This window comes from Macrosteles quadrilineatus, unplaced genomic scaffold (genome assembly GCF_028750875.1).
Source record: "Macrosteles quadrilineatus isolate MER2022 unplaced genomic scaffold, UCM_ALF_1.0 Scaffold_9__3_contigs__length_116548681, whole genome shotgun sequence".
NCBI classification, from domain to species: Eukaryota; Metazoa; Arthropoda; class Insecta; order Hemiptera; family Cicadellidae; genus Macrosteles; species Macrosteles quadrilineatus.
The window spans coordinates 76,471,022-76,759,379 of record NW_026542602.1 but is presented as its reverse complement, the minus strand read 5'-3'; the positions used below and the strand labels follow the sequence as shown (position 1 = coordinate 76,759,379).

General features: G+C 33.7%; 6 protein-coding genes across 6 annotated transcripts; 5 read left to right on the top strand and 1 right to left on the bottom strand.

Moving 5' to 3' along the window:
• Nucleotides 1–84,436: 84,436 nt before the first annotated feature.
• On the top strand, nt 84,437–85,384 carry LOC129003584 (uncharacterized). The gene has a single exon (XM_054431881.1). The coding sequence runs from the start codon at nt 84,437–84,439 to the stop codon at nt 85,382–85,384; it is 948 nt and encodes a 315-aa protein (XP_054287856.1).
• Nucleotides 85,385–144,597: 59,213 nt separating this feature from the next.
• On the top strand, nt 144,598–168,085 carry LOC129004003 (protein ENL-like). The gene is made up of 6 exons (XM_054432371.1): nt 144,598–145,024; nt 147,536–147,713; nt 148,624–148,844; nt 154,208–154,321; nt 163,853–163,987; nt 166,235–168,085. The coding sequence occupies exons 1-6, from the start codon at nt 145,007–145,009 to the stop codon at nt 167,621–167,623; spliced, it is 2,055 nt and encodes a 684-aa protein (XP_054288346.1). The 5' UTR covers nt 144,598–145,006; the 3' UTR covers nt 167,624–168,085.
• A 1,660-nt stretch (nt 168,086–169,745) lies between these two features.
• Nucleotides 169,746–212,339, top strand: LOC129003583 (tumor necrosis factor alpha-induced protein 8-like protein). The gene is made up of 5 exons (XM_054431880.1): nt 169,746–169,895; nt 171,319–171,388; nt 196,404–196,502; nt 207,478–207,632; nt 210,288–212,339. Exons 1-5 carry the CDS (start codon nt 169,746–169,748, stop codon nt 210,702–210,704), a joined length of 891 nt encoding a protein of 296 aa, XP_054287855.1. The 3' UTR covers nt 210,705–212,339.
• Nucleotides 212,340–218,889: 6,550 nt separating this feature from the next.
• LOC129004114 (glycosylated lysosomal membrane protein-like) lies at nt 218,890–225,976 on the top strand. Its single transcript, XM_054432542.1, has 6 exons — nt 218,890–219,105; nt 219,910–220,167; nt 220,645–220,854; nt 221,758–221,985; nt 222,285–222,565; nt 223,502–225,976. The coding sequence occupies exons 1-6, from the start codon at nt 219,043–219,045 to the stop codon at nt 223,671–223,673; spliced, it is 1,212 nt and encodes a 403-aa protein (XP_054288517.1). The 5' UTR covers nt 218,890–219,042; the 3' UTR covers nt 223,674–225,976.
• Nucleotides 225,977–229,756: 3,780 nt separating this feature from the next.
• LOC129003062 (E3 ubiquitin-protein ligase SHPRH-like) lies at nt 229,757–270,985 on the bottom strand. Its single transcript, XM_054431277.1, has 19 exons — nt 270,678–270,985; nt 265,781–265,890; nt 262,521–263,351; nt 260,978–261,100; nt 259,798–260,029; nt 259,038–259,296; nt 257,005–257,107; nt 250,364–250,496; nt 250,027–250,136; nt 248,417–248,554; nt 241,528–241,730; nt 240,784–240,963; nt 239,214–239,449; nt 233,400–233,653; nt 232,980–233,135; nt 232,140–232,658; nt 231,251–231,361; nt 230,599–230,753; nt 229,757–230,099 (listed from the first exon to the last, which is right to left on the bottom strand). Exons 1-19 carry the CDS (start codon nt 270,892–270,894, stop codon nt 229,832–229,834), a joined length of 4,338 nt encoding a protein of 1,445 aa, XP_054287252.1. The 5' UTR covers nt 270,895–270,985; the 3' UTR covers nt 229,757–229,831.
• A 5,264-nt stretch (nt 270,986–276,249) lies between these two features.
• On the top strand, nt 276,250–287,647 carry LOC129002657 (uncharacterized). Its single transcript, XM_054430629.1, has 3 exons — nt 276,250–276,477; nt 285,276–285,530; nt 286,976–287,647. The coding sequence occupies exons 1-3, from the start codon at nt 276,378–276,380 to the stop codon at nt 287,380–287,382; spliced, it is 762 nt and encodes a 253-aa protein (XP_054286604.1). The 5' UTR covers nt 276,250–276,377; the 3' UTR covers nt 287,383–287,647.
• The last annotated feature ends 711 nt before the right edge of the window (nt 287,648–288,358 follow it).

Sequence of the window (288,358 nt, the reverse complement as noted above, 5' to 3'; positions counted from 1 at the left end):
CATGTTTGATGAGTTCACGAATGATAAAAATTTTAAGAAGCATTTATTGTTCCAATTTTTTTATACTATTAGTTAATTATAATAACACATTTCAAGCAAGTGACAGTTATAGGATGTATGATAAGTAAACGCATACATAACATTAATAATAAAATTTTTAATTCACAATAAGCTCAATCTACACTAATAAACCTTATGCTTTTATGATAGTCTATAATACGAATAAAACAAATATTTAAAAGTATACTAAATAGTAAACTTTTGTAATCTTTGCTTAGAACATTTATTTTTTCGAATTCAATTTTTTTCTAGAGTCACAAGAAAATAAAAATGCTAAATAAACCAATAGTGAACCTCAGTTGTTGACAAAAGAAACAGTGACTTAATCGTCTGAATTACAAACAGCATCATTATGTTTAGTCATTTGAGCGTACAGGGCACTAAATCTCAATTTTCCTTGTTTTAAGTATTTTTTTGTGATGGTGGGTTTAAGGTGTTTTAGGGACTATTGCAAAAATTTTCCATCGCGAATGATAAAGATCAAGTTCTCTGCCGACCTTTCTTTTTCAACTCTGTTTTTCACTTATCATAATAGAAATGAGTTTTCAGCAATCACTCAAATGCTATATCAATGTTATTCCCTAAAAGAGGTAACCTAAACTTCAGACTAAAACCCAATTTTTAAGGGTTCGTTTTTATTTGTATATTCAATACAAAATACTTTCAAATCGTATTTTGATAAAATATAAAATGTATGATATAGCCAATCTGCAATCAAAAAGGAAGCGTACTATGATCATTATAATACGTAATTTAAAGACAACTTTAATATTCTTCATGAAATAAATATTTGTGGGATGGATGTAATTTTTTGTAATTTGGACTTTTTTGACTTGCAGATTCATAGTTTTATTTAGGATATACCCAAAACAAAACGTGTTTTCTATGTTTCTTTTTTTCTTATTAATAAAATTATGTTTTTGTTGTTTACGCCATACAAACGTTACCTTCATAAGACATTTTCTAAATGATTATTATCTTTTATGGTACTTAAAATATAATTTGTGGCTTTTGGGACTCATACTGCTTTATTGGTAACAAAGGGGATAACGCATAAAAAAGTATCTTAAGAAAACCGTTTATGAAGTATTTTACAAAATATCTGCTTAAAACATATAACCAAGCCAAGCTTATTTAAAATACTAATAACGGGTTTTCTCTGAGACCCTTTAAATTAAGTCAAAAATTATGAACGAGAAGCAATATTGACGCTTTCACAGGCTCAATAATGATTGAATGCACCGATTACTCTGGAGTTAAGTGCTTAACTTTTGATATTGGATCGTAAACCACGGCCAATTAATTGTCAATGCAAATGTGCTTTAATGTGTTTGAATAAAATTATTAGAGCTTACTCGAGCAAACCGTGTAATAGGTTTCACGTTTATATGTCTTTATTAATTATTAATTTGTTTATGTTATGTTACGTTATTTTTTAATACGAAAAAAATTACAATAAATTCTTAGGATTGCTCGAGTTTGAGTTGAATTTCTAAAATGATTTTTTAACTGTAGATTTTTATTAGATTTGTTTATTGGAGGCTTTTAGCTCACAATTTGTGGACCGTGGTTTTAGTAGTATCATTCCGCTTTTGTTCCGGTCCTTCTACGTCCGTACCCAAAGTATTTTCCTGAGTTTCTGCTCGTCGTAAGGTCGTTTTTCCTTTAGTTAGTTGCTCTTCCAAACTGGTTTCCCACAATTTGATCCATCACTTTGTACAATTCCTTTTACTTTATTCGTCCAAGCTAGTATGCCTCTTCGTAGTCGTCTTCTTAACCCAGTAGCAGTGTAAGTTTTACTACCAGGTATTTTCCTTTTTGAGCTGCTGATTGTCTATATAGATTGACTCTTATTTATCTTATTTAAAGTCAACCACTGATATGGTTTTCTTTGCCTAAAAAGAGCATCTTCCAAGATAAATAGCGTATTGTATGAGTACATTTATCATTATACTAGATGATTTATATGGAACTACAATGATACTGTGTTTTGTACTGTGCTTAATGCCTATAGGGCACTAAGCATCTTATCTTATCTTATCTTATCTTATCTTATCTTAAAAGAGTTTATTATTTTTCAGAACGTCACACATTTTTTGGGGTTAGTGTTACTGATTCGTGTTGCGAAAAAATATTAAATTAGTCATGAAACAATCTGGCCACAATTTAGAAGTAAATTATCCACTAACCAGTTTCAATTGAAATTATAGCATGCTTCAGTGTTTAATTCCCTGTGAACAGTTCATTTCATATCCATACCACTTATACAAACAATATTCTTCATGCAAACGTAGGATTTTTCTAAGAATACTTTAACTGTATACTGTTCTATACTTAAGATATGAAAAACATATCTCAACTTTATCATTGGGTTTATAAATTGTGACAAAAACCGTAGCTAGATTAGATGGGAATTGTAAATTATCACTTATTCATTGTTTGCCATTGCATGATTAATATTCAGACAAACATATGAAAGCGACTGTAAAATCGTCAAAGTGAACACTCAAATCTATCAAGAGCCATACTGAGTCGAACTGTTCATTAAGCAAATGGATTGAATGTTCTCTTTATGTCCATTATACGTTAATCGATTCTCCAACGTATTTAAATAAATATAACATTGTAAAGGAGATAACGTGAAGGTGGAAATATGACATTAATAATGAGTAACAAAAATGTATAATGTTTAAAACACGCCATATTTCTTCTCTGAATACCCAGCGTAATGTTGATTTGACCCCCAACATATCTCATTCAACACATAAAATTATACGAGTATTTCGCTAAACAAAATAATTATAACAAAAATCATTTTTTCCCTACAGTTACCTGACAAAGTGGGCTTCCTTGCACTGATTATAGCACGCCAAGTAGCTAATTGGTGCATTTACTTACGTTTCCAGCACAGTTTTTTCCCGACAACCAGTTTTTCAACCAAACCACACAAAACAGCGTGTTTTTATTAGGCACCTTAAGATGCTACGACTACGATCATCTTGTGCAGTGTTTCCCTTTTCGTTCAATGATTGTCTTTAACCTAATCTAAAAACGTGTTGTATAATGTTTGAAAGATTAAATATTTATATGCTTTAAAGTAACTGTAGGATTATTATAATGTGTAACGTGAGTGCAAAGTGCCTTTGCTGCACTCGAGAAACTTTCCACACTCGCCTGCGGGTCGTGCGTAAACATTTCCCTCATTTGCAGCACTGTGTCTCAAGTGGCACTTTGCACACTAGTTACACAAATAACTATTTACTGAGCACTACCGTTTCCAACATTACTCTCCTCTAAAACAATTGATTTTTATTAGTTTTAGTTTAATAACTAATACGACATCCTACCCATTGTTACTTTGCATCCTATGCGATTTGGCTTAATTGGACTACAGTGCCACACACAAAGCATCATTGAAGTTACATGTTACAATACCACTTCGGTTACATATCCGTGAATGAAACAACTCATAACGTAACATCCGTATTCTATATCACTCTCAACATTGGTTTGTGGTTCGACGTCATGGCAAATCACTCCTCACCTCTCTTGACTGTTTTTCAGTACTGTAAACTTCGACCGATTTTTCGTTTATTTACACGTGACTATTATTTGTATGTATTTAAAACATGAATACTAATGAAAAACTATTGGTAATTTATTACGTTGGACGTGTTATACAGTAGTGTTTGAGTTTTCGGTCAAATACCCCTTGTTATACAGCTACACAATATATGAATTTTCGATAATTGTAGCTGCGTTTTTCAATTAAAATACAACGAGCAGTGCAAATCCACTTCCGCTGTGACAGCTTGGTTCTCAATGAAGATGTGAATACGTCTGTGCTTCAAAAGGCGTGATCAGCGCAAGCCTAGCGGTATCACACAATAGCGTCCCATACTTTATATTTTGGACAGCCTTTACACAAGAAACATCTGTAGCCAATTTCGCTACAAAAAGTACATAGTTTTTTTAAGCAATCACAGAGCGTGCCACCGTCTAAAACTTTAGTTCTCGTATAGTTTTTAGTAACTGCGATAGTTTAAATGTGAGATAAGTGATGCTGCACCATAGTGGTTAGAAACAGTAGTCTTTGTAGTAGTGGATGAAATCTTTCATGTTGATGTTTGTACTTAAACTCACATCGCAACAACTTTACCATGAAATTTAGATTTGTATTTATATTTTTACATTTAAAGGTTTTCCTCTCATAACTAATTGTAAGAAGAATATTCTTAATGTTATACTTGTGAGATTTTGTGATATTCCCATACAATATTAGTTGGATTAGTTACATCAGTTAAATTTTCTAAATCCGTTAATGTTAATCTATGTTTCTAAAGTAGCGACAATGTGATATTTAATGAGTCATAGGAATAGAAGATAATTTTTGTAATCGCAATAATTCTGGGAAAAATGATCCATTCTTAGTTAATGCACTTTAACGCCCTCTTAACTTGGTTGGCGAGGTTTCCTTTATTCACACAAAGTTTTTTATACATGTGGGCAATCTTTGAACCACAGAAATTCTTTGCACGAATATACGATATTTTCATCAAACTCAAGCAAATGATTCAAGTTATTAATTTTATAAAGGTACTATTTTTAAGTGGCAATTTTTTCTAGATTATTTTAACATATTTATTTGACTTATAGAAACCATTTAGTTGGTAATTTTATAACGCATTTTAATTATTTTTTCTAATCAATTCCACTAGTCAACAAATAATGTTGTCTACTACATAAATAATACATGTGTTGGGACAAAAAAAGGATTTCATCATTTTTAAACATATCTTAATTTTTTGTGATTTTTTAGTTTATATATTCGTACATTGACGCTCTTGTACTAGTTTTATGTCAGGGTACTGTTCAAGGAACCACACGAAGAACCCCCAAATTGTCCACAAGTCTTGTTAAACTAATATTGTTTGGAATGGCTGATAAATGTGATAAAGGTAATATTAAGTTTTCATATCAAGCGACAACAACTTTGTTCCCTGGATACAGTTCTACAAACCCAAACTCCCTACGTGTACGTATCTCCATTCGTCCATACATCCTTATCCATGGGTTGTCCTCCCCCCTCTGCTAACATATCGGTGTCTCTTCCTACGTCCTCCACTAAATATTACAACGTGTGTACTAAATGAACTAGAAATAGGTAACTAAATGTGATTCCATCAAGTTTCTTGTCAGCAACATCCTCCTCATATATTAAGTCTGGTCATCTGAACTTCCAATGTTATCCATGGCAAGACTGGCTGGGTGACCTGTCTATACATTCTGTGTCTTTCTGTTCATTTTTGGTCTTCTCTATTTCTTCCAGTGCTAACTGGATAAAGGCCTTTATTCTCCTTTTTACTTCTATCTTTTTACTTCAGGGATCGTGTCTTCTCCACGAAGCGATCTTCTTTGGGTCTCTTCACGATGTTTTCCATCAAAATCTTCGTCTATGTCAAATGTTCTGATGGCTTGAGAGAGTAATGAGACTACAATTGATTAAACTTGAAATCCCCACGAAACGTCAATAGGCCTACTCTTTTCTCTCTGGTCCTGGGCTGTACTTTTTTTCTGCTTACATTTAGGAATCTCTTCCTGTTTATTTCTCTGCTTACATTTAGGAGTCTCTTTTTGTTTATTTCTCTGCTTACATTTAGGAGTCTCTTTTTGTTTATTTCTCTGCTTTCCTTAAGGGGTCTATCTCTGTTTATTTCTCTGCTTTCCTTAAGGGGTCTATCACTGTTTATTTCTCTGCTTTCCTTAAGGGGTCTATCTCTGTTTATTTCTCTGCTTTCCTTAAGGGGTATCTCTCTGTTTATTCCGCTAACTAACCGTCCATCAGCAACTTTATCTAGCTTCGCAATAAAAAGAATGGAGTTTAACTTGCGCTAAGCTTATAGAAAAATAAACCTATTTATTACAGTCACATATCGCAGCAATTTTAACCAAAGGGCTAATTGTGCCAAAAGGGCTATTGTATATTGTTTTTGTACGTTAGAATCCGTAAATGTTAAATATTTTAAGGTAAGTATAAAAAGTATGATTGATGTAATCATAACATAGTTACAAAATGTTACATTGTATACATTCGAAAGTTGTAAATCGTAGAACTACGACATAACTTTTAATTGACATTGTGGCATATGAAGTGATATTTCAAGCTCGGAAGTTAAGTAGCTCTGAGCTGTCAGAATCGTTTCCATTCCAAAAGGTTCGTACTATTTGCTGATGATACAAGTGTAATAGTTCAGGAAAAAAACCTGTCTGCTTTAGAAAACACTTTGAAATTAACACTGAAAGATCAGAAGAAATGGTTTGAATCAAATGGACTTTTACTAAATGAATCTAAATCTAACATCATGCAATTCCACATCAGAATTAACAATAACTACAAACTCAATGGAACGGATTTTAATATCACAGATAAATATAAATTTCTTGGAATTAATATAGATCAAAGTTTCAATTGGAAATCACACATTCAATATTTGGTTAGTAAGTTGACTTCTTTTAGGTTTGCAATTAAATGTATTCAAAATTCAGTGTCACTAGCAACATTAAAAATTATTTATTATGCTTATATACACTCTCTGCTTCGTTATGGAATTGTTCTGTGGGGAAACTCAGGGGATATTAGCAAAGTTTTTAAAGTCCAAAAAAGTATTATTAGAGTGATGATAGGGGCAGAATATGGATCAATTTGTCGTCGTTCTTTTAAGGAATTAAAAATAATGCCATTGACTTCTTTGTACATCTATGAAACAGTAAATTTTGTTCATTTAAATAATACACTTTTTGATGAATTTAGACCCCCTCATAGTTATAATACCCGAAACCCAAATCTGCTAAATTATCCAACTCATAAACACTCTCATTTTGAAAAAAACCCCATCTATATGGGGATTTGTCTATATAATAAGATCCCCTCAAAAATAAAATCCTATACACCACAAAAATTTAAAATTTGGACTAAATCATTATTGGTGGAGAAATCATATTACTTCCTGGCAGATTTCCTAAATGACCGTGACATTAATTGATCATTAGTTTATGTAAAATATGACACAGAATGTTTTTAATTGTTTTTTTCTCTGATATTGCTTCAAGATCTTTATTTAAATTTGTCTTTTTTCTGACTTGTCTGAATTGGTAACTTTCTATCAATTGTGCTGTTCTTGTTGTATTTTGTTGTAACTTATTACTTTTAGTTTTTATAACTTATTGATTGACCATGCATCTGTTCACCATTGCCTTTGTAATGAAGAATGTTTTATGCAATAAAATACTTATGACTTATGACTCATTCACAACAAAACAGGTGTTTCAGAAAATGGAGAGTAACTTATGACAAGTGTTCCCCAGGGACAAATACGTCAGGTCAACATTCTACAACAACTCTTCGCTGAATGTGATTTACAAATACACTGTGATAAAAGAAAAAAACTTTGTGAGGTCTGATACATTTTAAAGTGATTATTATCCTCTAATAATAGAATGACAAAAAAGAGAGAATTGTGGTTACAAAAAATAATGGGCATAGTGCATTGTTTTAGTGCATTAAATGAATATTGAAACAATTACCTTTTACTATCAATACAACATCACCATCCAATAGTAAATAAAAAATTAGGTACTAATCCATAGTATCTCTCAATTTCCTTAATTTTATAGAATTTTGTATTTTTAATGGTGATTTTGCCATAAACACCTATACAATAATAGAAAATTTAATTTTCTCAAAAAAGGCCTGAACTATTTTGGTAACAATTTTGAATGCTGTAGCCCTTGAAATTCTGAGGAAAATAATAGAACTCCCATTCCTGTAAAAATACGGTTCAAAAGCTGTTGAACTTATCCTACTTAAGTTATTTTCCAATTTTTAAAACCATAAAGTAAGAGAAAATTGGATTTATGGAAATAGCCGTTTTTGATTGAAATTAGTACGTGATAGTCCTTATAACCCTTAACCATATAGTGCAACTGGATTGCTGTAAATATTAAGGTTCAAAAGTTAATGCAATTTTTTTGATTTTACCTATTAAATTTCATAGTTACTTTCATCGCTTACCCATGATAAAAATTGTTGACAAGATAATGGAATGTATGTGTCAGATTGCTGATACCGTTTATTTAATAGTGGAATCAATACAGTTTATACAAGTTTAAAATCGTATACTGTACACTTAGATTTCAGCTTTAAGTGTTGCATTACATATAATTGATTTCAACAAGAACCCCGTTATTTGAGGAAAACCTGTATAAAAGATAATTTGATTATTACGGAATGAATACTTCTATTTTATAAGAACTTTGATGGAATTGAATGCAAGAACGCTGACAATGTTTACGGTAGATTCTCCTACAAATTGAAAGTCTGCCGCGGTCGAGGGAAAAGTAATGAGAACCGACCGAAATTGTTTCCTCTCAAGTCTCATATTTCGTACTTAGGGTTTGTGTTATTTTGTACAATTTCAAACGTCGCTTAATTTACTCCAACTGATTGCATTTGTGTGAGTTTAGTCAAAATAAAATTGCGTTTTTACTGTCAAGTTAAGAAACGAACAAACTTACCACTCTAATAATAAATGTGTTATTTATTTATCTTTACTGACGGTGGCACTTAGACATCATTCTATGTCCGTAAACATACTCAGTTGAAACTACCGTGTGGTTTGCTCAGGACACTGAGGTCATTGTAGAAAAGCTATCCTGTGTAAAGCCGTGTTCGCGCCAGAGTTCAAAACACCTGTTTACAACAATTCCTAACATACCGAGAAACTTTACCGTTTTAAAGAAACATTTTGATGTTCAGAAATTAGTGTTAAAACAGAAACTTTGTTTGCCATCAGAAGTTGGTAAAAATCTGAGCATGTTCCAAACACTTGTTTGGAACATATGTTTAAGTTCTTCTACGCTGTTTAAAACACTTTCCGGCTACAAGGATATCGGGAAACCCTTACACCAACTCTCTTCTGTAGTCATCTCAAGAAGGACTGACCTCGTGTCCTCGGAAACTTTGAACAAAACCATAGAAAAGTATACTATCTGTTGTACATTTTTGTTTCAAACGAATTAAAAACAAAGCAACTAAAAGTTCCTAAATTTTTGTCCCAAACTCCAGTATAAACGCGGTTTAGGAGTCCTGAAGAATTACTTTGTAACTATGGTTCTGTAAATGCCTCAGGCATCTAGCTCGCCGCATCTACCTTGTTTCGAGATATTTAATTAAATTATCTTCCAGTAAAAAATTTCATCAAGACAAAAAATGTTCCTAAAAATGTCAATGGTATTTAAAGACTTTCCTGTTATTTAAACACACAGCGTTTATTTGATTAGTTTACTTGATAAAAAATGCGTTAACTGTTTTAGCTTAGGTATTATTTTACAATAATATATTCTTAGGCTTTATTTTCACCCCCAAAAATGCTGACTAACTAATATAACTGTAGCGAAATCATTTTTATCATTATAATAATCATTCATTATAATAATATCATTAAAAGCTATCGAGGTAAAAGCATGCAAAGTTGTAAAGACAGTTTCATATACCTCAGAGACCTGCAATAAACATGATTTTAGAACAGTTTATTTTGGGGATAGTTTTATAACGGATTCCTTTTCGCCGTTTCGTTGCAATAAAACTAAAGTTATAACAGAGTTGCACTAGGAACAGAGGAAGAGCTCAGTGTTACATCAGATGCTGAAGACTCCAGGGACTAAGCGACTTTGCTCACTTCCTGGTTGTTTGGTAACTCTGATGAGTATATACTCTATAGATTAACTGCAAACATCCTTAGTGGTGATTAAAATAGTCCAAGGTTGGAATAAAAATAGTCCAATAGTCCAATAATGCGTATTGCATTATTTGCTACATTTTTTGCTTGTTTAAGGTAATATTTTACTTTTTCCAAGGCAACAAAACTAAGTACTCACCAAACCTAATTTCATAAAAAAATGGGATAAACTTGATACTTTTAGAGAAATATTTCTCCAATAATCTAACCGGGTGAATGGACAATTTTCAGATCTACAGATTCGCTGCAGCATTCTCTGAATCATTATTCAATGATGAGTTAATTTTGTCGGGTTTTAGAACAGTTTTAAATTCAAACCGTCACAAGGTACGTATAAAAGTGTGGCTACTGAATTCGCAGCAAACCAAAGCTTGCAGTTTTGATTTAAAACAAAGTTTTGCCAATAACAAACCAAAGATATTGAAAAAGTTTACTTCGCAGCGTTTTGTGGATCTTCGACTAAAACCTGCTAAAGGGAAACGCTGTCCTATATTAATTACTGTAGCGGTATACTCTTTATAGGCTAGGCCTTTTAGACTTTTACCTCGGCAAAATTAATAACAAAACAAAACCAACTGGAATGTGTTAGGGATGCTTCCCTTAACATTTTGTGAAAATTCCCAACTTTTCCCACTGTAGCAAAATCCGCCATCTTGGAAAATGGCGGACAATCTACACACAGAGCAAGGATCCACTTAAAAACCTATTGTTCCCAAACCATTCCATCTAGAAAATTCTAATTAGTCTTAGATTCTTCGCCATAATATTATCTACAAGAAAATATCATATTAAATAATAGTATTATGATTTTAAATAGTGAAAAAACAAATTAAATTTTAAAATATGTAAAAAAATAGACATGTTCTAACTTTTTTTGGGGTTTTCGCCATTATTATTGAGGAAATGCAGATTTTACCTGCAACAAACATGTAGAGCTTTAAATTCGCTTCATTTCCATATATAATATAACAATGTTTGAGCAATATTGACGTAAACGGAATACTTCAGTTCTGGCGGGGAACATGCAACTTGAGGTGGTAGCATAGTATAGAAGTCCCTGAACGTAAAACTGCCCAGATCCCAATATTTAAGGACCTCAGTCGTCCGTAATGACGTCATCAAGATGGCGGCTGTAAAAGGATGCTGGGTCGCCATGAATCGGTTATAACACCCAATTGCCTGAACCGATTTTAATGAAATTTGGCATACAAGTGCTTGAATACATTATCTCAGCCCAGGTTGTCAATGGTCGAGTTTGATTAAGTCGTTTCAAAATTGCGGCCGTTAATAATTAAAATAATACAAATGTTTCGGTTTTTTGTGTTTTCAACTCCCTCCACAGATCTGCATCAACCTATTAATTTTCCTTGCAATCACAGGTTGTGATGCCGTCTCTACTTTTCATGGAATTAGTACCCCCGTCGAAGCAAACCTGCAGACCAAGTGAGTTCCATTTGCCTATTTTCATATTCAATTAAATCTATTTCAATAACATTAGTTTTCATGAGTACCTAGGTTTGGTGCCACAGGGAGTGTTATAAAGTGAGTTTGTATTAATATAATAATAGCTTAGTTTAAAATAAATAAATTTGCCTAGTTTCATCAATATATATTTACAACCAAGCAAACTAAAACAGTTTATTTATTATCCGTAAGAATAATTTTAAATTTACAATACTTTGAATTATCTCCGTAACCACTACCCGTACAAAAATACATCAGTATACTAAATTATTTGTTTGCCTAAGCTCTTCACAATTTCTTAGAGATAAATTAGGGATTTCTATGTTTTGATGGTCAAAAATGAGAAAAACCTATTTTTACCCTATAAATCCCCCCAACCATCCCGTTCCCATGGTCCGGTCAAGCTGGTTCGTGAACTTATTCGAAGAAACGTATGTTTACACGTTTGTACAAAATTTCATTGAAATCGGATCATTTTTGTGTGATTTATTGTGCTAACGGACACACACATAAACAGGGTGTTCAAAAACACCTACATACCAATTTTAGGGAAAATAATTACCTTGGTACAATTAAAAATTTCAAAATGGCGGGCATTTTAATTTTTAAAATCAAAATTACTGAAAATGGCAGATTTTATGAAAAAGTGTCAAGAAAACTTTTGGTTAGCATTTAAATTTCCTATCAAACTACTTCCAGTTCAAAACGATCGAATAAAAATAATGTAAATATTAAGACCTGGCTAACTTAGCCGCATTCCGACTCTATTTACAACTACAAATCGTGATATATCAGTCATTTCTCTTAAGATTTTTTTGAAATTGGTATCGTTTGATAGGGAATTTTGAATGTCAAACAGAAGTGTCCTTGACACTTTTTCATAACATCTTCAATTTTCATTAATTTTGTATTTAAAATTTAAAAGAACGCCATTTAAAATTTTTGAATTGGACCAAGGTAATTTTTTTTTACCTAAAATTGGCATATTCTACCTTTACAAACATAGCACGTTTCATAAAGTTCAGTCAAAATAATCCAAAGATAAAAATTTTAATAAAAAATTACAAAACAGTGGATATCTGGACGAAACTATTTAGTAAAAAATGTTATTCTTTATGTTCTTCTTATTTTGGCACAAGGTATCAATTTGTAAATTTTGTTCCTACCCTTTTTGAACACGCTGTTTGTATGAATGTGTGTCCGTTAGGAAAAATTATCCGATTTTGATGACATTTGGTACAAACGTGTAAACATACGTTTCATCGAACAAGTTCGCGAACCAGCGTGATCGGACGATAAAGAACAGGGTTTTAGTAGGCGGGATTTAAGGGGTAAAAATTGGGGTTTCTTATGTTTTAACCTCAAAACATGACATACTCCAATTTATCTTTAAACAATTCCAAGATCTAAAAAAAAATATAATAATAATTTAGTATATTGAAGTGTATTTGTACGGTTATAGGTTACGGAGAAAATTCAATTTTTTTTATTATTCCCATGTTATTCTTACGGAGAATACATAAACTGTTGTAGTGTGCTTGTTTATGAATATATTTGATGAAACTTGGCAAATGTATTTATTTAAAACTATGCTACTATAATATAAATAAAAAACATGTTTTATTACTCTCCCTGTAGCAGCAAACCCAGGAGGTACTCATGAAGTCTAATGTTATTGAAATAGATTTAATTTAAAATCAAATCAGGCAAATAAAAACTCACTTAAGTCTTCAGGTTTGCTGTGGTGGGGGTATTTTGCCAATTCCATTAAATTTAGAGACGGCATCACAACCTGTGATTGCAAGGAAAATTAATAGGTTGATGCAGATCTCTGGAGGGAGTTGAAAACACAAAAAAAACCGAAACATTTGTATTATTTTAATTATTAACGGCCGCCATTTTGAAACGACTTAATAAAACTCGACCATTGACAACCTGGGCTGAGATAATGTATTCAAGCACTTGTATGCCAAATTTCATTACAATCGGTTCAGACAATTGGGTGTTATAGCCGATTCATGGCGACCCAGCATCCTTTTACGGCCGCCATCTTGATGACGTCATTACGGACGACCGAGGTACTTAAAAATTGGGGTCTGGGCAGTTTTACGTTCAGGGACTTCTATACTATGCTACCACCTCAAGTTGCATGTTCCCCGTTAGAACTGAAGTATTCTGCCACTTTATACAACCATACAACCACACTATATACATTTTGGTCCCACAGGTGCGTTACATGAGAGTGTACTTTGACCCTCGGCGTTTACGTCAATATTGCTCAAACATTGTTATATTATATATGGAAATGAAGCGAATTTAAAGCTCTACATGTTTGTTGCAGGTAAAATCTGCATTTCCTCAATAATAATGGCGAGAACCCCAAAAAAAGTTAGAACATGTCTATTTTTTTACATATTTTAAAATTTAATTTGGTTTTTCACTATTAAAAATCATATTACTATTATTTAATATGATATTTTCTTGTAGATAATATTATGGCGAAGAATCTAAGACTAATTAGACTTTTCTAGATGGAACGGTTTGTGAATAATAGGTTTTTAAGTGGAACCTTGCAGTGTTTATAGATTGTCCGCCATTTTCCAAGATGGCGGATTTTGCTACAGTGGGAAAAGTTGGGAATTTTCACAAAATGATAAGGGAAGCATCCCTAACACATTCCAGTTGGTTTTGCTTTGCTATTAATTTTGCCGAGGTCAGGCCTAGTTTTATGCTACTGGTCTTAGACTATTACTAATACTACTTCTATTGTATATGAACTTGTTTGCATTTGCTCATAATTCAACAAAATTATATAATAACAATATTGTACTAGTATTAATAAACATGCAATAGTTTGAGTTAGAACCCAATAAAAGGCATTTCTATACTTTTTTAGTGCAAAAATCTGGTTAAATTATGAGAATATTTTCTGTAGAATATAGAGTGAAAGTTAACACATGAACATGGAAACATCTGTACAGTTTTTACATATTCATATTTGTTACGAGGATGTACCAATTTGAAATGCAAATACAGAACAAAGGTCAAGCGTGTATAGATGTAGAATTGATTTAATTTTCAATCATAATTAGATAATCTTAGCTCATTCATTCACCGACTAATATTTACTCCTGGACGATTATGTTACTTTATTTGGCCAAATATAAAACTATTAATTTAAAGATCATGATATATAATCAATAATGTACATATGTCATTCTGTTTTGGAAACGATATGATGATTATATTACTAGAAAGCAAAAATCTCATCAGAAATCATATGGATACTCTTCAACCAGAATTTGACCGCAGGTAAAACTTATAGAAATTTATTCCTTGTAAAGTCCTCATTCACTAGGATATATATTTTAACAATCCAGGAAGTTTTAGTTTTATTATATTCAGAGTTTTTAGCTTTGAAGTGATAACTTGAAGAGGTTATTTGGTGAAAATACAATTTTCAAGGGAGGAGTTGATACAATTTTCAAATGTTTTGTAATATGCTATGTACACTGGTGTAATTATGTGCGAAAATTGTAGTCTTCAACACTAAGTTTGACCATGATACATTTAACATTAGGAAGTACATGATAGGTCTGAAAATACATTTAAACTATTCTTTACAATGTAGCTTAATAGCCTATTTTAATTCGTCAGATAAAAGTGGAAAATCAAGCTTAATCGTATACAAACATTTTGACCTGAGTCCAAATAATGAGGATAACAATATTCAATAAGCTTTGCATTAAAGTATTTGTAGATAGACTCTGTTGAAAGAATAGAAAAATAACTAAGTAGTAAACCACGTGAAAATACCAAGTTAGATCATAGTAACAAATAACAATGTTTAAAAATAATGTCAACCTGTTTGAGCTCTGTGACAGTGTGGTTTCCCATTCTTTGTTATTTATAAGTTGAGTGGTTGGTCTTTGGACAAGATAACTTCCTGAAGAGATTCTCACAATCACGGAACATCGGTCACATTGTGATTTGAAAGAGGTTCACAGTAAAAGCTCTTTGGGTCCTTTAGAGAACATTTAGGTCAATCTTATGGATTAAGATCAAATATGTAGTAACATTTTCCATAAGACCTTGAACATTTTGTGGCCTCCAAATATCTTATTACTCACTATAGTTGAACGTTTCAAGCTATACTGACATAAACTACCCATTTCAAGTAGATGATTATACATTATTACATATATATGCTTATAGTGTTGGGACAAAGTTTAAGCACTAGGCGAGGTTTTGCTGAAGTTTATATTTCGGTGTCGCAATTATCTTTCTAAATCTATGTCTATGTAACACATTTTATACAGTAACTAATACACTGCAAGAAATACTAGGTGGCGTTTGCAGAAGCATCCACAAAATTGAGCGGAGTCATCAAGGGTTCATATTATATTGTTTTTGTCATACTGCAGTAAAAATAGTCGTTTTTAATGCATGCGTTGCGGGTCTAAAGTAGCATTTTTAATATTTAGGGAGTAAAACTCGTTTTTAGCCTCTATGGAGTAAAAATCAGCTGTTGTCAACTCAGTTGTAAATTTCGATTGTAAACGATTGCATGTATCGAAAATATGTATCGATTCGTGTTTCGTAATCATTTTAACATACAGTCTACAGTCTCTTCCCGTAGCATTTTAGCATTGCAGATACATTAATCCATTCCCACACTCAACACCACTCACCTTTACTACTTGCTTCACCACCCCCTACGTCGTGGACCTGTTTCCCTCTCTTCCCATAGCATTTTAGGATTGCAGATACATTTATGTAATTGCCAAAGACAGTTCCCACACTCTGCACTGCTAGACTTACTACTTCCTTCACGATTTACTACGTCATAGACCTGTTTCCTTCCTTTCTCGTAGCATTTAAGTATTACAGATACATTTATCTAACTGCCACAGACGGTTCTCACACTATGCTCATACTTTACTACTTCCTAAGCCACTTCCTACGTCGTGGACCTGTATCATCACTTTCCATAGCATTTTAGTATTTTAGATACGTTAATCGAATTGCCACAAACATTCCCACACTCCGTACACTTAGCCTTTACTACTTCTTTCACCATTTCCTATGTCGTGGGCATGCTTCCATCCATTATCATAGCATTTCAGCATTGCAGATACATTAAACTGCTATAATACTGCTACACACGGTTTCCAGTTCCCACACTCCACACTGCTCACCTTACTACTTCTTTCACCTCTTCCTACATCGCGGATATGTTTCCCTCTCTTCTCATAGCATTTTAAGATTGTAGATACCTTAATCTAATCGTCATAAACAGTTCCCACACTCCACACAGCTCGCCTTGACTACTTCCTTAACCACTTCCTACGTCGCGGACGTGTTTTCCTCCCTTTCCATGGTATTTTAGGATTGCAGATACCTTAATCTAATCGTCATAAACAGTTTCCACACTCCAGACTGCTCACCTTTACTACTTTCTTCACCACTTCATACGTCTCGGACCTCAAGCTAGTGTCGTCATTTGATTATATTTATGATCCATACCGTTTCTGTTCTAATATCTGTGGAATAATGCTATCAGCTATTTATTTATCTACTGCATTTAAAAGTCAACAGCTGATCATATGTCTTTGTTTATGTGTCAAATACTGCTTCCATTAGGATTACATTGAAACTTTGAGACCCAGTGGGGCGGATTCCTGAGAGACTTTTTTAACGCCATATAGATGTTGGCACTCACCGATATGGTCTTTATCACCATGCAAAATTTGAAAACGATTGATTCAGCCGTCTAGGAGGAGTTTGCGTATTACGAAATGCATAAGAGTCGACGTATAAGAGCTTCGCTCGCTCCGCTCAATTATTTCGTAGAGTACCTTGTCAAAAGATTTAGCTCTCTTAAGGGGCTACAAAAGGGTGACATTGATGGAGAATGGGCTTAGTATCTATCATGCATCTGTCTTCCTGGTCCCTTTCGTACTTTTAGGGCATAAATATCGTTGATTTACAAACGTTTTTCATAAGATAATATTTGGATTTTTTTAACTAATGGTTGCAAAACCCAATTGATTGAGTAGCTTTACAGTTTTATAAATAATCATCGAAATTTCTCATTGATGAAATTTCTCAAGTAAATTCTATAACCTTTATTTTTTTAGAATTTTTTTTTACTAATGTGATTTAATAATAATATTTTTTACGTGTGAGTTTTACTCAATATTTAAAAAGAAAAACTTTATTGTAAAAAAGAATAGAAATAAAATTATGGTAAATACGGAGTTACTTACAGTTTTCTTTGACACATAAATCTAATAATACTTTTTAGAGTTACTATCAATTCTCCATTTACCTGTATTTACTTTGTTGATGTAATCTTACTAAATAATTAATTATAGTCAAACCTCAGGCTATTTCAATCACCTCTAAGGATGTTTGCAGTTAATCTGTTGAGTATATAACCATCATAGTTGATTACCAAACAACCAGGAAGTGAGCAAACTCGCTCAGTCCCTAGAGACTTCAGCATCTGATGTAACACTGAGCTCTTCCTCTCTCACTTAGCATTTTACACGTATCTATAGCATAGCATAGCTTAAATAAAGCACTATTTGCCATATCCATAATGTTCAAACTAACTATTTTATTTAAGTTTATTCTTCCCGTTTTCAAAAAGAGTAAATCATTTCTTAACTAGTCTCCAATTAGGCCTGATTATGACTAGTGTACTGGTCCAAAGAGATTTACATTGTAACATCTTTCATTTACTTACCATGCTGTACATATTTACTTACAGTTTGATTTTAAATATTTCGAATAGTGTTGGAAGACTTATTTTTTTATGATATTCCCTCAAAATGAGATCAGAATCTGATAATGAAAGAGCCACTAACAGTAGTTAATTATTATTACAAGGAAGCCAATAATATGTGTTTCGTTGTGCAAACCAATATCAGATGAAGATTGACCAACCAATGCGTGTTTTATTCGACCTAATATAGAGTCATATACTCCCTCATACATACATTTTGTATACGGTTAACTCGATTTGGATCAATTTTCTTTCAAAGTGTTAAAAATGACGATTTCTGATGGGTTAAGTGCTTGATAGGAACCACATCATCTCATCAGAAGTCATGTGGATGTAGTGTTGATTTTCAACATTCTATTTGAACATATTTTTTCCTAGGACGCAAGGCAACGAGCCCGGGATTGTTTTCACATCACTCCTGAAGTGATATTGCAATATCACTAAGATAAAATCAATTGTTGATTTGGTGGGATTCAAACCCGGGACCTAAGAAGCCAAAGGCCCGCACTCTAACCACTAGAACCGTTCGATCCCCATTTGAACATAATATGTACATTAACTTCCATTATTATGAAATACTAGAGAATACGGACAAAACGTTTAAACCATTCCCGACTCTGTAGCTACGGACTACACCTATGGTCCGATGTTGATGTAATTTGGTATTTGTCCGATGTTGATGTAATTTGGTATTTGTGTACCATGGGCTCTCTCCAGGTGATTTTTTTTTATATATATATTGAACTCCACAAAAATACTTAAAGTTTACGATTCAAAAGTTGTTGCAGCTTAAATTATTTTCCCCAAGAAATAGTTAATTGCACAGCTTGCCCATGACAACGGTTGTTGACAAGCTAATGGGGGAAATCATGTGTCATATTGCTGATAACGTTTGTTTTAGTAGTGCGTTGAACAGATTCATGTAGAACACAGGTAGAATTATTCATATATAATTACTTTATAAAGTTTCTATTATATCAAACACTCGGGTTTTAATAAAACCCTTTAATCATCACTGTTTGAAAAGTTGAGTAACAAGAGTAGGAGACTTAAAAAAAAAACAATTTCAATCGGTTTTGTTTTTATTTTTCTCTCGACCGCAGCAGACTTTCAATTTGAAGGAAAGTTTAACACAAACATTGTCAGCGTTTTTGCATCCAATCTCATATAAAACTTTATTGAATGCCCAAAAGAAATTTTAGAAGAAATGCCCAAAAGAAACTTAGTTGAGTACTAAGCGTTGCCTTAACCATTTAATCTTACTTCATTAAACATTCTTTCTGAAACCTTAATAAATCATAAAACAGTAATAGATCAGTCTCATTTAAGAAGCAAGTGACTATTATAAGTAAATAAAATTATAATTACGAGAATTTTAAGAAGGTAGCTTGAAATATACTACACACATTCATGTTTTGTCATAGTTAAAGTAATTTAAATTTCTGAATAAGTACCATTCGTTGCAATCACAAATTTCAATCGTCAAATATAAAAAATAATAACATGTCATAAATTACATATCCAATGACATACAACACATAAAGATACAATCAGTAAGATATAATTTATATTATACAATACTGTAATTCTTTTTGTAAGTAAATTTCGACAGTTTTAGACATAGGTTTAAATATTTGTACCTCACACGCCTAACAATTTACTAAATAATTTTCTTATTTTTATATCCAACAAAGTCATGTTGTTTTTAACCTATCGAATAAGATTGCTTATCACGAAAAATCAAGTAACTCAAAAATATGAACATTCAAAAATTGTCTATGAGCGAATCACAGACACAAGAAAAACTACAATACAAATCACATTTTGCCATATTTTGTCCGGAGTTTGTAGTAAATCAAATCCAGTGAAGTGTCACAGTCGAAACATCGCTGTGAACGTATTTGTCCCATGAGAACACTTGCCATAAGTTACTCTGCATTTATTGGGTCACACTTGCTTTTGTAAAAAAGTTAAACAGAAAAATAAATCAGAGCGTTTTATAAACATATCAGATAATTTTAATAGTTTGTACTTGTCTCAAAGTGACAATGTATGCCTATACGTGTTTATTGTTTTATTATTTTTATTATTATAATGTTTGTGCGTTTTTAATGTTTTTACAAATCACTCTAAATATCAAAGCTGGTCTAACATTGATACATAGCAACATTGATATCAAGCCCTAAAAACAGCAAAGAATTTTATTATTTCTTCAAGGTCAATCTAGAATGTAATAATGTCTATTTGTTGACAAAAAGTGCAATTCTGTATTTTTCGACAGCTATAAAGTATTAGTTGGGATTTATAAAACTATACTTCTTTTAATTCTAAATTATTACAAAATAATAAAATTAGATGTAGGAACAACAAGTAGTTTAAGAAGCAATTTAGTCAGTAGAAGAAAAAAATAATACTACTTACACAGTACATGGAAGGAGCTTTTCCACATCTCAAGTTAACATATATGACGAACCCTGTAATTTAAAAAGGTTGAAACTTATGATAGGTAAATAAAAACCTGTTCTACCACAACTCCAATACAAAAAATTAATTAAACCAACAAATATACAAAGTACTCGCATTTTACAAACTATTTAGAATTTAAATGAATAATATATTTAAAAATTTACAGTTATTTTCGTGCGGAGAAATAACCAAACTTAATTTTTGACCCTCCAACCCACACGACAACTGATTTAAACACGAATGTGATATAACAATTTAGAGTTGTAAAGTCAGTTTGTGGTTTACACTCAACTCTACTCTGGTGGGTTGTTACACTTTCACAACAAGTTTAACTGTTTCTGAAAGTTTCTGTGGTTAAGCAATGTCTGCATTCTCTTGGAAATACATACAAGTGATCGACCAAAGCTCAGTGGTCTCTAGGACCTTACTCAAGGCCGTATTGAGATATTCCACTGTTGCAAATAAGTAATGTTACGTTTATTGCATTTCCAAATTTAAAGAATCCCATCTACGACGGAGATTTTAAGAGAATCAATACAACAAAATAGTAATATGGGCCTGTAACAATTTAAATCTGTATCTTTCGTTGGTCCTGCTTTAAAAATACATACGGCCTATCTATGTCGGGAACAAGCTAATAGATGTTACATATCTTCCTCTGTTTGATTGTCAAACGAGTATTAATACATGCTATATTTTTTTAATCGATTATTGGACACATCTTAACCATTAAACATTGTTAATTAATTTGACTATTTTTGGTTCCTAACTCAAATACCCCCATCTTGATAATAAAGTACTGCTCTTGGTGGTGTTATCATAAATAAAAGTAGAAAAACATATAATCTTTGTGTTTTCAACAACTTTCAAATTGTCTGACAAACGATTCAATACGATTTAAGGACGAGGATAACAATCAATCGTATTCATCTTATTCATTGTAATCTTATTCATGAGCTTGTAAGGGTTGATTTTTTACACCTCACCTTTTTAGCGAATTTCCCATATAGGGAATAAGCTATTACCGTAGTACTCATGGTAAGACCTGGACGCGGGACCGATTTTTTTTTTCGTTTTGAGGTCCCTAGAGGCCAAAAACACCATCCGTTCAAATTCATATATATATATATATTTATATATTTATATATTTATATATATATATATATATGTCCGTCAGCACGATAACTCGAGCAAAAATGATCCGATTTGGATGAAATTTGGTACAAATGTGTAAACGTACGTTTATTCGAACGAGTTCGCGATCCAGCATGATCGGACCATGGGAACGGGGGTTTACGGGGGGTTTTATGGGGTAAAAATAGGTTTTTCCTATTTTTGACCCAAAAAACATAAAATTTAGCAATTTCTTTCCAAACCATTTTGTAGAGCTTAAAAAAACAAATAATTTAGTATATTGAAGCGTTATTATGTGCCTAATAGTTACGGAGAAAATTCCAAAAAATTGTAAATTTAAAATTCCCATGTTATTCTTATGGGGAATAAGTAAACTGTTGTAGTTTGCTTGTTTGTGAACATATTTTGATCAAATTTGGAAAATGTTTTTATTTCTCACTACCTATTCACATTTTACAAACAAAAAAAAGTTTTACCCTCCTTGATGCAGCAAACCTAAGTACTTGTTAAACTAATTCTATTTAAATCAAGAATAAATGTTATATTTTTAAGTAGACATTTCAGTGTAAATCCAATCAGTCAAATGGAAATTCGCTTAGTCTGCAGGTTTGCTGCGGCGGGGGTATTTTTATCATATCACGGCTGAAATCGGGAGACAAAAGGTTTTTAACTGAGGATCAGTCAGGTAGTACAAACGACCAAGGATTTTGAGGTTAAGCATGGTGAGGCGAGGCTCAAGTAGTTAGAGCGAGCACCGATGTAGCCGCCGCCGAGGCCGAGTCAGACTGCCAAAACTGGTTTCTGCGCATGACCGGCTCAGACGTGCAACAAAACCACTGGGACCGGGCGCCGCCGGACAGTCTGTGCCATTTTGTGACCCAATCAACACGTCTCTCTCTAAGGTATAGTTGATATCATTGATATCACCTACTTGGTATCATTTTATGATTCAGGGAAACTAGTAGTTTTACGTTTTGATATTCACGATCGATATTGATTAATTGATTTGCGATAATTTGTTCACGATAAACGAGGTTTTCGATTTTGATCAGTGATCAATTGGTATTTTTTGCAATTTAATTTAGATTTTAAATTGTGAAATAATTAGGTTGAAGTTAAAGAAATTTTGCCGACTAGCTATATAAAATCCAAACGAGTTAGCATACACTAGGCTATTGAGGAAAGCAAAAGTTGAGTAAGGCCAATTGAGTATTCTAAAGGATTTTTATCTACACATCTTATATTACATAACCTCTGTGTCGCCTTCCACTATCCCTCCTTTTGCTGAAGCACAAGCAGCATCCTTTGGGCGGAACACGCTACTCAATTACCTACCCTTCATGTATCGCAGTTAAGGAGTGATTTAATAGGTTAAGCCTTAGCCTAGTTGTTATTGAAGAACTATATAATTTGAGGGTGACAATAGCCTAAGCTTGTGTAATATAACGTCATATAAACTCAATGTTGCCTTCCAAACACCTCTCCTTTTGCTGAAGTATAAGCAGCATCCTTTGGGCAGTGTACGCCATTCTATAGCCTAATACCCTATCTTGTATGCTTAACGAATTTCTGGTATTTAATTCAAACGTAGAGAGAGTTACGAGACACAATTAGCTATAAGGTGTTTACGATTTAATAACGACATAACCTATTTGCCACGCACAACACAACAGTGTTTTGCTCGACGTTTTGTTATTATTTTGCGTCTGATCCGAACCATCGATCGTATTGATATCGATAGCTATCGAAGTTAACACCGAATCTACTACCGGAACAATAGTTTATAGTTAGCCGTTGGTTATAGTTGCTAGTGATTGGATCATCGACATTGACTAGCGATATAGCATTTGATTTTGCTCAGTTTTGCTTTTGTATTCACTACACATCTGAATAGCCGATAGCTACAATAGCCTAACAACTGATTGGTTAATAACATCTTTATTTCGTATAATAATAATACTTATTATAACTATCCAACTTGATTTACTTGAACGATTGCATAAATATAAAGAGCTGTTTTATAAATAGCTAAGGATAGCTGTTTTAGTGATCGCATAGCTAGCGTTAGCCTGTTGATTAATTGGGATCTTTAAAGGATAGTGGGGGGTCTTAGTTATCCAAATTAACCTACCGTAACCTATCCTAGATTGCTGAAGCATATTCAGCATCCTAGTTAGCTGTACAGGCTATCTACCCTTAACCCTTTTGGTGTTTAGAGTGCATTTGCGTGGGTTTAGGGTAGCGAACGAGGTTCATACGGGCGTTTAGGTAACGATTAACCTACCGCCACCTATCCTAGATTGCTAAAGTATATTCAGCATCCTAGTTAGCTGTACAGGCTATCTACCTTTAACCTCTTGGTTGTTTAGAGCGCATTTGCGTGGGGTTAGGGTAGCGAACGAGGTGCACACGGGCGTTTAGGTAACAATTAACCTACCGTAACCTATCCTAGATTGCTGAAGTATATTCAGCATCCTAGTTAGCTGTACATGCTATCTATCCTTAACCTCTTGGTTGTATAGAGCGCATTTGCGTGGGGTTAGGGTAACGATCGGAGCGTAGCAAGGTTTAGTTTGATCCTATAACCTTTGATACCGATCCTAGTTTGCTCGAAGAACATTCAGCATCCTCACTAGCTGTACAAGCTATCGAACCTAATTCTTGAAATAGATTCTAACGCGAAAATTGATTTAAAAGATAACACGACACATAGATTATACACGACAACGTTTTCTTCCGCGTCTGGTAGGGTAACGATGATGAGTGAATAGCGACAACTGGTTCGCACATTTCACTGAGTTACCCTATCATTTCAAAAAGGAATTTGATTGAACACAGACGATCGATACTTTAGATTATATGAAATGAAATTAATATTGAGTGGAATTTCACATCAACAATATTTTGTTGATTCACATCGACCCCTGGAAATTTGAACCCAGCACTGCTGAACTACCTTTGGCGATAAGATAACGAAATCGAAACACACACAGAAATTCCCTCACAAGCTGTGTGATGATGTGGTGTAGTATGAGTGTAAATGAAGATACCTGGGCCCTATATATCTTCCTCTAACCACTGCCAAATCACGCACATTTCCTGTCGAAACCCAACTCTATTGCAAGGAATTAATTTAACTCGTCAAAGTGCACAATATTACCTTAGCTGGTTATCACAGCCAGCTTTTATGTTCTTAATGTATCTAATTATAATATAATGAACAGAGAAATATATATATATGGACTTATTCTAATTCGTGAAAAAGGTTACTAGACTTAGCAAATGTGAATTCTAATTTTACGATATTAATTGCCAGACCACGACCCTTCGAGAACCTAATAAACTACATGATTGAATTACCTTTTGCCCCAACCTACACCCCTTCCCCAACCCCTACTTCTATTAGCTAGACATCTTAGGCTACAGTCTACTTATCCGATCAGATGTACAGCTCCAGGCGCTCGACACTACACTGTACTCGTCTCTTGGTTCGCTGCGCGTGCCTACCCGGGTCGACTGCGCGCGCATCGTGGTCACGTGACTTGCGCTATTGTAGCGGTCCGCTACATCCTCCCCCCGGTGGGGTTGTTTTTTTTTCTTTTCCTAGTTTTGGGGTGATTTTGGGGTTTGGGAAAGATGAAGGACGAAAATTTTTTTTTTTTTTTTTTTTTTTTTTTTTATTATTTTTTTTTTTTATTGTGCTCGCCGTGAGATTGTGTCGTTGTGACATCGGTGTCGGTGTGGGAATGTTCCAACAGTTTTCTGCACTCCTTTTGGTTTGACTCATTTGAGGTTATAATGTGTGTCGGTCTTGCTTATAAACTATTAACTATTTTTTTTTTTTCTAAACTAAAGGTGACTATGGTTTTGAATGAATTTCTTATAACTATGTTTGGTGGGATTGCTTAATCTAAACCTGCTCTAAAAAAATGTGGGCGGGCGTATATCAGTGATAGATTTAATTAAGTTCGGTTGAGAAAGATCTGTTGGTTGATGAAGTTGGATATATGATTGATGATGATGAATTTGGGAATGTTGTCGAAATAGTGAGGGTTGATGAAATTTGATGGTTGTATTGAATTCTGGTAATTGCTGGTAAATTTGGAAGGTTGCTGAAGTTTGATGAGTTTCTTGAAGTTGAGTATTTGGAAGAATGAAGTTGTGTAAACTGAAGAATGAAGCTGGAGTAGTGTTCTGAAGTTCTTGAAGGTATACTGTTGTGATGTGATGTGACGTAATTTCGTAATTAGCTCTTGAGCCCTTACTAAATTCGGGGCGCTAATTATATCGCTGGACGCCTCTTAATGGTGGATGAAATGCGTTGGGTTTTGAAGTTGATATGAGGTTGATGATACGCTTACTCAGATGTGAATTTGGAGATTGTTTTGATTGATGATTAATTATTTTGATGTTAGTTATCACTGATATATTCCCTAAATATTCGGTAAAAATTGATCGCGACTACTCTACTTAAGTTTACTATTGATACTTATGATCTAAATGAATTTACTAATAATAAGAAATTGTTCTACTTAATTTAAAAAAAGGAATTTAATTTACTGAGTATAAAAGGGAAAAAATCTAATGTTTATCTACTTAAATGCTATGGATTTGATTGACTGGGAGATATATTACTAAGTTTCTGTTGATTTACTAATAATAAATTAATTAACTAGTGTGACACACATTATACACTCCTTCAGTTTGGATGCTATTCATGGTTGAATGGAGTTTCGAAAATCTGTTGGTTGATGTAAGGAATGATAGTGTTATTGTAAGTGTACATTCATTCGAAGCTCCTCTAGTGCCAATTATCAAGAATTATGCACAGAGGTATTAAATAATAATTATTTATTTCACCGACGGCTTAGCACAATTTAATTTTTTAAACAAATATTGTTTTAATATTTTCCTTCAATGTGAAGGATTGATCGGTGCTTGGTTTGATTATTTATATAGGGCGGAAGTAGAGGTTTGAATGGAACAGATGTTTGTACTGATAACGACGGTGTTATCTCGTGCCTGGCGCTTGCTATTGTCTGTTTCCTACTAGTCCATTTCCTTCTCTGTCGCTCAGCAACATAAATATATTTATCTATATTTTTGTATTTTATTTTAACGCATGCAAGTGTATAACACATAATAAACATTTAAATTACCCTTTATAAATATATAATACATAAACTCTTCTGCTACGCTCAGAATACTACTTGTTATTTACAAACATATGTATTGTAATGTGCGCTGTTATCTACTTTGATAACGATTGTATTACGCCTAAATACCATATATCTTATTTTAATATACGTGGATGACTTTACTTACTTAATACTTTTTATGAAATGTTGTATTTACCTTTGCGATTAAATTGCTTATATTAATACAGAAATACTTAATTTTACTTAATTCTACTTAGTTCTACTTAGCCTAATTGCCATAGTTTAAGTCTAGCTTGGTCTGTAGTCAGTTGTCTGTATCGTTCCTGTGTTGTCATTTTTCAGTCAAGTACTGTTAGTGAGTGTTTGTTGTCATAAGTAAACTGTCGGCTGCACTATTCATATGACAGTTGCAATCTGTCATAAGAATGTGTTATGGCGAACGATTCCCGTCATAGCCAATTTGAGCAAATTAAAAATAAAAAATTACTTAAAAAAAATTAGTCGTTTGCTCAGATTGTAAGTTTTAAGGGGATTGAAAAAGTTATTGATTACTGGGGTCTGGAAATGCATATATTAAGTACAAACACTATGACGTGTTTCGCTGCCAACTTGCCACGTGTTGTCGCTTCCGGCTTTCCGGCCAAGCGGTGCGTCGAGAGGTGTAGCCGCACCCTCTGTGAAGGTACGGCTTAGACTCAACTCCCAACACCCTATCAGCCGGGGCCGGAGTTGTATTGTGTACCGTATTGTTGAGAAGTATTGTTGCGAAGTATTGTTGAAGTCAGTCACTCGAGATTTCTTGCTAGATGTTCACTTATAACTAATTAAACTAGGCTAAGGTTCTATTGTGCACTCTGACGACGTTTATTTAATAAATTGGTTGAAAAAATCGTTTCAATTGTGAAATGTGGGCTTTTGTCACAATCTTACCTGTTGAGGGGTTTACTAGCTTTACTGACACTGGTGATGAGAAACTGTCAATCACGCACGGTTTTGACCAGGCGTATTGGAGTTTATAATTGACGTTGTCTATTGCTTTGGACTGTGGGTGCATTTTATACATTACCCAATCGCCTACTTTGTAAGGATTGGGTTGACGACCGCTGTTATAATATTGTGTGCGTTTTTCTCTTGCCTTCCGTAGGTTATCAAGTGCATGTTGCCAGCGATTGTCTGTGGTTGGTTGAGGTTCTTCCCCAATTAATTTATTTAAATCCCAGGCTAATTGTAGTGGATGGTTTATTTCTCTCCCCAAAAATAAGCTTGCAGGTGTCGAACCGGTGCTTTCATGTTGAGCGGAATTGAATGCTATTTGAAACCAATGAATGTTTTGATCCCATGTTTGGTTGTCGGAATTGTGATATATTCTCATAGCAACTTTGAGATTTTTGTTGACTCTCTCTACGTTGTTTGCGCTTGGGTTGTACGGTGATGTAAATATGTGTTTGATTCCGAAGTTTAAACACATTTCCTTCATTTGTTTTGATTTGAAAGATGGTGCGTTGTCTGATACTAAGTATTGCGGGAAACCGTAGTGTGAGAATATGTGTTTTGTGAGAAGTGTAGTTGTGGTGGCAGCTGTCGCGTTTCTAGCTGGTAAAAGAATTACAAACTTTGAAAATGCGTCCACCACAGATAGTAGGTATGAGTTGCCTGACTTTGTCCTAGGAAGTTTGCCTACGTAGTCAATGTACACTTTTTGGAATGGTTTTGTTGCTAGATCGGATGATAATTCGCCTACCCTGGTGTTCGGAGCTTGTTTGGATCTTTGGCAAGAGAGACATGTTCTGACTTTGTCGGCTATTATTTTGTTTAAATTTGGTGACCAAAAAAATTGATTTATTTTATGTATAGTTTTCTTGATTCCTAGGTGTGCTGATGTAGGTGCTAAATGGTAGTATGTGAAAATCATGTCAATTAGTTTCGTGGGGAGTACTATTCGTGGTGTCTTTTGGCCGGGTGCTAAATGCATTAACACTCCGTCCTTTACTGTATATGCCTGGTTTCTATGTGGGTCCCTAATAATTTTGATCAACGTGGGGTCGTCTCTTTGATGTTCGTCGATGTTTTTGAAAGCTTCTGGAATTTTCATCAAAATGTTTACTGAATGTGTATTAGTGTCATCGTTTAGTGTTACTACTGTTGGTTGTGTGTCGGCGTCCTCGTATAACCTAGATAGACAGTCGGCGACTGGATTATCACTGCCTTTTATGTGCTCAGAATGAAATTGGAAAGAGTTAATGAATGTTATCCATCGCGCAATTTTACCTACTTGTCGTGGATGATTTAGAAGCCAAGTTAATGCTGAACAATCTGTTTGAAGTGTAAACTCCCTGTGTTCGAGGTATTGTTGGAATTTTGTCAATCCGAACACGACTGCTAGGCATTCTAATTCAACTGTGGATTTGTTTACTTCGTGTTTGCTTAGTGGTCTCGACGCGTAGGCTACTGGTAATAAACTACCTTCGTGTTCCTGTGCTAATTGCGCTCCTAGTCCTGTGCCTGAACCATCTGTTTGTAGGATGAATTTTTTATTGAAATCTGGGAGTCTTAAAACTGGTTGCGACGTTAGAGCTTTTTTAATACTTTGCAAGGCGGCTTCCTGTTCAGAGCCCCATTCAAATGGTGTATCTTTGCGTTTGAGTTTGTTTAATGGTGCCGAAATGTGTGAAAAATTCGGTATGAACCTCGCGTAATACGCTGTCATCCCGATTAGCCTAGAAATCTGTTTGACATTTTTGGGGGTTGGGAAGTTAAGAATTGGTTGAATTTTTTGTGTGTCAAATGTAACTGTGCCGTTGCGAAAAATGTGGCCTAGGAATTCGATGTGATTAGATGCTACAGTCATTTTTTCTGGGTTGATCGTAAGACCTGCGTTTTGTAATCTAGTTATTACTTCCTTTATTTGATTGAGATGGTCTGAAAATGATCCATTTGAATAAATTACCAAGTCGTCGAAAAAATTGAAAATGTATTTGTATTTTATGTCTCCAAATATTTTATCTATTAACCTTGTCAAAACCTGTGATCCTGTGGCTAATCCAAATGGTACAACGTTGAACTCAAATTCCCCAAATGGGACGACGAATGCTGTGTACTTTTTGCTTTGTTCTGTCAACGGTATTTGCATGTATGCGCTGTTCAAATCCAACAATGTATACCACTTCGCTTGACCTAGATACTGAAATGCTGATTCGACGGTTGGCATTGGCGTAGACTCTAAATTAATCAAGTCGTTGAGCTTTTTGTAATTGACTACAAATCGCGTTTTGTTTCCTTTTTTGGGGACTACAAATCCTGGACTACTGTATTCGGAGGATGATGGTCTTATCACGCCCTTTTGTAATAGGTCGTCGATTTGTTTTCGTAATGCTTCGAGCTTTGGCGGTGCGAATTGGTACGGCCTACTCCTTACAACCTGCTGAGATTTTAATTTTATGTCGTAGTGTATCAATTTTGTTTGCCCTAATCGTTTCGATACTGTGTTTGGAAATGACTGTAATAATTTGTGTATTTGTTGTATCTGGTTTGGTGTCAAATTATCGCCCAAGGTGTAAGTTTTGTCTTCCTGTAGATTACTATCGTGTTGGTCTGTGTGTAATATGGCCATGACCGGTCTTGTACCGTATGGAAATGTTACATTGTGATTCGCCACGTCGATGATTGCTTTTGTTTTTGTGAGGAAATCTAACCCTAATACAATGTTTATTGGCAGTTTAGGTGCTATTAGGAAACTGAATGTCCAAGAGAAGTGTCTAATTTTAAAGTGTAGCTTTGCCATGTGTGAGAACGTTACCTTGTCGCCTGAGGCTGAAATAGCGAATTGATTGATCGGAGTGATTGATTTTGTAATTAAGTGATTATTTTTGATTCTATCAAAAAAGGATCGTGAGCAAATTGACGTCGTAGACCCTGTATCTATGAGTGCATTTGTTTCAATGTCGCCGAAAAAAATTGGTATTGTACATGTTTTTAATTTAGGAAAGTTTGGAGCATTTTTGTTTTTATGGCTATGTGTGTGTGTGTCTAGGTTGATTGTTGTGTGTGAATAGGCGCTATGACGTGTCGGAGGTGCGAGAGCGCCAATTATCGGCCTCCTCTGGAGTTTAACTGTGTATTGTGTGTAGGTGTGTGTTGGTTCGTAGTGTCGGTGGGCGGGCGGTAGTGTGTGGGGTCATTGACCTGCCTCGGTGCGCCGTGATATGCACTGTTATGCACTGGTGTCCTATAGTATGTACTTGGCTGCATGTGTGGTCGATGTGGGAATCTTGGTTGCCCATGTGGCTGTTGCATGTATTGTGGTGTGTATTGCCTATGTTGAGGTGTGAATTGCCTATTTTGAGGTGTGAATTGTCTATTTTGAGGTGTGAATTGCCTATTTTGAGGTGTAAATTGCCTGTTTTGAGGTGTGAATTGCCTATTATTTTCTGTTCTGGTTTCCCATCGGCGTGATTGCGAGTTGTTACCCTCCTCTAACTGTCTCACAACTTCTAATTTTGGGATAAGCGCTATTAAATCATCAAGTTTGGTTGGCGGCGGGAATCCCGCAAGACGTGCCCTATTTGTCGCGTTTATACCTGTCAATATTACCTCCAGTAAGTCGTATTCTGTTGGTATTAGGATTTCTGCTGATTCTTTCACCTGGATAATGAAATCTGAAAGTGACTCGAATTGACCCTGTACCCTATAGACTGTTTGAGTCAGGAGCTGTTGTTTTGCCCTTTCTGGCAGAAAGGTACTAATTATAGTAGGAATTGTTTTACCCTTGACCTCCCAGTTCTCCTGTAATGCCATGGTCCAAATATCCCTTAATTGCCCTGCTGTTTTGTGTAACAATGCTATTGTGATTGATTTGTCGTCGGCTAACTTTAATTTCTCAATTTGAATGGCCGTTTTCAAGAAGGCTAACAATTTGCTTGTGTCAGTGCCGTCGCAGTTGGGAGCTTTCGACGCTAGATCGTCGACTAATCTCGGGTTTGTGTGGGTGTGTGTTGATTGTGTTACTGGTTTGTTTTGAGATAAAGCTTGAGCGATTGAATCGCCTATGGCTTGGGCTGTGATTCTAATCATTTCCGCCGTCTGATCCGCTAAGATGGGTGTGTTTTGTTCCGTGGGTTTTGGTGTGTCTGGTACCGTTGGCACTTGCGCTGTCACCGCGTTCTTTAAAATGACCCTATTTTCTTCCAGTGTCTTGGCTGGGGTTAAGCCCCACTTCTCGCACTGTAGAATTGCGCTTTGCGCATCAAAATCTCGTATCCATGTTACCCCTGTGGGTTTTGTTTCCCACTCGTAAATCTTGGACATCTTGCCTTGATCTACTATTATTTGAATAGTAAAAAAAATTCAATACCTAACAACTTCTTTAATATCAACTATTTTATCAAACAGGTGGGAAGAGTTTGGGCTGGGCTAATTGTAATTTAACAAGAAAAAGAGAGAAATTATTTAAAAAAAGGTGTGAATTTTGCCTAATGATTGTATTTTACTGCAATTGGTGTGTCAAATGTTTGACTAAGATCTGATTCCCTATATTGTTCAAATGTATGTCATCCCTACGATTTGAATGCCTATATGTGTGTAAATAATACTTATTTGAATTTAAAACATGTGTTAGAAAAATTGGCTGGGTATTTTGATTTGACAATGTGTGTAAAAATGTGTTGAATTGAGTAATTTTATCTATTGTGTGTGGTGTATATTCTGACCTAGGGAAATATGGTAATCCTAACAGTATCAACCTGGTGCCTAGATAACGTTTCCTGATTACCCTGAGCAATGATACATATTGCTGTGTCATCATTGTTATTGATGTATTGCTGAATATGTCATTGGTTCCTATCCATAACAATAATGGTATTTCACTGTTGAAATATGGATTTGTGATTTTGATTTGTTTCTTTAATTGTCCAATTGTTGCGCCTGAAATTCCCATACTGTATTCTAATTTTAATTTACTACCTTCTCGGTTAACAAAATATTCCAGACGTTTAGTCAGTGAATCGCCGAGTATTTGAATTTGTATCATATTACGGTATCAAGGTGGTCGAAAGAGTGTAGCAGGGTAATGGCATGTCGGTATGTCGGAATTCTTTTGTTTGGTTGTAGTGTCGGGCCTGCATGTTCAAGGTCGCTGCGAGTGAATGAAATTTTGTGAACTGTAAAATGTAAAACTGCATTGCGTTTTATGTCTGACATCTATTGCTGTACTGATTGTTGTGTTATTGTTGTACGAAATTACATGATATTTTATGTAAGATAATAATATGTTGATGTGAACAATGAATTGACCCTGTGATTTTGGCCTGATTCAGAAGGAATCAACATTGTCAATTAATGGCCTAAATTGACTGAAATGTTATGAAGTGACGATTTACTCAAGCAAATGTTGTACACAGGCTCTTGGCTTTCTTTTGATTATGTAGTACATTTTTTTTTACATTTATTATTATTATATATTTTTTTTTTACGTTTTAAATGTTTTTCTGTTTTTATATTTATTTTATATATTTATTTGTATTTTTGTTTAAGATGAGCCTGTAACAACTGTGTGTTATGTATATTTAAATCGTGTATGTTTGCTTGGAAATAACAAATCTGGCCTTAAATCGTCGCTTTATCTTTGAACTTCTGTTATCTAACATTCCAGTTCTGTTCTAAGTCTGTCTGGCCTATTAATGACATGGACTCTCAACTTTCACTAGCCCACCTCAAATATCAAAACTTTGCTGAACAACTTAAATTCTAAACACAACTTAAATTAAGGTGATGAGTTACAACTAAAATATGTCAGACTACGCTTTAAAATACTATTTTAATCATTAATTAATTCACTGCAGTACCCTTTCGGCTGTAAAAATTATGAAATAAAAATTTTTGGGGATATTTATGACTTTTTGGGGTTGGGGAGGTGACATACAAATGAATTTAAAATTCCCCCCAATTTTGAATTTTGATTTTTTTGGTCGTGGCCTGTAAACTATACTGATGTGCACTTTGACTCCTAATTTTTTGCTTTCCGTAATAAAAATATTCATCAAACACTCATTCGGCCTGTCGTCGAGGTATATTTAGTTTAATTACTGCCTTTCAGACTTGATGTCGAACTCGTGAGTGATTACATAAATGCATTTAAATATATTCATCAACTTGGTTTAGTAAAATATTAATAAAAAACACCAAAGTTCTCCTAATTCTACTTTGAAATTAAAACATCCTCATTAAAATTGATTTTTAAATTTTCCTTGGAAATAAAATAAACTGAATGATATTGATTCACATTTCATGACGTGCCTAGCTATGCATGCTCGTGCATTCCAGGTCGCCACGTGGTGCCGACCTGCAGCCTGTCGATTTCCTGTCTGAACAAAGCACTTGGCTGGTCTGAGACACGTTTTAATCTATTCTATTTCTGTTAAAATTGCATTTTTGGCCGGATCTTGACGCTCTGCTACCAATATGTGATGATGTGGTGTAGTATGAGTGTAAATGAAGATACCTGGGCCCTATATATCTTCCTCTAACCACTGCCAAATCACGCACATTTCCTGTCGAAACCCAACTCTATTGCAAGGAATTAATTTAACTCGTCAAAGTGCACAATATTACCTTAGCTGGTTATCACAGCCAGCTTTTATGTTCTTAATGTATCTAATTATAATATAATGAACAGAGAAATATATATATATGGACTTATTCTAATTCGTGAAAAAGGTTACTAGACTTAGCAAATGTGAATTCTAATTTTACGATATTAATTGCCAGACCACGACCCTTCGAGAACCTAATAAACTACATGATTGAATTACCTTTTGCCCCAACTTACACCCCTTCCCCAACCCCTACTTCTATTAGCTAGACATCTTAGGCTACAGTCTACTTATCCGATCAGATGTACAGCTCCAGGCGCTCGACACTACACTGTACTCGTCTCTTGGTTCGCTGCGCGTGCCTACCCGGGTCGACTGCGCGCGCATCGTGGTCACGTGACTTGCGCTATTGTAGCGGTCCGCTACAGCTGCTTACACTACATATCCTCTAATTATAAAAAATGTATAAACCTTAATCAGATGCAAAACAGGAAATATTAATATCATCTAAAATGTTTATATTACACGTTACAGACTAAATATCTTACACTAATTTTTAAATTTCCTACTTACTTAGCTGAGAAAGAACATTTGGGAAGGAACAAGAAAGGTAGAGAGTAACCGAGAAATACCGACTCATGGGACCAAGTTACTTTTTACTGTTGTATGTTACATTCTCCACTCACGGGTGGAAAACATCTTCCTCCTAAAAATTTTATTGACTACGTTGTTTTGGTTTATATCGGTCAGCAAACAATAATAAACTGTCATAAACGGTCATCAAAACATATAATAAATAATATACGAATGAAAATTGTTTTGATACCTTCCACTTAATACACAGTAATTTAATTCAACGTAACTGTGAGTTGAAAGTTGAAAGCACGTAAAATGTAGTTCGTATGTTGATAGACTAAAAACATAGATTAGTAAAACAATGACTGCAGCAGAACAGAATCTAGTCACAATCTCAGGATGATCATTCATAGTTGCGTGATATGTATATATCATTCATAAGCTGCTATACTCTGTAAACACCTGTAACCGAGGAATTGTTTCAATTTTTTACATTTGATTGTCTATTAACAAATATCTGAATTTTCTCGTAGGTTTGTCGAATCTTAAATTCCGAAACAATATTTATTAATGCGTCTAGTAAGAAAACTGTCCATTAGTTCACAAATTATTAATCAATATGAAGCAAATGTTTCATGAAGAATTGTCTGTAGCTTCATTTAAATGGTTTGAACTAACAGCTGTAGGAATGTTATCATTATTTATTGCCTTCTCTGCACACATATAAACAAAATAATGTTGAATATTTGTGGTTTTCAGCATTTTTCACCGAAAAAAATATTACACTTAAACATAAATATATGATTATATTTATAGTATATATAGTCTACGCTGTTACAACATGAAAATAAATATATGGAACCAAATAGAAACTCTTCTGGTTATTTTGGTGGTGGAACCACACTGATCGGTAAAAGAATCACAGATAAATTGGTGAACATAGACTACATAGAAAAAAAAACATTGCCACAGACAAATTGAGAACCTCCTCCTTTTGTTGTTAGTGGGGAAGTCGGTTAAAAAGGTAACGAACGAGATAAGCCGAGTATGTTTAGTGGTTTAAAAGCTTCACTATTCTTAAAAGTAATGAAATTTTAATTTTTTTAAACTACAGTAACGAAACGTCGAACGACCTCATTATCTCTGTTAACAGTAGTTATGAAAGGAACTAAGCCATAGACACGTAGAAAACACGTATATTTATTTTATTAAAAAGTTAGTCAAACTCCGTCTCATATGGAGGACAGAAGGATTATATATCTTTCTTAAAATGAAAAAGTTTTAATTGATAAATTATTCTGATACCAAATTAATAGGCATTTTAATAACACTTATATGCATAATAATTCTAAAACGTTTTATAGTTAAAATGCAGCTTTCTTACACAAAAAGTCCTCATAGTCATATAGGCCAGTCAAATCGTACATAAAAAGAGGCTAAAATCGCAAAGCGTGATGTATTGCTGCATTTTTAATATGTTGTTGGGACCCGTTAGGGTAACTCAAAACCAAGTTTGCAGCTTTGAGATCCCTGTGCTCCCTGCGTAATAAGTAAAATATTACAAAATTAATGTATTTTTTAAGTTTTTGGTTTATAACTTATTAACAGTTCATTTTTCTTAATACTACTCAAATGTAATAATTAAATTACATAAAATTTACAACAATTTAAGCATAGTTTCATTTTTGTGTGTCAAATGGTTTTTGACAAATGATTTTTCAAATATTACAAATTTTTTAAAGTAATTACGATAATTTAAATTTTTCCTGGGTTGGACCCACAAAAATTGTGTAATACCCATATTATGGCAGAATTCTTAAAAACTGCTTTTGTAGTAAATTTTATTAGCTTTCGTTTTATCACAAAGCTAAGTCTCTACCTCCAACACTTTTCTGAAAACTATACAAATAATAATTTATGAATATCACGATTTTTTCATTTAACAAGCTTAATAATTTTTACAACATGTGTAAGTTATTAAGAGATAAAAAATGTTACTATGTTTTAGCAATTCAAAAAAATATATAATATCAATTTGTGTAAAAACAACTTACAGTAAATATTACCACCGCAGAAAATGATCAAATATATCGGTCTCGGCACTAAGCCTTACCGTACCACCTATGGTAATAGCTACTTCCTATCAGTAAGTAAGAAATAAGAATATATGTTAAATTAGTGTTTTATTTCTATTATACTTGTTTTCTTTATGTTAAGTTTTAGATATAGTTTTTGACGCCATTCCATGTACTGATTTATGTACAATATGAAATAAAGACTATTTGATTTGATTTGAACACAATCGTTGCGTCTACTACTACGGTATATAATTTTTTGCTGTTTCAAATATGTATATGATGCATTTTAACTACAATAGTACAGGTTCTACATCAATAAGACTCATGCTGATTGCTGATGTACTTTTTCCCGCAGCATCTTTTCCGAGAGCCTGAAAGACGACCTCCTGTTGTTGTGTCAACCTTGTTCCCTGGTTAAAAGGACAAGGACGTCACTTGCAGGATTTTGTTTTAAACTAATGGAAAAAGTTAAAATGGCAAAAGATAAGCAGCTGTGTTTTGATCTGCTATTTATATCTACAGGGTGAATATTATAGAGTTTGTACTGTATTGAAATTGGTTCTGGGTCCAGGTCTTACCATGAGTACTACGGTAATAGATCACTCCCTATATAGGAAATTTGCTAAAACCTTATAATTTCGTTTATTTAGATGTCGAAAAAATATCATTATTTCTACACATCCAGGACTGATTTACTTTTTCAACTTCAAATTTCCAGAGGTCAAAAACGCCTTCCGTTCAAGTTTATATAAATGTGTGTGTATGTCCATCAGCACATGAACTAGAGTAAAACTCATCCGATTTTGATTAAATTAAAAGCAAATGTTATGAACCAGTATGATCGTACTAAAGGGTATGGGGTTTATGGGATTAAAATAGGTTTCCCCATTTTCACCCTAAAAATTCCTCCTAGGAAGCTGGAGAAAAGTGCCTAATTGCTTTGTATGGTGGCAACACATTCCACGATGAATTCGAAAACCTTCGGTTCCGCCTGTTTGTAAAGGCAGCAGCCCGCGCTGAGGTAAACTTTTCACGCTTGCCCCCCACCCAAGATGCAGCTTCCTTCCACTTATTTCGAGCATACCACCAAGTGCAAAAATGGTTAGGGATTGAAAAGGATCCCACAGAGTGGGGTTGGCCGAATAGCACAGCAGGATTGGTTCCAGTGACAACCTCATGCAGTCCAACTCCATCCAACCTTCTGAAACTAGTTTCATGTAGGTGCAAAAAGGGATACACGGGTGCTTGCACATGTTGGAAGGCCGGGATAAAGTGTTCACCATTATGTACTCCTTGCTCTGCTAAGAACTGCCAAAATGTCACATTACCATTTATTGAAGAGGACGAAAATGACCCTGACGATAATATGTCTTTTCCCGAAGATTTTGAATCAGGAAACAATTCTATTACCTTGCCTTCAGTGTCCAAAAAGCCAAAATATTAATTATAAGAATGTTTTGTAATAATTTATCATTAAATATAACTTTTAACCATAAATATGTTTTTCCTTATTTCGTTTTTATCACTTAATGGTTAGGGACATTATTTAAACTCATTAAATAAAAAAATCGTGATATTCATAAATTATTATTTGTATAGTTTTCAGACAAGTGTTGAGGGTACAGACTTGGCTTTGTGATAAAACGAAAGCCAATAACATTTACTACAAAAGCAGATTTTAAGAATTCTGCCATAATACGGGTATTACACAATTTTGTGGGTCCAACCCAGAAAAAATGTAAATTATATGGTACTTAAAAAAAATTGTAATATTTGAAAAATCATTGCTCAAAAACTATTTGACACACAAAAATGAAACTATGCTTAAATTGTTGTAAATTGTATGTACTTTAATTATTAGATTTGAGTAGTATTAAGAAAAATGCACTGTTAATAAGCTATAAACCAAAAACTTAAAAAAATACATTAATTTTGTAATATTTTACTTATTACGCAGGGAGCACAGGGATCTCGAAGCTGCAAACTTGGTTTTGAGTTACCCTAACGGGTCCCAACAACATATTAAAAATGCAGCAATACATCACGCTTTGCGATTTTACTGTCCAATTTGACTGGCCTAATAACCATCAGAGACCATCATACAACAGAGCCTTAATCGGGTTTTTTAATCCGAGTAAGACGTACTGAAATGTTTTTCGTGTATAAACTCATAGAGAGTATATCTCAATTTTCAAGCTAGAAAACAAAACAAAATGTAATAATAAGACATTGAAAGTAATGGATAAAGTTAGATTGGCTTGAATCATGCTGAGGGTTAAAACCTCTGGAGTGCGATTTGTTACAAGACTGAAATCGCAATCCTTGGCAGTGAAAATAGAGGGAAAGTATAGATTTTCTTACAGTTATGGACATTATGACCAAGGAATGTAATAATTTTGAAATATCATATCATACTGTAAATAATTTTATATTAGAAACTTATTGTGTACTTTGTTGATCGGTTTTAATCCAAAACTTAATACCGTGTCTACTTTGCTAACTTTCTAGATTTTTTGTTTTATTTTGATTTATTCCGTTTGTATTATGATATAATGAATGTTCTAATACAAAAATATATGCAAATGAAAGATTCGTTATTTATTAAAAATATTTACATAGGAGTATATTTACAAATGTAAAATATGTGTATGTATATTAAATAAAGTTTATTGAATTGTTTTGTATTGTAAATGAATCAATTATTAGTTTTTGTGTGGAAAGCTTTCAAGGAAAAATTGAAACAGTTGATAATAAAAACATTAAACATTAAAATCAAATATTTTAGTTGTGACTCATTAGCAATTTGTCTTTTATCCATTTTACCTTAAGAGGGTTCTTTAATTGTATAATAGTTGAGCTGATATAAATAGCACTGTTAAACGTCTCATCTGTTATACTATAAAGGAATCACCATATATCTCGAGACAGGATATTGAGTTGACCCTGTGACGGTAATATAACTGTTATGAGACGCCATTTAGTATATAGGTAGAATATACAATTGAATAATTGAATTATATATACAATAGAATAAAGCTGTATATATGGAGGTGACTTACAAATGATTGGTATATGGCAATTAATGTATACAGGCGTATAATATGGAGATATTGTATGATTTTTCCCATGTGTTCCTCTTATTTCTATAGGCTTAGTTCATTTTAATCATAAAATGACTGGGGTTTAACTAATCATAAATCCACAAACTAGCCTCTTTAGAGTTATCAGGTAATATTTTTCCTTATCAGGTAGATATGTCCTTTTCCGGTTCGGTCCGGACATTTCTTATCCTTTTTAAGATGTTGTGAAAATAATCGTGTAAAATGTAATTCAAAATATTTTATAGAATTCGATCAGTTAAAAATCCGGTTCACATGTTCCTAACCAACATGTTAGAATATGATTGTTAACAATTACATTTCCTGGGCTTCCGAGTGTTGATAGTCCGTTTCTTTGCCAATTTTATTCCATGTGGCATTTATTCCTTACGAAGATGCTATCTTGGATAATATGAGATTGTGTTTAATAATAACGCGGTCTATCAAATAATAATAGTAACCAACAAATGATTGACGTTCGATACTGGCAAAAGCGGCTTAGATCCATTATCTACAGAAAAAGTTAACAAGGCACTAATTTCGCAGAAATACATGCAGCTAAATATTTTTTTGTTACATTAAGAGCTTAGAAAGATCGTGTTATTTTTATTAAACATAAAACTAATTTATTCATAAAGTTCCAAATAATTTTATTTTAGACGACAAAGACTTGAAAATGAAAGTGTCAATAACAGTCGCCCGAGACCACAATAGGATAGATGATAAGCCTATGTTATATTGACAAAGCTAATAATAAAGTAGGTAAATGATAAAACAATTATCTAACCAGTGTTTGTTATCTGTGAATTAAAATTAATCAATTTGAAAAACATTCTAATACTCTCGTGTTTGAAGGGGATATTAACATTGCACTCTGTTTCTTATCTCATTTCTAAATAAATATTATGAAGATATTTTCAGAACTTTTATTTTAGTATTGAGTATTTAAATACACACTCATATTTCAGAATTCTTTGGTACCCGAGTCAACCTAAGTAAAAGGAGAGTACGCCCACAATAATCCCTTGAGAGATCTTGTGTTACATGTGCTCTCAGCTTTATCACTGGAAGCCTCAGATTTAAGAGTATAAGTGCACGGTTTGCCAATAAACTTTATTTTTTAACTATAAACAATTCTATACAATATTAAGTTAAATTAATAATAATCAAAATGTGAATCATAAAAAGCAATTAGGTTTATAGGATGATATAATATAGCCTACTCCAAAAACTGTCTTTTTTACGGTTTTTATTTAACTATTACACTAAAAATGCTAGACGAATAAGGATTAATACAACATTTCGAAATGAATAATTCGTTGAAGACCTATGTTGGCAGATTGTTTTACCTGCAAAACACTAGGGAATTAAAAAGCCACAGCTGGGAATAGAAAGCAAATCCCCCAGAATCATATTGAGTCAACCGGAACCAAACAGCAAATCTACAAGAATACCAAATCACAAACCACAATTTACAAATTCATAAAACATTATGTCACAGATTCAGTGTGTTTTCCTGGTTGAGTAAGTGTGATGTAATCCTTTTCTGTCATACAAGCGTTTATATGTTGTTTACTATGCTATAGCTCACAATTGTTTTTCACACTACTTCAGGATGGGCCTAGAGCCGTTTTCACTTACATAAAATTCATTAGTAAATTACGGGAATTTAACCCATAACCTCGGGGACGAAATCCCGTCCTCTATCACTACACTTGCTCGCTCTCATACAAACCTCTATAAAATAATTTAACAGAGATATTACAAAATATAATGTTTAGGTTTATTTACATCTAATCCGGCCACGCTATTTTGTGGATTAAGGCTTACACTAGTCACTATATTATAATCTAGGTTCATTCATTCATACCATACAAAGATATTCTCTGTGATGCTTTTAATTAAGTCAAAGGTTATAAACGGGAAGCAATATCAGAGCTTTAGCTGGCTCAATAGTGATTGGATGCGTCTATTACTTCGGTGTTAAAGGTTTAACTTTTGATATAGGATAAAATTATGGCCAATTATGTGTAATTGCAAATCCGGCTAAATTTCTTGAAATAAAATTACTGATATTATACCCAAATACTTTAATAGGTTATAGCGGGTATTTATAATTTTAACGAGTTTAAAACTAGTTCATTAGTTACAATTTTAAACTAGTTATTATTTTACCATGGAAAATTTGACTATGTTTTTCTACTGCAATTTTTAAACGGTAAGAATAGAAAGAACTTAAATACGTAATATTTTGGTTCAAAAATGACCTTTGACGATATGAAATTAGCTATACCTTGCTATTTAAAATTTTAAGTTTTCAGCTTCTTTTTATTCTTAAAATTTGTGATTTTATTAAAATTGGAAAATAACAGGGAAAATGTCCTTATTACAAGTTATCTTAAAGAGTAGCTCAACAATAAGGTTATAAAAAGATTTGGCGCTGTTCCGTTCAGTAGTTAGGGTAATACGGTGCTTCACTTCAAAGTCCTTTTTTAAAACGTTTTTACCCACCCTGTAAATACTGTTAAAGATAATTAACTGTTTTGCACCAAAATGATCGGAGTGATAAGCCCTTTAAATTGACATATCACACAACCTATTTTTACATTTTAAAATTTCTCAAAAATCACCCCTATCCCACAAGTTGCTGGGATAGGGGCCCAGTTAGGGGGCCCTTTGGGCATTTTTCAAAATTGAAAATAATTTTATTTGATTTGTCATGTCCAAATTAGGGGGAAATGAGAACGAACAAGTGTTAAAAGCCTTACCTTTGTACACAACAGATATGGAAAGTTTTCAAACTATAGGTCAGCCGCTTAGAAAGCGTCCTCCTCGTAGCATTGGTGCGAGAGAGAGATACCGAGCTGTGGGAGTGAGACAGAATATGGCTCTTCCCCCACTCCACTGCCACCCCACCACCACCCTTTATTTTATTTTACCAAATCATATGTTTTCTTATAATTTTCCAAAGACTTTTGAATGACAATCATTAGGAATCAGCATTGAATATATAACACTATTATTTAGTTTTATATATCCAAAATAGCGTTGTATTCAACACTGAATGAATATACTGTAATAGTGTTATACAATATAACACTACTATTTAACCGAAAAACAGTAAAGCAGTAAATACTTGATTGGCTGATTGGAGGAGTGGGGGATGTGCGTGCACACACCTTCTTTTATACGCCTTGCCATCCCGGGTCCAGAGGTATTACCATGAGTACTACGGTGATAGCTTATACCCTATATAGGAAATTCACTAAAAGGCCGTCACTAAGATGTGTGATCGTTACTTGCGATGGTGGCAACACCATTATAGGCTAATTGCAGTCGCGTTATTTGCGTCTTACACAATAGTGGCAACATCCGCGATAATCTCCTGCGATTATCTCAGCTTCCATGACTCTTTGTGATTGCGGCTATATCTTAATCGCGGCGAGATTCGTGATGATTGTCCGTTTATGGGCTGTTTTATGGGGTAAAAATAGGGTTTTCCCATTTTTGAACCTAAAAACGCAAAATTTCACAATTTCTTTCTAAACCATTCTGTAGAGCTTAAAAACAAATAATTTAGTATATTGAAGCGTTATTATGCGCCTAATGGTTACGAGAAAAATTTAAAAAAAGTTGTAATTTTAAAATTCACATGTTATTCTTATTGAGAATAAGTCAACTGTTGTAGTTTACTTGTTTATGTACTAATTTTGATCAAATTTGAAAAAAAACATTAATTTCTTACTAAACTACAGTACCTTTTAACATTTTACATAAAAAACACAATTTTTTACCCTTCCTTGTTTCAGCAAACCTACTCGTTAAACTAATTCTATTCAAATAGGGAATAAATGTGATATTGTTAAGGAGACATTTTAGTGTAAGTTCAATCGGGCAAATGGAAATTCGCTAAGTCTGCAGGCTTGCCGCGGCGGGGGTATTTTATTGTTAGTTCTGTACGTCCAACTGTAGAGGTTATGTTTTGTTTACATTTTGTTTCTTGTTATTTCAGTAATTTAAAACCTCATTTAACCAAATAAAACGATTTAATCATAAACAATAACTGGTATTCTAGTTATATTACCATATAGTAAAGCACAAATCATGAAAATAACCCTAAAATAATAGAAACAAAATGTTGTCTACCCCAGCGATCAGTGTGGACGTACATGAACTAGACACGAAAACAAAGCTACAATATTTACAATGGGATGAGGAGTCTACTTGTTTTGCTTAGTCTATGTTGCAACTCAGTGGCAGTTCCGTACTTTTATTTATTAATTCTGCATGGAGAGGTTCCGTCGTGATTATCTGTATGGATAAACACCATTAAACAGATAATTATTCTAACTAATCTGTAGGGATGAAAATTTACCTCAAAATTCGTGTAACTGAGCAGTAAGACATGTTCGGCAAGCCGCTTGTTTTCGGGTGGGCCTGCGAGGACTGTTTTCCACAGCAGTACGAACTCTGTCGAATGTTCGTTGTCTGGCATCCGATCTGACTTTGGTCGGCCTTTCAGCTTCCTTTTCAACGCAGAAGCCGTTGTTCTAAAGTTAGTAACCCACCGCATTATTGTTATACGCAACGGAACATCTCCATGTCGCCTTAATTGTGAAAGAATGCACGAAACTGCTTATGCTGCTGAGTTGCAATGAATGAATTCAATACTTTTTAAAAACGACTCCATAACAACCGCACGTAGCTCAGGCGACCACTGCTCTGTGACTAGAAAAAATGGCATTGTGTAGGCTTTCCAACGAGCATACTCACACCACTTTCAGACAACCTGTCGCTGAACAGTGCTCTGCAGAAAATGGTTCGGTTTTTTGCCGCACCCTGTACTGTATAACACTATGACTATATTCAATATTGAATACAACACTATATTGGATATAAAACGCTTAATAGTGTTGTATATTCAATGCTAACTCGTAATGATTGTCATTCGAAAGTCTTTGGGAAATTACAAGAAAACATATGATTTGGTGAAATAAAACACGTTCAGCTTGCACGTGACGTCACTATCCACACACCTTGTGAAAAAGGCCATTGGCGGAGAGGGGGAACGTACCCTCCCTCTCCGTTACCTCCCCTACATGCGCAAAAAATTTCGCGCAGGTCGTTTTCTAAACGGCCGACCTATAACACCCTGTATATAACAACACCCCTGTATGTAACAAGAAACAAAATGTAAACAAAACATAACCTCTACAGTTGGACGTACAGAACTAACAATAAAATACCCCCGCCGCGGCAAGCCTGCAGACTTAGCGAATTTCCATTCATCTTCATTTAAATGCATGTAAATAACAATAGTACATCTCTAATGCCCTCTAATGAACGTGAACAAGTGCTTATAATTAGAAACATTTTCTACAACTCTCATCACTATAATCACTTTAAGCTTAACGATCAAGATGTCATTAGGAAAATAATCGCGTCTACATTATAACAGTGGCATCTGATTTCAAGACCTTTAATATTTACAAAATCACTTTTAATCATTTTAAAACCTACAACTTATAATCATATTAAAATCCTGTCATTTACGTAGATATATGTAACAAAGTGTTTTGTGCTTAATGTTTTGCTGGAGGGAACAGTTCAAAGTGTGATTAATGTTGTGTTATTTACATGAATCCTAAACTGCACGCTATACATTTTTACAAGCATTGAAGAGGAGTCAAAACATGTAGAACAATATAAAATTTTTTTATATTATAAATCTATAAAGTTTTACCTACTGCCACGGATAAATTAAAAATATAAATATGTCAAATGACACTACTACAAGAAGTGTTTGACTATTAAAAAACAATATACACCATTAAATATTGAGTGACCTGACGAAATGTAATCAAAAGTATGGAAGGTAATGAAAAGGTCTTAATAATCGTAATAAGAAACTGTTTTATTTATCAATTTCACTTGAGGAGGCCATTTACAAGGATAAGGAAGATTTGGGTTCTCCAAGGTTAGGTGAGCTCAGCACTTTAGGTAAGTGACTTGATAGTCACGGCTTTGTGATAGAGTTATGTTTTACTGTGTTTTTGCAATGTCAGGCGTTTTATAAATGGGTTTTGTATATTGAATTACCATCAAGCCTTCGTCTTGTCAAGCGTGGGTAGAAATACCAGTTTTTCAAATATATCACACATTCTTGTTTGTTTGATAAAGTGTGATTTAAGTTTTGGATACAGTATTTTTGTAAATAAATGTTGTTATCTCATTATAAATATTTACATTAATAATTAAAATTCGTAACTAGCATTACTTACAAATATTTTAGTTATGTTAGCGAATTTCCCATATAGGGAATAAGCTATTACCGTAGTACTCATGGTAAGACCTGGACCCGGGACAGATTTTTTTTTCGTTTTGAGGTCCCTAGAGGCCAAAAATAGCATCCGTTCAAATTCATATATATGTATATATATATATATATATATATATTTATATATACATATATATATATCCTACTAATATTATAAATGAGAAAGTTTGGATGTATAGATGTATGGATGTATAGATGTATGGATGTATGTTTGTGACAAGTGAACGCGAAAAATACTGGTCGGATTGGGCTGAAATTTGGCATGATGATACCTCACATTTCAGATTAACATATAGGCATATTCTTATTTCAAAAATCCTTTCGGGCTCCGCCCCAGTGGCTCAGGAGTTTCCCATGTTAACCTTATGAGCCTAATGGAATTATTGAATCTAAACAGCTGTTTCAATTAAACGAGTTGGTTCTGTTCTATGATGTTCAATAGCATTAAAGTTACAAGGATTACCAACAGGGTGCAGCACTATTATTTCTTTTACATTTATGACAACAGCTAATTTGCAACCAAAAGGTGAGTGAGCGTAGCGAACGAACTTCAACCTGGAGGCGAGTTAGCGTAGCGAACTAGCTAACCTGTAGGCAAGTGAGCGCAGTGAACGAGCTCCTACCTAAAGGTGAGTGAGCGTAGCGAACAAACTTCAACCAGGACGTGATTGAGCCATGTGAACGAGATAATCTTGAAAATTAAGAAGTTAAACGGGGCAAAGCCCGCGGGTTACAGCTAGTATTTATATATATATGTGTCCGTTAGCGCGATAACTCGAGCAAAAATGATCCGATTTTGATGAAATTTGGTACAAACGTGTAAACCTACGTTTATTCGAACGAGTTCGCGAACCAGCATGATCGGACCATGGGAACAGGGGTTTATGGGGGCTTTTATGGGGTAAAAATGGGTTTTTCCCATTTTTGACCCAAAAAACTTAAATTTTTGCAATCTCTTTCCAAACTATTTTGTAGAGCTTAAAAAAACAAATAAATTAGTATATTGAAGCGTTATAATGCTCCTAATGGTTGCGGAGAAAATTCAAAAAAATTGTAAATTTAAAATTCCCATGTTATTCTTATGGAGGATAAGTAAACTGTTGTAGTTTGCTTATTTATTAACATATTTTGCCCAAATTTGGAAAATGTTTTTATTTCTTACTAACTATTAACATTTTACATAAAAAAACACTTTAACCCTCCCTGTTGCAGCAAACCTAAGTATGTGTTAAACTGATTTGATTTAAATAGTGAATAAATGTGATATTTTTAAGGAGACATTTTAGTGTAAATCCAATCAGGCAAATGGAAATTCGCTTAGTCTGCAGGTTTGCTGCGGTGGGGGTATTATAATACTGTCATCATTATCTTGTTGTAACAAATTACATCGTGCTTTTTAAGCCTTACCTCAGACAGTGTAATGCTAGTGGCCTTTCAGTATATGACGCAGCATTTAGTAAGAGTATTTATGAGGACAATGATATCAACAAATTCTTTTGTTTGATTTTTCTATTTATGTTTCGTTTTATTGTATAAGCTTATTGGATAGTTATAATAATCGTTTCTGTCAAAATAACAAACGGAATATGTATAAAACAATATAACTTAAGAGTTGTATTGTCTAGTTTCTTGCTCATCAGTAATACCATTGACTATTGGATACTGTAGTAGACGTCCCATCTATATGGACCAGCTAAGAACGTAGTTGTGTGAGCCAGTCACAGAATGCGCTAATGACTGAAACTCTATTTTCTACCTTATTTTTTGTTGCTGCCCAAGTTTATTGATCATAACAGTTGCTATATTTTCTATACATACTTTAGCAGTTGGTTCTGGTCTATTTTCGTTGTAATTATTTATTATTGTAACTTATTGAATATATAAGAAAATATTTCCGAACGTAGGTTTATTCTTACCATTATGCTACTTTATAATACATGCAATATGTTAATATATTATTTTCATAAAATAGTATAAAAATGGTTATTAAAAAAACCCTAAAAACCCCGTTAATAAAATAAAAGGGAAAAAGGTTTAAAAACTCCTCTTGAGGTTTTTTTTTACCTAACTTAGCTTATTAAGATATCGTTGTTAAATCCATAGAATATACTAAATTTGATCGAAGTTTGTGAAATTCAGCATCAACTATTTAAAATAACCACAATTTTTTAGTGGTTTAAGATTTGTTTATTCTCATAGTTTGACGCAAAGATAAAATAAAAATTCGGTCAACATATTTCATATAATTTCAACAATGTAGTTCAAACCATCAGGACTCATGAATGTTTTTGTAAAAAAACGTATACGGACAGAAAGAGGCTAAACAAAACGCATCATGACATATTTCTAAATAAACATTTTGCTTATATTCACCCAAAGCATCACTACTTTAACTATGTCCCTAACTTTTTTAAGCGCCTAGTATAATATGAAGCACTGACTTACCCTACTTTACGTATTCCAAAATTATGTAGAGGGTATACCTGACGAATGTGAAAGCCAGTGGTTTAAGCCTATGGCAAATGATGTGTTTGTAAAAAAAAAACTGTTTAGAAGCTATCAAAAAACTCCCTTAAAATCACAAAAATTTATGGATTTTTTTATTAACAAATTGATTTAGCATAGATTGTTTCCAATTTGATGAATTTCAGTCCGGCTCCATATTGATCACTGCTATTGTGACTTCTCGTTGTGGCGTGGTAGGTGGTGGGGTCATCAACAACTGGCTCGAGTATCTCGGGGGGGATGGTGCCGGTGGGTCGTCGTTCCACCTACCCCACAGCCAGATACCCACCGACACCACAGTGACAACAGCCCCCAGCCCCCCTACGGCCAACAGGGCACCATGCTCCTCCCTAAAGAAACAGACCAAATTTTCTAACACACAAACAAAGTTATCGTAACATCTTCACAAACACTATGTATTATTATAAGACAATTTGGTACACTTAAATACAAAACTCTCTCTCTCTCTTTTCTTTGTGTTCTCAAGGAGAGTAAATTTCCAAATAAAGATATCCAGCAACCGTTTTTAATGAAACAACATAATTCAAATTTACTTTATGATATTACTAAAAGCTTTACTCACCAAACAAAGTTAAAAACCATCATGAAACTCATTTAATTGATCGGATGGACAATCATACGGACATCGATATTATGTTTATACATTATAATATATAATATTATACATCGATAGGTGTGGATGCATCCACCATCATTTACTATTATTTTTCCAATCACTAATTATGAACAAAACTTACTGACACAAATCTCATTTTCAAGAGATCTTCAGAGGAGATATCATTGTAGGCTAGTAGCTTTTCAAGTAGTCTACATATTTACAAGAGTCAAAAATCTTTATTCACAGCAATCATAGCCAAGAACCACGCCTTTAATGGAAATGAGCTTCTCGAACACATTTGACTTTCATGCTTGCAAATTACACAGTATTTTAAAAGTTGCTTCCTTGATTTCGTTTCAAATTTCAAAATGTATTTCTCGGTTTGTAAAACTATTTTCTACCCAAAGTTTTTCTTAATACTAAGAATATATAAACTACAATAAGGAAAAAGCCACCTAAACTAGGATCAATATTTGAAATTGTTTATCAATTTTAATACGTAATGTTTATACAATAAACTTATTGTAAGAGGAATTTCACTTGAGATTAATTCAGTTGCTAGATTTTACATAGGTCCAATATTATTTTGTGGACGAATTAAGAGTTCCTTAAAAAAGAAACTCATTACAAACCTTGAAATATTCAAAGGGTAAGTAATAATTCATTGCAAGACTTGCATAAGATAGAAAATGTTCTATGTATTTTTCAAACCTTTCAAAGTAAAACTAATTGAAATTCTTTCGGTGTTTTTCTTTTGGAATGATTGATTAAAATATTTTTTGAGTCAAGAGTATTTTAACTCAAACAGGAGAGGTCCTCTGAGGGATCTTGAAGAAGTAAACAAACTTTAAAACTAAACTATGTTTTTAATGTTAAGAAACTATCAAACTAAACAACTAAATTATTAATACTATCACACGGTGGCTCGGTAACATACTTTTTCATCTTGCAGCGAAGTTTATTAATATGTCTTAATTGTTTTTGTTTTTTTGGTACTCATTGAACATTTTATGTATTTAAAAATATTTATAAAAGAGTCAATTTATTATATTTCAATTGTTGCGCATGATATAGATTATATTCATGATGGATGTGTGGTCTGTCCAAGTAGACTGCCATTGAGAGAGCTCTGAGTGAATTTCCTATTCCTTCTACAATCCTTCCAGAGACTTCGAATTCATCAAACCAAGGCCAATTAATTGTTTACTTTGGCACTCATAGACACTGCGCTGTTACGTGGACATTTTGTGTGTTGAGAAACCCCCACTACACTGTTAGGCTTTATTTATATTCAAAACTCTCTAAATTAGCCCCTACGCCAGTGTGCTATTGGGGTGTGTGGTGTTGTGCTGAAGATCCTGGTCCACATTTTGGTCATCTGTGATCATCGTTAATAATCTGTGAAGTGCGATTCATTGCAAGTGACGGGCTTCCGCGTTCAAGATTCCAGTTCTTCTTATCTTCTCGTCTCTTCTCCGGACTTAATCCTTTAATCATCAACAAACAAAATCTTTCTATCCTAACCACTCTTAGGTTAGGTTAGGTTACAATAATAAGGTTTGGTTGTTATGCGTGTTCCGTATAATACCAAAGTACCAAAGAAAACATGTTTGAACTATTAATTTGAACTAATTTCATCTGGTTAATAATAAACAAAACAATTGTAGTTCCTGCAATAGTTTATGTCTAAGGACGTCCACTAGAGATGGACAACTGCAATCACGAGGACATTTGCCAGCTCGGTGACTTGGAAAACAATTACTTGGTCGTCTTGCTGTGAGATAGCTCACTATGTCCTTCTTGTGTACAGAAAAGTTGTTTAGTTGTTTTAAAATACCTTGTGGGTAAAGATCTAGTAGAATAAATTAAGTTCCTTGTCAGAATAAAAATATAATGCTTTCCTATTTAAGGAAACATAGTACTTAAGAAACATACAAATTTATATTTTTAATAAAATACGTGATGTTTTATGTTTATACCTCATTTGTATTTTCAGAATTGAGTAAATGATTGAACTAGTTATTAAAAAAAAAAATCTAAAGAAAATATTAATTTACTTTAATTTGAACATGATAAGACAAAACAGGACAAAACCTGTTACGATAGATTAAGGAGCTTAGATGTTTCATCAGTTTTAGGGAAGAACAATATCTTTAAGAAGATAAACCACGAAGTGAATTAACTTTTTACCGTGAAAAGTATTTGCGTTGTTTCTCGACCTTCGCAGGTCATAACATTTCATTATTCTTAATTTCCATCAACCCCTGCTTGACTTAAGTGTTTTACTTTAATTCTTCTTACAACCAACTTTAGTTTTACTATCCCAGGTACAATGATCAAACAAGAAGTACAAAATACAAGGTCCTAAAATTTAAAATAAAATTATTCTTTCAATTTTGCACATTCACTTAACTGCATATACAACTTGATGAATGCTCCCTTACTTTCACTTGTTTGTTTATTATTTTTTATTGATTTGTTTCTTTGACATCAGAACCATTTCATACTGCTATTCAGGTAGGTTCTTCAAGCCATTCCACGTGTACTTAATCGCTTAAAATAACACGCTTGCCAGAAATGCACTTGGAAACTGTCATAGTGACGACATTGGTAATGTCCACGAATTGTTTACAAAAAAAGGAACCAGCAGTAAATATTTGACGCACTACAGATATGCCTGTAGCTTAAAAATGTTGTAACAAATCAAAATTTAGCACCCAAATACACAAGAGAAAATAATAGGGTTGTAGTAAAACGTTTCAACAGCTTAAAACTTAAACAGTTGCAGTAGTGACAGAGGAAGAGCTCAGTGTTACATCAGATGCTGAAGACTCCAAGGACTGACAGAGTTTGCTCACTTTCTGGTTGTTTGGTAATCAACTCTGATAATTATATACTTAACAGATTAACTTCAAACATCCTTAGAGGTGTTTTTAACAGCTTAAGAAGATACACAACTTGGTCAAAGGAATAATTTGTTTACAGTTTTAGGAATATTAAACCTTTTTTGGTAGACAAATGTGTTTTTAAATCTTAAGTTTTTACATTTTACATTTAAAAGGATTTTTTTAACATTCCACAACAATCTTACTAATATTATAAATGTGAAAGTTTGTGTGTTTGTTTGTTTGTTTGTTTGAAGTTCAATCACGCATAAACCACTGGACGGATTGGGCTGAAATTTGGCATGATGATAGCTCACATTCCCGATTAACATATAGGCATATTCTTATCTCAAAAATCCTTTCGGGCTCCGCCCCAGTGGCTCTGTAGTTCCCTATGTTAACCTTATGAGTAATCATATTTAAAGGGAATTAATGAATTTAGTCAGCTGTTTCAACTAAAGAAGTTGGTTCTATGATATACAAAACCATTAAAAAGTTATAAGATTTACCAACAGGGTGCAGCACTATAACGTTTTCTGCTAAACAGCAACAAAAATCTGTGATATGCAATGAGAACTGTCAATGTAGGATTGTTACAGTTATGTTTATGTTTTTAATGTCATGAATAATTTGTGATTTTTTGTGAATTCATAATAATTTATTTTTCTTTATTGTTTAGGTAAAGGGGTAGAACATTATGGCTATGTTAGATGTGTAATACCATTAATATACCGTCAATTTAAAGAAGCAAATTTTATCCAACTTTGTCCTCCACTATTGCAAACGCAAAGCTTGAGTATAACTGCAATAAGCATTTTAAACTTATATGCACACCCCGTACGAAGGACGGGTACTCTGCTAATATACCATATGTTGGGTATTTCAAGCTCCTACTTCTTAACAATATCCCTCGTAAAATCTTATATTGTAATTTCCACAGATATAATGCAAAGAGATATTTTTCGAAAGTCTTGCTATTCAATAGCTAATATCAATTTACATATTTTTTTTTAAATCCAATTTGATCAATTAGTCTTGTTTAAAAAGATTTACCGCTTGGCATTTTTCAACAAAGTTTGAGTTAAATCCTGAACTTCACGAATATAAACGTTGGGTTATTGAATATATATTGAAAGAAGATATTAAAAAAGTTTCCCCCAACAAGAAGCGAGCCTATGGCGACTGGCAATGCGGAAGTTAAACAAATATTTCTTTTGCTTAGTACACAGACTGTCTACATCATACTCCTACACAACGTTCTCTCTATGTTTAAATATATTACATTTGTATTAAAAACAATAGAGTATATTTTTTTTAGACAAGGTTCTAGAAGGACGAGTTTTGAGTTAAATAGTATGATAGCTATGATGAGGGAAAGAGGCTGACTCTTCTAAGATGTTCTGCACGTTGAACATCTCATTGTGATTTGGGAACTCTGGTTTCCTTTAAAAACGAATAATAGATAATTATTTATTGACTGTAGATAAAAAAATTTTACTTGTTTAGTGTTAAATGTATCTGGAACTATTATCAAAGAGTATTAATCTGTCATTTCAATTCCATTTTAATTGTTCCAATTATAGTGTTTTTTGTAACTACTGTGATAGTTTTAACATAAACGCTTTGGGAATTAAGAATATCTACATAATCTTAAATAAAACCTGTATTTACTCTGTATAAATGGGTTAAGAGATTAAGGAACTGTGCTTGGATTCCCCTGTAAATGAGATAGCATTCATTGATTTAGCGAGAATAAGGTAAGCGGAGAATGATTAAAAACTATGTTCAGCATACATTTAGAAATACGTAAATGTTTTTCTTTGAATTATTTTTTATAAATTTATTTTTACAACAGTTTGAAAGTGGTCATTTTGAAGTGGCTTATATATTATTGAATGCCTGAATATTTTTTCCTTTTATTTGTATAAACACTTTAGAATATTACTGAGTTATAATATTTCGGGGAGTTTCAGTATGCAAATATTAAGATACCATGTTTTATACTAAACGAGAATATATATTTTTTTATTTATGTATAACCTAAAATAGTTATTAAAAGATTGTAAAAAAAAACAATTCTCCTAAGATATGTGGTCGTTAAAAGTACCGTAGTGTTTTAGTTGTCATAAAAATATTAAGTAAACAGATTAGGTTTTAGGTTTGCAGTTCAGACGTACGTTTTTACTATGATCGTTGTCCCTTTCGGGAAGGAGTTCACCAAAAATAATTTTCCTCGCCTAAAATGCCTGTTATATCTAATTTAATTATAAATGCTAAACATTAAGGTGGGGTAACAAATATATGACACAACAAAACCCCTTTACTTAGGCCTACTGAAGATATTTGAACCTGAATCTCCAACACAAATATCCTACGCTATAGCCCCTATAAAAGTATGTAAACTGTTTGAGTCATTATTATCATATCACTTCGTATTGATTTTACCTATTTCCAATCAGGACCTAAATTTGAGTAATTAGGTTCTAAACTTCAAAATTACCAGCAAGATCTTCAACGTTCTAACTTTAAACTAGGCAACAACAAATCATGTCCCCGAGAAAACTTAATAGAAATTGAGGATGGCAAAATTATATGAATTGCGAAGGATGTGGTGAAATGTTTGTAATTTCTACAGTGGAAAGTTAATTTACTTCGTGGCTTATCTTCTAACAGATATTGTTCTTCCCTAAAACTGATGAAACGTTCCTGATGATAAAATATCCATTTGGATCTTATTGTCTAAGCTTTAAGTCATCGAATAGTACTCCGTGTTCTGTGTTTCATGTGTATGTGTAATGGTATATGGTAGAAACTGTTCTATAATTTGCGCAGTGGATTAGAAATAAAGGAAGGGTTGTGGAAAGGATAGCCAAGAAATCCCAAAGAGATGGACTTGTTTAGTACTACACTTTAACAATATCTAGTTAGTTAATTGAGAAAAAAATAATATGTGTTCAACTCGGATAGTATACGCCATGATTAAAATAACGCTGGGTAAAACATCATCAACAGTATATCATGATGTTATTCATTGTCTTTCTATCGTAATAAACTAGATTTACAAGTATGAGTAAAACATCAAAATTGCAGAATTAGCTAAAACATAATGGATATCATGATACAGTATATCATGATGTTATTTATTGTTTTTCCTTGGTAATATTACAAATACGATTTACAAGTATAACAGAGTAAAATATCAAAATTGCAGAATTTGCTAAAATATAAATCCACTTGTATTAAATGTTGTGTTGGATGTTTGTATTCATTTTACTAGTTTATATAATTCACCGAGACACACCAAGACCACTATGTCTCAGGTAAGGTAAGACGACAGTTGAGGTAGAAGACGTGAATGTCAAAGCCTTGACAATTAATTTTCGTCAGAGTATCTCTCTTGTCCATTAGTTTCACTTTCACTCAGAAAGATTTTCTTTGTTGCCCGTTGATATATTTTTTATTTGGGTTTATTTTTTTGGAAATAAGTTTTGATTAACAAATATGTCTTCTTAATACACTTAAGGTAGAAGTAAGTGTGACAAAAGCTTTTTGGTGTAAGTACAAAGTAAATTAAGAGCGATGATTCATATAAGAGGTTCCAAGTCAAAAATTATCTTCCCAAAGAAATATTTTTAATTTTTAATAATAACCATAATTTTCGTATTCTACGTTAAATTATGAATAGGAATAATAGAAAATTATGGAAGATTAATAGTAAAAACTCCATTATAAATCCAAAGATTAAAATTAAGGTCTTTCGTAAACATTTAAAAAACATTGGTCTTTTAAATCTTACTTCATATTTAATTCAAACAAACAACTTGTTGAATATTTCCAAAAATTCAGCAACCAACCTCATATCCAGCACAAAAATGCATGACGGATCTATCCTTTAACTTTATCAACCGGGAAAATACTGGTTTTAATACCTAAGTAATGAAGTAATGCAAGAAGCTAGGTGCCTGAGCAGTTATAATAGCTAAGTCACTTTTCAATACTCTAACAGAAGAAATATTTTCCATAGACTCTAAACCTAATTTTCCTTGAATGTCAGATAGCCAGTAAACTGGCACTAGTTCCACTTAAATCTTTTTACAATAGCTGTTAGCATTTGAAGCAGAAATAAACATTTTTAGAACGAATTATTAAATATGTACAAAACTTGTGGACTAAATTAACATATAATTTGTTATCTTATAAAATAAATTTTCCTTATTTTAACATACAGCGTTTAATAAACATTGCTAAAGTATAGTGCAATACAAAATTCAAAAACCGAAGCCACATAAAAAGTATGAGATTTAAGGAGAAACCATTTCAATCGGTTTTCATTATTTGTCTCTCCAACAGACTTTCAATTTAAAGGAAAGTCTACCGTAAACATTGTCAACGTTTTTCATTTAACCAAAGTTATCTTGGGTGAATATACTGTTTACGTTAGTTTTTTTATGGAAAACTAATATTTAATATGGGAAAATAAATATAGAGAAATAAATATAACGTGGTGAAATTTTATCAAAACAAAAAAGTAGTGTTTTTATTTGTTTATCTTAAACAAAGTTGTGTTTTTTATTAGAATAGAAAATGTTATAATAGTACAATCGTATCATAAAATTTATAATTATGTATATTCATATTTGTCTAAGATATAATCATGAACACAATACAAACCAAAACATGAATCACATGTTTCCATTTTTTTTTTTTTTTTTTTTTTTTGAAGTAAATCACAACGAGTAAAATGTCGCAGCTGAAACGTTTGTTTGAACTTATTTCTCCCAAGAGATCACTTGTCATTGGTTACTGTACAGTGTACATACAGTATATTGTGTCTCACTTGCTTTTGAAAAAATACATATAAGTATCACCACTGAACTCCTTACTCTGAACAATCACTTTTAGTTAGCTAAAACAGCTGTTTTAATTTTTAGTTACCCAATGATCGCAATGCATCTTAAATTAAGTTTTCTCCCTTATTTAGGAACCAATTTTCTTACATTTTGTTTATCATGTTAGAGTTGTAGGAAAAAGGTTTCAATGAAACATCGTGACAGCAGTTTAGTTTTGTTTTATTTAGATCACCTATGAAATTTTAATTTTATTTTAGTTCAAAAATATTAAATTGACAACATTTTGTAACCTAACATGATACAAATGTAATCTTTTTCTCGAAATAGGCGTTTAAGTTATTAAACTATGCATCAAGTTGCAATTCAATAAAAAGGCAGTTATTAAATTAGAAATCATTTTAGAGGATGTGTGAGTAGTTTTTCAGTTTTGTAAATTTTTACTTGATATTTAAATTTGTTTTTGGTCTAGGAATGATATTTTAAAAGGACGGTAGAGAGTTTGGAGACACGCTGAATTAGGAATTCGTAGATAACATAGTGTTGACCCTAGACTAAATATACTGGGTGTTAGTTTTATTATTATTGTTTTATCAAATAACATCAATTATGTGTGTTTTGCATAAAAAGTATTTTTGTTGCTTTTATTGTTTTGGCCGATATTTTTGCTTAGACAAAAAAGTCATCATGCTATTTGGTTATCAAATAAAGAATTCCTGAAATGTTTGTTAACCTAAAACAGTTGTTTTGTTTTTTTTCTTTCACTGTTTTAAACCCTTGGATAATAATCGTAAGGTTATGACTAATCTACAGTACTTATATTTTAGATCAGAAATGTGGGATTTAATAGTAGTTTAGGATTGGTGGCAGTGTAGGATTTTTATATATGCCACCGATGCAGTACATTAACAAAATCTAAAAAATCTAAATCCTCTTGAAAGGTGCATATTTTCATCCTACATATGCAGTAAGACTAAGCCTTATCACAACACTATCACTTATCACTTTATGATATGAAAGGATTTTTTAGGTAAGAATATGCCTATATGTTAATCGGGAATGTGAGCATTCGTCATGCCAAATTTCAGCCCAATTCGTCCAGTGGTTTATGCGTGATTGAGATTCAAACAAACACACAATTTCACATTTATAATATTAGTAAGACTACACTCATCTCAATTCACACTTGGCTTAAAATACCTACTTTGTATGGTCGCTATTTCATTAAAAAATATTTAAGTATTAAAAGTATTAAAGTATTAAAAAATTAGATAAAAAAACGAAAACCCTCTCCGGCTAAAACTAAAGTAAGATAATAGATGAAAAATGCAAAAACAAATATACAAAATACATGTATATTGGAAGCTTAAAACTTTCAATAAAAGAACTTTCAAAGCACAGCAATATTTCAATATTAAAATAACCCAACATTAGTATGAACCCTACCTAAAGCACGTATATTGGATATAAACTTGAATGTGATATAATAATTTATAGTTGTAAAGTGAGGTTGTGGTTTACACTCAACTCTACTCTGGTGGGTTGTTACACTTTCACAACAAGTTTAACTGTTTCTGAAAGTTTCTGTGGCTAAGCAATGTCTGCAATCTCCTGGAAATACATGCGGGTGATTGACCAAAGGTTAGTGGTCTTTGAATTCAAAATTTGTTTATGATTTACATATTTTTCACACAAAGAGCTTTTGGTTATAAAATGTTCAAATTAACTTGCTATAAAACGTATGTTATGAAGCAAATGAATTGAAAGTCATTAATTCGAACTAAAAGGTCATAAAAATAGCAGCTGGGCAACTTTTCTTAGTAATTCAAATAAGTTTAATTTGTTTAGTATTTATAACCATTCATTATTTTTTACTGTTTGTATGGTTTTATTGCGCATAGCATGATTAAATTAATTGTTTAAAGTATGAATATTAGTTATTTGAAAATACATTACAGATTCCTTTTTCAGATGCAAACCGAAAATAATCTTACCAATATACCAATGAACGTTTACTAGCTTATATTGTTTATAAATTAACTTGACTTCTATAAATACTTTTTAAATCACGCAAAATTTTTAAAGGGAGTGTTTACTAGTGTGGCAGAAAGAACATACGGAAACAAACAAGGTAAAATGAAACCGGTAAATACTGACTCAGGGGACCAAGTAGCTTTTTTACTGTTTATATAAAAAGGATTTCTGCAAGAAATGTTGAATTCATTGGTTTTTTTCTGTTTATAGGGTCCACATAGGTACTTTAATCAGCAAATCTCAGTTAATTCAAATAATTGTGCTTTACCAATCATATAATTTTTAATTTATTTTGATCACTGACAAAATCAATTCAGAACATTCGTATTCAACTTTTTACTTTTCACTAAAGTGATTTTAAACTGCAAACCTAATCAGTTTATTTAATATTTTGATGACAACTAAAACACTACGGTACTTTTAACTACCTATGTACTATAATCCTGTAACTATATCTTAGGAAAATAGTTTAAAAAAAAAAAAAATTATTTTAATAAATATTTTAGGTCATTTGTATATTTAAAATATATAAATACATATGTTCTCGTTTAGTATAAAACATGGGATCTTAATATTTGCATACTGAAACTACCCGAAATATTATACTCACTACTCAATACTCACTAGTATTCTAAAGTGTTTATACAAATAACTTCTTGATCAGCATTGTATGTGTTATTAAATTTACGAAAAGTAAATAAAAGAAACGTCTTATAACACTTAAAACATATATTTACGCTTATACTGTTACTCACAAGACGGTAAATATACAAAAAAGATGGTAAGTGGAGATCGATTTCGATTGGACACTCCAATCATCATCAGACCCAATAGGCGAATGAATGTAATGAATGTGTTCATTCGCCTATTGGGTCTGATGATGATTGGAGTGTCCAATCGAAATCGATCACCACTTACCATCTTTTTTGTATATTTACCGTCTTGTGAGTAACAGTATAAGCGTAAATATATGTTTTAAGTGTTATAAGACGTTTCTTTTATTTACTTTCCGTTTATACAAATCAAAGGAAAATATATTTTGTCGTGTTATGCCTAACTTGTTAATGGTTTTTAGAACCTCAATATCCATTTAAATTAACCTTTGCTGAAGGACTGGTTTTTATTTATTTCTAAAAGACTGTTTTGTCTTGGTATTTAAATTTATAGTTATATATGTTGAATCGTTTGAAATGTAAATAAAGTTTAGTTTGTTGTTTTGTTTCGCATTTGAACACAAGCTCATTTTCTCTGTTAAAATTTATCTAGCATTTTGTCATTTCTGAATTTAATTCAAAACCTAAATCGTCCATGATATCACACTATTAATCGTGAATCGCGTATCAGTGACGACAACAATTTAATCAATCAATAATATATCACTTCTCAATTATCACTGTCAAACTGTTGTAAAAATAAATTTATAAATAATTGTTCAAAGAAATACATTAACGTATATCCAAACACAGTTGCCTTAATTTCTTAAGCCCGTTTATACAGAGTAAATACAGGTTTTATTTAAGATTATGTAGATATTCATAATCCCGAAATCGTTTAAGTTAAAACTACCATACTAGTTACAAAAAATACTATAATTGGAACAAATAAAATGGAATTGAAAAAGAAAGCTTAATACTCTTTGATCGTTAGTAAATGGATCCATGTAAATTTAACGCTAAACAAGTAATATTTTGTTGTCTTCAGTTGTCAATAAATATTTATTTTATTCGTCTTTAAAGGAAACCAGAGTTCCCAATTCACAATGAGAAGTTTAACGTGCAGAACTAAGAGTCAGTCTCTTCCCTTAACATAGCTATCATACTATTTAATTCAAAACTCGACCTTCTCGATCCATATCTTTAAAATATAGACTCTATTGTTTTGTAATACAAAGTTAATATATTTAAATATAGAGATAACGTTATGTAGGAGTATAATATAGGCAGTCTATGTACTAAGCAAAAGGAATATTTGTTTAACTTCCGCATTTCCAGTCGCCATCGGCTCGCTTCTTGTTGGGGGAAACTTTTTTAATATCTTCTTTCAATATATATTCAATAACCCAACGTTTATATTCGTGAAGTTCAGGATTTACTGTAACTCAAACTTTGTTGAAAAATGCTAAACGGTAAATCTTTTTAAACAAGACTAATTGATCAAATTGGATTTTAAAAAATATGTAAATTGATATTAGCTATGTTGAATAGCAAGACCTACGTAAAATTATCTCTTTGCATTGTATCTGTGGAAATTACAATATAAGATTTTTACAAGGGATATTGTTAAAAAGTAAGAGCTTGAAATACCCAAAATTAGATTAAGGTCATATCTATTTTGAATGGTGTATTGTTGTGGAATGTTAAAAAAATCCTTTTAAATTTACAATGTAAAAATATGTAAGTTTAAAAACATATTTGTCTACCAAAAAAGGTTTAATATCCCTAAAACTGTAAACAAATTATTCCTTTGACCAAGTTGTGTACTTTTTTAAGCTGCTTAAATATACTCTAAGGATATTTGCAGTTACTCAGTTGAGTATTTAATTATCAGAGTCGATTACCAGACAACCAGGAGAAAACTCGCTCTGTCCCTTGAGACTTCAGCATCTGATGTAGCACTGAGCTCTTTATCTGTGACTACTGCATCTCTGTTATAATTTTAACTGTTGAAACGTTTAAAAACAACCTTATTATTTTCTCTGATATGTTTGTGTGAACCTTCGGGTTTGATAGCACTGTTTTGCAACGGCAGGACTTACCGTCATATCTTTAATGTGGGTTCTTTATTTTGTAAACATATTTCGTGGACAATATGGTAGTTTTTAAGTGCATTTTTGTGAGAAGAGTGTCTTTTTGAGTGGTTAAGTACACGTGGTATTACTTGAAAAAAAAGTTCAATAGCAGAATTTTATAATTTATTGTTCTTTAATAATTGCCTAATCATAACCTACACGACTTAGACATAACTAGCCGGTCTGAAACTAAAGTTAACCCGACTAACACACACTACTATGTTCAACATTCCTTGGCATAACGTAGACTGAGACCCCCTCGTCGTTCGTCTCCTCTGTGGGGTTGGATTTTGTATTACTTGTACTTTGACCATAGGTCCTATTGTATATAACTTAAACTGGCTTCTTGATAATTGTAATAATTAAACTAAAATATTTTTAACTTTATAACACAGTATGAAAAGGTTCTTTCAAAGAGCAAATCGATAAAACAAATTAATCAAGTCAAACAAAACAGTTATTAAAATAAAGGAGCACTCATTATTTTGTATATGCGATTGGATAAATATTGAAAGTTAATATATTTTGTCGCGTTATGCCTAACTGGTTATTGGTTTTAAAAACCTCAATATCTCTTTAAATTAACCTTTGCTGAAGGACTGGTTTTTAACTATTACTGAAAGACTGTTTTGTCTTATTTAAATTTATAGGCATGTGTTGAATTGTTTCAAAATGTAAATAAAGTTTAGTTTGTTGTTTGTGCTGTTTAAAAAACACAAGCTCATTTAGGTGTTGCATTAAATCTTAAATTTGGTCATTTCTGAATTTCATTTCGTCCGTGTTATCACAAGTAAGGGAATCACATACAGTGACGATGGCAAGTTATTATTTAAATTATTTAACAAAATTTGTATTTTTTTACTTTTTGATCATCGTACCTGGGATTCTAAAACTAATTGTTTGTAAGTAGAATTAAAGTCAAACACTTAAGTCAAGCAGGGGTTGATAGAAATTCAGAATAATGAAATGTTATGACCTGCGAAGGCCGAGAAAAAACGCAAATACTTTTTACGGTAAAAAGTTAATTCACTTCGTGGTTTATCTTCTAAAAGATATTGCTCTTCCCTAAAACTGATGAAATATCTAAGCTCAGTCTATCGTAACCGTTTTTGTCCTGTTTCGTCTTATCATGTTGAAATGAAACTAAATATTATTTTCTTTAGATGTTTCGTTGGAATAATTCGCTCAATCATTTACTCAGTTCTAAAAATACAAATGAGGTATAAACATAAAACATGACGTATTAAAAAAAAATGTATTTATGTTTCGTAAGTACTATGTTTCCTTAAATAGGAAAGCATTATATTTTTATTCTGACAGGGAACTTGATTTATTCCACTAGATCTTTTACCCACAAGGTATGTTAAAACAATTAAACAACTTTCCTGTACACAGGAAGGATATAGTGAGCTATCTCACAGCAAGACGACCAAGTATTTGTTTTCTAAGTCACCGAGCTGGCAAATGTCCTTGCAGTTGTCCATCTCTAGTGAACATCTTTTCACACAAACTATTGCTGGAACTACAATTGGTTTGTTAATTGTTAACTAGGTGAAATTAGTACAAATTAATAGTTAAAAATGTTTTTGCTAGATGGTTGAAAAAATTCAACTTTGAACTGTGATGGTTCAAACAAAATTATAATTGGCACAAAATAATAAATAATTTGGCGGATTTGACCCACTCGCCTAACACTACTTTCTGGCAGTTTAGTCACTGTAACTGCAGACATTTTGGACACCGTAGGCCAGAAGAGAAGTAGATGAAATGTTGATGAACGGGGGATTAAGTCCGTATAGGAGATAAGAAGATGAGAAGAACGGAAATTTTAGCAATGAATTGCACTTCACAGTTTTAACTCTATTCACAGTTTTGAGAGATGATAAGGAACCCGTAATTGGCCTTGGTTTGATTAATCCAGAGTCTCTGGAAGGATTGTAGAAGGAATAGGAAATTTATTCAGTGCTTTCTCAATGAAAGTCCACTCGTACAGACCACACATCCATCATACACAAAAATCGAAATAGAGTAAATTGACTATTTTATAAATATTTTTAAATACATACAATGTTTACTGATTACCAAAGAAAAAGAAAACAGTAAAAACGTATTAATCAACCTCGCTGCAAGATGATAAAAGTATGATTCCGAGCCACCATCTGATAGTATTAATAATTAAGTTGTTTAGTTTGATAGGTTTAAACATTAGAAACAAAGTTTGAAAGTTCGTTAACTTTTGCAAGATCCCTCAGAGGACCTCTCCTGTTTGAGTTAAAATACTCTTGACTCTAAAAATATTTTAATCAATCATCCCAAAAGAAAAACACTGAATGAATTTCAATAAGATTATCTCTGAAGGGTTTGAAAAATATAACATTTTCTATCTGATGCTAATCTTTTGATTAATTATAATTTACCCTTTGAATATTCCAAGGTTTGTTATGCGTTTCCTTTCAAGGAACTCTTAATTCGTCCACAAAATAATATTGCACCGTTGTAAAATAAAGCAACTGAAATAAACTGATGTGATATTCCTTTTACAATAAGTTTATTCTATTAACATTGCGAAATAAAATTGATAAACGAATTCAATTACGGATCCTAGTTTAGGTGGCTTTGTTCCTTATTGTAGTTTAAAATGTTGCGAAAAACTTGGCATAGAAAATAGTTTTACAAACCAAGGAATACATTTTAAAATTCGAAACGGAATCGAGGAAGCAACAACAGAACTTCTAAAATACTGTTTAATTCGCAAGCATGAAAGTCAAATGTGTTCGCGAATCTCATTTCCATTAAAGGCGTGGTCTTGGCTATGATTGCTGTGAATAAAGATTTTTGACTCTTGTAAATGTAGACTACTTGAAAAGCTATTACAATGATATCTCCTCTGAAGATCACTTGAAAACAAGGTTTGTGTCAGTAAGCTATGTTCATAAAAAGTGATTGGAAAAATAATAGTAAATGATGGTGGATGCATCCACACCCATCGGTGTATAACTACATAATGTCGATGTTCGTACGATTGTCCATCCGATCAACGGGTCATTTAAGAGACATTAAACAAGTTTGTTTATTTTTAGTGCTGTCGGAAATCGTCTTGTTAGCACCAAGTTACCTATTTTTAGCCTTTATGAAGGATCTCTATGGTGGCCAGCTTACGAAAAGGTCTCAAAAAAATATCCCAGGCTATGAAAGATTGGTACATCTCTTTTTAAATGCACCTGCAAATGTTTAAGATTCAACTTTGATGCTATCTGTTAAGATGGACTTAGCTCAGGATTGGGTATCCAACATAAATTTATGTGTATGCGAATAGCTTAAATAGCTCTCTATTCCCAAATAGAGTTCATTATAGGTAGTAACAAAGTTATTAAAAACAACTTCGTCAAATCCATGGTCATCAGGTCGTATTTTCTACAACTTTTAGAAGCACTCGTATATTTTTCTAGTCTATTTTTCAAGTTTTATCTACTTGATACTATTTTCCGAATTTTCCACTTGAGTTTCATGATGGTCTTTAACTTTGTTCGGTGAGTAAAGCTTTTTTTTCAATATCTCAAACTCAAACTCAAACATATTTATTTTTGACAGTTGTTACAAACTGCATAATAGCGTCAACAAAATTTCTCTTAAACAAATCAAAACAATGTTTTCTTATGGATAAAATCTAAAAAAACTAAAAATATCCTAATGTAAATTTTAATTATGTTGTTTCATTAAAAATTATTAAGAAATAGTTTTGTATTTTAGTGTACCGTATTGTTTTATAATAATAAATAGTGTTTGTTAAGATGTTGCGATAACTTTGTTTGTATGTTTTAGTAAATTGTATTCAGTAAAAATGACTTACACCCAACTGTTAACTAAACATAAAGCAGTTTCAATTCTAATGGCATTTACTTATTATTATGGATGAGTAATTATAATTCCATGTATTATATACTTGTAGTTTATTGCACTTGATAGTATTTTTAAAAGGTTTTATAGGATCAATTTTGCACTTATAGTCTCTTTATACTCATAAAATAATTAAAGCCTCAGTGGTAGTTGGAGAATATTATATGGCAATCTGTCCATTCGTTACTGGCTGAACTACGCCCTACTTACATGCACCCTCAGTTTAATCTAGTTTTTCAATCAATAAAAAAAGGTTGCCTTTATTCAAATAAATACATTTTCAGAGACACCAGTTGCTCTGACTCTTGCTACCGCCTGCTCTGCCTCGGTGGGGTACTTCTGGATGACCAGAGAGCGTCCGCCTGCACCTGCAACGACACCACCACCAACACCAGCCCCGACACCTGACTCTTGCTACCACCTGCTCTGCCTCGGTGGGGTATTTACTTCCACCATGCTTCTGGATGACCAGAGAGCGCCCGCCTGCACCTGCAACGACACCAAGCCCGTCAGTTCCTCATCCAGCGGCATCAGCCTACGAAGCGCGCCGCCGAACAGCCAAATTTTCAACCCTGCGGACGAGGAGCTAGATGTACGTATTCATATTGATTGAGATTACGAGCGTCAAAAGTGTAGTTTTATTTTCTTAGGAAAGCTTTCACAAAAGATGGAGTTTACGAATGGAAGTATGATATAAAGAGTATCATAAAAACCAAAAACATTGTTCGATGAAACAGTAGGTATAGAGTGGATATTATTAATGTTATGTATTTATAAGTAATGGCATTGGGTCTGCCAAAAGATACATAAACATATACAAAAATTTGAACGAATTGTGTTTTTGGCATCTGGGGACTTCAAAATGAAGAGGTAAATTTGTCTTAGGCTTAGAAATACACTGCCACCTACGGTAATAGCTACTTCCCTATAGGGAAATACGCTAAAGTAATTTTTGTAGTTCCCTTTTCTACGAATTAGCAATTGCACTAACATTGCAATTCGTTGGTCCATCAAATTGGTTTATTTGAATAGTTTGCTATGATTGTAAACTAAACTCACAGATTAGACAACGTCAAAAATTATTCAAATATTTCTAACGCAATACTTTGCATCCAAAAATTATTTCAAAAAAATAAGTTAACCAAAACGTATGATTCAAACATTTATATCAACATAAACAATACATCTGTAATTAAGATTTTAAATGGCCGACAGATTGAAATTCCTTGAGATATTGGAAGGAGATTTTGTTTGGCTGTTTTGACCTTCTATTGTAAACAAATATACTAATTTTGTTTCTATAAAAAAAATTCTAAGATTTTAAATAATTAAAAAACTACAAAAAGACTGACAAACAGAAATCTAGGCATTTTAGACCTATTCTAAAAGGAATAATATGTTTGCCTTAGCCCAAGGAACAAGTCCACAAAATATGCCCAGGAAATTCGGAAACCCCCTGTTTACACGATTAAAATTAAATGGTTATTATTGTTAGAAAGGAGTCAGAAGTATTCATATACTGTATTTACTTTACCTTTTAATTTGGACTTTCATGTTTGATGGATCCTAATTCATAAATGCAGTATGTAAAAAGAATAAAAATAGTATTCAAGTACAACTCAAACTATACCAAAATTACATCAGTTGAATATATTCACGTATTTAAGGTTCGTTTATGTTAAATACTATACATAAAACACAAAAACATTGTAAAGAGCATTACTAAAACATAAATGTAATGAGCCTGCGTTATAGATTAAGAGTATGAAATAAATTTAACTTGCTTTAACGCTCTATTATTGATCCTCAAAAATAAATTATTATACATTAAGTAGGTGGGTTTTAAAAGGGTATGGTACGTTCATTTGTTTAGTTGTGACCAGTGACCCAGCTTAAGGGCTGCAGTATAGCCAATATCTTTGAAGCTTTAAGTCGCTTATAACACTGAATCTTATGCTACTTATGACCCAGAGATAATCTAGCCTGTTAAAAAAATTATGCCTCGGGGGAACTTAAATATCAATATATACAAGATACACACGTTACCATAACTTTAAGTGGTAAATGTAGTAAATTTCCTCCTTCAATGCACGTTTTTAAAAACACAAATTATCTATACCCCATTGACTTAAAATAGGCCTAAATTTTGTATGTAATATCGAAAAGCATTTTTAATAATTGTATAGGCTTCGGTAGTTCATAGTTAAAGTAATGCCTCACATTTCATATACAGGTTGGTTCTAAATGATTGTTACACTTTTTAAACTCTATAAATAAAAAGGTATAAAACCTATAATCACAGGGTGAGAACTAATTTAAAGAGGAGATTCCAAAGTTTTGTTTGGCACCTCTTTGGTAAACATAATAGCAAAATTAGCCTCTACAGACATTTTTAGATTTTAATTACGATTTTTATACTCTATAGTGAATTGTCAAACGATTTAAGTTATACCACTAGGTATCACTTCCATAATTTACCGCTGGGTTATTGTTGTTCGCCATTTAAAGTAAACTGTGAGGAATATGACTTTGTAAGATCAAAAAGTGTTTAGAGTTTCATTTATTTAAAATTATGTAATTAATTTAAAATTGTAATTAAAATCTAAAAATGTGTGTAAAGTTTAATTTTGCAACAATGTTTACCAAAGTGGTGTCAAACAAAACTCTAGAATGTCCTCTTTAAAATGATTCTCAACCTGTGATGATAGGTTGTATATTTTTTTCATTTAGAGAGTTTAAAATGTGTAAAAAATGTAGAGTCATTCTATATTAATCCAAACGAAAATAATTCACGATTAATTTTGGCTTAATCGACTTCAAAATGTTTGTATAAAAATAACGTATAAATAATAGCAATTTTTTTCGTAAGGAATACTACATTTATATTTATTAATCTAAATATTTATTCTTAGATAAAAAATATATATATTTACAAAAATACTTTATCAAAAACTTAAATCTCAAACAAGAATTTATGATATGTTTGAAAACCCCGTATTTCAACCCAAGCTTGACAAGATAAAAGCTTTATGGTAATTCAATATACAAAACGTATTTATAAAACGCCTGACATTGCAAAACACAGTAAAACATAGCTTTAACACAAAGCCGTGACTATCAAGTCACTTACCTAAAGTGCTGAGCTCACCTAACCTTGAAGAACCCAAGTCTTCCTTATCCTTGTAAATGGCTTCCTTAAGTGAAACTGATTTTGTAAAATAGTTGGTTATTGAGATTATATGAATATTCATTACCTGCCATGTTTATGATTACATTTCGTCAGGTACTATATATTTGATAGCGTATATTATTGTATGAAGCTAAAAAGCATATGAAGTTTTGAGAAAACCGTAAGCCACTCACCTATCAACCTGGTGTTTGGTCGAAAACATGATCTCTGATTTTTTTGTCCAATTATACAAACATAAGAGATACAAATATGTAAAAACAATTTTTATGTTGAGTATTAAGGGATTTATGAAGCTTGAAATTAGTAAGTTTGTCTTATTTTGGCACCAATTCGCAGAGGGAATGGGTAATGCGATTCTCACAAAAATTGGCATTCAGGTGTGAAAAAGGTATTAATCACTAGCTATTTAAATTTTTTACCAAGCACTCTAATGTGAATCTTCATAATATCAGTTGGTCGATAATACCTCTCATAAGGGCAGGAACGTCAATTAAAGAGCTGTATTTAATCACATTTCAAATATTGAAGATACATTAATCTGTTAGATTTATGGTTGTTTAAGTTTGTTTACTTTAACGTGAGTCAACTTTTTATTTCTCTCATAGATTTCTAAATTGAGTGAAAATAAGTGACAGTAAGTTTTCCTTATGATGTTGGATAGCGTTAAACCTTTAAATTATGTTTCAGTTGTTTACTTATTAGATCAGTAATATTTTAAAACACAGCAATTAATGCCGACAAATTTTGTGTATAGAGTTTGGGCTGAGCCTTATGTGTTCCAACTGGGAAAAAATCTGTAAAGTATTGTTCCTTGTGACCTGGGCATTAATCACATTTATTTACATCAAGAACAAGCGTTTAATCGTCCAGCAGTTTTCATTTGACAAGGCAGTGAAGAATCACCAAATCTCCAAACGTCCCTCCGTGGCGAGGCACGGGTCAAACAACTAGTTGTTTTACTTAGTCTTACTACTGATAGTAGTTGGTTTTACTACGTTTTTAAATGTGTCACTTTAATGCACGGTCGTGAATATAGCTATCACCAGCTGACATCCCTCCAAAGTTTAATGGTCTTTAATGGCGCTGTTGTCATTTGAGAAGCGATTTAATTTTTACAGATGTATTAATAATCAAGCATATCCATATAGATAATATTTCCAGCACAAGTATTACGTACCAGTATTAGATTATTTGTTTGGGCTGTCACATTCCTTTTGGGGTTGAATTGATTTTTATTGTCACTTCTCACATCAGCGACTGTATTGTTGTTTTGTTTAATACGAATTGTTTTTTTTTTACTTTTTAGCAGATTTGGGGATTTATTTTATTGTTTTATTATTCACTTAGTTTAATAAGCTTGATATAATTCAGAATCCATAAAAATTGTATAGTTTATGATCTGTGGAATGTCAACAATGACATTGCTTTATGTGATTTTTCAATTTAAGGAAATTTACAATATAGGGAATAAGCTATTAATAAAATCTCAAAATTTAAGAATAAAAAGAAGTTGAAAACTCAAAAATTCTTAAATATCAAGGTAGCTTACAACGAATTTCATATCATATAAAAAGGCCCTTTTTAAACAAAAGTTTTAGGTAATTAAGTTCTTTCTATCTCTTACCATTTAAAAATTGCAGTAGAAAAACATATTTTTCTACGATAAAATTAACTCATTAACTAGTTGAAATTATGACAACCAGCTAACCTATTAAAATATTTGGGTATCTAATTAGTAATTTTATTTGAAGAAATTTTGCCAGATTTGCAATTACATATAATTGGCCATCATTTTATCCTATATCAAAAGTTAAACCTTTAACACCGAAGTAATAGACGCATCCAATCACTATTGAGCCAGTGAAAGCTCTGATATTGCTTGGCGTTTATAACCTTTGACTTAATTGAAAGCATCACAGAGAATATCAAGCCTATGAGAAAGATAGGCTAAATGTATGGTATAATTGAATGAACCTAGATTATAAGATAGTAACTAGTGTTTCATCCAATAAAGAGCGTGGCCGGATTGGCTATATGTAAATAAACCTAAACAATATATTTTATAATATCTCTGTTAAATAATCGTATAGCGGTTTGTATGAGAGCGAGCAAGTCTAGTGATAGAGGACGGGATTTCGTCCCCGAGGCTTTGGGTTAAATTCCCGTAATTTACTAATGGATTTTATGTAAGTGAAAACTGCTCTAGGCCTATCCTGAAGCAGTGTGAAAAACAATTGCGGGTTATACTATAGTAAGCAACATATAAAGGCTTTTATGACAGAAATGTACATCGCACTTAATCAACCAGGAAAACACACTGAATCTCTGCCATACTGTTTTATGAATCTGTGAATTGTGGTTTTAGATTTGGCCCTCTTGTCGATTTACTGTTTAATTCTGTATGACTCAATATGATTCTGGGGATTTTTTTTTCTTCCACAGCTAAGGCTTTTTAATTTCCTTGTGTTTTGCGGGTAAAAAATCTTCCAACGTAGGTCTTCAACAAATTATTCATTTCGTAACTTTGTATTAACCCTTCATCTTGCATTTTTCGTGTAATAGTTAAAAACCATTTAGATAGTTTTTGGGGTAGGCTATATTATATCCTCCTATAAACCTAATTTATTTTATGATTTAGATTTTGATTATTATTAATTAAACATAATATCGTATAGAATTGTTTATAGTTACAAAATGAAAGTTTATTGGCAAACCGTGCACTTATTCTCTTAAATCTGAGGCTTCCAGTGATAAAGCTGAGAGCAGATGTAACACAAGATATCTCAATGATGTACTCTCATTTTACTTAGGTTGACTCGGGTACCAAAGAATTCTGAAATATGAGTGTGTATTTAAATACTCAATACTAAAATAAAAGTTATGAAAAATATCTTCATAATATTTGTGTAGAAATGAGATAAGAAACAGAGTGCAATGGTATCCCCTTCAAAAACAAAAGTATTCGAATGTTTTTGAAATTGATTTCATTTAATCCACTGATAACAAAAACTGGATCTATCATTTTGTTATTAGTTAACCATTTTATTATTAGCTTTGTCAATATAACTTTTATTATCAATACTATTGTATCCTCGGGCAACTAGTTTTTGAAATTGTTTCATTTTCAAGCCCTTGTCGTCTAACATAAAACTTTTAAAAAAATTATGAATAAATAGCTTTGTGTTAATTGAAAATAAAACTTTCGTTTCAAACTCTTCATGTAAAAAAATATATTCAGCTGCATGTAGTTCAGTGAAATTTGTGCCTTTTAAATTTTTGTAGAGAATGTGTTTAAGCCGCTTTTGCTAGTCTCAAACGTCAATCATTTGTTGGTTACTATTTTATTGATATGCCACGTTATTATTAACCACCACCTCATATTATCAAGGATGGCGTCTTCGTAAGGAATAAATCCCACTCATTATAAAACTGGCAAAGAAACGGACTACAGTATTACCACTCGGAGGTCCAGGACATGTAATTGTTAACAATCATATTCTAACATGTTAGTTAGGAACATGTGTACTATGTTTTAAACTCATCGAATTCTGTAATATATTTTGAATTATATTTTATGCGATTATTTTCACAACCTCTTTCCATTTACAAAAAGGATAAGAAATGTCCTGACCCAACCGGAAAAGGACATACCTACCTGATAAGGAAAAATATTACCTGGTAACTATAAAGAGGCTAGTTTGTGGATTTATGATCAGTTAAACCCCAGTCATTTTATGAATAAAATGAACTAAGCCCATAGAACTAAGAGAAACACATTGAACAAATCATACAAGAGTTAAATAATTAAATAATAATTAAATTATTATATAGTTATAGTTAAATTATTAAATAATAATTAATTAAATTATTACAATATTATACTACTGTATACATTGGTTGCCATATACCAATCATTTGTAAGTCACCTCCATATATATTTTCTACCTATATACTAAATGGGGTCTCATAACAGTTATATTACCGTCACAGGGTCAACTCAATATCCTGCCCAGTGATATATGGTGATCCCTTTATAGTATAACAGATGAGACGTTTAACTGTGTTATTTATATCAGCCCAACCATTATACATATGAAGAACCCTCTTAAGGTAAAATGGATAAAAGACAAATTGCTAATGTCTCACAACTAAGATATTTGATTTTAACCGATATAAATGTTTTTAAAATCAACCATTTTTTTGCTCGGAAGCTTTCCACACAAAATAAAAATTGATTCATTTACAATACTTAACTATTCAATTTATTTTATTTAATAAAATTACACATATTTTACATTTGTAAATGTACTCGTATGTAAGTATTTTTAAAAAGTATCGAATCTTTCATGTGCATATTTTTTTGTATTAGAACAATAGTTATATCATCATCCAAATAGAATAAATCAAAGTAAAACGAAAATGAAGAATAAAACTGTTCCAAAAATTTAGCAAAATAACAACGGTATTAATTTTTGGATTAAAACCGATCAACAAAGTACACAATAAGTTTCTAAAATAAAATTATTTACATTATCATATTTTAAACCTATAACATTGCATAACACATATACAGGGGTGTTATTTATACGTGCAAATGCGGTGAAATAAAATTGTGATTCATACATGATATAATTGTGTTTTTTATGTGAGGAAAGTATTTTTGTTATAAATGAAAAGGTAAGAAAGGTGTTGTTACATAAAAGCTTGTAACTTAAATTCTTTCGCTGAAGAAGCTGTACGGAGTTCGTTGATTATTTGAAGATTTTAATATGTGGATGTTCAATATAGATTTTTATTGCCAACTTTATTTCTTGGTCAAAATATCCATAGCTGTTAGAAAATCTATACTTTCCCTCTATTTTCACTGCCAAGGATTGCGATTTCAGTCTTGTAACAAATCGCACTCCAGAGGTTTTAACCCTCAGCATGATTCAAGCCAATCTAACTTTATCCATTACTTTCAATGTCTTATTATTACATTTTGTTTTGTTTTCTAGCTTCAGAATTGAGATATACTCTCAATATACGAGTTTATACATGAAAAACTTTTCAGTACGTCTTACTTGGATTAAAACCCTTTTGTGTGAGAAAGCTGTATTAATCTATAAACATGTTAGAATTATTATGTATATACGTCTTATTAAAATGCTTATTGATTTGGTATCAGAATCATTTATACCTTATAAGTGTATCATTTTAAGAAATATATACAGAGTGTCCCGTAACTCTCTGGACAAATGTATATAGTGTTATTGCTTAGGTCAAGACAAACACATTTCACCATAGGAACATGGGTCTGTGGTGCCGTCTGTCTGTATTCATGTGTTTTTTAACAAAAAATGTTTAACTCCTAAACAGTTTAGATACAGCAATGAGATTTTTCAAAAATGTTTATTTTATTAAGACCTATCATTGTTTAAAGTTATACTAAAAAAACATGAAATATTTCAAAATGGCTGCCATTAAAAATATTTGATGCCAAATTTCACGAAAAAAGTTTGCTTTTTTAAGCCCATAAGAGCTATTCGTGTCTTTTATAAACACAACTAAAAAAATAAGTATTTTATAACTTAATACTTTGAATGGTACCTACGAATACACTTTCAAATTAAAATTAGTTAAATATCAAGAATAGCATTAACTGATATTATTGAAAATGAAAAAGGTTGATTAGCTGTGATAACTAAGTACTAAGTCTTGTAGTATTAATTGTCTTTTGATGACCCATAGTAACCAAAACATCGTAGTCAATAAAATGTTAAGGAGGGAGATTTTTTCCACCCGTGAGTGGAGAATGTTACATACAACAGTAAAAAGTAACTTGGTCCCATGAGTCGGTATTTCTCGGTTACTCTCCACCTTTCTTGTTCCTTTCCAAATATTCTGTCCTGGCTAATGGAAAGTATGAAAATCTAAAATTGTAAAATATTAAGTCTGTATTACGTGTAATACCAACACTTAAATTAATAGTATATTTTGTCTTGCATCTGACTTATATTTTCATATTTTAAAAATAACTTCTTGATCAGCATTGTACGTGTTATTAAATTTACGGAATAAAAGATAGGTCTAATAACACTTAAAACATATATTGACGCTTATAAATCAAATTAGTCGGTAACATATTTATTAGAGATGAATTAAATTAGTTAGGTTTTAACTGAGATAATTTATTTTGTTGTTTTATCATATTATTAGTATAAATTTGTTTGGTTGTATCAATTTTGCTTTGATTATGCAAGATTAAACAAAAGTCATTACAAATTTAATGATTTATTTAAATCCCTGTTCCACTAGTAAAATTATGCTTAAGCTATTTATTTTAAGTCTACTACGACCAAATTACGTAACGCAAGGGTAGGGGGGGGTTTAAAAGGACGAATAACTGCGTCACGTAATATGTGACCCTTGAATTAACAAAGTTTAATGGTGAATACGTGCCAATTAATCTACGGCAGTTTAAAAATGTCATTCTAGTCCAGTAAAAATAAAGATTAAATCCTAGACAACATATACAAAATTTAGAACTACCGTTTGTAAGTTAGCAGACCTCTATTCACTGGAATAGTTGTTAACACTTGTTCGACATTTACAGTGAAAGAAATCTGACTCCTATTAGTTAGTTGCTGACATAGATATGTATTTTAAAATCATTACTAACAAAAGATGCAGATTTAAATTGTTATAAATAGATGTTTTGTTGTATTTTAATTCTCAGAAAATCTCTGTCGTATATGAGATTGTTTTAAGTCTGGAAATGCAATAAACGTGACACTAACGTATTTCAAAACACAGGAATATTTCAATGCGGGTTTGATCTAGGTCCTTGAAACTCAGTTTTGGTCAATCACTTGTATGTATTTCCAGAAGAATGCAGACATTGCTAAGCCACAGAAACTTTCAGAAACAGTTAAACTTGTTGTGAAAGTGTAACAACCCTTCAGAGTAGAGTTGAGTGTAAACCACAACCTGACTTTACAACTCTAAATTGTTATATCATATTGGAGTTTAAATCAGTTGTCGTGTGGGTTGTAGGGTCAAAACGTATGTTTAGTTATTTCTGTGCACGAAAATAAGTGTGAATTTGGAAATATATTATTATTTTATATTTTGTAAAATACTAATACTTTGTACATTTTTTTATTTAATTTTTTTTGAGTTGTGGTAGGACAGGTTTTTATTGACCTATCATAATTTTCAACCATTTACGTTACACTGTTCGTCATATATTTTAACTTGATATGTGGAAAAGCTCCTTCCAAAAGTGCTTTAGGCATATTATAGTTTCTAGAAAATTGGAAAATGTACTGCATAAGTAATATTATTTTATTCTTCTACTGACTAAACACTTCTTAAACTACTTTTTGTTCCTACATCTAAAAGCTTTATAAATAGTAACTCATTGATAAATTTTATTATTTTGTAATTGAACCAAGTATAGTTCTATAAAATCCCAATTATTCCTTTATGGCTGTAGAAAAATTCAGAATTGCAGTTTTTTGTCAACAAATAGACATATTGCATTTTAGATTGACCTTGAAGAAATAGTAACATTCTTTGCTGTTTTTAGGGCTTGTTATCCCGCCTTATAGGGCCCTAAATATTTTAGAGTTTTTTATATGTTGCTATAAATCAATGTACTGCAACTTTGATAGATATAAAACTCACAAAAAAATTAAAAAAACACCAGTAAATTTGTATACATTGTCACTTTGAAACTACACTAATGACATTTTACCTGTTTTCAATGTTATTGTAATGAATGACAAGTACAAAATATTAAAATTATCAGTTATGTTTATAAAACGCTCTGATTTATTTTTCTGTTTTATTTTTTTACTAGAGCAAGTGTGACCCAATAAATGCAGAGTAACTTATGGCAAGTGTTCTCATGGGACAAATATGTTCACAGCGATGTTTCGACTGTGACACTTCACTGGATTTGATTTACTACAAAATATGGCAAAAGTCCGGACAAAATATGGCAAAATGTGATTTGTATTGTAGTTTTTCTTGTGTCTGTAATTCCATCATAGACAAATTTTGAATGTTCATATTTGAGTTTCTTGAATTTCGCGATGAGCAATCTTATTCGATAGGATAAAAACAACATGTCTTTGTTGCATATAAAAAATTATAAAATTATTTAGTAAATTGTTGGGTGTGATGTACAAATATTTAAACCTATGTCTAAAACTGTCGAAATGTACCTATAAAAAGAATTACAGTATTGTTTAATATAAGTTATGTCTGACTGATTGTATCGTATTGTATGTCATTGTGTATCTTATTTATGACATGTTATTAATTTTTTATATTTGACGATTCAAATGTGTAATTGCAACAAATTGTACTTATTCGGAAATTTAAACTACTATAGCTATGTCAAAACATGAATGTATTTAGTTTATTTTAAGCTACCTTCTTATAATAATTCTAGTAATTAGAATTTGATAAACTAATAATAGTCACTTGCTTTTTAAATGAGACTGGTCTATACAGTTTTATGAACTATTAAGGTTTCAGAAAGAATTTAAAATTATGTAATATTCAATGGTTAAGGCAATGCTTAGTACTCAACTAAGTAAAATTTCTTTTTGGCATTCAATAAAGTTTTAGATGAGATTGGATGCAAAAACGCTGACAATGTTTATATTAGACTTTCCCTCAAATTGAAACTCTGCTGCGGTCGAGGGAAAATAATAAAAACCGATTGAAATTGTTTCTTTTTAAGTATCATACTCTTGTTACTTAACTTTTCAAACAGTGATGATTTTAGGTTTTAATTAAAATCCGTGTGGTTAGATAATAAACACTTTATACAGTAATTATATATGAATTATTCCACCTGTGTTCTGCATAAGTGGGTTTCTTCGCACTACTAAAACAAACGGTATCAGCAATATGACACATGATTTCCCCCATTAGCTTGTCAACAACCGTTATCATGGGCAAGCTGTGCAATTAACTATTTCATGGGGTAGATAATTTAAGCTGCAACAACTTTTGAACCGTAAACTTTCGTTTTTTGTGGAGTTTTAAGAAAATGTCACATTTTAAAATATTTATAAAAAAAATCTCTTGACAGAGACTATGGATTAGTACCAAAATACCAAATTACGTCAACATCGGACCATAGGTGTTGTTTAGTATTTAGAAGGAAAAAGGAACTATTAACTTTATATTAATTCAAAAGAAGAATATTTATTTTATATTAAAAACAAATGGTAATGCCAAACACCAAAGCCACAGAACCCAAGTCCATTTTATCTTCAGACAACAATCTTATCGCTCTATTCATGTCATTGTCCTTATCGCTTGTCGTTCGCCTCAGACAGGTATCCTGGTCATTCTCTCTCTGTCCACGGCCCTATTAATATGGTCTAGTACCGGCCACCTCTTTTAATCTCATTTCCATTTACATTATTTCATCAAGTTGTTTCAGTTTTCATTTTTATTGCAATTAATATTGCCCAATCTTATTCTGAAGTTATTTTTGTTGTTTTAGTGACAAGTAGTATTTTTATTTGCGTTTTATTAACTCACGAATCATGCACCATCAAGTAATCAAAGTGTCCTGTGCGGTGTCGCGACTTCCGTGTAATTAAAGTGGCCACGAACAATAAAAGACTTAGCGTTACGTGCGAACATCAAGCCTTCAAGCAGAAAGAAGAGCGAAAATCGTCTCATACAACATCCAACTACCAAGGGTTCGTCACAGCGCCGACACTAATCTGAAGTTCAAATACGCCATCTTTCCCACTTCCCCCTACGTCTGCACTGGAGTTTGTAAAGGTACATGTTTTCAAGTTTCTTATTATTTTCCGCAATGTAATTTGCGGTGGTCCTTCGTAATTTACCTATGAATAATCACTTTTAATATTCAATTTTTAAATAAATACACTCATACGTAACATTTGGTCCTTCGAGCCGGATCATTTTCCAGTTTTATGGAAATATATCCATTGCTCATTTCCGCCATTTTGAATCTCTCTTTCTCTTTCTGACTGACATTCTGTCATTCTGTCCAGTCAGTGACGTCAGTCCGTCAGTGTTCAGTTAGTTCATGTCCATGTCATGTTTTAAATCATACCACTCGGCGCATGCGCGCACATAACCTGTTCCAGCTCAGCCAATCATATTGTCACAACAATATTCCCAGTGTGCATTACATGCAATATTAGTTCTCTAACTCTCCGCGTCTTGCATAGGCGCTGCTTTGCAGCTGTTTCGGCAAACTCCAATATTTTCTGCAACGATCAGCTGATCGTTAACTGTCATTATCTTGTTTGTTTACATTTTCATTTTGCCGACCAAACTTCAACTTCAAAGTGGCAGTGGCTAGTTTGGCATTATTTTACTTTATGTAGTGGACATATAAAGTGAAATGTTATTTTATTTAATGGTTTGAGAATATTTTCTACTTTTTCAACTTAAAGTGTTACAAAATAAAATTGAATAATCTATACAAGAAGAAAATGGACTTTCTGCTGATTGATTTGAATAATGAAATACTGTCATGTTTTGGACTGTGGCTGTAAGTAGGCCTATTTACTGAAATATAACTAATTATTCCAAGTTTAAATAGTTAGGCCTACAGTACTACACTTGGACAACTTTATTATATTTTTATCATCATAGCCTATGCTTTATTATTTTATAAAGACAGACCAAGCTGGTTATTTACTGGTTCATGAACCTAACCTTCAGTGCTCACTAAGATATAGCAATTTATTAATATTTACTCTCAATTTTTGGAAATAGGCCTAAATTAAGGTTAAAACAGAAGATTGCTAGGCAACCATGGCTACCTCCCTTGCTGTTGTAAATGCAAGAAAGGATAATGCCTTCACTCAAATTCAGATGATATATGATTTGTCCAAGAAAGTGTCTGATAAGGATATTCAGCAAAGGTTTTTGATTCGGGCTAAGTCTGTAAATAAACTCCGAGATGATTTCTCTGAGGCCTTAGATGCCTGCCATGAACTTGAATTAGCAAAAGATCCTAACTTTCAACCCAACTATGCTCCTCTAAATAGTTTTGATGAATTAATTGACTACATTAATGCCAATGTTGCCAACCTTGAAAGTAAACTTCAATCCTCAAAAAATAAGAGTGATAAGACTCCGACTCCACAACCTTCGGTTGTACGCTTACCCAAGCTTGAACTTAAACATTTCAGTGGTGAACCTCTGGAGTGGGTGTCCTTTAAAAATTTGTTTGATTCTAGCATTCATAAAAACTCATCTTTGTCTGATGTGGTGAAATTTCAGTATTTATAAGCATTGTTTCTGGGGAACCCTTGAATTTAATTAAATCCCTGCCTATTTCTGATGCAAACTACACAGTAGCCTATGATTTGTTGAAAGAGCGGTATCATTCGCCTAGACGATTAGTTACTCTGCACTTAAATCAGATTCTTGACTTACCCTCAGTAAATCACACCTCAAAACAAATGAGAAAATTTGTAAATTTATATAATGAAAACATTCAAGCACTCAAAGGCTTAAATAGTGAAATTGCTACAAAAAATAATCACCTTTTGTCTGCCATGCTTTTGAGAAACTGGATAGTGATTTAAGGAAACGATTTGAGATTTTTCGTGCAATTAATAACCCCACTGACAGTGATGGTGATAACCCTGCCTTACCTAATGTGACTGAGTTAATTCATTTTCTCACTAAAGAATGTAATCAAATTGAAGAAGCAAACCTCCACAGCAGTCATAATGTGAAAACAACATCTGATAATTCATATATTAACTCAAGATTCAACAAATCATCGGTAGGTAATAAGGTGTCTATGCTGACTTATCATTCTGGTGATCAAAGCAAATCCTACCCTAAGTACACTAAATGTTTTGTATGCAACAAAATTGATCATAAGGTGTATACATGCTCGGTCTTTAAAGATAAGGATCCTAAGGCCCGTTACCAGATTGTAAAGGAGAATAAGCGGTGCACATCGTGTTTAGGGAATCATCTACTGAGTGACTGTAAATCTAAGTCGAGCTGTTACACATGCCATCAGAATCATCATACTTTATTACATTTTTATGGTAAACCTCGTCAATCATCTAACCAGGCTACGCCTCAGACTTCAACTCGTGATTCTTCCTCAGCTCATCAAGAAAATTCATCATCTCAACTCTCATCAGCCCTGACTAGTCAAGAAAGATGTTCCACAACACATCATCCCTCAACAGTGTTGTTGGGCACTTTACTTGTGAAGCTGGTATCGCCCACCGGAGTTAGCCATGTATTTCGAGCTCTCGCTGACTCTGGTAGTCAATCATGTTTTCTCACAGAAAATGCTGCTCAACTTTTATGTGTCTCACGCACAAAAAGTGCGCCTAGTGTAGTAGGACTCTCTCAAATACCTACTCGATGTAAAGGTGCCACTTCTCTCAAGGTAGAGACATTGAATGGAAAAACTATCTCTACTGAATCAAACTTTTTAATTCTTGATAAAATAGGTGTTGATTTACCCCGCATGCCTATATCCTCTGGTGTCATTGAGATGGTAAATTCTTACGTTTTGGCTGATCCCATGTTCCATTTACCTGGTGGGATTGATGTTCTTTTAGGTGGATCACTTTTCCCTCTCATGCTCACTCAAGCAGTTCACAACCTCGGGCCTAACCTACCAAGTTTAATAGGCTCACACTTTGGATTTTTGGTAATGGGTGAAGCACCCTGTGCAATCAAGCTGGATGATGACACTAGTTCTCACATGTCAACCATGCTTTTGGCAGTCAATGACATTGAACTGCACAATTCTATCCAGCGGTTTTGGCACCAGGAGGAGCCACCAGTCGCATCAAAGCAATCAGATGATGATAAAATGTGTGAAGAACACTTCCTCTCCACTCACTCTCGGGACCAATCTGGCAGATATTGCGTCCGACTACCGTTCAAGACTGAACACCCTGCTCTAGGAAATTCTGTCTTTGCTGCCGAGAAAAGACTACACTCACTTCAGAAAAAGTTTAAGGCTCAACCTCAATTCAAATCTCTATATTTCGACTTCATGTCTGATTATTCGTCTTCGGGACATATGGAACTTGCTCATAATGTTAACTTATCCGCCCCGCATTACTATTTACCTCATCATGGGTTGTTGAAGGAATCATCCAGTACCACTAAACTACGTACTGTGTTCGATGCTAGTGCAAAAACCTCCAATGGTACATCTCTTAATGATATTTTGCTTACAGGAAGAAAAATGCAAACCAACATTTGTGACTTGTTGCTCATGTTTAGAACTCATAGTGTAGTTTTTTCATGTGATATAAGGCAGATGTACAGACAATTAAAGTCCATTCTGAGGACCAGAAGTTTCACTATATCCTATGGCATACTCGTCCGGATCAACCACCCTCTACCTTCAGACTTACCACAGTAACCTATGGAGTCAATTGCTCACCGTACCTCGCAATCAGGACTTTGCACCAACTTGCCAATGATGAAGGCGACTCGTTCCCTGAAGCGGCAGAGATTCTTCGGTCACAAACCTTCGTTGACGATGTGATTTCTGGTGGAGATTCCGAAGAAGAAGCTTTAAGACTCCAGAGACAACTCATCGCCCTATTAGCACGTGGAGGCTTTGAGCTAAGGAAATGGACTTCCAACTCCAGTCGACTTCTTCTAGATCTTCCAGATGGTCATCGAGAGACTCCGGTGTTCCTTCAAGATAGTTCACAGCCTCATCACACCATTTTAGGTATTCACTGGTCTCCAGTTACTGACTGTTTTACATACAATTTTAATTTTTACGCAAGCGCAACTACAAAGCGTCAGGTGCTCAGTGTGATTGCACAAATATATGACCCCTGTGGTTTCCTCTCCCCAATTGTGATGTGGGCAAAACGTTTTATGCAGCTCTTGTGGACCAAAGGATTGGATTGGGATCAAACACTTCCCGCTGCCCTACTCGAAATGTGGCAAAGTTTCACTTCATCTACAGACAGCCTGCGAGAGATTTCAATTCCTCGAGCTTTTCAAGTGTCACGAGCATGCACTACTGCCTTACATGGCTTCTCAGATGCCTCCGAGAATGGTTATGCTGCAGTTGTTTACTTGCGCTGTGAACTCAGTGATGGGACTGTCACAATCAGACAGATTATGTCAAAGACTCGGGTTGCTCCCTTGAAAAAACTTACAATTCCACGCTTGGAACTATGCGCCGCCCATCTTCTTGCCCAGATAGTAGCCTATGTGGTTTCTATTTACAAGATAAAATTAAAGATTTCATCCATCATTCTCTGGTGTGACTCTACTATCACCCTAACTTGGCTGCAGACACCACCTCATCGATTGAAGACCTTTGTTGGGAACAGGGTTGCGCAGGTGCAAGAATTAGTACCTAATCATTGCTGGCGACACATATCCAGTGAATATAACCCCGCTGACTGCGCGTCACGAGGTATCCTCCCATCAGAATTGTCTAACCACGAACTTTAATGGTCTGGTCCCCCATGGCTTCAATATTCGAGTGAATCTTGGCCATCCTCAAACTTTACTCCTCTAGATATTACAAAAACAGGAGAAAATAAACCTCAGTCACCTACCACTCTTATATCTACAATAAAACCCACTCAAGAATGGGAACTCCTCACTAGATTCTCTCACTTCAGCAAACTTACACGAGTGATGGGTTACATTTTACGATTCATCTATAACCTCCGGCACTCAAAAAGGTGCTCAGGCCCTCTCACCTCATCTGAGTTAACTCAAAGTCGACTGACAATCTTCAAGAAGGTTCAAGAAACGGTTTTTGGAGATGACATCGCAGCGTTGAAGAACAACTCATCTAAAACCAATTCATCACTTCGACGTCTCCATCCTTTCATTGATAAATCAGGTTTACTTCGTGTTGGTGGACGATTGAATGCATCTCAACTTTCAGAAGACGTTAAGCATCCTGTAATTCTACCTAAGAAACATCATGTGATTGACATTCTTATTGATTTCTATCACCAGAAATATTTGCATTCAGGGCCTCAATTAACTCAATCCCTTCTCGCTCAGAGCGTTTGGATTCTTTCTGCCCGCAGCGCAATACGCTCTCGAATTTTTAAGTGTGTCATCTGCTTTCGACACAAACCACATAATAAAATTCCACTGATGGGTGATCTCCCGAAATCCCGAGTGACACCTTCTCGTCCATTTCTCAACACGGGGCTGGACTACGGTGGTCCTTTCAACATCAAGGTTCATAACCTCCGTTCAATACGTTTGACAAAAGCGTACATTTGTATCTTCGTCTGCCTTGCAACAAAGGCTGTTCACATTGAAGTAGCTACTGACCTATCAACTGATGCCTTCATTGCTGCACTAACTCGTTTTGTGTCAAGACGTGGCCTCTGCAAGAACATATATTCGGACTGCGGGACAAACTTCGTTGGTGCTAATAACTCCTTTCAAGCTCTCTTCAAGTCAGCTGAACGAACATCTTTTCTTGAATTTTCCTCAAACCAAGACATTACCTTCCATTTCAACCCCCCAGCTGCTCCTCACCAAGGTGGTCTCTGGGAAGGAGCCGTTAAGAGTGCCAAGCATCACCTCCGCCGTGTCATCGGCGAACATGTCCTAACCCTCTCAGAGTTCATGACCCTGACTACTCAAGTGGAGGCGATACTTAATTCGAGACCTCTCACACCAATGTCAAACGACCCTTCAGATGTCACTGCGCTCACTCCAGGACATTTCTTGGTCGGAGCTCCACTTGTCTCTGTTCCTGATGAAAATCTGGAAGATGTTCCTGATAATCGCCTGAAACACTGGCATTTGGTCAAGGCCCTAAATCAACGCATCTGGAAGAGATGGCAACTGGAGTACATTCACACCCTCCATCAGCGGGTTAAATGGACTGAACAAAATTCCAATCTTCGCATTGGTGACCTCGCCTTAGTACATCAGCCTACTCCTCCTCTTTCTTGGCCGTTAGCTCGGATTGTGGGTGTCTCCCCTGGAAAGGATGAGGTTGTACGGGTCGTCCACTTGAAAACTCAACAAGGACTCTTGACTCGACCAGCTCACAAGGTTTTTCCTTTGCCTGCTTATCAAGAGTAACTTCAAGAACTTTAATTTGTAAATAGTATTTTTTCTCAACCACTTTGGAAAGAAGATTTATTTTATTGGAATATTATCTTTGTGTTGATTTGTTGAATCCTGGAGGATCCAAGGCCCCCTGTATGTTTAGTATTTAGAAGGAAAAAGGAACTATTAACTTTATATTAATTCAAAAGAAGAATATTTATTTTATATTAAAAACAAATGGTAATGCCAAACACCAAAGCCACAGAACCCAAGTCCATTTTATCTTCAGACAACAATCTTATCGCTCTATTCATGTCATTGTCCTTATCGCTTGTCGTTCGCCTCAGACAGGTATCCTGGTCATTCTCTCTCTGTCCACGGCCCTATTAATATGGTCTAGTACCGGCCACCTCTTTTAATCTCATTTCCATTTACATTATTTCATCAAGTTGTTTCAGTTTTCATTTTTATTGCAATTAATATTGCCCAATCTTATTCTGAAGTTATTTTTGTTGTTTTAGTGACAAGTAGTATTTTTATTTGCGTTTTATTAACTCACGAATCATGCACCATCAAGTAATCAAAGTGTCCTGTGCGGTGTCGCGACTTCCGTGTAATTAAAGTGGCCACGAACAATAAAAGACTTAGCGTTACGTGCGAACATCAAGCCTTCAAGCAGAAAGAAGAGCGAAAATCGTCTCATACAACATCCAACTACCAAGGGTTCGTCACAGCGCCGACACTAATCTGAAGTTCAAATACGCCATCTTTCCCACTTCCCCCTTCGTCTGCACTGGAGTTTGTAAAGGTACATGTTTTCAAGTTTCTTATTATTTTCCGCAATGTAATTTGCGGTGGTCCTTCGTAATTTACCTATGAATAATCACTTTTAATATTCAATTTTTAAATAAATACACTCATACGTAACAGGTGTAGTCTGTAGCTACAGAGTCGGGCATGGTTTAAACGTCTAGGAAAGCAATGCTCAATTACACTCTCACACACATACACTATTACAAGAAATTGACGATTCCCCTGTCTACAAGGACGGCGGAGAAGACATCGATGGTAAATGGTAAATTGTAAATGTCCGTATTCTCTAGTATTTCAAAATGATGAAACTTAATGTACATATTATGTTCAAATGGGGAGCGAACTGTGCTATAGGCTAGAGCGCGAGACTTTGGTCTCTGAGGTTTCGGGTTCGAATCCCGCCAAATCAACAATGGATTTTATTTTAATGATATTGCCGCTACCCTTAGGTCTAGCCTGAAGTAATGTGAAAAACAATCCCAGGCTCGTGCCTAGCGTACTAGGACAAAAAATTTGTTCTAATAGAACGTTGAAAAAAATAAATACTTCATCCACATGACTTCTGATGAGATTTTGTGTTTCTTATCAAACACTTAACCCATCATAAATCGCCATAAAAATCGTCATAAAATGTTGAAAATTTCCAACATTTTCAAAATTGATCCAAATCAAGCTAACCGTAGACAAAATGTATGTATGAGGGAGTATATCAGTCTCTATAGTTTTAGGTCTCCATAAAACACGCATTGGTCAATCGTTATCTGATATTGGTTTGCACAACGAGACACATATTACTGACTTTTCCTTATAATAATAATTAACTGCTGTTAGTGGTTCTTACATGAATTAGATTCTGCGCTCAATTTGAGGTAATGTCATAAAAAATAAGTCTTCAAACACTATTTGGCATATTTAAAATCAAACTATAAGTAAATATGTACAGCACGGTAAGCAAATGAAATATGTTACAATGGAAATCTCTTTGGACCAGTACAACCGTCATAATCAGGCCTAATTGGAGACTAGTCAAGAAATGATTTACTCGTTTTCAAAACGGGAAGAATAAACTTAAATAGTTAGTTTGAAAATTATGGATATGGCAAATAGTGCTTTATTTAAGCTATGCTATGTTATAGATACGTGTAAAATGCTATAATAGAATACAGTAGTGACAGAGGAAGAGCTCAGTGTTACTTTAGATGCTGAAGTCTCTAGGGACTGAGCGAGTTTGCTCACTTCCTGGTTGTTTGATAACTCTGATAATTATATACTCTATAGATTAACTGCAAACATCCTTAGAGGCGATTGAAATAGCCTGAGGTTTGACTATAATTAATTATTTAGTAAGATTAAAACCCAACAACAAACTAAATACAGGAAATAGAGTCTTAGTATTAACTTTAAAAAGTATTATTAGATTTATGTGTCAATGAAAACTGTAAGTAACTCCGCATTTACCATAATTTTTTAAATATTAAGTAATACTCACACATAAAATAAACAAATATATTTGTACAAAGTTAAAATAACTAACAAGTCATAGGTTATATAATCTACTTGATAAATTTCATTAATGAGAAATTCTGATGATTATTTATAAAAATGTAAAGCTGCTATATCAATAATTGGGTTTTGCAACCATTAGTTCAAGAATATCCAAATATTATCTTATGCAAAACGTTTGTAAATCAACGATATTTTATGCCCTAAAAGTACGAAAGGGACCAGGAAGACAGATGCATGATACTAAGCCCATTCTCCATCAATGTCACCCTTTTGTAGCCCCTTAAGAGAGCTAAATCTTTTGACAAGGTACCGTACTCTACGAAATAATATTTCCTAGGTTTATACATTAAACAAAAGTTTCCGTATAGCATGTGTTATATAGACATAAATAAATAAATGAATAAATGAATTTATTTCCATTGATTACAAACTTATTACATACATTGCCAGTATTTAGAAACTGACTAGCCGCTTTTCAAGTAGTGCGGCCAGTTTTGAACAGATAAATAAAATAAATTATAACAGATTTTGAGTCTAGCATGTTTAGCATTCTATACATATCTATACTGCATTCTATAGCAGTCTAGCATTCATTAAAAACTCTCATGCCGCCATTTGGGTATATGCTAAATACATATATTAAAATAATAAATAAACAACAATATAAGTGTTGCATATTATACATGCACGATTAAATAACAATAACTAATAAATAACAATAATTATACAATAATACAACAATAAAATATAGAAGGATAATTGCGACATCGAAATATAAACTTCAGCAAGACCTTGCCTAGTGTTTAAAAGTTGCCCTAATAATGTATGAATGTGCTTGTAATAATAGCTTGAAACGTTCAGTTATAGTGAGTAATAAGATATTTGGAGGCCACAAAATGTTCAAGGTCTTATGGAAAACGCCACTACATATTTGATCTTAGTCCATAAGATTGACCTAAAATGTTCGCTAAAGGACCCAGAGAGCTTTTACTGCAAACCTCTTTTCAAATGACAATGTGACCAATGTTCCGTGATTGTGAGAATCTCTTCAGGAAGTTATCTTGTCCAAAGACCAACCACTCAACTTATAAATAACAAAGAATGGGAAACCACACTGTCAAACAGCTCAAACAGGTTGATATTTTTACACATTGCCATTTGTTACTTTAATGTAACTTAGTATTTTCACATGGTTTACCACTTTGTAAGGAATTACCTTGTTCTATTCTTTCAACAGAGCCTATCTATAAATATTTTAATGCAAAGCTTATTGAATATTATCTTCGTTATTTGGACTCATTATTTTATAGTTAACGTTGAAAGGGAGAAAAAGGGACTACGGTAACATAAAAATTCTAATACAGAATGGTATTTCTTTTATAAAGCACGATTAATAACACCAATATTTTATGTATTCATTGGTTTATGTTCAATCTTTTAACAGTTAGTAAATGATGTGGAACTTTAAGTATCCATAAGTACTATATAGTTTAAGGAAGGAAATATATTAACGTTCCATTGATCATGTATAAACATAAGTTTCTCCTGAATATATCATTGTAGGAGTTCTGGATCGCCACACTCTTCTCCGAGTCCAACAAAATATAGCCTATACATAACAGTTTTATTTGTATTTTTATTTTAGTAAGCGTTTCAGTAAACCTAAATAAGTTAGTAAAAGTATTTAAGTCAAAGTTAAATAAGTAATGATCTTCAATAAGCTCTTTAAAAGACCCTGTATAACCCTAAATTAGGAACTGAGTTAAAGTTAACGTAAGTTAAAGTTAACAAGCAATGTGGTTGAAGTGAGTTTTCATTTACGCCCGTTAATGTACGGTAGTATTAGTTATACAAAATTCAGACAAAACTCAATCAAATTAAATAAAAATATGATTATGAGAAAAAATTAAATTTACTTTTTTCAATAGCATTTTTATTGCGTATAGGGGTTAGGAAAAATTCGACTCATTCTCAACCAAATGATAAAAATTAATCAATGACCAATGGAACTGTTGTCCATTGGTCCATTGGCCTTTCGTTGATGAAAATGATTATTTCAAACTAATTAATCTAACGAGACATTATTCAGTCTTTTTTCCTAAATTTAAACTTACAACATAAATTAACACTATATATCCAATAAAAAATTGGTTGTGGAGTTCACGTTCAAAATAAAAACAACATCTATGAGTCTAATGCAGCGTAGACGAGACATATCTATCATGTCATCTTGTCTGGATAAAAAGAACCGCAACTTGGACCGGCCTCTAGTCTCTCTCTTGACACGAGGACGTTAGACGCCGCGTTGAGCGCGCGTTAGCAAAATGTGGAACCGTACTCATGACAGCGGTAGACAGAATGACAGGCGTTAGTTGAACCAGTCACTACTCTAGTGTGACTATGGACCTAGAAGCCCTCTGCAAACGTTACGTTTAAAGTAAAAACTACAAACGTCGCGTTTTGGGTTTTGGTGACGTTAACAGACGGTTGACTCACTGTTGGGACCTTGCGAGCAAGACAAGAGGTAGGCTCTGAAGGACAGATAAATCTGTACAACACATGTATTGGGCCGTCTGCCGTTCACAAAAAACACCAATAGTGTATATTTTCAGAAAAATTAAAAATTATGCATCGGTTAAAATAAAATTAATTGGAACCGACCAAAATTGTTTCCCCTAAGGTATATTATTTCATAGGTTTGTGTTAATTTGTGCAATATCAGATGTCATCTCGTACACTTCAACTTTTTGAACTACTAAAGTTAAACCGAAAATACTTTGCATTTATTGTCAAGTAAAATGTTTCTATACGTTTAAGCTTGATTTTTCAATTTTTATCTGACGAGTTAAAATAGGCTATTAAGCTACAGTGTAAATGATAGTTTAAATGTCTTATCAGAACTGTCATGTTGTTCCTAATGTTAAATGTATTATGTTAAAAATAGTGTTGAAAAATACAAATCATCGCATTTAATTGCATTAGTGTCCATAGCATAATACATAACATTTGAAAATTATATAAACTCCTACCTTGAAAATTGAATTTTCACCAAATAACCTCTTCAAGTTATCAACCTTTCAAAGCTTGAAACTCTGTATATAATAAAACTAAAACTTTCTGGATTGTTAAAATATATATCCTAGTGAATAACGACTTAACATTGAATAAATTTCGGTAAGTTTTACCTGCGGTCAAATTCCGGTTGAAGAGTATCTATATGATTTCTGATGAGATTTTGTGTTTTCTAGTAATCTAATCATAATATCGTTAAAAAAAACAGAATGACAGATGTGCATTATTGATTACAAACCATGATCTTTAAGTAATAATTTTATCTTTAGCCAAATATTGTACCGTAATCGTCCAGTAGTAAATATTAGTCAGTGAAATAATGTGCTAAATGATCTTACGATTTACAATTAAACCAATTCAACATTTATACAAGCTTGACTTTTGTTCTGTATTTGAATTTCAAATTGGTACATCCTCGTAACAAACGTGAATATGTAAAAACTGTACAGATGTTTCCATGTTCATGTGTTAACTTTCCCTGCCTAATCTACAGAAGATATTCTCATAACTTAACCAGATATTCGCACTAAAAATGTATAGAAATGCCTTTTATTGGGTTTTAACTCAAACTATTGCATGTTTATTGATACTCATAAAATATTGTTACCATATCATTTTGTTGAATTCTGAGCAAATAAAAACAAATTCAGGAATTTTGTTATGCTTAAATATATATTATAGAAGTAGTATTAGTAAATAGTATACCGTTATAGTAATTAATATAGGACAGCGTTTTCCTTTAGCAGGTTTTAGTCGAAGATCCACAAAACGCTGCGAAGTAAACTTTTTCAATATCTTTGGTTTGTTATTGGCAAAACTTTGTTTTGAATCCAAACTGCAAGCTTTGGTTTGCTGCGAATTCAGTAGCCACACTTTAATAAGTACCTCGCGATGGTTTGCATTTAAAACTGTTCTGAAACCCGACAAAATTAACTCATCATTGAATAATTATACTGCAGATAATAATGCAGCCAATCTGTAGACTAAGTGAAAATTTTCCATTTGCCTGATTGGACTATTAGAGAAATATTTCCCCAAAAGTATCAAATTTATCCAATTTTTAAATGTATAGGTTTGGTGAGTACTTAGATCTGTTGCCTTGGAAAAAGTTAAATATGTTTAAAATATATATACCTTATTATAATTATAAACAAGCAAAAAATTTAGCAAATAATGCTTTTCGCAATCCCCTTGGACTATTTGAATCACCCTAAGAGTGATTGCAGTTAATCTATAGAGGATATAACCATCATAGTTTATAACCAAAAAATACAGAAACTGAGCAAACTCGCTCAGTCCCTGGAGACTTCAGCATCCGATGTAACACTAAGCTCTTCCTCTGTACCTAGTGCAACTTTGCCATAACTTTAGTTTTAATGCAATGAACGGCGAAAAGGAATCCGGGTAAAAACTACTAAAAAAGGTAAACTAAGGTAAAAAGGTAAACTATTCTAAAATCATGTTTATTGCATTGCAGGCCTCTGAGGAATATGAAACTGTCCTTACAACTTTGCATGCCTTTACCTCGATAGCTTATAGCTGATAATGATAAAAATTATTTCGCTACAGTTATATGTTAGTCAGCATTTTTGGGGTGAAAATATATAATTGTAAAATACGATCCAAAGAATTTACGCATATCTAAATTAATCTAATAAAACAAATGGTATTGGAAAGCAGGAACGTCTTTAAAATAACCTACCACTGAAATTTTTTGGATGATTTATGTCCCAAAGGAATTCTTAACCGAAAGATAATTTAATTAAATATCTCAAAACAAGGTAAATTCCGTAAGCTAGATGCCTGAGGCATTTACAGAATCATAGTTGTAAAGTAATTCTTCAGGAATCTTAAGCCACATTTACACTGAAGTTTGGAACACAAATTTTGGAACTTTCTGTTGCTAACACTTGTTTTAATTAGTTATTAACAACGGAAACGCGGGAAAAGTTAACCAATTATTTAAAAAAATCTAACAAAATGGCACTATCTGAATATCTGAAAGTGTGAATCTTATTCTCTGAATTTTCATTGATTTTGTTTTAAACAATTGGTTCATCTTTCCCGCGTTCCTAATAACATGAGGTCAGTACTTTTGAGATGACTACAGAAATTGTTGGTGCGGTGAAACCCGATACGCTTGTAGCGGGAAATTATTGTTAACAGTGCAGAAATACTGAAACACGTGATCAAAACAAATGTTTGTAACACCATTTGACCTTTGCCGACTTCTGGCGGGGAAAAAAATCAGACTTTAACACGTAAAAACTGTTCCGAACATCAAAATGTTTCTTTAAAACGGTAGTGTTTCTCGGTTTCATAGGAATATTTTTTGTAAAGACGTGTTCCGAACTCCAGTGTAAACACGGATTTACAGAGGATAGCTTTTCTACGATAACCTCAGTGTCCTGAGCAAACCAGACGGTAGTTTTAACTAGTTATGTTTATGGATATACGATTAAGTTCCATCTTCATTCCAGAAAAATAAATTAGTAACATATTTATTATTAGAGTGTAAGGTTGTTCGTTTCTTAACTTTACAGTAAAAACGCAATTTTATTTTGACTAAGCTCATACTAATGCAAACGGTTGGAGTGAATTAGGCGACGTTCTAAATTGTACAAAATAACACAAACCCTAAGTACAAAATATGAGACTTGAGAGGAAACAATTTCGGTCGGTTCTCATTACTTTCCTCGACCGCGGCAGACTTTCAATTTGTAGGAGAATCTGCCGTAAACATTGTCAGCGTTTTTGCATTCAATTCCATCAAAATTCTTATAAAATAGAAGTATTAATTCCGTTACAATCAAATTATCTTTTTTACAGGTTTTCCTCAAATAACGGGTTTCATGTTTAAAGCAATTTAATGTAATGCAACTTTTAGAGTTTGAATCTAAGTTTACATTATACGATTTTATACTTATATAAAGTGTATTGATTCTACTATTAAATAAACGGTATCAGCAATCCGACACGTATACATTATCTCATTATCTTGTCAACAAACTTTATCATGGGTAAGCGATGAAAGTAACTATGTTATTTAATAGGTAAAATCACAAAAGTTGCATTACATTTTGAACCATTATCTTTAAAGCAATCTGGTATCACTATGTTGTTAAGAACTGCAAGGACCATCATATACTAATTTCAATCAAAACCGGATTGTTCCGAAAATCCAATTTTCTCTTATTCAATTAGAAAATAATAACATAAGTTTCAAGATCTTTTGAACCGTATTTTTACAGTAATTGGAGTTCTATAATTATGCTCAGAAATTTAAGGGCTACAACATTCAAAATGTTTATTAAAATAGTTCAGGTCTTATTTAAAAAAATACATTTTCCTTTATTTTATAGGTTTTTATGGAAAATCACCATTAAAAATCAAAATGTTTATAAAATTTTAAGAAATTGAGAGATACTATGGATTAGTACCTAATTTTTCATTTACTATTGGATGCTGATGTTGTATCAATAGTAAAAGGTAATTGTTTCATATTCATTTAATGTACTAAAACAATGCACCTTGCCCATTATGTTTTGCAGCCACAACATAATTAAAAATCGCTTGAACAAATTGCCATATTGAGATAGACTGTGGTTATAGGTATCAGAAAAATAATACCATTCTCTTATCAGGGGATTGTAAGCCCCTTAAAATGTATAACACTTCACAAATCATAGTTTTTTTTTCATCCCAGTGTATTGGTAAATCCCATTCAGTGAAGAGTTGCTGTAGAATGTTGACCAGATGTATTTGTCCCTGGGGAACACTTGTCATAAGTTACTCTGCATTTTCTGAAACACTTGTTTTGTGGTGAATGGAAACGCTTCTGACAGCTCAGAGCTACACTTAACTCCCGAACATATGAAATACTACTTCATATGCCACAATGTCAATTAAAAGTTATGTTGTAGCTCTACAACTTTTGAAGGTATACAATGTTACAGTTGTTAGCTATCCCATCAATCATTATAACGGGGGTTTATGCTTAGGCCTACATATTGAACATTTACGGATTCTAACGTACAAAAACAATACGATTCCTTCTTGGTTAAAATTGCTACGATATGCAACTGTAATAAATTGGTTTCTTTTTCTATAAGCTGAGCACAAGTTAAACGTGAAATATTCTTTTTATTGCGAAGTTATATAAATTTGCTGATGGACGGTGAGTTAGCGGAATAAACAGAGTTACTCCTAAATGTAAGCAAAAAAAATACAGAAAGAGACTCCTAAATGTAAGGAGAAAAATTAACAGAAAGATAAATGCTAAATATAAGCACAGAAATGAACGGAAAGAGACCCCTTAATGAAGCAGAAATAAACAGAAAGATATTCCTAAATGTAAGCAGAAATAAACAGAAAGAGAATCTTAAATGTAGGCCTAAGCAGAAAAAAGTACAGAACAGGACCAGACAGAAAAGAGTATTGACATCTCGTGAGGATTTCAAGTTTAAACCATTGTAGTCTCATTACTCTCTCAAGCCATCCAAACATTTGAAATAGACGAAGAGTTTGATAGAAAATATCGTGAAGAGTCACAAATAAGACCGTTTCGATCACTGAAGTAAAAAGATAAAAGTAAAAAGGAGGATCAGAAGACACACTGCACTGGAAGAAATAGAGAAGACCAAAAATGAAGAGAAAGACACAGAATGTCATATTACCCAGACATCTTTGGAAAACAATAGAACATTTATCAGCCATTTCAACCAATATTATCTTACCAGGACTTAAGGACAATTTGGGAGTACTTGGTGTGATTCCTTGGACAGGACCCTGTCATATAGTACAAGAGCTACAATGTACATTTATATAAACTTAAAAACAAGAAAATATTCAGATATGAAGACAAATCATTTTTGTTCTAACAAATTATTATTAAGTTGACAATATTATTCGTTAACTTGTAGTGTTGATATGCAACAAGTAAAAAATATTAAAAAGTGTTTAAAAATTACCTTCCAAAAGCTTTCTTTGCAGAAATAAAGTCACACAATCCAAAAAACACTAGCTACTTTAAAAAATTGCATGTAAAATTATTAGCTTATTAAAAGTTTAAAATTAAAGCTTGAGTTTGATGAAAATATCGTATATCAGTGCAACAAAAAATGTTTGTTAAAGAGAATGAATAGTGTTGCACCAAGCTTCAAACACTATCGCGAGAGTGCCATAACGAAGATTGGATCATTTTTACCAGAATTATTGCACTGCATTATCTCATATTCCTACGACTCAATACAAATCATATTTTTGCTACTTTAGAAACTTAGATTAGTATTTTAATCCATTTCAAAACTAAAACCTAAAAATTAGGCTAATCTCATTTTACCAACTGAATTTGAAAATTTCTTTTGAACAATCCATAATAGTTTATTTAAAATGTTTTCATCTTGTAAAGGAATATTTACGATTTGTAATCTTTGAAGTTATGGATATAAAAGTAGACAATAAATTCTCATGTTGTTGCAAGTGTACAAAAATACACTGGATAAGTGGATAAAAAAACACTTTTGACTAATATGACTACCAACACGTACTGACTACCTCTACCATTCCCACATTAGACTACTATTTTTGTACAAGCCTATGAATGTAAGAATTTAAGTAGACTTTATTAAGTCTCGTGGAAATTTATTGTATTAAAGTGGTTGCGATGCGAGTTTAACTATAGAGATCATTATAAAAGAGTTTGTTTGTCCTCTACTAGAAAGACTACTATTTCAAACCTAAAGGGAAACTTTTGAAAATTGTGAAGCATCAATTATCTTATATTTAGACTATCACAGTTACTAAAACTATACGAGAACTAGATTTTAGACGATGGCACGCTCTGTAATTGCTTAAAAGAAACTATGTACTTTTTAAAGCGAAATTGTCTACAGCTGATGTTTCTTGTGTAAAGGCTGTCAAAAACATAAAGTACGGGAACGGGACGCTATTCTGTGATACCGCTAGGCTTGTGCTGATCACGCCTTTTGAAGCACAGACGTATTCACATCTTCATTGAGAATCCAGCTGTCACAGTGGAAGTGGATTTGAACTGCTCGTTGTCACAGTATTTTGTTGAATAAAGTAAGCTGAAATTAAAAGTCAATCTATTATTGGGCTATGGCCTGTATACAGGGTATTTGACCAAAACCTTAAAACGTATGGAAATTTATCACAAAATCTGCAAAGTGTACTACTAACAGCGTAATAAATTAAAGTTAGTTACAGAAAGTTATATTTATTTTAGTACGTTTGAAAATCGATTTACGTAGAACGGACATAAAGAGAACATTCAATCCATTTGTTTAATGAACAGTTCGACTCAGTTGGCTCTTGATAGATTTGAGTGTTCACATTGACAATTTTACAGTCCCTTTCATGTGTTTGTCTGAATATAAATCATGCATTGTAAACAATGAATAAGTGATGAATAACAATCCCTATATAACTACGGGTTTTGTCACAATTTATAAATCCAATGATAAAGTTGAGATATGTTTTTTATATCTAAAGTAGTCATATAGAAAAGTTTACAGTAAAAGTCTTCTTAGAAAAATCTTACATTTGCATGAAGAATATTGTTTGTATAGGTGGTATGGATATGAAATGAATAAACTGTTCACAGGGAATTAAACACTGAAGCATGCTATAATTTCAATTGAAACTGGTTAGTGGATAATTTTTACTTCTAAATCGTGGCCAGATTGTTTCATGACTAATTTTATATTTTTTGCGTTACGAATCAGTAAAACCATCCCCAAAAAATGTGTGACATTCTGGAAAATAATAAACATTTTAAACACAGTACAAAACACAGCATTATTGTACTTCTATGCAAATCATCTAGTATAATGATAAATGTATTCATACAATACGCTATTTGTCTTGGAAGATGCTTTTTTTAGTCAATGAAGACCATATCAGTGATTGACTTTAGATAAATAAGAGTCAATCTATATAAACAATCAGCAGCTCAAAAAGGAATATACCTGGTAGTAAAACTTACACTGCTACTGGGTTAAGAAGACGACTACGAAGAGGCATAAAATCAGCTTCGACGAATAAAGTGAAAGGTTGTGTACAAAGTGATGGATCAAATTGTGGGAAATCAGTTTGATAGAGGAACTAAATAAAGGACTATCGACCTTACGACGAGCAGAAACTAGAAAACCCAGAACGAAAGCTGAATGATACTACTAAAACCACGGTCCACAAATTGTGAGCTAAAAGCCTCAAAAACAAATCAAATAAATATCTACAGTTACAAAATCATTTTAGAAATTCCACTTAAACTTGAGCAATGCTAAGAATTTATTATAATTTTTTTCATATTTTAAAACTTCATAACATAACACAAATCAATAATTAATAAAGACATATAAACGTTAAACCTATTACACGGTTTGCTCGAGTAAGCTCTAATAATTTTATTCAAACACATTTAAGCACATTTGCATTGACACATAATTGGCCGTGGTTTACGATCCAATATCAAAAGTTAAGCACTTAACTCCAGAGTAATCGGTGCATTCAATCATTATTGAGCCTGTGAAAGCTTCAATATTGCTTCTCGTTCATAATCTTTGACTTAATTTAAAGTGTCTCAGAGAAAATCCGTTAATTGTATATTAGATGAGCTTCCCTAATTTATTTATTTTAAACAGCTATTTTGTCAAATACTTCATAAACGGGTTTCTTAAGATACTTGATTTTAAAATGTGTCTTCCCTTTTGTTACCAATTAAGCAGTATAAGTCCCAACAATTACACATTATATTTTAAGTACCATAAAACATAATAATAATATGGAAAATGTCTTATAGAGGTAACGTTTGTATGGCGTTAACAACAAAAACATAATTTTATTTATGAGAAAAAATAAACTAGTAAAAACACGTTTTGTTTTAGGTATATCCTGATTACAACGATGAATCAGTAAGAGAAGAAAAGTCCAAATAACTATAAATTACATCTATCCCAAAAAATAACTTTAAAAAATGAAAATCGATATGTACGCTGAAACGGCTTAACATAATGATGCTGTTAGTAATTCAGACGATTAAGTCACAGTTTGTTTTATCAACATCTGTGGTTCATTATTGGTTTATTTAGCATTTTAATCTCTTGTGTCTCAATAAAAAAATACAATTTGGCAAAATAAATGTTCTAAGCAAATATTAAAAAATTGTACTATTTAGTATGCTTTTAAATATTTGCTTTATTTAAAACTCTACTTGTAAAATATAATGAAAGCATAAGGTTTATAAGTGTAGATTGAGCTTATTGTGAATTTCATAAATTTAATTATTCATGTTATGTATGCGTTTACTTATTAAAAATCCTTTAATTTTCACTTCCTTGAAATGTGTTATTCTTATTATAAACTAATAACGTAAAAGAATTAGAACAATAAATGCTTGTTAAATTTGTATAATGCGTGAACTTATCAAAAATTTCATCATGCTAATAATCCGTCATCTTATAATAATATTTGTTCACCATTTCACTCGCTTCAAAGATTTTTCATGTACATAAATGCTGACTTAAACTCTTTTTAAAAATTGAAAATTGAAGTCCGATCAAAACCCTGAACAAAATGAAAACTTTTTTCTACTAAAAAAACTAATAATTATTTGTAAAAATATATTCAACCGTCCAATAGTAATAAAAAAACTATTAAGTTATTTGAAGAACGGTTTTAGTCACAACTCAAATGATAACAATTAACTAACTGTCTTCTTCACACAATACTCGGAAAAGGTAAATCGTTTTGTTGTAAAGATATATCATTGGTTCTACATAAAAAGTGTTACAACCGTATTAATTATTTTGATTGTTTCGTAAGTGTAAAAACTGAAAATAAATTATTTAAAAAATATTTCTTTAGTTAGCAAAAAAAGAAAAAAACCTGTTTACAATTGATGAGGTTATAAAGTTTAGAACGTGTAGACATGGCAGATATTCGTGGTGCTTTTCATTCATTGGTTACATTACTGATTACATTACATTACTTCATTGGGTACATTACTGAGCAGTTTTGCTAAAATTTACCCAAAGACCTGTGTTTCAAGGGACCATGATCTAATATAAAAAACCATAGTAAAAAAATTTACATGACAAGCAAAAGGTAAGTATTAAGAAAAACTCTTCGTATGAACACGAGAATAAAATGCCTAGGTGTCCGTCTGTTGGTCTGTATTTGCTTTTGTCTAATGTTCTCATAGCTACACCTAATTTTTTTAGACCTTGATATATTTTTATAACCAGACCATGTATCTCAATCCAAACTATCCTATGAAAATTACTATCAACAAGTTAAAAACACTTTTTCTAATGATAGATTTTCTTTCGCCCATTGAAAAAATTACTTTCACTTAAGGAAGCCATTTACAAGGATAAGGAAGGCCTTGGGTTTCTTCAAGGCTAGGTGAGCTCAGCACTTTAGGTAAGTGACTTGATAGACACGGCTTTGTGGTAAAGCTGCTTATCATACTGTTTTTTTTTTTTTGTTTTTTTTTTTAACAATGAAGTATTTTCAAAATAGAACCCCTGAAAAATATATCTTAAAATATGCTTTGAATATTTTAGTTTTTTTGCAAGCATAGAATAACAAAGATGTCTTTTAAAATTAGGCAGTATTTGTGACGACAAATAGACACAACAAAACCCTAATATGCGCAAAGGTTGATTAGCCTAATTAACTGTAGATTTTAAATAGCAGTAAATTGTAATATAAGTTATAACTGTTTATAAATATATTTATACTTATGCCATATCCAAATAAAATATGGTAAACGCATATTAAAGATACTAATTTAACGAAAATTTGCTAAGTGATATCTATTTCATACCTTGTTTAAGATTAGTTCTAATCAGCAAATATTAACATGGCACCCCAACCTAAATACCAGGAATTAATGTTTTAAAGTACCCGTCTTAAAAGGTTTACTCTTTTCTACGCATTTGAGTGTTTCTTTGTTTTATAAATATTTTACAAAAAAAAAGTCTGTACCCAATTTTATCCTACGGGAATTCATTGTCCAATGAACATGAAGTGACGTTCAGTCTTTCCGAGTTATTGTCATTCCACCCATGGATATTGCTTTAATTGACGTAAAGATTTATTTTTTATTCTTTGTGTCAGCTTTCTATACATATTGTTATCTCTTCTATCCATGTTTTGCAACGGGGGGACGCGGAAGGGAAAACAATGGTCCCTCAAGTCCATCAAATAAAATAATTACAAATCACTGATCAATTTTAGAAACAAAATTCAACTGCACCCCTTTAACTTCAAAACTTCAATGCTTATAAATGTTTTGTATATTATGTAAAATAAAAATTTGGAAGACAACTTTTACAGTACGGTATTAAAAAAGTCTAAGAAGTCGAAAAAAACTTAATTCTATAAAATGAATTTGCAGGTTTCTTTTTAAGGCTTGTTTTGACAGTAAATGAAACACGTGTGATTTTGAAAGCATTTTAATAAACTTCGTAAAAGTTTCCATACCTGTTAGACTCAGCTGAAACGTCTGTCGTTAAAATCGCATACATGTCCAAAAATAAATCTCTTGGTAGCTTTCTTGAACAGTTCTTTGAAAATGTCCTGGAATCTTTTTGAATCGTAGATTGCTTTTATTACTCCATCAAGAATATACTCATGACTATCATCAAGCTTACTATTCACAAATATAAATGGCTTCTTAAATATACTGGACGACTCACTTTCATCCCAGAAAAGATTACATTCGAGCTTTTTCGACTTTCTTACCATCTGTAACTTAAACGCCCTCATTTCAATTTCGCTTGTACACCTTTCAATAGAGTATCGAGCAAACACATCATAGCAGCAAGATCCTTTACGTTGCCCACCGTTTTCCTTCTCCGCTACGTAGAATTGATCCAGGAGCAAGTACACAGTGCCGAATCTAATCTCATTCATGGAAATCCCACCGTTTCGGTTAACAAATCTCGCCCCTGGACATCGCGCAATTGTCACCTTCCACTTTGAAACACAGCCGCAAACATTAGTTGGTGTCCCGTCTGTGTTTGGTACCGGGTATTCGAATGTGACATCAGATCCTTTCTTAATAATAGGTAGGTTGAAACAAATATTTCTATGAATCCCTTGAAGAACAGCTAACTCACCTGTCACGATCATCATTTGTAGAAACATAATTAATGCTAATATTGTCAAAACTAACATGTCCATGACTAGCTTGTTGGACTAAGATATCATACATGAACTCTATATTTCAGTGAACTATCTAGCAGAAGACACGAATGTTAACTAAATGTTCACTGCCTAATTGTACCATATGTTTGCTGCACACCTGTATTGACATCACTTAGTTGACGTTGATTTAACTACCCAGAGAACAAATTTTAGGAACGAAAAAGTTTTAAAATTACATCCACATTTAAAAAAACACCATACACCATATACCATAAGGGTTACCATTAGAAATTTGTTGAAATTTAGAAATAAGTGGAATTTATATTTTTGAATATTATGAAAAATCATTGAAGTTCCCCATTTATTTTTTTTATATATATATAATAGTTTCTGAGATACCAATGGTGACAAGTTACCCTCTATATAAGAAAATATATATATATAACCAAGTTTCGGATTTTAAAAACCACCTTATGGTTGTGTAAAATATTAAATTTAATTTGTATGGATCAACTGTCTGAAATTGTGAAATAATCTATTGGCGGTTCTGCTTGTTTACATTGAAATATCTACGCAAAGGTAAACATTGTTAGTTTTCTCAAACTTACTATGGAGACCAATAAATATTTACTTTTGAAAACAACACCTCAAAACGTTGGACCCCCACGGGGCACAGCCCTAGGGAAACTCAGGGAAATGAATAGCACTAAAACATTCCTAGATATGTGAACCACATTTGTGCTTTACTTTGGCTATATCGGTTTAGTATTTTAGTCGTGACAGCCACCCAGACAGACAGACAAACAGACACCATCTCAATTTTATAGTTGTGTAGATTACAACAATACATACAGTAGAATCTAGTAGACTTAAAAAAATTACAAGTATAAAAGATCTTTGTGTTGTCATTAACGATCTCATTTGTGCTGTATAGTGAAACTCGCACTAAATATAGTAGGAAGATTGGCGGGTTCGTTTTACAAGCTGTAGATGAGTATTGATTGAGTTAGTTTACAGCTTTTTAAATACTAAGATCGGCTGTTTTTTTTTAAAGACAGGATAATTTATTTAAAGTACAATAAACAAGGACAGCTAGGTACGTTATCGAACCATCGTACAGATTTTGATATGTATCATGATCTAACCGACAATTTTCTGACTATCAGTCGAGCAATATCCACTCACCTGCCCAGCTACAAGTGTTATGGAATCAAGATTGATCAAGATGGGGATCATTAATCTACACTGTGATTGTGTATCTCTACGAATAAAGAAACAGAAAAATAAACAAAATGTGCTAGGTGGCTTACCTAATGTACCTAATATTCATACTATCAAACTCTTTAACGGGTTTCAAACATAAATTTAATTTAATTAGATACTACCTACATAAATATTGGTGAACTAGTGATTATTTCCAGAAATGTAAAACTGTGAAAAGTATGTGCCGTAAAACCCCACTTCGCACTGACGTACCTCGTGTTATAAGTAGCTTAGGTGCTGTGATAAACGACTTAATCTTTTGAGTTATTGGTGTCTATTCTCGCACTGTGGCTCTATTTATCCTTTTGTGCACGAAACAACAAGTAACGATGTATTGTTGATATTACACTGTTTACCTAATATATTTGGGAAAATTATCTTATTAAAGTATGAATAATAATTGTATTTTTGGGAGAAAAACACAATGAATGTAGGCCTAATTCCAGATGGAGTTTTTTGATTGATTGTTAAAAACTGTTCACCTTGCTATTTTATCAAAGTAACAATTTTCACCCATAACAGATTCCATATATTAATAAAGGGCATTTTATGAATGAGTTTTTAAAATTCGACCCTTTTATTCCGAATATTTTTCTCACCAAAATATTCTAAATTGCCTTTGACTGTTTTCCACGACTCAGAAAGGTAGGTAACTTTGAGGGGAAACAATATCAAAGCCATAATGTTTATTTAGGGATAAAGTTTTATGGAGACGACGATAGTATATTAAGTTTGTTTCAGCTCTATAGAATTCAATTTAACTAACAACTTGTTTTCTTATTTTTGGAAACATAGCTGTTTGAGCCACTCATAGAGTTCTGACAAAGATAAAACGTACTCCCTTGTTTTAAACCATTTAGAGATTTAAGATGAAAATTAACCAAATAAATTACTTGTCTCAAAATACATTTTGATATATTTAGTGTAGAAAGAATTTTAATTATTTAATTATGTAAAGAAAAACTACTCGATTGTCAATAAGCTAGATTAACATCTTTTTAGAAAACCCTAAAACTAATTTATCTTAGGTGGGATGCACCTTCCATGGATCAGTTGTAACAATCTTTAAAAACATTTGTGTTGATATGGCATTTTCATTTAATACTTTAAATTAATACGAGTGACCCGAGTGAACTATAAGGCAAATAAATGAGTATGTGTACTTTGTATTTAAATCGTTAATAGTTTTAAATAGTTTTGAAATAAAATGTGTTCATACGATTGGTTTTACGGGTGAGGTTTAACTAAGGAAACAAAACACTAAATGGTCATTTGAAACGTTACAATACATTCAACCCTTAACCATTCATAACAAAACGCAAATTATCGTGTATAAACATGTTATTTTATGCCTCAGTTTTGTATGAGTATTGTGCATTGTTTTGTGTCAGAGCTGCGTTTAATTGTCTTTCAAGACCTTAACTAAGATCGGTTAATTACTTTATACTAAACATTCAAGCTTACTAATGTGTTAATAAATGTTTTTAAGCTGATAAAAATAAATATTTACCCAAAAATAGGATAGCACGTTAATTATATTTTCCTACAGTTACCTGACAAAGTGGCCTTCCTTGGACTGATTATAGGAAATGTGCTAATTGCTGCATCTACTTACTTTTCCGCACAATTTTCCTTTTGCCAAACAGTTTCTTTGTCGCACACCATTAATTCCAACCAAACAACACAAAACAGCGTGCTTTTATTAGGCATATAATACACGTAGGTACTCTTGAAAATAAGTTGAAGACACTTAAAGATATTACGACTACGAACAGCTGGTGCAGAGTTTCCCATTTCGTTCAATGTTTGGATTAAAACCTAAAAACTGTTTGTATAGTTTAAATTTGCCTACAGTTTAAATTTGCATTATGTTTAATGTGGGTTTTTTCTTTTTCCTTGTGTACAAGAGCTCTTATAGCACAGGCAACATATCATGTGGTAATTGTTTCGTATTTATTCATGTTATTGCTGCTTTCACTATTGGAACAATACAGATTGATTTGATTTGCTTTGAACGCAAAAAACATTTTAATGTTGAGTTTCGGGTGGTAAAATTTACTAGTTAACATTACCAACCAAATGAAATATATTTTTTTATTAAGTTATAATAACTGTCGTTTTATGCATAATAATGTGGACACGAAAGTAAATATCACGCCTAATATGTTTAGTAAAATTACAATTATATTAACTTAATTAATGACCGTGTAAAATTCGAATGTACGATTTTTTGTTAACACGAATAATATATTACAAGATATTTATATTATTGGTTTGTTACATAAACATAACGTCAACCACGGTGTCTTTTTTATAGCGAACAAAAAAAAGAAAAAAAATGAAATCATCCATTAAAATTTCATGTAAATAATACATTATTCGAAACGAATAAATACTTCCTTCAGGAATACAATAACTACAATCTGCTTCACAAAGGATCCAATGATTTATTGACGTTGTTGAGAGCTTGAAAGTGTCTGTCTATTCTACAAAGTAACTGATGGAGAAGTATAGAGATACAATCGATTTACTATTTGTATAAAGAAAGTGTTCCATCAATATCACATGTCCGTATAAAATGAACCCATTTTACTAGTATGCAACCTGTAATTTTAATAAATGATTTACTGCAACCATAAAGTTGTATTTATATATTTTAAAATTGCATAAATAAAATGTCATTAGATTTTTTTTGTGAATTACTGGCTATTTCGTTAATTTTATGCATTATAATATTATTATTTAGTAATATTACTTATGTTACTATCGTAACAACAATTGTAGTATTAATTAGTTATTTTTGTTGTTCAAAGGTTTATTGCGGACATTTTCCATCACGAATGTAAACAAAACAATACACAACGTTTCGGGATCTGGAATCTGATCCCGTCCTCAGGTGAAAAAAAACTTAACTAACACATTACAACTAACAATACACAAACGCCCAACCTAAGTTGGAATACACTACAGAAGGTAGCAGTCAAAAAAAAAAAATGCACCTTTGACTGCTACCTTCTGTAGTGTATTCCAACTTAGGTTGGGCGTTTGTGTATTGTTAGTTGTAATGTGTTAGTTAAGTTTTTTTTTTCACCAGAGGACGGGATCAGATTCCAGATCCCGAAACGTTGTGTATTGTTTTGTTTACATTCGTGATGGAAAATGTCCTCAATAAACCTTTGAACAACATTAACTCACCATCACCAACATAGAACTTCAAACAAAGAATAGTTATTTTTGTCATTACAAAATTTTTTATGCACAAATTGTAAACCATCAGCGGTTTAAACAGTACGACGTTTCATAATTTTCTGGGTTGATTCTGTGTTGATTGTGCAGATAACTACTTTTTTGGATTCAGGGGGATCCAAAACGAATATTTCCATTCAATTATTCATTGTTAAAAGTTTTTCTACATTGATGGATATAAAACATGATTAAATGAATAATGCTGAATTTCTTTGAATATAAGTTTTTGAAGACCTCTCAGTATGAATTATAAGTAATAAATATTCACTTACATAACAGTTAGTTAATTTATTCATATTTCAAAGAATCCTTTACATGTTTCCTAAATTTCATTGCGGTGTAGCTGCTCACAATTGATATGTCACGAATTATTTCGTAGTTATCCGAAAACAGAGATACAAAAAAGTATAAATAATTTTTTAAAAAGCTTAGTTCTAATTACATCTTAATTGTTCAAAAATAAATTTACCAGCTGTTTAGAGAACTAGCAGAATCCATTAAAAGCCATAGTTTGTCAAATGAGAATGGATGTAAATGTCTATAACTACAACGATTAAAAACTTTGTTTCCCTACTTTATCGAAGCAATGATAACTGAAACCAATTAAACTAATTCAGTAAACAAGAAAAAGCGAGCTTGCTAAGGAAATGCATTAACTAACTTTTGAGCCCTCAACTGAGTACAGTAATTATAAACTGAAATCTTGTCTTACTTTGAAATAATTTTTTATAAATTTTTCAATTCTAAATAAAAATTCGTCAGTGGATTATTTTATTTCAAAAGTTTCAGAAACATTCCTAGTATTTAAAATATCTTTACAAATTGTTTTTCCTCCGTCACCTGGTATGGCTGAACCACGAAAATACTCAAGTTACAGATTTCAAATAAATAATATAGCATACTTCTTGTAAAAATTCCATTGCAACATTAAATTCGTTTCATACTATTATGAAATGCATACGACTCACAACAAGAATACTTAATCGATTGATATTTATACAACCCCAATTATAGATTATTGAATCGTTTATACAAATGTATAAAATGAACAATCTTACACATTATGATTATAATGTGTGTGTATAAAAGTATTTAATTGTATGGGTAGCTGATCGGTTACTGTTTTAAATTAGTGTTTAAAATAAAGGTTACAGGTTGAATTGAAAAAGAGGTCAATTTTAGAACCAACCGAGATGTATCATTGCGTTAGCAATTAATCCTATAGTGGAATTTAAAAAAATACCCCCGCCGCAGCAAACCTGCAGACTAAGCGAATTCCCATTTGCCTGATTGGATTTACACTAAAATGTCTCCTTAAAAATATTACATTTATTCCCTATTTAAATAGCATTAGTTTAACGAGTACTTAGGTTTGCTGCAACAGGGAGGGTGGTAAAAAAGTGTTTTTTTTGTACAATGTCAATAGTTTAGTATGAAATGAATGCATTTTCCAAATTTGATCAAAATATGCTCATAAACAAGCAAACTACAACAGTTTACAATTTTCTCCGTAAGAATAACATGGGAATTTTAAATTTACATTTTTTTGAATTTTCTCCGTAGCCATTAGGCGCATAATATACTAAATTATTTGTTTTTTTAAGCTCTACAAAATGATTTGGAAATAAGTTGCTAAATTTTATGTTTTTAGGGTCAAAAATGGGAAAAACCAATTTTTACCCCATTAAACCCCCCATAAACCCCCTTCCCATAGTCCGATCATGCTGGTTCGCGAACTCGTTCGAATAAACGTAGGTTTACACATTTGTACCAAATTTCATAAAAATCGGATGATTTTTGCTCGAGTTATCGCGCTAACGGACACATATATAAATATATATATATATATATATATATTTATATGAATTCGAACAGATGGTGTTTTTGGCCTCTAGGGACCTCAAAACGAAAAAGTAAATTGGTTCCGGGTCCAGGTCTTACCATGAGTACTACGGTAATAGCTTATTCCCTATATGGGAAATTCGCTAAAAATACAATCAGTTTTGAATCAGGACTTTTTTTACAAATGTCATGTGTGTAATCACACGCACACACACAAGATAAATACAGGTTGTGTGAGAAAATTACTTTTTAATGACTCAACTGTAAGAGCGCTGAGGGTGAGAGAGCTAATAATGTAGACTGATAGGAAAACTAAAATAATATTTTAAAATATTGAAAATGCAGTAAGCCTTGATCATTGTAGCTATCCAGCAAATTTAATGGCTAAAATGACACTGCAAGTGATTCATTGTATAAGAATATATCGTTTAAACACTATCTTTATATAAATAGAGAATCAATTGTATCGCTACACTTCTCCGTCAGTTACTTTGTAGAATAGACAGACACTTTCAAGCTCTCAACAACGTCAATAAATTATTGGATCCTTTGAGAAGCAGATTGTACTTATTGTATTCCTAAAGAGTTTTCGTTCAATTTCAGTGGAATCTTATCTACACGCATTGATAAAGGAGATTGGTTTATTACGTGTATCATACATTGAGACGACAGAAAGGATGAATGTTTGACTAAATATTTTGTAATAATTGATACACTAGTTGTTTATTAGAATAACATTTTAAAATAATCACGATTTAAGAATTCAGTAAATTAACTTGATCCACAAATTACTCAACATGTAGGCCTATCACTTTTTTGAACTAAGTACTCAACCATCGACACACATTTTAAACGCAATCCCATAAGAGTAAGAGTAGGGTAAGAGAGTAAGGGTATAGAGTAAGAGTTCAATTTATTTTATCCTCCTTGCAAATTTAAATAAATTATACGTCAATGATACGGACTAGGGATACTATTTACACATTTGAACTAACCAAGTAGTCTTCTGAATGCATTTAGTTAAACAACGACCAGTTTCGACAGTTGATATAGTCAAGGTACTCACATGCTGCAGTTATGTTAGTTTATTTTAAACATAATAGTCTCTTTTATAAAACCTGGCAAACCATGTGAAGACATGAAGCTATGAATATTTGATGAAGGTTGACCGCTCCCAATATCGATCAGCATTTCAGAATAATTCCTGACCGTTCTGAGATATTGTCAGCAGGTCTTGGTTATCTCGAATAACACACAAAAATGAGCAACCTTCGTAGAATAAAGGGTCTGGCTATTCGTATAATGTTATACATTTTACACCTAACGGTTTTGAATATTGAATAATCTACATAAGTCAATAAGGCCTTCCAGTAAACTAAATGAGATTATACTATTTATGTGGTTTAACTTCCTGTAACAGAAAGATACATTGTTGCTGCACGGCTTCTTGTATTAGCATTGTCCTTAAAAGGATCTTGTTCATTTTTAATTGTTTTGTAAGAGCGTTTGACAGAGTATGTCATTGTGAAAGCCATTACAGATTTAAGCAGGTCTTTTGTAAAACATGGCTAAGCCGCATGAAACTAGTCTGATCTAAATGTAACGATAATGTGAGTTAGAGCCGTGTTAAGCCTACTTTACACAGTTTCACTAACATCGTCGTTTGTATGTAATCACTGAAAGTGTTAGCTTGGCTGTTCAACATACTTCATTTACATTAGAGATTAGTAGAAGGTAGAACCTTAAATGTTTTACAGTGTTTTCTATAAGATTATGCCGAGAATCCTTCAAGTGGGTGTTAAGAAACTTGTATTTTACTGTACCTTTAGCAAGTTTTGTTTAGATTAACCACATGTTAGTATTTATATCGTAATAATTTGTCTACACACCAACAAACTAAAATCATTTCTTTCTATATTTGTAATAAGAACAAGCTTAATGTTTCGGGTAAAATTCAAAATATTTTTAAATTTGTCACGTGTAGTGAGATTTTGAAATGTAAAAAAACAATAATAAAGTAATCACTACATGTTAAGCTGCGTATCAGCTTAAAATATGTTAAAAAACTATTTATTTTGTTTAAAATTGCCACAAACTCCAAATTCCTTATACAATATATAATTTAATAAATCTTAATTTAAGAACAAGTGGCCGATGTCATGGAAAAAGCTCAAATTCGAACAGTATCACAACTCTTGAATGTTTTCCTTAGAGACGATTCGTAGCAACAGAAGTGAGACGAACTCTCAGTCTCGCCATTAGTAAATGTTTCCGACCCAGTTGGCCGTCAGATTTGCAGTTTCCGGCGGGAAAACACTTTGAGAAATGGAGGGAGAATTGAATTGAAGGTGGAAATTCAGCATATTTTGTTGTATAATATTGATCCGGCGATTTAAGCAATAACAAAAACAAGAATATGTAGTTTTCCGTAGTTACTTCAAAAAATGTATTGTATATTTAACTGAACCTTATATAGATTGACACAATGGAAAATTAAGAAGGTTTTGGTAGTGATAGATATTTTCACTTTTTGGGGCATGGTATTTTTTAGTAAACGATGACCTACAAAACTACATCAGTTTAAATTTGTCCTTTATCATTTTTATATCAATATTATTTTACTAAGTTAGTTCTCCAAGTACTGATATATTCAAAAGTTCAGTAATTGAATTTATTGCTGTCTAAGAGTATAATGATATGATAGGTTACGTACCTTTTTTATTCCGTCGTCAGTCCTAAAATAGTCAAAAGGGTGACTAGTTTCGGGTCAGAAATGACCCATTTTCAAACCCATTTTCATCAAATTGATTGGTCCAAAATCCGACAGAAGTCGGAAGTATGTACCTTAACTTGAGTTCCGTCGTGTCCGCCGTGCTACCTGCGTCAGTGTGTCTTCTATAAAATGTAACCGGCTACTTTCTTTAAATGTGCTTTGTGTCGTAAATGTGTGAACTTTATGTGTCGACATGTGTTTGTACCTCATAACGAAGACTTCTGTCGGATTTTGGACCAATCAATTTGATGAAAATGGGTTTGAAAATGGGTCATTTCTGACCCGAAACTAGTCACCTTTTTGACTATTTTAGGACTGACGACGGAATAAAAAAGGTACGTAACCTATCATATCATTCTACATCAGTCCTGGTGGCAATAATGTTTAAATTAAGAATATAAACTTTCAAATTAAAATTAAAATCATAGTAGAAGAAACAGTATATGACAATTTTAACTTACAACATTGTGTGGTGACTTACTATGAGGGCCACCACAAAATGGGATCAACAATAGTTACAGACTTAGGTTTTAACCAAAGAATTTTGAACTAAAAAACACTTAATAATTACTTAAATACACGATGTATTTAAAAGTAAAATAATGCTACGTTCGTAACAGAATTCGTTGCTTTTGTATATAATTTTGTTGTACTACATTTAAATTAAAACATTGTAACAGAAATAATTTTGGATACAGTGTCAAAGTAACTCAATAACGTTGACGCTGTCGAGTTAAAGTGAATTTCCCGACACTAATTAGAGATACAAAGATCAACGGAACCAAAGTTAAAACTCCTTTGTTCAACGTGAATCCATTAAAACATTTAAGGTGTTCTTTACCTTACAATAATGATACGTAATCATTTAAATAACAGTTCAACATAAAAATTACTTATGTCTCACAATTTTCTCTTTGTTAATATTGGTTTTTTTCATTGCATTTAGATATTAATTATTGCCAATGAGAGACTTTGATTTAAAGTTAGGGTTGACATGATAAAAGATCGTGATATTTTAAATGAAACATCATAACATTGACGTTGGTTTGTTATGAGATATTTATCGGTACTAATCAGAGATTCAAGGATAATCGTAACAATCAACATGTCTAAAGGGTAGTAAGAAAATAAAAGTTTTATTTGCTAGGAATGCTACACAAGGATTTAAATCATTCGAATACAAGAAAAAATAATAAACTTTCTGAAATACTACGCTTCGACAAAATGTATAACGCTTCTTCATAATGGCTTAAGATTTCATAGCATAAAGGTATTAAAACCATTCAAATTCTTGCTTGGAGGCCCCCATTAGTTTCAGTATGATCCATAATTAGGGTTTTCATGTTATAGACAATACTTTTTATGATTGAAACATTCCATCATCAGAGCCAGGCAGGTTTGACTGATGTTACATCCACAAGAACGCTGTAGACTTGAGCTAATGCAGTTTGCTTGTAGTCTTGTGCTTTTAAGCCTAACTTTAGGTCACACAATACTTCGTATGAATTACTCGGGCAAATTTTTTCATTGGAAAAATCTTAAATTGGTTTTGAGATATGTGGTATGTATAATCACAAAACCTTGTAAATGCAAAATGATACTTCATAAATATATGAATGTTGCAAATTTATTCATCATTAATCAGAAGGAACCCCTTTGTACTTTTCAAATGCAGTTATATTGTAATACAGTAATTGTTTACTGATTTTAGTACAGCAAAATAGCTCTTGATTACTTAGTACTGTTGCAGATTGCATAATTACGCGTGCCGGGTAACTGCTAGTAGCTAGATAAAATTCAATCATTTTCTGTATGATTTTTATAGCTCATTCAAAGAAGAACATTTGATAGTCAAAATAAATTCCAGAACTATTTAAGAAACGGAGATAAAGGTTTAAAAACCAATTGTAGATGATTTTGAAAATTTTTCTGTACAAAGAATTAAGATAAAAGCAATAACCGCATTTACAAACTATATAAAATTAATATCAACAACCGAGCGAAGGATATGTGGACATACCGTTTCATTGCCCTTTGAAATATTGGTTTTATTGGATTCCAGTTTAATTATCAAAGCTTATTTGAGGAAAATACTGTAGTTATTACGAGGAAACGGTTCGCATATTTGTAAATAAAATATATTTGCAGTTTTCCTGGATAAGTGGGAACAAAAGCATCCTTTAATAGTTTTATGTTATGGTATTAAGTAATGGCGTTATGTGGTAGTATATATCAGTTTTATAATATCCACGCCGCGGCAAACCTGCAGACTACGAACATTTTAATTTGCTTGATTGTATTTTAACTAAAATATTTTCATAAACAATTCATATTTATTCCTCATTACAACGAGGTTTGCGGCTTAGGGGATGGAAAAACAGTGGTACATACTTGTATACAAATTAGTACGAATAATGTTTTTGGCCTCCCAAAAAGAAAAAAGTGTATCGATCCCGGCTCCAGGTCTTACCGTGCCACCTCCGGTAATAGCATATTTTCAAAAATTAAACAAAATGTCATTTAATGAACCTGTTATGTTTGAACTATATTTTCATACGTAAGCAAAGTGTAGATATTATACGATGTCTATTAGTTACAACGAATTGAACATTTAAAATCACTTCGGTGAAAAGTAAAAAGTTGAATACGAATGTTCTGAATTGATTTTGTCAGTGACCAAAATAAATTAAAAATTATATGATCGGTAAGCAAAATTATTTGAATTAACTGAGATTTGCTGATTAAAATACCTTTTAGATCCTATAAACAGAAAAACCAAATTTGTTTTACATTTTTCGCAGAAACATTTTTTATAACCAGTAAAAAAGCTACTTGGTCCCCTGAGTCAGTATTTCCCGGTTTCATTTTACCTTGTTTGTTTCCGCATGTTCTTTCTGCCACACTAGCAAATACTCCCTTAAAAATTGTGAGTTATTTAAAAAGTATTTATAAACAAATGATCTTTGCGTGAAAACTATGTGAATCATAAACCAATTTTAAGCTGGACTTTATATAGAATTCAAAGACCACTAACCTTTGGTCAATCACTTGTGTGTATTTCCAGGAGAATGCAGACATTGCTTAGCCACAGAAACTTTCAGAAACAGTTAAACTTGTTGTGAAAGTGTAACAACCCACCAGAGTAGAGTTGAGTGTAAACCACAACCTGACTTTACAACTCTAAATTATTATATCAAATTCAAGTTTATATCCAATATACGTGCTTTAGGTAGGGTTCATACTAATGTTGGATTATTTCTAATATTGAAATATGGCTGTGCTTTGAAAGTTCTTTTATTGGAAGTTTTAAGCTTCCAAAATACATGTACTTTGTACATTTGTTTTTCCATTTTTCATACATTATCTTATTTTGTTTTCAGTCGGAAAAGGTTTTCTATTTTTATAATATCTTGTAAATCAAAAATGTTGTGAGAAGGCTAGTTTTACTGCAAAATTAGGATTAAATATGTACGTTTCAAGAGGGTTTAGATATGTTTGACAAAAAAACTGTTAATGTACTGCATAGGTGACAAATATTAATAACAATCATAAACTGCCTACAATCCTAAGTTAGGCTAGGGCCACACTTGGCGACTTTGTCGCGGCGACAAAGTCGCTGCATCAATGAATGAAAGTGCGTAGCATTAAATTAAATGGGGGCGGCCACACTAGCGACTTGCGACTAGCGACCACCGGCGACAGAAAAACAAACGCGACCGGGTGCGTTTTTCTGTCTCGGCGACAAAAACGCTCCCCATGTTATCTTATGGCACCGGCCATACTAGGCGACAAGTCGCTCGCTCACACACCCTTTGCTGCTCTATTTTCATATCTATATTGTACAGTTATGGACTGGATTTGTTAAATGGTAAATATGCTTTTAAAATACCAATATTGTCATCGACAAAATAAGTGTTGACATGTTAACATGTGTGCTGTAGAATATATGAGATTTAACTCTTCTGGTATAACGGGAATCCAAAACCTCGTGTATTTTTCAAATGTTGTGCGTCGTCTTCAATGTCAATAGCTCGCCAAAGCTCCGTTTATCCAAAATATTACTAAAAATTTACAAAATTAAAATACCCCATCCATAAACGATAGTTTTAGGGAATTTACTCCATACCTGTGTTTTCTCTTCCTCATAGAGAATTTTCGCTATAAGGAATAAGCTATTACCTTTTAATTAAATTTTAATTTTTCTAGCTATTACCGTAGGTTACATGCATGGTAAGACCTAAACCCGGGACCGATTTGATTTTTCGTTTTGAGGTCCCCAGAGGGAAAAACACCCACCATTCAAATTCATATATACGTATATATAAGTGCATACATATGTATTTACTTATACAGTGTATACATTTAGGTCTATGTGCCAATTAGCGCGATAATTTGAGCAAAATGATGAGATTTTAGTGGAATTTGGTACGAATGTTAAAACCAACTAATTCAAACGTGCTCGCAATTCAAAATGATCGGACCATGGGAATGGGAGGTTTAAGGGGCTTTAATGGGGTATAAAATTGTTCTTTCTTATTTCACAATTTCCTTCCAAACTGTTTTGTTTTGAGCTAAAAAAAAAATGATTTTGTTAATTGAAGCGTTGTTGTAAACCTAACGGTTACGGAGATAATTTAAACAATTGTAAATTTAAAATGCCCATTTTGATGAAGAATAAACTATTTTAGTTTGCTTGTTTATGGATATATTTTCATAAATTATAACAATATTTTAATAAATATTTTTAGTTTCATACTAAGCCATCAAAATTTAAATTAACAATCACACCTCATTAGGTTACCTTATTTGTCACAGTAAACCTAGGCATTCATTTAAATTCATCTTATTTAAATAGGAAATAAATCCAACAAGTTTAAAGTGAATATTTTAGTGGAAATCTAGCCAAACAAATGTAAATTCGCTTAGTCTGCAGGTTTGTTGCGGCGGGGGTATTTAGATATGAAATAAATAGCAATAGCAAGTATTAAACTGTGATTTGACGACGTAGACGTCCACATTGGTTTTCAAAACATAGTTTAACACATTAATTTAGTAAAAATTGTATTTCTTTTTTTGCAGGCAAATGGTTAAAAACTATTATGTGACCTAGTACGAAATATAAAGAGGCGCCGGTGCACGTATGAAAATACTATAACGATATAATTTGAATTTGTAGAAGATTTACTTAAATCTTATGGTACTGCAATTAATAGTCAAAACATCGATTTATTCTAAGGTGGTCAAAAAACATACAAAAACGGTCATAGATCCTAATTTATTTCCATAATGAATGACACGATTTTGAAAATACAATATAACATCTCGAAACTCTATTTTTACTTGTATGGTAAAAAAGTAAACTGAAAGGTCGAAATTGTCGCCTATTGTGGCCACCCCCAGCGACTTTGTCGTCGCGACAAAGTCGCGGGAAAAAAGTCGCCGCGACAAAGTCGCCAAGTGTGGCCCTAGCCTTACTATTAAAATCCCACATTTCTGATCTAAAATATAAGTACTGCAGTTTACTCATAATCTTACGATAGCCAATCTCTAATATTCAAAAATTTTAAACTGTGAAAGAAAGAAAGAACAAAAAAACTGTTTTAGGCTAGTAAAGATTTCAGAAATTTTATCACCAAATACCATGGTGGCGACTGGCGATGGTCTATGATAGTAAACTAAAATATCGGCCAAAACAAAAAGAGTGTAAAAGAATCATTTTATACAAAACGCAACTCTTTGATGTTATTTTATGAAACATTCTATCAATAAGAGGATGTTTATATATATATATATTTGGCAGTGATAAACTCAGACACCGCTGAACCGATTGCCACGAAACTTGGTACATACGTGTAGAATTTCATGGAATAGGTTTATACACCAACAAATTTCGTGATCCGTCCAATCGGCTCCGCCCCAGTGGCTCTGGAGTTTCCCATGTTAACCTTATGAGAAATGGAATTAATGAATCTTAACAGCTGTTTCAATTAAACAAGTTGGTTCTGTTCTATGATGTTCAATAGCATTAAAGTTACAAGGATTACCAACAGGGTGCAGCACTATTATTTCTTTTACATTTATGACAACAGCTAATTTGCAACCAAAAGGTGAGTGAGCATAGCGAACGAACTTCAACCTGGAGGCGAGTTAGCGTAGTGAACGAGCTAACCTGAAGGCAAGTGAGCGTAGCGAACGAGCTAACCTGAAGGCAAGTGAGCGCAGCGAACGAGCTCCAACCTAAAGGTGAGTGAGCGTAGCGAACGAACTTCAACCAGGACGTGATTGAGCCATGCGAACGAAATCATCTTGAAAATTAAGAAGTTAAACGGGGCAAAGCCCGCGGGTTACAGCTAGTAATACTGAAACTAACACCCAATATAATTTGTCTGGTCATCCACATGTTATCTAACAATTTCAAATACAGTGTGTCTCTGAACTCTCTAACGTCCTTTTAAAGTAGTCCAAAAATTCCTAGACAAAAAACAAATTAAAATATCAAGTAAAATTTCGAAAACTAAAAATACTCACACATCCTGCAAAACGATTTCTAATTTAATAACGGCTTAATTGAAATTAGATGCATGGATTGTTTTAGCTAACTAAAAATGATTGTTCAGAGTAAAGAGATCAGTGATACTTATACAATATTGTATATAATACTGTACTTTTACAAAAACAAGTGAGACACAATATATGTACAGTAACCAATGACAAGTGTTCTCTTGGGAGAAATAAGTTCAAACAAACGTTTCAGCTGCGACATTTTACTCGTTGTGATTTACTTCAAACTCGAAAAACATATGGAAACATGTGATTCATGTATAGTTTGTATTGTGTTTGTGATTATATCGTGACAAACAATATGAACGGTCAATTTTTTACATTTTATAATACAAATATATGATTGTAAAATTGTTTGTTATGTATATAAAAACTTTTTAGATAAACAAACAAACAAACAAAACCACTTGATCATGTTTTGTACAATTACCTGACGTAAAATCTTAGTATATTTATTTTCCAATATTTAATAAATAATTTTTAATAAAAGAACTAACGTATACAGTATAATCCCAAGATAGCTTGCGTTGAATGAAAAAACGCTGACAATGTTTACGGTAGACTTTCCATAAAATTGAAAGTCTGTCGGAATGACAAATAATGAAAACCGATTGAAATTGTTTCTCTTAAATCTCATATTTTTTTATGTAGCTTCGGATTTGTTTTCAATTTTGTATTGTACTATATTTAGCAATGTTTATTTAACGCTTTATTTAAAAATCAGGAACTTTTATTTTATAAGTTTACAAATTATATGTTCATTTAATTCACGAGCTTTGTAAATATTTAATAATTCGTTCTAAAAATATCATTTCTTCTACAAATTCTAACAACAAATGTTAAAAGACTTAAGTGGAACTAGTATCAGTTACCCGCTAACCAACTTTCAAGGAACATTAGGTTTAGCGTTTATAGAAAATATTTCTTCCCTAAGAGCGTTGAAAAGTGACTTAGCAATTATAATAACAGCTCAGTCACCTAGCTTCTCGCATTACTATGCTATCCTAAAATTAAAGGATGGATACGACATGCATTTTTGTGCTGGATCTGAGGTTGGTTGCTGAATTTTATAAACATTCAACAAGTGTTACAGTTTTTTTTTTTTTTTTTTTTTTTTTTTTATATATATATTTAATATGAAGTAAGATTAAACAACATCTGTCTAGTCAGTCATAGTTTTCATCTTTAGATTGAATTAAGAGTAATTTGTGCGCAGTTTACTAATAAATGTACTCCATTTCCATACAATTGGGAAGCCCCATGTTAAAAATAATTCATTCATTAAACATGATTTTGCTTTTACGCTTTTTGGGTTTAATCAAATAGCCTACTAATTTTTGTGTAGAAGTATATATTTTACTGACTAACTAACTATGTTGGATAGGTTCGTTTCTTCTAGCTATTTAGTGAAGTCTTTATCATAGCAATTTTCACATAATATTTGTATTATCCTCCAAATAAAACCTTTATGTATATCAATTACGATTCTGTTGATGCTCTATTATTATTTTTGTTTTTGTTGGTACCCATCGATTCCACATATATTTTTATGAATAAGCAGCTGTGAGTTTCTTATAGTCTCAAGGTAAGACTTTTTAAGCTTTTCCAGACATTTACACACACAACCAATTAATTTGAAAACATTATTTTAGCCAGATATTCATTACTACAGTATTCAAATCGATTTTTCGTAGGGAGCAGCCGATAAAGGTTTTTACCATAACTACGATTATAATGAGTAAAAATTAACTTAGGTTCCAGCAAAAGCCTTCAGTGCATTAAGAAGATATATTTGATAGTCAAACCCTGTTTAAAAAATTAGTTTAAAGACAAAATAGCAAAAACATGTTACAACGGGCAACAAAGAATATGTTTCTGAGTGAAAGTGAAACAAATGGACAAGAGAGATTTACTCTGACGAAAATTAATTGTCAAGGCTTTGACACTCACGTCTTCTACCTCAACTGGCATCTTACCTTACCTGATACATAGTGGTCTGGTTGTGTCTCGGTGAATTATATAAACTAGTAAAATGAATTAAAACATATCAAACACATATTTAATTCAACTGGATTTATGTTTTAGCAAATCCTGTAATGTTGATGTTTTACTTATACTTGTAAATGTAGTAGATTACCAAGGAAAGACAATAAATAACATCATGATATACTGTAGAATCCCATGATGTTTCAATCTTTGTTATTTTAATCAGGGCGTATACTAGAGTTGAACACATATTATTATTTTCTCAATTAACTAACTAGATATTGTTAAAGTGTAGTTAATAAAAAAGTCCACCTCTTTGGGACTTTTGGGACTCTTTGGGACAGCTGCGGGTACCTGTGCGGCTGCGGGTACCTGTGCGACTGCGGGTGCCTGTGCGGCTGCGGGTACCTGTGCGACTGCGGGTGCCTGTGCGGCTGCGGGTACCTGTGCGACTGCGGGTGCCTGTGCGGCTGCGGGTACATTTGCTGCTGCGGGTACCTGTGCGGCTGCAGGTACCTGTGCTGCTGCGGGTACCTGTGCGGCTGCGGGTACCTGTGCGGCTGCGGGTACCTGTGCGGCTGCGGGTACATGTGCGGCTGCAGGTGCCTGTTCAACCAACGGCCCACCAATTCCACTTGGTTTAGAGCGAGACCACGAACTTGTCCTCGCCCTCTTCCTCCCCTTCCTCTGCGGCCTCTCCCTCTAACTCTCCCTCTTCCTTGACCACCATTTTCTGACCGAATAAATAAACTACATATCAGAAGTTGCACTTCATACTTAATTACCTGAGCAAATGCTCTTATTTAACCAATACTGTGGATAGCATTCGAAACCAAATTACTGACATACTAAGTTACAGAAAATAATATATACTGTCAACATTTATAGTATGCATTTGCTTTCATTATAGTTTTGCTGTACTACATCGTACGGCAAGAGTACCTAATGGTTTCATAGGTAAAAAATTAGTTTAACCAAACCTTAGTTGTAATTATTTGCATATTATATCTCGATATGACTATATCTTCTGTATATTTATCTGTACTCTATCTATACTATTACAAAATTAAGGTGGTGTCTATGTACAAAGTATGATAGGTTTGAAAATGGTAAATTATCAATTTAATATCATATAAATCAGCATCCTTGTTCATGATTCAACACGTATATGGTTTAGTACCAGACTGTACTAAAGATCATTTCGCATCCCGATTAGATTGTACTTTGTACTTATGTACTTTGTAGGTATAAACTCTTATACTAAAACTATATCAAAATTTTGTAGCAAAAAAACAGAAAGAAAATGCAATAATAATGCATTGAAAGTAATGGATAAAGTTAGATTGGCTTGAATCATGCTGAGGGTTAAAACCTCTGGAGTGCGATTTGTTACAAGACTGAAATCGCAATCTGTAGAAGTGAGACGAGATAAAAAAAATATAACAATTGTTTGGTTAGAATATCCTTTTAAACATTTCTAACGTAAATATTTTGACCAAAAAAATTATATTTCAGTAAATATATATTTTGGACAAATATTAGAGTTTTCGTATAATCATTGAACTATGTAGCAACCCTCGGATAAAAACCGATTTAAATTGATTTTATTTGTTATCAATGAGTTACAATGTTTAGAGTATAAGTGTGGATGTATCAAGTAGTACTGTTGATAAGTGATTTTTCCTTATAAATGAATTGCTATAATTTTTGTAATACGTAAAATATGCTTATCAAGAAATTGTTCATGGTATGAATGAACCTACTTTCTCAGTTTTTGTCACTTACTGAAAATACAGTTCAAACATAAAAGCATAGTAAAATCACAATTTTATTTCAAGTTATTTAAAAGGCGTATACATAACAGGTATGTTATGTTCTGTTTTATGTAATGTTATCCAATATATTTTGCACAACTTTTTATTAAATACTTACAATAATGTTTACTTTCTTATGAGGGTTTTTTATGATTTATTTAACATTTATTATAAAATAGGTATGTGGCTTTATTCATATAATAGTTTCTGACAAAGATACACGGAAAAAGTATTTTTTTTATTTAAATACTATTTATGTATATATATACAAACTCATTTAATTTCAATGATACAGTTATGCATTTCCTGATACTAATTAAATTCCACGTATGGATGATTTTTTTGTTTACTTATAATGTGTGACATTATATAGTATATTATTTTTTGTTTGTTTTGCGCAATACGAGGAAAAAGTTACTTAATAAGTAACATGAACCTACAGCTATCTATTAACAAAAAACATATTCATGTTCAGTTTTCAGATCATAAATACAAATTAATATGTTATACAGGTCAAGATAACGTCTTAAACTAAAAATGAGGTTTATTTTCGAGATATTTATTGTTTACATGTCTATCAAATTCATACGGGATTCAATCGTAATACAAAATTAACCTTTAGAAGTTCAAACGCTAAACCCTATTAAAGGATTTGGGTATGCAATAACTAATGTTATTGAAAGACATTCAACCAGATTTGCATTGACACATAATTGGCCGTGGTTTACGATCCAATATCATAAGTTAACCTCTTAAGCCCGGAGTAATTGACGCATTCAATCATTACTGATCCAGCTAAAGCTCCGATATTGCTTCGCGTTTATGACTTAATTGAAAGCGTTACAGAGAATATTATTGTATGAATAGGATATTGAATGAACCTAAATTATAATATAGTTACGTGTAAATACAGTCTAATCCACAGAGAAAAGAGGCCAGGTTGGCTGGATGTAAAATGACTTCATATATAAGGTAGCTTATTTTATTTGGATATGGATTAAGGACATGACTAAGCACGTAAATCTGTAGGAACACGATACAAACATAAAATCTTGTTGATGTTCTTGTTATAAATTGTACCTTATGTAACAGATATATTGGGAGATTCTTAATTTCATAAAGGTTCAATTATTCTATTTCATTTTGTCTCTAAACAAATAATTACTTAAATATGTTTTTATTACAATTTGATAATAAATAAAGTTTTTAGTGTTGTTGAATGTTCACCAAGGAACAGTAGTATTATTTACAGATATAATTTTTGAACACTAGCTGTTCTGAATTGTACACAGTTTTAACTGACTACTCAATTCCCGTACGTAGGAACCACCTTGTATTTCTAAAATTAAGCTATTCAAAACATATGATGCAAACATTCATCCCCATGGACCCTACCTGTAAACAGTGAAGAGAAAATTGGGGAGCCTACCTGCCAGAAAGTGGCGAAGAAACTGAGTTTTAAGCATAAAGAGAATTGACAAAATAAGCACCTTAATAAGGGACTTAAAACCATGGCTGTTACAAACAATGCATTTTAAAAGATTTGTATGTCAAAGACGACAACTGCATGACAAGAACAAGAAAGACACAACAAGGGAAAATCCAAACCTGCTCATGGAGGTAAAACGTGTACAAGTAGTTGAAAAGCAAGGAAAGTCTGTGAATTGGAGGTCCTAGACCACAACGCCAGCTAACATGAAGGGTCTCGAAACATTTTCAAAATAAATTATTTAAGCCAAACATATGAAGCTTATATTAGTCCCCATAAACAATACGTCTGTAATAAAGTCAGAAAAAGCTTTAAATTCGGCCGAGTAACGAATTTCAGTGTCTAATGGAAACGCCTCATCTCTCTCTAGTTAATGAGGTGAAGCTTTGTGGTTTAGTGGAGTAAGTGGAAATGTAATGAGTTTGACCTGGGATAAATGTTGGACCTAAACAAAACAAAGGATTAAAATGTAGCCTATCCCTTTTAATTCTTTCATATGTTCAGGTCTAACAATATATATTATAATTATACAGGATGAACAACTTAACTGTACCACCATTGGTATCTGAGAAACTATTAGATTAAGAGAGAACATTAAATAGGGAAACTCAAACTAGTTTTTAATGATATTAAAAAAATGTTTCAAAAATGGCCTCCATTTTGCAATATGGCGGCCAACTTTACAATTTCTTATAGAACACCCTGTATTTTACAATTGTTAGATTCTAGTTACGAATTAAAGACTTTTTTGCTCTTAGCATTATTCTCTAAACCTACTCGTTTAGGAGCTACACTGTGTTAAACTTTGAAAAATTAGCTTGCAGTGTGGTTATAATCATGTCATTAGCTTTTTCAAAGTTTAACACGCTGTAGCTCCCAAAATAAATTATTATAAATTAAGTAGGTGGGGTTTAAAAGAGGACAGTACGTTTATTTGCTTAATTGTGTCCAGTGATCCTGCTTAAGTGCTACAGTATAGCCAATATCTTTGAAGCTTTATGTCGCTAATCACACTGAATCTTATGCTAGTTATAACCCAGAGATAATCTAGCATATCGAAAAAATATGCCATCGGGGAACTTACATATCGATATAAACGAGATACACACGTTATCAAAACATTAAGTGGTAAATGTTAGTAAATTTCCTCCTTCAATGCATGTTTTTAAAACCCAACTTATCTATACCCCAGTGACTTAAAATAGGCTTAGATCTTGTATGTAGTGTTGAAAAGCATTGTTAACTGAAGTATAAATTTTGGTAGCTTGTAATTATTAAAATAATGCCTTCCAGTTTTTATTTAATGCTAAAAACGAAAATAATTCACGATTAATTTTATATATTAAGTCGATTTTCATCTAGTCAACGTGGCCACGCATCTCTGTGAATTATACTGTAAATACAGGGTGAGTTTTAATTGTCCCCCCCCCCAACTTTTTTCTACATTTTTTCAAATATCAATCCCAGACCACTTCCAAACATTGTTGGGTAGTAAGTACTTCATTTTGACAAGGTGGTCATTTCCGGCCGCCATCTTGGATCCGCCATATTGGATGCAAAATCTTTTTTTCAAATGTAAAGGTGGGGTTGTGACCCATTATTTCGAACTACATTTTTACCCTGATTTCAATGTCGCAAACCGTTTAAATAAATCTTGATTCATTCTAAAGTTACGAGGGCTTTTTAAAACTTTATTTTTATTTCATTTTAACATTGTGCATTTACAAACTAAGACCATAATCCCAAAATAGTGCTAGATAATGATAAGTATACACTACCAGTAATTGTCCACCTATTTTCACTTGGTTATGACTGATGTATTTTTTTCGGCCGCCATCTTGGATCCGCCATTTTGAAATGTGATAAATTATTTTAAATATGAAGGGGGTGTTGTGACCCATCATTTTGAACTAATTTTTTAAGCTGAACTTAATTCCATAATCCGTTTTTCATTTTCATTTTTGATTTTGAAATATTGACATTTTTAACAAAAAAATTTCAATATTTCATAAATAAAACTTGATAACAAAAAATGGATTGCGGCATTGAGTTTAGCTTAAAAAAGTAGTTCAAAATGATGGGTCACAACACCCCCTTCATATTTAAAATAATTTATCACATTTCAAAATGGCGGATCCAAGATGGCGGCCGAAAAAAATACATCAGTCATAACCAAGTGAAAATAGGTGGACAATTACTGGTAGTGTATACTTATCATTATCTAGCACTATTTTGGGATTATGGTCTTAGTTTGTAAATGCACAATGTTAAAATGAAATAAAAATAAAGTTTTAAAAAGCCCTCGTAACTTTAGAATGAATCAAGATTTATTTAAACGGTTTGCGACATTGTAATCAGGGTAAAAATGTAGTTCGAAATAATGGGTCACAACCCCACCTTTACATTTGAAAAAAAGATTTTGCATCCAATATGGCGGATCCAAGATGGCGGCCGGAAATGACCACCTTTTCAAAATGAAGTACTTACTACCCAACAATGTTTGGAAGTGGTCTGGGATTGATATTTGAAAAAATGTAGAAAAAAAGTTGGGGGGGGGACAATTAAAACTCACCCTGTATATCAGTTATAACTATATTGTCGTTAATTCAATAAGCTATACAAAGATATTCTCTTTAACGCTTTCAATTAAGTCAAAGATTATGATCGCGAAGCAATATCGAAGCTTTAGCTGGATCAGTAATGATTGAATGCGTCAATTACTCCGGGCTTAAGAGGTTAACTTATGATATTGGATCGTAAACCACGGCCAATTATGTGTCAATGCAAATCTGGTTGAATGTCTTTCAATAACATTAGTTATTGCATACCCAAATCCTTTAATAGGGTTTAGCGTTTTAACTTCTAAAGGTTAATTTTGTATTGCGATTGAATCCCGGATGAATTTGGTAGACATGTAAAGCAATAATTATCTCGAAAAAACTCATTTTTAGTTTAAGACGTTATCTTGACCTGTGTAACATATTAATTTGTATTTATTATCTGAAAACTGAACATGAATATGTTTTTTGTTAATAGATAGCTGTAGGTTCATCTTACTTATTAGGTAACCTTTTTCCTCGCATTCCGCAAAACCAACGTCTTGATAAAATAATGTACCATCACACATTATAATTAAATTGAAAAATCCTCCATGTGCATTTTTACTACCACCAGAAAAATCATAATGATATAACTGAAATGGAATGAATTTGTATATAGGTACATAAATAGTAATAAAATATAAAAAACTATTTCCGTGTATCTTTGTAATAAACTACTGTATAACACGAATAAAACCAAACATCCCCTCTACCTATTTTACAATCAATGTTAAATAAATCGTAAAAAACCTTATAAGAAAGTACACATTGTTGTATGTATTTAATATGAAATTGTGCAACATATTTTGGATAAAATTATATAGGATATACTTTAACATAAGTTTGTTATGTGTACTTCCTTTTAAACGAGTTTAATAAAATTCTGATTCTATTTTGCTTTTATGTTTGAAATGTATTTTCATTAAGTGACAAAAACTGAGAAAGTGATTTTATTCCAGGAAAACCCCTTAGCAATAGTACTTGATACATCTAAACTTATACTGTAAACAGTGTAACTCATTAATTACAAATAAAAGAAATTTAACTTGGTTTTCATCTGAGGATTGGTACATAATTCAAAGAATATACGAAAACTCTAATATTTGGCCAAAATATATAAACTGAAATATAAATCTTTAGGTCAAAATATGTACGAGTAAGAAAAGCTTAAAAGGATATTCTTACCAAGCAATTGTTATATTTTTTCTCTCGTCTCACTTCTACAAATTGCGATTTCAGTCTTGTAACAAATCGTACTCCAGACGTTTTAACCCTCAGCATGATTCAAGCCAATCTAACTTTATCCATTACTTTCAATGTACAATGTATTATTATTGCATTTTCTTTCAGGGTTTTTTTCTACACAATTTAGATATAGTTTTTGTATAAGAGTTTATGCCCACAAAGTACATAATCAGGTACATACTAATCGGATTGCGAAGTTATCTTTAGGCCAATCTGGTACTAAACCATACACTTGTTCAATCATGAACAAGGATGCTAATTAATATGATATTAAATTAATAATTTACCATTGTCAAACCTATCATGCTTTGTACTTTGGCATAAATGTGTACAACATATTTTAGATTTCATTACATGGAATAACCCACTTCAATGACTTTCACTTACTCGTTCACTTTACTTACAAATGAGTCGAAATAAAACTAAACAAAAAATCATTTAATGAAGCTATTATGTTTGAATTGTATTTATACATAAACAAAGTGTGGATGCATCGAAGAGCATGTTAAGTAATGAAAAATGCCTATAATCTCAATAACAAACTATTTTACAGTTTCAGTTTTCACTTCAGTTAGTTTCACTTAAGGAAGCCATTTACAAGGATAAGAAAGGTCTTGGGTTCTTCAAGGTTAGGTGAGCTCAGCACTTTAGGTAAGTGACTTGATAGAGACGGGTTTGTGTTAGAGCTATGTTTTACTGTGTAATTTTTGTAATGTCGGGCGTTTTATAAACAGATTCTGTATATTGAATCCCAACTTTCTTTGATCCTGTCAAGCACGTGTTAAGATATCGTATTTTTACTACAACATATATATTTTGTTTATGGTAAATAAAATGTCGCGATATGTTTGATAAATATATTTGTTATTTATTTTATTCAACTGTTGTAACAAATATTCGCATGAATAAGTAAAATGTGAAATTAAAATAGTTTACGAAAAGTAGTAAAGTACAGAACAATACCCTTATAAAAGACTTCCCACCTAATGACAACATGTTTAAATAAAGTAGTTTTTTATCTTAAAAATATACACAATCCCTTGAAAAGCAATTTTTAAGGTGCACTAGAGGAGCTTTGTGATATAAGTCGCTTAAGTTTAAGTGCAATAAACTACTTAGACTTCTCATTTATTGTCTCTACCTCGATCCTATAGTACTTCATCACTTACTTACTGAAACCAACACAAGAAAAGAAAGGACTTCTTATAACCACTCATATAAAGACCACAAGGGCACAAGAAGGCCAATGTGTGTGACCACAGCTAGGAGTGAGCCGATACTGTACAAAATATGTTATACTGATTTGTATAACGTGTTAAAAAAAATTTTATACTTGTTTGGCAAATTTTCTCATTTACCCCCTTCGTTAGCATTTATCTATATACAAAATGTGAATTAAATTAGGTGAATTCGAATGTTAATATTGACAATTGATTATTGATTGTTAATATTGACAATCTCAAAAGTGTGTACCTCGGAAGACAGCATCTAAGGCTAAGAGTTCTCGGCTTGCTTTTAGTAATAAGCTTTTTGAAAGATCTTAAGATATTTCAAATAAACCACAAAACGTTCCCACTCTTTGTAAATGTTTTTTTTTATTTGTCTACTAAAGATGATTTAATTGTATCCACACATTAACCTCGAACTAGGATAATAGTCAATTAAAAATATGAAATAAACAGAAAAGGTCTAATAATATAAATGATGTTTTATTATAGAAAGATTAGTTTTTCTAGTGTCGGAATTCTGAAACAAAATATAAATTTTACTGACCATGCTATACTATACTATTTAAAGTTTTTTAAGGTATAAATGTAACGGTGAATCACAATTGCATAAGTTTTCCAAGCGTTGAGCGTGTGAGTAGTGATAAAATATGTAGCCAACAAACTTTCAATAAACCTATCAATGGTATATTTTACTCCTATAAACGAATTTTACTGAAAATGATAACAAAATAATAAATGTTGGATCTGGAAGAAACAAAGAATTAAAAAGTCTTGAGTTAAGTTAGTTCCCGTTTCACTTACTCCACTAAACCGCTAAGCTTCACCCCATTAACTACAGAGAGATGAGAACGTTTCCATAAAACACTAAAACTCTTCACTCGGTTAAAGTTAAAGCTTTGACTCACTTTATTTTAGATATATTGTTTATGGACAATGAATGTTGTTTTTATGAATGTTCGCATCAACAAATTGTTTGAGAAGTGAGTATGTAATGGTAACTGTGATTATTATGGACGATGGATCTTACGGTTAAAGTTACACGAATAAATGTTTGCGTTTAATATCACATGCCGCCTAAAATCTTAAAGTTTCTTTCTATCGAAATATTTCTTAAGTAGGACATAATTTTCTAAACTGATATAGAGAACGCCTAACACCTGGGGGTACATACAAAACCTTTTTTTTTTTGCAAATTTCCCATATATGGAATAAGCTATTACCATCTACGTTTATTCGAACGAGTTCGCGAACCAGCATGACCAGACTATGGGAACGGGGGTTTATGGGGGTTATATAGTGTAAAAATTGGTTTTTCCCAATTTTAACCATAAAAACACAAAATTTCGCAATTTCTTTTCAAACCATTTTGTATAGCTTAAAAAATAAACAATTTTGTTTATTGAAACATTGTTGTATACCAAATGGTTACGGAGATAATTTAAAACATTTTAAAATTTTAAATTTCAATTTTATTTTTATGGAGAATAAATAAACTGTTGTATTTAGCTTGTTTATAATTTCATACTAAGCTATAAACATTTCAATAAAAAAAAAACACCTCAATACCTTCCCAATAGCAGCAAACCTAATTACTCGTTAAAATTAATGTTGATATTTAAATAGGAAATAAGTCTGACAATTGTAAGGGAATATTTTAGTAGAAATCCAGCCAGGAAAATGGAAATTCGCATAGTCTGCAGGTTTGCTGCGGCGGGGGTATTTACAAATAATATTTATATTAATATGAAGAGTGAATTACTCATTCTACCTCAAATATGCTCATAGTCAATACTAAAGCGACCATAGTAATGAATTCAACATTTATATTTTTTTATTTTCGCTTCAAATTCCGGACCCGTGTCGGCTTCACAAAATCGAAGCTAAAGTATTTCGCACAGGAAACTGATTCAGTGTTTACCTTGCTTAAGTTAACCGGATTTTACTTATTAACAAGCCAATATAATTACTGTAATTTAACATAAGTATACCAAATGTTAAAATTGAAAGTATAAACCTTTAATTTTAAACTTTATGTGTAATGTACTGAAAATATTTTAAAACCTATTGTACTAGTTGGTTACCTTATAGCGTCACAACATGTGTTGTTACTATATTACGTCATATTCAAGAAAACAACTACTAACTTTTATAATGTTTAGTTCGAAAGCATGAAAGTCAAATGTTTTCACAAAACGCATTTCCATGAAAGGCGAGGTCTTGTCTGTGATTGTTCTGAATAATGATTATTGACTCTTCTTAGTGTATTTTGGAGCCTATTAAAATTAGGTCTTAAACATATTAAATGAATACACTTACTGTAATTCAAATGTAAAAAGTAATAAATAAAATATGTTGTAAATAAATGATAAATTCCTTATATTTTAATGTAACAGTTTGCCTACAGCTACTCGTAGATATGGTTTTGAAGACGATACTGAATAAAAACTTGACGAATGATTATTTTAAACTGATTTAAAATTAAAAGTTAAGTATGACGTGCATTTTTATAAATACTTAAGTGTCTAAATCAAAATAATTTTCCTAATGTGTTTTTCTTTTTCTTTATTTTCTCAAGAAAATTTTCTGCCTTCGATCCGTAAAACTAAGTTATAGACAAGATTCAGTGTATTTAATGTAACATTATAGGTTCAACAATAGCGAAATACTTTTAACATACTTTTTACCCGCTTATAATACAGTGATGCAAAAATGGTGGACAAAAACATTAAATTAAAGCTAAAAATTATTTATCACAGGGGAAAATTATCGAAAAAGATTTGGAATAATCCACTCACATAATTTGACTTAAACGTGGCTCACAGAAACAAATTGTGCAGTGTCAAGCAGTCTATTGGAAAATCTTACGTAGTTAATTTCAAAGGAGCTTTCTGATTTTGCCAATCGGTGATGAGAAAGACCGATCTTGTTTTTCTCTCGTTTTTTGGCGATGGAATGTTTTTGTTTCTAAAATTTAAATCATGTAATGTAAGAAGGTACACTATCTGGTAAACGTATAGATTAATAGAAGTCATTACTTTTAGTGGAACAAAAAGTTCGTAATGTTTGGTGACACTTGTACTCAAAATAGTTTTGATGATTCTTTCTGTAATGCAAAATGTTATGCACAACACTCGAATGGCTCCAATTCCGTAGGAATCTCGAGATTGCAAAAAGAAAAGTTAGCCTATGAATATTCAAAACTTTAAAAAAAACCTTCCAAATGAGAAATTAAGTTCTTGATTTTTTTTTATTTTATACTTTATGGGGGACTTCCAATTCAAGTTTTAGAAACTAAGTGATTTATTGGATTGATAATCCTCAACATCAGGCGGACTAAGTAGCATCCTTTGAGTTGTATACCTGTTACAGCTTGGGGTTTTTACATCAGCTTCTTGAGGAAAATCAAGTGTGATGCACTCTAAATCTACTCTGAATAGTCCTACTACTTTTTATATACTAAGTATTCTCTTGAAACTCACGAGTACTAAATACGGACAAGAGACGTTAACTTTTACTTATATATTTTATGAACGCAGTAATTATTTTAAATTATTTACATACATAAATATTCCTAAATAGTTATGAAATCAACATTTTAATTTAATTTAAGGTAGGTTTTTTTGTGAAACTAAACCCAATCATTTCATATAATCTTGTATAATTTATATTGAAAAGATGCATAGGGAATCAATCTAAAAACTCTTCTTCTAAAAGGATCATTTTATCATAAAAATATTTTAAGCTTTAAACATTCACCAATATTTTATATTCATAATGAGGGAAGAGAAAAACAATCTAAATAAAGGAAAGAGCGTTTCTTGGTATTAAATAATTGTATTTCGTTCAAAGGACCAAACTTTTGATGTTTTTGCAAAAGCACAATTATTATAATTGGTTCACCATTACATAATTTATAGCATTTCCTTGAATTACAAATAATATCTTTTTAATGCTTGACAACTGTCTATAGCCTACGTTTTGGAAGGAATTAATATGAGAAAACTTGACAATGTAATCCTCGATCAAAACATAGTGGGATTTGTAAAAACGTTTTAAATAAAACAAAAACTACAACACATGATGCAAAAAAACACTGAAACCTTCTACCCATAAAACATATTACTATAACCTATAACATATTACTATAATATTACTATAACATATTACTATATAAGCTTTGGTTATAGTAGTATGTTTTCTGTGCCCATAGTGACTTGCAATTGAACAAAATACAAATGAAAAACTTATCTTGGTTAACAAAAAACGTTCCTTTAAAGGTAGTACAAAAAAAACATTAACATGTTCAAAGGAAAGTGATCATTAATTGATGAGTGTTTTATCTTAGAAAATATTCTCTCAATTTTCAAACCTTTCAAAGAGGAGTGAATTATATTCTTTCAGTGTTTGCGCATTGATTGATTGAAATATTATTTAGAGAGAGTTTATAACTCAAACGATAAAAGTACTCGCGTGGATGTAACAGAAGCAATCAAATGTTGATTGAACTTTGAAATGATAAAAACCTATTAAATTAAACATCTAATTCAATTACTAATTAATATCGCTTGGTCCCTTAGAAGGAAATACTTGATCGCCTTGCAATTTACTTGCTTGGTTCCTCTTTACTGGTAACAATACTTTTGTAGTTCATGGAATAGTTTGTTTGTGTGAAAAGACGTTCACTGATGGACAACTGCAATCACGAGGACATTTGCCGGCTCGGTGACTTGGAAAACAAATACTTGGTCGTCTTGCTGTGAGATAGCTCACTATATCCTTGCTCTATACAGCAAGGCTAGTTAATTTTTTACTTACTTACAAAGGTCGTAAGAATAACGATACAATGCGTAGAAAATACACTTATAGCTTCACTTTGTGTTTAAGGAATCAGTACATAAAGAAACATCGAAAATAATATATTTTGTGTACATTACGTAATTGTATTAATTTTCACTTCATTTTTCGTCCCAGAATTGAGTAGTTAATGAATAAGTTATTCTAATAAAAAGTATACAGAAAATATCATTATCCATGTTATTATCCACTATTACTTTATCAGGATGAGACAAAAACTACATGAACTGTTTCATCATATTAGGGAGCTTGGATGTTTCACGAATTTCAGGTAAGAACAATATCTCTTAAAAGATAATCTTAGATAAGAGGTGAATTGACTTTTTACCATAGAAAGTACTATCATTGTTTCCCAAACTTCACAGATCATAGCATTTCAGAATTGTCAATTACTATAAAACTCTGCTTAACTTTAGTGTTCCTTTTTCTTTATTATTTTTTTAAAATTTTTATAACGACCAATAAGTTTTGCGTATCCAGTCTTATCCTACGTGTTGTACTTCACTTTCGAGTTCGAAACAAGTATTTCATGAAGTAAATGATAAATTATCTTGTGTTGTTTTAATGTTGCTAAGCAAAAAAAAAAACATTTACACAATGTTGAGATCCAACAGTCGTTCGCCTATTGGGTCTGATAATGATTGAAGTGCCCAATCAAAATTGATCACCACTTACCACCTTTTATATGCATTTACCGTCTTGTGAGTCAACAGTAAAGTGTAAATATATTATTACAAGTATTATTAGGCGTATTTTTGTATTTTCAGGTTAACAGAGTTTCGCTAGTCGCAGAAGAAGAGCTCAGTGTTGCATCAGATGCTGAAGTCTCTAGGGACTGAGCGAGTTTGCTCACTTCCTGGTTGTTTGGCTATCAACTATGATGGTTATATACTTTACAGATTAACTGCAAACATTCTTTGCGATTGAAATGGCCTCGGAAGTATGCAGCTTGTTGAATGGTAGTTAGTTCTAGCTTGTGTTTATGACCTTCGAACCTAAGTTCGTAATTTCCACTGTAAAAAGTTAATTCACTCCGTGGCTTATCTTCCAACAGACATTGTCCTTGAAACTGATGAAGCGTTCCTGCTTTCTCTTGTTTTTGTCTTATCTTGTTAAAATGAAACTAGATAATTTATGTTTTCTGTGCAGTAGGTAAAAGCACTGACCATTGACATTGATAAAACATACCGGTACTTCCTTAGTAGATTTCTCATCCTTATGGATGAAATACAAACAATATTGTTAGTTACGTTTGGTGCACTGTAGAGGTCGTGTTTACAATTTGTTTCTGGTTATTTCAGTCATTAAAAATCTGGTTTAACCAAAGTAAAGCGATCCAATCATAAACAATAGGTCGTCCCCTAGTTATATAACCAAACAGTAATCACGAAATTAAACCAAATCGTATACTAAAATTAACTTGATGAATTGAGTTTGAGGTGGAAATTTAAAAGCTGAGGGAATATGGACTATTCAAAAGAACCTAAAATGAAACCCGTATTTACTCTGTATACACGGGTTTAAGAGATTAAGGAGCTGTGCTTGGATTCCCTGGATTCCCTTGTAAATGAGTTAGTGTTTGTTGTTTTAGCGAGTATAAGGGAAATGGAGAATGAATAGTAATTGCACTTAAACACACAGACACAGTTCCATATTTGTAATCGTTGTGCCTTCAACGTTTATTGTTATTAAATGAAATTTTAACAAAATTTTTGTTTAAACCCAGTTTTAATATTTGATGTATTATATGCTTAACACCTTAAGAACATTTAGTTCTGAGTTAATACATAGTCTTTCTTATATTTCAAAGAAAACCTTAGATAAATCCTATATTATACTCGTATTTTAAAGATTTTAAATAACAAGAAGTAAAATAATTTATTTTCTATATTTAAAGCTATTACATGGTATTATTGAATATTAAATACTATTGAATATTGAATATCAATAGTCAAAGATGGCAATTGCGCTAGTATGCAGTTTTTTCAACAAAAACAAAGTTCCTATGAGATTCGTTTCAGAAGTACCGTTGTGCTCATCATCAACTTCATACCTAAGGTGATAGTTATTCTGACCTAAAAGACATATCTTATTTTCTAGATAGTTTAACTAAACAAGGAATTAAGGTGACAGGGTACGAAATTATGACATTCTTGCTTATTGGCAAGTTTTGAACCTGAATCCCAAAGACAAAGGTCCCACGCTCAGGTCTCCAGCAGGTTACGGTTACTATTTGAGTCATATAGAATCATATTTTTACCATTCGTCTAGATTTTACAATTCTTCATATTCTCTATCAAGGTCCTAATTTGTATCATTAGGTACAAAATATCCAAAACTACCTATTATATAATGTTACTTTTTAATATAGTAAACTAGAATAATATTAACCAATTTTATAAAACATTATAGTGATTTAATTGAATAGAACAATATGATCTGCGAATGTTGAGGAACGACGTTTAATTTTCACGGCGATAAGTTCATTCACTTCGTGGTTTATCTTCTAACAGATATTGTTCTTCCCTACAACTGATGAAACGCTCAATTGTCCTGTGATAAAATATTGTTATCATTTTGGCTCCAGCTGTCTAAACATGAAACGGTGAATAACACTGTGTTTTCTGTGTTTCCTAGTATCAACACACTATTAAAATTTAAATTTATTTTCCATTGGTAGATCGAGTAACTAGCCATGTTCACTCTGAAGTTTTCAGCACGTAGAGAACAATATAACAATCTAAAAATCTCTAGGTTTCCGTTGAAAAACATTTCTATCTATGGTTTTTCAGTGTTCACAAAAAGGTTTGGTTTCCTAGTTCGAAAGATATTATAATATTATAGACCCATATGAGCAATGTTGCTTTTATTTATGCTTGTTTGTATGCTTGCAAAAAGATCTCTAAAACGACTTCGACGATTGGCTCCAAAGGTTGTAAATATTTTATATATGACCTAAAAACGTGTTTACCGCAGTTAAAACTGCCAACCAAAACCTAATTACGTAAAAAATGATTTGCCTTAAGGGTTGCTAAGTAACCATTTTGACTGAACAAAATAACAAGTAAATACCTCCACCACGGCAAACCTGCAGACTAAGCGAATTTCCATTTACCTGATCGGATTTACACTAAAATATCTCCTTAAAATATATATTACCTTTTTAAAAAGGAATAGTGCAATTTTTACCATGAGTACTACGGTATTGGTAATTCGCTAAAAGTAAACAAAAGTCTTGTAACATGAGTTTATAAGAAGCCATCTACAGTATACTAGCAAATTACAAAATCAGTACAAAGCGAAAAACATCAGATGTTACTATTGTGAGCAAAGATTACACTGAATTTACTCAATGCAAAGATTACTCGATACTGGGGGACAATGGAAATAAACTATACCAAGCCAAGGCGTGGTAACAATTTATTTTAACCATTTTACCAGTTTATAACACTTATAACAGTTTACCGTTATAAACTCCATTATGTGTATGTCTCAAAGGTAAGACGACAGTTGAGGTAAAAGACGTTAGTGTCAAAGCCTTGACAATTAATTTTCGTTAAAGTATCTCTCTTGTCCATTAGTTTCACTTTCACTCAAAACGATTTTCTTTGTCCCCCGTTAAGTTTCATTTAGTGATTTTGTCTGCCTTTCTGTAAGGGACTATGTTTTGATTTGCAAAGATTTAACAACCCCTATGTTTTGGCGCATCAAAAATAATTTTTAATTGGTCGAGCGTTACAACGATCACTTAACATTACAAATCAACCCGTCTTAATTGGATGTTCTCACAGACAATCAAATTTAATGGTGATGTAAAGGGGTTCAAAATATATGTTTAAGTTGGCAGAGTGTAAATATGCTGAGCATTTCTGGATAAGAATAAAATTAAATTAGTTCTTAGCGAGAAAAGACAGTCAGTCTATAAAAAACCTTTAGTGTCATAAACGATTATTTTGGGGAATTATTGTGTTTTGTGGCACTTATATGCCGAAATTAAGAATGTACACAACACACAAAATTATATTAGATAATCAACAATGTTTTATTTGGAATAATAATAATATGACGAGAACACTATTATGAAAAATACAACATAGAAAAAACTTGGGTAAACAACCTTAACCCATCATAACTATTCGGTATTTACCTGTATCTAGACTTTTGGATAAAAAATTATTTTTTGGTAGTAAAACCAAGAAGAATAAAAGTAAAAATATTGTTCAATAATTAATTATTTTTAACTTGGGTCTTACAAAATGTATGGAACTAGCGTACTGCACTGTGCATCATGCATCATGCTGTGAATCATGTTACTGTTGGTTAGAATTTTCACATAAGGTCAACTCAGCTTTACGTAATAGCTATTTTCCCAACAATGAAATGTGACCAGCTAAACAGATTGTTTCAATAAATTATCACTTCAATATTAATAAAAAAAAAATACAGTAAAACTTGTTATTACTAACCAGCCTTAAGTCTTACACGACACTGAATATCGGATCCACCCCTAAATGTTATGTTATTCACTGCGAGGAAAATTTAATTAAATAGCTGAGTAAAGAAGGAACGCGAAATGCTAGGTGCCTTGGGCAGTTATCATAATTGCAAAGTCACTCTTCAGGACTCTTACAGAGGAAAGCTTTTCCAGTAACAATAAACCCAATGTCCCGTGAAAGTAAGACAGCCAGTAAACTGGAAATAGTTCCACTTGCAAACCTTGTTCTCGTCAGTAGTTGTCGGTGATCCAAAAACATTTCTAGAACGAATAAATTAATACTAAAATATGTACAATTGCTATACGTCTAGTATAGTAAAAATGTTCAATACAATGCTATATTTATATGGTTACAATGATTAGGAATTAAATCCAAATGGCACTGATGAAAACCCTACCACAAACTCGGTCTTCGTGGTTCGATAGCGTCACAGACATAGACTTGTTAACTAGGAGCTACAGTAACGTTCCGGCTGATTTACAAAAAGCCATCATTGGAGCACATGTCTGACACTACAGCTGATTAGTGCAATTGACTACATTACTATGATAGTGCAATTTCGTTATAACGAAATTTCAATAATTGACCACGAATAGCTCACTGGAATGAGAGTCCAGCATTTGCCGACTTTAACAAACGCTTAAATATACAGCTTTATTATTTTTTTTTTTTCAGATGTCGTCGGTAATAACATCAAGATTATGTACTGACACATTCATCATTGACCATTTTAATTATTTAAAATTTAGCTACAAATTATAATATTACCAAGCTAAATCGTAGTTTAATCGTACGTCAGAGATATTTCACCCTACGTCTAAGACTCGAAGCGAATTTTTTTTACCGAAATAACCAAATTAATTACTATTCCGAGCTCAGACTCTGGTCTAACGTCTAGCGTTAGATTATTATATACTGCTATATCAAGGGTTGTACCAAGGCCACACTGTACACTCTGAGTGTCAACTCTCGGTATGAGTGTCTTCATATTAATCACGTGAATATGCTTAAACCTTTTTTTACGATATAAATCGTATGGCGGTTTTAGTTAGCCTGAGAAAAGTACAAACCGTTGGAATTTAATAAGGGTCTTAATGTACTCGCGTTATTCAAATATTTACACATCTACCTTTATATTTCTGGATCCATCTGGAAAGTACTGTAATTGAAATCTAGCCCTTAATCTATCATCGCTTGAAGATTTTTCAGGAAATGGAAGCGAATTGATATCATTGGCTTTGTAGGCTAGTTGGTAACTAGATCTTTATCATTAAAATTATTTCAAATGCTATATTATTGTGAGTTACATTTTTTCTGCTCCAGGATTGTTATCGAAATTCTAAGAAAAATTTGCATGACAAAAGTAAACAATGATGTGTCTCAGTGCGTTTGTAGTAAATCGCAGCCTGTGAAAACGTTCGGATTTTTCCCCAGAGGGCACTTGTCATACGTAGCTCTCTGCATTTACTGTGCACAATACTTTTTGTAAACTGTCAGAGAATTTCTCTTTTTTAAAACCTATGTCGTAGTTACTTGAATCTTTTAAATTACTTGTCAATCTAATGACAAATTGTAACTTTAGTTATCGTAACTATCACGTTATCGTTGTTTAATGTATTACGGAAAAAGATATTGATATTGTAATCTTTGGAAATGCTGTATGTGCTCATCATATTATATTTCATTTTCAGTACTGTTTAATTTGGAACACACATATATATTTTTGCTATATATTGGAATACATTTACAACGACTAAATCCACTTGTCAAAATATACCTGTTTGGTACAAAACTACTAATGTATTACCCTGTTCATCATGTTGATAAACTGTGTAATGGAAACTGAAATTTATTAATCAGTACAAAACTATTGCTTTCCCATGTATTTTCATTTATTGGACGTTCATTATAACTTTTCCCAATACGCCAAAGTCTAGTTTAACTTTAAAAATACTTTTGTAAATATTTATCTAGTTAACCGAAATTGTAACCATCACTTATCTTTACTGTTTACCTCTTATGAATGAAAACTTAATTTTTTATTTTCTATTTCAGAAATTCAGTTCTTAATATTAACTGTTTGTGTTGCCAGCATATATGCATGTTTTATCAATGATACTATTGATGACAAGCCTTCTTTTAATTGGTTTGTAGCTAATTTGATGCCGGATACCTTATATTTTTCACATCAGTATTACAGATACAATTGTCTAAATCCTTTGGGTGACACTAACGTCCAATATATTCGTGGATGTAAATTAAAATAACTAAACGTAAACACTTCCATTTGAACAAAATATATTATAGATAGCGTCCAACTCTTATGGGTATGATAAAATGTTTTATTTAATTACATTTTCGATAGATCTCCTTTTGCTATTTTTCATAAGGAAAACAAAAAACTGTTGGAAATCACACGTATGTTTTATAGTTTTTAACGTCCCAAATAAATTATACAATCCCAAGCAATGCTTGGTGACCTGGTACTTATGCTGAAATGTGATAATGTAGCATTGTTGTCATGCTAGAATATTTACAAGCTCCTTGGCTTTCTTGGTCACAAACGATTACCAGAAAAATTTAGGGCGACCAGCAATGGACTTATAAGCAACCGGTAAGTAATAAACTGGTACCTCAACGTATGAAGTCAAATGAAATTAATTACAAAAGTGGGGACCGAGACGTCTGGGATGTTGTCAAATGAGTATAATGTATCTCAAAGCACTTGCATGTGGTGCCTTGGACCGATTGCGTTCGGTCTTCACAAATCTGACTGTGCTCAGCCAAGGCACACCCTATACTACGCTTTTTGCCCCCAGTACACTCTCGCCGTGGCAAGGCGAGCGTTGGCGAGTGCGAGAGTGTACTCGGTTCGCTCGTCTTCTCTCGCCTTGACTCGGGTCGCCTCGCCTCGCCTAGCCTCGCGCTCGCCGGCGCTCCGTCTGGAGTCGGTTTTTTGACACGAGTCAAAGGACCCGAGACTGCACGAGAGCCGAGCACTACTTCAACATCGAAGTTTGCCTCCATTTCGACTGCGAGACAAAGCCAGAGTGTACACGGCTACCTTGCATAAGCTCTCGCCCGAATTTCTCGGCGAGCGTCAAGATGCATGGACACTCCATACTTGGGCGAGCGTCTCGGCGAGAGTGTACTGGGGGCATTTCACATTTCATATGTATCACCGGTATCACGTATGCTAATGATTATGATTGTTAACTGCAGCTGTCATAAAAACCAAAGACAGCATGGACCTAGTATGCCAGAGCTGCAATTCAAGCTATGACTTTAGAAACTTGTACTTTGGTATTATATTATGTTTGCTTAATTCACGCGTTCTGATTATGGTTCTGGTTGTTGACGATACGCTGATCGGAGACCGAGCAGTCTGTGGCATTGTCTTCCTAGCCTCTATACACTAATATAAACTACACAATATTCAGCCACCCGCAGTTGGTCTGTGGTCTTTGATTATTTGTAGGGCTATGAAAAAGAGATATTTTCGAGCAGTATGCGTTCTGTAGTAATTATTTTATTAAAAATACATTTTAAAATGGATTGCAGATTCAAGAAGAGTGTTTATAACGGTATATTCCTTTACCACTTCGAAAAAAAGGCTTACTAGTGAATGTCGCTGGATAAGGTGTTAATCTAGTAAAAGCTTTTCCACTAGGATAAACGAGTTTAAGTTTCTTACGGGGGTGAAGATCCAGCACTTAAGATAAGCGAAACTCTTCGTCTCAATAAAGACAGATCCATCATTAAAAACAATATCATATTAAACTTTATTATTCGACAAAGTAAAAAATACTGTAACAAGACGGCTTTATTTGTTTTTATTTCTTCATAACTACTGATATTTGTACGTATATGTACTACTTTTTGCTTAATTTAAATTATATTGACAGCAATACATTCATTTTCAAAATTGGTAAATCAATAAGGAAATCAGGTAGCAATAAGCCGCTCATTAATACGGCCATTTACTACAGTTCATCATGAACTAATTCATTGATTAAAAATTTGTAAAACTGCTATATGGTGGATAAATGTGTGATATGAAATTTCAAATATAGTTTACTGGTGTATAGTAAATGAGTCCAAATGTTTAAGGAAATTCACAATAATACCCCACTGCAGCAAACCTGCGATTATTTGTTTACATCTTTGTTTGCTCAGCTCAATTGGTGGACCTGAGGCCGGTAGCGAGTGCCTTAAAATCGTAAGGTCTAAGATTAATATTCCATGAGAGTTTGTTTCTGGACCTAGAGAATGGTATTTTCCATTGGGATATTGATTAATAAAATTATGCTTTCCAACAAAGATCGGTGTTAGTAGGAACCTACACTAAGAGGCCAGAGATTGGACTGTTCACTTAAAGTAGCCAATATGGCGTAGACAAATATAAGTAACAAGATGAGATACAAATTTCTGGATGTCAACGAAGAGTCTTATTTTATTATATGGTGAGGTTTACATATGTGTGTCCACGATTAAAAGACGTCTACTTCCGCGTTTGATTTGAAACACTGTACAACCATCATGGGTGTTGCCATCTATGTGCCTCCCCAACGCCAATTATTGTTTTTTACAAGGTAGTGGTTAGTCGTTTACGATACGGTACAATTAATTATCCTCCTGCCATCACACTGCCACGCACACGTTGTATACGATACAACACCCTACAAAGTGCCATCCCAACAACCTATCACCAAACACACGTCAAAGGGATGGGGTGGGTTGAAGCATGGATAAAACTAAAACCATAGATAAAACATACTCCACTCTAAAACATACTCCCTTTAGTACATTTCCCATCCTTATGGAACAGCTGAAGCCAATTTTATCGTTAGTTCTGTCCGGCGCACTGTAGATGTTGTGTTTGTTTACAGTTTGTTCGTTGTCATTCAGTCATTTAAAACCCCGTTTAACCAAATAAAACGATATAATCATAAACAATAACTCATCCTCTAGTTATATAAAACCAAGTTGTAGCACAAATCATAAAATTGACTCTAAAATAATAGAATCCAAACTCCATCGACACTAGCCACCAGTGACACCGGACATGAACTAGACTTGAAAGAAAAACGAGCTTCAAAATTTACAATGGGATGGGGTCCCATTGTTGGTTAGTCTAAGGTTGAAGTCACAGCCACCTCTAATACATTACATGTATTACATGTATTACATGTATTAGAGGTGGCTGTGTTGAAGTGCACGCTCCCAACAACGAACCTCCATGAACTTTCCACCACACATATTTACCCGAGGTGGTTGGTTGGCATGCACGCTATAAGTTTACTAGCAACATTTCAAGTCAATGGCTTTATTATGGATTAAAATTACAGTTGGTGTAGGTTTGCATTGGTTTGTCTCTAATGCATGTCAATGCTATTATTGAATTTGAATAGTATGTTTTATCATAGATAAACCATACTCCCCTTTTAGCATTAACTTGTGTTGCTTACTGTCGGGGAAAAAAGTTTAGACACTCGAGTTTGGAGCTCTACAGAAAAGTAACCAACTAACTTAGAAAAACACGTAGTATATATAAATTTTCGTTGTTTTATTCTACGTATTTCTGTGAAAACAAAATTTTTTTAGCTCTTTTAGGAAATTTTTTATGACAGTCGGAAGGTAAAAACTGCCTGTTTTTAGAGTACCAAAAACCATCTTATGACTTTGAAAATTCGCACAATGTAAACTAAACGGCAGAACTTTATCAAACTTTAATACAATATGGACACATATATAATGAATAAATTTGTGTAGTTTCAGAATTTTTACTCTACCCAAAAAGTTTTTGTTGTAACTTTTGTAAATCAACTTTTTCTCAAAAACGGCAAACGCTAGAAAAAAAATTAAAAGCTTGTTTTGGAGGTGATTGGTTTTGTATTTGAAATATCGATACTGCTCAACCAAACTGTTACGCATCTTATTTATATAAATTAACAAAAAACTGGATGATCTCGCGCCTGCAAGGGGTGCAGACGCCATCGCCCGCTCAGGAATCCAGTGCAGTGTTGCCACGATGGACCTTGACCGAGCGTAAGGTGATTCACGCAGTGTGTGTCACTGAGTGATTCACATGAAATATCATGTTTTACATTCTTCCAAAGGGTCGAAAGTATTACCACCCCAAATATAGGTGCTAAATCTAAATTGTAAGATTCGGAATATGCAATGATGGTCAGTGCTATATGTTTTTTTTTTATAAGTGTGGGAGTGACGATGGAGGTCCAAAGCCCTCATTAGAAAAGGTGGTGGGAAATGGTTAATAATTAATAACTGCTGTTCAGTTTTGACCCAACAGTTCGCAGCCCATCGCTGCTCAGTGTCCAGGTGTTCAATTTGGCAACACTGTACGGAGTATGCGCCCAGTCAGAGCCGGTGGCGGTCTGGAAGTGCCGTATTCGGCCTCTGCACTATCCAAATTAAATGTTAACTTATTAAAATAATATGCGTAACAATTTGGTTGAGCAGTATCAATATTTCTAATACAAAACCAATCACCTCCAAAACAAGCTTTTAAATTTGTTTCTAGCGTTTGCCGTTTTTGAGAAAAAGTTAATTTACAAAAGTTACAACAAAAACTTTTTGGGTAGAGTAAAAATTCTGAAACTACACAAATTTATTCATTATATATGTGTCCATATTGTATTAAAGTTTGATAAAGTTCTGCCGTTTAGTTTACATTGTGCGAATTTTCAAAGTCATAAGATGGTTTTTGGTACTCTAAAAACAGGCAGTTTTTACCTTCCGACTGTCATAAAATATTTCCTAAAAGAGCTAAAAGTTTTTTGTTTTCACAGGAATAAGTAGAATGAAACAACGAAAATTTATATATACTACTTGTTTTTCTAAGTTAGTTGGTTACTTTTCTGTAGAGCTCCAAACTCGAGTGTCTAAACTTTTTTCCCCGACAGTAGTCTATGGTTTTATCTGTGATGCAATTAAAGAGGGCTCAACCATCGTGAAATATGACGTACCACTCGACAGTTTGTAATTGCCGCACAAACCTACATCGGTTACACTATATTCAATCTATGGAAGTTTTTATGTTTATAGTGTAAATAGAAAATCGTCCGGCTCTGCTGCTCGGTCAAAGAGGAGGTAATTAAAGGTATATTATACATTCCAAATTACATCATTCGATCTTACGAGATTATAATCTAACGTCTATTGCGTTTGTTTATTTTCTTTCATGTCCCCACCAGATAGTGCACACAGACACAATCAAGAACTGCATGCATTATTTTTATCGAAATGGATGTTAGGAAAGGGTACCGTGCCGTAGTAACATTTACATCTTGAATTAGTTGAAATATTATGATAGTTTTGTGATTATCTGTTAATTTTTTAGTTCTTAATAATGTAAAATTACAAAATCCTGTGAAGAGGACATGGCATATTCGGTATGTCAGAATTTAGCGCCAGTTTTTTTCAATCTCCCATGTTTGTCCCCTGAGGCAAAAACAAACAGGTTTTACAACAACAGTTTGTTCGTTCAATCGTTATGTCCGATGAATTCCCCTATTCAAGCTTTCCAAATTAGTTTATTAACTCTTCGGTAAATGCATTTAAGAGTTTATTTGAGTGATTTACGTTTTATTATGGTGTGACTTTACCATTTGCAATTTAAGGCTAAGGCCTACCTGTGGCTTTCAACATTGGATATTTTAGGACTGAAAATGCATAAATTCAATAATGTAAGCTCTTTTACTTCTAGGTTAATATAAATGTAGTGTTTCGTCTATAGTTATTACTTTGATAAGCAACTAAACAAGCTAAACCAATCCACAATATGGCAGTTACCTAACAATTTTTTTAAGCAAACCTTAGAAACAATTCCAGCTTTTAAGTTATAAGAATAAGTAAATATTTCATGAATGGCAATTAATACTAGATAAGTTAAGATAGCCTAGGCTAGGTTTACAAGTAATTTCTGACTAATTTGTAACTAGGCCTAGTCCCATAGTAAGGCAGACTTGTTATTCTGAAAGTTTTACTTCGCCAAGGCTAAATAAAAAAGTTAGGCCTAAGTTATTTAATCACACACAATCATTAGCCTAAGTAAGAAACCTCAGCGGTTAACTTAGTGGTAATTTGATGCAGAGGTTGATGATTGTTTGGGTTACTTACTTAGGCCCTACTTTAATTCTTCCATTATCGTAAGAGATTTTTTATGGGTTCAAAAGGAGCTATGCAAGTTCGAAAAATAAGTTAGGCTATTACCCAGTATCGAGTTGGTCTAACCTAGTTTGCTCGATTAAGAATATGAACTTTGTTTAGGTTAACTCTAACTTGTTCCCTGATGCAGTGTAGTCTAGCCTAGGCATTGAGTGTAATAAGTTATGTCCACACTGTAAGTTACCAGTACTTATAAAGCAATAACTTGACCCACTGGATTAATTGACATAGCAAGGAATAAGTGAGATAGGTACCGTAGTGTAACTTACCTTGGCTAGGCCTGGGTATAAGTTAATCAAAGCTAACTTAAGTAGATTATGTTAGATAGACTCCACAGAATTAAGTTAGTTAACTTAGGCTAATTTTAGACAGGTTTAAGTTACCATAAATGAAATAGGTAGGCCCAGTGAGAATCCAAACAAGTTTATAGCATGTTCACCAGCTTTGAACGATTAGCCCACAAATATTCGGAGAAAGTCAAAAGCTTTTTATAGTAGTTCGGAACTGGGTTCAGCTGTCTCCGATCATTAGACTTATGCTAATAAATAATTCTCACCAAAGAACCAGCTGAATTTTAGTCAGCAACAAAGTTGTCATCTCATCCATTCAGCATTATACTTAGGTCTCTGCATTGGAATATGCGCCCTGGTATGTTGGCGCTGTAAAAAACAAGTCCCTAATATATCTTATCTAACCTTAATTTGTTGTCGGAGCAAAAGAGTGTGGCCCATGCATGGGCTACCGGAATTCTCCATAAATAGGCTTCACCTTTGTCAACTGCTCAACCAGAATTCAAACTTTTGTTACAGGCATTTCGGCAAATGCCATCAACAAGAAACTTCCAAAATTCAGCCAAAGCAGCAACGTAAAAGTCAAAACATAACTTATTAACACTTAAGCATCGTGGGACATGTTCGTTGTTAATCTTTTTGCTTTAGCTGAATCATGGAAGTGTCTGACGATGGCATTGTAATGCCAAAACGGCCATGATAAAATGTTTCAAATTCTAGGCACAAGTTATTCTATTTTACTTTAACCACAGTATTTACTGCTACAGATAACAGAAATCCTGTTATAAACCTTTAGTACAAGTTAAGTTTATTTAAGTTTAAACGGTTTTGGAAGAAATTAAAACCCTGTAGGCTACAAGTGAATAATACCTAGCCTATTTATATTTAAACTACTTACAAGAGTACCTAGTACAAAACTTTTATTTTGTATCTGGCATGTGTTAGGTGTTCGCAGAGTGTAATAAATTTACAATTAAAAATAATCTAAGCATTTTAGCGGGTTGAAGTCGAGTTTCTACTGTAGGCTACTTGGTTTATTTGGTGAAAACCTTCAACTAGTCACGATAAGGCTGTAAGTATCATCAGCTTTAACTCTGATACCACAAAAAATTATGTCAAAGATATACAAAATACAAGATTTTACTACTTGATAATTAATATTTACCGTAGCTTAAAAATTCAGCTCACACTAACGGTAATGTAAGTAGGCCTAATAGTTAGTTGCTGAAACAAATTTGACTGCATGATGTCATTTAAGGCTGAATCTTGGATCATAAGAGTCAAAAGTGTTTTAAAAGGTCTTAACTTAATAGTTTTTATCTACGGTAGGCCTACTCGTACTAATTCGTATGTTACAACTCTTCTTGTGTAGCCTTAAGTTAATAAATGTTAAGTGTGTATTGTACAAGATCACTTTGTTGCAATATTTTTAAGAAAATTACTCTATAACTTGGGTATTTAATCATCTCCATCATTGTTTTAACTTATAGAAATTTTGTTTTAATTTGGTTAGGCCTACACAAAATCAAGTTGAGCCTTGCACTATAACATTGATTAGGCTAGTGTTTTTAGAGTAATTTATCTTTAAACATATACCAGTAGCCTATATTAACTCAAGTTTTAGTACCTAACTTACTTAAAAAGTGTTCACATAGTTAGCCTTACTTTATTTTATCTGGGTTTTATTTTGACTGATGAGGTGCAATGCAGTCACTATAGCCTGGTTTGCTTGTGTTTCAGTGTGTGAAAGTGCAGTTTGAGATAGGCCATGAAGCCAGTCTACGGTCAGAAGTTACGCCTCAAGGCTTCACACACGATTGGCTCGTCTTTGTCAGAGGTGCAGACAACACAGATATACATCACTTTGTAGAGAAGGTCGTTTTCCACCTGCATGAATCGTTTCCTAAGCCAAAACGAGGTACGTGTCAGTAGCATTCAGTATCCACAGTAGTAAGCCTGTCTGATGAGGAAGTTAAGACTCACAGGCAAAGGGCAGGTTGTATTGGCTCTTAACAAAATCAAAACCAACCTCAAGTAACTTAGTTCAAGTGTTTGATTTTCAACCCAAGGAGAGGTCACTTGTCTGTAGTTGAGTTGGTGGGAGGGACTTGAGTACCCTAAATGAAACATTAAATGGGTCCCCTTAGAAAAGGGGTTCTGGGTGTTGGAACTTAGAAAAATAAAATAGGTTTTATTGTTTCAAAAATGTTACGCTTGTTGTGCTGACTGGCTACACACTGTAAGAAACCTTAGCTTCAAATGGTAAAGGGTTTGTTGATGATTGGCTATTGAACCTACCAAGATATATAGTTCACCACCATCATTGTAATTAACAACTGGCGTTTGGTTTGGTCCAGGTTATGAAAATAGTGTAAAAAAAATATATTCTTTATAGGTACCTACCGAATTTGTGGAGAAATTCGTATTATCAACTTATCTTCTTTGAATGACTTTCAGTGATCCAGAATCTTGAAAAAACATGCCGATTTGTCTCTAGTTGTGCACAAAATATAACCCAGCTACATAGATACATAGGTACCTAGAGTAGTCATGAGTTGACATTCCATGTTAATAATATACTATTTATTGATTATGAAATGCAATATTCTATTTTGTACAGGGCTTGGTAGGCCTTGGCACAGAGGTGAACGAGTTTAGGTTTGTTGGGGGCACATCACATGAAAACCGCGGGCCTGATTTTGGACAAAGTTTGTTAATCTTGTTTGCTAGCAGTTAAATTAGGGAGGAAGTCAACTTGATATAATCGTGTCACATTGTAAATATGTGAGGACAGTGACTTTGTTTTATTTATTTATACTTTGTTCCAGTTGTAAAGGAGCCTCCGTATGAAGTGAAGGAGTCTGGATATGCTAGTTTCACTTTCCCTATCGAAGTTTACCTAAAGACCAAGGATGAACCTAGGAAGCTGGACTTCATCTATGATCTGTCTCTCAATACCAGCGGGCCTATCCGCATTTCTCAGCGGGAGAAAAGGATATTCAATAACCCTTCGGAGGAGTTCAGGCGGAAACTTATACGTGGAGGCGGGGTAAATATCTTACTTAACTAAAGGAATTGAAGTGTCGAGATGTATGAGTCAATTAACTCTTTTTTCCGTGTGGACTATTGTTGTATTTTTAGGTAAAATGATTTTGTATGAGCATTGGTTTCATAAACTGAGTAGGTTGAGGCCTGTAGTGCTTAAGTGTTATGAATATTTAGAAAAAACTTCTTAGTAGAAGCTCTAAAAGGAATTGCTCTCTGCACTACTCTATGAAGTTGCGTCCTTCGGACTAATGTAAATTACCTGACCTGAATTTAGCACAACAATTATTTCTTACTCAAAGCGATAGTTTGAGTCAACATTTGGCCTGACCCAAAATTGTTGAGGACCCACATATCCCCACTGTTTTGCTATTGGGTTGTCTCCCGGCCTGCTTTCTACTGTCTGCCAACCTTTGATTCATACTGTTATACCCTCGTTTCAGTAGAATGTTCACCTCTAAACATAATCTTTTGTGAATGCTATTGTTAAAATTCAAATTTTTTGGGTTAGCCTTTTACCATAGCATGACAGTGTTTGCAGTTGATCAAGCAAAGGATGTTTCATTTAAGGTACACCAACCCCCAAATCTTTGACTCTTTCAAACAAAAACCAAAAATTGCTGAGTCATTATGTTTTAAGTAGCCTACTGTATTCTTACCTAACACCCTTTATTTAACCCTTTTTGCCTTAAATACTTAGGCTAAACATTTAGAATAGCATAACTGGTCCTTTGGCGTTAGCATTAAAAATTAAATGAGTTATACTGTACTAGGCCTATATGCAAAGAATTAGATTTTCATCCATTCTTTATTGATCGGATTATTCAAGCCCAAAGAAGTACCTAAGTTAGACCAGTTTTACCTCTACCGCCAATTAAAATTTAGTCTTATGAGGCATCGCAGACAAAGTGGCTCGAGTTTTTCAACTGAAAACTATTGAAAAAAAAATGTTACTCTAGTTGAGGGTGATATGGAAGTTGGGCTGGAAATAGTTTTCAAACACCCAAATTAGATTCCTAAACTTTAAAAGTAAGGTTTGGTGATAAACTAGAATTTCTTTACAAACCAAACCATCCTTCATCACCATTTTTACAGCAGCAAATTTGATAACAGTTACCATTTGTGTAACTTTAAAGTCAAATTCTACAGTTTTAGTAAACAAAACAGCTTCCTGTGAAAGATAATGTAGAGCCTTAAAAAATATGGTCTTGCTTACTTGGTTGGTTTTTTTGGCTCTGATGTTGACCCTCATTTCTACTGCCGAGATTCTACTCAATTGCACTACCAGCTAGTCTGATCACTTCTATTTGGATTAACAGGGTGTCTACCAACCGGGAAATCCGGGAAAACCGGGAATTGTACTTAAATTTTTACTGGCCATGAAATGTACGGGAATTGTCCTTAAATGCTAGACTATGTCCTTAAATTTTTAATGGGCCATAATTTTATTGATCGCTAGTTGGTTAGGAGCACATAAAAGGTTTATCAGATGTTTGTTTACATTTTCATAATTTATTACTAGAGTAATTATGCAATAAAAATCCCATTAACAATCTCAAACCCATTAATATTTTATCACGACAATCAAGTGTCAAGTCAAGTACTTCCAAGAACTGTTGACTCAGCAGCTAGCTCATAAAAGTTGTATCACTTTTATTCATTTACAACTTCTTTTTTTATTACTAGGGTAATTATTATTAGATCCCAAACATATTTTATCTTGAAAATAATAGCTTTATAATGGCTGTTAAATTTCACTTCTTACTTGTACTTTCGGAAAGCCGCGGCCATAAAACTGTTTGTGGTTTCATACATGTAAATAATCTACAGTCTTATTTTGTAAGTTAACCCCTTTTTTATGGACATTTTATCTTTCAATTGACAAAACCACAAGCATTGTTGTTTGCATTAATGTTTTATCACTATGTAGGCCTGCTTGGTTTCAAATTATGTCATTGCATTTTCTGTATCTTTGTCTTATATTGTTGGCTATTCAGGTTTCTATGTTTTTTGTTTCCCATATATTTATTTATTGAGTTGTATGCTTTAAGCAATCAAAATCTTATGAACTAGAATGATGATAGTGACTTTGCTGCTATTATAACCTCATTGTTACTCAGTTTATATAGGCCCTCCTAAATAATTAGGTCTAGGCCTGGGTATTTTGATTCTTGAAAGAGCTGTAAAATATATTAAGAAAATGTAATTGAGCCTAAGATAAACAACTAATGATTGCTATGTGTCGATATTAACTTTGCAAATGAAAATACAATAATCTTACTCTGTGCTTATCGCTTATTAATAGCCGCTTACCAAACCTTGAAGAATTGAGTTTAACAATATGCATTAAAGATTTTTTTTCAAAAGTAGTCGAGAACCTAACGTTGTGCCAGGGCGAATCATGCCAAATTAATCGGCCTGGATCGGATAAGCTATGTTATGAAGTTTGCGTGACTGATGGAGATATTTGTCGCTATCGCAGGAGACAATGATTGCGTTTCTCTGTTACACTATAAAAGCTTTACCTAAAGTATAGGTAGGCCTATGTTTGTTTACTTTCAATAAATTTCTATTTTGTTATTTTTAACTCTTATCTATTATTATTTACTTTTCTCTCTGGTACAACTACAGTGAATAACAAGATTAATACAGTTTGACAAATCAGGAAAATTATTCGGTAGGCCTAATGACACCGACAAAGGTTACGGCAAAGTGTCCTTAAATGTACGGGAATTGTCCATGAATTTTTTATCCAGAATGTAGTAGACACCCTGATTAACCTAGCTAGTATCCTAAGGCTTGAGTTGTACCACATTCCAAATCTGAGAACATACTTCTGCCCCATAAAACTGAGCCATTGATTGGTGTCAACGACAAATGAAGTATCAACAAAGAAAAAGTGCTAGGCTCCTTAGATGAGAGCATTAACACTCAACCGTAAATAATACTCACTGTACACTCGCTCCATCTAAAATCTGTTAATACGAGAAAACTCCGCCATTTTATTAGCCATCACTCCACTGCTTGTTTTTGGTGCTGGGCTAGAATGGCAGACTCGGACACGTCCCCTCCCCTTCTGGGCATAATCCTGCAAAAAAAGTAACACTTGGTTAATTGATACTTGATAATATCCCACTGGAAGCGTATCTACGCCGTGGTCGTCAATGTATTATATTTACTCTTCATTACTCTTATTTTGTTACTCTTCCAGGAATTCTTTTACATTATATATTTTTCTTCTCTACCAGGTACATTTTTAATTTTTTCTTGAGGCCATTTTGATCTTCATTTTTTAAATTTTGAGGTAAACTATTGTATATTTTTATGCACATGTGATAGGGACTTTTTTTAACCAATGCTGTTCTTACTTGTTGTAGGCCCTACATGTAGATTTCGTGCTTGTCTGGTGTTATAGTTGTGAATACTATTGTTGTTGGTGAAACATTCTGGTTTGGCTTTAACAGTAACGGCACATTCCAGAATATAAACTGCTGGTAGAGTTAAAATGCCCAAGTTCCTTGAAGGTATCTCGGCAGGAGTCTCGACCTCTCATTTTACAAATGGTTCTTACTGCTCGTTTTTGTAATATAAAGATTCTTTGAGCTTCAGTGCTGTTTCCCCATAGTATTATGCCATAGGCCATTACACTATGGAAGCAACCATAATAAATTTGTAACAGGATGTTTCTATCGATTATATTCTGAAGTCTACGAATAAGATGGCACACAACTATTAATCTTTTTGCTATATTATCAATATGGTTTTCCCAGGATAAAGTTTCAGATATTGTTATTCCAAGGTACTTAGCTGACTTTTCTTTCATTAGGTGAGTATCTCCCATTTTTAAAAGTGGTGAGTAGTCCGGTTTTTTCCTATTGTAAAAATGAATTAGACTGGTTTTTGAACTGTTAAGTGCCATTTTATTATTTGCGCTCCAATTAACCATTTTATTAATTCCTTCCTGAGTTTTCCTTATAACTGTTATACGGTCTTTTTCAAAGGTAAGATGCCCCACATCATCTGCGAACATCAATAGTTCCCCGTCCTGGATCTCTTCAGGCAAATCATTAATATACAGAAGGAACAACACTGGTCCGAGATTTGATCCTTGCGGGACTCCTGTGTTGATACAGTCAGAGATATTTGATTTAAAAGTGTTTATAACATTCGTCTCACCGGTGTTTCTAATATTTACAATTTGGTATCTGTTTTTAAGAAATGACATTATCTAGTTTAGGGGATTTTTCCTATTCTATTCTATTCTGTCATAAAAAAAGGAGGAGAGAGTCCTCCAATTAAGTCAATGTTGTCATACATTTTTGTCATTAATTTAAAAACTGAGTCTATAGTTGATCTTTCTTTCCGGAAACCATATTGATTTTTACTAAGTATGTTGTTTTCTTCTAAGAAGGGCATGAGTCTATTAAGGAAAATGATCTCAAACACTTTGGAAAAAGCAGATTGGATTGCTACTGGTCTATAGTTAGCTGCAAGTTTTTTATCATTTTTCTTATAAATAGGTATTATCTTTGATATTTTTAATTTGTCTGGAAAAGTTCCAGTTTTGCAAAAGATTCATTGATGATCAGTGTAAAAGGTTTGGCAATAAATTCAGCACAACTTCCAAATAAATACGGCACGGTACCTCATCAACTCCTGCACTGGTCCTCCTTCCCACGACAGTCATCACCCTCAGTACTTCCTCCTCTGTAGTCGGTTCTAGCCGCATGCAGTCATCTAAATCAAGATCTGGCCCATCGGTTGACTCCTGTACACCCTCGGTGATACTTCCATGCAGTTCAGTCAGCTCCCTTACTTCGTCAACAAAGACAGAATTGAACAGGTTTGCCACATTTACAGGGTCATTAATTAAAGATTCTTCATTTTTAGGGTTATATCTTCGTTCGCAGATGTTTTGTCGGTCAAACTCCGTACTACTCTCCAAGATTCTCGACTTATATTTTTGGAATGACTAATTTTATTTTGTATGAACTCTTTTTTACAATCAAGTATTAGTTTATTATGATCAGCTTTGGTCTGGTTGTATAGTCTTTTGTAAATTATTTGAAGTTCTTATTTCATCGTTTATCCAGTTTACTGAGTTATGATTTTTCAGATTAGTCATCACTTTAGGGAATGATATTTCAAACAAGTACAAGAAGGTTGAATAGAATTCTTCAAACATAAGATTAAATTTAAAAACTTAAAATAAATAAAATTTATTTTAAAATTCTAAAACACTAATTTAAAATTCCAAAAACCTTTTTTAGTAATTCATATTACAGTATTACTATTCAAATTTCTATTTCATTAGTGAATGTGTTCTGTTGTGGGGCCGAATGAGATTTAACACAAGCATTATTACAGGTTGGTGTGGGTCCTGACATGTTGCCGCTTACGGATAGCAACTCACAAAACACGGATGAAAAAAGTTCCTCCAAGAAATCCAGCGGCGACTCAACGAAAAAACATAAATCTAAGGTAAGCCATAACAATCAGTCAGGGGTATCCAATCTTCTGTGTTATGTGGCCATCTCTGTAAACCAGTCCTGTTTCTGTATGGTAGTATACACCATACCACATGACTCAAGACAACCCTGTTTGCTGCTCCTGTTTTTCTCTTTCTTTTTGTGTCCTACTTACCACACAATAAGCCAAGCTGGTTAGCATAGGCCTACTTGGCAGAAAGCTTAACACACACTCACACACACTGATGGTCAGTCAGTCGGTCTTTAGCTGTTACTAGTATTTATTACTTAAAATAATTTGAAAAATAAACTTCATCCAAGTAAACTTGGACTGTTTATTTGATTAGACAATATAGGCTCTAGTTTAATTTTTTTCTGTTGAAAGTTTAAAGCCATTTCCTTCATGCTGTTAATGGCTTTATTTCATTTTAGGCAAGGCAAAAGACTTAACTAGGTCACAGTTTACACTTTTAGGAGATGCTGTTGAGGTTCTTTGGAAAAAAAAGATAAATTAATAATTTATGGATTAGGATACTGTTTGTCATAAGTCATGAGTCATTCTATAAATCCTTGAGAATGTAAGGGTTGTGGTGATCGAGATGGGTTTAAGACATAATATCGTTTATTTCGTTTAGAAAACACAATTACATGTAATTTGGAAATCGTCATTACATACATCATGGTACAATATAGTTACTTATATAGTAATGATATTACGTTACTGGTCCTGAAAATAGGTGTTTACCGGACGAGTGTGGTCGTTCCGAGTGTGGTCGCAGGGATTACCATGCGAGTCTGGTAAACACTTTTGGCGGGTGACGTACGATATTTTACACCATACTACTCTTAAGCAAACTAGAACAATAAAAAATTTGTACAAATTCTTATATAACCACCGACTAAATGACTAACAATCACCACTGTTAACCTCTAAGAGAGGTTATGTTTTCGTTTGACCACTCATTGTCAAACATAATCAGCTGGTTGGTGTCCCGTGAAAACTCATTATAGTACTCCTTCCTCAAGCCTTTTCCACCCCGTAAAATCGTAAACATTCGTAAACAGAGAAAACATTGAATGATTTTCATGATTGGCAGTAGTACGTAATGAAACCCCATATGATTAAGCTGGCGGCAAACAGCTGTTTTCTGGACTAAATCCTTGTGTGGGAAGTTTGTTAAAACAATATAATAAAACATTTCCAAACAATTTAGGCTATTTAACTAAGTTACCAAGTTAATTACCAAGACAAGAGAATAGTGATTTTGTCTGATTGTCAGGCTGCTCTCAAAGCTTTTAACTCAAATGAAATCACCTAAAAACTGGTCTGGGAGTGTTTCAACACACTCTGCAAACTTTCCACACGGAACTTGTCACTCTTGGCTGGGCCCCAGGCCATGTAGGCATTGGCAGCAAAGAGAGTGCAGATAAGCTGGCAAAAAAAGGTGTGAGCATGCTATTCTGTGGACCAGAGCCTTTTTTTGGCATCAGCAAAGCTGCCGCTAAAAATACAATCAATAAATGGTCCAGGGGACAACACCTAGAGCGATGGGGTAATTATCCTGGACCACCACTCAGCAGAAAACTGCTCTCAGAACCTAGCACCCTCTTCACTCGCTGGCTGCTAAAGCTGGCGAGAGGGCAAGTCAAGCAGGTACTTGCTCTTATCACTGGACACGGCCACTTCAGGAAACCTCCACACTCTAGGAATTGTCAATGACATCAGGAGTGTTGACTTTGCAACCAGTCTGATGAGACTGTGAAACACATTATTCTGGATTGCGACGGACTTGGGGTTAGGAGAAGGGCTCTGTTTGGTCCAAAGCAGCCAGGTGATGAATCAGAGACGCTAACATTGGGCAAAAGCCTCTGTACCTAGTCTAGGACACAGGCATAAGCTTACCCAGTTAGTGGCAAGTGGGATACACAATAAGCTTCGGTTGACATGCTAGGACGACGAGTCCCCCCACAATCTCACAATCAATCAACTAAGTTAAAATCCATCAGAAAAAGAAAGAAATACGTATCATATATAGGGTTTGCAATTTAACAATATGTAAGTGAAAGAGTACCTGGAACTCACCATGCAAAAGGTACCAAAACAGCTCAGCAAACCATAATTACAAAAACATAAGTACATACATGACACAAGTTCTCGGCTAAAACATCAGTAGGCTTCTTACGTATTCTTTATAAGTTTAAAAAACTCATCCACACTGTCAAAAGGGTTGACCAGGGGAAGACATTCCACACCATTTTTAAATTGTTTGTTTAGAAGATTCCGGGCTGTAGCCCTACAAGAAAACATATTAAATAGCTTAGGGCTTATAATGTGATAGCTTAACTGTAATTTCTTAAGCCTAACAAAAGAAACATTTCCATAAAATTTTCTTCTCGTATTGTATGAGTGGATGTTGCTTCTGATTTTGAGTGTCCGCCTCCTCCTTTGTTTGGATGACGGACTGAAGATAAAAAGATTGTCAACAGTCAAAGAGTTTCAGCCTTAAAAATTTGTTTTAGAGTTATCCAGGCGCTTGGCCCTCTCTGAGATTTTTAGTTCTGATTAAAATTAAGTAAGATCAAGCTGAAGCGCAGATCAAGGTGAAGATACAATGTGTTAATATGATTGTTTGGTCAGATCACTACTACCTGTTTACAATCTGTCAAACTTAATTCCCTTTGTTTACAACTAAACATATGGACGTAGCTTGAAATAGTTATTTTACCAAACACTGCAGGACTTATTACTTCGAGCAAAGCCAGAATTTTTATTTTTATTTTAACATCTGTTAACTAAGTCTGGTTCATAATAAAGAGTTTCCTAGCAAGACTAGATAACAAATTGTTTGTAATACTTTAATTTATTTACCTTACATCGTATTTTACTGAATTATCATGTAGTTTTGGTTACAGTTCGTTGTTACGAAGTGAATGTTTAAAAGTGATTATTCACAGTAGAGTTACCATATTTTATCATGTAATTTACAATGTTTAACAAAATTCCTTTGTGGTGTTTTCTGTTGTTTGGTTAACTTTTGTATTTTATTTAAATTAAATGCCATCAGTAAGACGAAGAACTGTGAGTGGAACGTGAACGTGACCGCTTGCAATGGAACATTTGACGGATATATACTATTTATCCTAGCTTTATATAGATTTTACGATTGGTGTTGACAATCTTTCCTTAGTATTTGCTCTATAGTTATCTGATAAGTGACATCTATAAAAGTTTCAAGACTATTAAGTGTTTGTTACTTTAGAACACCATTGTGTTTTCTCCATGCATAAAAAGGATTTGTCAGATGAAACTTATTTCATAGAAACAGGACCTTTGTTTTAAAATATACTTAAAAATTAATATTACAAATTAATAATTTTTTAAAAACACATTTAATTTACTTAAAACAAAGACATGCATTAAGTACTGTTTTTTCTCGTGTTAAAACTTGAAGTATCTTGCCAATAATTTCAATACTGATAATTTTGCTTGCAGTACTCGATGAATACATTAGAAATTTAAAGTGGCCATATTTTGTGTATTTGCAACTTGATTATTTGACGGATCATCAGCAATCCTAGACTCTGAGGGGAATCTTTTTCCAAGAAGAACACCATTCGATTGAAGTTTCCTTTCATCAGTTTCCTTGGAAGACCCAAAAGTGTTCTTTCGTATCACGGATGAAACAACCAGATTCGATCACAGAAGATTTCCCCAGAACACTATGTTGATATTCTTCATCGACTCCTAAGGCCAACTGTAAAGTCATTACTTGAGAAGTTTGTAGACCTCTGACTTCATCTTCTTCAGCGTGGCTTCTTCACATTGATTTCTTAGTATGAAATCCAGTATGTTAACATTATGTGATTAAAGGTTGTGACACATTCCTTTGATTGAATCCTGGATGTTTGCTCTATCATGGAAAAAGACTTTACAGTTGGCCTTAGGAGTCGATGAAGAATATCAACATAGTGTTCTGGGAAAATCTTCTGTTATCGAATCTGGTTGTTTCATCCGTGATACGAAAGAACACTTGTGGATCTTCCAAAGAAACTGATGAAAGGAAACTTCAATCGAATGGTGTTCTTAGAAAAAGATTCCCCTCAGAGTCCAGGATTGCTGATGGTTTCGACAGGATCCGTCAAATAATCAAGTTGTTTGTATACATGCATGTCTTGGTAGTGTCCTAATCTTTACCCATCAACAAAACCAGTCCCCAACCATCATTTCCCTTTTTCTTGCCTCCGGACTTTGGGGGCACTGGTACCATCATTGTCCTAAAGCCCTGGTAGGCCACCGTTCCAACAAGAGAAAAAATGTGGTTCCAAGTCATGGTTGTTGATGATTGAGATAAACTAATTAACACCTTCAGAAATTTCGCTTTAGCTTTCAACAAAAATTCAGATCCAAATAAAATTAATTGGTAACTAAGGCAACTAAAGTTAATAATGGTTAGACTGACGGCTTGAAAAGGTGAATACCCATATTTAATGAGGGATTCACTTTTATTTAGAATTGATTAACTGACCAATAAAGGGCTTGCATAATTAATTATTTAAAATAAAATATAAATTTGCATACAATTACTATACTTTGTATCATAATTGCTTATTTTTTCTTTTAGTTTTTGAACATTTCATTGACTTAATGTTTTGTTTTATGTAAATAGTTTTATTACTAAAATTGATATAAATAAGGTTAAATATCAATTATAGTATTAATACGTTACTATTGTAGACAGGATAATGATAATAGGCATACTGTACTGTATAGCGGTAGTGGTCGTGCGGAACCAGGTAGATTCTCTATCATGAGAGTGTTATGAAATCCAACTCCTCAGCACATTCCTAACTTCAAAAATTGTAGTTTCGTAGCAAACAACACCGTTTCCTAGGCACATGGAAAGGTCGGTTATCATTATATTAAAAAGCAGGGGCCCAAGTACTGAGCCCGGTGGTACACTATGTTTTAGGTTTTTGACACTTGAAATTTTTCCCTTTAGGGCAACTGTCCATGCCCAGAAAGATAAAACCCCAGCATATCCAGGCTTTTTGCTATTATTGTATTTAAAAGTACCAAAATAAATATCAACCCGATCATGGAATTTAAAGTAGTCCTATTTTAACAATTTTTAATAAACAATGCAAAAATTAACTGTAATAAACAGACTCTAACAATAAAAAAAAAAGCTTAAACAATTTTAGCTTTAAAAAAAGATCACTGCTACCTGCCATGCACGACTGGGCATAAAATGCGCCTAATGACATGCACTTTAATTCTTTATCGCATTAAGCGACCAATTAGGCTACCCGCTTTTTGACCTGTTCCACTGTTTTTTTATACCCTAAGGCCCTTTCTAAAAAAAAAAGGTTTAGCCTACCTATAAAATTATATCAGTCCCCAGGATTTACAAGGTTAAAAACTGTTTGCAATATTTATTGGTATAAAAATGTGTATTTTTAAACTATTGGAATAGAAGACAACAATTAATTGGATTAATAAATTTAACAAAAAGCTGTTTGTGAAATCGCTTAGTTGTTTGGAACTAAGTTTAAAGTGCTATTTTAAAACAAAAACAGTGAACTAGCTATGTTTAATCAGCAGTCTAGCTGTTTGAACATAGTTTTTAAATTTCAGTGATGGGTCTAGAGAGTAGTCATTATTTATTGCTGAATAATCTGATCAATATTTAGAAATAAATGATTGTGTTACCAAGATGATTGTGTTTAGAACTGTGCAAGAGCTAGTTAACTAAAAGTGTCTATAATTGACATTCCCATGTAAGCCCTTTTACAAACTATTACTATTCTTGTTTGTGCATAAGTATAAATAATCATTTTGAGTATTAAATTATTGTAGCAGTTTATAGTAGTGTTATCATCAACAAGATATTCTAATTTCATCAAAGATATGAAAATCAATTGTTAATTACAATTGTTAAATAAGCACTGCTCCTCCATGGGTCCATTAAGATTGTATAGCAAATTAGTAGTGAGTTATGCATGGATAAAGTAATTAAATGTTCAATAGAATCATTTTTACATGTTTCTAGAACTATCTCCACTCAGTTTCCTATCAACCTTATTTAATCATTTCACAAATATTTTGATTTAAAAGATAATTGGCAAATAATTGTTTTAATGTACAAAGTTGGCTTATTGTTTTGATGCATAAATCGAGGTACATGTGACATTTGATATCTCTGATAGTGTCAATACAGGAGATAACTAGAGCTGTGATGGTGTGGAGGTGCAAGCTGTACTGGATGTGAATGTAGTTTACGTTGGTGTTGTGTATTTTGTTTATGTTGGTATTACATTCTTGGTGTTCCTTATCAGTATAATCACAGATCAGACCATGTCAGATAGCACGAGCTGCATGGATTTGTTAGACTTCATATTTGTAAGTTCACTTCTCACTATTGTAAAATGTGTGCTGGATATTGTTTCCATGTGAGTCTCTCCAATATGTTTCATTTTACAAGGTTTGGTTGGTCTTGTAGGAGAAAGATTTTATGTATGTTGATCTGTTGAACTGTGTGTTGGTCCAATAGTTGTCCTGATAATTATATTGAATGTATGTTGTTTAGGTTTTTTTTGTAAATTTATTTTAAGTGATACTTCACTTATATTGCAAAACATGATTTAACTTTATTTATATGGCAGGATATTTCATTCAAAATAAATTATTAGAAGTAATAATAAGGCGAATTTTTAAAAAATCCTGTTATTTTTAGGTATCATTAAGTTAAGTAGTATAGTTCATAGATGATTTAACAATTTACGTATGATAACTTTGTAGCATTTCAAGAATTTGTTATGATTCAATTCCAATATTTTGATCGTTATAACGTAAAATATTGCTACTAAAGTAAAACTAAATGTTTAAAGCCCATGTAGAACCATCCAAAGTAATTGCACTTGTGAATCACCATGTACATGCAGTAAAAAAGTTTAAAGAATTATATTGATTTTGTACATTAAAATAGCAAGTAATAAAGCTTATGGTGCTGTTTCTTACTCACGTGTATCTGAGTTTTCATTAGTTTCAATGACTTTCAATGTGTTTTTGTAAAAACTAGTTCTGTAAGTTTCAAAACTTATAACATGCATAGACACTCTTATCTATTTATTTAGTTACATAGATAATGCTGGCTTAAAGAAATACCAAGTTTGATAGTTATCATTTGTATATGTTTTATTTAACATTAATTAGAACTTTATTATCAATACCAACTCGCTCAATTCAGCCCAGTACTGTTTGTTAAAATTATGTTGTATCTTTAACCACTAATAGAACTTTACATTGTATCCCAATGTTAAAGTTGTCACCAGTTTTAGTTAAATGGACGTAGTGGAATAGTCACAGTTCAAACTGATATTCAACACTAATTTAAACTACAGATTTATGTGAATTTCACCAACATAGTTATAACAAAGTCAAGTTGGGGACTTGTTATACGCTACAGCTTATTTTATGTCATAGATACTGTCTCAGTATCAAAAACCTGTTTTTTTATGCAGTAACACACTCTGTGATTGGTTCATTCAAGGGGAGATCATTGTACATATTTGGGCAAAAGTAAGAAAACCCTTTTCTACCTACTTCTAGACTTACTTTTGCAATGTGGACCAAGCCACTTCGCCGGGTCACTTGCTGAGTCACCTCCCCCTGTGCCACAAGCCTTTCCACCAAGTTCTTAGGCTCTTGCTGAACCCAGACCCGGTGGATGAGGTTACAAGCATTGACGTATAGTCAATGCCACAAGTCTGCGTCCTGTATACGGCATCCATTGACAGCAACCCGCAGCATTCCGGAAAGGGCATACGTGTTCACGCTTGGATACCGTAAACTAAACGAATTGCGGAGTTCTGTACTTTTTGCAATCGGGACATCTCTTCCCTTGAGAGGCTGTTGTCGTATGCAGGGAAACAGTAATGGAGCACTGACAACAACAGTTAGTGACTGTACCAGCTGCAGCTTGGCTGTCTCTGGCAGGATGTTTTTCTACCGGTACAGTTACCACTATAGCTGTTACTGAGTGGTTATAGTGCTCATCATAAAGTTGATTTTTAGAAAAGTCAGTAGTGTTTGATCGTTGAAAACTGGACCCAGTTGGCCGTGTTTGTGGACTTTTAATAAATAGTAAAAAAAAAAGCCACAATAGCATCTCATTTCACTCTAAACTTGGCCATAAATGGCTAATATCACACAGTTCATTACTACAGTAGGTGACGAGCAAAACTTACACATGTGCCTTTATTAAGCTTTTGAATAACTTTGTTACCCTATAGTATTTTAAGCAACAATCGCATAAAGACACAAGTAGAAATTCTAAGGAACGAGCCTTGGCGAGTGCCTTTAAAACTTCTACGAGTGTCTTAAATGCTTATTAGGCGAGTTGCGTACACTACTTTACCTACGACCGTTTTTAATTACTAAAAATCACTACTCATAATATCTAAGAAAGGTTATGTTTTTGTTTATACAAAATAAATCTCTCATCGCCACTGATTGTGATAACCACTCACTCATTTTATAATCAATTTAATTGGCCCTAACAGCTGATTAGTTCATGTTCGGAGCATTACAATTTTACTTCCTTTCTCTCAATCCTTGAACCTCATTGGTCCAAACTTGTTTTGTTAAGCTACAAAACAATGCTGTTAAGTTAGTAAACATTACTGTAAAATAGGGATGGTTAAGTCTCGAAATTTCGGGAAATTTTCGGGAAATTTTAAATCTCGTTACATGAGACGAGATTTCTTTTTGGCCAAGATTTTTATCAAGACGGGAATAAAAAAAAAAAAAAATTTAAAACGCCTGCAGAAAGTCAATGCAATACCCGCAATACAGGAGTGTGTTGTAGTTGCGTTTCCTTTGTGAAGGCGTTCTTATTTGATTAATTCTTTACATGTAAATATTACTTTTAATTATTTTAATAATATTACTTTAATAACATTTGAGAAGTTTTGTTAAGAGTAAGCAGTGTGAGGAATGTTTTATCACTATAAAAAGTCAAAACAAGTAACTATTTTATAAAAATTAATATTGCTTTTAGGCCTATTTTATGATTTATTTTATTTTAGGATAAGTTGAACTCTATCCTAACTGATATCACTATGTTTCCTAATTGTAGGCATTTTTAATAAGTTAGGCGTGATTAATAAAAAAATGTTATGCTGATGTTAAAATAAATAATTAATTTAATAAAAGATTGTAAATATTCTTGCCTATTATCATTATTTTTGTATTTAAACAGTCATCTAACAATGTTACAAAATCAGGTAAAAATTTTGAACGTGCATTTCCCGTTGTGTATGAGAAGGGAAATCCCGTCTCGATCTCGTCTTGAAATTTTATGAGAAATAAAAAGTCTCGTCTCGTCTCGAACTAAAAATCCAATCTCGTCCATCCCTACTGTAAAATGAGTCTTTTCAATTCTAAGAACTGAAATGAAAAAGATATTTTAAAAATGGTTGTAGGACACATTAAAGCTTTTTCCATTCCAAGACAAGCTGGGAATCTCATTTGATTCTGTTGCAGGATTCAGTGAAGCCTGAAGATTTAAGGTCGAGCAACCAGTTTGCTGATTTGTTCGGCACACCCATCAAGACTGCTAAGCTCTCGCCTACCACTGCTTCCAAAAAAACTGAATCCAAACATTCATCAGATTCAAAAGTAAGATTATGACCTTAATGTAAATTAAGTCAAGCTAAATGTAAGAATAGAACTAAACAACGGATAAATCGGCCAAGTAAATCCCATCAGTTGGTGGCATCAGTGGGTGAAACCACAACTTTGGCTACCGACTCACATCATTGGAAATCATCTTTATTCTTTCTATATAAATTATACACAAACAAATAGTGCCTTAACTTTACTAAACTTAATTGATCGTAAGGTATTAATAAAAACAATGTTATTGTGTGTCAGTCCCATGTTAATAGGCTGACTTTGGGTGTTAAGGCTATGCCATTACCATCCAATGCTAACCTTTTGTTTTCAGGGGGTTCAATGTTTTTTATTATACACCTCTGTATTTCACACAATTTGTTTGAGTTCTACCAAACTGTGTTTGGCTTTTAACATAAAAGTAGGGATGGTCAAGTCTCGAAATTTCGGGAAATTTTCGGGAAATTTTAATTCTCGTTACACGAGACGAGATTTCTTTTTGGCCGAGATTTTTATCGAGACGAGAATTAAAAAAAAAAAAAAAAAAAAAAAAAAAAAAAAAAATTAAAAACGCCTGCAGAAAGTCAATGCAATACCCGCAATACAGGAGCGTGTTGTAGTTGCGTTTCCTTTGCGAAGGCGTTGTTATTTAATAAATTCTTTTAATGTAAATATTACTTTAATTATTTTAATAATATTACTTTAATAACATTTGAGAAGTTTTGTTAAGTGTAGGCAGTGTGAGGAATGTTTTATTACTATAAAAAGTCAAAACAACTAACTATTTTATAAAAATTAATATTGCTTTTATTTTATGATTTATTTTATTTTAGGATAAAATGAACTCTATCCTAACTGATATCACTATGTTTCCTAATCGTAGGCATTTTTAATAAGTTAGGCGTGATTAATAAAAAAATGTTATGCTGATGTTTTTTAAATAAAATATTGTAAATATTCTTGCCTATTATCATTATTTTTGTATTTAAACAGTCATCTAACAATGTTACAAAATCAGGTAAAAATTTTGAATGTGCATTTCCCGTTGTGTATGAGAAGGGAAATCCCGTCTCGATCTCGTCTCGAAATTTTATGAGAAATAAAAAATCTCGTCTCGTCTCGTCTCGGAACTAAAAATCCAATCTCGTCCATCCCTACATAAAAGCCATATGAGGTTCTACATTATTAGTAAAGAACACTTTACTAATACTGTAGAACCTCTCTAAACGGAAATAAAGGAGCGAGCTCGTTTCAGATGACCATATAAATTTCTGTCAAAAAGGAAGGCTTTTTCAGCATTTAAAGTGATAAGAAGAATAAGATAATAATAACGTAACTAGAGCACATGTTAACGTTACCTCTACAAAATTTGTGATTAAAACTAAGGCCTAATAAGCTTATATAAAAATATATTTGTAGATGTAGATTAACTATTTCTTTTTTCTTTTAATGGGCTATGTTTTCTAGAAATATTATGTTGCCATAGATTCATTAGAAACACATGAGCTGATGTCTGTTTACGTCTAAGTCACATTTTCAAAATCACAGTCAGATATTGTAAATCAAAGATTCAAAGTGAGTTGTATTTGTAGTTTGCATTGTGTGCAGTCACGAAGAAGAAAATTTTAATCCCGAACCATTGCCACCCTTCATCAGTCGTTCACTTCTCTTGCTCTTCCTTTGTCTGAGACATTATTTAAGTTTTTTTTTTTTTTTTTCTCGGCTGTTTTGGTTAGTCGTTACATTAAGGTTAACAGTGTTTTGGTTTGTGGAGGCTCAGTAAATGTGATTTATAACTTTCGCTACCGATTGCCACATATTTGCTACGCTGCTGTCATTGCCATGGCCTGAGGTATGCATTTTAATATTTCTCATAGACCGGGTGTCACTTGGTTAACAGTAAACGCAGACCACAGGGCAGTGATGCATCAAAGTAAAAAACAGTTTTGACAACTATCATATGATGTCACTAATCATCATATCCACAGATCAAGTGACACACATATGCGACAGACATTCCTGTAGACAACTGTGAAGATAATTCAGGGCCTTCAAATAGACTGTTACGAAGATTTAAGCTTTTTAATAACATTAGAACACCGACGCAAATATGCGATGGCAGTTTATGGTCGGAAACCGGCCGTCGCGTATGTGCATCACTGGTTCATATGAATGAAAAATTTAGTACTATTGCAGTAGCGAACGTGTAAAACTGATTTATTCACTCTCTAATAATTTTGTTTTATATTTTAGTTGTCATCTAAATCTTCAAAACACAGTCCTCACAAAGAGAAAGAAAAAGAAAGCAGCAAGAAAGAAACTATGATCCCAAGCTCAAACAAAGAAAAAGACAGAGAAAGAAGACCAGACAAAGAGAAAAAACCTGAAAAGTCATTGAAGCGGCCACCTTCTCCTTCTGTGGCTCCTCCTCCTGCCAAAACGCTCAAGGAGGAGCTGAAGAAGTCCAGCTTTGATGAGGCTAAAGAGAAGGAGAAAATGAAGTCATCGTCCAGTGATATCAGCAAGAGTGAGAAGAAAGAAAAGAAAAAGGATAAGAAGAGCCGAGACGAAAAAGATAAAAAAGACAGGCATAAAGATTCTGAAAGCAAAATCCCAACACCAGCACCGCCAGTTCCTCAACCTCCTGTTGAAAGAGAGAAAGAGAAAGTTGTTGAAAAGTTTGAGAAAATTAAACCTGACTTTAAAGAACTTAAGGAAAATATTAAGAAGTCACCCAAACACAGCAAGGAGGAAAAAGTCAAAGAAAAAATTGATAAAGAGAAGACTGAAACTGTTGAAAAACAGCGGCACAAGCATAAGAAAAAAGAGAAAAACAAAAAGGAAGACAAAGAGCTGAAAGAGAAAGAAAAATCTGCTAAGAAAGTAGAAAAGTTTCAACCTGCCGTTCCAGTTCCTAAGGATCCCTCTCCACCTCCTCAACCCCCTCCGGCCAAAGTAAGGCCGAGATCCCCTAGTCCTAAGATGAGCAAAAACTCAAATCCTCTGGGCACTCTCATGTCAGAACTCAACTCATCTGACAAAGGCTCAGACTCTGAATCTTCTGCTGACGAAGACACTGCAAGTGTTGACAAGATGAAAATGACACCTCCCTCCCCTCCTCCCCCTGCACCTACCCCTCCCATCTCCAGGACACCTGAGCGAGTCAAGGAAGACAAACCTCATAAAGACAAAATGAAGAAAAAGGATAAGAAGAGTTCGTCTAAAGACGAGGATGGGATCAAAAAGAAGAAGCGGAAGAGTAAGGAAAAAGAAGAAGTGGTTCCAGAGAAGATAGCCAAATTGAAACCAGAAGAGGAACACAAACCGGTGAGAGAGGAGACTGTAGAAGAGGATGTAGAGGACAGACTCTCGGAGTCACCTCCGCGAGAGGACCAGGAAGTGTCCAGGTCTAGGTCTCCTACTCCACCCACCAAGTTTACAGAAGAATATGTGATGGAACTGAAGGATCTCCAGCAGAAGATAATGACATTAGAGGACAATGCAGAACTGCAAAGGGTGGTCCAAGTGATTGCTGAAACGGGACAGTATGAAATTACCAAAAAGACTTTTGACTTTGATCTCTGTGCCCTGGACAAAAGTACAGTGAAAAGGTTACAGGACCTATTCTTTCCTGCCTCATGACCGTGAAAAAACCTACTACTGTTGTATCATAATTTGTTTTGTTTTTGTTTTGTCTTTATGTTATTTTTGTTGTAAATTTTTTTTATTCGTTAGACAATATTTCGATTGTTTTTATTATTTCTAGCGCAGGCATTTACATTTACGCGAACGTGTTTTATACATTATTGTGACGAGCCATATAAATTTTAAAGTACCCTATACATAATTTATAATAGGACTGTATGAAATGACTTTTGTATATGTTGATGCAATATTCTTCACAAATTTATTGTTTATGTAAATTTGTTAAATACATAATATATTGTGTGTGAGTGTTTATTTTATCAAAGATTTTAAAATAGGATTTAATTTTGTTAACATGATTTGTAACATATATTAATAAGTTTTATTATTTAAGAATAAATTGGCCTAAAGTATTTAAGTGTAAAGGCATATAAATTATTTGATATTGATTTAAAGGGTTGAATGAAAGCTTTAAATTGTGTTCAAACACTTTTGACATATTTATTATATGATCTTCATCTTCGAGACCATATTGTTTATGTTTTTTAATACAAAATAATTTATTTCTGGATTGTTATAATTTTGTCAAAATCAGTATTTATTCGAGTTGTCTTGCAATGTTGTCTGTAAATTGTATCCTAAAATGTTTAGTGTTCATATTTTTTGTAAAGATTTTCATGGAAAATGTTTAAACTAATGATTTTATATCATGTTTTGTAAACGTGGTTAGTGTTTGAGGTGATATTTTGTTCGTTTTTCTCAACAAAATTGTCTTATTAAACATGTCTTTTCACAAAAAACTGGTTTTATTTTTTCTGTTAAATCTTCTATCTAGTATCTATATTAGATACTAATCACACTAACCACTATGTGTACACATGTTTCACTTTTTTATATTAGTGCCCTTTAAAAACTAAAGTTTGTCTCAGATAATTTAGCGTTGTTTGTTTTTAGGAAATATGTTTATAAGTTCACGTTTACTTGGGTATTATTTCAAAATCATAAATAATTAATACTGTTGAGTTGGCCAATATTACTAGGCCTATATCATCAAGTATTATTTGTTCACGTCAATATTTTAATTGGTTTATTCCACCTAACTTTAATACAAGCAATAACAATGTTATTTTATTTTTGCAAATACTCCGTTTCACCAACTAAGTATTTCCAAAAAAACCTTAACTTTTTTAAAGGGGTTTGGTTGCTACATAGTAAATAAAAAATATCTTTAACTTGATGATGGTTGATAACTGATCAATGGGCAGTTAAGTTTGCACATCTAACTTATCTTTTAGAATCAATACTGTACTAGGTGTACAATGCAGTCGCCTGCTTGCAAAATTGAATGGAGTTAGCATATTCAAACAATACTTTTCCAAAGTCAATGCTACATCTGGTTACCTATGAGATGTCTCCTTAAAGTATCCAAAGTCAATGCTTCATGAGTTAAATGAGTTGCTTAGTCAATGGTACATCTGCTTTACATAAATGATAAATCTACTTGCAGCATCCATAGTTAATGGTATATTTGGTTCACATACTTATACAGAGAGCGGCAAAATGATCTGACTATTTTCTTTGCCGCCCTGTCGAGCAAGTGAGTGGTAAAGGGTGTGGAGAATAGGGGCGTTACAAAGCCTACTTGCGGACATGTTTAGTAGCCATGGAGCTGTGGACACCCGAGCAACATGCTTTCGTAGTGCAAGTGATTTTTTTTTTATATAAGTGGGCTAATCCTGTGTTCAGTGGCATTTCCGTAGACGTTTCAATGTGGGCCCAAGCGCCAAGCAAAAAAGTCTGAACTCTAAACACCATTTTTCTGTGGGTGGGTAACTTCAGAGCTACTAGTTCAGCATTGAAAAAAGTCAACAGGCCTTCCAAGGTCAGTCCGTATGCCAGAGAAGGTCGAGAGAGTGAGAGAAGCTGTGTGTGGAAGCTAGTCCTCAGCGGGCTGCTTGTAAAAAAGCTGCAGCTCTGCACATGTCTGGCCTTTCGGTATAAGAGTATTACGATACGACCTGCACTTTCGTTCATACAAAATGGCAATTGTGCAACAGTTGAAACCTAGTCGTGCGGATCTCATTTTCAGTGATTAGCTTACAGTGACAAAATTGTCATTATGAGCGAGGAATTGCACTTTCAACCACACCACACAGTCTTCCTCACTCTCTTGACGTTCTCTGGCATCTGGGCTTACCTTGGATGTCCTGTTGATTTTAGTTTCAATGCTGAACAAAAGATACCCACCCACAGCAAAATGGTGTTTCGAGTTTGGACTTTTCTTCTTTGACCCACATTGTAACGTCTACTGAATAGATACACATCAATTGCTACTTTTAAAAACCCTTCCACTTTATACATGGTGCTCAACAGACCACCAGCTACATGGCTACTAAAAATGTCTGCACGTTGGCTTTGTAACGCTCCTATTCCCACCACCCTCTACCACTCACATCCGTCGGCAAAGAAAACAGTCAGATCATTTTGCCGCTCCCTGTATTTGGTTGTCTACTGAAATGGTTCATCCGGTTCTCATAAATTAGTTTTCTACTTGCAGTATCCAAATATTCGCTCGCTCCGCTCAATTAGTGATCCTATAAAGTTAAACGTGAATTACCCATACAGTATTTGCCTTTGAAAACTAGTTTTAATCTTAAGAGTCCTTGCAGGCTTGCAGCCATCCCATCCTGGACAATTTCTAACAGCGGCTAAAGGGTTATTATTTATTTATCGCCCAAAAATATTTTTTAAAACATCAAAGATTATAATTTAAATATCTATTCAGGATACTAACTAGAGATTGGAAATGTTCTTTGTAGTTATGAATTGTTCTCCAAGGGAGTCCATGGAAGCTAATGGCCATCTTTGATTTGCCTTTCATAAGAGCAATGTTAATTTCAAATAGACGCTGAAGAGTATTTCCCATCTCAAAATATTTTCAAGCACCAGAGTGATTTTAATACAAACATCTTGTACTGTGGGATTAGTAATTGTCTTTGCAGTTATTTAATTGTTTTACGAGTTAAAGTCTAGGGTCCAAGGACTCTTAAATTCACACAGGGTGAACTGTGCACCATTGGTATATCAAAGACTAAAATTTTTAGAGAAAACATCAAAAGTAGAACTTGGGCCATTTGTTATAAAACCTTTCAGAATTCCACTTCTTCATAAATTTTTTATTGAATAACTTGTATTTTATGGTTGTTTTAGAATTAAAATGCAATTCAAACCATTTATACTTTAACCTTTTTAACTATTCATACTCATTTAGGAGTTACACACCTTGAAAAATATGGCTTGTTGTCTTGTCTATCCTGTAACAACTACGTTTGTAGAGGGGATGCAGATCTAAAAATTGCATCCACTTAACAAAAATAAAACTAAACCAATCTTCTTTACCGACCTAGTACAGTTTACTGCCACCAGAGTTGAGCACCATAGGGATCTGAGTACTGTAGTTCTCCACTAGATAGTGCGGCGTGTGTTCCACAACCGTTGTTCCCCTCCCTCCAGTTCCAGTCATCTCCCCCATCTTCGCTCCAGCTCCCATCTCCCATCGTCTGTCAGTTTCAGTTGCAGTTGCACGATTCTCACCTCACCTCATCAGCTGGCTCTGGTTCGTCCTCTCAGTTCATTTCTAGGTTAGGTTAAGTGTGTGACTATAGTTCACGTGGGTAAATAAATGCCCTCAGACATTCTATCGCTCTAGTCTTACTTCACTTGAAAACATCAGCGCTTTCAACCTGTCTTTGGAATCTCAAGGTAAGCGAGTAAATAATTAACAGTTCAGCGTTCTCCAAAGGTGATTGACATGTTCAGGCGCATTATCCTTTAATTGGAGCAATTAAATAATAGAGTTTGTTTTATCACTTTAGACTTGTTTGCCTAAGTGATATTTGTGTAGTCGCATTATCGTTACAGTAATAACTTATTCGTTAGTAAACTATTACTAAACTACAATATGACAAAAACTGGCAAATGTATGCTTGCAATAAGTTAGCTTGAATGTTATCATAATCTTTCATGCCCATTTCACTTGTAATGAAAGGCTTTATAACTAATTTATTTGACTTCTGTTTGTGTAGTGTTAAGATAAGATAATGTTTCTGTCGAGCGTACAATTAACTTTTGCGTAAAAAAAATTAAAAATGTATGATGATTGTAACAACAATAATAAAAAAATTAAATAGCAAATCCATTTAACTCCTTCCCAAGGGTTTCACCATTACTCAATCAATTAAGTTATTGTTTATTTTGCGCGTTTCGCGAATCGATTAGTACTTCCGTTTTAATATTTTTCAATCAAATGGCAACCATACTGCGATATTCAGCATACAAAATGTCAAAAATACAAACTTCCTTATAAAGTATAGGCCTACATTATTCTACTCTAAGCATTTTACAATCATAACATTTACTATTGAATAAGCGCACGACAAATCACAAAAACATCGTTAAAACAATTTTAAGAATCGACCCAAACCAGGAAAGTATTTCGAAGGCCCGTCCCTCGCATTAAATATCATACCAACATCTCATTTCAAACTGGTTATCTGCCGTAGATTTTGTTGATTTTTGTCTAAGTTCCATTTGATATGTTCAGACGATTGATTTAGAAAATAAGAACAATTTACAGTGTTTTGAGGTTTGTAGACTTTAATTGCTTCATAGTACTGTATATAGTTGTGCTCGTTTGACTTTGATTGAATCGGATCCGTCGTTCGTCCCTACTGTATTTTTTTTTATATAAACGGCGTTAGCAAACTGACACATATACTTTCTCACATTCACTTGATATTACATTTAACATCCTACTACTCACATGATAAAAAAGTCAAATAATTGTACTGGGTATATGAGAGGATAGCGATTTCAAATGTGTAAATCACGTAATTTGCAATGGGAATGTTGCTGGAAGTCAAACTTTTTAACCGTAACTGTAACCGTGTTTGGGGTTGTTTCGTTTTTCAATCAAAATTGCTGGTAAAATCTATTTTTTTAAATCTTATTTTCATTTTTTTGCTTTATGGCAAATCTACTTCAAAACAACACGCCTGGAGATACCATGAAGTACTAGTCCCCGCGCGTATAACAAATTTCATCGAAATCCGACTACAGATGTAGTCTAGTCTGTAGCTACAGGCCTACGTTTCTGTGCCTACACTTAACACAACACAGACACCAATTCAAAATCCACTTTTGGGGGTTAGGAGAGCCTGTAACGGATGTATCCATCCAAAACTCTAAGTGTTTTCTCTTTAAGCGAATTTCCCTAATTTTTGTTGATTGGAGGACGGCATTTTACCGTCCGAAATTTTGTCGAAAAGAATATTTTCTTCATAGGAAGAGAAAGTAAAAGTAAACATATCGTGTATCGGTATGCCTCATTCATTCATTCCCAAAGTAAATTCTACTCTGCACTCGCGAATGCAAACGATGCAAACTCATCATATAAATGGATTATTCATCACAAACACAGATTTGTTAATTCGGCCCAAATACTGCATTTGCCGAAGTTACTCCGAGTCAATATTGCTTCATATTACAGTATTAAGAATTTTAAATAATGTTCTTATTCAGGAGAAACTTATGTTTTCGTGTTATTGCTTTCAGAACGTAATTTACGTTCTGAAACTAACGTTTAAACAATAATAGACATACTAGAATAAAAATAACGAATACATTGTGAATTAGCATAGTGACGCTTTTTTGGATCAATGCTAAATTAATTGAGGGGTCCGTATTTTACTTTTAAGGAATCGTAATTTGTATCCTCTACTTCAAACCATATGTCATTGACGTCATAGTCTCATTCCATATCCGGGTTTCTTCAATTGTAGGAAGAAAGCAGACTTCAGACAGCTGTTTTTGTTACACCATCTCCAGACGTGCGTGTATGTACGTTTAATCGGCGTGGTGGTGAATTTCATGCAGAATCACTTGATAATCAATATAAATTAGGGATTCCTGTTCCAAAGGTTTATTAAAACATATACAGGGTGGCGCAGATGGATCGGGTGGTTTTAAAATACTTGTCAAACTGTCAATTTAAAAGGTATTGGATTGAAATAAAGTGCAAAACGTGTAGTTACAATGGAAGTTTATTGACAAAAAATTAGTTAAGTTAGTTTTCAAAAATTACATCCATCAAATGCCTTCCTTCTCGAGCGACGCATTCTTGGATTCGGTCCTTGAGGTTCCGCATTGCTCGCTCAAGCACATCACCAGGAATTGATGTGATTTCGTTGTGAATTGCAGCCTTCAACTCCTGAAGCAAGGGTCTACATGAACAAACCCCGGACCATTCAGGAGTTGAAGGCTGCAATTTACAACGAAATCACATCAATTCCTGGTGATGTGCTTGAGAGAGCAATGCGGAACCTCAAGGACCGACTCCAAGAATGCGTCGCTCGAGAAGGAAGGCATTGGATGGATGTAATTTTTAAAAACTAACTTAACAATTTTTTTGTCAATAAACTTCCATTGTAACTACACGCTTTGCACTTTATTTCAATCCAATACCTTTAAAATTGACAGTTTGACAAGTATTTTAAAACCACCTGATCCATCTGCGCCACCCTGTATTTATACAGTAAAACGTAATTTTATCTACACACTACACACAATAATGATGTATTTGGCCATGTAGACGTTTCATATCCAAACAAAGCTATAAGCCGAGTTTTTATTTCTGCTCAGCTGATGCCAAATATGACAATTTACGAAAAAAAACGTTGATCAGAATTGAACCAACTCTTTTCTCTATTCAATAAATGTCTGAGAATATTCTTGGCTATTAAAATCTGGCCTAACTCATTCGCGAATTTTTTTTTTTTTTGAAAATGCAATTTTGTATAGAGACATTTGTCGCATTTAAGTTTTACTTTAACGTAACTAATCTTTCAAAAGCTATTTAGGTGTTAAAAGAACTGTAGACTAAATGTTAACGTCATAACACTACAAAACCACTACCGTACGTTTACATATTTGTTTATGTTTCGCGTTTTCTTATTATATTCTGTCAAACAACTGATTGAAATAAATCTATAAGAGTTTTATAAATATGTGACAGCACTATAGTCTACTGTCAAATGTACACCCGTGTGCTCCTTGATGAGGCAGGTGTGGGAATAGTCTTAATCTCTTCGTTTGACCTTGGAGAAATACAATTTCGATGGTGGCACTCTTGAAAATTGTGCGTTTGAACGCTGTGGGTAAAAAACAAAATGGCCGCCATTTAAAATGTTTAAAGTCAAATTCCATGAAAACCAGCTATTAAAATAAAGTTTTGCAACACATTATTTAAAGTCATTTTTATTCCAAATCGAATGACACTTTATTTGCGAAAATCGGATAATAAATAAAAAAGTTATGTAACTTTTGTTATTAATGCTAATTATCAAAATGGCAGTCATTTTAACACCACAAAGTTAAATTCCATAGAAACTAGTGACAAAAACATTATAAAAGTTACATAACTTTTTTATTTATTATCCGATTTTCACTAATAAAGTATCGTTCGATTTTTAATAAAAAGGACTTTACATATTGTGTTTCAAAGTTTGGTTTTTAACCGACTTCCCCACTACCAACAAAAGGAGGAGGTTCTCAATTTGTTTGTGGCGATGTTTTTTTTTTTCTATGTATGTTCACCAAATTCTCTGTGATTCTTTTACCGATCAGTGTGGTTCCACCACCAAAATAACCAGGAGAGTTTCTATTTGGTACCTTATATATTATGTTTAAGTATAATATTTGTTTCGGTGAAAAATTCTGAAAACCTTAAATATTCAACATTTATTTTGTTTACATTTGTGCAGATTGTTTACATTTGTGCAGAGAAGGCAATAAATCATAATAACATTCATACAGCTGTTAGTTGAAACCATTTAAATGAAGCTACAGACAATTTTTCATGAAACAGTTGCTTCATATTGATCAATAAACTATTTCTTGCCATGGAGCCTAAATGAATTACATTGAGAAAAATGCATTTTGTTTTGGTTACTATAAAAAATGTATTTTAACGTTTTACCTGATTTGTGTATACAGTAATTCTGTTTTTAGTATTGAATATTCTGACTTACAAAGACATATATGTTTCAGTGAATAGCTGTATGATATTGTTGACAAATAAAGGTGTATTGTGAAAACCAAAGCATTCGTAAAACAGGTCTAAATATAAATCAAATGCAATTATTCCTTACACGACCTAAGAAGTGTGACATTGCATAATCGTCAATTGTCTTAAAAGTGTTAAATATTTTAATTACTAAACATGCATTTGCAGATGTGGAATGTTTATTGATATTCTCTACCCAGTTACTATATCATATCAATACTATTATGCCTGCTTCGGAAAGTCCTAGAGGAAGATGATTTGCAATTTCGACTAGGCTATATCTTGATCAAAGAAAACCACCTACATGGCTTGCACCACTTTTAGCTGAACCAATCTTTCATATACATATTTCATTTGCAGATGTGGAATGTTTATTAATATTCTCTACCCAGTTACTATAACATATCAATACTATTATGCCTGCTTCGGAAAGTCCTAGAGGAAGATGATTTGCAATTTCGACTAGGCTATATCTTGAGCAAACAAAACCCCCTACATGACTTACACCACTTTTAGTTGAACCAATCTTTCATATAATATTTTCCAAAGGTACTATACGAAAGGTACTATAGTGTTAACGACCAATTTTCCACTTTTGAGAGATTTTTTAGTGCTGGTAGCTGAGGAATAACTTTCATATTGTTCCAAAAGGCTTGAGACGTTACTGTATTTCTTTTTACAATGTAGAAGTACACCGATTGCAGGAAACGATGATGTCTGACATTTCAATGTATCTAGAAAAGACAATTAGTTTTTCATTAGGCCTAATGTAATGGACAACTCTTTCTTTCTTAAGGAATATCTAAAGATGTTTATTTCCATACCCATTGATTATGTAACCTGAACAGGTGACTCAAGCAGTTTTAAAATAATGATTGTTCTGTGGAACTTTTGATTGTTTCAAACAGTTTTGCTTATCGAAAATCCTCATGTAATTAATATATAAAAAAATATACAGTCACTAAAAATCATGAAATAATTTATTTTTGTAAAAAAATACAACCGACTTCAAACGCTCTAAAAAGAATGAAATAATTTCAATAAAGTAAAAACTTTTGTATTAGGCAAGCTCACGTATTTCAAGTCGGCGCGGCTCAAACTGCAAATATGATTGATGTGTGTGTATTTTGAATATCAATAAATTGTAGCTGGATAACATAAATATATAAAAAACATACTGAACTGTTTTATTGTTTATACCTATATTAAAGGAAATATTTTCTTGTATTTTATGTTTACTTCAGAATAAATGCATTATGAAAATAACACACACAAATGTTCTATATGAATAGGAAAATAATTTAGTTTGATATTATGATAGGGAAAAGAAGCTAGTAGTTTAGTATTAAAACGTTACTTTTCCAAGTTAGAAACATTTAAATGCGTTATAATCTTTTTAAAGATACTCGTTAATACCACTATAATACCGATCTCTGATTACGGTAATAAAATAACACTTAACGCATAACTATGAAAAAGACATGCAGATTAACACCTTTAGTTATAGATAGTCACCTGCAATATGGACACCCTCTTTCAATTTTGCATCAAAAATCATCATAGAGCCGCGCTGACTTAAAATACGTGAGCTTGCCTAATACAAAAGTTTTTACTTTATTGAAATTATTTCATTCTTTTTAGAGCGTTTGAAGTCGGTTGTATTTTTTTACAAAAATAAATTATAATTGCTGGTTTTCATGGAATTTGACTTTAAAAACTTTTAATGGCCGCCATTTTGAAATTCGATGAGCCTAATCAAAGATTTTTTCGGAGAATGTTAATAGTTTTAGACTTAAAGTTTATACTAAGTTTCATAAAAATATCTTCAAGGGCTATTGAGTTATGAGTTATTTTCAAAAAATTCAAAATGGCGGATTACGGCTAAACTAAGCCGAAATTGAAACAAATTTATACAACATTTATGACTTATTTTTGCACATAGAATCTGAATCTGCACAGTCCACAACGCTTTACTGAAACACCCTTTATTACTTTTTGAAATATTTAACTGTCCTGGGACATTACATCCACCCTGATAAATTTTATTTATGAAAAATATAAAATTATGTTTTATGAAATAATGGTTGATCCTACATAAAAACTGTAATCATATTTTTTGTGCAGATTTAAAATAGCTACATTTTGGTATCAACAATTCTTTTGTAACCCTAACGGTTACTGATATAAGTAAGAAAATAAGTTTGCGATGGCGGCCATTTTGTTTTTTACCATTCGGCGTTCAAACGCACAATTTTCAAGAGTGCCACCATCGAAATTGTATTTCTCCAAGGTCAAACGAAGAGATTAAGACTACTCCCACACCTGCCTCATGAAGGAGCACACGGGAGCCTGTATATGTACATTTGACAGGGGACTACTAGTTAGACATAATGAACATAACCAAAACATATTTAATATATGGTTTGAGTTGCTTCTATACAATCGATTTTGGGTGTGTACCTAACTGTCTCACTAGATTTGTACAACCATGTGTCTTCTCCCGTTGCAAATGAGAAATAGTTTTACAACATTCTGTGTTCTCAAACAGTTTTCAAGTCCTATGTCGTGTGTTCGTGCACATTCCACACTTGTGCGTAGTTACCTCGGCAATTTTGCATCCGTGGGCTTGGCCTGTCACAGACTAGGTATCTGCGTCCATCGCCGGGCAACAGCCGCGGGCAATACAGGAGACCGGTAGCTGGTCAGCGAGTGGGCAGACGGGCATTCCTGACCTGTGCCGGGCATCTACACGCTGGCAACTTGTTGACACGATGAATAATTTGTGGTGATTACTCGGGAAATCTATGTAAATAGGTGGATTCTGGAGTGCGTGTTTGTTCCTGAGTAAAACCTCCTTTGAGGTAAAACGCAAACTACAGATAAGTCTGAGCTGTAACTTTTTACAAATCTCCTAGATCATTGACTCAGCCATGTATCTCTTAATTTTCCTAAAATCCTCTCGGCTTAAGTGTGGACGGCCAAATATTTTGATAGGTCTAGTAGGCCTATGACTTGTGTAATTAGCAACAGAAGAAAAGCTACGGACAGTGTAAACAAATCTAGCGTTAGGTTTGGTCAATGGCATGCCTTTACTTTACACTAATTTCGTTAAACCTTTACATAAGGAGCATAGACTTAGAAATAATAACTGGATCGGGGTGCTAATTTAGAGAGTTTGACCAAGAACTAAGCTTATCTCAACACACCTTTATTTGCCTTTTAATATTTGACAAGACAATTTCGAATATATCATTCAGGCAAGCCGTTTAATAATCATCAACCAAAAGATCAAATCTAACTTAGTAAGCCAATATGTATTTACAAACATATTTGCTGCCTTTAGCAGAGTTAAACCTTTGGAGTTATTTAAATTATTTATTGAAAATAACATCAACAAAAGAAATCAAAGGCAAACAACAAACTGCTTTTACACAAAAACGATATGTTGTACTGGGATATCTATCGTGACATATAGGTAATTTGATTCTGAGTTTGTTTAAATATTACAATAATTTGCTTCACATTTGAGCTTTTTAGGGACGTATGTCCCTACAAGTCACTAGTTTAATTTTAATTACGTTTATTTGATCTACGCCTGAGACATCTTTAAAGTTATTTTACACGGGAACGGTCCAAACCCTAGTCCTCTACTATTTACCGGACGTCAACACATTCTGTTAAGACAATAATAGGTTTTTTACATACCTCAGTAAAATAGTCCAAAAATGGTATTGCTCAACAGCTTACATGTTTCGTTGCGAAGACAACATTATCAAAGCTTGCAACATGTAAGCTGTTGAGCAATACCATTTTTGGACTATTTGACTGAGGTATGTAAAAAACCTATTATTGTCTTAACAATATAGTCCAGGGGCCGGAAACATGAATTTACATTCTGTTAGGTAGAATAATTATTACCGCAAAGACTACAATTGCAAGTTTTTTTGTAATCGCATCTGGTTTCAGTTACGATTTTGCTCGATTGAATTTTAACCAGCGACATCTAGATTTGAAGGCTAGCACTAGGCTGACCCGACAATTATACCCATTTAAGTGCCCAGACAAAATTAAGGTCCCGGATTGTATTTGTGCATTTTCACGTACAGTAACATCTTTTTCATTTAAGCCAGGGATTGTTAGTGGAAGAAAACTAGAACAGATGTGGAGCTGAACAATCAGCGTGTATCGGGAACTGCTAGTCACTAACCTTGTACGTCCTACATACCCATACCGACACCAACTCATAGGGGCCCCACAGTACACAAGAGCACTCACTGTACGTACTCCACCTGCGACCAAAATAATTTGAGTTTATCTGTGATCTACAGCAAAATGTGTCAGCAGGTTTAATTTTATGTGAAAAAGATACCTACCGACGATCACCTAAAAATATCGTTAATTAAAGAAGACTAAAGTCCTTGAACAGCCCGAATAGGTTCATCAACCACAGTTACGTAACAATCACTCAAATCAATGTAAATAATTTTATGTCTGGGATACTGGGATAGGTTTGAAGTGAGCAAGTGAACAAACCCTAATCGAAGGGATGAAGTAAGACCGGTTTCAAAGAATGCTGCATAATTTATTTCCAGTATTTAGTCAGTCATTGGCTTAGAGCTACTATCGTCTTTTGAAACTGTATTTTTCTGTTAACCTATACTAAAATTCACTTTCAACGTGCAGATCGAGAGGGTTCAGCTTTTTCATCATCTAATGTCCCGGAAAATGTTTGGATCGCATATTATCTCGTATTAGCCCACCTTACCACTGATTAAGTTGTACAAGGAATAAATAAACATACAGAACCAGTACTAGTAATATTGTTTCTGCATGAGAACATATTAGTTTGAGATAGAAGGATTTTTATTTAGATCCCAACTGAACGTCATCACGGTTACATTCTAGTTCAACAAATGGACCAATTAGAACCAACATTTATGCTGGCTTGATCACGGAAATTACCCAAAAATAATGTAACTAGGTAAAATTTAGCAATGACAAAATAAATCCCTGACTTATATTAAATGAAGTAGAATATTTTCCATTTGTTTAAGAAATCTGGGTTACGGTTTCATTACCACAAAAAATATGAACTCGCATTTGATCAATACAATTTAAAACTCATTTCTAATTTCCCAACAATAAATCTTATTTTTCGCATAGGAAATCCAGGAAAGGCAATGTAAGAGTGGATTAAGATTAAAACGAGGATTTTCTTTTCTCAAATTTTATTTCGCAAGAAACCCACCTGTGCCCCACTACTCACAGTTCTTGGCTAGGCTGCGCGATTATACAGGGAGGAACTTTTAACGGTCGTCTTTTCTTCACCTGGCGCTAGCACGAGCTGGAGCAGCTGTTTAGGGGGGTGAGGAACAGCTGGTCGACCTACAACACTGAAATATTGTTGAGAAACCAATACTTGTATATGATATGCGACATAAATATGTAACACAATGCTAGAAAATGTTGAACACCAATTTGTGCTTTTTGCTACTAAATAATTGCACATTTAGTTTTAGTATGTTATTATCTCTTGTTATTTCCTCCCTGTACCCTTTTACAAAATTATATTTACAACATAATATTTACACAATTTACTTAATATATTTGATTTGTGTTGTCACGTAAAAGCTTTTAATTCATGAACACCATGCCCATTTGATTTTCCGATACCCCCATGTCCCATTTCTTCAATTCTTTTTCGAGATAGTTTATGATATTCAGCAATTAATCCACAGTATTCATCAATAAGTTCGTTACGGGTTTTTTGCTTTGTTTAAAGGATGATTAAGTTTATTGATGGTTTAAGTGACGTTTAAGGGGTTATTGCCTACGTTTTCTATGTAAACATTCTAAAACTTGTGTTTTATTACAGTGAAATTTTCTATTTCTGTGATTTTGCCAATCTCTCAACCAGTTACGGAAAATGGCTCAATAATCCTTGAAACTCAACATCTCAAAATTCGTGATTAGTTTCAGTCTGGTCAGTGAATCAAGAGTTTGGGGTTGGAATCCATCGAGCTATTCTATTGTCAAATTATCGCAATTCAATTAATCGCACAATACTCGCAGTCATCCAGTAGTCGCATCATTTGGTGATAAACCAATCGAACATTGGTAGTTGGGCTTTCAGGACCTAGGTCTAACTATTCGACTATTTAAGTTATGTATAAGTGCAGAACAATCTGTTGTCCTAAAACGTATGCTTTCACTGTCTTAGTTGCAATATAACTAACACATTAAAAAATGTTTGGTAAAAAAGTACCATATAAGATTACTTTTTGACAAGTTAAGGACAGGATTTTCGGCCATGAATCGTCTTGACATAAATATATAATTCCTCTTTAGCCTATTTCCACAGAAAAATTGTCTCTTCTCTGTTCTATTACTACAATGGCATACTTAATTTACTAGATCTAATTGCATTTACGTTCGTAGTTCAAGCAAATTGTATTGTGCATTCAGCATGCGCCTCTGCGTAAATCAAAGAAGAGAAGAGGGAAATGCCACTATATTTTCCAACTCGTTTACCTTCTACAGTAATTCAAAGCCAAGTAGGGATTGACCCGATATGGTTGTCAATGTAACCCAGTAAAACTGCCAGTTAACTTCATTGTCTCAATTGACCGCAACTATAGCAGCTGCTCATACACTACTGATGAAACATTCTAACTTGTGGTCTCGCATAATATTATCAAATATACACTAGTGTAATACAGTACCACATTACCTGTTAGATAAATGACAACGTGTCAAATTAAGTTGCAAACATTTGTCCGTGCATTGTCAGAGACTAAGTTTCAGATATCAGAAAATGCAGTGACTACTGTCTCATTAAAAGGTTTTGTTTTGAATACAGACATTTCTTGTTGGAAGACCACTTTGGTGCTGGAGTTAAGGTTATTCAAGAGTTTCTCGGAAATTTTCCATAACGATCAGGAAACAACATTTTCACGACGTTTCGGGATCTGAAAACTAATTCCATACTCAAGGTGGAGGTGAGAAAGTGGCTGCACCATGAAAATATTTCTACAATAATTTAGCCAAAGATCATATATTTCAGCTCACAAAACATGAGCACTTTTTAATAAATTGTTATAGTAAGTTTCATTTTAAAATCCCTATCGTATCTCAAGGATTTTAATTCAAGAAAGAAGTACAAAGGTATCAATTAAATGTTTTTCTTTCACATTGTGTTGAATAGCCATCAACGATTTTCAACTGGTGTATTGACCTCTGTAAATTATTCACAAATTCAATCACGTTTGTACTGAACACAAGAGTTAGGCTTTAAATAGCTCAAATCGATGATTGTTGCATGCTAGAAGGCGTAACCATGGGTCTTCAAGGGGAAATGTTTGACATGCAAATCCATAAGTACTCTTGTACGAGTTTTCTGAACTTTATGGGATTTGATCGGAAATAAAATGTATTTCTGACCACGCGATATGTAACCCCTTCTTGAATTTTTTGTTTGCAAATTTTTGTAGCAATAGTTAAACGATGTAGAACTTCTCAGACAAATCGAAAATTGTTGTTTTGAATATTAGAGAGTTTTGCTCTGCTGTGGTAATTATGATGCAGTTTTTATAAATGGATGAGCCGAGTTAGCGTGCGCTACTGTAGAAGGGCGTTGTAGTGGTTTAGTATCGAACGCTCTTGTCACTGTCAGAGCCGTGCTATACTAATGCAGTCAGGGGATCTATTGACTCCGGGATATCCCATTACTTCATATTACTCATCCTTTCGTCCAAACGTAAGGTATCTTGATGGACCAATTGATAAAATCTCAGAAGTATCAAAATTTTTAAAGATTTAGCACTCAAGCTTGATTGATATTCAATGCAATTTGCAAATTGAAAATATCATCACCTTATTTGAAACAGATTTTTATTGATTGAATTCACTTCTTTACTTACTGAAAGATTCCTCGAAAATACTATTGAAAGACACCAAGTAAATGTGAAATATTTTGGTGAACGTCTACTACAACTAATACTGAAGTTAATATCACTGCCAAGAGATTAATAAATACGGACAAAACTTCGCCCTACCTTTGTCACGCTGTCATTATTAACATTTTCAGGTGTCATATTAAATCCGGTGGCACTTAACACTGTATTTCAGATATTACTTTTTTAATTTTGAAATATCGTTTGTTTTTGAACATGTAGATTAGTGGTGATTAATAGAGTAAGTATGTTGCACGGAAGTAATCAAAAGAATTACTTTCAGCATACTAAAACATTTACGGATTTCCCATTTGCAATTTAATTCTGCGACATATTAATGTCACAAACTTCTTCCCTTGTTTGTAAGTGGGTGGCCTTAATTTTACCCAGAGCTTATTGGGTTTCTGGTACACTCTAAAATCATAGACGCTAACTACATTTTAGCGTAAAATAAAACTCTTCTTTTGCAGTATATAGTTACTTTATTAGTCTAGTTTATGATTTTTACGCATTACACTTGTTTCAAAATAGTAGGCCTATCATCATAACTTTTTGAGATGGGGATGAAACCTTTTATCTTTATTTTGGACTACATTTTCCAAAAAATAAGTGAAAGGATGGTTGTAAAATGCAGTGAGGTGTCTTGTGTAACTTCGTTGTTGACTGGGACAAACTGTTTCTTTAGCGAGAATTATTTTATTAAAAACCCAATTAACAATGGATGACCGCTGGTTTTGCTTATTCTTGAGATCAATGTGAACTGTATGACATAGTGACATAGACTAACCAACACAAGTTGACTTCTCAACCCATTGTAAATTTTGAAGCAATTTGAAGCTCGCTTTTCATGTATAGTTCATGTCTGGTGACACTGATCGCTGTAGTGTCGTCGAAATTTTCTTTATATTATTTTAGAGTTAATTCCGTGATTTATGCTTTACTATTTTGTTTTATAACTAGGGGACGAGTGATTTTTACTTTCTCCCCTTATACCATAGTAATGGAGAAAGTATTGTTTTCGTCCAAATTTTCGAGTTTGAGTTTTGAGTGGATATATTCGTTTTGGGTCCCCCTGGACCCAAAAAAGTGGTTTTCGAAGCGATGTCTGTGTGTGTGTGCGTGTGTCTGGATGTGTACAGAGCTAAGGACTACTAGTACACCTGTGGTCCGATTTCGATGAAATTTGGTATGTAGGTTCTAATCCATTGTATCTCCAGGTGTTTTTTAATTTTTTTGAAATTTTAATTTTTAATGGGGATTTCCCCATAAAAACCCATAAAAATTGGAAAAATCGGATTTTATCAATAATGGCCCGAACGATTTTGATAACAATTTAGTATGTTGTAGCACTTTAAATTCTGAATAAAATGGTACAAATCCAATTTATGTAAAAATTACGGTTCAATAGTTATTGTAAATTATGTTATTTTCCAATAAAAACCCCATAAAATAACGGAAAATCGGATTCCCTCAAAAAATGGCCCGAACGATATTGATATAAATTTAGTATGTTATAGTCCTTTAAATTCTTAACAAAACTGTACAAATCCCATTTACTCTCATCGCTTACACCTGATAAAGGTAGTTGACAAACTTATGGGAGAAAGTATGTGTCAGAATGCTGATACCGTTTATTTATGATTAGATCGTTTGTTTGGTTAAACGAGGTTTTACATGAGGTTTTAATTGACCGAAATAACAAGAAACTAGTTGTAAACACAACATGCCCTCTTCAGTGAACCGGACAGAACTTACAATAAAATTGTCTTCAGCTGATCCATAAGGATGAGGAATCTACTAAGAGATTATGTTTTATCTATGATAGTAATTAAACATATGTTTTGGAGGATACATTTTATGTTTTTGCACTGATTTATTTTACCGACGAAAGTTTGTAGAAGGGGATGAAAGGAGTTTCTCTAAGCATTCCCTCACGTAAGCGGAGACGTTGGCTGAATTCCAAAACTGAAGGGAAAGATGGGAACGAGAATTTCGGGGCATTGCCCTTAACGCAAGTAAATATAAATTCAGAATTTCGTTTGCCGTTAGTCAAATTTTCATAGATTCAATTTTTTTTCATCATTCAAAATTTGAAAACAAATAATTAAAGATGAAATATTTAAGCTACGGAAACGGATGCAAATATGTTGTATTTCGATTAGAATGTAAATTATGTGTTTTGTATGGCTACCAAAAGATTTTGTATAGGCTGAGTTATCTTTAACTAGGTGGAAATTAACGCGACACATATTTTTATACATTTTTGCGATCAATAAAATCGGATAATTCTGAGATAAAATACTACTAACGCCTTTCGTTGTACTCTTTCTCAAAATTACACATTATAGAAACATATAGTTTTCTTTCCAATAATTAATTGTAATAACATAATATGATAGACATTTTACACTTTTTTTTATTTGGCCATAAATGTACTTCGTAATTGATCAATCAAATTTAAAGTTTTAACGTGATTGAAAATATATCTCTTTTTGAATTTAATAATTGGATGTTTTGTCAATCAAACAGTTATTGTTTAAACTTGAGTTATACAGTGTGAATCAAGCTAATTAGGGTAATAGACGAGTCTCATGCTTAATGACCTATTACGAATTATTCTCACTGATTTTATAACTACTACGATGCAATAAATGCTAACCTCTTTGTTTTACAATGAACTCGTGGGTAAAATAATGCAATTGCTTTCGTTTAGATTCTGTTAATAGTTTGAAGTTGCACTTTATAAATATTTAAAAATGCTATAGGGAATAGTATTTTTGCTCAGTTGTGTATCATGAAATAAGTTATATTTTCCAATTGGTATTATTGCATGAGTAGAAATATTGAAGAGCGTTGAAAGTCTCAATTTTTAACACGGCGACCTGATTTGTTTAAGCATAAAAGTATTGGAAACTGCGTGTTTCCTAGTATCAAGTTTCTTAAAATATTGTCAATATTCGCTTTGGGAAATGATGCTGCATTTCTGACAAACATCACTTTGATGATAAAGTTTGAAATATCAATTCTTGGTTCTGTTAGGTTTGATAAGAGGGGACGTTTTATGTATGCATTTATTATTGTTTTATACTTTATTTTGAGTTTTTGAACATGACACTGAATAAGTTCCTGATAATTGAAAAATCGATTATGGATAGTAAAAAATATTATTATTAAGTACTAACTCTAAAAACAATTTTTTTCAATACTGTACACAAATGTACACAACTGAAGTAGATCCACGAATTTCTAAAAATATTCTTACTACTCTGTATTACTAAGTTTTACTAGCTTCTATTGTTACAAAGGGTTTCTATTAATAACTCCATTAGTGGTGAAAGGCTTCCATTACAATCCTGTCAGATTTTAGTTGGAAATTGGAAGATTTTTCAAAATTGTTCTATGTATTGTGTACTACTTTAGCTAATATTCCTGAAACGTAAGCTCCTTTGAATATGTTATACGGTTATACTATGCACTACTGATTTCAAGAATTCTCTTAATTTGTTCGTATTTTTCGAGTACGATTATTGTAACTGTATAAATAACTGTATTTTAAACTTTGATTCTGTCAAATTTAAACAAGAGGATTTTATTAAACCAATATGAACTATTAAATGATCCGTCGTAAACGCATATGTCACTATAGTCTTTAAACATAACACAGTTTTAAACAAAAATTAATTTAGATTTAGCTTGCAACTTAAGAACTGGTTTTCTTCACTCCCGGATTTACAGTTTTGAAACTTTAACCCCTCTGGTCCTTCAAAACCAGCGCAATATCAATTTATATCGGTTGAAAGATTTAACCACAAATATCAGATAGTTAGTAAACAACTTTCATCTCGTATCTTTTGGGGAAACTTCACTATGACCAAGTACCTACCCAATTTCCTAAACCAATATCGCATAAAATGCTTCGTAATATCCAATTGTCGACCATTTGGCCCAATCTACTAAAAAAAAGTTATTGTCTCCCAAATCACTATTTTAGTTGTTTACGCTACTCCGTATACCAATGTCGAATAGGTAAAAAAAGTCTGGTTGTTTGAAATATACATTATTTTACGTGATTTAAAATTAGATACCCAGTATCACAGATATCTTTAAATATTTCTCCAAGTTTTGGTTTGGGAGAGGAAAGTTAAGAATGTATTGGAAAAAGATTAGGGTCGTACGCTGACAGAAACTTGAAAATCAGCAACGATTGCTTGGGTTTCACGTGTAAAAATGTTAACATTCTGCGAAGCCTCAAAGATATAACTAATGGTAACAAGTTATCGAATCAATATTTTCTCGTTAAATTAAGTAGTTGTGAAAATTGACACATTTTCTGAAAACACCATTGGTTTGATAATTTTGGATAATTAAATCCTGATTGAATGATCTAATCAAAATGCTTGTCTTAATGTCGGTAAGGCTTTACACGTTCTATGTAATTGAACCCAAATCAAAAGTAAAAATCATGATACAGTATCATCATTAATTATAAAAATAATTGAATTAATCCAACTTTTAGTTTTATCTATTTACGCTTTGGACTGACAATAACTCCGTAACTTTTTAAAACGAGATAAAATACAATAATTTACTAAACTGTGTTTCTGACATTTTAAATGTTTCCTTCAGAATCGTTTGGTGCCTTTTTTCTTCAAGAATAAATGGTTTTGAAACATTTTCTTGTGACTTTCATGATTACGATTTTTATAAATTTGTATTTTGGGTGTTTATGGCTTTGCTACATGAGCATAGTCTCAAATTTGTATTCTTTTTTACGGGTTTCGTTTTCATAATGTTTACTTCTTCTGATTTAATTTTTTATGTTTGAATCGTCAACTCGTACTAATTAATTAATTATTTTATTTCTTTTGTAATTTTTTATCTGACAATATCTTTGACAACTCCAAGTAAATGATTTGATATCAAAATCATCGCTGAACGAATCATAAACATTAATTCAATGTGTTTTGTTGTTAAATTTGCTACGTTAACATTTTTCTAGGTTATCAAACATTTAAATACTCCAGTAAACCTCGCTATCAGTGTTGTTACAAATGGGAAAGGTTGCGCCAAGACTGTCTGTCTGTTCAGTAATGATTTGCCCTGGACATGTGACGTGTCGTCATAGCAACCGGACAACCTGTTGTACACAAACTGTAGTAATGGCACATCGGTTGTAGTGAATACTCTAATGTCTCCAGCTTACAGCCTGATCTTAAGCCCAGTTTATTAATTGTAGGGGTTTTGTTCAACAATTGTATAAATTTAATGATACTTTCCACTAGTGGTAAATTGGGTAATTCCATGATATTTCAATTGAGGTTGACTTAAAATATGTCAAATTTAGAAGGGTTTTTGTAAAAGTTTATGATAAAAAAATTTACTTACTTGAGACGATTGGATCGTGTTATCAATGAAAATTGCATTTCAAAAGTTTAGTTAATTAACTGCACAAATCATTGTTTAACCATTCTAACGTCGATCTAATATTTGGAAGCTTTGAAAACAACTTATAATAAAGTAAAGTAATAATGCGACAAACCTTTTTTTTAATCTACGTCTTTTAATGCACGGGTATGTAATTACGAATGTAAATAAGCCAGGAGAACTAATAGCAATCTGGATTCTATTGTAAAGTAAATTGTTTGCCTATCTTTGTTGTCATTTACAGAGGGTAATAACGCTATGAAGATTTTTTTTATGCCATTGGCTTTTGTTGTTCCTGCAAAGATAAATTATTTCGATTAAGAAGAAAGTAAGGTTACTAAGTAAGGGTCATCATTGGTCGAGTGGTATGAGGATTTATGATAACATTGTATATAAATGTAGTTGCTAGCATAAATAGTTTATTTTATGAAAAGTCTATAAACATTGGTTTTAATTTTGTTCACTTTAAAAAGTACATTTTTATATGCAAACAACATTTATACTTTGCCAACAGTAAACATTTTGATGTTGGAAATTAATACTGTATTTTGAGATCAGGTTTGTTGGTTTGTAACACAACTATGCAACAGGATATATCCTTGTATATAAACACCTGTCTGTGACTGTAGTTGGTTTGATGATATTCAATTTCACTGATGACAATGTTAACACTATGCTCTAAACCTGATACAAGCATTATTGGGTCGGGTTGCTACGTACTAATACTGGCTCAAAATCACTGCATTTGCTGCAAGAGTAACAACTTGATTACTCTTAATCGTGGCTATTAAAATTGCAATTCCACCCTGCCTTTCTCAAAGGAGGATTTATTTCATACTTTTGCTGACTTCTATGTTAGTTAAAAACCATTTATTCAATTTCGATCATATTCAGCTTATTTCCTGAATATTCACATCTTTATGCTTTTTAACATAAATTTAAAAATAACAAAACTAATGTATGACATGCAAAGTTAAATGTGCACTCTATATCAATGAAGTCCATCTTTAGGTCCTAAAGAAATTACCCGAGTATAGAAATTACCCGAGTTCTAAGTAATAATGATTATTTTACAAAATTTAAACATTTTAACAAACAAAATAGTCTGGAACATTTTAACAGTTAATGGAAATAATAGCACCCAAAAAATAATAATGCAGGCACAAAACTGATGAACGACAAGAATTGGTAAACAATGAGGTTAGAGTCTGTTGGAATTGATTTTTCGATCACACTTAAAACTTAATCGAAACCATGATGGTATCAAAAGAATATATAAAACACATTACTTATATATTACAAATAGCTGACACATTTCATCGTTAAAAAACACCGAAAACTTAAAATCCAATCTGCTGCGTATGAAATCCTTTAAGAGTCATCTCTTCGTTGCTTCATTAGCGTTATCGAACGAAAGAGAAGAGTAGAGATAAGGAATAAAAATGGTCTGTGGAACGGAGGAACAATACATCGTGATGATACTATACGTCGTACCACTTAACATTAATAGCCCAATTAGTAGTCCTAAAGTATACTTGCTGTGGCGGTATGATATCTCAGAAGGTTTGTAGCACGGAGGGACAGTTTATCGAACTGATACTATTCGTGGTACCACTTGACATACTGAGTTAGTAGTCCATACTTGCTGTGGCGGTATGATATCTCAGAGAGGTTTGTGGCACGGAGGGACAGTTTATCGAACTGATACTATTCGTGGTACCACTTGACCTACTGAGTTAGTAGTCCATACTTGCTGTGGCGGTATTATATCTCAGGGATGTTCTGTAGCACGGAGGGACAGTTTATCGAACTGATACTATTCGTGGTACCACTTGACCTACTGAGTTAGTAGTCCATACTTGCTGTGGCGGTATGATATCTCAGAGAGGTTTGTGGCACGGAGGGACAGTTTATCGAACTGATACTATTCGTGGTACCACTTGACCTACTGAGTTAGTAGTCCATACTTGCTGTGGCGGTATTATATCTCAGGGATGTTCTGTGGCACGGAGGGACAGTTTATCGAACTGATACTATTCGTGGTACCACTTGACCTACTGAGTTAGTAGTCCATACTTGCTGTGGCGGTATTATATCTCAGGGATGTTCTGTGGCACGGAGGGACAGTTTATCGAACTGATACTATTCGTGGTACCACTTGACCTACTGAGTTAGTAGTCCATACTTGCTGTGGCGGTATGATATCTCAGGGAGGTTTGTGGCACGGAGGGACAGTTTATCGAACTGATACTATTCGTGGTACCACTTGACCTACTGAGTTAGTAGTCCATACTTGCTGTGGCGGTATTATATCTCAGGGATGTTCTGTGGCACGGAGGGACAGTTTATCGAACTGATACTATTCGTAGTACCACTTGACCTACTGAGTTAGTAGTCCATACTTGCTGTGGCGGTATTATATCTCAGGGAGGTTTGTGGCACGGAGGGACAGTTTATCGAACTGATACTATTCGTGGTACCACTTGACCTACTGAGTTAGTAGTCCATACTTGCTGTGGCGGTATTATATCTCAGGGATGTTCTGTGGCACGGAGGGACAGTTTATCGAACTGATACTATTCGTAGTACCACTTGACATACTGAGTTAGTAGTCCATACTTGCTGTGGCGGTATGATATCTCCGGGATGTTCTGTGGCACGGAGGGGCAGGTTATCGAACTGATACTATTCGTGGTACCACTTGACATACTGAGTTAGTAGTCCATACTTGCTGTGGCGGTATGATATCTCAGGGATGTTCTGTGGCACGGAGGGACAGTTTATCGAACTGATACTATTCGTGGTACCACTTGACCTACTGAGTTAGTAGTCCATACTTGCTGTGGCGGTATGATATCTCAGGGAGGTTTGTGGCACGGAGGGACAGTTTATCGAACTGATACTATTCGTGGTACCACTTGACCTACTGAGTTAGTAGTCCATACTTGCTGTGGCGTTATGATATCTCAGGGATGTTCTGTGGCACGGAGGGACAGTTTATCGAACTGATACTATTCGTGGTACCACTTGACCTACTGAGTTAGTAGTCCATACTTGCTGTGGCGGTATGATATCTCAGGGATGTTCTGTGGCACGGATGGACAGTTTATCGAACTGATACTATTCGTGGTACCACTTGACATACTGAGTTAGTAGTCCATACTTGCTGTGGCGGTATGATATCTCAGGGATGTTCTGTGGCACGGAGGGACAGTTTATCGAACTGATACTATTCGTGGTACCACTTGACATACTGAGTTAGTAGTCCATACTTGCTGTGGCGGTATGATATCTCCGGGATGTTCTGTGGCACGGAGGGGCAGGTTATCGAACTGATACTATTCGTGGTACCACTTGACATACTGAGTTAGTAGTCCATACTTGCTGTGGCGGTATGATATCTCAGGGATGTTCTGTGGCACGGAGGGACAGTTTATCGAACTGATACTATTCGTGGTACCACTTGACCTACTGAGTTAGTAGTCCATACTTGCTGTGGCGGTATGATATCTCAGGGAGGTTTGTGGCACGGAGGGACAGTTTATCGAACTGATACTATTCGTGGTACCACTTGACCTACTGAGTTAGTAGTCCATACTTGCTGTGGCGGTATGATATCTCAGGGAGGTTTGTGGCACGGAGGGACAGTTTATCGAACTGATACTATTCGTGGTACCACTTGACCTACTGAGTTAGTAGTCCATACTTGCTGTGGCGGTATGATATCTCAGGGAGGTTTGTGGCACGGAGGGACAGTTTATCGATCCAAAGCGTGCTGAAGTTGATATATCTGACCAACTCTACCACAACACGTCCTCGCCTGGCCCACGTGTACATAACAGGGATTATACTACTTAATTATCGTTTGGCCACCTCAACTTTTTTTTTATTAAAACTTCTTTATATCAACTCTTTTTTAATTTGACAATTTGCGTGTACGGTTAAGATTGGCCTTAATTTTTTAACGGTGTGTTGTGGTCTTGGTTTCTGAATTTTTCTTTTTCTACGATAAACCAAAAATGTATTAATATTTTTGTAATATATAGAGTTAAATATGTGGCCACTATGAATTCAACCTAACGTTTTATTTGTTATGGCAAATTAGTGTTTTTGAACACAAAAAGTTTAGGCTACGATTGTTAAATTATTAATATATGTAGTACTAATAAATTTATATTTTAAGTATAACTAATATTTATAACTTTTTCTAAAATGTTGAATTTATTTTCCGCAAAAATTATTGAATTATGGAATTGCAGTACGCTATATGCTACCTTAAGCCCTTAACTGTTTCGATAGTTTAGCTGATGCACCATTACTAATTTTTAAATAGGCCTGGTCGCGTTTTATATAGTCAATAGTCAAGAATATGTATTCATTAGTATACATAATTGTTCGTGAAGAGCGTTATAACCTCCAAAACGAAAAAAAACCAAGATGTAGATGTAACCAATTTTGAATAAACTTAATAGTATAAATACACGCCTTACTTAGTTTATTATAACAAATCAAATCAGTGTTTACTTCTGTTCAGTGAGTTTAGGTCAAAAAGAAGTTTTTGAATTTTTTAAATATTCTATTGTATGTACCTCAATACATAATCTTTCGTATTCATACGGTCTCAGCCATCATTGCTTACATTTATTGAAAATTTTAATTTTTTGTTTTTGTAAACATCATGATAAACATACAAACCATAGGAACTTAGAGATTTAAATATGTCCTTTACCAGAGTAGTTTTTGTTTTACAAAAAGCTTAAATATGTAGTTAAAATGTCTTTCCAAAACATTTTATTTTTTCCATGCTGGATAGTTCCAGCTCCCAAGTAGTTGTTTTGGATTGGAAAATGTGCCAAAACCGTTGAGAATAGAGAAATCCCCCGCCAATAACGGCCAATCTGGTGAGTCATGTCTGCTCCCTTTGAGATGTATAGGACCTGGTTTCATTATCCTCAGCTTCATGCTTTGTACCTTCAACATAAACTTCAAAGGAATCCGCAATAATCTCGTTTTATGGTCGTGCAAGGGAATAATGATTCTTTATGTTTATGTTTTCCACATTTGGCCCCCGTCTTTCATACTATTATTTTAAATACTCAGCGTTAAGTTTTTTATTCGTCCTAAGGTTGTGTATTAAAATTAAATATGTTAAACAAACAAAATTCGGAAATATTTAGCGTTTTAAGTAAGAACGAGCTTTAAATGGATACATCAACTAATGATGACGCTTAATGATTTGTTTGTTTTCAGTAGTTAATTTATTAGCTACGTTTTTCCACGATGTTTTTTTCTTGTGAGTAAAAATCAACATCTCCGTAGTTGTTATCTTAATACATTAGAAACCTTTAATAAAAAATAATGTTTTGGGAAGTTTTCAAATGGAATTAGTAACTGAATTAGGGATTTCCCATACATATACATAAAAAATAAACTTGTTACAAAATTAATAGAACCATTCACTTTGATGATTTTTTAGTTACTTTGAAACATATGTGTCGGAAAACAAATAGGAATTTTGACCGTCAGACTAGGTTAGATTAGTCAATAGTTTGTCTCTTTTTGGTTTTTATAAAATCATCTATTTGGCAGTAAAATAATTATGATATGACTCCTCTGGACGTTTTCCTTTGGGGGCAGTAAGGAATGACGTCTACTCGGTGCAGATTCGGAATCTGGATCACCTCCGACAGAGAATAGTCCCATGTGTTCGACCAATATCCCCAGAAGTACTGACGAAAACCTGGGAAGAGATTAAATTTCACTTAGATTTATGCTGGGCCACTACTGGTGCTCATATCGAGTTGTACCAAGTTTCTAATAAAACTTGAGAATTTTAGCTTTAAATACATAAATAAAACATTAAACATAGTATTTAATTTGATATCAGTATTTGCATTTAAAATGTTTCAGTTCGGACACCCTGTATTATTAGTTCATGCACAAGGAAAGTCACTATAAGTGTATATACGTAAAGAATATTTTTTTCGAGAAAAGGGATATGTTGAACATAATATCTGTGGCAGTTTTTTACAACGAAATGACAAAATGTCTATATAATCCAACATTTCAACTCCAAAAGTGATAGGAGCCCAGGCACGAAGCCCTAATTTAATCATATCAAGGTAGCGCCACTGACAGTCGCGTTACTCGCGCTGGAAATTATTTCCTTTTGCGTTACAAAATCAAATCTGCCTTTTGTACATCGGTGGACATGTTTCAGAAAGAATCCATATATAAAAAACAGTTTTGTCAAAAAGATAAACTCTAATTGAGTCATTTAATTAATACATGTCAATGAATTATGTTGTGTAATATTTTTTAATTATTTTGGATTAATTACATTATATCGAGTTTTACAGGCTGACAAGCTAATCCCCTCTTTCTAATAATCTTGGGCACAGAAAACGTACTACTATAACCCAGAATGCCAACCGCATGGTAAAAAGCATTAAGCGTTTTGAGAGAGAGCTTTGCCTGTCAATCCGTAGGCAGCGCCACCAGCGTTGCCATGCAATAGCATAGCAACGCTGGTGGCGCTGCCTACGGATTGACAGGCAAAGCTCTCTCAAAACGCTTAATGCTTTTTACCATGCGGTTGGCATTCTGGGTTATAGTAGTACGTTTTCTGTGTCTTGGGTTTCATCAAATAATCTGCAATCTTACAACTGATCTACAAGATCCAGTTGTATAACTCTCTTAATGGTATTTTAATGTTTTTTAATGTATTTTAATGGTTTACAATACCTTGGTTGCTGTAGTGACAACTATTTCGTCTCTCAGACCACCATGACAACAAGTGTCAAGTAGTCACTTCCTTTGAAGGTCGTCAACAGAATTCAATAAATAACACACGCACGAGGCACGGAAATACATACTTTTACAAAAAAAAATTTAAGTACATAAGTACTTGCTGTCAAGGTGGTCTATGTGGTCTGTGGCGTGTGCCTATGTCTTCTTTAACAGTTTATTTTGAGTTTCAGTATAATTTCATCACATTATCTTGTATTTCAGTTTAGTTTTATCAGTTTATCGCGTGTTTCAGTTTAGTTTCATTACTTTATCTTGTGTATCGATCTATTGTTATCAGTTTATCGTGTATTTCAGCCTATTTTTATCAGTTTATCTTTTGCTTCAGTTTAGTTTGGTCGGTCTCTCTTGTTTTTCAGTCTAATTGTTTATCTTGTATTTCAGCATAGTTTCATCAGTTTGTGTTTCTGTCTAGTTTAATCGGATGAGGTTGTTTTTCAATCTAGTTTAATCTGATGATCTTGTGTTTCAGCTCACAAACTGGCCGGTCTGTACAGCTGCGGCAGGGTTGCCCTGACCGAATTGCAGTCTTGGCTTTTCTACCAATGGATTCCATCTTCTGACCTTGAATGTAAGTGAATATACTGTTCACTATGTATATACGACATAACCCAAACCTAGCCTGCACTACTTGATCAAGAATAAGCAATGGTTTTATTTTGTCTATTGTTTGTTAGATCCCACACATTTTTTTTGGAATTTTCAGTTTTAAAATTGATTATGAGTTCTCAAGAATTTGATAACCGATTGTAGTATAATGTGTAGTTGAGAAGTTATGGGGTCTTGCAATGGAGAAAGGGAGCAAAACTTATTCTTGTTCCTACCTGAAAAGGATTGAAGATTATTTTATCAAAAAGTGTAATTATTTATTTTACAATTTATCTAATGCGTCCTCCTCCTTGGCGAAATGTGCCCAATTTATTTTCCTTCATTTTTTTTAGTTTGTGTATTGATTTTGTTGATTGTATTCTTATTTTTTATTTCTTTTTATCAGGTTTCTGTTCTTTCTGCTGACAATTGTCTTCTTTTGTTTGGATCTGTAAAACCACAGGTAAACAACTTTCTCTTATTTCTTTAGTTGTTTAGTTTTGTTAATTTACAAGTTTGGTTGCCGCTAAGTACATTTCATTTGGACTATTTTTATTTCACTGTTTACCTAGAGTATTAAAAATATCGTTTGTGATTTTTTAAATGTGTTTTTAATTCAGTCTGCATTTGAAACTAATCTTCGGCTAAATATGAACCTAGAATAACAAAATAGCAACTATGTTACTCTTTATTTGCACTTTTTGACTACATTATCGAATATGACAGTAATAACCAGGTTTATACGACTGAACCGACCTAAACCGCTGATGTAGGTTTCCATTCATTCATAACAGAGAGTCTTATCTATGACTCATGCTCCTTATCAGTAACAGTTTCAAGGTCGTGTTTAAGTCTCTTTCTGATTAGTCATCATCTTCACTCAACTCTGGCGATGACAAGTGACGTAGTGAGTGGAGGTAGTTTATTTGGTTGGAAAGATTTTTTCCAAATTTGTCAATTTCTAGATACTATAATTAGGTATTTTTTATGCTTATTAACCTTGTAAAATCACAGAAAACATATTACTAAAATGCACTCTATTTGTTGGAGAACTGTAATTGTTGGACAACTTAATGCGTTGCGTTGAATAAAATAAAACTAAAATCTTGAAAAATAAGAATGATGAGCTCTTTAATGGATTGTTTATAATACAAAGAAAACAAAGAATAGAACATATGGTAATTAAAATAATTACTAATGCAGATGTCAATATAGAGAAAACAAGTAATTATGGAACTTTGGCAAAGAGTATCAAACAGTATTGATTTGAATATACAGTATATTTACACTTAGGTAAGAATGTCACGTTCCCCGATCACGTTGAGTCGATTTTATTTAGTAGTGGAATTTGTTGAGAATAACTTTAAATAATATATTTAGCATTTAAAACTAGTCAGCCCTTATTATTGAGTTATGTCATAGATAAAACATAGTCCGTTATGTTTACTACTTTTTCTCTGTATTTACAAGAAGTTTTACATTATATTTGTTCCGCTAATAAAGTGTTTGTAACAAACTTATAAGTTCACATTGTTGTTTTGAAATGGATGCCTACCTACGAAACATTAATTTATTTTACGCAAATAATTCACTCCATGTATAAAGAATTAAAAAAAAATACAAGCAGTGTTAATTATACCAAGAATGCATTGTAGAATTTCCTTTTATCTTGAAGATGTGTATGAAAGTTGAAGATGACTGCTTTCGCTTTCACTTAATCTGCGGTCAAGGCAGATTCTAATTTAGTCAGTGATGGAAGAGTACACAAGTAGGCGAAATGTGTAGTACAATCTCTGTAGTGGTTGAAATTCAGCGTTAGTTTGGTAAAGTGTAAAAATAAATATGTAACAGTTTTATGTATAAACGCTTGAAAAAATCGTTCTCTAATTCTTGGGTTTTCCTGTATTTTCTGTAAGATTGTATGTAGACTACAAAAGCGTCACTGTAGATTAGTAAACAGAGAAAAAATATAATTTATAACACTGCTCTGTGATTAGTATTTGATTTTCATACTAGTCTTCAGCAATAGGAGGCCCTCCCGAAGCTAGAAGGTGGTCCATATAATGGTGATCTAAACAATAAAACGCTTTGAGAAAACTAAGAGCCATTGTAATAGGAAACAACGGAACCGGATGACGCACACAACGCTAATACTGCTGTTGTAAGTGCTTCCGGTTTGGGTTAGTAAGATAACGAACTGATAACTCTGCACTTGAAATTCCGTTGTTGACAATGTAAAAATTACTGCATCTGATAACAAATAAAATTCGTAAATTGGTTGAAATTGCGAGGAACCGTAAAATTAGATTAATTTTATATCAGCCTTGACACCTTTAATATTTTTTACTATAGGTAAGATTTACTTACTTTTGCCTGAAGGTGTCAGATGTTAACATATGCTGTACATGTTTCGAGCTACTTACAGCTCATCTTCAGCAGCATTCTTGAATTAAAAAAATCACATCAAACGATGTTTGTCGACTATTTACAGTTTATATATACACACACGAACACACGGAAATATATACAAAGAACATACACGCGTTTTGCAGTTGTAGGTACCGTAAACATGTTTGCGTACGCACGGTTAAATGAACGGTAAAATTAGAGTCTTTCGCAGCTGCGTCTAATGTTATTCAAGATCGTTTTGATTTAAACTTTTAAAACAGAGATAAAAAGTATATAAATCGTTTCGTAAATTTTTTGTTAACAAAAAATTAACGTAACAACTTAAGTAGTTGTTGTAATATTGATAGGTAAGCTGCTTCAGATATCCCAGCCTTCAAGGCCTAGAAACTTATAATTTCGTATTATATTTCATAAAAAAATAATAAATTCCTAATTTATAGTTTTAAATTAATCCAGTTCATAATCACATCGACTTAAGAGTTATTTTGGATCCAGAACTGACATAGCCTAAATATTTCAATCAACACTAATTTCTGGGGAGTTTTTATTAACCCCAGAAGTTCAGGGCGGGCATTATTAATTGTACCAACTGACCCGAGTCAGGTAGACCTAGTCGGGTATTCCTGAATTGCGCCAACTAGTCCACGGAGCCACCCTATTCTATTAACTGCACCAAGTGGCGGCCCTCCTTGACTGTATACTTGAGAGGTTATGTTAAATTTAAGTTAGGTTAGGATAGGATATGTTAGGATGACACGTAAACAAGGACATTCCTTCTACCAACTCACCCCTACCTGGCTTGGGATTGACGCAACCAAGGAACATTTTTGGGAACCTTTGAAGGCTTGGCGCACTTAATGAACTCTTTGGCGCAATTAATGCACGACCTAATTCCACTCTTGTTCGATTTAAAATATTTACGAGGGTTTGATTAACCGTTCAAATGTAAAACCTGTTCCCAGATTTGGGATTCACTCTGTACATTTCCTTGGTAACAATGTTCGGCCAGTAGTGTTGACACCGTTACGTATCTAGATCACGATCACGTGACCACGTCACGCTAGTGTCAAGTTCTCTGCTACTTGTCGCTGTTCTCGTCTGTGGTACAGTTGCTGCATTGTCCTCCGTGACAAAAGGCGTCAGTAACATAACTGTTTGGTAACAAACAGTGGTTAACTGTTCCCCCAACTAGCTTAACTGTTAACTCCTCACTACCACGACTGGAAAATTGTTCGCGGCCGTTCGATATAATTATTCGGTAGTATTGATTCGTTGTTTGATGATGTCGGTTTTTTCATCGTTGACAGTGTAAATGGATTTTGTATTGTTTTCTTCGCTTGTTTTGTGTATAAAGACTTGTTGGCATCATCATACGTATTGCGTATACACTTCCGTGTGGCGGGTTGATATGCTCTTCACTCAAATACAAATAACTACAGAGGAACGCAAGGCGATGCATCGAATATGTGTGACCTTTAATTCGATGTGCATATAAACCTATGCTTACAGTTGAGATTTTCTTCTGACTCCTATCGGGCCGTCCCCCTGAGTAGGTAACTTATCACTGAATAATTAGTTTAAATTATGTTAATGTCCTGTAACTTTGTACCAAGTTTTGCAGCGCTATCTTTTATTCTTTAAAATATTTCACTGTCCCGAAACTTTTTCCCACCCTGTACATGTCAGCTCCAACGACAGCTAAAATTTATTGCGATTTGTTTATCGATGTTCAATAATGTATTTGATTTCGTTGGTTTTTCAAATATTTACAGAATAGAAATCAGAGCGGGTATCTAAGTCAGATATGGTAAGGGGCCGTTTTGAATTTGTAAATATATTTCAAATACCAATTTAAGTATTTTATTTTATTTTATTTTTACCAATTGTTCATTTTATGCTGGGTATATTAATTCTCTTTCACATGATCTATCAAACTATGAACATATTTTTTTATTCAATGCGTCCAATTGCACATACGCATGGTACCTCTCTATGCCAACTTAATTTTTCCGTATTTTTACTATGTTTTAATCAGGTATACATATCATAAAAATTACTGAAAATAAAATAATACGCCAGTTACTGTACTAAAAAAACTACATATGCTTACAATCCTGAAATTCTAAATTTTGCGATTTCTAGTCACACGAATCTATATATATAATTCTGTAAGACAAAACTTTTACCAGAAAATTGTGGACGTCTGGTAAGTCGTAGAACAGTGGGAGAGGTCTTAAATTAAAGGTCTTGACCCCAGGGACTCGGGAAAAATATCAGAATTCCCATAAAATAACCAGAAAACGAGATATAACGTAAAATATCCACCATAAGAAATGCATGGGGGCTGAAAAACGTTTGCATTCTATCAGCTGTTACTTATTTATTTACAATGTTTACATTTATTCTGAAAGTCAACATTGGTAAATAATGTTTCAAAATGAATTTTATTTGTTTAATAGTTTTGTTTTCCTTTTTTATAATGAGTGAAGTAACTAGACAGGGTAGGGGAAGGCCTGCAAGACGTGGATGAGTGTCAAGGAATTCAACAGACTTAAGAAATGCTGAAAGAGAACGTAATGTAGGGCCTAACTGTGAAAGAAAACTAGAAGCTGGTTTACAACCTGTCTTCAGAAGAATGCTGGAAAATGAGTCAAGTGTTGTTCCTCACAATCTAGGTCCTCTTAAAGCACTTGCATGCATTGTGGCGCATTTCATTTCGCAGAGGAGGCCACGAATGGACATTACAATGCATGTTGCCACAATGGACTCATTAACATGCCACAACCACAAGTAAATGACGAACTAAAAGAACTGTTTTTACATGATTCAAACAAAAACATAAGGCAATCCAACAGTACAATGGCTTTTGCGTCGCTTAACGCTACACAAAAAGAGATTCCGGGAAATGGGCCTTACTGTCTTAAAATTCAGGGACAAATTCATAGATATATTTCTGACTTACTACCGCGAAATGGGGAGTTGCCTTCATAATAATTAATAATAATTTTAACCTTTACATTTGGTTCTCAAAATGGAAACTATAACAGAATTCGTAAGATTACAAAACAAATCTTCAGTTTTAAACTAAAAAAGATGTGCAATGTTTGGCTGTATGGCTGTATGATTCCAGCTCTGATTCGTCGTTTTCCGGGCTCAGGCCAAACCGTGTGCACGTTTCCATTTGTTAATATGTTGTGTTATTGATTTAATCATTATTTTACAATTGTATTTCATTGAAACATCAGAAGCAACTAATATACGACTCCAACGGAAGGAAAACCAAGATATAAAACAAGAAACACTGTTAACTTTAAGTAACATGATATTGATAATTTTAAAAACATATTTCGAATACTTTTCTTTTTATATATGGGTTTTTATTGTAGTCTAAATTAGGGGCTATGGCCCCTACAGGCCACTAGTATAGAATAATTTGACATAAACATGTATCAATTCCGAATATACTTTTAACGCACATGCTTTTCTTTAATTCACGTTGAAATCAACAGATGAAATTGAGTCACCTTTCTCCAACAGACCATGGGAGGTGGACTGTTAAATTGAACCTTTTTCAGCCTCAGCAGCTTTTATCTTTTTTGTAGCTAATATTAGTCTCAACTCTAGATATATCCACCGTTGTCTAGTATACCGACGTTAAGTTAGCTTTGCCCTTTGTTATTTTAACTTAAAATAAAGAGTAATGGAAATTCAGAAGACAACACTTTCAAAAAATCTTATTTCATATATATTTGACGAGAAGCTAAGACTTTCCATTGATAACATCATTTCTTATATGTTTTAAAAAACTTATATAAATTATTAATATCACATACATTATGATGAATTGTCCAACCATATCATTGTCACCGTACAACATTATCAACACAAATATATTGCATTATTAATTATTACTATGGTCAGATAAATGTATAAGTTTTGTTTCCCAATTATTTTATTTCTACTTCACCACTTCTGCCAAATGTTATAGATGTCTTGTTAAAATTGTCTAAAAGACATAAATTATAAAAAAAATCAGATGGTGACTATCTCGCAAACGATGCGATTTTGTTCGAAAATCTGTTATGAATTATTTCTGTTTTATTTTGACACATAAAATATATTCCTAAATTGTTTATACTTATTTAAGGGACTTACTGTAGGCTTCTTTGCTGTTTTAAAACGAATTTCACCTTGCACGCTATATTTTTTGGTATTACCATTGACTTTATATCTACACGTATTACACTACAGTACTTTCAGAAGTTAGACGATGGTTTACAGATTACTCGTTCGTAGACTCGACTTAATAAATTTTAAAAAAGCTGGAAAATTTAAGAGAAATTAGGTTAATTGTATTGTGTTTCCACATACAACAACCTAACTTAAAGCTGAATTATAAATATATATATATATATATATATATATATATATATATATATATAAGGGAGAATTATTATTTATGGTAATGCACATAGACAATAAACAATCATACAGTAGAGTCATAGACCGAAAAAATATGCCATCAGATTTCCCTTGACGTGTACATGTTAAAATCAAAGCATTGTTTACGCCAATGCAATCAGAAAATGAAGCAACGTAACCGGTCAAGCATTGACAGTCCGAATCTCCTTTTAAAGTGGTCAGGAAACGTAAAAAGACCGGCTGCAAAGAACCAATGACAACAATACTGTTATGGTAAAGCAGGCTATATTCCTACTGCATGCCCATGTATGGAACAAAATATGGTGTAATACGATTTTCAAAAATTTTTTTGCTAATCTCAAAAAATCTCTGGTTGATCACTAATTGAAATAAAATAATGATTATTCCAATTCAGTATTGGCGTATCAAATCTAATACCTTAATATCTTTGATATTTTACTATAAATTCAGTTCAGGAAAGGTTGCATCTGAAAATAGTGTTACAATCACTAACCACTTCCTATTGTTATCAGTTTCGGTCGAGTGATAATTTGTTACATTTTTACAAGTGTTTCATGTCATTATATCCATATAAATTAGCTAATTGGTAAAGAGGTTTTAAGCCAGTGTAGTTTCATTGAATGGATGTGTATTGTGCATGTTTATCTGTCAAACAGTGGTCATTTAACCTATAAGGGAAACTAGTAGTCAGGTTGTCTAAAAGGTTCTAATGACGCCTTGATTTTATCTCAATCTCAAACTGTCTTCAAAAAGACGATGAATCATTAACTCTCGTATTGAAATACGAGTGCAAACGCTCAACTCCTAGAGTATGGATTGACTATCTTGTATAATAGATTTACTATACGATAATAAGTGAACATGGCTAAAAATAGAGAGGAAATCAAATTTGTGAACGGTTTCCGTTAATCCACTAGAAACTACCACACCACTGTGTATGTAACAATACAATACAATTATTTCAGCTATGTCTTTGTTCCAACCTCCTATCCCAATCCGATCCGACCCAAAATACATTCATCCTAAACAGGACTTTTAGACAATTACCGTATAGCATTTCAACCTGAAAAAAGTTAGTGTTAGTGAATTGAAGGAAAATGTTCAAATTTCGCCAGTAGTTCAGTCTATGAATGCATAATTTAATTAAACTTTATACTTTAATACAAAATTTGCTGCAGATGGTCTATATTGTACGTTTACCCTGGTATTTTAAAGTCAATGTTTCACCTCTCATTTCACAGACTCAATTATGTGAGTTTATTGCCACTTGTTTCACACTTGTGGATTTCGAGTCTCGGTGAAAACAAAACAAATGAGAAATTATAGTCCAAGTGGCGCCGAGCAGTCTCTGAGTGGAACCCCCCCCTCCCCTCCCCTCCCCCTGCCACTCAGCACACACACACAGACAGACAGAAACACTCTCGTGTTGACCACGTGCAATTGAGGCGTTCTGTGCTGGACAGGTACAAAATAACGCGACCTTAAAGCTACGGTTTATTTTAACAGATCTAAATATGTATTTAACTGTGACTTGTTAAGTGCACACTTTGGATCGCAAATATTGAGAATAATTGTGTTCAATTTCGAATTATATTTCATATTAAACATTAGCATAAGCATTAAGCATTGAATTTCTTCAATTTGTTTTGATTTTCTGTTTATGTTTGTCACCAGAATGGCAACCGATATGGCATAATTTAATGTTTTGAAATTTCAAATTTAGTTTTTGTGCTTATCTTTATACCTTTTAATTTATAAAGGGATTCTGCACCTCTACAGGAAAATATATTTCTAACAGTATGCGTAGATTTACCCTGCGATGCACACGAGCTGAGAAAAAAAGGTTTTAAAGAAACATGCTTGCCTAGAAAGATAAATATAATATCCGTAAAATAAGTCCAACGATAGCCAACATTCGACAGGCAGGATCTCCAAAGTATTGCCATTGAGTAGTAGCATTGACTATATATACCTACTGTAGGTATATATAGTCAATGATAATAGTACACGCTCTGCTCTGCGAGTAACAGATTTTATCACGTAAACTGTACAAGGCGTCTCAATGTAAGAACTTTCTTGGTTGAAATGTAACACCCAATGTAGATGTCTCAACTAGGTCAAGCAGGTATCAACACTCATTAAAGTTACACAATTTCTACTTTTTCATTCGAAAATGGGAATAAACCTGTGCCGCAGTGCAGCTAAGTCATCTATCATTAGATATGTCTAGTCACTTCGAACATGACCAATTTGTTTGAAGATCAACACTGGGTTATCAGAAACTGCTATTACATGAATCTATTTGTTGTGCTACGTGCTACCAAATACAGACAGAATCATTGACTATTGGATACTATCAATAGTGAAATGCAGAATCCATTACTTTATTGTATCAAATAAATAAACTCTTACGTGCCTATGGCTCTGAATCGCTCGCTAAAAATCCAAAGTAAAAATTAACTATACTTTACAAATTAACACATTTTAATGCTGCAGCTTAGCAAAAATGTCAGCATAAATTTTTGGCCACACTGCAATTCAAGCATTGACTAGTATCTAATAAAAAATATCACTGCAGCTTCTGTGCTTCTACCTACAACCACAGACAAGCAGATGGACCCTGTCGAACCGTGAAATTAACAGGATAGAAATAAAGATTAGTCATGACATTCTGTATAACTATTGAATATACTGTACCATTATGGTACATAGTCAATTATATAACCAACCAATCAATTTATTATGTTTCTGATGTGAGAAAAATCTCTCCACGTTTGTCGAAACTAAGGACAATTTATTAGTTTCAAACATCGAACCCTATGCTCAACATCATCAACACTTCCCTACGTCTCGTGGCAGCAGATGCCGATTTTAGTTGATGAAAGTGTTTGATTGTTTGATTCCCACATCATATGTTGTGGTTTCCGTGTCTTGGGAAACATTCTTCCTCTAGACTTTCACAAGTTTTCCTCTGTATTATACATAGCGTATGATAAATAACACTTTGACCAACTGTTCAAGGCCGGGACTTCAGAAGAAATTGATTTATTTTCAATAAATTCCCGGATATGTCATTGGGATAAGTTATGATGATAATGTGTAGCTTACAACATAGGTTGAACAAGACTTAAGTCACATTCTCAAAAAAACTTAATATGCGAGTACAAAAAAAATACTTCCAACACTTATGCGTCAACATTTTAACTTTAAACATTTACAAGATAAATCTAAAAGATGTTGTAATGGCGATCTATGTCGTCATACCTACTACAGTCATACCTATCACCATCAAATCCAAGGCTAATTATTTGAAATTCTAAACATTAATATACAACTGAAATACAAACAAGATTGAATCATTATATCGAGTCGAGTTATTCGATTAATTACCAGTTTTGTGGCCAACCATCAAACGTAATTAAATTATCCGTTGCCAATTTTAACCCCCAGAAACAATAATCAAAATGGTCAATAAGACTAATTGCTAATTATCAAAAATATTTTTTTATATAATTCGTTGCTTATAAAGAACCGTCCATTATTTTGTAAATGAATCTGTCTGTCTCGAGGAATTACAAACCATAATATGCGTTGAACAAATCCCATTAAGTTTTGAATTTAAATACCAACGTTTTAACACTTATTTTTGAAGCTCCTTCAAAATAATGATGCTTCAGAGCTTACTGCTTCTGTGTAGAGGTTTGCATCAATATTTTGCAGGAGTCTCCGGTACCATATGTAGCTGTTTTGTTGTGCATTCTTAATTTGCCCTGTATTTTGTAATCAAACTCAATAGTTTACATGCTTAAATTATATTTAAATTTAATGTTAGTTTTAATTATGTGACTAAAAATGTGCTATACTAGTGGTCAATACAGAAAATTCTATTATTTTCAGTTTGGATTGGAAAAGAATTTGGATTATTTTAATGAAATCAGTAAATCAGCGCTCTCTTTTGGTGGCCCAATTTAAATACTGTACTGTATGTTACTTTCTATTCTAAAATTGGCTTTAGATTGAATGATAATTGGTATATACTTCTATCATAAGTCAAAGCAACAACTTCAATTCCTTGATGTCATACAACAATTCTTCTGTGTTTGCAGTCATGTCGGACGGGTTCCGAGCCAGGGACATCGGTCTGCGGGCTCAGAAGAAGATCTTGGGCCGGATGGCCACCAACAAGAATGCCCGTAAGATATTCATAGATGACAACACTGCAAGTCTGCTGGACAACTTGTACAAGCTGGTATTGGAATATGTAAGTGGATCATTGTAACATTTGTAGAAGCATACGGTAATGAATATTCATGATAACTGATAACTCAGAACTGTATTTGGCTCTGGTCTGGACAATATTTCTTGGTACCGGTACCGGTTCTAATGTATGCAGTTTGTTAGGCTAACTGTAAAATTACAGACTCTGTAGGCCTACATGAACTTTTTCAACCCCCAACATAGTTGTGTAGAGTTGTGTTCAATTTTCGAATAAACAATATTCTATTAGTTTGGTTCACTTGAGTTATTTCATTGCGTAAAGACATTTTTTCTGTCTCCCCGCATATATCTGGAAACCGGTGTTGAAACTTTTTGCAGCCACAGTCTAAAATATATATTTTTAAGGATTCAAAAACTCACACAAATGAGCAAATTGTAGTAATGTACGAGGAATTTAGTTTTTGACACTTTATGGGTGGACTTAGTTTGTTATGTAATTTCTTACCTTATTTTTCCAATTTTCTCTGCCAGTAAAAAAGGCCCTCCTCTTTTTAAACTGACCCTGACAATTTGTAGAACTGATCTTAAATTTCATAAATAAAAACTACAAAACTAAAATATAAATTTTCAAAACAAAAATAAAATTTTTAAACATGGAAGTTAAACATTTCTCTTTGGATATCTAATTAAATAAAATAAAAGTTTGATTTTGTGTTATTTTTAGTCCTTGTTGGAACAAAACTTTTTCAATTACTCTAAACAAATTATGGAAATAGGATAATTAAAATTTTCAAAGTAGCAAAGAGTTTATTTAAGGTTGCCAAGTCCATTGGAGTCTTTCAGCCAAGTTTAGTTACATCAATTAGATTCTCAGAGATGAAGTGAAAAGTTGCTAACCTCACTTTAGTGACAACCCCCCCCCCCCCCAGACTTGGTCTTGTGATCCTTTAAACCTGAACACTTTGACACTCAAGAGTCAATCTCTTTATTGCTCTTTTCTAAATTGAGCCGTCTACTTTAATACAGTATTGATTCTGTTGGTTTTAAAGGACAGTGGTAAATTGGCTATCATAAACAGCACCTGTCCCTTGTTTAATCTATCTATATCTATCTTCTATCTATATATTAATAGGCGAGCATGTTTCTTTAAAACCTTTTTTCTCAGCTCGTGTGCATCGTAGGTGAAATCTACGCATACCGTTAGAAAGCTATTTTCCTCTAGGTGTGCAGAATCCCTTTATAAATTTAAATAGGCTCAAAGATAAGCACGAAAAATGAGTTTAAAAATTTGAAAAAAATTAACATGGATCTTATGCGTTGCCATGGTGACGAAATAACAACGAAATATAAACAGAAAATCAAAACAAATGGAAGAAACTCCAATCACATGTTTTATTTACAGTGTGGGGTAAAAATAGATAAGTGAGTACAGTACATTGGACATTTTTGGTCGAGTTTCGACCACTGGACGACCTCTCGTACTTATTTAATAGCAAGCATATTTTTTGTGACAATTACTCCTCCGAAACTACTGAACCGATTGACATGTTTTTGGTGTCATTGCAAAGAGCGTAACGTGAAGTTGTGCAGGAAACTTTCTTTTTAGGGAAATAATCAGAGAGTGAGGCCCTGGGGCCCTTTAAAGTTTTGTATTTCTCCATAAGATTAACATGGGACACAAAAATTTTCATGCAACTCCAGCTGTTGTCAGAAATTAAAAGTGAGAAGAAGAACATATGTTAATATTGAAAACAGTCAATAAGTTTGCTAATTTAACAGTTTGCTACAAATATTTGCTGACTTGGTTGAAATTACAGTAGTTTTAAAATAACGCCTGTAATACTTAGCAATTGCTTGAATTCGAGCAACAGGGACACTAGTATCTTTAAATTCATATTCGTTTAAATTTGACTAGAACTAGAAGATAAGGAGTTTATAAAGTGGAATTAAGATCTTTTGCACCACAGACATATAGAATAACCATAAGAACTTTTGCGACTTGTGACACATACTATTTTATTTAATTTCAGATAGATTTAAAAAAGCTAGATAGATAACAAGGGAATTGCGTACAGCACTAGCAAACTAACTGGTAGATAGCTAGTTCGATTCTGAAACTGGACTTTCAGTGGTCATATAAACCCTGGTCTTGATACTTTCTTGACCATTGGCGGTTCCAAGGAGAGCAATAGGCGCTAAAGCCCCCCCTTGGACCCTGGAAATATAAATATAAACGTACATTTTTTAGTATAGGAGGTCTTTGGGCACAGTTCTAGACCTTAAAAATGGCTTTAAAAGTCAGAAAACTGCTATAAAAGTAGCCAATTTTTTGGGGGAAGGTCTCTGGCCCCTTACCTAGTGTAAAAACCCCTAGTTAGCCCCCCCCCCCCCTATACAAGGTCCAAGAACCGCCACTGATCCTTGACCTTTTGTCAGATAACATCACTAATCGATAGCCAATGATAAATTGGCATCTGGGTTGAGATACCATCCCGCTTAGAATCGAACCAGAGGGACCTTAAGATTTAAAGGTAAACACTATAACCATTCAGTTTCCTGACATTTAATTTGTGTAATGTACAACTAAACCTTACTTAGCTTACGCTCAAACAGAAAAATAATCTGATTATGACTTCAAAAATATAATCAGAAATGTTTAAATTTGCCAAACATGTAATATAGTGTTGTGCTGTTTCAGACCAAAAACAAAAAAGAAACAGAGAAGATTATGAAAAACATAATCAAGACTGTGATCAAAGTCGGAGTGCTTTTCCGCAATGATGAGTTCAACACGACAGATCTCGAGTACGCTGAGAACTTTAAAGTTAAGTTCCACACGGTTGCTATGGCCATACTGAGCTTTCACGGGGTCGACTTCATGTACGATCGCCAGTTCTTGGTCTTGAATCTCACAGAAGCCCACGCTAACCTGAAAAGACTCGTTCAGAATCACCTCAAAGACAAGAGTCTGCAGAGGATAGACGCAGTCTTTGAGTTCTTCTCCAATCCTCAGTTCCTCGACACTATTTTCAAGCGAGACTCACAAAGGTACAAGGAGATTCTCGACAACTTAGTGGAGGATATCAATTTCGCAATGGACGAAAACAATTTGTAACTGCATTTCCCCCTGTGATTTCCAACCGAATTAAGTTAAAATGCAAACTAAAATACCCAGTCACAAAGTAATATTTTTACGCATAAATTAAAGAAGCACAACAGTTTAAAAATGCTATAAACTTATCGACTAGAGACACAGAAATTAGTCCTCCTAAGTACTCTGTAACATAAGTGCCTATGGAATGTGTTTATAATCTAACAATAACTGGAGTTGCTAGTGCGAGAAATCGTAAACTATTTATTGCAATCAAATTTTCAAATGAATTCTGTAGTTTTTAACCCTGTAATCTGATATAAACGTTTACAAACAGAAGTTGTTATTTTTAAAAAACTTAAAGTTTAGCATAAAGAAATTTTCTCACTATTGATAGTTTCAAACACATAATAAAACCGTTACTACCTGGCAATACTAATGTGGAGTAAATTTTTCTGTGTCTGTAGTCAATGGTACAACATAGATAGTTTTTATTTAAAACTAATCATGGTCTTGTCAACTAATTTATTTGAAGCGAGGCTAACAAGATGTAGTTTTGTGAGACAAAGGCCAAACAGAAACCATTTTATGTAATTAAAATGGCATAAATTAACCAAGTGATGTAAGCCTGTTGGCTGTTTCTCTATGTTTTTAGAGTATTTTACACTGTCAATATTATTTAAGAATGTATTATTGTGTCTCTAGTTTTCCAAGACCAATTAAAGCTTTTTATGGAAGCTGTGGAAAGAAACATAATACTAGAATGCTTGGATAGTCTCCTAATATTTCTAAGTCTTTATTTATATCCTTCTTACTTCTCAAGTCAATCATGGACCTTACAGGACCTAACAGATATTGGGTTGAAATTTACTTTTCCCAAAACAACTATGTGCTGCGAACGTATGACATTTTTATTTTGTAGTTTAGAAAATGTTTATAATAGTTTTAACTGTAAGATATTTTGTACTAAAGCTGCTACCAAAGCTTATTTTAGTACTTATTTTGAATCACTCTGTTCTTAACCTTAAAGACACTCACAAGGTATAATAATAAATTTCTGAGAACTTTTAATTGCTCGTTAACTTTTAAGCGAGCCTTTTACATTTGGTTCTCACCTCTTGTTGTATGTTGTATCATTGTTGTCCCTCAAATGTTCATGTTTGTAAATTTTTGTTTTACTGTGATGAATTTGTTTTGTATATAGGTACTGTATTTATTTGTTATAGTATGGCTGTGTTATAGCATTCTGTATTTAACTTATCACATAGTTTAAAGACTCGAGTCAAATGATCAAATTTGAATTGTTTCCTATTTCTTATAAGTACCGGTAGGCGATTATATTTAAAAAACGCACATTTTTATTTTTGCTTAGATGTGCTTTTCTGTGAAGCTATTCTTTCCTAACCAAACAAGGTCTAATTAGTTTAGTGCTAATTTATACTAAATAGTATTTAGGTACTTGCTAAAGAAAATAATCAAAATTTGTTAAACCTGAGAAAAAAAGGTCTTTGCTATTTCATTTTATTTTTTGGTAGCAAATTTTAATGTATTTCATGCCAAGCAGTTTTTTTTATATATATAGTAATAAATTTGGTTTAATCTTTTTGAAAGCTCTTTTAACAAGTCATATATGAAATTTGAGATTTAATTTTGGCTTCTAATTTTCTTACAAACAATTTATTTTTACTACTAACAATTTTCTCCAGTTTATTTTCTTGATATCTTAAATAAAAAGTAGGATTACTAAATCTTCCATATCATTGGTCCATATCTTTTAGAACTATTATCTCTTGCCGGATATTTTTTATTGCCATTTACTTGTAAGTGTAGAATTTATATTTGATGAATCAATTTCATGCTAAATTATACAATTATAACCACAAATGTGAAACCTCTTATATGGGTGAATATTGAGTAAATAATTAGAGTTTATGGGGTATGATTTATTTAAAATATTATCTATAAGAAGCCGGTTTTATTTTAATGCACATCATTTAAATAAGATTATTAAGACATTAATGACTGTATTAATTTAATTAAGATGCAGTTTTCTTTTAATTTTTACTTTATTAATTTTGTATTAAAAATATATTTATGAAAAACATAAAGACAATTTTAAGAAAATTAAGTTTGTTTAAGTACATTGGACACATTAATCTAAAAACTACTGCTAGGATCACGTACATTTGCATTCCATATATACTGTATTTGTATTATTAATTCTGAAAAAAATAGTTATTTGTTTAACTAGTGTGCAAAGTAGCACTTTACCCTCTCGTTACACATTATATTTTTCCTACAGTTACTATAAAGCATCTATATTATTAAAATAATTTGTTGGATTTTTGTTTGCAGCAAATCGACCCATACCTATTATTTTTTATAGGCATATTAAGTATTTAAATTTCACACTGTTTTGTGTTGTTTGGTTGGAACACTGGAGTGTGGCAAAAGAAGTAAATGCAGCAATTATCTACTTTGTGTGCTATAATCAGTGAAAGGAAGCCCACTTTGTCAGGTAACTGTAGGAAAAAATATGTTATACCTAGGCTATGTATATCTTTGTATGAATTACTTAAGTTACAAAATACATTACACTGTGATAAACGATGTAACATATTCAAGATGTTTTATAACTTTTATTTTTACTTTTTATATGAATATGATTTTATAGTATTTACATAAAATAACAAATAGAATAAAATTGAATATCCTAATTAGTTGGATCTAATTTCAACAACTAATTATTTTTGTAAATGTTACTATTTACTAATATTATCATTGATGGCATCCCCTATCCCTCAATCTATTAGATGACTCATTGAGTTGTGAAATGTATAAATTTGTTTCAAAAACTCATTCTGAAATTCATAAAAATAATTACATTTTTATTTTATTGAATGAGATGATATTCCGAGAGTTGATTTCTCTTTATTACCTGGTTTGAGTATCTATGGCCCTATGGCTTAAGCCGAGCATAAGTGAATGTATTAGAACAAGGTTATCCTTAAATGGATTTTAAATCAAAAGAATTCTAAATTCAGTCACGAAAAGGAAACACTAACTAGACTGCTAGCTGTGTCCAGCAATTATACTCTTCGTTTTTAAACTGAGTAGATTATTGCAGTTAGGCTGTATTTTAGGTCCCTTTCCATGGTCGTACGGCCAAGGAGGGGCCCTCCCCCCACCTATTACCCTTTATTAACCAAAGATTATCAAAATTTTAAAATTATGCAAAAAAACAATAAAATTACAATACACAAAGCAATGTAGTTACGATACAATTGTAAAATCAAACCTCTTTTACATCTATTTAAAATATTTTGTGGAGGAGGACCCCTGAACCCCTCTTTTTACAGGGGGGTTATCCCTTACCCTCCAGTCCCCCTAGCCCCCCTTATGGAATAGTTAGATTGACGCCCATGTCTCTTTCACTACCTAAGCCATGGCTAACGATAAAGTGAGATTTACTTTTGGAGGCTAAAGATTATGGATAAGAGGACTACTAATTTGTCCAAGTACCAGTTCCTAAAATATGATTTGTTAACTAGTATTTTTTCCTTTTTAATTCATAACCAGGAACTGTTTGCATTTTTAATACTAAACATTGTTTTGCTGTTAAAATTAATTTTCTTAATTTTCTACAAGGTATTTGTAATTTTATTTTAGAAAGCTACCTATAACAATGTAATCCCCTTGTGGCCTCGTTAGTATCTAGAATGGAATGATTTTCATTAGTTTTTAAACAAGGTTTACAGAAGAAAAACTAAATCAAATCAAATATATGAATTTATAGTCCAATGAAGTGTGTTCATCATCACGTGACTTATTGAGACAGTAAAGTAGTAAATTTATAGGATAAATTTGTCCACTTTTATCAGATAAATATTTATAGTGTATCACATACTGTTAAACATTTTATACTTTTTATATTGCTTTAATTAAATTTTAGAATTATTGCCATGCTGTTTTCTGTGTCACATTTATAATCCATGCTTAATGTTTAATGTGAGCACCATCTAGCATTTTAAAATAAAACTATTAAAAATTATCAAATTTGTATTACAAATCCCATTTTCATTTCAGCAAGTCTATGGTTTTGGTTCTGATTGTTTTGGTTCACCTATACTATTCTAAAAAATCTCCTTGATAGAGTAGTACCAATAGAGGGGACCTAACTGTCATGTATTTTAACAAGGCATGTCAAGACATATAAAGATAAGATAAACACTTGCCTTTAAAAAAAAAAAATACTAGTTAAATAGGTGTGGTACCATCTGAAAATTGTTATAAAAGAAATATACAGTGTTTTTTTTTTTTAACTTGCATCTTTATTTGTGTAAAAACCGCAATAGATAGAAATATGCAGTTTGCGAGAATCATCTATTGACGTAGGGGGCCCAATTTTTTTGAATTCAACGTTACATTCACATTCCCCCCCCCTTTCCCCCCTGCCACCAACTTAATTTTTTTAAATAGCAAGGTATCCCTTGTGACATATCAAATAAAAGAGCATGAAAAAAGAAAATGGTTGATGAAAAGAAATTGAAAATCGGTTCATAAATTTGTGAGATATTCCCCCCTCCCTCCCCGGAACTTAATTTTTTTCTTAATAGCAAGGTACCCCTTGTGACATATCAAATGAAAGAGCATTAAAAAAGAAAATGTTTCATGAAAAAAAAATTGAAAAGTCGGTTCATGAATTTGTGAGATAATCCCCCCCCTTTTCCCCAACCCATAACTTTTTTTAATAGCAAGGTACCCCTTGTGACATATCAAATGAAAAACAAATTTCACCAACGTGGAGGGAGGGGGGGAATATCTCACAAACTTATGAACCGATTTTCAATTTTTTTCATCAAACATTTTTTTCATGCTCTTTCATTTGATATATCACAAGGGGTACCTTGCTATTTAAAAAAATTAAGTTGGGGGCTGGGGGATATTTTATTATTAAGTAGCCTATCTTAATTTATATGTAACATTAACTAATCGAACAGGGTTTTAATATTAATTTTGAGATTCGAGTGTCAGGATTCGATCTTTGAAGCCAACTGTTGGTTAATATGATCAAAATAAGAATGTGAATGTAACTGTTAGAAGAAGTAATTATTTTATTTATTATGATAACTATATATTATTATTATTATTATTACTATCCCATGCAGAAGAGTTTTCTTTAAATAACAAAGAAGAATTAATTTTAAGTTATAATTAATGTAGCCTACATTCAAATTTCCCGCCTACTCCCCACTACTCCAGACTCCAGACGACACTAACCAAGATGATGAAGCCGCCATCTTGTGACCTTCACTTCAATGTAATACTTAGAGGTTAGTGCATCGCCAAAATTTGTCTCTTCTTTAACCACGCATATCTTTACATTTTCAACGTTTACTTTTCTTTATGTTTCACTTTACACAACAGTAACGTTGAATTCAAAAAAATTGGGCCCCCTACGTCAATAGATGATTCCCGCAAACTGCATATTTCTATCTATTGCGGTTTTTACATAAATAAAGATGCAAGTTTAAAAAAAAAACACCTTGTATAAACACTTTACCTTTTACCTTGGTCCTCTTACCGTAGTCGTAGAGAGGGAATTGTCATCTTTTTTCTTTGTTGTGTCATTGGGGTAGCGGATTTTTATCCCCCTGGAATTTTACCCCCTGGGCAGATATAAATTGTTGAGAATGATTAATTATCGTCATTCAGTTTTAATTTAATGGTAAACATTTTATTATTAAGTAGCCTATTTTAATTTATATGTAACATTAACTAATCGAACAGGGTTTTAATATTAATTTTGAGATTCGAGTGTCAGGATTCGATCTTTGGTTAATATGATCAAAATAAAACAGCGAATTCTGTTTACTTAGTTGAGATTACAAAATAAATAAATAAAGATAGGCTACTAAATAATGAAATGTTTACAATTAATTAAAAACAGAAATAAGAAAATTAATCATTCAATTTCTAAAATCAGCCAGGGGGTTAAATTCCGGGGGGGGGGAAATTCCGGGGGTAAAAATCCGGCCCGTACATCTTCAGTTGCCTAAACGCTAGTTATATGGACAGGGGGTAAAATTCCGGATTTTATCGTTAATCTAATTAATCACGCTCTGACTATTTTCATTAGACTTCCAAATCCGCGGGGGTAAAATTCCGGCCGCGAACAAACTTTTGGCCACTCAGGTTTACTACGTCATTGTGACTTCAGCTTTGCCCAGGGGGTAAAATTCCAGGGGGATAAAATTCCGGCGACCCGTGTCATTGAAGTGTTTGATGTGTATGTGTGTGTGTATGGTGTTAAGTCGGACACGAGTATATACACATAATAAACCCCCGTCATAAGACTAAAAATTCAGGTAGTATTATTAGTCAATGACCGTATCTCTTTGGCATATGGTGCATTACAAAGTACCTTTAGGCCAATCTTTGCTCGGGGAATATCATGGGTATAATCTCAGTCTTAGCTCAATGGATGTAAACTGTAAATATACTTAACATCATAGCTATCACAGTTCAAGCTCATGTAACATGTCATAACCAACAGAGTCAGTGGTGGATCCAGTGGGGGGGGGCGAAGGGGGCGACCGCCCCCCCTCGGGCATACATATACATATATTTTTTACTGCATATAATACACAGTAGTGCATACAAATTGCGTAAAATAATTTGTCACACTAACTTAGGACAAAGAAATTGTATAAAACTGCCATTTTAGAGACTTTTAGTTTACGCAAATTTTTTTTTGGGGGGGGGTGCCCAGACCCCCTGGTTTGCCCCACCCTTGTGGCTATTACTGAGCAGAGCAGACCTTGGATTAGCCAAACCGTTGGTTAGTCTACCAGCACACAAAGCAGCACGGCTTGGGATATCACAAAAGAATATATAAATAAAAAAATAAGTAACATCTGTTTCCAGCACAATGGCACAAATAATGCAAGTGTGTGTGTTGTGTCTAGCGCGGGCTCTACTTGCTCAGAATTCTTTCACTCGGAAACATGTAATCTCGGTTTTTAAGTGCTCGGAGAGAAAAACGTCATGATGTCAATCAGAGATATGAGCACTCTAAAGAAATAATTTATTACTAATTATTAGTTTTCTAGAATATATATACGACCGGAGCGTCAGAATTATGAATGTCCACATTTTAATGTTTAATGGACTCGTTACATGTTGTCCATAGGATTTTTCTTCTCGGCCCTCAAACCAGTGTTCCAATCACTGGAAGAAAATACCCCATCCTAAAAAGATTTATATAAACGATTTTTGTGAGTCTAAAAGCTAGAACTATATTTGGGAGCGTAAAAAAATTTGTTTGTCCCCACAATAAACTGTTTAAAACCTTGCAGATCATGATTAATTTAAATTTTAATTTTTAAAAGGGAGTGGCACGTGGCATATGGAGACGTGTAATATGTCTACATCAAAAGACTAGACTACAACAAAAGAGTAGGGTTTTGTGGTGAGATTTTTACATTAAAAAAACAAAGTGCCTAATTTCCCAAACTTGGTAATCGTCATCAGACTCCGAAGGAAGTACATGTTTATCTTTCTGGCCATGTCAACAATCCCATAGAGCTTCATAATAAAGCCCTTACATAGCCCTAAAGTGTCAGTGTGGTGTGCTGTAACACCTGAAAGAATCTTTGGACTTACATTTTTTGAAGACGTCAACATTTTCATGGATGTCACCGAAGGATGTTGTTTAAAATACTGTATATGAAATAATGGCTTATCCATTATAAAATGGTATAAGATTACTTTTGTTTTAATGTGATTTTCATATCTTTAGTGTAAACATTATTATAGGTCTTGTGTTAGATATATTAGTTGTATTAGTTCTAAATTGTATAGTTCTTAAAGGTCTTGTGTTATTTATAAATTGTATACTGTACTTCTCATAGCTCCACCCTGTAGGTAGATACCGTTCGTTGTAATGAAGTTTGCCATACAATGCCCTAATTTATATGTAAGAATAACTATATGTGTTTAAGGAAGACAGAGTCAATCATACTCTATGGAAACCTTGGATTGGGACGGAGCGAAAGTGGGTTGCAATGCATGCCGTAAATGTAGTACTAAACTGAGCCGATCCTCTCATTGGCCCTTTCCAAGTCTTTATTTAAAAACTCGTTTGTGTTTGCTCTTCAATTTCTTTGTTTTCTTTTCTTTTCATACGTTAACGTTGGTTTGGTGTAGATCGAAATCGAATCGTTGGCTGTTTATTGTTTGTTGTGTGAATCACCATCACCAAATTTACCAAATTCTTTAGTGTAGTACGCCGTACGCGTTCGCGATTTTTGTTGTCTCGATCGTTGTAATATTTTCACTGAGCTCTGCCAAAAACTACAAAATGATTATTGTCAGTTTAATTCTCATGCTTGTAATATTTTCAGGCGTAGATTGTGAAAGAAAGGTAAGTTTAAGCCGGGTTTCTTTTGTTTCAATGTATATTAACAGCCTAGGCCTATTTGCTGAACAAGGATTACAGGGACCTAGCTTCCATTCAATGTTTAAGTTAACTTATTGGAAAAAACAACAAAGGCCTAAGTTACACTAAGTTCGACGTGTCCACCTAATTAAATAAGGTAGGTAGGCCTAGGCTAGGCCTATCGACATTTGGTTCATAAAATAGGCTATTCTATCTGCTCATAAGCCAATCCTCAGAAAACAAGGCCTTGGCCTACCTTGACAGAGTAACTACAGGGTAGGTGTGCCGTCAAAAAATCCCACCCATACGCTTGGGTTGTCACCTTAGGTTAGGGGAATATTGGGATATGGCCCCCCTCCCACCAGGATTTAACATCAAGGCTTAATAACGGGCATAAGGAACTAAAATCAGGACTGTCCTGACAGATTTGGGACGGTTGCCAACTCTGCCATATACCTAGCCTAGGCCCTACCCTCAATTAGCCTAGGCTAACCTAAGTTAGCCAGGACATGGAAGGCCTAGCCTAAGTTAGCCTATGAAACTTCAGTAACAATTGTTATGCCTAGGGTTCTCGTTTTTAGCCAACTAAGTTAGAGCGGCATTTCAAATTTATATTAAACTAAAAGTAAATAAGACAAGATCAATTTAAGTTATTTCCTTTAGAGGGAGATTACAAAGTCATTTGTTTGAAAACAATGTTGTTTGCTTCAAGTAATTGATTTGTAGGCCTATTTAAGAAATAGGTCTAAGTTAAAACAAATACCGGTAGCCTAACTTAACATTTTTCAGATCACAGCCAAGTTGAATCCAGGCTGTGACAATCCTTCTCTGTGCAAAGATGCCATATTGGTACATGTCAAGGCCGAAGGTTTGAATGACACTCTTCACCACATTTGGGATTTCACCTGGAAACCATCACTGCTCCTGGCACTCACTGAGAAGAACACTACGCTAAACATCCAATGGTCGCCTTTCCTTGCTGGCAATGAGGATGCTGTAAAATTTGATTCTGTGCCTAAATACGTATATGGAGTTGTTCTTGACAAGGTATTATAAGCACTTATTTACAATTTAGCCTAATTTAATAGGCCTAAGTTAAGGTATAAGTTAAGTGTAGGCCTAATAGTTAAAGCTACAAGTCGACTTACTCACTTGTAACCTAAATCAATTAAATTTACAAAGTGATAAGTTTTGTTGCATTTTTATTCCACCAGTATTCGATACCAAAAGTTAAAGTAGGCCTAGGCCTAAAAGTTAACACATTGTCTCTCCCTAATACAAATTAAATTTAAGTTAAAATCTTTTGGTTTAGGCCTATTTTTAACCATTGAGGTAGAGGAGACATTAGAGATTAGATTGTTTCAGTTACCGGTACTGGGTTTTGATATTTAGGTGAGAGCCTAAGTGTGAATTCCATTTTTATTCCTTTTTACCTAAAGGCTGTCTTGTTTTTTTTACCTTTTTACTGTGTGGGTACCCTAATGTTTTATCAAAAGTAAGTTATCACCAAATATTTTGTTTCAGATGATTGAATTTAACGATGCAGATGACACAGGATATTTGAATGAGACAAACTCTGATTCTTCTTATATTTCTCTTCTGGACACAAAGAACTTCAACTGGAAACTCAGCAATCTGACAAACACCAGTGGTGAAGCTACCTTGACTGTTGTCGCAACAGATTTCAAAGACAATCTCATTAATCTTCAGAAAAATGGAACTGTACAAATCACTGTAAGTTCCTAATTAAGTTACTCTCCTAATTATCAAACACACAAATAATTTGTTTGGTATTTAAGTTACTTTACTTCAAAACTTAATTTTAGCTCTGCTGGGTGCAGTTACACAGAGAACCTATTTAAGTAGGCCTAAAGTTTATCATGTAAAACAAAACAATTATTTTTCTTTATTCTAGGGTTGGTTTTGATAAAGATAAGATAAATTTAAGGATTGGTAACACATTCTTAGTTAATTAATTCTACTAATCTTATCTCTTTAATTAGCCTAAGTTAAAAAAATAATTGATTTCTCGACAATTTAAGTTTAAATGCCCGAATACTAGGAAGTCGGTGGAAAACATTGACCGATTGTTGACATATTATTTATCAGTCCTAAACTGTATTGAAGATATAACAACACAGTTAGCAGTTGGTTTCTGGTCTCTTTGCAGACCAGAAAGTAGTTTTTTACAGAAAGAGATTCGGTTGAATCAGCTGGAGTCCAGTAATTTACCAAAAATAGGCCTACCTATAGAACACTTTTTCACATTTGCGTTTCATTAGTTGGCTCTCAACAAAGGTACACACAAAAATTAGACAGGCAAAATGCACTTTCACATTAAACATAGGAAATGTTTGATTAACAACCCTTGCAATGTTAAATTGTTGTGCTAAAACTTAAAATTGTGTATAGACCTATTAAACAGTAGCCTATTGTGGTAGTATACGTGTGGGTTGTGTTTTACTTATATTTGTTGCTGGTAGTGTGGCAAAAAATAAACGACTCTCCCAGAAAGGTGCTAACTTGCATGAATCCCCAGCTTGTCAAATCTTACAAGGAATACATCAGACTTGTACCATTACGCCATTTTCCCATCTTTGTGGCGTATTACTAAAGTTTTGGCTATGAATGTTGCAGTTGTCAGCGTATGGAGCTGAGACCCACGGTGAGCCTCTGCCCCACCTGCTCCACTCTGGTAACGCCTCTCAGGTTGACCTGATCATCAATGGACTCTCTCCACAGTACAATAGGTCTCGCTACGGACTCGGCCTCCTCGCAGTCAGCTCTGACTCTCGTAACTCCACATTGCCCTCGGTCAACCACAGGAAGACACTGGATGACGAACATGCACCTGGAGTCTTCACTGTGAGTCCCACGCCAATCAAAACCTTTCATTTCTCTCATATAAATTGATTGGTATCTACACATTATTGGTATTTTTATGTTTTTGAGAACGGTCCAAACCCTGGTCTTGTTACTAAGTATCTAACATCAACCTTATGTTAGATAGCATCATTAATTGCTAAGCCCATTGACAAATCTCTTCCTTCTAGGTGTAGAATAAAAATTGATTGGAATCAAAGTAGCGACCTTTAAGATTATTTACTACTTACTATTATTATTCCTACCATTATGGTTTATTTCACTCCCCCAATGTGTTGTAGATCGAGGAGTTGCTAACACCGGCAGTGCATGACAAGGCTGGTGGTGGTTACCTTCAGTGGCGTCCCATTGTATACTTCTCTGACAAGCGTGAGATGACCAACAGCACAGAAACAGTGCAGTATCACGTAGTCGCCCCAACATCCCCACGCTCAGCTCTCAACCATTCGCTCCTGTTCTCTGCCCTCGGACCGCAAGTTGACGACATGCTCACCATCGCTACCAATGTGACCTTCGGAGTAGCTAAGGACGGCTTCTACAACAAGAATCAATATGCTGCATGGTAAGAAGGGGTTTTCTTGTTTTTATTGACATAAGCTATATATTTTTGGATAAATTGTGTGAGTCAATAGGTTTTGATGAGTCATTTGTATTAGCTAGTTCTCTATTTATGTCAATTTTTTTCATTTTAAACTGTGCACATCACGTTGCCAATCTTGCAGTTAGGCTAAATGTTTGATTTTGGTCAACAGTTTCCCTTAGGCCTATATAGTGTACCGGTACAAGGAAAACATATTAGTCCCATACAAACATATTAGTTTCATACAATAGCCTACTCATAACAGAGATACTCTCCAGTTAGTCCAAGTTGAACAGAAATGTCAAAAAGATAATTTGGGGACCAATTTGTTTATGACAATCCAAATTTAAAAAATACCACCCAATATATGAGAATCAGACTTGAAATAAAATAATATTAATTAATAATAATAATAATCCTAATAATATTAGGATGGAACGATAACTAATATGGACTCATTTAAGCTAGAGGGGAGCAAGCTAGTCTAGTGGTAGAGTGCAGAGCCTCAGTCCCTGAGGTCCAGGATTCAAATCCTGCTAATCACCAATAATAGATATTATCTAGGTCTAAGGTCTAGCCCAAAGTAAAGTGTAAAATGGTTCTGGGCTAGAACCTAGCATCCTAGGATGAGAAGGTAAGACATAAAAAAAGTATTGATTCATTTGGTAAGCCTACATTTTTTACAAAACTACCACACTAAAATTGTATGCTGCATAAATTAAAATCAATGAAGGAAGTCCATTAATCAGGAACAGCTAAACATTAGGCCTAGCCAATCATGAATTTCCTTTAACAATCTTAATCTGTGTAACAAAACGTTAGTATCATAGGTCTCGCATCCCCTAGAAATTTCTTGACTGCACAAAAATTACAGGTGTTTTCAAGGCTGCAATTATTACAAATGAATTATTTGTTAAGGACTATGGTTGCCGGCTACGGGCAGCCCCCAGAAGAGCACTTCTCCATGTTGGTAATGTTGGTGTTGCTGATTGGTCTTGGACTCCCGGCCATAGTGATCCTCACTGGAACTGTCTGCCTCGTCGTCCGCCGCCTTCAACGCAACAAGGACGACTTCTTCCTAAGCCGATAACTTCATCTCCCTTTCAGTCGGTGTTACCTTGTCTTTCAGTGAGTTGCTGTTAGTATTTGACGACGTCCTAAACTGTAGAACCCAGTGAGGTGATGAGTTCATTTTCCCCTTTTTCTAATCTCAGTAATATTTTGTTATTTAACATTTTTATTTTTTTGAGAGTTGTTGTTCTTACTATGAAACTATTATTTTAATCTTGTAAGACTGATTGGTTGTACTTAAGGGTTTACTAAATGTATGCTCGTACATTTTAGTGATTAACTTGTTTTGGGAGATATTCATTTACAAAGTATATGTAAAGAAAGATCAAGTATTTCAAACATTTTAATGAGGTTTTAAGCAATATTTTTCAAACACTGTTTAATTTCTCATCAACATCGATTGAAATTTCTTACATAAAATATCCCTCGTTAAAAACCCGGCTCTATATTTTACCAGTGTGTTGATTATCATTATTTGTGGCTACTAAGTGAGATTAGAAGAGGCAAGGAAGATACTCATCCATGTGTTTTATATACCAAAGCTAATTCCTAAAATACTAACTTATATTTAATTTAGCTGTAAGACAATGGTACCTCTGATGTAATAGCCGTGTAGTTACTTCTATCTGGTTGTCCTCAACATTCCTTCACTACCGTTTTACAAGACTGTACTAAGAAAGCATTTACTTTACATTCCATTAAACAGTTAACTGGCTCAGAAAGCTAAGTTAATTGTCTACAGTCCATTCTTTTGTTTATTGTACCATGGTTTTACTTATAACCAGGTATATAGCTAATTTATTTGAAGCATTGTTGACTGTTTTATGATGTTCTCAATTCTCTATAGGTAGCTATTTTAACACATGCCATAAGGTATTCTGTGTTCTGTGTAGAACAAACCCACCCATGCAATAAGAGCAAATACAACTTCATAGAGAAGCTAGAGCTTATATTTTATTAGTTAACAAGCACTAAAGCACATGTAATTAGTATTAAATAAATATGATATTTTTAGTTCATAAGTTAGCGTTACAAATAAGAAGTTTTAGTTTTCCGTACCATTGAAGTAACGTGCATTGTTTTAGTTTAGGAGTGTGTTTTATCTGAGTTGCTTTTAATCAAAATAACGTATTGATATATAATATAGGCCTGGGATCATTTTAATTGTAAAAAAATTAATATGTTCATCAATTGCTAATAACTTTCAGAATCTCGTTCTACTGATTTATGGAAATGTAATAGTTTTATTGCATTTCCATTGTTTTATTAAAATATAGGCCATAATATATACTTTAATTCATATTATTCATAGTAACGTATATAAGTGGAAGAAAATATTTTTATTTCCTAATATAAGTTATAAGAGTGTGTATTGTAAGTGATAGTTGCGTTAACTTTTTTATAACCGTGTTAGCCTTTGTTAGATGCGAAATTCTTTGCCATAAATTCCGTCCAATATGGTTCTATTAAAAATTATTATCAGTTCCAAATGATCTTTCATTTTTTCAAAATTTTTATTTGATGATTACTTCCAAGATTTTTAGTTGCAAATTAATATTCATATTTTTATTAGAATTCTGCAATTGAGACTTAAGTGTTGTGCAATAATTGAGAAATGTTCCAAAGTTTATCCTTCCATTGACTGTACATTCCTTGTTGTAAATCACTATATCACTGATTGATCATCGTTGTTATAACTGTCCCTTAGTTGTCACCTATGCTCAAGTCCATCGTCAGTTCAAGCAGCAATTTTATAGTCTTGAGCTTGATTTGATGGTGGTTGTTATAAACAATTTTGATGGTCAGTGTAGTAAGTCTTCACAAATTCCTAATACAAAAATCTTTATTTGGTTACTGTAAATTTAGGCAAGGTTAATACTCCGTTTAGTTTTGTGTACTATGGCTCTATTCAAGAGTGGAAGTTAGTAAACACCAGTTCACATTTCAATAACCAATTGACTTTGGTCACTCTGTGTACAAAAGCTAAACAGTATAATTGGGTCTTTAGTATATAAAAAGGTTTCTGGATTTCTTTTGTTTTTTATGTTGATCTCACCGTTGGTAAATAACTAGTAACCCTGTGATCTCGAGTCAATTTCCTCTACTCTCAAATAGTTATTCATTTTTATTAGCTAATGTTGTTTTAAAAAATAGACTTATATTTAAAATACAACGTTATAAGTCAATTAATTCTAATGAAACTGTTATTTTTGTAAATTTTAGCCATGACAACTATTACGCTTTTAACATAGGCAATGTACACGTATCGATTTAAGTCTGAATTTATTGTTAGATAGGCTCAATAAATGAATTTACTTCAAATTCAGTGTTTTATTTGTTGTGATTTACATATTGGAATACAGCATGCTGTGGCGGAGAACTCCATAAAACTGGTATTAAAGAGTAGTGTGGAGCTGGCACATAGTAGGCTACTGATACAAACAATACGGTTTAACGCTCGATTTGTCTACTTATGATGCAGTACTAAGAACTAGGTGGTATCCTAATAAAATGAACTTTGTTCACAGTTTTAAAACACCATTATACATTTTTTTACCAATACCGCAGGGTTTTACACAATAGTCACGTTTACACTAGGCAGGTACTGCCTCATGTAAACACGGCTTACCTTGCAAATTACATCTACAAGACAAGTCACATATGTTAAAATTGTCTACAGCCAGCCACATATGGGTGACAAACTTAAAAGGAAGAACTGTAGCCAATGATTTCAGCTTTTTTTCACTAAGTCCTCTTTTAAGGCTGTATAAATTTAATTATATGTCACCGACTCTAGGGTATATTTATTTTAAGGATAAGTGAGGGGAAATTTTTGTTTCTGACTTAACGATTTTATCAGCTGACTAGATGAATGACTGCTATACAGACTGTCCCAAAAGTCCCGGACCGGTTTAATATTTTCCAAACGACAACAGATAAATCAATAAGATTTTGCACATCAACACCACACTTAAAAATCTACTTTTTTAAGGAACTATCAATTTTTTGTCATATCATGGGGACGTCCCACGAGGAGTCAGAAGGAAATCTTAAATAGGAGCATAGGTCAATATGCACGTCAGTTTAAAGGGCTTAGCTAGCAGAGTTCAATGCCGGAAACCGCGCCTCGAAAGGATCACCCGTTACAAAATGGCGGCCATTCAAAGATTTCTTGAACCTGCCATTTTGAATCTTTGAACGATTGCCATTTTTTACTCAGGCGTTCTTTTGAGCTTGAATTTACGGCATTGTAATCTACTAGTGAAGACCTTTAATTTGATGTGCATATCGACCTATGCTTACGTTAAACATTTTTTCCGATTCCTAGGGCTGTGCCCCCAAATGCAAATTAAATGAATCTTTGAACCACTGTCATTCTTGACTTGGTTGTCCGTTTGAGTTCAAATTTGCAGCATTATATTCTGCTAGTAAAGACCTTTAATTTGATGTACATGTCAACCTATGCTTCTATTTAAGATTTCCTTCTGACTCCTTGCGGGACGTCCCCATGATGTGACAGAAAATTTATATTTCCATAAAAAAGTAGATTTTTAGGTGTGGTGTTGATGTACCAAATCTTATTGATTTATCTGTTGTCGTTTAGAAAATATTAAACCGGTCCGGGACTTTTGGGACAGTCTGTATAATACAGTATACATAATTTTTTGTTTGAGACTGAAAAAGACAACATGGTAGAGCCCTAACCTGGAAAGGTGACTTATGCTGTGAAGATTTCCCCAGTGTTGTTGTCTATACATACTGTTACTGTTACAAAATTACCCATCTATGCCACTATGCTTATTAAACCTACAAAGAATTCACCAGTAACAGCCAATTCACCAGAACAGAATTCACCAGTAATTAAAATAACAGCGAAATATAAAAGAAAATTAAGGCCAGGCGCAGGCGACTTTTGAGTCTAGCAACAGTTGCCCAATTAATAGGGGGACTGTTGCGCAACTCACTCCGAGCCTCTGAAGTCTAGCGACAGGAGTGCTCATACAAGCAACTGTTTAAGACGCAAGTCGGACATTACAGTATGGATTTCAATGATGGGATAGTATTTACTCTGTTATTGAAGTGTCACGGGCAAAAAAATAAGAGGTTTAGATTGTTTGTAACTGCCAAGGATACCTCTTCTCAACTTCATCAATTGATTTGTCAACATCCTCAACACGCACACTTATACTTAAAAATGTAATTTATCCAAACAAACTTCACACCACAACTAATGAAGATAGCAAACAAGTGACAGTTACCACGAGTAGCTGGCTGAGTCTGAGCGACACTAGTCGTATGTGTGCACGTCTAGACTTGTTTCAATGGATACCAAGTCTGAAGCGACAGTCCCACAACAATTGAGTCGCTAAGCTGTCTCTGGCAAATTGGGTCTGGGAACAACAGTTGTGCAACTGTCCCTCGGCCATTTCCTTGATGTGCACACTCCAATTTTTAACAATGCTCAACATTTATTTGGTCGGCCAACTGTTGCTAGTCTCAGTCACCTGTGTGCACCTGGCCTTAGGAAATTTTAAATAATTAAATTATCTTTTTAGGGCAACACACCTCTGCTTCCATGGTTTATGCCCGCCTGGATTACATCCCTGAGAAAAACCTAATAGTCCAGTCAATGAATGATCCAAAAGTAGGTGTAGAGTGCGTGAGCAGGTAACTAAGCGATTCCTTCAAAAACTTGTTCAGGGGGCTTAGGGTGTTAACATACCAAAAGTCCTGACTCCTAGGTGGTGAGCCAGGGGGTGGAGGGGGGGAAAAGGGGGGGATAAAGGTACGCATTTTGGGTTTTTTGATTATATCTCGAAAACTATCAACTTTTTGTATACTATAGTAAATTATAAAATTGAAGAAGATTAAATTTTCTACAAGAAAAGTATATAATGTGTTTATTTTGGTTCAACAGATTACGAGTTATAACTTATTTAATTTATATCTTATTAAAATACTCCTTCCATAAGAAATACATGTAAATTAGTATGCGAAATGGGGCGAATCCTATCCGCCCAAAGGAAATATAACTGATATTCTGGAAATCTTGACCAAATTTCCAGTAATTTGACACTTAAATCATGAAATTTTGTCAAAAATTAAAACGAGGGTGAGCGTTTAAAAATTGGATGATTTAAGGTTTTTTTTATATTTCCAATAAAAAAACACCAAAACTCAACATTTTGTTACCTCGCCCTCGTCTTAATTTTGGATCAATTTTAATGATTAAAGTGTCAAATTACTGGAAATTTTGTCGAGATTTCCAGAATATCATTTATATTTCCTTTGGGCGGATTGGATTCGCCCCATTTCGCATACTAATTTACATGTATTTCTTATGGAAGGAGTATTTTAATAAGATATCAATTAAATAAGTTATAACTCGTAATCTGTTGAACCAAAATAAACACATTATGTACTTTTCTTGTAGAAAATTTAATCTTCTTCAATTTTATAATTTACTATAGTATACAAAAAGTTGATAGTTTTCGAGATATAATCAAAAAACCCAAAATGCGTACCTTTCTCCCCCCCTTTTTCCCCCCTCCACCCCCTGGCTCACCACCTAGGAGTCAGGACTTTTGGTATGTTAACACCCTAAGCCCCCTGAACAAGTTTCTGAAGGAATCGCTTAGTTACCTGCTCACGCACTCTACACCTCATTCCTTGACTGGACTATAATGGGTGTTGTGGCTACTACTCTCTAACACTCTTTTGACCACCACGCTCTCATGGTTTAGCACAACAAGAAACAGTAAAACAATATGCATCAAAACCATTATTTATTTACTTGATTTTCTTAAAATATTAAATAAGGGATCGGCCAACACAAATGGCTGTGATTGGGCATAAAATTAATGACGGGCATGTGGGTTAATTTTTTTCTACAATTTTGTTTTTGTCCTCTATAAGGTGTTTTTGTCTGCTGTAAGGATTTGCAACAGTTGGAGTTGTACTGTACCTGATAAAATTAATTCAAAGGAAAAAGAATGTAAAACACCTGATAAAGCTTTCAACAATTTATTCTTACTGTCTAAGAGAATACTGCTTCTACTTAAGTGAAAAAATATAATACGATACAACAAACAACGCAAATACACTGACACAGCCATCAGAATAATTTAATTGACAATATAAACTAATGTAATGCACACAAATTAATACTGAAGGGTCTCATTCTTCCTCACTATCAGACAATCGGAGACCTTCTTGTTCATTGTTGCTCTCATGGTCACTATCAGAGTCTACGTTGAGCACAGAAGAGGAAGGGTCCGGCTGACTAGCGTTGATAGATAGTTCACAGTCGCTGGAGAACAAGTCAAACAGTTGCTGGAGTGTGATACAATCATCAGCCCATTGCTCTGTTCCACTAGCCGCCACAGCAGCAACTATTCTCTCCTCTATCGTCTCCCGCACTATAAACCGATGTACTGTTGTGGGCCTGAAACACCATTGATGGTAAAATATTAATAACAATGTGGATAAAGCAGTGATCCGTTTATTTGTAGTAAGGGTTCGCCAGACTTGTCTTTGAAAATTAGAACCTTCTTATGAGAGTTCAATCTAAATCTAAGTAATAATTGTTGGCTCTAATCTATCCAACCCCTCCAGGTCTGTCATGCATGAATAAGATCCTTTATTAAATCATTATTAGATTTGAGTTCTACTGTACAATTAACCAATAATCTAGACCAGTGGTTCCCAACCAATTTCCCTCCTGTACCCTTTTGTATATCTAATATTGTAAGCCCAAGAAATCATTAATATTCCTATTTGTGATTAAAATAGGTTTAGGCTCTTTCGGTGTACCCCTGACTGGTTTGTCGCGTACCCCTGTTGGGAATCCCTGATCTATACCAACCGTACAGACAACTCTGGTTGTCTCAATTTGAGAAATAAAGCATATTTTTAAAAACTTTAGTGAGGGTTGTTAAAGCCACCTGGTTTGTCCTATCCTGTGCACTCTTCCCACAGCCTGCAGCTCATCAGCTGGGTTCAGGATGGGTTCCACCAAGAACACATGAGTCGCCTCCACCAGATTCAGGCCCTTTCCTCCAGAGCGCAGCGGCAACAACAGGGCTGTCACTCCTTCTCCCTTAAACACATAACACACTGTTAACACGTTTTCTACCGCAATATTACTAAATTTTCCATTCATATGGACTAGCGACGCAAATATGTGACGGCCGGTTTCTGCCCATAATATGCGACAGTTAGTCACTCAGGATTATTGTAAAAACTTCATGTAAGCAACAGAACCACTTTGCAATATCAAGACAAAGTAAAAAGCTTTTTTTTTTGGTACTCGTAATAAAATGCACATTAATCTAGACTAATTGTAATAGAGAGTTTTCTGATTTTCAAGGAATAATGTTCAACTCTTATATTTTTAATTAAACTCCTACTAGTCAAATAACATGTGTTTCCACACTACCATCACCGCAAAACTGTGAATCAACTTACTGTTACTTCTCATTGCATTTTCACACAAATAACAGCCGTAGATGACAGCTGCTATTTAGCAGACATCAGTTGTATATAACAAACAGCCTTACATTAGTTATACCCGTTGAAAAGATACAAAGGACCTACCTTGAACTCTTTAATAGATTGCCGACGACTAACTTTACTGGCTTTCATTCGCCGGAATGTGATGTTGTTTTCACGGAATGCCTCAGCCAAAAGGTCCAACATTTTTTCCCACTATATAAAAATCATTATGTTAAATTTGTTTTAGCAACATTTCAAGCAATACAAACATAAACATATTAGGTCAAGTCAAGAGAGTGTAGCGTTAGAGCCACATAAGATAATGCTGAGGTAAAGTTTTGTTGTTGCAGCTAAATATACTATACCTTCAAAATAGATGGTTCTGGGAGTAAGAGAAAGTAATTTTATATAATGACAGATGGCCGACACTGTGGGGTGCAAAAAGTTGATTAAATAACTGTTCAATAGACCTAAGTAACCAAGAACAGTCAAATAAAAAATGGTACACTACTTCTGATAAACTTATTCCAAAAATTCACTCAAACATTCCCACTTTTCTGGAGGCAAAGCCTTTGAAACAATGGCATTTTGTTAGTTCACTAATATTCCAATGACAAGGAGGAACTGGATCCGGAACCAATTCTTTTCACATGATTTCAGAAAAGCACAGTTATAATTATAATTATTACTTACTCATGATTTAAAAAAGTACAATATGGTTGTTTTTAAAGATAAAGCTTTGTAATTGACAAATTTTTATGAGTACACCAAGCTGACCTGAGAAAATTAAAGAAGTAAGGGGATTGATTATACGAGATACTAAAAAAATACGTCATACACCTTAACACTAGCATTTAGTTGTAGTATACGACATCTTATTAAGTCTAAAAACCCCATTTGACATCACATAACATCTAACACATAACACATAACATCATTTGACATCATAACATCTAATAATAAGATAAACTAACATACAAGTTTTACTTACTGCTGAGAAAATAAGTATTTTAACATCTGGCTCTTGGCAGATAAGAGAGAGGGTACGGCCAACAACAGCTTCCACCTTGGTAGAATAGGAACCCTTGACAGATGTGCTCGTAGAGGCACCACTGCTCTGGGGAGCAGGCTGACTCGTATTGGCACCACTGCTTTGGAGGTCAGGCTGGCTCGTAGTGGCAATACTGACAGAGGCAGTTGTGTCGGGTGAGATCTCACTCTTACTTTCACTTGTAGTTTGCCCTGAATTGTTGGCAACACTGTCAGTTTTGCTAGGGTTAGTAGTTGATTCTTTTACATTGTTGGCAGCGCTGTCAGTTTTGCTCTGTTCAGGTGAAGTTTCAGTCACTTCTGCACTGGTAGTAATGTCTGTGTTGCTTTCAACATACGAGATCTCAGAGACCAAGCATGACTGTCGACACTGAGGACACTGCAGGTTGAATGTTGTCGGCTTGACGATGAAAGACAGACAGTCGAGACAAAGACAGTGACCACACTGCAGCACTGACCACTGCAACATAAGCAACATGCTATATGCTATTGAAAACTAAGTACAGGGCTTCATTAATGGGTTTTTTTTAGAAAAATAGGAATACAGATTTTCTACATTTTTTATTCCCTCTAATAATTCAGTTAATTTTTGAATGAACAGATGATCCTAAATTTAACATTTAAAAGTGTTCAGTGGACAGATAAATTAGTTAAACTTCCTCCCTAATAAGTAATTGTAACTTTTTTCATGTTGTGTAGTCTATATCCTAATTTGGAATCAGGATTGCAACTAGATTCTAAAGATGTGCGAGTGTGAAGTATGTCAGTAGTCAAGACAAACCTTGTCTGTAAGATCGTTACGGCAGACAGGACAGATGGCAGCAGGAGCTCCTTCCTTCTGCAGAGTCTCCAAGTAACACAATGTGCCAATCTTCTTCTTCAGCTGTGCTTCGTTTACAGCTTTCTCAGTCGTTAATTTTGCCAGCTCCGGCCCAACCTGACGATCATAACGAACAATTATTGATCCAAGCGATTGTGCAATTTTCATCACAATTTTAGCGAGAAAGGTATTAGAGTACATATATGTTATAACAATCTGAGTAATGAGATCTTGAATTTGTTAGAGATGTTTACATTTACATGTCATATTAGTTCAACAATACATTTTACTATTTGTTCTTCTAATCATCTTCTAGTATTTACTTTGTGCCCAAATAACACCTAACGTAATAGATTATTTACCAAGTTTGTATGTACTCACCCTGTACATCTGGATGATGTGATGATTCTCCCCAGTTGTCCGTTTGTCTTCGTCTTCGCCAGCGTACGGCAGCCTGAGCCGCATCTTGCACATGTTGAGTTCATCTTTGGCATCCACCAAGTCACAGATCTGTCGCCAGAGCAGGTTCAAGTCTAAGAACTCCTTCTTTATCTTCTCCAACAGTGAGAGGTGCTGAGCTGCTTCCTTGGTGTACTCTGTCGGTGCTTGCTTCTGCCTTGCGTAAGTCGCTAGAGCTGAAAATCAATTATGTTTCAACTTGCAAAATCCAGTCTGTTGCCACCTTAACCAGAAATCTTATCACAGGAAACGATTCATACTTGGCAGAAGCATGGATTGTCCTTTGTCCTTCACATCGATTTCCCTTCAAATTGTTTTTGGAAACTATTACGAGACTAAACCAGCTAGAATAGTAGTGGACGAAGTCAAGAATACGACATTTATTTAAGATTTGAACTAGCTAGGTCCTGTCAAGATCTTGATAAAGACCTTAGGGACAGCCTTTGGAAATATTTTAGTAGGTTTAATACAAAATTTAAATGTTTATACTAGGGGTCTGCGGGTCAGACTTTTTTGGTTCGGGTCGGGTCGGGTCGGGCCAATAATTTTGGTCCTCGGGTTTCGGGCCAAAATCGGGTCGGGCCAAAAATTATTAATTACCGGATTTTTTTTCTTTTTTTAACTCCTATCTGTGTTTATAATATTACTTGAAAATAACATATGGAAAAAGATTGTATTTATGTATATTATTTCATGTTCATAACTTATTTACAGCTTCGGAGTTGCCTCAACTGCAAGAAAGAAGAAAATAATTTTTTTTTATCAAGCCATTCTTTCCCATTTTCATAACTGTTGAAATATCTAAACAGCTATATTACAACAAGTTTGTAATGGAACTTAATATAAATGGATCATAAACAAATCAATTAACCTTATCACAAGTTTAGGGCCTGTGGCTTCAAGACTGCAAGCAAGAAGAAAATAAAAATTCTATGTTTCCACCATGCAATATGAATCATTCATTCCCTGCCTCCTAACCTCCTCTCACACTTACAATAGCATTATTAGTTACATCATTATAAATAAAGAATTATCTATTATTGGCATTAGTATGCCTACAGCTTTACATAGGAATTATTTTTTATAGGGCCTAAAATAGTAATAGACTAAGCAACATGACAAGTGGAGAACTCATTGAAGAAAAGATATTGTGTAAACTAATTTACTATAAAACTCTAAAACAATAAATAACACACATACATTGTTTATGATATAGTTATAGTAAAGACTGTAAAAATTGCATATAATGTCATACACAGTTATAGATACACAGTTATAGGCACAGTTATAGGTATTGCAAGAGATTAAAATCCTAAAACAACTGATTTTAGCTAATAAATGAAAAGAATTAAAAATCCATAAACTCAAGTCAAACAATATCACAATTATTAGGTACCCGAAAAGGAACTCTTAATGTATAGAAAATTATATTAAATCAAGAGAAAAGAAAGTTAAATGCTAATTTGGCAACATAAGCAGACAGCAGAGACATTATAGTGCCCTAATTAGCAACACAACTCAATGTTTTTATACTGTAAGTCAATGTTTTTGAAACTGTAGGGTCTTTTTCTCGGAAGGAAGGGTAGTAGAATGTAAACAAAAAACCATGAATCACTCTCACAGCCGGGCCCGGGGACACTCAAGGTTACAGACCCTCCCCCTCCCCTCCCCTCCCATCTTACACAACCCGAGCCAGGCCCGGGGACACTCAAGGTCATAGACCCTCCCCCTCCCACGGCCCTATTACGCCACCCGGTTGTTCCAATTGCTGACAAAATACAAGTAACAAAACAAGGAAGTAGAGACAAAAAGATATATTTTATTTATTCAAAAATATAAAACTGTTACAGATAATTTCCAAAGAAATTAATTCATGGTAGTTTGTGTCTTGTAAATATTGTATTGGATCTTAGAAATATGTTTTTTGAAACTCAATCAAACTTAAGAAAAAAATAATTTTACTGATGAAAACTTTCATAAAATTATAAAATATTTAGGCCTAACCTCTTTGTAGACTTGTTGATACTTGATACTTAAAAAAAAAATTAAATGGTGACCATAAAATGCCGAACCAGACGATCAGAAGTGTTGTTTTGTTTTGTTACTGAATGACAAAAAGGACAATAGGAAAATAAAAGAACAAGATACAGATCTGTACACTATATCAGATATTTCTTTTGTTTATAATTTATTATGTTAATAAAATACTAAAATATAATTTAAACTAGGTATGGAATAAACAATAAATAATTAAACTGGTACCTCTGGATAAATAGTCTTTCTTTTGACTTCGTTTTCTTTGCACTGTTGCGTCACGGCTTTTGTTTTGTCAGTCAGTAGACGACTGGTTCTGGCTAGTGACAGTAAGGCAATAATTGCTCTGTTGTGTCTTTGTTCTTAAACGTGAGCAAACTTAATATTTAATTCTAATTTTAACATTTTAATTCCTCTGTAATAATGTATATAAGAGTGTTTCTTTGAAAATTACTTATTATAACTTTAAAAATAGCCTAATAATTATTTTTTTTGGCCCGACCCGATCTTGGCCCGAACAAATCTCTGACCCGACCCGGTCTCTCGGGCCTTCCGCTGGCCCGACCCGACCCGAAAAAATCGGGGACCCGCAGACCCCTAGTTTATACCAACCACTAAATATAAAATATTACTAACAAATCTGACATCTGTTCTGAATGAGAAACCTCAAGACACAAACATACAGCTGAGTGAATCCAGAAATTTTGAGTCAAATCACAATCCGAATCATAGCTGTACAGATATTATCAAACCGGGTAGATCCGAATTTTTTAGTTAGTCCCAAGTTTAATCCAGGTCAAATCTGAATCTCAAATTTACAGCTGTTATCGAATCCGAATTTAAAAATCAATTCCGAGTTGAATCCAAATCTCAAATTTACAGATGTATCAAAATTTTTAAATCTGTTCTAAATCGAACCTGGATCTAGGCTACAATTTTTTGTGATGGACTACCGATTTGTGTACCTAGACTAAAACATAGGCCTGTTCAACTCAAGTGTTAATTCTCCATATAGACCTAAGTCTGTATGACTACCATAAGTTAACAACTCACACTGTGAGGATAAGTTTACTGATAGCCAAGATGTGACGTATGCCTAAAGCCTAACACTAAGTTATACTATGGTCAGGTTTCTAACATGAACCAGGCAATAGCAAATCAGAGTACACAAGTAAATTTGAATATTCAATCAAATATCGATCGAGTTAGAAACAGTAGATTTAATCTTGAATCTGAATCGAATCTCTAAAAACTAGAGGTGTGCGGATATCCGAAAAATCGGGTCGGATTCGGTTAGGTTCGGATATCCGTATCCGAACCGGGCCCAAATTTGATATCCAACACTATCCGTTATGTATCCGACTTTTTCGGATAGACAATATATTTTGACGTTTTGGACAGAAAACTAAATCTCCATAGCCACCATTAGTTTCCCAGGACAAAATTACAGCAATACGTTTCCAACGACCTAACAGCAAACGGCAAAGAAGCCGTATGATGCAATACTGATAACTAGTTTAGTCGTTATCGGCTGTTTTGCTTTACGATTAGATTCGTCGTGAACGGACAGACATAAAGCAGAAAAGAACTGTCTCGCTCCTGATACTAGGGGTGCTGTGTAATAGTTTTTTTTACAGTACTGTTTCAAAGTAGAAAAATCTAGCCTACTACTGTGATGTTACATAAACTATAGATTTAATGTTTCCCGAATAAAAGTCAGAATAGAAACAATAGAAAGGCAACACAATAGAAGGGTGGGAGGGGTTGGGCAATGACCTCGAAAGGAGCGCGGGTAGTGAGTCAAGTAGGGTAGTAGGACCGGAGGGGGAAGGGGTGGGTAAGACCTTGAAGCTATATATAGACTTGCACTACTTCCCTAAACCTAAAGGACTGGCCGGCGAGTGGTATTCCAATCACAGGACAAGATACGTTGTTTTTTGGGTATTCATTGCCCGGTTTGACTTTGGATTGTCTTACTGTGTAGAAACTTTGAATAATAAAAAATAAAGTTAGAACTAACCACGATTATTTAGCATTGATTGTGTACATATTAAATTATTAAACTATAGGGACCATGGATATATACAAACTTTTGTCGTGATTTTAATTTCAACATCAAAATACAATATTGCACAATCGTGATATTTTAGGTCATTGACCTTTATTATGCATCCGGTATTGCTGTTTCAGAAGAGAAGCACGTTGATAAATTATAAATCGATATTCCCGTGGTTAAAAAGAATTATTTTATAAACCTATAAAACAAAATCATAAAATCTTACATAAAGATAACAATAACGGAAATTTGTAAAAAGGGTATAAAGATAACAACGCCGTTATTCTTTCTCTTTGTTCTTCTATTTCTTGGGTTTCCCTTCATCACGCATTCAACAAGTTGCCATGGTTACTAATCACCCATGTCGTTATCAGCTGTTGTGACATAGTGCACAGCAGGGGGGTAAAACTAGAAAATCAGTTAATTTTTACCTATTATTTAATTACCAATGAATGTACTACTTTATTGGTATTTGATACTGTATTAATAATCGGTCAAAATGGCCGATTTTTGTCAAATTTTACACCAAATTTATTGAAATTTCAAGGTGAATAAATAAAACAATTATTACCAAATATTTGTATTCATTTAAAAGATTGATTTGTGGTATTGGGTTCCCCACTGAGTGCAGCCGAGCGGCACTAATGAGGGTCGGACCTTCTTGGGGGTAAACAATATACGGCTTATCAGACCCTCCCCTCCCCCGTGGTCTGGAGAAAGCTTGTAAACAAACTATTGCACAAGCGTGACTTGACATTGGGCTGCTTCAACTATAATTTTGTCAAATGAACTGTGATGTTTCAAAATCAAAAACAATAATTTGGGACCATACTGCTTAACAATAATGGACTGCAATTATTGTTGAACATACAATCCATTTTTAACAAACTAAGATTATACGATTCAAATACAATTATAAAAATTATCTTGGTATTTTACTTGGGGTAATGAAGTTATGTAGGCTAGTGTAATTCTCGGTTCATCAAGGTTCTACTGAATTATGTTTGGCAGTGAATAAGTGTAGAATGCAATTTATAAATTCAGGCCAATAATCCGTTCCAAAAACGTAAGAAAATACAATGTGAAAATAAACTTGAGATCGAACTCTTTGGCTTGTGAGAACCAGGAAACAAGATAAAACATAACCTCAAGTAAACTAGCCCAAACGTTTGACATCAGTCCTGCTGAGCTTAGGTGTTGTGTGAAGATTTCGGCTGCTAGTGTACTTAATTCAAGTAACCAACTTTTGAAAATAAATGTTGTGAATTGTGATTTTCAAGAGAGAGAAAACTGTGGACTTGGCTAATTTGAAATTCTATAGTTCAAAATCGCCATTTAAGTTTATTTACACAGCTTTACATTGTTTTATAGGTTAAAAATACATATGCAGCTTATTATTAACCGCGCTGAACTATCCAAATCTGAAAATATCCGAATCCGAACCTCCCAATATCCGATCCGATCCGAACCGAGCCTCAACTATCCGATCCGAATCCGATCCAAAATGAAATTTCACTATCCGCACACCTCTACTAAAAACATAATCTGATACAGCCAAATACTCACCTACTTATCATATACATATCAATTATAAATTGTCAGTGTTACGTTACTGAAAAGGGTAATAAGTCAACTTATGTTTTTACCTTTAAGGATTCTTTCAAACGGAGATGCTTTGAATCCTCCCTTGAAGTTGATCTCAAAAGTGTTGAGATTGACATCCACCAAATGTGACACTTCCTTGATGTCCAACTCTCTGTACTTGGACCAATTTTCACTGCCAGGCAGGTCTCTTTTGTTGATCCGTTTCTTTATCACCCTTTCCTCAAATAGAAGGGCTTCATAAGCGTTTAAAGCGCTCTCGGCTTTGCATAAAACACACCTGTAAACAAATGTATATAAAATTGCTGAATGCCCAACAATGACAATTATTTTTAAAATTATCACATAATTTCATTGCAGTAATGCTTGGTTTAGATAATAGTATTGATACGCTCATTCAACCACAAATAAACACTATGGGTATTTTTGTAGGCGATCTGAAGATTTGAAGAACCTATAATGGAAATAAATTGGGTTTGTTTCGCAACTTAAAGATCTACTTGGAGACCAAGATATTTTTGTTAAGTTTTTTTGTCATTTACTTTTGCCAACACTTGATGAATTCCCATAATTTAAGACTACTGGATTTGAAACATTCTCATCTTCTTGTAAAGACACCTAGCCTATATACAATAATTTGTAATATTTTCATTTTTTTAAATTTCCAAATTGGAAGGTTAACTTAATGCTAAAGGAGAATATAAAGTTTGAACAACAATGCACTGTTTGAGGGGCTCTTTCAATTATTTTCCATTTGAATGAAAAATTTGCTTCAACTGGTTCATTTAGGTGGGATGACTACTTAAGAAATGAAAAGTCAATGGTGAGGTAAGGTCAAGGTGACTCTATTTTATTTAGGGATGGACAAGACTGCATTTTAAGTTTGAGACGAGATTCTATTTTCTCATCATAATTCAAGATTAGATTGTAGATTTCATTACTATTGGGAATTATTCGTCTGCACAGTTTTACAATGGTTAATAAATAACAATAAAATACTATTAAAAAAACAACTAAAGTGAAATAACTAATTATTTATTACAAAGGTCAATAAAAAAAGAGTGTACAAAGTAACAAAAGCTTACAGGAACTTAAATAGTTATAAAAATCTTAAATGAGAAAAAAATCAAATGAAAATAAGACACATTTAATGTAAAACTGCAACTCACAACAGTCACAAACTGTAAGAATTGTAGTACAGCACTAAAACCTCCTTTATCCGGTATTCATTTATACGTGATTCTGGTTTATCCACAAGGGTTTTGCTTCATAAAATAAAAACGATTGGCCTACTTAAAGCAAAAATTTACATACGCAGAGAATAAATTTGCAAAGAACGCATTTGCAAAGGAAACGCAACAACGCACCCCTGCATTGCGGTTATTGCATAGACTTACTGAAGGCAATTTTTTAAATCTCGTCTTGAAAAAGTCTTGGAGCAAAGTTAATCTTGCTCAAACAAAATAGATAATTTCTAATTCGCAAAATTTGAGATCTGTCCATCCCCAATATAATTGTAACAAATACTTTATGTAAAGTAGGTGGTGTCGCACAGTAAAGGTTTGAGAATAGTCCACGATGAGTAATTACACAAGTACGGCCAACCCGACCTACCTAGTTCGATTCCTCATGGTAGCGGCCTGAGGCAGGTGACAGCACAGAGCCTCTGATGCCATGACGTCAATATCAGCCATGCGGAGACCCTTCATTGCGTTGCACACTTCCAGTCTCACACGATCCATATCCGCCAGCCACTTGGCTAGCTCTAGCCTCACCATGTACAGCGATTTGAGCCTGCCAGAAGCCAACATTACTGGATGTAGTAGAATGCCTTATTCCCTTCATGGGAAATACACTAATAACGAGACAACAGCAGAGTTGACAGGGCTCTGTTTTTTTAGTTAAAATTTAAATATAGTTTAGCTGTAAGAAAAAAGGGATTCTAAGGAATGGAAATATACAGTCTGTTTCATTCTTAAGCAAATGTTCCTGATTAAATCCATCCAGCTACCAGTTTTAATTTGGTATCTTGCACAGAAGATCTTCAAGGTCAACATGAAGGATCCATCATTCTAAAGTATCACAAGACTAGGTGACTATATTACTGTAATATTCATTGATGTAGGCCTATTTAATAGTCTCCATAATATAAAATCCATGAATAGTGAGAAAATGAGGATTTAAAAAGTCATAAAACTGGTGTTGTCTAGTTTTTTTTTTAAAGAATTTGACAATTAATTTTCAGCCTTCACTTGCCCGTCCACACAGACATTAGGCCTATGTGTGGAACAAAGCAAAGCAAAGCAAAGAGTGAACTGTACTGATATAAGTGGCAGCACCAGGTGTTGGGAGACTTACTTGTTGGCCAGGTTGTTGGACTGGTTCTTCTGCCGTACGTCTGTATGTTGTATAGCTGCCTTGAGTCTGGTCAGAAGCTCGTCCCTGTCCATGGTCCATTCCAGTGTGTATAGCCACCACTCAGAGTAGCCTACTGTGGCTCCATCTAGGTGAGCTGCAATGTTACCTGCGTGACTGTCCACTCTAGCCTCTGTAGCTGTGATCTGCCATACAGTCACACAATTATCACATACTGACCTAAAATTCAGTTGATCTCAACCCAATAAATAATTTTTTTTTCTAATTCGTTATATTGTGTTACTTAAGTATTACTGGCCTACAATATTATATTTGTGCATTTACTTTTTTACCATAGAGTTTAAACCGTGGTTTTCCCCCCAAATAATGTCAACGCAGTGCTTGTCCCCCCCCCGAGCATTGCAATACTACTGTGTTCTCGTGCCCCGCGATCACAACAACCCATAATTGTGACCTATGATCGTGACAACATCGTGATTGCCCAAGGCACTGGTGTACATGAAAAACAATAAAAATATTTTTTAAGCATAAATAGGCTGTTAACAGCTGTCAAAATAAAACAAACCGATTTGATCAATTACCACTCTTCCATTAGATTGCATTGAAACTATGAACACCTGTAAGGCATAGCTCTTAGTCCCGAAGTAGGGTCATTCCATATGAAATCAACCAATAAAAAATTATTTTCAACCTGACCATCTTGGATTTTGATGAAATTTTGCATACTTGTAGTATTTTGATTCCTGAATCCAAATATGCTTTTTAAAAAAATCTATCTTTTATAGTTTTTGTGATATAAATATTTGAAAACGGTAAAAATTGGCGTTTTTTACCGTGCGCGCAAATCTAAAATGTTGTCTAGGATGAGTTCTATTGGTCCTATCAAGTTGTACAATGGCTCATTTTAAAGAGGATTCAAATGCCTTTAATCTGATACCAAACTCAACCTACTTTAATAAAAAATATTTTTTTTTTTAATTTCAAAATATGTTTTTGAAAAAAAATTTAAGATAGTGTTTTTTGAAAAAATTGAAAATTACATATGTTAAAGAATGTAATCTAGTAAGTACATTATAAAAATTTCAAAATGGGATGATAATGGGATCAGTAGTTATGATAAAAATACTTGACTATAGTTCGCTGTTTCCAAGCATTTTGGCGCATACAGCGTGTAACTAACGTAAATGTATCACTAAATAAAAGTCTATTAATTATATGATTAAAATTAAAAATATCAGCCTATATTTGAATTATGTATGTCATATTTTGCTATATATAAACTAAATCTAGCAAGTAAACAACATTATTCAAGTTAACAAAGTTATTTAAATCCACAAATCAGTTTTCACTATAAATATTTAAATTGTTAAAGTGATAATACATTATTTATACTTATGAGCAGACATTCCTCAAAACTAAATAAATATCATGGAATATTATGTATATGTATCAATAATAAGGTTTCTACAGGATTTAAATAGATTGATCACAGTATATTGTGTGACAAAATTATCAATGCTTTTTTGACATGTCTCTCTCTTGTCCCAAGAGGAAAGACAGACAAACATGGACCAATGGGTTTTGGTCCAGGTTCCTCAGTCTTTTCCAGTTAGTTGTGTTGCAACTATTTACTGTGTAATCAATCTTTAAGTCTCCCTTTTCACTAGGCTGGAGACTCTAGGCAGCCACTAGATCTGTGCAAAATCACATTGTGAAGCACTTTACGTTTACACTATCAGGTTGCAGCGACCCGGTCTTGAGACAAGAGGAAAGACTGACAAACATAAGTTAGACCTGTGTACCTGTCAAACAAATTACAACTTCTCAAGACCGGGTCGCTACTGCCGAGGTGGGTCGCTGCGACCTGATAGTGTAAACGTAAAGTGATAGCAACAATGTGATTTTGCACAGATCTAGTGGCTGACTAGTGTCTCCAGCCTAGTGAAAAGGCAGACTTAAAGATTGATTACAGTAAATCGTTGCAACATAACTGGAAAATACTGAGGAACCTGAGCCAAAACCCATAGGTCCATGTTTGTCTGTCTTTCCTCTCGTGACAAGAGAGAGAGACAAACAAGCATTGATAATTTTGTCACACAATATACTGTGATCAATCTATTTAAATCCTGTAATAACCTTATTATTGATAGCCTACATAGATAATATTCCATGATAATTATTTAGTTTTGGGGAAATGTCTGCTCATAAGTATAAATATCGTATTCTCACTTTAACAATTAAAATTGTTATAGTGAAAACTAATTTGTGGATTTAAATACCACAAACCACAAACCACATTTCTGTATAACTTCTATTTTGATATGTCAAAAATTAATAAAAGTTACGGAGAATTTTCAAAATGTCCGTCCGGTTATTTTTTAACTTTGCAAGGGTATTTTTTAAATACCATAGCAGTCAAATAAAGGAATTGGATTATGGCTGCTAATAATAACTAAAGCTCAAAACATCTGTTTTCATTAGAAAAATCATTTTAAAAAATAACACTTAAAACCCAAGTATTTTTGTTTCATGTCCGGGAAATTTTGCTCCAGAACTAATGGTCGCGACGCCATAAGTAAGGGTCAGCAAATCGGGTAATTTTTTCCTTCTTTTTTTAAGTTATTACTGCTTATAAAGTAATCAAAGCAGGTATTTTCTTAATCCCAGTAAGTCATAAATCATAAACTTACTGGGTTTACTGTAGACATGGAAGTTTGGACGACTTTTTTTTACTAAAAAATTTCAGTGAAAAATAAGTATTTTAAATTTTTTTGTAGAACCATAGTATGCTCTATTAAATATTTTTTTTAAGTAGAGTATTTATCTGGGAATAGAAAATTAAACATTATCATTTAAAGATAAAATTAATATGAAAAAAATAAAATATGAAAAGTGGAAAGTTTGTTCAAAGTAGCCCCCATGTTCAAAGGTTGACGGAAACTCTGTTAACTTGAATAATGTTGTTTATTTGCTAGATTTAGTTTATATTATAGCAAAATATGACATACATTATTAAAATATAGGCAGATATTTTTAATTTTAATCATATAATTAATAGACTCTTATTTAATGATACATTTAGGTTAGTACTTACACGCTGTATGCGCCAAAATGCTTGGAAACAGTGAACCATAGTCAAGTATTTTTATCATAACTGGTGATCCCATTATCATCCCATTTTGAAATTTTTATAATGTACTTACTAGATTACATTCTTTAACATATGTAATTTTCAAATTTTTCAAAAAACACTATCTTAAATTTTTTTTCAAAAACATATTTTGAAATTTAAAAAAAATAATTATTTTTTATTAAAGTAGGTTGAGTTTGGTATCAGATTAAAGGCATTTGAATCCTCTTTAAAATGAGCCATTGTACAACTTGATAGGACCAATAGAACTCATCCTAGACAACATTTTAGATTTGCGCGCACGGTAAAAAACGCCAATTTTTACCATTTTCAAATATTTATATCATAAAAACTATAAAAGATTGATTTTTTTAAAAAGCATATTTGGATTCAGGACTCAAAATTCTACAAGTATGCAAAATTTCATCAAAATCCAAGATGGTCAGGTTGAGAGCCTAGTTGATTTGATATGGAATGACCCAGTAAATGATGATGGGTTTCTGCTCATCTACAGGACTCGACCTTTCTAAGGGTATGTGCAAATGATTATAGATCCATGTTTATACGATTTTTAGAATTGTTTTTACTAAGAAACAAATACTTATACCCTAAAGAAAATGCTTAGGCAAAGTTTCAACCTGACAGGGGATATTTGAGAAGGTTACCGAGATCAAGAATATACCTTTTTTTGTAATTATAATTATAGTGATAACATGTTTAACACTCAATACTAAGACTGAAAGAATTGACTGAAACACAAGAACATAACACATAACACTAGAAGTCGGTTAGAAGTGATCCAGGAAGGATACAATCAACAATTAATTGATGTGTTGAACAAATTATAACACTGTTTGTTGATTTAGAAATTAAATATTGAAACTTTAAGGACAATAGGCAAGATAAAATTCATAATGCTTATACAGCGATGTGTTCAATCCAACACAAGGCTAAGTATTAATAAAACCATTGATAAAACTAACTGAATATGCGTATCCATAGAAACATATATCTTTCATTACAATACACTTAACCCAAAGTAAAGGAAGAACAAAAATTCATAGATGAAAAATAAAATTGTCAACTGTAAGCGTAAGCAATCATTCAAAAGAAGGTATACAAAAGGGGCTGAGCAAACTTCACATACACTGGACAACGTTAGCTGAAATCTGAAACCTTGACTCAGAAACAGCCTCCTGCACAATCTGGTAACCTGCTATTGATGCGAAACACCAAGCCAGGCCTTGCCATGGGTAAGTTTGTATTTATTCAGCAGTATTATGTGTGTAAATGTTCCATTTATATGTGTTGGTGTTATTGTAGTTTTATTTCATTTGGTGTAGAAACTTTTGAATTGATTCTTTGCTAAGTATTTTGCACTAAATTTTTTTGCTCGTAACTTTTGCTCATCAATCAATACCATTGCAAGCCTCTAAGTTTTGAAGGTGCTAAATTTAATATAAGATAAGAACTTTAAACCATTGTAACGTTTTTATTTGTTGGTTACTATAGGACTGCTGAAGGACAATTTAGGAGACCTAAGCTGATAGCCCTACAACCACACTATACCTCGGGCTGGTCCCAACTCTCTTGCAAGATCCCACCATTGCTGCTCTGGGCGATTGTTAATATCTAACCACAAGACCTGGGAAACAAAAGATAAGTACCTCCTTGCTGTATTTCAAATCATAGTTTTTAGAATAACATTTTAGTTGTAAAACCCTGATCAGCAGAAAACCATAATAATCGTCGTATGACAACTGCCTCAATGTGGGTGTTGTCCCGTGTGTAGCAGAGTCGTCTTCAAGTTGCTGGGACCAGTCTCGGGCGATGACAGGCAGCCAGGCAACATTACGCGGTAGCAGTCGTTCTTCCGCAACTAATAATCGACGTATGACAACTGCCCCAATGTGGGTGTTGTCCCGTGTGTTGCAGAGTCGTCTTCAAGTTGCTGGGACCAGTCTCGGGCGATGACAGGCAGCCAGGCAACATTACGCGGTAGCAGTCGTTCTTCCGCACCTAATAATCGACGTATGACAACTGCCCCAATGTGGGTGTTGTCCCGTGTGTTGCAGAGTCGTCTTCAAGTTGCTGGGACCAGTCTCGGGCGATGACAGGCAGCCAGGCAACATTACGCGGTAGCAGTCGTTCTTCTGCACCTAATAATCGACGTATGACAACTGCCCCAATGTGGGTGTTGTCCCGTGTGTAGCAGAGTCGTCATCAAGTTGCTGGGACCAGTCTCGGGCGATGACAGGCAGCCAGGCAACATTGCGCGGCAGCAGTCGTTAATAGTTTTAGTAGTTTTTTTTTTATCTGCATTATGTGGCTGTTATCCAGCCTTTAGATACTTATGTAAAAAGAGCTAACGGTTTTTGTATTGTTTCAGCTCATGGCTAGAAAATGTTTACCAATAGTCCACTGCGAAGGAGAAGACTGAGTGTTTAAACAGAGGAGAAACTGTCGATACGGCTTGACTCAACATAGAAGGCTACATCGGTTTTCCAAATTTGTCCTAAGATGTGGAGAAGAGATGAAGTCTGCAGCCAAGATTTGCTGGTATGCAAGAGAGCAAAAAACATCATTGTATCCTGGTTGATTTGTAGAACATGAGGGTCTTCATATTCCAAGCAAAGGAAAAGTTGCGGTGACAAATCCTTTTACCCAAAGTGATTGCAGTGAACCGAAAGCTAGCACCCAATCCCAAGAGGCTGTAAAGATACAACGGCAGCTACCTAACAAGGCGACAATATTCATTGTGGATTGAACAAGATCACTCCCCAACTGCAGCCAATCACAACAACAACTATGGATGAGATCACAAAATGTTTCAGTTTGTAAATTTAAAGAAAACCAAATAAAATTAAACGACCAGATAAAATTATTATGAACCACTCATTTGTCATATCAATAGAATTTACTTGACACTGGATTAAGATGTACTATTTATAAGTATACCTTTTAATACATTAATAAATTCTTGTCATTTTTTATAACAGCTGACAACAATGAAAGTAGTCGTTTCCCAAGCTCTAATTTAGGGCGAGGGAAAATCGAACAGCTGATTTTCCCTTGCTCTAAATTTACTTTCCCTCGCTCTTGATTAGTTCTCCATTTACGCACTACGCCCCCAAGTGTTTTGTTACGGTTTGATTTAATGATTTGAATCAGCTGTACATATTATTGAGTAATATACGTAGGTTTCCTTTTAGAAGATTTTATTTTATTTTGATGTCCAAACAAATTAATTGAGAAATAAAATAATTGTAATATTACCAAGGTCTGTTATTCTGTGTTTGTGTATTTTTATTTTTGCGTTGTGATGAAAAAGTTTCGTTGATAACTCGTACTGAAAGTTATTTTCCGGCGCTTGCTCCATTATTCCCGTCCTCAGTTTCGCCTCTTACGTGAAATTGGGGTTTCCTGTGTGAGGCCTTTGCCTCACACAAAAACTTGAGCGCGAGCCAGAAAATGCCACTTTCAGTTCTAGTAATGAAATATACTATTTTATCTAGTTTTCATTTATTTTGCCTTTTTCCTTTTTTAATAAAACTGTATGTTAATCATACATCAGACGAACAGCCAGTTATATGCTGCAGGGATAAACTAGAATTAATATAAAATGAAGTCCATTTTAAACAACTACCTATATTATTTCTGAATATGTAATCAATATTGCCATTACAGTATTCACTTATGTCCACTGTAGGCCTACACCTTATAACATATACTGCCACCTACCGGAGCCTCCCGTTTGCCCAAGTAGCGCAGCTCCAATGCTTTGACATCCTCTCTCAGTTTCTCATCCCTCAATGTGGGAGGTACTCCCTCGTACCCACCGTCCAGCACCTCTGCTAGATTGTGCATTGCGTGGATCCTCTAGAAAATGAAAAAAAACAAAAACAAATTAGTAAGACAAAACATATGCCAAACAGAAATCAGCAATAATTCTGTCCAACTGACTTTGTCTACACTTGACAAAGTCACTCAGAAAACCAAATATTGTACTTCCTTCGTCTTCTGTGTGCTTTAAGGCCTGTCTGGTCTTTTTATGAGGTTTACGTAAGCTTATTCCCTTTATTCTACGAGTCACAATCCTAACCTGGAGCTTTTCCTTGAACAAAACGCAATACCTCAACAATAATAGTTCAAACTTTAAACTTTTTTTATTTTTTAGGGTATTTTTTTTTTTCGTAAAGGAATTCTTTTTGCCTTCTTTAATAATGTTAGGAAAAATGCCTGATACAAACGAAGAATTTATCAGATGGAGATGACATACAATTTTGTTGATGTAGGTTTTTACAGCTTTTATTATTGTTACAGGAATTTCATCATGCCCATTGGAGTGTTTATTTTTTAAAGATTGAATGATTTTTTTCCACCTCCAAGTTAGTGATCGGTTTCAGCTCAAATTTTGGCTTTACAAACAAGTCATCGATAAAATAAGCTTTCACATCAGCCGTCACATTCTGATTGTTACAATTTAAATTTAAATCTGTAGACACGTTGCTAAAACAACCATTAAACATATTTGCAATTTTACCAGGGTCTAAAATTGTTTCTGAATTTTGTTTTAAAATTGTATTTTTTAATGGTTTCTTGTCATTTTCCCCAAATTCAGAGTTGATTATATTCCAGGCGGTTTTCTGAATGTTTTGGGAATTTTCAATGTTTTTGGAAATATCTGTTTAGCCTTTTCTTAGTCAGCTGAATATATTGTTTTATCTTTAATTCTTTGGTTATCCATGTACGTTTTTTATTTCTCTTTCTAACCAATATTTTTGGAAAAGCCTGATCAAAATAGAAAAACAAAATTTAAAAAAAAGACATCATACTTTGTTTCTACCCTGGAATTATAGACATCGAACCAAGATATGACTATATGTTAATCGGGAATGTGAGCTATCATCATACAAAATTTCAACCCAAACCGACCAGCAGTTAATGTGTGATTGAACTTCAAACAAACAAACAAACACACAAACTATCACATTTATAATATTAGTATATGCTTCTTGATCTGAAAATTCTCTGGTCTATATGGCAAAATGCTGCATAGGCATACAAACCTTCGAGTCATATTTTTGATGGAATGAACTCTTTGCATATGACTTATATTAGCTAAAAAATCATTTAAGTTTGTGAAAGTAAATACAGTTTTATTGTGATAATTGTAAATGAGAAAGGAATCAAAGGTGTAAATACTGCTTTGCAGATGTGCACATCATTCAATGACAACCTTACCAACCCTTTACACATCACATAAAAAAAAATAGGCTATATAAAGTGAACTCTGTCCAGCCATTAACATCCGATACAAGTACGGTAAATGAAGTAGGGTTGTAGGTTACCTGCAATGAGTCTATCTTGAGCCTCCCGCTGTGTTCCTGCTCCAGATGCAACACGGTACGATAAGCATTCACTGCATCAGCCCACTGGTTCAGTATGATGTGTAGTGCACCTAACAATTCATTGTGGTTAGAATAGGCGGGTAACACAAATAGCAAAGACAAGTGTACTCACTTTATTACTTTTCTTGTAGCAGCGAACAATGGTACTCGTTAAAAAAAAAATCTGAAATATTTTAGCACTTATTCAACCGATCAGAAAATTTTAGATTTATTTAATCTGCAGGTTTTCTGTGGCAAAGGTATTTTAATTTGTATATCTCTATTCAAGAACACATACCCATGCCGTTCAATGTAGCTACCAGTTGTCGCAAAGCTTGTTCAGAGTCCAGCTTAGCATTGGTGACCATCTGAGCAACCAAGTCATCCATCGTCATGGTCTTCTTGAATGACACAAACTTGCCTCTCACAGCCTACAAACAATTACAACTGATCAATCAAATTTGTTTTTTCTGCATAAAAATTAGTTAAAACTTCCTCATAACATATTGTTCTCAATCATTTGTATATGAATATGACTTAATGTAATAATGACTTAATGTACTTAATGTGTATGACTTAATGTATACAGGGTGTTGAAAATGTCTGGAACCAACATTATATCTCGTGAGTGGTTAAAGAAAAACAACTGATATTTTGTGTACGGATATACTATGGTTTTACCTATCTTTTAGTGCCTTATGAAAATTTTTACCACTTATAGGGAACGTCCTGTGGAGGATGCAGTAAAAAGTTTTAACGGAAGCCTATGGTAAATGATACATAATTTTAAAGGCCATTTTTTTCTGAGTAAGGAGCCACAAGTTTCATCTCAAAAGGACCACCCTAGCAAAAATGGCGACTGTTTGAAATTTAAAAAACCACTTATAGGGAACGGAATTTTTAAATTTCAAACGGTCGCCATTTTCGCTAGGGTGGTCCTTTTGAGATGAAACTTGTGGCTCCTTACTCAGAATAAAATGGACTTTAAAATGATGTATCATTTACCATAGGCTTCAAAGAAAACTTTTTAGTGCATCCTCCACAGAACGTTCCCTATAAGTGGTTATTTAAATTTCAAACAGTCGTCATTTTTGCTAGGGTGGTCCTTTTGAGATGAAACTTGTGGCTCCTTACTCAGAAAAAAATGGCCTTTAAAATGATGTATCATTTACCATAGGCTTCCATTTAAACTTATTACTGCATCCTCCACAGGACGTTCCCTATAAGTGGTAAAAAATTTCATAAGGCACCAAAAGATAGGTAAAACCATAGTATATCCGTACACAAAATATCATTTGTTTTTCTTTAACCACTCACCAGATATAATGTTGGTTCCAGACATTTTCAACACCCTGTATATGGTCATGACATAAGGGACACAGAACGAGAACACTATATGTATACCAAATATATTGGAAGTAAACTCTTACTTCTTATTTGAAAATGCTGTCGACAGTGAAATATTCTAATGTTTGTATATAAAGTTTAACGTTTTGTGTCTCTGGTGCCAGATTGGACTCTACCATTTCGGTAAGCTTGATATCCTCACAAAAAATCTTTAAAACCCAGGCCTTATGTCACATCCTTGATTATAACATAAATAATTTTGAAAAAACCCAATACGTTTATACATTTATAAATAGTTATTATCCTAGGTATTGGGTCTGAGGATGATTGATGAGTCCAATTTACTGTCTTGTTAAACAGTAGGCCTAGTCTATAAGTGTAAATGTGTTTCAAGTGTTGGGACCTTTTCCGTTAATTCACTACCACTAGTTTTTAGAGTAATAGATTTATTAGCAACAGAAGTGGTAGTGAATTAAACTTTGGTTAGGTTAGGTTAGTATAGAGTTCAGTATAGTGTTAGAAAAAACCTAACCTAACCTAAGCACATTCCACTAGTGGTAGAATTACACTAAATTATATTCAAAATATATAAAACAACCATTTTATTGAACTAGCTGTGTGCCCGTTCTACGCACGGGGTTGAAACCTTCTTATATTAAGAACAGCAGTTGGTTTGCATATTTTCAGATATGCTGGCAAAACTATTATATATACACCTTCGCAAATACAGTATCTGACAGTTTCAAGCCAAAACAAACGCTTCGCAATTAAATGTCATGTCACCCCATATGTTAGTCCATATGTTAAATCCAATGATTAAACTAAAAAGGCTTTATAGGCCTACTATGAGAAATAGATCTATGAGTCATAGCCCTAAGGTAGGCCTATAGTTGAAAGTTACTTTCCACAATGGTTAAAAGTATTTAAAGTACTACCTCAACCTCACCATTTAACACTTTATTCGGGTTGACATTTTCATTATCAAAGGTGCTCAAATTGTCCTTTTCGTGACACTAAGAAATAAGGACATTAATGCGTTACAAACAGACATACACACAAAAATACAGAACTTAATTAGGGAATTTGTTACGTTTTAAGCATAACAAGTACATATAAAATTAATATTTGAAATCTTTGTCAATGTCATCAAACTTTATCATAACAATTTATATTTGCTTGGACCGAAGATGACGCGAAATGCTGTCGAAATGAATGCTTACTATATGAAATTAAGTACTACAGACGATTTAAATTGGTTTTTTATGACGATTTATGATACAAATTACCAAAATAGGCAATGAACTATTAAAACATAACAACGTAAATCGTAAACAATTCACGATGGTTTGCTAAACAAATGTTTTACTTAAATGAGTTATCATTTTCTTAGCATAAACTAACATTTTGGAATCCAGACACAGGGCCGGTTCTAGGAATTTTTCAGAGTTAAGCGAACACCCGAATCAGCGCCACTTAGAATCCCCCCCACCACCCCACCCACAACCCATGAACATTATTTAACTCTATTTGTGATTTTTTAAGAACTTTTTTATACGTTTAGGTTAGAAGAGTACTTGCAATAAAAGACTAGTGATTATTCGCAGGAATTTAACATTTTTACACTTTTACTCATCGTATAAACTTTAGCAAAACCAAGGCTACACTAAAAAAACAGGCCGTAATGCTCGTCAAGCATGACGTCACGATAGAAGACGGCAATGACGTAATGTTTGCCATTTGTGATCAGCTGCTTGTTTTAATCTTTCCTTGGAAAATAAATAAATAAATACCTACGTCATTGCCGTGTTCTATCGTGACGTCATGCTTGACGAGCATCACGGCCTGTTAACAATTTATTTCTAAATGTGAGCCACACTACACTATTTTGACGAACTTCCCACACAAGGATTTAGTCCAGAAAACAGCTGTTTGCCGCCAGCTTAATCAAATGGGGTTTCATTGCGTACTACTGTACTGAAATGAGTTTTACCGGACACCAATCAGCTGATTACACTGTATTTGGGTGACAATGAGTGGTTATAAACAAATACATAACCTCTCTTAAAGGTTATGACTAGTGATTTTCAGTCCTTTAGTTGGTGGTAATATGTAAGGATTTGTACAGATTTAGTAGTATGGCGTAAACTATCGTACGTAACTTGTCCAAAATGTGTTAACCGGACTCGTATGGTAATCCCGTACTCGACCGTCTCGCACGGGAATGACCACACTCGTCCGGTAAACACTTATTTTCAGGACTAGTAACGTAATATACTATTACATGATAACTTGGATACGATATAAGTTAAAGCCTATTACAATGAAAAACAGGTGTAGATAGATGACAAGAGAGGAATTTTTAATTGAACACATTAAACATGAAGAAAACATGAAAAACCAAATTTATTACCTTGACAAAAAGAATACAAAATTATCAATTTGAACAGTTCAAAAGCTCTTAGCAATTGAAAACTAATTTTCCTAGCTTTGATCTTGGCAAATTCTTTAATTGCAGAGTTGGTATCAATCTGGTTCAGAACATCAGAATGTGGTTCAGAACATGAGTCATGAAATGAAACCCACAGGTGCCGCGCTGTAGTACGCTGCCGACTTCCGACTGTCGAGCGTCAGCTCACTACAAATCGAAACTAAATGGCATTAAAGCTATGGTTCCACAGGATGCGGAATCTCCGCCATGCGGTGCGTAATTTTTCGCAGCGGAAAATTACGCAGCGAAAAATCTAGAGGGGTGGTTCTACAGACTGCGAAAATAACGTTGCGGAGATTCAGTTCTGTCCAAACTAGCGAAGAGAATGGATAGAAAGAGGAAAGCCCTTTTGGCTTTGATGCTATATGATGACATTGATGATGATGTTGTCGATCTTTTATCTTTGTTAGCGTCAAGTCACAGTGATCAAAGTGACATATTTAAGAATCGAGACAGTGAAGGGGCCTATTTTTGCTATTTATTTAACAAAACTTAAGGTGTTTCAATCACGAGATCCCGTTTAACACTACCACCGGTATGGATCATAAACATAAACAAAATGACGTTGTTGGCCCGAATCCTATACTAATAGCATTGAACATATGTTTTGGCAGTTCCATTTAAGCAATGTTAAATTATGTTTATTTTCGGGCCAAAAACGTCATTTGTTTATGTTTATGATCCATACCGGTATTTTTCTAGTAATCGTGCTTGATACCCAAACATCTCAGGATAATTGTTCGTCAGGTCTACCATTTCGACAGTTTATATTAAATGTATTATAATAATTTATTTTAACAGTAAGTTTGTTGAAAATCGGTGTTGCGATTATAGGTGTTACTTTATAATCGTTCATCTATAACTCTTTTTACAGCACAAGACATAATGAAACTGCACGGCCACAATATTTGATGGATCTTCTCCGCTGGCGGAATCCGCACTGCTACTGCTCTCAGACCAGTATGATTTCTCCGCCATGCGGAACGGAAATTTCGGGACGCGGAATCGCAAGTCATTGGAACCGCATACATGGGAACTCCATTAAACCAGTGTCGTTTTAATTCCGCAGCGGAAAAAATCGCACCGCACGGCGGAGATTCCGCATCCTGTGGAACCAGGCCTTTAAGTCCTTGAGTTGTAGTGCTGTACAAATATACGCATTTTTCATATGCTGTTGGTACAAACAGAATAAATGCCTTTATTGTGGTGCTTTGAATACTTGAACTCTGAGCAAAAATAAACACAATTACGTTGTTAACTAAAAAAAAAATGTTCCGTTGGCGCCACGGCGCCAATTTTTCGTGGCGCCATATGCGGCCGCTTAGTTTGCGTATGGGTTAAACCGGCCCTGTCCAGACAGAAAAAGCAAAACTTATACAGTTAAGACATCAATTAAACTGAATAGGACTGTATAAATAAGGTGCAATACCAACGATAACTAATTTGTAAATTACAGTGATGTGTTGGTACGTAAAAATTATTCTTGCTGCTACCAATGGTTCTAAGGAAAAGAACCAGTACCAAAAACCAACATTTACAGTTAGCAACTAAAGTACATTCGACCAATTAAATGCGTTAATCAAGTCCCAAGGTTAGTGATTTCTTGGTATTGAATTTTCTCGTAAAAAGTTATCGGCAATCAAAGTTATTTCCCATTAATTGCTTTATTCATAAACAACTTTTAATTTAGGCCTAAACTTATTGGTGTCAGTAAAAAAAAAAAAAAAACAACCTTATATAAACAACTTTTTGTTAATTAATAGATTACGTATTCTCTAAACAATGATTGGTATATCTATTAACATTAGAAAGAAATGTGACAAAAATCACACAATGCTGAGTTTTTGGAGTTTGTAGTTTTATTTCTTAAGTAGGGAGGCCGTGTATTCTAGGGAAAAGTACTGGTATCAAGGATCATCGTCAAAAAGGTTGTTATGAATAATTGGGTAGGCGTAAGTACCCAAGAGATGGGCTATGGGCCTATTGGCTGTATGGTCCAGCGATTGCATCACACGGTGAGTAGGAACAGAAAGTGACACATTGGAAGCGAGTTTAGCATCATCCATAAACCGTAAACCTCTGTTAATCACCCACTGCAGTTGTTTACTTTACACTTTACACAACCGCCATCGAAGCGCCGTCAATGAGTGGAAACCTTGTTTGTAAGCTATTGGCGACGATCATTAATAAATTTAAGTTTTCCAGCCCTATACAACACTGATTCAAGGTCTTCTTTCTGGTTATCTAACCTCAAGAACAATTTTATACACAAAGAATATCTGGTTCCTGACCTGGATGACGCCTAGTTATTTAATATCATTTACGGTTACACTATATTATTCCACTTGCGATTAATTAAATCTGTTATGTAAGAAAAACGTTTTTAATCTTACTTGGTTAGGATTTGCCTTCAAAATGTGATCGGAAATGGTTGTGGTATTTGTAAACAACATTTGTAAACAACATTTGTAAACAACATTTGTAAACATATCAGTGACAGCTAGAAAAAATAATCTTGATCCGAACAGCTGTTCGTTATTTCATAGATGATTATGTGATAAAAATTGAACTAAACTTGACAAAAATCGCACAAAACTGCATATTTGAACGTCCGTAATTTTATTTACAAAGTAGTGAGGCCATATTTTAATGGCTAAAGACACTCTCGCCAATCCAGTGAATACATCAAAATGACTTGGATCGTGATAGGTACTCTCGTTTTCCTGGAGAAGATTGCGTAAAATGCCGTCTTGAGTGTTACAGAAAGACAGACAGACAGAAATTTAGATGAGACTTGTTTCGGCTTCTTTAATGTATAAAACGTAAAAATGACCTTAAACTTTATGATTCTGAGCAATGTACAGACAAAACTCTAATTTTATTTATATAGATTCTTAAACACATCAACCTAAACAGAATATTTACTAACAAGCTTAATAATAATAAATCAGCTGATGTATTAATTACTTATACCTACATTTAACTATCTAACAGTAGTGAATTTAACAGAAAAGGTCCAAGTGTTGTTCTGGTAAAAAAAGAATAGCCAATATAAAAAAACATATGATAGAAATGTATTGATACCGGTAATGCAGGGTACCCACCTGAGGATGCAAACACGCCTGACGTAGTTTTAACAAGGGGTTCAGAACACTACTGATGAGCTTACGGTCTAGACTCTTGAGAGGAATATTGAGATCTCCAAACCTGCAACAGATCATTGCACAAATAAACAACACTCTTTACCTTTAATTGTTGAATTTAACTGTTCACAAATGCTTCAGACCAACATGGGAATTTTGAATTTACAATTTTTTTGGAATTTTCTCCTTTACCAATAATTGTACAAAAACCATTTGATATACTTAATTATTTGTTTTTTAAGCCCTTTATAAAGGTCTAGACAGAAATTGGGAAATTTTGTATTTTGGGGGTCAAAATGAGAAATACCCCTGCCGCAGCAAACCTGAGACTAGGGGAATTTCCATTTGCCTAATTGGATTTACAAAAAAAATTATCCTTAAAAATATCACATTAACTATTTAAATAGAGTTAGTTTCACAAGTAGGTTACTTACGTTAGCTGCAAAAGGGAGGGTAAAAGTGTTTTTGTTGTAAACAATTTTAAAATTGTTTAGTAGGAAATGAATGTATTTTCCAAAGTTAACTTAACTACAACAGTTGACTTATTCTCCATAAGAATAACATGGGAATTTTAAATTTACAATTTTTTAGAACTTTCTCCATATCCATTTTGCGCCTAATAACGCTTCTAGGCTACATACTAAATTATTTGTTTTTTAAGCTATCTATATATTAATTTGAAACTGTTTTTCTTTGTGACAGCTAATTTGAGAGAACGGCTGGGCTTAGGAACTCGGTAGAGGTGTCTAAAGAAAGGGGTCTGTAGATGAGCCATCAAAAGAGAAACGTGGTGAATTCCCTTGGGGCTCTGCCCCAGTGGCTTTTAAATTCCCATCCCATGTTATTCTTATGGAGGAAAAGCGTGTTTTTGTCACAGCTAATTTCAGAGAACGGCTGGGCGTAGAAACTTGGTATGGGTCTCTAAAGAAAGGTCTTGGTCTGTAGATGAGCCATCAAAAGAGAAACGAGGTAAATTCCCTTGGGGCTCCACCCCAGAGGCTTTTAAAGTTCCCTTATCAGATTTGTTTACATTACGGCCATGTGGATAATTTTACACTACTTTTAATGAACCAGCTGTTATGAGCATTAACTGAATCTGTCAAAATGAAATGTTTACATTATTATCTAACGATTTTAAAATTGATTTTCTACTGCATGGCAAGTTTTTTATAGTTTGTAGGGGTTGGAGCTTGCCTTTTTTCATTTATCATTACATTCAAGAAAGAACGTCAGAGGTTTATGAGATTATTAATTATTATGGAAGTTTTTGATAATCGGGTAGAAAATTGTGTTATAGAATAAAAGCCATGCAAGTGTTAAGGAGTACGTTGAGGATGTGAGCTATGTTCAAGTATTTAGCATGGAGTATGTTTAATCTATGGTTTTGGTGAAGTAGGTGAATTAAAGAAAATTCAGGTATTAACTAAATAAAACGGTACCTTCCCATCTCATCTCTTTTGCATAATTTGTTCCCAACAAAGCCGGAATAGGTTATGGATGTGGTTCCACAAATGTTCAAGATTTGTGGCCAAATTCACTACCCGTTGATTTCGACGGGATTCACCTAGTACAAAATGGTTTGGAAAGAAATTGTGAAATTTTGTGTTTGAAGAGTAAAAAATGTGAAAAACCTATTTTTACCCCATAAACCCCTGTTCCCATAGTCCGATCATGCCAGTTGGCGAACTCGTTTGAATAAATGTAGTTTTACACGTTTATACCAAATTTCATCAAAATCGGATTGTTTTTACTTGAGTTATTGTGCTAACGGGCACATATAAATTTGAACGGATGATGTTTTTGGCCTTTGGGGTTCCTAATCGGTTCTAGGCAAGGTCTTACCGTGCCACCTACGGTAATAGCTACTTCCCTATAGGGAAATTCGCTAACAAGACAAACGTGACATTTTAGATGAGAATAACCCAAATTATGTGTGGGGTTTTAACAAATCAAGATCAAGAATTAATACACATCAAAACTTATATTGAATTCACCTGGATATTCTGTTGACAAACTGCTGAGAGCACTCTGTGTGTGTGCACTTGTAGAAGTACTTCTCTATCTTGAAGAAGTCCAGTGTGTGAGTGACAACAGTCTGTGGTGGAACACCCACTTCTGCCAACACATCCTTCATCTGCGAGCGCCACAACATCCGCGGCACCAGGCGCAGCAAGGAGCGCCAGTCTTGGTGCATCAGGGCCAGGAACTCTGGATACTGCGAACCCGCCAGGAACTCCATCAATCCGACCAAATCTAGAAAGGAACATGAAGAATGATCAAGACTTGAGAAATCGTACGAAAAAACAATAATGCAAACTTGTCTCATATACACTACCTTGGAAATGAATACATATTAAATTCATTAATTGACTTCTTTCTCAAGGTAAACTTAGGACTTCAGTCCTTTCTTACAACCAACATCAAACTTTTTAAAAATTACAGTTAAATGAATCTCTTGTCTGATTGTTAAGCTATTCTAAAAAAAATTTTTTTGGGAGTTAACCCCTAATCATATCTGGGAACATCACATTAACTTTTATAGGCTATACCTATCTAAAATTAGTACTGTAAGTGTGAGGAAACCTTAATAAGCCGAGAAGTGTGCCGTGAATCCTAATTTAGCTAGTATAGCTTCTATTGCCATTTGAAATACATGGTTTAAGGATGCTCCATACTGCATGATGAACCTAGAGGATTGGGTATAGTTTGTATTGTCTACTACTTTGTATTCTCTAATCGATTGACAACTAATACCATTGACGGCCTTCTGTATCGGAGTGCCGGTGACTGCCCACTTGTTGATTGCAGAGAACAATTTGGCCATCTCGGCCGCCCTGCAGCTCGACCCCTCAACCATCTGTGCCTCGTCCAGACACAGACGCCACCACTCGACAAACAGCAACGGTGATGTCGGGGCAAAGAACCGCTTGGCGTGTCGCAGCGACCGGCTCACTGGTTTAGTGTAGTTCAGCTCCTTGCTCAGCACCTGCATCATCCATTTTATTTTAAACCAGTTTACTAGAGAATTAGTGATTACCAAAGCTGTTTAAAAGTGCTAATGAACTTTGTGATTATATAAATAAGCCATATTGTAATTGGCTATGACAATTTAAAAACAATGGGATTGAAAAATATATTTTTTTTTTTATAAAATTTGAACATAAAAAATACTACATTGATGAAGGTGTAAAAGAGTATATCTTAACATTTGGTTTTAACCTAGTTAATTTCTATCTGTCCATCAATTATTGTCACTTTTTACTGCATGATTTCCATTGCATTAAACTTACATTTAATTGATTGTACACATAAAATAGTTTAACATGCTTGCCAACTGTATAAAATAGATTCCTATGAGAAAACATGGGTTGTAACTGAATAGGCTCCAAATAAAGGGATTTAGATAAGTAAATAAGTGATTTAGACAAATTTTGCTAAATATTGGTCGAGATTAATAAGCTCTTATCTAAACCTTTGACTGTAATTTAAATTTTTATACCACATTTTAAAAATTGGATAGTATAATATTTACATTCTCTATAGTAGGCCTAATTGAATAAGAATTGGAAAATATCCAAGCCTACAAATTTAACACATAATTATAATGAACCAATAACTTATCACAAAAAAAGTAAATTTAACACAAAAATGAAACGACAGGAAAACCTAGTAGGCAACTAGACTTTCCATAATGCCTTCAATGGTCTCTCAATGACAAATAGAGGACTTTTTCTGTTGGAATATTGTTAATACAGCGGACTTTTGTATTCAAGGGGGATACTTATTTTATGTTGGGTTCATGAGAAGCTGATATCATCTTTTGTTTAGATTCAAGTGTATGTGTGTATTTGTCAGAGCTAAAACGCATGTAAATTTTATAGTTTAAAGAAACTAGTAACAGATATTCATTAATAGTAACTAAATAAAAACTTACCTCGTATGTAGTTACAATGATGTCGTAAGAAGCCAAGTCATGAGGCTGAATGTACCCATTAACTCTCACTCCCTCATACACAAGCACTTTCAACTTCTTCTCTTTATCCACATGTTTTTCAATCTAGACAAGTTTAATATAACTTACAATTCCTGATTAATATACACATAGGCCTACCTAAAATATGAAGAAATATTGCAGTCTGTGATCAATTAGCCTACCTACTAACACAGACTATAGACCAATTAATGGTCTATTGTCTGTTACTAATTAAATACAAATAGGCCTTTGTATTTTAATACAGGTAACATGTTTCTATACATATTATGCTAAAAAGCTATAAAAAGCTGTAGGGTGGTTTAGGGCTGGCACTAGCCCAAACACGATCACTACTAGAAAAATACAACACATCGTAATGGGGCGACGCGCACTACCCTCGACTTGTCTCTGACCCGACCAGTACACCACTCAACCCCCAGTAGACCTATATCAATCAAACAGTATGCATTTGTTTTTTTGTTTTTTTTTTGTGGTTTGTGAAGTGACTTCTTTAGTAAAATTTTGCAGGTTTTTGACACTGAGAGTTTTATTATGGCTAATAAAGAAAGGTCCTGTTTATGAGATCTATCAGCAAACATCCTTCGTCATCCCTCTGTTGGCATAATCTACTGATTATGTAGATTATGTCAAAATAGGGATGAAGAAGGAAGTTTTCGAGGAGATCACTCTGATGTTTAATGGACGTGAGAATGCTACACATTCAGTCACTTCTTCAACATTCATCTTGACACTGAAGTTTGGTAAACATTCGTTGCCGTGGTCGAGTCGTGCTATGGTCGCATGGTGAACAACAACGACTGGTTGGGCGTTTTGTGGTGGTCATGCTAGTGCGCGCCGGCCTTTAGTCAGGTGATGATGCATTAATGTAATTAATGTAATTAAATTAATTACATTAAATTTACAGTTTTTGTTTCTCCTTAGCTTCTAAGCGCAGCGTAATTAAGCTCTGCAAAATGGTTTAGAAAGAATTTGAGAAATCTTAGGCTAAGTTTTTAGGGCCAAAAATGGGAAAAACCTATTGTTAAAAGAATATGTATAAAATCCCCTCTAAAACCCCATTCCCTTATGTCTGATCATGCTGGTTTGTGATCTTGTTTCAATAAATGTAGGTTTACAAATTTATGATTCCATAAAAAAAATCTGATGACTTTTGCTTAAGTTATCATGCAGCTAACGTCTAAAAAATTATGAATTTGAATTAAAAGATGTTTTTGGCCTCTGGAGACCTCAATACGAAAAAGTAAGTCGGTCCCGGGTCCAGGTTTAAGAGACCTACTGTAATAAGTTAACTTAAGGCCTCCTTATATGGGAATTCGCTAAAATCAAACAAGCAATCTTAAAACTTATCAGGATTAACAGTTGATGATCAAATTTTAAAATAACACTTGCAAAGTAGCAAAGCTAAACAACAAACATAACCCACAATAAACAAATTGACTTATAGAAGCATATAAAATAAAAAACTTGATTGAACTCTACTCACCTCACTGATCCACTGCTGTGATATAGCCTCAGGAGAGATAATGACCGTCCCACAGGAGGGGACAGGCGGGAGTGTGGTCCAGCAACGGAAACAACAATACTCGTAGTCCGCCTGGTCCTTGTCATACCCCACACAATCACAGTGTTGCCACGTCTCACACTTGGGACACTCCACCACCTTGTCTGAATACACATCCATCACACAACAACACTGGAATGACGACTCTTGGAACCTCTTAGTCCGTCTCATACCCACACTGCTTTCTGCCAGTTTCTCTTCGTACCAAGCTTGCAAAACCATTTTAGTCGTTCGAGCTTCCGCCTTGACAGCAGCTTGACGCCTCCTCTTCGGCTTCGGGGCAACCCCGTTGTAGCAGTAGTTGACGATTACATCATCAATGACCGACTCCACAGTAGATTTTACCTCTTCAATTTCTGCTTTTCTTTTTCTAGTTTTACTAGGTTTTGAAACCTCTTCCGGAATATCAAATCTGACACGTTTTAAAGAAGCAGTACCATCATCGGTTTTCAATGATTTTAAATTCAAATCAATAGATGTAGACTTTCTACCTCTTTTCTTTCTGTTTTTGATCTGCTCCTCGTTATTTTCCTTTTTAGAATGAGGATCTTCTAAATTTTTTGACATTTCTTCTAAAGAACTCTGTGGAATAGGCCTACTGCCAATAACATCATTTAGGTTTTCCGTTTGCATACTCTGACTATTAATTTCAACAGTTGATTTTTCATCATTTTCAACAATTTCCATTTCTGAAACTTCTTTTTTTATATCACGCTCTTCGTTTATACCACATGGTTTCAAACGTTCTTTGGCCTAAAAAGATACAAAAAGGATTTTACTCACCTTAAACTTTACAGATTTAAAAAAATATAAGGTAGGCCCTAACCTAGAGTAAGTTATTACGAGTGAGCCTTTATCCGGTAATAAGGAACACAATATTGAATAATTCAATGAACATGGCGGCAGTATTAGCCCCTTATATTTGCATGAAATTGAGGTAAACTGTGTTAAGTTATATAAATTTGTGACGGATAAAAGAATCAATAATAAATGTACAATGATGTACCCTACCTTTACTTACACAATATCATAGATTATACCTTCTCAATGTAAGAAAATAGGATTAGGAATATTAAGAAAAGAAAATTAGAGAGGTGGGATGGTAACTGATTGGTCTGAGCGATGTGATGCTGTGGAAAATATTATGAAATCCCATTAGGCTACAGCACCTGAGACGAATAAAAACATAAACAGAACCTTTTTTCTTAATTCCTTGAGTAGTGGTGAGGAGACCAAGATACTTTGGTACTATCCGGAGGCCACCCTTAAGGTACGTTTTGCCTGGAGCGACAGGTGCGACGGTCGCGCAGCGACCGTCGCTGAGCGGCAGTCGCGGGACACTGATCAAAGGGGTTTTGCATAGTCCTGTTTTGCTTGGAGCTACTGTCGCTAGAGCCGCGAGCTGCAGTCGCTGGGTACTGCTCCAAGACCAGTCAGGAGCGACGGTCGCTTAGCGACAAGTTAAATTTTAGTGGTGAGGAAGACTACAGTTTATTAGAAGAAATGGCAAAACACCCCGCGCTTTATATTATATCCTACAAAGACCAAGGAATAAAGGACAACGTCAGGTTAGTTTAATATTATGTTATTATATTATAAGTTATTTTAACATATTAGTAGATTATTTAGATTGTCAACTTTAAATACTTCTAATTACATTTTCGTTTAGGTGATTTAATAAAATATTGTTCTGTATAAATGGTTGTTGATCAAATTGGCTTAAAAGTTAGGCGTGTCATATGTAAATATATACAATGCCAATTATTAAAGTAATGTGTTAAGAAGAGGCTATTCAAATATTAATGGAGTACCTATATAATGTAATATGTATTTTTTTCATTTACTATACAATCAACAAAATATAATTTTCACTCTGTGAGGAGGTTGTTTATAATACTGATTTCCAATTCAAGTTATGCTTGTGTACTACAGTACAATTGAGTAATTTTATTACATTTTGGATTGTGATATGGCAGTTTTGGAATGTTACTTATAACAAATAACTAGGCCTATAAAGAATACTTTATTGTTAAGTTTTGCCTGTTTTACTAAGTGAATTTATCGAATTTATTTAGTGACTTTATACTTAGTGCGCACTTTTGAGGTTAGGTGCACTGACGGTACCACGTCTCGTGACGCCAGGAAGAAGAAGTTGTCGCTCCAAGCAAAACAGTCTACCACCCCGCGACTGCCGCGCAGCGACCGTCGCACCTGTCGCTTAAGGCAAAACGTACCTTTATACAGCGCACTGCGGCGGTTATGTTAGGTTGAGTTATCATAAATATGTTTTTAGGACTTTCCTTGTTGTGTTATGAATAGAAAGATACCAGATGAAAAGAATCATACTAACGCCAGCCAAATCCCCTCCAAGTAGGCCAAGGTCAGGTCTTTGACCGGAGCGTGCGCATCACCTGTAACTGTCTGTATCTGGGTTAGTGTCCTGCCTGAGTGATGACTCATCTGGTATCATTCGATTTATAACACAACAAGGAAAGTCCTAAAAACATATTTATGATAACCCGACATAACATAACCGCCGCAGCGCGCTGTATACTTACTTGGCGGAGTAAATGAGCCAGCTAGCAGCGGCGATGCATTCAACTCAATCCTCGCCGACATCGCTGCCTTCTGCAAGGCAGATCTCAAAGGATAATTGTAATTGTGTCAAATTTGTACAGTAACTCAATTAAAGTAGGTATGTTCTTTCCAATTATGTAGCTATTATTGGTCTCCGGTAAACATATCCCTCTAAAATATGTGGCCTCTGGATAATACCAAAGTACCGAGACCAATTAAATGTATCAGGATACTAACTTATTTCATAATATGTTGGTTTGTTCATTTCATTTAAGTTAATTAAGTTAGATTACTGATGCCTCTAGATTAATTTTTCTTAGTATAATTTGTCAATATACCCATTAATTAAGTTAGATATTTTTAGGATCGGATAGGCCTACATAATGTCTGTTAATTTTATTAATCTTTAACTATGGTCATAATTCATTTTCCCATTCATAACAATGATTTATCATTGGTGCAATGTAGTGAGCAACAATAAAGAATCTCTCCATCCCAGAAGAAGGGTCATTGTAGTGGATCACCTCTGTACAAGTAAAATTTTGCTGTGTTCTTCTTTCTAAAGAATTAGCTATATCTTATCTTATCTTATCTAGTGCACTTACGTCATCTAGTTGTCTGGGATTTGAAAGGATACAGGATATCACTTCAACAGTTTTTCCTAATCCCATTTCCTCAGCTAAAATACCTCCCTTTGGTAGCAATATAGCAGCATCTAAAAATGAATGAATCATAGGTACTCAAATAAGAAAGTGCAGGGTAGGCTAGTCCTATATCCAGGGCCGCAGTACTTTTCTGACAATAAAAAATATAGTTTCCCAAAATCACCACCAGGGTCATTTAGAACAGGACTTTTTTCCACCTATTTCCTGCTGGATAGCGACACTACTTTACCGACTGCAGCCTTGGTAGTGATGCTATCTATCAGAATCACTTAGTAGGCTACTATGTCCAAAGCCAGTTTTATTGCAGAACATTGCCATCCAGTATAAGTTAACGGTAAATATGCATTTTAGGGTTTGCACGCGATTTTTGAAATTTTTTTTTTCATTCTACTCGAAATTTAACGCTGATTCCGAAAATGACGTTCTTTTTCCGCGGAAAACGACCATAACGCGGAAAAACGACCAAAACGACCAAAAACTCTTTTTTTACCAAAACACGTCATGTGGGTACTCAATTAACCGTAATATTAAGCAGATCACGACTATGCAAGAATTTTTTGGATCCGAGGTCAAATAAGCGAGATTTTCACGTAAATATGCGATGCTATTTTGGATTTTTGCTCTAACTTTTGTCTGTGTTAAAATACCAGCTGATCAGGATCAGCTGGTCATTATTTTATTATAATTGTTTATGTTTTAATTTAACAGGTAAAAGGGATGATACTATGCATAACCTAACTTAACCTAACCTACCCTAACCTAACCAACCTAACCAAACCTAACCTAACCAACCTAACCAACCTAACCTAACCTAACCAACCTAACCAACCTAACCTAACCTAACCAACCTAACCTAACCTAACCAACCTAACCTAACCAAACTAACCTAACCTAACTTAACCTAACCTAACCTAATCAACCTAACCTAACCTAATCAACCTAACCTAACCTAACCAACCTAACCTAACCTAACCTAACCTAACCTAACCTAACCTAACCAATCTAACCTAATCAATCTAACCTAACCTAACCTAACCAACCTAACCTAACCAACCTAACCTAACCAACCTAACCTAACCAACCTAACCTAACCAACCTAACCAAACCTAACCTAACCAACCACACCAACCTAACCTAACCTAACCAACCTAACCTAACCAAACTAACCTAACCAACCTAACCTAACCTAACCTAATCAACCCAACCTAACCTAACCTAACCTAACCTAACCTAACCTAACCTAACCTAACCTAACCTAACCTAACCTAACCTACCTAACCTAACCAACCTAACCTAACCTAACCTAACCTAACCTAACCTAATGAGCAACTTGGCAGTGCTACTACAACCAATGAATAGGTTGGTACTGAAAAATTTCCCAATTTCAAGCATATCTCCCATAATTCTCCCGACTAATTACCTATTATTTTTTACACATTAAATTACAACGATAAACCACGTTAGATGTCTCCCCCACCCAAAACCCCGAATTCCCACCTGTCCCCTAGTGAGTTGGAGTTATTGCTGGTAGTATCACGTTTTCGTGAATATCTCGCTTATTTGACCTCGGATCCAAAAAATTCCAAATCCAAAAACTTTTGTCTGTGTTAAAATACCAGCTGATCAGGATCAGCTGGTCATTATTTTATTATAATTGTTTATGTTTTAATTTAACAGGTAAAAGGGATGATACTATGCATAACCTAACTTAACCTAACCTACCCTAACCTAACCAACCTAACCAAACCTAACCTAACCAACCTAACCAACCTAACCTAACCTAACCAACCTAACCAACCTAACCTAACCTAACCAACCTAACCTAACCTAACCAACCTAACCTAACCAAACTAACCTAACCTAACTTAACCTAACCTAACCTAATCAACCTAACCTAACCTAATCAACCTAACCTAACCTAACCAACCTAACCTAACCTAACCTAACCTAACCTAACCTAACCTAACCAATCTAACCTAATCAATCTAACCTAACCTAACCTAACCAACCTAACCTAACCAACCTAACCTAACCAACCTAACCTAACCAACCTAACCTAACCAACCTAACCAAACCTAACCTAACCAACCACACCAACCTAACCTAACCTAACCAACCTAACCTAACCAAACTAACCTAACCAACCTAACCTAACCTAACCTAATCAACCTAACCTAACCTAACCTAACCTAACCTAACCTAACCTAACCTAACCTAACCTAACCTAACCTAACCTAACCTACCTAACCTAACCAACCTAACCTAACCTAACCTAACCTAACCTAACGAGCAACTTGGCAGTGCTACTACAACCAATGAATAGGTTGGTACTGAAAAATTTCCCAATTTCAAGCATATCTCCCATAATTCTCCCGACTAATTACCTATTATTTTTTACACATTAAATTACAACGATAAACCACGTTAGATGTCTCCCCCACCCAAAACCCCGAATTCCCACCTGTCCCCTAGTGAGTTGGAGTTATTGCTGGTAGTATCACGTTTTCGTGAATATCTCGCTTATTTGACCTCGGATCCAAAAAATTCTTGCATAGTCGTGATCTGCTAAATATTCCGGTTAATTTGAGTACCCACATGACGTGTTTTGTTAAAAAAAATATTTTGGTCGTTTTGGTCGTTTTTCCGCGTTATGGTCGTTTTCCGCGGAAAAAGAACGTCATTTTTGGAATCAGCGTTAAATTTCGAGTAGAATGAAAAAAAAATTTCGGTAATTATATCGACCTCCGGACCTCACGCGAAATTAAAATTTTTTTTTTCCTAAATGTTCGAAATTTCACGCTGATTTCATAAATGATTGTCGTTTTTTTCGGAAACGTCCCGTTTTCCCGGAAAATGGGAAAAACGGGAAAAATATTTTTTGCTCAAAAACCATGTTGTGGGTACTCAAATTGTGCGGAATTTCCTCCTGAACAAGAATATGTAAATTTCATTACGATCGGACCTCTATTAAGTAAAATATCACCGAAAAACGGGAAAACGGGGAAATTTTTCTTTGCTCAAAACCCATGTTGTAGTTACTCAAATTGTGTGGAATTTCATCCTGAACAAGAATATGTAGTTTTTATTACGTTCGCTTTTAAGTAAAACATCACCGGACAGGTTACCCAACCTAACATAACCTAACTTAGGTTTACGTTAGGTTAGGTTAGGATAGGTTAGTTTAGGTTAGGTTAGAAGTTAGGTTAGGTTTGGTTGAGTTTCGTTAGGTTAGGTTAAGTTTGGTTAGGTTAGGTTAGGTTAAGTTTGGTTAGTTTAGGTTAGGTTAGGTTAGGTTAGTTTAGGTTAGGTTAGGTTAGGTTAGGTTAGTTTAGGTTAGGTTAGGTTGAGTTTTGTTAACCTTCGAATCTAATCCTGTTTAGATTAGGTTAGGTTAGGATAGGTTAGTTTAGGTTAGGTTAGGTTGGTTCAGGTTAGGTTGAGTTTCGTTAGGTTAGGTTAAGTTTGGTTAGGTTAGGTTAAGTTAGGTTAGGTTAGGTTAGATTAGGTTGAGTTTTGTTAGGTTAGGTTAGGTTAAGTTTGGTTACGTTAGGTTAGTTTAGTGTAACCTGACTTAACCTAACCTAACTTAGGAACTTAGGTTAGGTTAGGTACGTTTATCAATAACATGAGTATTGTAAGTAAACTACCCCTAAACTAACCTAACCTTACCAAACTTAACCTAAACTAACCTTACCTAAACTAACCTAACCTAAGTCGGTTAGTTTATCAATAACATGAGTATTGTAAGTAAACTAACCTAACCTAACCAAACTAACCTAACCAAACTTAACCTTACCTAACCTAACGAAACTCAACCTAACCTAACTTAACTTAACCTAACCTAACCTAAACTAACCTAACCTAACCTAACCTAAACTAACCAAACTTAACCTAACCTAACCTAACCAAACTTAACCTAACCTAACGAAACTCAACCTAACCTAACCTAAACTAACCTATCCTAACCTAACCTAACGTAAACCTAAGTTAGGTTATGTTAGGTTGGGTAACCTGTCCGGTGATGTTTTACTTAAAAGCGAACGTAATAAAAACTACATATTCTTGTTCAGGATGAAATTCCACACAATTTGAGTAGGCCTAACTACAACATGGGTTTTGAGCTAAGAAAAATTTCCCCGTTTTCCCGTTTTTCGGTGATATTTTACTTAATAGTGGTCCGATCGTAATAAAATTTACATATTCTTGTTCAGGAGGAAATTCCGCACAATTTGAGTACCCACATAATGGTTTTTGAGCAAAAAATATTTTTCCCGTTTTTCCCATTTTCCGGGAAAACGGGACGTTTCCGAAAAAAACGACAATCATTTTTGAAATCAGCGTGAAATTTCGAACATTTTGGAAAAAAAAATTTTTAATTTCGCGTGAGGTCCGGAGGTCGATATAATTACCAAAATTTCAAAAATCGCGTGCAAACCCTAAAATGCATATTAACCAAGTTAACTACTATCGTTTTTACTGTAATTCAGTGTATCAGCGGCAATGTTACGCATTGGCGAGCGTTAGTTCAGCTCCTGGTGCCGTCCCGGCATCTAACGGTCAGCAGCGAACGTGTTAAGGGGGATTTTATAATATTAAAGTGGGGTAGGCCTAAAAGTTAATGGGATTTTCTTGAGCAGATTAGCAAAATTGTTGTCTTGCTCCTGAAGAAACAATGTTAACAAGTTCCTATGGAAGAAACCCCAGATGCAACTCATTTAGGCTATTTCTATAGGTTAGGCCTAGCCTACTTAGCTAAAACTAAAAAACCAAGGCCTATTAATATGAGTATGCAATTTATATACGTTGTTAAACATTCAATGTTAGCCTTCATACATACCTGACTTGGAACTATTGCCATCCAATCTCTCATAATACGTAGGGTGAATTTCTTTCATCAACATCCAATTCACAGCTTTGACCTGATATGGTCTCAGAGTCGGCAAAAGATAAGGATGTTGAGGATCAGGTAAATCACCAGGAAATGATTCTAAACTGTGGAATTGTTTAACACAATCGTAAATTTCAATTACCCGCTGCCTGTTAGTTGTCAACATTTTCAAGAATAGGCCTAGGCTTAATATCCTTCGAGGTAGTTCACAGTAACTTAAAATTATAACTTTTGTTCAGAAAATAACAAAGATTTCATGTAGGTACCGATGGTTAGACTAACTTACTGTTAATTTAGACGAAAAATACGAACATAGACTACGGACCTACATTACAGTACAGCTAATGCACCAAAATTAATCAACAATAACAATACAACAAACAAACAGTAAACACTAAACACTAAAAAACACAAACAAACATGGTTGTGTGTTGTGTTTGTAAAATGTAAATTTTAGTTTTCTTTTGTTTACTTCTGCTTCTGCTCCTGCTGGCTGTTGTGTTCTTCTCTTTCATTCGTTTGCTGTAGGCAAGCTTTGTGGAAAACAAGTGAGCTTATATGCTTATACTAAAAAAAACTCAATATAAATATAAAAGTTAATTAATTACAGTGCCTTAGTATGAAATTGAAGAGGTTTGTTTGGTTAGGTTAACCTAACCAACCAAACGATATATCGAATGAAATAATTGAATAAAAATATCTATCAATATTTTCATTCGGTTTTTTGACAACAGGATATGAAAGTCCAAGGCGCCTTGATGAAAGTCTATACCCAGTTGGGTAAAATATGTTATAAAAATATGTCAATGAATAAGCAAACTATACTTTAATACAACATATTATCATAAATAAAACATACTGGTTAGTCTATGATATTATGCATGGTATTAATTAAATGGGGATGAGTGCCAGAAGTGGTGGCTCGCCTTAAAATTTGAGGATCGAAGTTCAAAACAAGATCATCGTTAACATATACCATAGATAAAACATACTATACCTAGACGCCTTATGACTTGGGCTATCAATTTTAATGATTCTATAATAGACTAACCAACCAACACGAGTTGGCATCTCATCACATTGTAAATTTCGAAGCTAGTTTTTCGTGTCTAGTCCATGTCCGGTGACACTGATTGCTAGTGTCAACAAAGTTTGGTTTCTATAATTTGAGGGTTAGTTTCTAGATATATTTTTTTCGTTACGGTTTGGTTATAACTAGCAGACGAGTTATCATTTATTATTAGATCGTTTTATTTATTAAACGAGGTTTTAAATGACTTAAATAACAAGAAACAAATTTAAACAAAACAAGACAGTGCAACCACTGACTGAGCTTACTATGACTTACTATGAGTGCACCCAAGTGCACAAGACAGAAAACTAACAATTAAAACTGGCTTCAGCAGATTCAGCTGTTCGACAATTAAAGATGAGAAATCTACTAAGTGAGTAGGCCCATGTTTTATCTATGCTTATCTAACAAAAAGTCGAACTTAAATATTTCATGAGATCAGGTTTTAGATCGATTCCTGGAGTTAGTTAATAATTAACTCCCTGCTTGTGTTTTTTTTTTTTTACGTAGAAGATGAAGGAGACAAAAAAAACGACGAAGAATGTGGTTGCATGAAATATTCAATCCTTGCGAGAAAAAACAAGAATACATTTTATACTTTATTTTGATGAATTTTGCATAGACAAGTTTTTAACTTCTTCAGGATGTTATAATACTATAACTATGTCAATAAATAACACTATAACTAACAATAACAAACAAACAAATAACAGGCATAAACCATTAAAGTGTGTGAGCAGCTTATTCAAACAAGTGGAACTACTACTACTATCCGCAGTGCTATCCTGATAATTAGACCAATTAGTATATACCAAGGCAAAATGTGGTTCGGATTCCACTATAAACTGGTAGGTCCCATAGTTGCCATTATCTGTATGGGCTATTAATTAACAGCTGTGTCTAAAGGAATGTCAGCCTTATAGTCACTACCTAACAAGACTACAAGATCGCGCCACTCATGCAACACTCATCTTCATTCATACATGGCTTAAAATACCTACTTTGTATGGTCACCATTTAATAAGAAAGTATTCAAGTAATTGTCCAAAATACATCAAAATATCACACTCTAACTTACAGTTTATGATGGAACGGTGATCGGGAATAGCTTAGCCAGCAAATACAAATGAAATACAATGTTAGTGTTATCATGGATAAAAACGTACATACTCCTCAAAGAGTATGTTTTATCTACGGTGTTATCGAATTCATTTGTACAATTGTATTTGGAGGCATTTAAATTAATCTTTTGGTGCAACGCTAAGCTTATGGCTAACCGGATTTCCGTGGCTGGAATCCTCAAAGTTCAAGGCTCTCAGTGCTTTCCTACTGCACCTCTTGCTGGGGCTAGCAAGGCCTGATGAATGAGGGATTCCCAGACCAAGTACGTACCCACCTGATGAGGTTTTGCTACACCCTCGTAAAACCCTGTCAATACCGTCACAGACGCTTTGTTTTATCATATAAATATAAAAGGTTGGTCTGTTATAATGAACTTTATTCTTTAACCTCCCAAGTTCTGCATTAGCGCAGCATTCTCACCATGGAAAATTCCGGTGGCCAATATTCACTGGGCCGGGGCAAAATGTTCTTAGAAGTGTCACGGCACGTGGCTGGAATGCGCCGAGCAAATTCCTCACTGAACCAAATAACTGCACAAATAGAGTTTGCCTAACGCCCCAAAAGTGACGACCGCCTCATAAAAGCACCACTTTATGAACCAAATGACGAAAAGGGAGTATGTTTTATCTATGACGAAATGCAGGCAATCCCAGACAGCACACTTTCTCCTCAGGACATCCCACGGATATTGCGACAGGATATGCAAGATATCCCATAGTGGTCCTATGGTCAACTTGGGATATCCCAGGATATCCACTGGAATGCGTAATGTCCCCGCCCGGGGATGTCCTACGGATAAGCTCACACGCATATCCGTAGGACATCCGAGGTCATCCCAGGGTAGTCTTCAGGACATTCTCAGGACATATGGAACTACTATGGGATGTCCCTGGGATAAAGTGTGGTCTGGGCCTGAACATAAAAAACACAAAATAATATAGATTTAGTATGAAAAGCTTAATTATAAGTTTAGTAAATTGATTAAATAGTTAATAAACACAAATTTTGAAGAAAAAAACGAGAAAAAAGTTTTTGGCCCTGACGGGTCTCGAACCCGGTACCTTCGCCTTATGAGCCTCGTACCTTACCTCCTGAGCTATCTACGCTTGGTGGATATGAGTGTTTTCAAGTGGTGAAAGAGTAGTCGACAGTTGCAATGGTCGCAATACTTAAAATATTTTTGATACTACCCCAGTATAGGCTATAATATGATTCTGTTAATCTGTTTATGCCTCAAGTAGTTGAATTGTTTTTCTGGTAGTTGGAGAGGATACTGGTATTTGAATATAGATTATTTAATTACCATTAGATTAGCATTGTTATAATTGATTGTTATATGATTAAAATTAGTTTTTGGATGTTTTATTAATTTAAAGTTAGAATTAAATTCATATTTCACACAACTATGATAGAACTCTAGTTTTCTTGAACTCAGTGGTAGTAATATGTCAGTAACGTTAAGTCAGCCCTTGCTAGCCACAGTATTAACAAGACATATTTTCAATCTGGGAAACCTTAAACTTTTAAAACAAATTATAAAACCTCGACATCTTAATGCGTGGGAATCTTATTTTTAGAAAAAAAAAAAAACAGACCAAAATTATTTGTTAAATAATGAAGACGGCCCAATTATAAATTCGGAATTACTGAAAATAATTACATCAAGAACAACACTGTAATATATCCAAAATTCAAAAGATTAATTTTTCTAATATTATTATTTATTTTTCCAATATCCTTTAAATCATCTGTTTTAACTTTGTTTAAAATTAATTTATTAAGTAAATATTTACTTTTTGTACTAGTGTAAACACAGCCTGAAGATGGAAACCAAGCTTCTGAAAACGCTAGTGAAAAAAACAAATTATTATATATTATTGGCATTGTTGAACATTTAAATTTAGATATACATTTCATCAGTGGTAGTATTTTTTTCTTCAGTTTGTTACCGGGACATTACGGGACATTACAGGATATCCAGTGGATTTTGTACATGTCCCGGGATTTCATGGGACATTCTGGGATATCCTATGGCATTCGTACATATCCCGGGACTTTACAGGATATCCTGAGGTTAACTTACAAATCCCGGGACATTACGGTATATTGTAGGATATCCTGTGGATTTCGTACTCGTCCCGGGATTTTGCGGGATATCCTGAGGATAGCGTACATATCCCGAGACATTCTCAGGACATATGGGACTACTATGGGATGTCCCTGGGATAAAGTGTGCTGTCTGGGATGCGGTACCGCCCGCAACGCTGATTGGCTGACGCCCCTCCCAGTGGCCAGAGCGGGGACGAGGACGGAAAACCCAGCTGAAGGCAGTACTCCAAATTATACTCCAAATTCTAAATTCATTTTGGTCGGTTGTCTAAATTCCGCATCACATTTTCCCTTTTCTAAAATGAAATCCATCAATCAAATAACTTAAAGTTCTAAATTATTGTAGGGGATTTTAAGATTGCCAATTTTCCTTTCTTAGTTAGAGCTGTAAAGTGTTAACAATTTGTAGTTGGTTGTAATTGGATTAAATACTAGTAACTAGTGTTTTAATCCAATTAGTTGGAAAGTTTAATTGTAATAAACTACATTTGTTTAAAGCTTTTAGTTTCTGCAACATCATGTTTTTTTTGCTTTCAGCCATTAAGCCTCAGCTATTTAAAAATTTCAAGGGCGTTAAAATTTTAAAATCTCATCTTAAGAAATCTTTCCAATACAGTATAATAAAAAAAACCCTGTTTCTACGATGTAAATCAAGTAATTTAACATTTTATAGGAAATTACTGACTGAATATATATAGTTAATGTAATAAATAGCCCAGAAATATAATGGAAAACGTTTTTATACTGAACAAATTATTGATACATCTTTTTTAACAATTACACCAAAACCAAAACCATAACATCTTAATTTTTAGACCACTCTTCTAGATGTACAAGAGACTTTGGGGATGCAGTTCTGTATAGGCCTATAATAGGGCCTTGATTTGAATAGTAGGAACAGGGGTTTTTTGTTTTTATAATAAATTTGAGTTTCTTCCCTATGGAGAATTTGCCTTATTGTACAAGTAATTCTGCAGAAGATTATTCTGTTGACAAGAGTTATATAAGTTATTTGTATTAAGCAAAGAAAAATGTTTAAATCAAAAAGCGGAGTTAAACTTTTCACTTCAGAATTCGAAATATCGACTGTTGTTGTAGTAGGACTCTGTTTGCCTGTGTAGGTGTATGTTAGCAGCCCGCAGCCTCTATAGCATCATCGGCCATCGCATTATTTTTTTTCGCTTTGGGCTTTAGCTTTTTAACTCTCCCTCGCAATCGCATTGGGCATTGGGCATGAACGCTTGATCGTACTTCAGAAGATAAGAACGGATAATCGAGTGTATCTATTTGTATATTTTTGATATTTACCCGAATTTAAGTTTTGACTACTTTCTAATTTTACTAAAATGGATGAGGACGAAGTAGTGGAATATGAAACTGTCGAAACGATTGAAAATGAAGAGGATTACCAATACCAAGATGAGTCAACTGCACCACAAGCTCAAGGTATGCGCTCAATGGCCATTGATGATGCTAGGACTTGATTTAATCAATGTCTGAAATGCTACATCAATTCGATATATTCTGTACTCAAATACCATGCCCTATAATCTTTGACAAAACTTAATATTTTTATAATCAGATTTAAATGTGAACGATTAGTATTCAAAAATACAATCAAACTTCATTATGATTTTTTAATTAATTCAATGTCAGTATAATAATAGCCATAGCCTACATGACTTAGGCCTAGGCCTACTTCAGCCTTTACACTAAAAACAAATTCCCCTACTGTAATTAGGCCTATCCTGCTTCTAATGGGCAACCTAAATAAGCATAATTTCTTGATCGATATTGATTGATAGACATTGTCACACTTAGTTTTGTTATTCGTGTAAACAGTCAGTAACTTGGAAACAGTCCTAAAGGTTAATCCAGTAGGCCTACCATTAACCCTCCGAGTGTCCATAGTTTAGGCCTTAATGTCCGCCTATTTTTGGCGCATTTGCAAGGTTTTATTAAAACCGATCTGAGAAGCTTAAAACAATGTTAATTCTACTGTTCTATATACCATTTTGTTTGGAAAATCATGGGCTTCAATATTATACATAAAACATAAGGAACATTTGTTTCAAAAATTTTTTTAGATAAAAAAAAATATTTTGGAAGATTAAAAAAAAAAAAATAAGTTCGCGCTCAATGAAATTGTATAAATTATAGGCCTATAAATATTTGAAAATAGCCACTTTGTTCTAAATTTTATGAGGATTACAAATATATAATAATATAAGGAAGTAGATTTGCAAATAAATAAGTTATGGGCAAAAAACAGATTTCAGTACATAGCGTTTAGCTAAGAATGCATAGCCTAACCATAGCTAGGAATCTGGCTGATAATTTACATCAATATCACTACCTACTTCTTCAGGATCATCAACCAGCCCTTCAAAATCACTCAAATCTTCTTATAATGCACCACGTATATCACCACTTTTGATTTTTAACACTAAAACAATGATAAACGTAATAAAACACATCAGTATCGGTCCGAGGGTAACCTAGCTGTTTACAAATACGCACGTCAGCTGTCTGCTACAATTACGATCGGCTCGGAGAACATAAAGCGCTTAGAGACAGACCTCTGGAGAAAGCTTAGAATATAACGAAAAGAACGATACCTAACTCGATCCAGTTCAATCCGATTCAGTCAGTCATAGAGCCTTCGCCGTAAACGATGTTCGTGCATCAAAAAATTGACGCGTGACACTACACAAAGTGTGTCGTGCGTCGATTTTTCGACGAGTGACGCTCGGAGGGTTATAGCCTATCTATTAAGTTATAAAATTAAACTAATCATAACCTTACCTAACCAACCAAACTTACTGATGGTGAAAAAATCGCATGAAGGTTTACTAATCGAATCGATAGTTTCAATCGATATTAGCATAAGTTAGCCCAGTTAAGAAACTGTACCCCTGTTCTAAACTTAACCTAACCTTAACTAAACTGCAGTAAGTTATGTGAGTAAAAACCCAAGTGCAGCCAATTCTGTAAAACTGGATTAGGCTAGAAAAAATAAGCCTGCCTCAGCTGTTTAATTTTAATAATAAAACAAAGTGATTCATAACTTAACTCACTCTTTGTGATTAGGCCTAAGTTTATTGGTCTTGATTATTTTTCTTGTCTTTGCTAACAGTTAGGCGTAGCAAAACTGCTAAGTAACCTAGGTACTTACTTAGGTAGGCTTACTACATAAGTTAGTTAATAGCAAAACTGCTAATTTAGTTAAGCTTAGTGGCATTTTTACATGACCATGTCCTTAAACGTTGAGTAAAGCGGTCCAAACCCAAATTTAAGTTATGTGTTTGTATTGTATTGGGATGTGAAAGGAATCAAACCGACCCTTCCGCATCAAAGTCTGAGACACTAACTGAATAGGCCTAAGTATCCTAACTGTAAACATGTTTAGCCTTCTGTCGGTCGCACCTAATCTATTAGATAGGCCTACCGCAACATTAAAAATGTCTGCCATTTTTGTGTTCTCCCTCCAAAACCGGTCTTGGCCAGTGTGCTGTTTCATCCCCTCCTCCCACACTTAGTAGGCTATCGCTGTTAGCGTCGTCCCGTGCACACATGCATTGTTTTGCTCCGTTGTATCTGATAGCAGTGTGACCGGTCCCGTTTTTATTTTGTGATATGAGCCTATCTCAAAATAAAAACGGGACCGGTCTCGTTTTTTTTGTGATAATATCTCTGTTTTAACATACAAAAATAAAGTAATTAATTCCATTAAATAGAAATACCTAGGCCTAAATAAAACTGTTTAAGCCCACCAAAGAAAATGTTGAGTTTAATTTTACATTCAGAGCGGATCTGGTTGAATTTTACACGGGGGGGGGGGGGGGGGGGTGGGGTGGACATGTATTTAATGGATACAGGAATGTGTATGGTCTAACAACTTTTTTTTACTAGGCTAATTGGGAAATGCTTAGACGATGTCAAATATTTATGAAATCTATAGGTCAAGAGTTGTTGAATATAGTAGTAAAAACAATTTTTAATAAAAAATTTATCTGAGAGATATAGTGCGCGCGTCCGGTGGCGTTATGAAATAGGCGCCACTGACCTGGAGGGTTAACTTATTTAAACAAAGTTCTTAATTTATAGCGCCAATCATATTAACACGGACATTATAGACACAGAGGGGGAGAAATTTCAGATGTATTAATCTTACTTAAAGAGTTCAAAGACATAATTACTGGAACAGTAACCTGGAACAGCAACCTGGAACAGTACAAACATTCAAAGCTAAGTTAAGAGTAGGCCTATCGGTGGCTGATAGGCCTAAATGTTCGATTTCCAATACACTAACCGAGACCTTTTCCGTTCACATTACACAGTGCAACTAGCAAGGAACTAGATCATTGAGTGTCTCCAAGGGTCTAAGAACCTAGGTGGATCCGGCTACTACTCCGATCGTTTGTGCTTCTCGTTTTAGTGGTTGTACCGAAGTCTAATTGTGAGGTGTGCAGATTTCAAGGTAGCCTATCAATCAACCCTCATTTAATCAATGACAAATACTGCATCCCTTCCTTCGCTTGAAGAAACTTTACAAAAGTAAATTGTTCAAAATTCTTTTCAGTAGACCTAACTAATTTGAATAATCCGAATCTATAGATACAAGTGGACAAAGAAGCAAAAAAAATCTAGCGATAGTGACACAAAGGATATTTTAGCTTAAATAGATTACATTTTGATAAGACAGCATCTAAGATATTTCAAAAGCTGATGGACCAGTTATTAGTTGGTACCGATTTTGCTTGGTATTTTGAAGATGTGTGTGTGGATGATAAAAATGGCTCAAAACAGTTCTTGTATTAAGGAGAGCAGGACTATGCACTCGTGAAGATATATTACAGATTTTCAAAGAAAGTGTGACCTATCTCAAACACAAATTTAGTGCTCTTGCAATTCAGCCTGTTGAAGATCGTGCAGAAGCTATCAAGAAACAACCCTTACCAAAAGAACGTTTTTGAGCTTTGATAATTTCTTGGATCTTACTATTCAAGGTTCATTCCGAATTTGCTGTCTCTTTTTGTATTTCTTTACACAGATTTTTGCACAAAAACTCAACTTGGGCCTGGAATAGTGACTGTGAGAACACATTCAACCATATTAAGATTAACATTTCAAACAATATGGTGCTTGTACTTGTACATTATGATCCTAAACCTACCTAAACGTCACTTAATCCTTGCAACAGATGCTTGCAATATAGGATTAGGAGCTGTTATCCTTCATCGTTGTCCTGATGGCAGTCAGAAACCAATTGCAGCTGCTTCAAGAACGTTAAATTCAGCAGAACAGAACTATTCTTCGATAGATAAAGAGGCACTCGCCATTATTTTTGGTGTTGAGAAACTCCACTAATATCTCTATGGCAGGCATTTCACTCTTTTGTGTGATCATAAACCACATGAACTATGAACTAATCTTTGGGGCAAAGCAGCCTATACACATGCCGCTTCCAGACTTCCAAGATGAGCTATTATCCTCAGTGGATCATTGACAACGATATAAACTACAGAGCTAGAAAAGAAAATGTTCTATAGCAGATTGTCTGAGTAGATAACATTTAGAAGGAGGAACAAATATTGATTCTTATAACTTTAAACTTCACAACAACTCGACCATTTAATTCATTTGTTTTGTTTAATTTAAATGGAACTATAGGACCCATGCTGCTCCACGTTATATAAATATCATATACAAGAAATAATCACATTTATGATTTTGGATTGAGTAATACAGTATCTTGAACTTAACTGATTCAAACGGCCAATAGCTCAAAGTAAAGCCTATAATTTACTGATTATTTTGAGTCTAAAACATGTAAAAAAAAAGAAAAAAAAATACTGGAGCAATTGACTTTTTATCACAGAAAAACCTTACATAAAATAACTTTTATGTTGGTGGTTCACCTTGCTTTGCTTGAAACTTGTCCGATTTGAATAACTAATACTGTAGCTTAAATGAAAGCCGGTAAATCAAAGGTTCTTAGACCAAAATGAAAATATATAGGATTACATAATTTTATAACTGGTGAAATACATCTTAAATTGAAGTAAGAATTCAAAAATAAATCAAATTTATGTTTTTTTTTGGTTGAGTAATACAGTAGATAAATATATGCCGATGCTTGATGTGAAATCTGTGCATACCTTCAATTTAAGACCTCAATCATGAAAATCGGTCAGGTAGAAGAGCCAAACAAACTCGGAAAAGAAAAACCAAATTTTACTTCCATAAATACATGGGGAGTAAATTTTGTTTACATATAAGCTGAGTGGGACTGTAGATAAATATATGCCGATGCTTGATGTGAAATCTGTGCATGCACAACTTCAATTTGAGACCTCATTCATGAAAATCGATCGCGTAGAAGAGCTAAATGAACTCGGAAAAGAAAAACCAAAATCTTTTAAATATATAAGATAACGTTACAAACGTGGAATTTACGGAGTGACCAACTTTTTAGTTGTTACTATATTTTCAATTATTTAAATATTAAATTGTTTTATTTGCTCTGGGCATTACATTGTTTTATATGTTACAGATAAAGTAAGGTACCGGTAGGCTAAATCTCAAAATCGATCAATACAAATTTTACAATCGATCCTTAATTGGATGATGCACGAGGTAGTAAACGAGAAAACATAATTTACTTTACTTTTGTAAAACTATCCTACGCCAAAGGCTGACATAATAAACTCCCTATGTCACAGGGCAAAACAGAGTTCAGCGATATATAAGTACCTTATTACGTCGAAGGCTCCCTCAAGAGCTCCGTCACTGTCATCAATTGGATGACAATGAAGCCTAAAGAACATTAAATAAATTTCTCTAAATTATTTATGTTACAGGGTGTCTCAGGTCTGGGCAAACCCACGATCTTATTTTAAAATATAAACAACAACAAAGCAGAAGTCACAATACCAGCTGTCAATCAATTTTGACCTTGAACCGCCATAGTTCCATTTGAGTTGATTATAAAGGACAAAAAACAATTATTTTCAGCGGATATATATAATAATGGAATATTTATCAGAGACATAGGTACTTCATGTTTAATGGATTTGAAAAATATTATCTAATGTGTTACTTGGCTCCTGTGTAATGGCTAAGGTAGTGGATCGATATTGAGTAGAACACAAAGTTGAATCGTGTGACTCAGGACGCGTTACCTGTTCTTTGTTCTTTGCTGATGTTCTTTGCTCCATGTCCACTCTTGACATTCCTTTCAGTACAAAACAGTTTTTTAATCGTGTATGAGACCCAAGCCAAATTCCAAATTTAAGATACATTGCTGAAAGTAATTTTTATCTTTGTTTCAGTCTGGGATGGTCAGTCTGTGCATTTGCTCATTAAAGAATACAAAGAACACAAGAATCTTTTCGACATTCCGGATATAAAAAGACGAAAGATATGGAATAAAGTTGCTGATAAACTTCAAACCCTCGGGTACAATTGCAGTGGAGAGCAGTGTGAGAAAAAGTGGAGAAATTTGAAAACCTACTTCTCAGTCAACCAGGGCAAGGAAAACATAACTTGGCCTTTTCACGAAGCAATGAGGGATGCACTTTGTGGTGGGCAAAGTTCTCTGAAAAGGAATGGGCAAAAAACGCCCATTGAATATGTTGCCGAAAATCCAGAAGAACAGTATTATGATGAGCAGTTTGAAAATGATACTGCTCCGCCTGCCTGGTTTTCTGACTTCCTTTCCCAGTTTCGCGAAGATGAAAAACAGAAAATGGAAATGCTAAAAGAAATGCATGAAGATATTATAAATCTTGAAAAGAAAAAATGTAATTTGCTTGAATCGTTGATTGACAAACTTACGTGATTCTTATTTTGGCACTGGCCCACATGAAAATCTCACAAGTTTTTAAAAGTAACCAATTAAAGATTAAAAGTGGATTTTTGTTTGTAGAAGTCCCCAATAAGATTATATACCCCTCCAAAAAAACCAAGGTTTCAAAAGGACTTGGGACTTTTCCTCATACGCTTAACTAATTTTTTCTAAGATTTGTTTTTGTGTAGATAAGGAATAAGCATTTGAACTTTGAATGTCATGAAGTACTAAACATTGCAACCATTAAATGATATATTTTTAAAGTTCATAGGATATATTATTTACTAACCTGCATGTCCTTCCATTATTTTTAATTGTTTTACAGTATAAGAAGCTGATTAGAATGGCATCTTGCCATGCACTACTATTCCAATATTGGTAGTTTAGTACCGGTACATACTTCTTTATGATGGTGGACAATTCCATTCAACCCCTGATTGTAAAAAATATCTTCTTCGCAATTTAAATTCCATTATCTATATTCTTGAAGGGATCATTAGTATTGCCATGTAATATTGTAAGAATAAAAAGTTAAATTGAAAAATCAAATGAATTTAAATCTATATCTTACAAACATATTTTTAGTTATCCAAACACCCAGTTTTGTGGCAGGATTGACAGGAAATAAAAAAAAACGGGGTTGCTTGGTTGCTCATTCGAGGTGCAGTTCATAGAACAAGCCAATTCCGTCAACTTGATCCTGAAGTCTCCCATAAGCTTTGCCCAGTTGACCTCTTCATAAGTTTCACTAGACTTGTAAATCCTGTATGTTATGTGTCAATTAATGCCATTCATTCAACCTGGCCTAGGTGGGATTTGAAGTACCTAATAGTCGGTTATTTAGCCATTAATTACATCATGCTATCGCTATGCCAACATCAAATTTGCAAAGTTATGATCTTGCAAACAAATACAAATTGACATAAAAGAAATAATTGACCAGAAAAGTGAATATTTGCTTGTAATGATGGCTATTGATTATAAATTTCGTTTTTCCAATGTTTAGTAGTAAAAAACCCCAATTTTTGGTTTGGGTAAAAAACATGTTCAATGACTAAAAAATTCTTCCTGTGACCATAGAGAAATAGAATAATATATACAGTCAAAGGAATGTTACGCGATGTGCCGCTAGAGCCGGTACAGTACAAAGGTGAACTGTACTGAAAAAAAGTTTACGGCAGTGATCAGGATCCAAACCCACGACAACGCTGCCTCGGGCCTGAAGTCTGTGACGCCACCGACTCGCCTAAACTCACTGTGGTTTTTGCTTGCTTCAATATTTGTTTATTCAAAAGTTTCTTTTCTAAAAAAAGGTGTTAACGATTTACTTTACTTACTTGCTGCCGTGGTTCATGGTACCCAAGGAGGTACTGCCTCGCCAACACACTGCCTCCAGATTCCTCTATCCATTGCTTCCTCCTCTCTTCTTCCTCTCTTCTTGCATTCATTCTCATTCATTCTTCTCAGGTCTCTTCTCACTTGATCTCTCCACCTGAACTTTGGCCTTCCAGGAGGTCTTCTACCCTCGGGGTTGTTGGTTAGGGTGTTGAGCGATGGGAACGAGCTTATCTTCAAAGTTAACTAGCATTTGACATAAAACCACATTAGGACAGGACGACGTTTGTCGGGCCAGCTTGAAGTTCTAAAGTTGGTCTCTTGTTTATATAAAAAAATATATATAACTTAGATAGATGATTTCTTAGTTAGCCACTCCTGTTTAAACTATAAATTTAATCTTTTTAGTCTCCTCATGTTAATCTATAGACCTCGTTTTAATCCATTAATTATTGTTATTTTTTGCATCTAGAATGAAAAATGTAACACACAATTGAGGTGGAATGTATGAGCACTTTTACAGTTACTCTATTACAGTATTTAAATAAATCTTAGGGCGAATGTCAAAATGTCAGCAGAAAACATTAAACAATATCAAGTTTAAAACCTTAACTATTTAAAATTTAATTTGTAATAGGGATCCACTATCACTTACCATAATTAAGAGGGTAGCAGGGCATCTGAATATCTAAGATGTATTATTTGTATACTGTAATTAGGACAAATAATAAAGGTTTTCTCTTTAACAACCCTTTTTCGCTTTACTAAGCAGATTTTTACGATCGAGGTGTCATTATAAAGGTTATGGTCTAGTAGGCTACATAGACGGATGGTAAGTAAAAATGTTAATTTCCTTTTGAGGGTTCCCGACAAACTTTCTTTATACTGTAACAGTTTGAAATGCAAATTAATTTAAGAGCTCCAGCTTTTGACAAACTCGTGATCCATATTTATTCGTTATTCGTTTTTCTTGGATATAAGAGTTTTGAACCTTATTAAAATGTGTATTTTACGCCTTGCCCCCCTCAATTAAAATCATTTGCAATTTTTTTTTTAGAAAATCCATATGAAGAATATATACAAGGAATGACAATCGGGAATATTTGGGATCAGGAGATGACGTTCAGCTTGATCGATGAGTACAGAAACCATCTGCAAGACTTCTTGTATCCGAAGGGCCTCTTGATTCGAGACATCTGGATAGCTATAAGTCGCAGCATGCAAGCTCGAGGTTACAACATCACTCCTGCAGCATGTGACAACAAATGGCGACAGCTGAAGAAAACATATAAATACAATGTACCGCAAGCAGGTAAGATTCACAGTCAGTTAAAATATCAGAAAAGAGGCTGCAATCGCAAATTGAAGTTTTAGTATAAGTTATTTAATAAAAAAAAACCATGGTGGAAGGAAAATACATAGGTGTGCTATTCCCGTTATATGCTGACGTCACCCAGATTCCAAACAAAAAAATCACCTGATAACAATCAAATCAAAACAAACTTATATGGCAATACACCATATAAGTTTGTTTTGATTTGATTGTTATTGTTTTGATAATTTTTCTAATTGGTAAAATTGTGTTTGCAATCTGATTGACGTCAGCATATGATGGGAATAGCGCACCTATGTGTTTTCCTTCCACCATTAAAAAAAATAAATAAAAAATTAAGTTAATGCATTTACACTGTTCTTTTACTTACACACTATCTGAGGAGCTAGCGTAGAATAAGATTGCAAATTAAAGGAACCTTTGAACAGGTGTAATTTTTGACTCTAAGGTTGTCCATTTGTTCGGTTGTCTGTTTGAGTTCAAGTTCGGGGCATTGTATTTTACTACAGACTTTAATTTGATGTGCATATCAACCTATGGTTACATTAAAGAACCGTAGCGGGCCTTCCCTCTATGTGGGCTGCGCATCACTGAATAATGTTTTAAAATTATGTTAATGCCCAGTAACCTTGTATTACGTTTTGAAGCACTACTGTATCCTTAATATATTTTTTAAATATTTAACTGTCCTGGGATTTTTTCACCCAGTAACTTATGTGGATAATCCAATTATATGTAAATAAATATAGATAAATTTCAAAATTATTACAAATCTTTAAAATTAATTGAAAATGTCCTGTTGAAAACCAATCATTTAATCGCTGGTCTGTTCTTCATCCTCTTGAAACATGCCGCGCCTAACTTTACACCCTTGTAGCTCAGGGCCAACTGACGCTATGATGGTCAAAACACTGCCATTTTTTTTGGAAAGGTAGTTGGGGAAGGTAGATGGTGCGTCATGTCATTCTCTTGCTGATTCACTTATTTCGGGGCGCTTTTTCAAATGTGTGGCGCGAGTACTAGAGGGTTAATTCAAAGCACTTGGCCTCAGAGAAAAATCACAAGTCCACTCAAAGAGCAGTCTTTGCTCAATATTTATCCAAATGTTCATTAATAACCTGTCTGCACTATGTTAAAGGATTATTCTGTGTATTATGGCAATCCTCAGAGCTGCTTCTGAGATTAATAAGTTCAAACACACAAATAGAGTATATACAAACATTCATACTAACCCTAAGTTTCAACAAGTTTATTTAATTGTGAATGACTAACAGAATCCATCCTCGGCTTCTTGAACACTAAGAGAGGCTTGGATTGTTTCATTTTTCAGGGTTATAATCTTCCTTAATCTATGTAATAAAACAAACAAGATCAAAATATTGGGTTTGTTATAATGTGTGTAATGATTCAGTTTCTTCCAACAGGTCGAAAGAATAAATCAAAATGGTTATACTTTGAGGCTCTGGACGACATTCTTGGTAACAAGATGATAGCAAAAAGAATTGTCTGGAAACAACGGTCAACAATAAAGAAAGAGATACCGGAACCAGGCTCACCCCAAAGTGATTTCCAAGAAGAATACTTACCTCCATCCAAAAAAGTAGTGCAAGTGCAACCGAAATGGTTCAAAGAGTTTCTAACTCAGTACCAGGAAGAGGAAGTAAAGAAAAGGAATACATTACAAAAGATGCAAGATGATCTAGTCGCTCTGGAAAAACAAAAGTGTATTTTATTGGAAAAGCTGTTCAAGAAGATTTCCAAGGCTGCGCCTTCTCCTAAGATAGTCGAAGCTGTAACTCTTAGCCAAGAAATGTTTGAAGATGAACTGTAGCACTGTAAGTTGTGTGTATACCTGTACCTTTGTCCTTGTGTTCTTTAAGTTTTACTAAGGTTGATCAATTTGATTGAATATTTATAATAGTTTTTATTCAGAAATATAAACAGGTTTGTATTTTCTGAAATATATTTTTGTGTAGGATATCATTCACTACAAAGATACACTATCTTGCTTTTATCTTTTCAACTTCCAGATTTAATTATTGTTCATCATAGTGTGTCATTCGAATCAATAAATTATATTAATTAAATGTTTATAAGTAATTTTGAATTATTTCCCCTGTGTTCACACCAAATTAAACAAAAGCAACAAAAATCTAAGAATACTAGTTATTTTTTTAAAACATTCTGTTGATTTCAACATCTATTAGAGTTTACAACATTTGAGTATACTGGTGGAATCAAAACCGACACCCTCCAACCAAAGTCTGAGACAACAACAACAAACCCAGCGACACATCAAAATATTGTATTTTTATATTAATATTCACATTTATAATATTAGTAAGATGACTTAATTACTTTAGTAGTCTGGCAGTAATAATTATTCCCTCTAGTCAGATTCACATTTCAAATCCCACTCATCTTAGCCAAGTAAAGCCTTGTACAAACAGACAAGACCATTCTAGTGCTTCAACATTGACATTTTTGTTGTGACTGAGGATATCAAGTGAAGTACTGAAGTTAACAGGAGACAACAGTTAAACTTGAAGTATCCTTCATTTTTTGTCACCAAACTCATAAATATGTGGACCTTTTGTATCCCTTTCAAAAGTAAACATACAAACATGCACACTTAGATTACATTGTTTCTTCTTGCTAAGGAGAAGGAGATGTAACTGCTCGTCCGCCTACAATCTACATCGACATCATATTGACAAAAAGACGTCTACATTATTGTCGCACCTGCTGTAAACGCAGCAGGTGATGGCTGCAGGCGCAAGTGGTAGCAATTCATGTGGTCATCTCGA

What these genes read in the sequence shown, in the direction of transcription:
- LOC129002657 (XM_054430629.1), top strand. Translation starts at nt 276,378, where the DNA reads ATGGATGAGGACGAAGTAGTGGAATATGAAACTGTCGAAACGATTGAA. An exon ending in AACTGCACCACAAGCTCAAG is followed by an intron (nt 276,478 to 285,275) that starts GTATGCGCTCAA and finishes TTTTTTTTTTAG; the next exon opens with AAAATCCATATGAAGAATAT. An exon ending in ATACAATGTACCGCAAGCAG is followed by an intron (nt 285,531 to 286,975) that starts GTAAGATTCACA and finishes TTCTTCCAACAG; the next exon opens with GTCGAAAGAATAAATCAAAA.
- LOC129004114 (XM_054432542.1), top strand. Translation starts at nt 219,043, where the DNA reads ATGATTATTGTCAGTTTAATTCTCATGCTTGTAATATTTTCAGGCGTA. An exon ending in ATGCACCTGGAGTCTTCACT is followed by an intron (nt 221,986 to 222,284) that starts GTGAGTCCCACG and finishes AATGTGTTGTAG; the next exon opens with ATCGAGGAGTTGCTAACACC. An exon ending in AAGAATCAATATGCTGCATG is followed by an intron (nt 222,566 to 223,501) that starts GTAAGAAGGGGT and finishes TTATTTGTTAAG; the next exon opens with GACTATGGTTGCCGGCTACG.
- LOC129003062 (XM_054431277.1), bottom strand. Translation starts at nt 270,894, where the DNA reads ATGTTGACAACTAACAGGCAGCGGGTAATTGAAATTTACGATTGTGTT. An exon ending in ACCATGAGGAATCGAACTAG is followed by an intron (nt 239,450 to 240,783) that starts GTAGGTCGGGTT and finishes ATTTGTTTACAG; the next exon opens with GTGTGTTTTATGCAAAGCCG. An exon ending in CACAGGATAGGACAAACCAG is followed by an intron (nt 230,100 to 230,598) that starts GTGGCTTTAACA and finishes ATGGTGTTTCAG; the next exon opens with GCCCACAACAGTACATCGGT.
- LOC129003583 (XM_054431880.1), top strand. Translation starts at nt 169,746, where the DNA reads ATGAGCGAGGAATTGCACTTTCAACCACACCACACAGTCTTCCTCACT. An exon ending in ACAGCAAAATGGTGTTTCGA is followed by an intron (nt 169,896 to 171,318) that starts GTTTGGACTTTT and finishes AAATGCCCTCAG; the next exon opens with ACATTCTATCGCTCTAGTCT. An exon ending in TCCATCTTCTGACCTTGAAT is followed by an intron (nt 196,503 to 207,477) that starts GTAAGTGAATAT and finishes CTGTGTTTGCAG; the next exon opens with TCATGTCGGACGGGTTCCGA.
- LOC129003584 (XM_054431881.1), top strand. Translation starts at nt 84,437, where the DNA reads ATGGGTGATCTCCCGAAATCCCGAGTGACACCTTCTCGTCCATTTCTC.
- LOC129004003 (XM_054432371.1), top strand. An exon ending in GTTTCCTAAGCCAAAACGAG is followed by an intron (nt 147,714 to 148,623) that starts GTACGTGTCAGT and finishes ACTTTGTTCCAG; the next exon opens with TTGTAAAGGAGCCTCCGTAT. An exon ending in AACATTCATCAGATTCAAAA is followed by an intron (nt 163,988 to 166,234) that starts GTAAGATTATGA and finishes TTTATATTTTAG; the next exon opens with TTGTCATCTAAATCTTCAAA.